The sequence below is a fragment of the Lethenteron reissneri genome, chromosome 3 (genome assembly GCF_015708825.2).
Source record: "Lethenteron reissneri isolate LAM-NWPU_2019-01 chromosome 3, ASM1570882v1, whole genome shotgun sequence".
Lineage (NCBI taxonomy): Eukaryota > Metazoa > Chordata > Hyperoartia > Petromyzontiformes > Petromyzontidae > Lethenteron > Lethenteron reissneri.
The window spans coordinates 12316262-12604619 of NC_083781.1; the positions used below are offsets into that span (position 1 = coordinate 12316262).

The window sequence follows — 288358 nt, forward strand, 5'->3', positions numbered from 1 at the left end:
CTTTGGCCACATCCCTCTCAACCCACCAGCTCTCTTTCATTCTCCTCCCTTCCCCACTCTCCTCCCTCTCACCCCCTCCACTCCGCCCTCTCACCCCCTCCACTCTCCTCCCTCTCACCCCCCTCCACCTCCTCCCTCTCACCCTCCTTCTCACTCCTCCCTCCCACCCTCCCCACTCCCCTCCCTCTCACCCCCCTCCACTCTCCTCCCTCTCACCCCCTCCACTCTCCTCCCTCTCACCCTCCCCACCCTCTCACCCCCCTCCCCACTCCACCTCCACCCCTCCCTTTCACCCCCCTCCACTCTCCTCCCTCTCACACTCTCACCCCTCTCCACTCTCCTCCCTCTCACCCCCTCCCTCTCACCCCCTCCCTCTCACCCCTCTCCACTCTCACCACCTCCACTCCTCCCTCTCACCCCCCCTCCCCACTCCACCCCTCCCTTTCACCCCCTCCCCACTCCTCCACTCCTCCACTCTCCTCCCTCTCACCCCCCTCCACTCTCACCACCTCCACTCCTCCCTCTCACCCCCCTCCCTCTCACCCTCCTCCCCCTCTCAACCTCCTCCTCCACTCTCCTCCCTCTCACCCTCTCACCCACCTTCACTCTCACCACCTCCACCCCTCCCTCTCACCCCCTCCCCACTCCTCCCCCACTCCTCCCTCTCACCACCTCCACCCCTCCCTCTCCCAATCCACTCCTCCCCACTCCTCCCTCTCACCCTCCCCACTCCTCACCCCCCTCCACTCTCACCACCTCCACCCCTCCCTCTCACCCTCCCCACTCCTCCCCACTCCTCCCTCTCACCCCCTCCACCCCTCCCTCTCACCCTCCCCACTCCTCCCCCTCACCCCCTCCCCACTCCTCCTCCACCCACCTCCACTCTCACCCCCTCCCCACTCCCTCCCCACTCCTCCCTCTCACCCTCCCCACTCCCTCCCCACTCCTCACCCACCTCCACTCTCACCACCTCCACCCCTCCCTCTCACCCCCTCCCCACTCCACCTCCACCCCTCCCTCTCACCCTCTCACCCCCTCCCCCACCCCTCCCTCTCACCCCCTCCCCACCCCCTCCCCACGTGGCTGTCTCCATTGGCCTCCGCGGGGCGAGAGGCGCCCGAGGGGAGGAGACTCGGAGCGGTCGCCAGACGATCTGCGTGCCCGCCCTCTCCGTCCCTCGTCACTTGGGGCGTGCGGGGGCTGTGGGATGTGTTGCCTTATTCGCCTCCCTCTCTCTCGCGTGCCCCTTGCGTTTTGAGTCAACTTTTAGAATGTGCACACTCCGTCGGATGCACTGGTAACATTTTCAGCGCCATCATCATCTTCTTATATCGGCCGACAGTGAAGGACATCATCGTGGTCGTCGTGGTCGTCGTCGTCTTGACGGTGAGTTTGTATCCCACCCCAGCGTGCCACTTAACAAAATTAATTCCGCTGTGTCGGCTTCATAACACCACCATCACCACCAACAACAACATCAGCAGCAGCAGCATCGGCAGTTTAACATCACACGAAGCCCATCACCACCACCACCACCTTCCACGATCATCATCACCAATGTACACAATATACACAATCTTGTACAAAAGTATTTTAAGTGTCGCCACGCCGTGTCCCCAATGTCCAGGGGGGCTGGTGGTTGAGCAGGGCGAGTGGGGTGGAGGGGTGGAGAGGGTGGAGAGGGTGGACGAGACTGGGAGACTTTCGCCCGTCAAATTCGAGATATTTTCAAACATCTGCGGCTCGTGGAAGACGCCTAAAGCCCTCCCCACGCCGCAGTGTCAACTCGCCACTGAGTGGCGGTGACGCGTGCCAGACTAGGTGCACCTTGAGACCACGTGCCAGACTAGGTGCACCTTGAGACCACGTGCACTGTTGTCGTGAGCTTGCTGCTGCCAAGTCACGGGACAGACCCAGGTGCAATGGGTTGGCTGTGCCAGGCTAGGTGCAGGAGGTGGTCACAGGACAGACCCAGGTGCTATGGGTTGACTGATTGTGCCAGGCTAGGTGCAGGGAGGTGGTCAAGGGACAGACCCAGGTGCTGTGGGTTGACTGATTGTGCCAGGCTAGGTGCAGGGAGGTGGTCACGGGACAGACCCAGGTGCAATGGGTTGACTGATTGTGCCAGGCTAGGTGCAGGAGGTGGTCAAGGGACAGACCCAGGTGCTATGGGTTGACTGTGCCAGGCTAGGTGCAGGGAGGTGGTCACGGGACAGACCCAGGTGCAATGGGTTGACTGATTGTGCCAGGCTAGGTGTAGGGAGGTGGTCAAGGGACAGACCCAGGTGCTACGGGTTGACTGATTGTGCCAGGCTAGGTGCAGGGAGGTGGTCACGGGACAGACCCAGGTGCAATGGGTTGACTGATTGTGCCAGGCTAGGTGCAGGGAGGTGGTCAAGGGACAGACCCAGGTGCTATGGGTTGACTGTGCCAGGCTAGGTGCAGGGAGGTGGTCACGGGACAGACCCAGGTGCTATGGGTTGACTGATTGTGCCAGGCTAGGTGCAGGGAGGTGGTCAAGGGACAGACCCAGGTGCTATGGGTTGGCTGTGCCAGGCTAGGTGCAGGAGGTGGTCAAGGGACAGACCCAGGTGCTATGGGTTGACCGACTGAAATGACCGGCAAATGCCTACCCACCCGTGCTTCACCACTGTGCCACCCGGCTGCGTTTTAAACGCCCCGGCGCTCCGCTCGTTGTTGTGAGCGTGGCTCCTCCGCCGTTCTGCTTTTGCCCAAGAGCGGATGTACATTTCGATTTAAAGCTTTCGTGACTGCAGGGATTCATCTTCTTGGTTCTTTCGGTAAAGTCACGTAGAAGGGAAATAATAAAATAATAAAAATAAAACAATAAAATAAAATTATTTATTTAAAAAAATAAAATAAAAAAGTTTTTATTTTTATTTTATGTAAAAAAAAATTGTATTCTATTATTTCCCTTCTACGTGACTTTACCGAAAGAACCAAGAAGAAAAAAGCGGATGTACAGTTCAGTGTTACATTAAACGTGCAGTCTATGAACTGTTAATTAGTGCACAATGTGCGCGTGAGGTCGCATTAGGACTACGGGTGATATTGTGTTAAACTAAGCTCACATCAAGACTGCACGCTGCATGTACTGTATACAGTACACGTGTGTACTGTATACAGTACACGTGTGTACTGTATACAGTACACCTGTGTACTGTATACGCACGTGCACTGTATACAGTACGCACGTGCACTGTATACAGTAAACACATATGCAGTGCACTGTATACAGTACACACGTGTACTGTAGATGACACGTACAGTACAGTACTCTACAGTATATAGTTGGTACAGTACGTGTTTTTGAGCCTGGCACGTATTGCAGTACTGTAGAGTACTAGCCGACACTCGTGCAGTACAGTTCTGCATACTGCATCGTACCAGTAGACTTTGCTGTATGTACAGTACGTACATCACGTACAGTATATACAGTATATACAGTGCGTACAGTACGTACTCGAGGCTGGAGCCCCTGTGGATCTGTGGCCAGAAAGTATTGGTGTACAGTGCTACTAATCTTAACTCTGTCCCTAACAACTAAGTCTGAACTCTCACCCCCCCCCCCTAACCCTCCCTAACTCTTCTAAGCCTTCATTCTAACCCTATCCCTAACTTGACGCCAACACTTAACTATAACCCCTATCCACAACTCTTAACCACGACCCTGGAACTATTACCTTCAAATCATTGACTCTAAGCCTGAACTACAACTCCTAACTCTTAAATACCCTAACCTATAATCCTTAACCCCGGAAATCCCAACTCGAACCGCAAAACAAATGATCTAAACCCAGCCCTAAACCCTAAGCCCAAAGCAGATAAACCCAAACCCTATCCTCTCAGCTCTAAACCCTCATATAAAACCCCATAGACCCAAAAACTTCACCTCCAAATCCACACCCTTTTAAACCTACAACGAAAACTATAAGATGCGGCTTCTCAATATCAAGTTCAACAACCAAAAATATGTGGTCTTTGATGGGATACAAATTTTCAGGTACCAAAGTCGCTATAATGTGTACGTAAGCAGGTAGTACATCTCCTTCATATACTACATCTGTCCCTTCAAATTAAAATAAAGACACACTTTACACATCTGATCAGCCACACGGCATTTTAGGAGTTGCATTATTTCAGCAGCATCGCTTAAGCAAGAAAGACCTCGACCGATTTCGACATTCATTGTTTCATCAGCAGTTGGGGCTTACTTGAATCCTTGGCAGATGTTAAGGGCCCTTTATTTAAGATATGGGTCATTATTAACGCAAACTCATATAATACATCAACTGATGAGACACTGACATTCGCTTGGCTTGAAACAATCTTACTGAAATGATTCTGTTGTACATTTATTTCATTTTCACGTGGAGACATTTTTTGATTATTTCGTTTCGTCATGCAGGTTGTTGCCATAACTGCACCGCGCTGGTCAGCGTGGGTTGGTGAAAGAGTTAAGGGTCAAGGGTCGAGTGGGTTAGTTATTAAAACCATTTACAATTTTTGTTTTACCACGTAAGGCCAACAGCTATATAGCGTTTTTTCGGAAATGACTTGGCCACACATGATAACTCGACGAAGTGGCTTATCATGTCGAAATTTAGAGCGGCCAAATATTGTAAACACGTGTTGATTCTAAAGATGGAGGGGAAAGACAGTAGCACCCAGAGAAACATCCATACGACCACGGGAAAAGAGGCATGCAAACTCCAAATATACAGCACCCACGACCTCCTGTATACCAGGCGAGGTCGTTAACATCTCCTAGCCACGTGTTGATGATGATGAGAGAGAGAGGCACACAAACTCAAAATATACAGCCGGCATCGAACCCACGACCTCCTGTATACCAGGCGAGGTAGTTAACATCTCCTAGCCACCGTGATGATGATGAGAGAGAGAGACGCAAACTCCAAATATACAGCAGCAGGCGTCAGGGTCGGGATCGAACCTACGACCTCCTGTATACCAGGCGAGGTAGTTAACATCTAGCCACCGTGATTATGATGAGAGAGATGCAAATTCCAAATATACAGCAGGCGTCAGGGTCGGAATCGAACCCACGACCTCCTGTAGACCAGGCGAGGTAGTTAACATCTCCTAGCCACCTTGGCACACATTATTAGTGCCACTGACTGGGGATTCCAACTGGGGGTCATGGTGTTGGTGGCGCAGTGCGCCAACCCGCTGCCACCGCTTCAACACTGCCTTGTAAGTGACGTACATATATAGTATTTACTGGGTGATATTTGTGTATAGTATATACACAACTATGTTCAAACAAACGTATCTCAGAAGGCAATGTATATCATGAAGGTGGTGAGTTTGTGGTCTTTTTATAGAAGTTGTATTTTTATCTCCAACGTCATCAACGGCGAATTTGTCACGTTTAACTTTGCAGTGTTTGACATAGCGGTAGTATATATATATCTCATCGCAGATATATTATGAACGTTTGTGTCTGTATCTTGGCAGATTTACAGACGAACGACGCTTTGAGGAAAGTGCTTGACTTTGTTGGCAACTTGCACACAATCTGCATTCGCTGTGGTCACATATTTGGTGAACATTGCGGTACTTGGGACATAGATTACATCCGCTGTTGTGAAATATAAATACTGTATTCTGTAATCCATGCTGCCATATAAACACTAAATGTAGGCCAGTCTTTACACCATGGCTGTCCCCTCAGCAGATCACTCTTGACACAAACCCATCACCCTGTTAGCGTTGGTTAAATGAGTACCACGGCGGAATTCCACCTGGTTGTCCTTCGGATAGACTCTCCACTGTCGTAAGTGTCGAATTGTCACTACTGGCTCAGCATTGCCACTACTGGCTCAGCATTGCCAAAGGGAGATGAACATTACCCAGTATTTATTGAAGCAAATGGGTACTTCAATTTGACTTTGTGTTGCCTCCGAAACGTCGTGATTTTTATTTTATTTTTATTAATTTTAATTTCATTTTTTTACCTACGTGACTTTGCCGAAAGAACTAAGAATATGAATCCTTGCAGTCACGAAAGCTTCAAATCTGGAAACATCCCAATGTAAGGACCCTCATGCAAAGTGGTCTTGAAACTCTAAAGCTCCCAGTCATGTATGATATGTTATCATCGTTTGATTCTTGGTCCTCAAGTAGTAATAATGAGATTTTTGTTTTTTACCCGGATCCACTTGCTAATGAGACTAACATACTCTCTCGAGTTCTCAACTAGTTCAACAAATTGACTCGATCTCGACAGGAAGACATGAGTGTCTTTTGACATGACAGCAAAGGGAACTGTGACTCAATACCTACTCCACTATGTTTCCGTGAAGAGCATGGACGTTCGCCTAATTTGTATATTTTATTAAGCACTAGCTGTACTACCCGGCTTCGCCCAGGACTTGGATCCACCACGCCCGGCCGCCTTTGTCTCCCCAGTGGCGATGTTCACACACCACAGCAGTTACTCGTTTTAGGCTGAGTCGACCTAGGGGAGGTCCAGGACCGGTTCAAATAATCGTCATCGGTGGTGGCCGTGAGCGGGAATCGAACTCGGGTCGCCGGGTTTGAAGCGCGGCGCGCTACCCGCTACACTACAATGCGTTACGCTTCCACATGCGCGGGTCATGTGACAGATTTGACGTCACAGCTCACTTGCTGTGCAAAACATAAATGCATTATTGAGCTCCCCCGCCAAAAAAACTAAACAATAGTGTTTTTATAATTTTTGCATGGTGTACAGTCTGGAAAGTAACCACATGGCAAATGTCCAGTTTGTTGTATGTCGGGAAGTACGCTAAACATTTTGAACAGACACACATATTCACCACTTTGCATTTTATATATATGGAGATAAACAGATATCTTTTTAGAATTTGGTCAAGTCATTCTATTGGCCTCTGATATATCTCGCACCATATCAGACATCAAGGTTCTGATGCCACTTGCTACTGATGTAATCCATGCTCAGAAATTGAACCCAGTTGGATAGTTTGTAGGCCTGGCACAGGGCTCTCTGTACATTGTCCCACTTACACAGCATACAGACACATTCATTACTGCGGCTATACCATGTACAAAAGACAGAAGACTCCACAAGAAATCGTTAGATTCCTTCGCTGATCATGCATAGTTCAAGCCAGGGAACTTCTCAGGTCAAATCATTCTTATAGTTGGGATTGTGACAAAACAAGGGGTGATTAAAATGTATCGCCTGGAACAGAAAACAGACGAGACTCATTTGCACCAAGTGCAATGCACTTCCAAAAAAACTGTCTTGCTCTAACCATTCACTCACAAAATATGTTGCTTTATCGCCACTAGAAAAATCACTTGCCTCATAAGTCATTAATTGACTGTGGAAACATGGATGGCACTGGGAGCCAGATCTGATGAGTTTTAGTTTTGTTCTGGTTTCTCTATCTCTGATTTACTGCGTATTTCACTGGATTTTTCCCATTTTCTCAGTTTTAAAGTTCACACACTGGCAGGGTTACTTCGAACGCCGGTAGAAAATAAACAGCTTCTCTCTTGGTATTCAACTGGATAAGCATTAAAATAATTTTTTTAAACATATATCTTCAAGTTAAGCTTATCATTCACCCTTTGTTGTAGCACCACTCATTCTATGTCAGGGCACAGACGTTTTGGTCACCCCCCTCGTATGTTTGTGGCAGCGAGGTTAATTTCCCAACTGTGTCGTTCCAATTACGCCATTGTTGGAGATCATCAGCAAGGCATAGTGCGAGTTTTCTTTACTCGCAGCCAGAACGTTTGCAAAAGCCGCATTATAAAACCAAGCCAGCCCAATCCTCACTTTGGTCTCATTCGTCATTTATCATTTAGTACTTTGTGCATGAATGAACATGTATCTGACTAATATGTAAAGACAGCAAAGCTAAGAGAAAGATCCCCCCATGTATCCTTACAAATGTTTGGGGCAAGCTCTGTTCGCAAGCACGTACATATGTGGTTAGCCCCACGCCTGACCGCCTTTGTCTTTCCCGTGCTGATGGTTAGAACACCACACCCAGGCACTTCAAGTTCAGTTGATCTAGGAGAGGCTCGCTGTCATTCAAATACCACTCGCAGCTCATGCACACTACCACTTGCCAATGCTCCAACACACAACGTTTTATTTCCCAGTGTCCTATAGGCAACCAGGGTTGTACTCAGGAGCAGGCTTCAAATTCCGCTTTCCACGTAAATGTCTTGTTATGTTTGTTGAGCACATCTTTAAAAACATAGGTCTTATTAGACAACAACATTTGTGGAAACAAACTCTGGGTCAGTGTTATCTGGGCCTTATTAGCTGGACTACCAAGATGCTGTTGTTGAGCCTTCTTTGTAAATGATGGGGCCCTATTAATAAAAAAAAACCTTTCATAAAAAGGTGTCAGTTTTGTTGCCAGATAGAAGGGTAAAGAACCAATTATCACCTTTCATATTTCTTTTGTTTATCCTGCACATCCTGCCTTCAGAAAGAGGGAAATCCCCCACGGAGTGACCCCTGATTATGCCGATGACGTAACCAAGCCCCGTCCATCACGTGTCCAGTGACACATGTGGGAAATATTTTTATTTAAAACTTTCGTGACTGCTGGGATTCATATTCTTGGTTCTTTATTTTTTTAAATTATTTTATTGTTTCCCTTCTACGTGACTTTACTGAAAGAACCAAGAATGTGGGAAATAGTTTGGATCTTTTTTTCTCTTCATGTTGTGTATTTTCATGTAATCTTATTGGTCTCATAATCGTACTGATAATCAGCAGAGGAATCCGTTACTTCAATAACCACCCCAGCTCTAAAATGACTTTTATGTAGAGATACATTGCCCACAATGCAACAGTGCAAAACAAGTTCTTATAACCCTCCTATTTTTGCTGGATCACTGCTCAGTACAGAGATCTACAGCCTTGTAATCCACCTATTTCACTGCCTTAACGTACATATAACAGGAGTGCCAATTCTGACCTACACAAGCGTGCTATATATAGGCCCTGGGTAGTAAAAAAAAACATCTGTAAATTCAAGCGAGTTTTTTCCACAGGCAATACGGTGTAACCCGTGTCCCATATCCTTGCCCTGGGATGGGCCCCTGGGTTGGCAGTTTGATGCGGGGAATTTGCAACGCGTGGGCGACCAAAATGATACGGCATCAAAGCGTGACAGGCTGTACCACGGCAGAGAGCAATCTGGGCTTTGCGGTATAGATACTCCCCTGTGCAACAAAATGGCCTCCAAACGGGGAGCACGGTTCCCAGGTTTCCATTTTCCTGAGATGTTCACCTGATATTACCTCCACCCACACCACTGTTTGGCTATTCAGTCAACCAGACGTCCTTGAACTGTGGCATTCAGTGCATGCAACATGCGTGTCCCCGTTAGGGTCTCTTGAGTAGAGCTGGGATATTTTATTATTTAAGTGCAGTGTAATCGATTGCCCTACGGATTGTCGGTTTGATTACACGTGTGCCGCTGGACGGGAGGTGATGGGTGGTGGCTTCGTGATTTTATCGGCATCATCTCCCACGTAAGACTGGGCGTAACTTGTAGGGGGTTTCTGCCTTTGGGAGATGGTTGGATATTGGGGGGGGCTATCATTTTTAAAGGAACTCAAGTACCCCAATCAACTACATCAAAAGTGGCCAATTAACAAGTTTTAGTCGAATAATCGCCTTAATCTACTAATCGACCCAGCTCTGGTCTTGAGTTATCTTATGTGTGGGTTTTCCGTAGCTTCTGCGGTTTCCTACCACATGAAAAAAATACTCATTGGAAATTAATTTGCCAATTATCCCAACTCAGGGCCCTCTTGAAAAAAGTGTCTTCACACTCACTGCAAATATGTTTTTCCAGCATAAATAATGTGAATTAAATGGACACCATATTTAGATATTTTCAAAGCATATCGCAATAATTTCAAGTGATATTTCTACAGCTGTAGCTGCAGTAATGACTCAGTCCTATAACTCGTGTGTGTCCTAGATGATTTATCGACACAACATCAGGACTAATTCTTTCCATAAGTGAACCCAAGTTTGTCCTAAGCTGGCTATTGGCACAGGTGGTGCATCGGCCAGTAATCTCAGTCAGTCGACCCATGGCGCCTGGGTCTGTCCCTTGACCTCCTGCCAGCGGGCGTTCGACACTTCACGTGGCCTTAACGTGCACATAGCCTGGCACAAGCGCCGTCGTGACGCCACCGTCACTTAGTGGCGAATGGCGGTTGTTGTTGTTGGGCATTGTAAGTTGTACATTTGTACTTTTTTTTATTGGCTGAATTAACCAAGTTAACAGGCTCATAAAATTAACCCCCACCACCAATCATCGTTCGGAAATTCGATTAAAAAGTTAGGGTCTGAGAATAGGTTTTCCCCTTTTTTCTGGCAACAAAACAGGTGTTAAGATGTTAAAACACCAAACTGAAACCTTTTACAAGGAATCATGTCTGCATTAACCACAATGCTTGTGGTCAGAATGCAAAAAACACACTTTGATAAAATATTAATTGTCTTTGAAACTGATTGGTCCACACCAGAGACAGCGTTCTTTGGAGCCTAGTCTCAAAAGGTGTTAGACCAGAGGACGCCAAAAGGCGTACCTAACACCTTTTGAGACTAGGCTCCAAAGAAAGCTGTCTCTGGTGTGGACCAATCAGTTTCAAAGAAAATGCATATTTAATTATCAAGGTATATTTTTTGCATTCTGAGCACAAGTATTGTGGTTAATGCAGACATGATTTCTTATAAAAGGTTTCAGTTTGGTGTTTTAACATCTTAACACCTGTTTTGTTGCCAGAAAAAAGGTGAAAACCTATTCTCATATTTTGGTACTGGCAAAGGAGGTCCCATGATGTTAGGCTCTGCTCAAATCTTATTCAAGGGATTTAGCATCCACCAAGTAATCTTTTGGATTTGCCAAAAGTTGCGACGTGCTGTTCAAAAGGCTTAGATTTAGTTTGCTTCTGGTCACATCCGTTGCGTGACCATGCACTTGATTTTTAGTGACCCCACATCTTCATGAAATTATTAATTTGTTAGCCATTCACATTACTGTATAAACATAAAAGATAGTAAAAATAAAACATAATAAAATACAATTCTCACGACGTTTCGGCCACAACGCAAGCAGCCATCCTCAGGTGAAGAACAGGTCTGTCGGAAAGACAGCGTCTGAATGAGCACCACCAGGTTTGGCAGCGTATATTTAAGCTGGGTTAGAGGAGGAAGGGCGCCTTGACAAAGGAATTTGCATATCAACAGAGGAATTTAGCATATTTATGGAAAATTCAGATATGGGATTAGTCACTACTTGTGGATTATTATTTTTTATTTCCCTTCTACGTGACTTTACCAGAAGAACCAAGAAGATGAATCCCTGCAGTCACGAAAGCTTTACATCGAAAAATAGAAGATAGTATTGGGGAAAAAACAAACATGTGATGCATTCAGTGAGTTTTAACTTGCACTGATCTTGAAACAAGATTCAGATTCGACCTCAAAACTGCTCTATGTGCATGTATTCACACGAACCGACTCGCACCGTGATTTAAAACCGAAGTCTAATTTAATAACGTAATTATACTAAATATGACGAATCTACACACAGAGAATTATCCTGCAATTTTAAAACGCATCGGCAATATTTGTGGAACGTAATCTATATTTGCCCAACGTTCATGGAAGGCTGTTCATCAATTACATCACATCTGGTATGGATACTACTGTCAATGATTGTTCCCATTTCAGAGCCTGAGGAAGTTCAGGGCACATTTGATCATCTTGTACAGTACAGAGTTGGGTGCCATAAAATCTATAGTACAGTTTAGCATTTTAGACCAGGTCACCCTCCAGGGGAGGGTATCACCAAGTAAAAACAAAACTGGATTTAGAGAAGTTTTTAAAAAAACTTTTTTATTTTCTATTTAAACAAATTCTTCACAATGGGGGTGTATGGACTTTTTCAAGATTTGGGAAATTCGAACGACATTTTTTTGTTCAGGCCACATTTATTTAAATTTGGATTTTATGAAACAACAACATAGGGCCCCTTAACAACGCTTTAGGCGACAGAGAAACCGGCCAGTGACAATAATAATAATACAATTTATAACGCGGTCAAATTTGCGGACGTAACGGCCGCAACTCGGAGGCAGGGAGCCAAGCTCAGAGTCGCTCGAAAGCATGATTGTAGAGGTGAGTCTTTAAGTGCCTCTTGAAGGAGGCGATTGAGGTGATGCTGCGAATGTGCAGAGGGGTGACGGCGTTCCAGACTGTTGGGGCTGCCACCGAGAAGCGGCGCATAGACCTGACCATCCTGGATCTCGGTATCAAGAGGAGGTCGTGAGTCGCGCTGCGCAGGCATCAGCCGTGCGCTGAGCTGCAAGTTGTCAGTAATGAAGACAGGTACGGCGGGCGGGCAGATGTGAAGGCCTCGGACCCGAAGCGACCGGTCTATATAAGACGGGTGTAGGGGGGGGGAGTCCCAGGCCTGCAGGAGAAACGAGTCGGCGGTGTGCAAGGGGAGGACGGGGGGGGCGGCACATTTCTTGTGTTAGAGTTCAATTCTACGAATTTTCGGTTTGTGGTAAATTACCACAGAACGCACACGGTGGAAAGCGGTGAGCTTTTGACAGAGTTTAGGCACAATACATAGCACACATCTCTTTGGGAAAAGAAAAAAAACTTTGTTCAAAGCAAACGTTAAAAAATATATATATGAAGAATAATATTTACACGCCAAGGGCTGTTCGCGGGCATTTGCAACTTTAAAAAGTCGATTTGTTTGGCTGATTTGTGTAATTGCGATAATTATCGAGCGGATAATTGTTGAGCACTTAAGGTGTTGGAAGAGTGTGCGGTCGGCAACACAGCGAGGCGTGCTGCTAATTTTAAGCGCACATCTAAAACACACAACACAGCCCTTCGCTTCTAGGGAGGGCACACATTCTCAGCCTGAAATTCTCCACCACATTACAGCTGTTTATGCAGACGGTGGAAAGGCAGGGGGGAGGGAGGGTGAGGGGGGAGGGTGAGAGGGGAGGGTGAGTGGGGAGGGTGGGGGGGAGGGTGAGTGGGGAGGGTGAGTGGGGAGGGTGAGAGGGGAGGGTGAGTGGGGAGGGTGGGGGGGAGGGTGAGTGGGGAGGGTGAGTGGGGAGGGTGAGTGGGGAGGGTGAGTGGGGAGGGTGAGAGGGGACGGTGGGGGGGAGGGTGAGTGGGGAAGGTGAGTGGGGAGGGTGAGAGGGGACGGTGGGGGGGAGGGTGAGTGGGGAGGGTGAGAGGGGAGGGTGAGTGGGGAGGGTGAGGGGGGAGGGTGAGTGGGGAGGGTGAGTGGGGAGGGTGAGTGGGGAGGGTGAGTGGGGAGGGTGAGTGGGGAGGGTGAGTGGGGAGGGTGAGTGGGGAGGGTGAGTGGGGAGGGTGAGTGGGGAGGGTGAGTGGGGAGGGTGAGTGGGGAGGGCGAGTGGGGAGGGCGAGTGGGGAGGGCGAGTGGGGAGGGCGAGAGGGGAGGGCGAGAGGGGAGGGCGAGAGGGGAGGGCGAGTGGGGAGGGCGAGTGGGGAGGGCGAGTGGGGAGGGTGAGTGGAGAGGGTGAGTGGGGAGGGGGGAGAGAAGCTCGGCAGCTGAGCAGTGGAAAACATTGTGGGAGGAGAAGTGAGCACGACGAGACGGGAGAGGGCACGTGAGGAGGAGGAGGAGAGAGAGGCAGTCAAACAAATTCTTACCCCGGGCAAAGTGGCCGTTTCAATAGCAGTGGCCGTTTCAATAGCCTGTTTATGAGGCTTCTATGTCCGAGTTGCTGCACACAAGACGGCCTGTCTGCCGCAACGTACTCAGGAAGCTGTTGAATTTAACTTTTATTTCAAGCTCGTTTCCCCCCCACCCCTTTCTCCCTACGAATGTTACTTTCCGCTCAAAGCGGCCGAAGCTAGTGGCTGTGGCATAGTTCAACGCCTGCTTGCAATTCAGGTTTGTTCCGAAATGTTTGGAATCTCAAATAAATATTAAACTTCCTTTCGTGCTTGCACACCGCTGCCAACACAGTTTCTGATTTTTTGTTTTTGTATACGATTTTGAATGAATTCAGTTGTTGCTGTGTGTGGTTTTTTTACATTTGTGTCTTTTTTTACCCAGGGCCTCAACTTCGGCAAGAGCGATGAGTTTCAACAAAGCTCACCGCTACGGCCGGCAAGTCAATGGGACTCACTCGGATAATGGCATCACTGTAAGCGCTCCGCGGAAATTCTTTACTTCACTTGCTTGCACGTCTTCCTTTTATGACGGCATAGATGAGCGTAATTGGCGTATATATATTTCGGATCACATGGGTGACTCCCTCAAAGAAAAACCAGTTCTTATGAATTGTTGGCGGGTGTTGCGATGGTAGGATTTAATCGGTTAATTAGAATGGTGAAATCCCAGTTGCGAGTTAAACTATTTTTATTTTATTTTTACCAGGTGAGACCCACTGAGCTATACAGCTCTTTGTCAGAAGCGACCTGGTCACAAATGATAGCTCAACGAAGTGGCTTATCATCACGTGAAAATGTTGGTCCTGTCCATCATTAACCTGGGAGGGCATTAGCATAAGGCTGTACCAGATTGTGAAAAGTCAACTGCAGCTGTCCTTAGGGGAGACTAGCTCCTCTGCCATCGTGATTTGGATTTTCCAGCACTGAATATGGACCATTTAATGGATATTAGCGTTGCCCCAAAACTCATTTAACATAAGTCGTGATAAAAAAACTGACCATTTTAATCCCATGCCTATAATTTTTGAGATGTAATAGCCAATCGCATTCTATTTAAAGTGGCTTGATTCTACCTAAAAAAAAAGTATTTGCTTACTAGGAGTGTAACAATGTATCCATTCATCATTTAGTAATTATTAAGGTTCATGAGTTACTCATCACGGCAAGTTTTTTTTTTACCATCCACAAATGATATGCTAACGTTACATTTAAGCGAAGGGAGCGGACACCACGATACAAATAAAACTGTACAAAGGAGACCAAAAAATTATAAACGTTTCAATGACATTCCTCGTCTGAATCACCACAATTCTAGTCGCCAGAGGGTGAATATTTCCACCGCTCGAGTTTGCCTACCCGTGTCTAGCGCAGCGCGCGCGAGTGCATCCACGTAGGCAGCTGTGTGTGACACACTTTGTTTGTTTCCACAGTCGCCCATGGATTCCTACAGCTCTGGCTTCAGCGGCTCCGTAAATGCCAGCAAATGTAAGTCCTCGTTTCACCAGATTCGTCCAGTTTATTGTTTCATCCGCAGTTGCTTCCAGGAAATCATCTACGTTGCACGATGACACGTAGGTGTAGTGTGGGCTCCCCAGCATGTACCGCAGATTGTCACACGGCCGTATGAACCCTTTCCCGTTCCAAGACATCTGCAAGTTGCAGAGCGTGGGGTCCCGTTCACCGCCGAATCTCGGAACGTGCAAGCAGTTCACGCAAATTTTATTTAGAGGCATAATGACGCTGTTGTTAAAAGACATTGTACTCACCGCAGAGAACTGTACCGACACGACCGCACTCTATGACAGCTGGTGTCAAACTGTGCCGCACGCCCACCTCTCGCATGGACTTTTACTCCCGAATCGATTCGATTCCGTTTCGAATCAATTCCGTAGCGATGAAGTAAACATACGTCATCGGAACGGAATCGGAAGAAAAACTGATAACCTACATATGTACGTCATCGGAACAGAAAAAGGGTTAAGAGCTAGTGCATTGTTGTTATTTCCCCCCCTCGCACAACCCAAAACACCAGCATTACAGAGGGAGATACAAGTCGCGAACATGTCTCGAACCCAGAATAATACACCCCCAAATGGGGGGTGGGGGGGGCCGTCTGGAGGCGCTTAGACTTACTGCCCTGCCGCTGTAGGGGGCAATGATTGGGAGCGTGAAGCTACTGGGCATTCTTTACAGCAGTGACATAAACGGCATCGGAACATATTACCAAGTCGATGTGCACATCTTCATAAGCGGGACAATTACAGAAGTCGCAGTGGGATTTGTGGCCATGTAACCCAAACTGTGGACCACATAGGAAATCGCCGTAGTCTGTGCTGCTCCACTGGAGGAATCGCATTCGGCAGTTAGCAGGACAAAGTGTACACAGAAAAGTTTTAACTGGTGCTGAAAGCTCTAATCTCTGCACCCTTTGAGTGGCGAGGGGACACTTTGTAGTCGTTATCTGGGTCATGGGAATGTGTCCCAGCGAAATTATTAAATGCTGTCAGCAGCCTGGACGGGATCCTTCCACGGATGCACCCATTGATGCACCCACTGTGCCGCAGAGGTCGCAAACGGGTTTTGATTCCTTACCCGTACCCGTACTCGGCCGCACCAGGGTCGCAAATGGGTACCCGTACCCAGCCGGGTACGGGTAACCGTTCCCTACCCGTACCCGTACCCTACCCGAAATGAGTGACAAACGGTTACTCACCAGTGACTCACGGCCTACCCGTACCCGTACCCGGCCGCACCAGGGTCGCAAACGGGTACCCGTACCCGGCCGGGTACGGGTAGCCGGGTATCGGGTAGGGTACGGGTATCGGGTACCCGGTTGCGACCTCTGCTGTGCTGGCTGGGACAGATGGATTTAGCCTCCTCGTGTTATCCCAACAAAGCAAATATTGGCCCAAAGCAAATGATGACTCCAAGCAGGTTTGGTCTCAACTGTTCCTGTGATGGCCTAGAAATGCTTCCTTACCGTTCGAGGCAAACGTGCCAGATTATTTGATTACATAATTATTCGTAATTTTGCTCCCCCAATTTTGTTTCTACCCCGATTACGCTGTGAACGTCACAGCGGGAGACGATGATGCATCCATTCATATCGCTTGCGGAGGAGTTGCGAGCCTTCCGCGGTTATAGGCAGTTTCAAAGCAAATAGTAAAATGTAAAATGTGAACCGCAACACGTCTCTACTGTAAAACGATTTATTTATTTCCTATGGAATGTGCACAGTTGCCCATTTGCATCTTCACAAAATGGACAATGGCTTGGGTGGTTTGCCCTGCTGTGGGTGATAAACACAATGGCATGTTTTCGCCAAAAATCAGAAGAACGAAACACCAAATGTTGATTTTAGGTGTGTAGGTGGAAGTACAACAAATAGATTTACTGGCCAAAATTGTAAGGACTTTCGGTGTCCATTCTTTGCGTTTGTGGGTTTTCCTTAAAAGTGGAGACTTAGCAAATAAGCAATAAGTCTTGGAAATCGCTGAGGTTTTCCTGGTTACATTCAAGGGGTATTATTATTACATAAGTGTGTGCGAAAAACCACGGTGAAAAAGCACTTAACTTGGTGTAGATAGGAGCCCCATTGAAGAGAGTCCAGGAATAGATGTGTGATGTCGTCTTCCGGAACTGTGCCCCCTGGCATGATGCGACGGTCAGACTGAGGGAATTCCAGATGGAAATGTCTTCGGCTCATGTCAAGACGCTGACTTCATCATTGAAGTACAGGGTGACCCATTGATAGATAACGCCACTAAAACAACGGGGAGAAATGACGGGTTTTTGTGTTTACTATTTATTCATTCAAAGCCTCTGTGTCTCCCACGAATCGAAGGAGGATTGATAAACACTATTAGATGGTGCTGTGTTGGCAGTGGTGCGCAAGCACACATCTACAAAAAATCTCAATACGTCCGTCAATAACAATGCATGTAAAGAAGCACATTTTTATAATAGGCAACGTTTAAGGCAATAAAAAAAAATTCACTCTTATCCATTACAACTTGTTGCTGGCCACTTGTTGTTTTGGGCATTTGGGCCCCGTGCTCGGCAACTGTGATTTCAAAATGTGTGTCTGCTGGCTCCATTCCATCGGTCTCGCCTTTCATATCGGAAAGATCAGGCGTTGGACGAGTGGCGTCCGTGTGTAGAGAACTGGCCTGCCACTCTCACGTCCCCCCCCCGCCCTCCGATGTCAAACGGCACACTTGGGTGAGATGGCGAGTCTGGGATGGAGGATGTCTGTAGGTGGACGGGTGGTTGATTGATAGACATTGTGAGATTTTAAAAGGGGGAAGGAGTCATTTGCGGAATGTTAGAGGCAATGTGCTTTCGTGACCAAATGATATATAAAGAAAGAATTGCAGGAATGAGGTTTTGAGGTTTTTGTTTTTCCACGTAAAACGGCCATTGCCCGCATACCTTTACAATCAATTCTGTTTCACGAGACCACGGGTTTGAGACTTAGCAGAAGGGGTGGACCTGGTGAACCGAGTTCACCCCTTCTCGTGATTGTTGTGAATTGAGGTAATCATCTCATTTCAACATTCAGGCCCCAAGGGCAGTCTCCAACTGTGACCAACTTTCTCTCTCTCTCGCGCCTCTACGTGCTACGAAGAAGGGCCATTGGGCAAAAAATGTTTGCCTCTGATATATTTATTTTTCCTTTTAAGGCCACTGTGTTATTGGCGAACGTGTAGAGTTTTTTTGATTTAACATTCTATTCTCTTGGTGAATTGCAGCACCTCTAGTGCCGTGAATCCATTGCATACAACATAACCCAGTAAGGTTTCGGAGTACGCGGGCTCCGAGTACGTGGACCCGCTCATACGCGACCGACCCCGATTCCTACTTACATTGTGACTCGTATTTTTGCTACACGCACAGGGCGAGAAGCGAGGAGTCAAATCATTCTCCCTGCCATCACGCAGACGTGGATTTGACGGCGTGTGACTGTATCGCCTGCGCGAGAAACAAGTCCACCCAGCACGCACTTATCATCATTTACCAATTATTAGTCAATCATTTACTCTACAGTGCTGTACTTTATTAAACACTTCTGTACATTTACATACATTTGATATAACTTTTAACATGTTATATGTACACTCGTATAGACGAACTCCAACTTACTACGAGTTCGCACTGACGCGGGGGTACACGGAACCTCGCCCCCCGCGTAGCCTGAGACCTTGCCGTATACAACACTAAATAAGTAATTTAAAAATACTTTTAAAAAACACGCTTTAATGAAATGTACGATTAATGGAAGAACTCCACGACTCCAGGAAGTGGCCCTGAAGCTTGCCATATAACGTGAGGGACCGTGGCCACTTACAGCCAACGTCAGTTGAGCGTGGACAATTAGACCCAAGGCGAAACATAACATGTAAAAAAGAATGTTTAAAAAATATAATTTTTTTATGATAGAAGTATACCAAGTTTGCAGTGGATACCACATTGGGAAGTGGGTAAAAATTGAGTTACAGGATTTGAGGATACAACAACAACAGACAGAGTGAGTTAAATAAAAGCGTGTAAATAAAAATGTTGATTCTTGCCCATGCCGTTCGACGCGAGTTTCGTGCGCTCAAGAATCCGCATTAAGCAACGGATCGGTCCAACCCAGTTTTGAAGGGATGAAGTTGTATTTATTGTTTGTGAAAATAAGCAACGGTTGCCTATGTGTACAGCGAAACCTCACGGCGTCAGACTCATTGAGAGGAGAGCCCTCTCTGGCTATTGGGGTAACTATAATGATGTCACAGTGATAACAATCTGTTTTGATATAGCCCTCTCCCTCTTCTTCGTAGCACTTGAAGCTTTTTTTTGTGTAAGTATGGATAACGTGTTGCTAGCAAGCACCTGGCATGCCACGTGACGGGGTGGCGTGGCCAGCAACACACTGAATGCATTCCTTTATCAGGCTAAACAAGGATCTTTGTTCGATAATTGTGTAGGTTCCTCGGCCTCCCTGAGGCCAACTTAGCCTTACATGAGTATCTGGTGCGGTGTGTCAACATCAGTGTTGGTGTGGATGAGGCCCTCATAGGTGCTACTTGCACTTGCCCCAAAAGTATGTTAAGCCTATACGGGGGATCTTTGTCTTTGCGTATTCTTACCTCGTGCTCTCGTTTACAAGATTTAACAGGGGTCTTTGTCATTGCACGTTCATATGTGCTTATGCATATAACTTTATATGCGTGCCATACATTCGTACACACACATATATGTGTGTGTGTGCGTGCATGTGTGTATATGTACACAATATTTGGTTGCCAAGCAATTTTACATGGGGGCAAACCAGACCCCCCCAGCCGTAGGGAATGACGTCAAGCGGGGACTTGGCAGTTCCTTGGCCCCCCCTCCCCCCTCGTGCAGCCCCTTGTCTGGGCCACGCTTGTGCCGTGCCGACAGAGTTCCCACCCAGAACGAAAAGGGTTGCACGCCGACGTAAGCGTGAGATAGAGCTGCGTGCACGTGTAACCTTCATGCGTGTACGTTGAACCTCTTTCGCACCGTGCGTAGTCAAACGTGTGCCAACCGGAGGCGCGGATCCCCGTAAATAACTGCGTGAGCAAATGGCCCCGAAATGCGGCTCCCCAATCTCGTCGGTTTGGTGGAAGCTAAGGTTCGGGAGATTCCGGCGAGTTCCACTTGGGTGGGAGACTGCCTAGGGAAATACGGTGTGTTGTAGTCTGTCTGGGGCTGTGAGGTGTCCAGGAGGTGGCAGGACACCGATGGATTTGTTTGCCAGAAAGTCGAGGGAGGCAGGATGTGGTAATGTCTGGACACATAGCAGACATTGTAAATATGACAGTTTTATTTTAGCAAAGTATGAAAAAATAATCATACGTCTTACCCTTTCTGGCAATGAAACGGGTGTTGAGATGTTCAAACCTAAAATAGAAACCTTTTGCAAGGAATCAAAAGGTCCCATTTAATTTCAGCGAGTTCGGTTTATTTTAGGTTTTGCTTTATATTACATTCTGGGCTTGAGCAGTGGCTCGGTTTTTCACGCTTTGCGCTACCAACCTGGGCAACCTGAGTTTGAGTCTCAGCCGTGGCTAATATCTTCATATTCTTTGGCTGTCCATCGCCAACGATGACGCCTGCGGAGAAGAGCTTGCAGCAGCATTTTCCTGTTCGTTGGTGGTCTGAGAGCCCAGCCCTTGAGGAAGCATCGGCCGCACTTCGGTGAAGAGTTGCTGCTCGTCTGCTGGGATTGGATTTGTGTTGTCCGATTGCTGCCGGTGTTGATGCTGATAGGTTTTTTTTTTCTTCCCCCATTTCTTTCTTCAACCCTCTTGATCGAGTCTGCTACAGCAGCCCCTTGTTCACTGATTACGGTTGGCTGACGTTTCCTTCCGTGTGTCCACATTTAATATTGGCTGTCTTGAAGTGTCTTTTAAGGATGTCTTTGTGGTGCAGTTTTTGACCACCAGGAACACGCTTGTTTATAGCACTGGTGAGTGATATTTGAATCGGTCGGGAACCACCCACCATCACCAACCTGCATTGATCAGTGTGGTATATAACACAGTGCAATAATGAGCATCATTTTGGGGGGGGACGATAAGTAACAAAATAAATACGTTGACAATACCCCTGGTGTATGGTCAAACAACTTCCGTGACTGACGGGGCATGGTGTGGCACTGGCTACACATGCCTGTTGGTGGATCGCACGAATGTTGCGAACTCACTTCACGTGGGCGTCGAGGTATCATACCGTGGCTCACCAGGAAAAGGCAGCACAGAAACGTGCGGACTGAGAGCAGTTGTACCTTCTGGAGGAGATGGGGCGTTTCTCCGTCACACGCGTGAGTGTTCTCCGGGTGCTCCGGACTCCTCGCACATGCATAAACATACGTTAATTGGCCAAAAACATCTTGATAGATCATAGAGGACTGCAGAGCTTGGGCATACTTTGGCGGTGCCTGCTTCGTTGCTGCCTTGCAGCTTGTCTGTGGTTCCTGGGTGATTGTGCGGGATGAGATTTTCATGATCGAAGACCACTATATAAAAATAAACATATAATAGTGTAATGGGTAGGCCTTCATAGAGCAATGCATTTACAAAGAACTGTCTGATTTTTCGATTTAAAGCTTTCGTGACTGCACGGATTCATATTCTTGATTCTTTCGGTAAAGTCAGGTAGAAGGTAAATAATAAAATAATACAAATACAACAATAAAATTCTCACGACGTTTCGATTGCAACACAAGCAATCATCATCAGGTGTGAAAACCACAGGAAGAAAAATACTCTAAGGTTTTTTCGGTGAAGTCACGTAGGTAAAAAAAGTAACCGCCACTTTTTTCAAAATTTCTTGCTGTGGTTTTCACACCTGATGATGATTGCTTGTGTTGCAATTGAAACGTCGTGAGAATTTTGTTTTATTTTTATTCTTTTATTATTTCCCTTCTACGTGACTTTACCGAAAGAACCAAGAATATAACTGTATTCTTGTTTTACGTTTTATCTTTACAGCATTCATATACAGTATAATATATAAACAAATAATAAATATGCATAGTAGCTGCATGCTTGCACCAAGTGAAACTACAGCAGTGTGTAAACAGCCAGACATTATTTGAACAAAACTGCAATTTCTTGTCAACTCCAGTGAGTGTCAAGCATTCATCAGGGGAGTGCAACATTGAGACGTTTGGCCAATTGATTTCAAAGGAGTACTTTCACCAAACGTATCCTAAGCTCGTATAAGAGAGTCTTGGGAGTCATTGTTATTGTCTGACCAAGCACCTGAAGGGATTGTTGTGGTTCAGTGTAAACAACTGAGGCTCAGAGAGCCAGACCTTTGAGATTAGCATTGGTGAGTGTTAATGGCCAAGGCTCAAAGGGGCCACACTCGGGCATCGTTAGGGTTCTTATAATTCCGTGTGGAAATGCCCGGAACTGACAGAGCCTGAGAGCGGAATAGCGCTGGGAAGGTACCTGGCACATACAGGCAGTCCCCGGTTCACGGAAGGGTTAGGTTCCCCAGAACCATCCGTAACACGAACTATTATCCTTATGTCGAAAACTGAACAATTTCCCCCCAAAAAATTTAGATAAAATCCCATCGCCGGAAATAGTTGTGACTCCCCTACCTGAATAGTAGTTCGTTTTTTTAAATCCTTTATATTAAGTTCGCTTGCTTGCTTGCGTGCTTGCTTGCTTAGGACCGTGCAAATCTTTCGCTCGTTTTTTAACCCACTTCCCGTGATCCAATCGAGCTGACATTTTCCACACAGACTCGTTGTGCGAGACAATTCATGTTCGTGAAAATTTTTTTCAAAAATTTTACACTTTTTAGGCAAAAAATTTTTATTTTACATTTATTTAAATACAACTCATTCATGGCTTTGGCTGAACGTCACAGTGTAGAAGCCCAGAGCGTAACCCCTCCACAGGCCGTGGCGGAGTAGCGCAGTTGGTAGCGCCCTCGCTTCCCATGCCAAAGGTCGCGGGATCGATCCCCGCGTCCTCCACAGGCGAATATATTTTTAAATCCTTTATATTAAGTTCGCTTGCTTGCTTAGGACCGTGCAAATCTTTCGCTCGTTTTTTAACCCACTTCCCGTGATCCAATCGAGCTGACATTTTCCACACATACTCGTTGTGTGTGACAATTAATTTTCGTGAAATTTTTTTTCCAAAATTTTACACTGTTTAGGGAAAACAAATTAAATATTTAATTACCAATTGCTTAATACTGGCAGACAATCATCTGACCCATAGGTGGCAGCCATCTCAAGCCAGAGGACGAGAAGACTCTAGCCGCCACGCATATAAAGGATTTATAGTGAAAAACTTTGTTTTTACGGGTTTACTTGTTATCTCAGTACTGTATCCTACAGTGCTGTATGTTACAAAAGGAAAATAATTACGTAACGCTACGAACAATTATCATTAACTTAATCCCAGTGAAGCTTTGGCTCTGTGAAGGCGGCGTTTTGGCAGAGCGGGGCGTAAGGCAGTATTCATCCGCAACCTCACCGCGTTGCACTACTTGTGCTTACATAACGAACGCATACATTTCCGGATATTGACATTTTTGTAACATGATTTCTGGGAGCATTTCCGTAAATTAGGATTTCTGTAAGTCGGATTTTCCGCAACCCGGGGACTTACTGTACTGTGTTTACTTGTGACGCATAATGACCTAATCAGGCAGGTCACAGATTCAAATCCCCCAGCCTTGGCTCAGATAAGCGGTCGTCCTATGGAAGTGGTAGTTAGGCATGCGTGGAGTCGCGAACCCTTGGGATTTGGTCAACTTTTTACCCTTTGGATTTGCGATTCCATGTTGTGCTTTCGTACACGTTCGTGGTTCAAAAACGTCGACACGTATGTTGCCCAAGAATGTTAAAATATCATTCCTAAAGCCATCTTAATTTCCTAATTAAATTTGGCGCCACGCGGAGGAGAATTCTCGCATAGCTTGAGTTACTCTGGGTTAAACAAGTCGCACTTGGCTGTGAGTTTGCAGCAGATGTTAATGGGAACCAGATGGGGCAGTGCAAAAAAGGCCAACGGAAAAAAAAAGCGGGCGAGTTTTGCCGCGAGAACAGAGGACTCATTCTCTACGCACATCTCTCCTCCGTTTCCCTTGCGTGTTCTACCCTGCCAGTGTGAACGTGTGTGTTTATATGTGTGTTTATGCATATACAGTGCTGTGTGTCTACGTGCGTGTGTGTGTGATGGGGAGCGGTGGTGTAGTGGTTAGCGCGCTGCGCTACAAAATCCGGCGACCCGCTCACGGCCAACACCGGTGATGATTATCTGAACTAGTACTGGGCCTCCCCTAGGTAGACTTAACCTCAAATGAGTGCCGCCGGGGACACAAAGGTGGTCGGGGTGGTGCTGGCCACCCACCCCGTCATGTACCTTGCCGGCACTTGCCCCAATAATGAATAATAATTCACAGCCCACTATTGGATGAAAGCCTCCCTCCATGCTGTGTTGGTCACGGGGGCGGTTTGACCATACTTCACCATGCCGGTCAGTTCGGGTTTGGTGAAGGAAGGGGGGGAGTGCCCAGAATTCTGATTCTGGTGTCAGGAATTGAACTTAGGTCGCCAAGTTGATGGTGCAGTGCACAGACCACTGTGCCAACCACTCCACCGCTGCGCCCTTATGTTCCTGTGATTTTTTTTAGACATTGGACTATGTAAGGTAGACTTGTATGCTAACACAAACACAATGTTCACCGAGCCTGGCACAAGTCCTGTGGTGACGCCACCGCCGCCGAGTGGCGAACGGCGGCCGCTGTTGTTACATAGGCACACTTTGTAAACGGCTACAGCGGTTCATCCTCGTCAACTTTGTCGTCAAGTCAATCAAACAATTAAAACCGAGGCAGCTCAGACTTGACCTGGTTGAGAACAATTTGCGATGCAATCGGCGGTTGTTGGTCGCACCGGCCCTGTTTGCCTTACCGCTTTGTCTGGGGTTTCCCACACCTCTAAATCGTCCTTTCTGCACTCTCTTTCTCTCCCTGGGAGCGAATGAAAGCTGTTGTGCATGTCACACATTTGGCGTCATCTGGTCAAACACCATATGAGACTAGGCTCCAAAGAAAGCTGTCTCTGGTGTGGACCAATCAGTTTCAAAGACAATGCATAAATTATCAGAGTATTGTTTTTTGTTTGCATTTGACTGGAAGTATTGTGGTTAATGTAAACACGATTCCTTGCAAAAGGTGTCAGTTTTGTTGCCAGAAAAAAGGAGAAAAACCCTATTAGCATGTCACACATTCTTAAATGATCATCAAACAAAACGAAATGATCATCAAACAAAACGTCCACCGCTTTGTGGAATCTCAATTGCTCAGGATAGGCGGCATCGCTTCAGATGCGCTTCTGCGGCCATCCAGAACGCTCTTCCTTTCCGCTATTAGGAAACCGCTGGACCTATGCACTTTCAAATCTAAGTTGAAAACTAATTTCATTAGAACTGATTTTTGTGTTTAGTTTGTTGTCCTTCACCCGCACCTCCGATTAGCACGGTTGGCTACGTAGGGTGCGAAAAAAGTTCAACATGCATACGTGGCTCGTTGAAGCAGCGAGGTCGCTCTTACCGTCTGACATGACCGTATATTCACGGTGTACATGCGAGTGTAGCGGCGGATCAGTGATGTGAACCTTGCGGGGACCTCATTTCGATCCCCCCCGGCCACGTCTATAAAATCCGCAGTGATATCCTCACCAGTCCTGGGCCACCACCCACGTCTTGTGTGGTAAAGAAAGGTCAAACCAACCCCCCCCCCCCCCACATGTCTAACACCTGCGTAGGGAAACATTCATCCAACAACAGTGGATGGACAAATGGGGCTGCAAATTTTGATTATTATTTATTGCAGGCGAGCGTGGGGCTTTTTTCTTTTTTGTTGCATGTGCCGTCTCGCCGCGCGTGGGGAGGGCAGCCGGCCGGCCGGGCCGTGTCTATAAAAGGGGAGAGCGGCCACGTCCATGGGGCACAGCTGCGGCGCAACCGCCCCATGCCACTCGCCCTGTCCAAGCCCTCGTGCGCCCTTCCAGTCGTGCAGGGGTTCCGATTCATTCCGGGGATGCTTTAGGGGCAGCAGCCCGGGGCCTCACGATTCTGAGGGCCCCCCCCCCCCCGTCTCCCGCCTCCCCACAAACGAGTAAATATAAAAACAGCTTTGTAACGCTTAAAACACAAATTTTCAGCACGGTGGTAAATCCTACAGGCAACTTTGTAATTAAAGCCTTAGCATTGCTGTGAGTATTAACTACCGATAATGTGCCAACGTTAAAATGGTTTCGTTCGTTTGAACTTTGATTTGGCGTAGCATTCATATTTCTATGATATTTAAAATCCACACATGCGCTAACCTCAATAAATAACACTTGAGTGTTTAGTGTCGGGCACGAGTGGTGGTCAACCACTAAAGGGACCAGAGTTGAATGTGCAAAGACTGTGCCCCCAAAAACTGTTAACGGTTCAGTGATGTGAACCTTGCGGAACGGAAACGGAAGAAAATAGCCACGTAGGAGGTTGTGTGGTGGCACGGTTTGGCGCCAACCATCATAGAGTGCGGTCGTGTCACTATAGTTCTCTGTGGTGAGTACAATGTCTTTAAAAACAACGGTGCTAAGCCTCTCTAAATGAAATTAACGCGAACCGGTCGCACGTTCCGAGTATCGTCGGCGAACGGGACACCCCACCCTGCAACTTGCAGACGTCTTGGCACGGGATAATATATACGCACACCTCCGAGTGTTGTGAGATGCATTTTGCAAGAACGATGCGGCTCTATAAAATGCTCGTTTAACCGAATCCAGCTCTGCCTGGAGTCACGCCTCGGGTTTCACAGGGAGAGACGCGTGTCATTGACACCTTCCTTCTCTCTCGTTGACTCGGTGGCAACGGGGGGGGGGGCGGGACATTCAGCGTACCGCTTCGAGCTTTGCTATCGAGGTCGTGGGTTTGGGGCGGAGTCACAAAGAGATCGTCACGGTGTGTGTGCAGCTTCCGCTCAATGTTATTTTGTTTCAACCAGGTGAGAAGTCAAGGGAGCAGGGTATAGTCTCATTTGCAAGAGTGGAGTGACCTGGGTCAAAAGAATTACAAAAGCAAACCACAAACCAAAACATAGTACAGCAACTAAGGATAACGGTAATCAGGGGGAAAAAAAAACGAAAACGCTATATGACGCAATTCCATATCGTACGAAGAATTGAAAATATCGCAAGCAGAAAATTATTCGATGTTATATCAAAGATAAACGTCAACATTTCTCTGCAGCGTGTATCGGCTCATCAATGAAATGAGACTTTTACAGTCAGAGCCAAGCGTGTGATTATAGTCCTGGTGCCATCGCTGTGCCGCCAACCCAATACAGTTTAATGGAGTGCAATTTCGCATATCCGACCATCACATATCCGCTCCGATCAATCAGCTGCCCACACGCAGTGCAATATTTTGTGCATAGCGGTGTAACTTTTATTTGCTGTAGATGTTCACCTTTTCAAAAATCCGCCTATACCAGAGTCCCCAGCGATTCCGATGCAAGACTTTGTACTGCATCGCATCAATGCAGCGGTGTTAGTAAACTGAGATCACGCACACGTTCAGCCTTTGAGCATCAGATACCGACGCGGGTCTTCTGCGCCACTCGCGGAACTTCAAGCTCGTATCGAATAGCCCGGGAGGCAGAGGCAGAGGTCGCAAACGGGTTTTGATTCCTTACCCGTACCCGGCCGCACCAGGGTCGCAAATGGGTACCCGTACCCATACCCGGCCGGGTACGGGTGGCCGGGTATCAGGTAGGGTACGGGTATCGGGTACCCGGTTGCGACCTCTGGGCAGAGGACAGCCTTAGGCTTATATCTACCAGACGGGGGCCGTGTGATTCCACTCTGTGTGTCTCTCCCCCCACCCCCTTCCCTGACGCCTTCTCCTACCGCAGCTGACAACAGCTGCTCGTTCACACAGCACAGGGCGAGCGCCGCGCCAGCAGGGCCCACGAGTAGCCACCCGACACGAGACGGAGAACCGGTACGGGCGAATGAGGACACTGACACCCCCCCACCTCCCCCACGGCATAGACGACGGCACCACAGGGATGGGGGGAGGGGAGTGAGGGTTCGGGGGGGGGGGGGCCCAAGGGGAGGAACGATTGCGTCATCCCACGTGGCAGACTCGGGGGTTGCGGTTGGAACGATTCAGGCCCCTTGCAGTTCAGCGGATCGTCACAGTTTGGAGTGAAAGTCATTGCCCCAACATTTTAAAGAGGACACCTGGACAAGAGTCTTGAGATTCATCCAGGGCTGGCATACGTATGGATATAAAAAGCTCGTATTATTGAAAATGTAAGAGGAATCTGTATAAAACCATGCTAACATATTAATTCTAAATATTATTAATTACATTGACTTTTTGGTTTTTCTTCATTCGGCAACTCAAGCATCCCGGAACTGGATCCCGGCGGTCAGACTCTGCCATCTCCGTGCACTCTCTGCACTCCGAGTCCACGCTCTCGATCCGCTCCACGTTTTCCCTGCACGGTCCTGAGGAGGAGGAGCAGCAGGTGAGTGCAGGGAAAGGTGTTGCTCGGGCAACAGGGAGGGTTGTCAAGGTGACACTGTTATTCGAAGCGGAGGTGATAGAAGAGAATCGGATTAATCCGATCATTAATCCTAACACAATTATAAATATACACCTTGGTAACCCATACACAACACTAATAATGACCCCAAAAATGAACAGAACTCCTCCTAAAAACCTGAATTTAACTCAAATTATCATCTCATCCTCAATCTAAGACGCCAGCTCTTGGGAGCCTGTGCAGTGAGACTTTAAAAGCAATAACCTCACGCTAACCCTTACACCCAAGCGCTAACCTAATTCTAACATTAACCCAAAACCCCTCAACTGTAACTTAACTTGAACACTAACCCTAACCCTATTCCTAACCGAACACTTAACCCTACAACTATCCCTGAATCCAAGCCCTAACCTTTAAACACTAACCGTCACTCGACACCAACCCTCACTCTACACCGAGCCTAACTAACCGTAACTCCTAAACCCTACCCTCGAACTGTAACACCAACCCAAACTCTTAACCCCGTCCTCTTTCATCGCCGCCCCCGATATCTCTCAGGAGCCGCTGGTGTTCGTGGACCAGCCGTCGGGGAAGCTCACGTGCCAGCTGTGCGGACGCGTCTACCGCGATCCCGTCATCACCACCTGCGGGGTGCGTGAGCTACGCCGCCATTGTGCCATCACGCCATCGCCGCCGCCGCACCCCGCCTCAGGGGGCCAGGGTTTGGGTTCGAGTCCCGTCCGTTCCTACGGGGCACTTCAATCAATCGATCGATCTTTGTTTTACGTGCCAATATCGCCCTCAATAAAGTCGACATCGGTGCACTTGACAGAGGATCGGGCACGGTACAGGGGGAATACAGCAACAGGAATTAAAAATAAACCCATCACGCCCTCGGCGGCTGACACCGACTGAGCAAAGCAACTTGCAACCGCGCGCAAAATGATGAGTTCAGCACTTGACGAGTTCAACCCCTATGATATGGGTCGATGAATGGTCAACATTCTAGACCGCGGTCGTGATGCTACGTTGTCGTGAACGCGACTGCGGGGCTCGCCGGAGCCCATTCGTAAACTCCGTCTTCGTGAATCTCGTCGGCCATGTTCTTACGTCCCAACTGCTGGGATAACGGCCGCCTCCTAAGTCTGGCATTGCCTCTCACAGTCTTGGGACGCAGCAATCCATCTGGCGCCTGCGCATTAGCCGATCTCGTCGTTAAAGCGCTAGGTAATGCTTTGGTGATGTGGTCATCCTTGTCGGTAATGTTTTCTCCACTCTGTGTGACTTCTTCTCGTCTTAACAGCACACGTTTTGTCGAAAATGCACCTTGACGGCCGGTAAGCATTTACCGTACAATCGACCACACACGACGATGAACATTTTAGCACTCAAGCTCATTGCTCTGCATCTGTATCTTGTAGCCGTCGGTGTAAGCAGGTTTAAGACGCTGCGTTGTTTACGCACGTGTAACTGTGGGGAGCACTGGCGTAGTGGTTAGCGCGCTGCACTACCAGCCTGGTGAATTCGATTTCAAGCCACGGCTAACATCGGTGGCACATGATAGAAAAGGGGTTTTAGGCCTCCCCTAGGCCTAACTGAAGTACCTGGTGCTGGAGAGACAGCGTTGGCCGGTTATGGTGCTGGAGGGCTGGGTGATTGTCATGGCCCCAACGTGAGTACGATTGCCGCTTGTTACACAGGTTCACGGTTCGAATCCTGGGGCCGCCCTGATTATTACCGCGGCTGTAACAGCCACTAATTAAACGCACCGTCCGCTTCGCAGTGGATTTTGAAGATCCCGCGAGGTCCGTTCGCAAGAACGGGGCCACTTGTGTGCCGGTGTCAGGGTTCAAATTTTGCCAAATTCGAAAATTAACCGCAAAATTACTCAATTGGGATACATAGCAGTCATTGCCATCTCCTGGCAGACTCATGCTCCAGGTGACTGTTGTCAATGAGATTAGCCTGGTTCCTTGAGCTCTCACCTGGTTACACAAAGTACAAGTTTCCCTCGCTCAATGCGGGTTCAGTCTATGTGATTTCGCGTAGATGCTGCTAACCTATTTATTCCCAAAATGCGCTGTATAATGTGGGTTAAATTCACTCATGTCGCTATGCGGTCGGACGTGGGTCAACACCGTGTGTACTGTGTGTGTATTCTGTGTGTGTGTATTGTGTGTTTACTGTGTGTATCCTTGTGCGGTTTCGCTTTGTGCGCCATTTTTTTGGAAGTCATCTTCTACCGCACAGAGCGAGGTGAAACCTGTAAACTTGAAACACGATCCCCTCGCGCGCCATATCTACAGACAGTCGTGAAGGGCTGGAAAGCCGACGTACTCTTGTGACTCGAGGCTTGCGTTGTACGATTGCATCAGACAAGTGCCCGGCCGACCTAGCCAAGCTGAGCGTGGTGGTGAGCAACATCGCCGTGGCGGAGCAGGTGGGCGAGCTCGAGGTCCGCTGCAAGTACGGCTGCCGCCCTGCGGGCAACCCGCTGGGCGCCACGGCCGCCCCCCTCTTCCGGCCGTCGGGGTCCTACGACTACGAATCGGACCCCCAGGGCTGCCCCATCACCATCAAGATGTGCCTACGCAAGTACGGGCACTGCCGAGAAGCGAGATGGGATGCGCGCGGGTGTGGGGCATGCAGTGGTTGTTGCTGTTGTGGAGGTGGTGGTGGTGGCAATGATTGTTTTTGTCAGTTTAACACGTCGGCTTTCGCGACCAATATTATTCATAATCAACGTTTTTGGGTTTAGATCGCGTTATTTATAAATGTGTCGTAACCCTTCACCACCCGACACGGCCAATCAGCAAAAAAAGTGTCACGTTGACAAAAGACAATTAGTTCACTGCTTTAGCCCACCGGTGTGTTGAAGCGTGAAACCATGACATTTACAATTTTTGAGTACGACGTTTCGCTAGTAATTGCATCCAGCATCATCGGGCAATTCGCCAGAATTGGGCTAAAGCAGTGAACTATTTGTCTTTTGTCAACGTGACACTTTTTTTGCTGATTGGCCATGTCAGGTGGTAGAGGGTTACGACACATTTATAAATAACGCGATCTAACCCAACAACGTTGATTATGGATTGTTTTTGTACTAATGGTGATGGTCACGGCGACGGCGTTTGTTGTTGTGATGGTCACACCGACGGTTGTTAGTGGTGTTAGTGGTCGGGGCAATGTTTGCCGGTAATATTGGTTGCGGTCACGATAGTCGGGTTGGTTGCTATTCCTGGTGGTTGTTGGTGGTGGTGGCAACAGTGGTGGTTATTGTTGGTGGTGGTTGTGGTGTTAACAGCAGTGGAGGTTGTCGTTGGTAGTAGTGGTGGTAACGACAGTGGTCGTGGTAACAGCAGTGGCGGTTGTTGTAGATGGTGGTGGTGGTGGTAATGACAGTGGCGGTTGTTGGTGGTGGTGGTTGTGGTGTTGGTAACACCCGTGGCGGTGGTGATTGTTGTTGTTGCAAGTGTTGCTCTTGTTGGTGGCGCCCGCAGGGAGCACGAGGAGACCTGCGAATACCGTCCCGTTCAATGCCCCAACAACCCCGACTGCCCCCCGTTGCTCTGGACTCACCTGGAGGCCCACCTGCGCGAGTGCAAGCACATCAAGTGTCCGCACGCCAAGTACGGGTGCGTCTACACGCACGCACATGTACACGCACGCACATGTACACGCACGCACGTGTACACTCGCATTCAAGATACACGTGCACATGCGGAACGGGTGCGTGCATTTACACGCAAACGCACAAGTACACAGGCGTGCACACAAAATACAGGAGTACGTGCACGCACGCTCATGGACAGAATTACCTGTGAATATGGGTATTTATGCTTGTTCAGTAGAGCATGAAGACTGTTGATCTCACAAAGCCACGTCTGTATAATGTGCCACAGCCTTGCCCTCTAAGGGATGCTGATGCCGCGGTTTAATGTACTTATGTGTATCGTCACTGATGGTGGCCGTGAGCGGGAGTCTAACTCTGGCCGCCGGGTTCGTAACGCAGCGCGCTACCCGCTGCATTACTACTCCCCGCACAAAGACAAAGATCCTCCGTATGGCCTGTTGGGCCAAGTGCTGTTAGCGAGAACCTATGAAGCCCAGCAAGGTACACGAGGGGGTGGGTAGCCAGCACCACACCCGACCGCCTTTGTCTGCCCAGTGGCGAGGATTTTACACTCATTTGAGGCTGAGTCGACCTAGGGGGAGGCCCAGGACCGGTTTCAGATAATCGTCACCAATGTTGGCCGTGAGCGAGAATCGAACACGGGTCGCCGGGTTCGCAGCCCAGCGAGTTATAACCGCTCCACCACCGCACACACGCACGCACGCACGCACACAGGTGCGACTTCGTGGGGAACGACGACACGGTGCCGGCACACCTGTCGCGCTGCCGGTACGAGGCGGTGAGCGATTACCTGCGCGCGTGCGAGGAGCGCTTTGGCGAGATGCGGCTGTCGCTGACGCAGCGCGACCAGGAGCTCGCCTTCCTGCGGAGCATGCTGGGCCGCCTCGCCGAGCGCCTGGAGCAGCTCGAGAAGTCGGTCGACGTCAAATTCGGTGAGGGGTGGGTGGGTGATGTTGACGAACGGATGCACTGTGTCTGTGCGACTGTGAATATATTGAATCATCAGTGGTATTTGAAAATATGTATGTAAACATGTATGACTCGAAATCAGTCTTACTACACAAATGATGGTATCGTAAGCATAAAACACACACTTTTATCGATGACATCCCTAATATATACGATATCATTACTGTTTATTGTGTGTGTGTGTATGATGCGTATGTTGTATGCTTACACACAGACATGCTACATGAAAATCAGACGAAGCTGGGCGAAGAGCTGATGGAGTTCCGTAGAGATACCACACTGCTGAGCGTGAGTCAGAATCTTTATCAGAATATTTATTTAGACGGGAAGAATTATTGAGCTATGAAGCTCTTTTTCACAGATGTCCAGTAGCACACTAAATGACAGCCATAGCCAATTCAGGTACGCAGAGTCCATAGTCCAGTGACCTCTTTTTAGCCACGTTCAAGGCCATTGACATGAGTGGACTGGGTTTAAATTGGGATCCCAAAACAACATAGACTTGTATAGGGACCCATAACACACTTGGATAGACTTGCAACTGAGACCCATGGACTTTTGGAGACCTACAGATATACACAGAGACCTGTAGACATAGACACACAGAGACCTGTAGACTTATCTTAAAGACCCATAACATAAACAGATGGCCATTATAAACAGGTTTTTGAAATTAAAAGTCCCATAATTGCATAGAGATCCCTCAATTTATGTAGGCGTACACAGAGGCCTTCTTTGACTTCCACAAAGACCCCTAGCACCTTTATTGACTTGCATACTAACCCATAACACTTGCATAATATGGTTATCTGTATTTATTACCAAGTCATTATTTCATTGTACGAGCCTGGACAGGTTTATGAACTCGATTGCCCTACTGTCACTTCCTCGCCATCTCGCAGCCCTGGCGGATTTAATTAGTCTCGCATATCTCTGTGGTCTGCAACCTCTTGCCCCTACAAAGACAAAATCCTCCATATAGCTTTAACAAACTGTTGAAGAAGTGCTGTTCGCGAGCACTTATGAAGGCCGGCACGTCACAGGAGGGGGGTGGGTGGCCAGGCTTACACATCGCACCGGGTACTTATTTCAGGCGAAGTTAACCTAAGGGAGACCCATGACCGTTTTTTCACTGGTGTTGGCCATGAGCGGGAATCGAACTCGGGTCGCCGGGTACGTATCGCAGTGCACTAACCGCTACACTACTGCTCCCAACTCCAGAGCGCCGGATAGCAGCCACTTGCTACCATTCCTGACTTATTAGGTCATTTATTGAATTAGTAAGTGCTGGTTGTGTTGCGTTCTTTTAGGGACCATGTTAACAGCTCTCTCCGCTTATATATTTTTTTCTACCGCAGGATGAGATGTCTCACATCAACGATCGGCTCAACATGGGCGTCCTGGGATGTACGTGCTCGCAAAATAAACGCACAACACTGTCTCTCCGTGTTAAGAATGTACACAATACGATCATTGTGACCGCACCTCCGATTAGCACGGTCGGCTATGTACGGTGCGAACGAAGTTCTACGTACATGCGTACGTGACTGCGTGTTTGGACGGTGACATCCCATCGCATGTAAAGACCGTGAGAGCGATTGACACATCTTGGAGGTTCTAGATTAGAAGTTTTCGTGACTGCAAGGATTCATACTCTTTGGTTTTTTCGGTAAAGTCACGTAGGTAAAAATAAAATTAAAATAAATGAAAAATCAACTGAATTACATCATGACGTTTCGGAGGCAAAACAAGCTTCTGTCTTCAGGTGAAACCGTCACTTGATACAGTAATTTTGCTGTGACGGTTCCACCTGAAGACGGAAGCTTGTGTTGCCTCCAAAACGTCGTGATTTAATTCAGTTGTTTTTTCATTTATTTTATTTTTTAACTACATGACTTTACCGACAAAACTAAAGAGTACATCTTGGAGGTGCCTGGGTGGATCAGGGAGGCGAATAGCGTAGCAGAGGCACTGCTTTGTAATGGTTGATATGTCAAGATTGAATCTGGGGTTTGAGCCTGACTGGATTTAACCTCTGTTCTCAAGTCTAGTGAGTTGATGGTCTTAGCCCAGTAACCAATGACTGCACACAAAAATAGCCATCGCGTTAAATTCTAACGCTGAAGACTAAATAACACCGCCTTAAAATAAAATATCTCTATTTATTGCAGTCGGGGAATGCGGGAGAATGTATCACCGTTAATGTGGATAAGAGGTCACTTGAAGGGGTCTCAGAAGTAGTTTTGTGATGGCACCTTTTGCGGACCGTTCATGGTTGTTAAGTGCTGCTCTGGGAGATTTCCGAATGGGATTTTTTTTTCTCCGTCTCATGATATGGTGCCGATAGCACAATTGGAATACAATTTTGAAAAATATACTAAAAATGTATTATTCATACGTTCACGACATTCCCAATGAGAATATCAACGACTTTTTTTATCAGCTCAATTTGCAAACACGTCAGTTTAACACGTAGGCTTTGGCGACCGATATCCATAATATAGGTTTTTTGGATTAGATCGCCTAAATATAAATGTCTGGCTGTCGTCTGATGATGCTAGTTGTTGTTACTGGCGAAACGTCATTCTCAGATTGTTACTGTTGTGGATTTGGTCTCCAACACACCAGTGTGCTATACTAGAACGAATTGGCATGTTCTGTTTACGTGACAAACCTTACTAATTGGCTGTGTTGGCTGGTGGCAGGTTTAACGACACATTTTTATTTACGCGATCTAACCCAAATAAAACACGTATTGTTTAAAATATATATATATAAGAGGCATTATCTTTTGCTCATATTATCTTGTCTGAGAAGGAGGAGACCTCTGCTGTTGGACAGTTATGACCACCTCCTGCAGAGGAGCTCTTACTCATCAAGTAATCTCTGGTGTGCAGCTTATGATCCCCAGCAGATCTTCAAATGCAAGGGCACCTTTGTGGGCCACCAGGGGCCCGTGTGGTGCCTTTGTGTGCACGTCGGAGGGGACCTACTGTTCAGCGGTTCGTCCGACAAGACCATCAAGGTGCGTGGTAGCGCGAGTGTCTGCTGGAGCGAGTGTTTCGTTGGAGCGAGTGTTTTATCTGATGCGAGTGTCTGCTGGAGCGGATGTTTGCTGGAGCGAGTGTTGGTTTGAGCGAGTGTTGATTGGAGCGAGTGTTTAGTTGGAGCGAATGTCTTGGAGCGAGTGTTTTTTCTGAAGCAAGTGTCTGCTGGAGCGGATGTTTGCTGGAGCGAGTGTTGGTTGGAGCGAGTGTTTAGTTGGAGCGAGTGTTGATTGGAGCGAGTGTCTGCTTGAGCGAGTGTTGATTGGAGCGAGTGTCTGCTTGAGCGAGTGTTGGTTGGAGCGAGCGTTTGCTGGAGCGAGTGTTGATTGGAGCGAGTGTCTGCTGGAGCGAGTGTTGGTTGGAGCGAGTGTCTGCTGGAGCGAGTGTCTGCTGGAGCGAGTGTCTGCTGGAGCGAGTGTCTGCTGGAGCGAGTATTGGTTGGAGCGAGGGTTTCGTTGGAGCGAGTGTCTGCTGGAGCGGGTGTTTGCTGGAGCGAGTGTTGGTTGGAGCGAGTGTCTGCTGGAGCGAGTGTTGGTTGGAGCAAGTGTTGGTTGGAGCGAGCGTTTGCTGGAGTGGGTCTGTCATGGCGGTTGACGAAGTTCATTGCGAGGAGGTGCATTGTTACTTTGCTGCTTGTTGGGTATTGCTGTCTGTCTTTCGCTAAGGTGTGGGACACGTGCACTACTTACAAGTGCCAGAAGACATTGGAAGGGCATGACGGCATTGTGCTGGCTCTGTGCATACAGGGGTGAGTGAAAACATGGAGGCTTCAACACGGCAGAGGGACGTGTGTCTGTACACATGTACACGCACAGTGGTGCTGCAATAAAAACGTAACCGAAAACGCGAAACGGCTCTTAACTCGTAGACTGTAGAAATGCTTGAGGGCATAAAATTCAACACATTTGTCAATAACACTGTGGCTGTAAAAAAAGAAAAGGTATTTAATAGAAGACATTTCAGGCAATGGCCCTTAAGAAAAAATGAGAGAGCTACTGGCCAGAAAACGTTGCAGTTTATATACTTTTGTTTAAGGCCACAAATCAGATGGACTACATTCACCAAAAGCGCGCCACGAGTATGAAAACATTTAATGGGTGTATTGATTTACTTGCTGTGAAGATGGGATATTACCAGGAATGTCACCTGCTATACATATGCTTGTTGTTGTAAGGCCACGGTGTGCTATTGATGAATGTGTTAATTCTGCTTGTGCCACCACCGCAAATGCAGCGGCAGCATCGCCAAATAATTTGTTTACTCGAGGGCAAGTTGCACAATTTCCTGCGTACATTTGACGCTTTAAAGGAATGTACAACCGACTTTTCGCAGCCTGCTCCCCCGCCCGGCTCTCAGCGCTCCTCCTAACTCGAGGGTAGACGACCTTTCTCGTGCCCCTCATACCCAGCCTGGCGTGCCCCTTCCTGTCGCGACAACGAGTTTGCAGCGTTGATTCATGACATAAAACGGCGGCCAGGCTCTTCGCCGTAATAATTTTAGTGCCGCCTAACACGCGGGGGCTTAGTCACGTCAGCCGGAAACGCTATAACGGCTCCAGCAGTGTGCTTGACGGTAACTTCATAGGTGCTGCTCACTAGCCGCACACTTGCCCCGAACAGTCTGTTGAAGGCTATACGGGGGGGGGGGTGGAAGGCGTCTTTGTTGGTGGTGGTAGAGGCACCTCGATGGTCTGGTAGGAGCCGCTGTAGAGGTGGTAATGATGATGGTGGTGGTAATGACGGTGGTGGTGGTAGAGGCACCTCGATGGTCTGGTAGGAGCCGCTGTAGAGGTGGTTCTGCGAGGCCACGAGCGCCCGCACCCAGTGGTTGATCCCTGCCAGCTCCTTCTCGAGGTTGAGCTGCACAACCGTCGACGACTTCCCACACTTTTGGCGGCGGGCATTCGGGGTGGTGGGCGGGGGGGGTTTCAAAGGACTTTGGTTACCGCAGCCGCCATGAGATCGCTGCTGTGCCTGACCGTAACTTTAAAGTGTTGCGCAAGCCGCAGGCTCGCGTCGTCGGGCAGCCGAGAGAAGGTGCAGCCACGTGATGGGAGTCGTTTGTTTTGCTGGATTGCATCTTGGCCAGGACGTGGCGGCCCTATTTTTAGCGTCACTGAAGAAGCTGCTGCCATGCAAAAGCCGTCGTTGCCATGCGGCACGTTAGACACGAAACGACACTGCCTCCACCGCATAGCTTCATGCTATGCCCAGCTGTTCGGTACATTCCTCTTGTTGGATGGAAAGTGTACGGTTTCACGGTTATTTTGTCCATCGCGGGATGTAACACGCGGACGCACGCACGCATACACAGGTGGACATAAACACATATGCACGCGTACGTACTTGCTCATGCAAGCACACGCACGTACACAGGTGCGTACACACACGCGTGCTCTCGCGTGAACCTGCAAAGGCTTGCTAATGCAAGCATGCACGTGAACATGCACACACTTATGTTCACAAGCAAATGCTCATCTGCATAGCCTCAAAGACAAAGATCCCCCGTATAACCTTAACAGACTGTTGGGGCAAGTGCAGGTAGCGAGCACCTATGAAGGACGGCACGGCACACGAGGGGGTGGGTGGGCAGCATCACGCCCGACCGCCTTTGTCTCCTTTGTGGTGAAGTATACACGCCGTACCAGATACTCATTTGAGGTTGAGTCGACTTAGGGGATGTCCAGAACCCGGTTCAGATAATCGTCACTGCTGTTGGCAGTGAGCGGGAATCGCATGCACACATTCTCACATTCTCACATTCTCACATTCTCACATACACACGTATACCCACACCAGTAAACACACAACACAAAGACAACGATTCCTCATATAGCCTCAACAGACCGTCGGTGCAAGGGGCAAGTGATGTTAGCGAGCGCCTAAATAAACAAAGACAAATATCCCCCGTATAGCCTTAACAGACTGCAGGAGCAAGTGCTGTTAGCGAGCGCCTAAATAAACAAAGAAAAATATCCCCCGTATAGCCTTAACAGACTGTAGGGCAAGTGCTGTTAGCGAGCACCTAAATAAACACACACATGCGAGCGTACACTTGCGTTTGTCCTACACACTAACACACACTCTGCTTTCTCTTTCAGCAACAAGCTCTACAGCGGATCTGCCGACTACAACATAATAGTAAGTCTGGCTGCAGTGCAAGTGTGATGCACGGCGGCACCCCGCGTCACCAGACATGTCCATGTCTACAGGGCTCATGAGTGGGGGCGATGGGCAGGAGTGGCGATCCCTGTGTCTGTCTCTGTTGCTCCGTCTCTCGTCGTGTCTCTATGCCTCTCCACGCGACTCGCTCTGTTCCGCTTGTACATGTCTGTTTCCCTCTGTGTATCTCTGTTTATTTGTGCCTGTGTGGTTACGGTTAAGGAGTGGTTGGGCTCGGTGTGCAGCTAGTCTTGCTCATGGCCAGCGCTAACGATTGGTCACGTTCCCTTATGTGCGTTGTGAGTAGGATTTAGGGCTAGGGGATATGCTTAGGTATTTTAGGAATCTTTGGGATTAGGGTTATGGTTAAGCTTAGGGATATTTTTTAGGCGTAGAGTGATGGTTGCTTAAGATAAGGAGTTAGGCTTTAGAGTTAGGCTTTACGTAATGCTTTGGGTTACCGGGTTAAGCTTGGGTTTACGGTTAACAAGCAATCAGGATCATCCGGTTTCCACGTCGCACGCACGACCGAGGCCGTTAACGAGCTGGAACCTGGATTGGGCGAGCAGCCGCGGTTTGACGCGTTTGCCGTGTGCTCCGTGCGACCAAGGTGTGGGACATCCCGACGCTGCAGAAGGTGAGCATGATGCGGGCTCACCACAACCCGGTGTGCACGCTGGTCGCCGCCAACGGCATGCTGTTCAGTGGCTCGCTCAAGGCCATTCGGGTGAGCGACCCCCCCCCCCCCCACCCCCCCCAAATGCACGCGCCTCTGCACCTCCACCGACCTCCCGGCACTGGGAACGGATGATTTGTAATGACAGCACGCACTTTGGGACACATTCTCCCCCCCCCCTTTACGTTTACCGATGATCGACCACGCTCAGGGCGGGCGTGGTCTCAGAGCGGCTGTGGTAACCAAAGTCCTTTGACCGCCCCCCCCTTCCCCCCCCTGAATGCCCGCCAAAGGTGTGGGATATCGACGGTGTGCAGCTCAACCTCAAGAAGGAGCTGGCAGGACTCAACCACTGGGTGCGGGCGCTCGTGGCCTCGCAGAACCACCTCTACAGCGGCTCCTACCAGACCATCAAGGTGCCTCTACCACCACCACCACCAACACCACCGTCATTACCATCATCATTACCACCTCTACAGAGGCTCCTACCAGACCATCAAGGTGCCTCTACCACCACCAACACCACCGTCATTACCACCACCATCATCATTACCACCTCTACAGCGGCTCCTACCAGACTGCCACTGTGACCACCACCATCACAACCATCACCACTGCCACCACAACTACTGTCACCACCACCACTACCTTGACTATAGACATTGAAAACGAGATTTGCGCTTGTTATTATAATTTTCAGGCATGTAATGATTACATACACCTACGATTCTAGAATATTCAAATCTCAAACGTGCAGTTAGATGCATGTATCTTAAGAAAAATACAAAAAGTCATGGATATGGTGGGCGTGAGGTTCGTGCCTGCAGTGTTCCAGGCGAGTTGGCATCGGGCCCAGCGCGTCGCGTAACAATCACTGAGCCGAGTGCATGCATTGTGATGTGACCTCTCGCTCGTTGCGTTTGTTCAAAGATCTGGGACATCCGCACGCTGGAGTGCGCGCACGTGCTCGAAACCTCGGGCGGCAGCGTCTACTCCATCGCCGTCACCTCGCACCACATCGTGTGCGGCACCTACGAGAACGTCATCCACGTGCGTCCACCCTCGACGTTCGCCTGCCTACCTACCCGCTCGCCCACCTAGCCGCTCACAAACCTGCCCTCAATTGCTTAGTGACCAAAACGGCTTCAGTCTCACCTGTCTGTCCATGCGCCCACTCACCCACTCACCCACTCGCCGACCAGTCCACTCACGCGCCGACCCAAACGTTCGTTGGCTCAGACGTCCACCTGCTCAGCCACTAAGTTGGCTGGCTCACCCACCAACACGCTCAACGACCCCCACCCACTTTTGGGGGGAGACAACCGAGCCTGGGCACCGCGACGGCTAACAAAGCCCCCCTCGGTGCGCCCTGCCGGCCTGAACAGGTGCTCGCCAACAGCACCTGCCCCCGCAGGCCTACGTAGGCTTACACGCGGTGTGGGGGGCGACCTTTGTCTTTGTGTGCTCATGCCGCGATGCAGGTGTGGGACCTGGAGCGGAAGGAGTGCATCCGCACGCTGACGGGCCACGTGGGCACCGTGTACGACCTGGCCGTCATCTCCACGCCCGACCAGACCAAAGTGTTCAGCGCCTCCTACGACCGCTCGCTCAGGGTGGGTGGCGGCGGCGGAGGCAGCGGCGTCAACGGCGTTGGCGGCGGTGGTGGCAGCGGTTACCTCTTATACCTTCGGTGCCAGCGCACGGCCAAAGCTGTGGAGGACGCGAAAGCAGTGGCGTAGCGATCGAGCAGGCAGGCGTTGGCGACTGCACTGGGGCCCAGCGGGTCACAGGAGCCTGAGTGCTCGGCTCGTCAAAAGGGGGCAAAATTACTGTTAGACTGGGTGTCATTGTGAGGCTGGGTGTCATTGGTATACTGGGTCTCGCAGTTTATTGCGAGTCCATTTGTGCATGCATCTCGTCTCTCCACTCCACGTAGGTGTGTGTGTGCGCACATCGGTGACGGATATCTGAGCCGTTGCTGGACCTCCCCTATATTGACTCGGCCTTGAATGAGTACTCGGTGCGATGTGTAAACATCACCACGGGAGAGACAAAGGCGGCCGGGCGTGCCGCTGACCACCCCACCCCCTCGTGTGCTGTGCCGGCCTTTAGTAGCGCTCGCTAACGGCACTGACCCCAACAGTCTGTTGAGGCTAAACGTGGGGGCGACCTTTGTCTTTGTGTGCAGGTGTGGAGCATGGACAACATGATCTGCACGCAGACGCTGGTGCGGCACCAGGGCAGCGTGACGGCGCTCGCCGTGTCCCGTGGACGCCTCTTCTCCGGCGCCGTCGACAGCACCGTGAAGGTAGAGGCCAGTGGAGGGTTGGGGGGGCGGGTGCAGGGCATTACAGGGGAGGGCGGGGGGGGTGCGGCACGGAAGGGCGGCCATCCCATTGTCGTTCATTCGCTCATCCTTCAGTTTACTCACTTCATCGTTCAATTAAGCATTCGTTTATTCGCTCGTTGCCACAAAGTTCGTTAAATGAAGACCCCGTTTATAAAAACGGTGGCCGCACTTGCCGGTGGTCGATTCAGCCCATCGCGTCTCTGGAGCGAGTAACATTTATGCCGTTTTGCAGCGACGGTGGTCGTCTTGGGTGGAGACTGGCCCTCACCCAGTGTAGTTCGGAATTCCCGCTGCTGTCCGTGATCCTCGCCGGCCCTTTGTATGCGCGGCCATGGACGAGAAGCAGACTAATTATTAATTGGCGTGTCGCCTACGTTGTCTCTCTATTCACAGGTGTGGACTTCCTAATTACGTCGCATGCTGGTCACGAGACGTCGCACCGCGCCTCGGGCGAAGTGGCCGCCAAACACGGCTCCAACCGCGCAAGCTGCGTCATGGCGCAGAAGAGTTAAACTGGACATCGCCGATGTAGTCTGTAGATAGCTGATGTCGTCACGTGACGGTTGCTTGGCGCAGCGTCTTAGACGGGCGTGAAACGGGGGCCTCCTGATCTGCAGCTCCTGCGTGCCCCGCCACGGTGTGGCTTTCAGCGTTTGTCAATCTTCATCAGGAATGCACGAAAGTGCACGTACGTGCATGCGCTAGGATCGCGAACTGAATTTGTACGAACATCACCACGTGTCGGATATTCCATCCATATCGACACTTCACGACGATACGTGCATTGAATCGCATAGAATCGTATTTGCTGTATGTGATGAGTTCACTTAACTCTTGCAGCCACATTCACCAAAACGTAAAAACAATAACCTGTTCTTGAATCGAATCGCAGCCGTACATCGCGGCAAATTTTATTAGCACTCCCTGTATACATGAGGCCAACACGCACACACAAACGGGGATCAATATCTAAATTTTGAATCGGCGCCCTCTGCGTCATGTGGGACATGCTTACCAATCCTTGGGCACACATAACAACCTCATTTGTAACAACCTCATTGCGTAGAAACGAGCACATTTATACGTGAACTGAAGATTGGTAAAAGTGGTAAGGACCGCACCCATGGTGGGTTGTGAGTACAGGAGTTTATGAGAATCAAGCCTCGGCAAGACATTAAAAAAAAACGGTTCTTCTATTGTAGATGCTTACTTTGTCCACCACGAGGACCTGCAGCTTTGAGTAATGAGAAAAAGACTTGCAGTGACAATCAGGAGCATGCATTGACATACTGAGACTTATACGATTGACACTGCAGCCACATCACGAGACTTTAAATGCTTTTACTCTCATTCACGACCTCGGATCGGAAGAGGTGGCTTGCAACTTGGGACATTGTGAGAATTAGTTTTTGTTTTGCGTGAATAGGTTCGACTAAATTTTCTTAGATTTTTATTTTCGTTTGAAAAGGGATATTTGCATCGTCACATTTGTTAGCATTGCCGCCGATCGTACCGCCAACATCACGAGCATCACCGGCAGCGTCGGTCATCTTTACTGTCAGTCATCATGATGATTGTTATCAGCATCAATCAATCATCAGAATCCCAGGGTAGATAAAATAGGTACCACCCCGTGAAGCTAAACCTCTTGGTGGTGAGTAAGTCGTCGGTCACCTCTGTATTGCATAGAAGTGTACGGATAATTTGCGCAAAAAAATGCCATTGCTGTACCGTACTGTGCTCAGATGTGACTGCACTTCCCGCATTCACCGACCCGCACTGACCAGCATGGTGAAGTATGGTCAAACAACCCCCACGACTTACGTGGCGTGGGGGGAGGTCTTCCAGCAGTGGTAATAGGCAACAGGGGCTGTGCATGCACACGCTGTCGACTGCCTAAACGCAACCGCATCTTAGCGTTGCTAAATATTGTGCCTAAGCGTGTGCAAGCGGCGGAAGTATGCATCCACTCGCGGTGTGTGTAAGAATCGCGCGTATAAGAAACTTAATTTTTTTAGGTTTTTATGATACCCGCAGTGGGTTCTTGTCAATGCTGCAGCCACTACGACGTGGACATAGAAGCGACTCTTGAATCAAATCGTGATCTTTAATCGCAACATGTAAACACTCGTTAATTGGCCAATAACACCGAAATATATTTAGGACCGCAGCACTTGTACGCACGTGTTTAACGTCTTTAGCAATTGTTGGCGTGACGGCTCTTTGTGTGGCTTGTCGATGGTTCCTCGCACCTCTGCGTCGTTCCCCCTGTTCGAGTGAGCAAATACTGTGTGCGTCACAAGTTATTAACTCATTGTTTCTCTTGTGGCTTGCCCCAGGCACGTGAAATCTTCACCGCTGTTTCAGGACTATGTAACGCTCGGACAATGGCAATGCAAGAGGCCGTTACATATTCCCATTGGCATTGGTACGGACTGCCACTCAACATTTGTTTCAGTCATGCCACGTGTTGCATTTGACATGCTATCAGGCCAGGTTTGCGCTGGAGTTTAGAATGTTTGACTGTCAACTCGGTTGCCCGTTCAAATCCCTGACGGTAGGTTACTGTTAAACCTGTCATAATCACCATCATTGATACGGTTGATAAAATAGGTACGCCCCATGTGGGTTGCCCACCTGACTCCCACCATGGGAATATGGAATGTACGCCGCTCGGCCCAGATGACAATTGTTGGAATGAGGAGATACTTTGACATTGGGTTGTTGAACCGTCGTAGACACGATCGCTATAGCTACTACACTATTAAAAGCCGCTTTGGCTGTGAAGTGAAAGAAAATGTGATGGCAGTACAGCGTGCGGGTTCACGAACCTGTCTGTTCGGACCTTTGTTGAGCACTACCCGTCGTCGTATGCTTTGTAGTTTTCTCCACACTCGCATGTTTCACTTCTCCCATATTGGTACAACACACCTGTTACATCTAGATTGAAATCCCATTTCTTTAGAACTATTTTGTTGTGTTCAGTTTGTTGTCCTCCCGGCACCTCCGATTAGCACGGTTGGCTACGTACGGTGCGAAATAAGTTCAACGTGCACACCTTAAAACTGGAAACTGTTCCAAACAAACAAACAAAAGGGCTATTGGGACTCTGTGACGCTTTGGTGGATGGGTATATTGCAATTGTTATTATGGACTGGTCTGTGACAGGAGGCCAGTGCTGCTTGCCGTACGCTGCTGCGGATGTTCACGGTGTCACAGAGTTCCCCCATAGGTCACCGTGGCCCCCAGCCCACTGCCTCGCGTAGTGTATTTTTTTAAACTCCTTTGACATTTTATCTACACGTCACGAAAAGCACTGTTTGCTGCACAGCTATGAAAAAAAATACAAATTGCAAGTGCCAAATGGAATGTACTTTGCTGCTAAAGATTGCCGCTTAAATTATATTTTTTAAGATTAAAAACGGATAGAGATTTTTTTTTAATCGGATAAATTAACGCTTTAATCTGGAATAAGGCTAACTTAAAGAAAACTGATGGTGACGCAGTTCCATGTGCCTTTTGGCCAAATTGACCGGTTAACTGCTGTGCTGGAAACAGAGTTGAACCAAATGTATTTAATAAGAGTCCTTGGTAAGTCGTGTCATTATTGTATTCCTCTTGGCAACCTCGTCAAAAAAATGTGTTTTTCAAAAGACTTTATTATATGCAGACGCATTTTACGAATACAGGGTTTATTCACTACGGCGGCGTCTTTGTCGACTGTTGTTCTTGTGTTGCGCATGGCGTCGTTTACAATGCGGATGGAAACGCGTGAGTTCTGGATGAGCCCCCCCTCCCCACAACCAACACGGCATGGGGGGGGGGCGGTGGGGAGGTCATCCAGCAGTGGATTGACACGGATGTCAACTATTCACATCGCGTCCTAGCACGCGCTTGTATTAAGGGATTTTTTTAAAATATCTCTTGAATCCTTGTGTTTTAGGGTTGCGCTGCATTTGCTGTGAGCCTGCGTGTGTTGTACAGCAACTTGTGATCTCCGGGTGAAAGGCGGTTGAGAAGTATCCTTTATTTTAAATTTGTATTACTGCTCCCCCACGTGCCTAGAATGGCACTGGGTTTTGCAATTCGCCACTTGATTTGAACTGCCATTTATTTCAGTAAAAATGTTGTTTGGGAAAATCAATGGGAAGGACGCAATGTATATTTGCGGCATTTTTGAAGGGTTTAAAAAAACTCCCCCCCCCGCCGCAGTGTAGCGCTCAGAGACATGAGAAGCATTTCTGGAATCCTTTACGTGATCTTGAGCCAATGCATTCCGGAGTCCGCACGCGGTGAAAACAATTTTATTTCCAAGTAAAGCTACAAGTGACGAAATTGTAATCCGATTAATGCGGAGAGAGAAAAAGACAATAATCTGGAAACCTTAACACTTTTGAATCGACTTAATTTTCACGTTAGAAGGGAGGAGGCGGTAGAGTTGACGTCTGCGCTCGGCGATTGTTTACGACTGCGGCTGTCACAGTTTAAAATCTGCATTCAGATTTCCTTTCCTTTTGCCAAGGGCTGTTTGCGAGTCCTGATCGCGGGCAGCGGCAGCCTCATTCTTAGGTTTTTTTTTCGGTAAAGTCAGGTAGGTAAATTAAAATTAGTAAAATAAAATAAATCACGACGTTTCGGAGGCAACACAAGCTTCCGTCTTCAGGTGGAACCGTCACAGCACGATTGCTGTATCGTCAAGAACATTTACGTATATCGCAGAGTTAAAGAAGGGCAGCGGTTAAGAGCGGGGTATGCGGCTGAAGTAGATTCGGATCAAATATCTTGGGCATATACAAATTCCCTGTTGGATCGTCTGCTTAATCGTTCTACAATTGTGCTTTCACTACAAAATATACCCGCGATTACATTGACAATCTTAGACTGCCATGCACAATTAACATCGACTCTTTGGTTCTTTGGGTAAAGTCACGTAGAAAGAAAATAAATTAAATAATGGGGTACGACGTTTCGATTGCAACATCGGTTACTTGTGTTTAATTTATTTTCTTTCTACGTGATTTTACCGAAAGAACCAAAGAGTAATTCTCTCACTCACGAAAGCTTCAATTTAAGTTGAATTAACATCGATTCTACGCGCACCAGCCGTAGTGCCGGCCAGGAGCAGGTTCGAGGGCGCCGAGTTCCCCCAGGGTCTACATTCTTGAAATAGTGAAAGAAATGTCGGTACCAAAACGAGGAAATTTTAAGTAACGGGCGTCAGCTTTCCCTCTTATGCATAAGTGGGGGGGGGGGGAGTAAGTGCAGCTGGGAACGCACAATGGACGAGTACATTGCACCGTTACTCATGCTGTTTAACAAATAACATGTCTAGAGTTTAACAGTGGCTGTGGTCCCCCTGAGTGCGTGTATGCCCCCCCCTCCCCACACTTAACGAGGTCACATAGCTGACGCAGAGTATTTTAATTGGCACATTCTCCAATTAAGTGTCGGCGCTTCATGCGTGAATCTCGTCAATGCTCGAAAGTACAACGGAGTCGATTTACAACATTTCGAAAAGTTTTACAAAAATTAACATCCCATTTGTTTGGGCTGCAGAAGATGCCTACGTGTAATCTGCAGTGATCACAGGCAGCAGCTGCTGAAGCTTCGGACCAAAGGAACGGTGGCGGTGCCCTGAGCAGGTGCATTCACCTGGTTAGTCGTTGGCGTCACCCAACCGAAATTCTACACAAAACTTTTTTTTTGTATCTCCAAAGTATATCTAATATAATCACTACAGCATTATGTACATATCACTCACTACAGCGGTGCCCAGTGCGTTTAAAACAGTGGACTCTGGGGCTAACAGCCCATTGCATTCATTGTGACCCTGGTTATGAATTCGGTTTGTGCTTGAATTAGTTTTTGCGGAGTCGTCTGGAATGTAAGTTCACAACATTCTAACATTTTCATGGGTTGAGAGCAGGCCGGTGCACTATCAGGGAATGCAACGCAGGTCGTACCAGTGGGAACTCGGGTTGTTGGAACGAAAGCAGCTGTTGGAACAAAAAACGGAGTAAGTGTTTTCCCCCACAGTATCCCTCCTGCTAGCTGCCCCCACAGTACAAGGTACATGTGGTCTGACCCTTCGGGCCTGCGCGGGAGTGTTAGCAGAAAGTCCATCCACGAGCTGGTACCAGAGAAATACTGAGCCATTCGGCGGGGCTATCAAGTGGGATGTCATATTGGCTGTCGCACAATGTTCTGGGCTGTCACGTGGTATAACACATTGATATGTGGTGGGCTATTATGAGATGTCTTGGGACTGTTACATGGGTTGTCACATCTAATAACTCGTATGTCATGAACCGTCATGAGGTGCCATAGGCTGTCACATTGACTGTCATGGATTGTCCACGTACTGTTGTGTGTGGGGTATCGATATTTAACGGGCTCTCAAATGTCCAGGCAGAGGCTGTCGTGGGATATCCTGGTCTCTCACGTGGACCGTCTCGTGGTGCGTCACATGTGGCCGCCACAGCTGCTCCTAGCGCTGTCGCGGGCCTGTCGCCGCTCCGAGGAAGCTCCGGCGCCGAGGTCAGGCGCCGCCTCAGCTCCGTGACCCCATCATGGTTTCAATGTGTATGCTCATGTTGTGGCACATCTCCATCGCCTGCGGGCACACGGAACCGAGAGCGGGCACGTCAGCGGAGGTGGGGAAAGAACAACAACGCAATAAGAAGGGGCCTGGGTTCGATCCCCGATTCCTCGGGTGCCTTTCTCCGTGGAGTTTAAGTTCTCTTCCCCTCTTCTTGGTTCTTTCGGTAAAGTCACGTAGAAGGGAAGTAATAAAATAATAAAAATAAAACATAATAAAATTATTCTCACGACGTTTCGGCCACAACGCAAGCAGCCGTCCTCAGGTGAAAACCAGGTCCGTCGAGGCGACAGAGTCTGAAACATTCACCTGAGGACGGCTGCTTGCGTTGTGGCCGAAACGTCGTGAGAATAATTTTATTATGTTTTATTTTTATTATTTTATTACTTCCCTTCTACGTGACTTTACCGAAAGAACCAAGAAGATGAATCCCTGCAGTCACGAAAGCTTTAAATCAAAATTCTCTTCCCCTGTTTCGCATGGGTTGACGCGTTCTCAGTGTTCCTCCCATAGCTAAAAAGAAACAATGGACGTGGTATTGAACAAACATCCCAATGCTGAAAAATATTCCTGTAAGGTACTCACTTGGGGCTTTACACACAAGCAACATCACCCACTCGTGCGAAAACTTGGCAGGACCCTCCTGACAAGGTGTCTTGATACAGTGAGACTTTCCTCGATTGCCGAGTGTTATAACGACAACACTGTACAGGCCAGCCAGTGGTGTCACCACTACCACTTCAGTGGCAAACGGCAAAATCTCTTCCAGGAAAGAGGTGTCCGAGGAAGGTGATATCACAGAACCACTCCTGAAATTCCTTTGACCTATTTTTACCCACACTAGGGGAGCAATTAGCCTACACACTCTGCACCAAACTTCTTTTAATTCTCAAAACTATTATTTAACACTTTTTACACGATTATATATTTTTTGCAGACACGTGGTGATTGCACTGAGAACAACTCGCTAAATTTGTGAATCCAATATAATTGCAGACGGCTGCTCGCAATTGCACCCAGGAACATACCACTGTGGGTGCAAGCTCTGTGCTATTGCCACCCGGGCCCCCTCGTGAACGCTTTTGCAAATACCTAAGAATATGAATCCTTGCAGTCACTAAAGCTTCAAATCTAGAACCCTCGTGAACGCTTTTGCAGTCACTTTGCGGATTGGACAAACGATCAAACCTGGCTTCGTAATTCCATGAACGAATGTGGACAAGTCACGGGCATAGCAGGGAGAGGCTGTGAAGATTGACAGCCTCGCCAGGGGTGGCTGTGGCCATACCCTGGGTTTCGGTGCCATAGATTCGCGAGTGCGTGTCACGAGACCACCGCGTTGCATGTACAATGCTCTCAGCCTTGTCTTGACCGCCAACTCGAAGGCTCGTGCAACGCGGTGGCCACGTGACGCCACGCGTGTGACGGGAGTCGTGCCTTGCTGCTGGGTTGTGAGCAGCATGCGCCCGTAGCCACTATTCATGAACCGCCTGCACGCACGCGCGTTCCCATCGTATTCGGTTACGAATGGCTGTCGGCTCCGCCGTTGGCCCTTACATGCTGGACTTCCAAGATGGTCGTCTTGCGGGAGCTCTGGTTCCCCGATATGATCTCGAGCTGCGGACTCATGGACTTGGTCGGCGGCAGGGCCTTGACGGAGTTAATGTCTCGCAGGTGCATGATGTTGAAGGGCTCCTGGCGAAGCAAAGGAGGAGACAATCGTCTACAGCGGTTCTGCACAAACTCATGGCGGCGCTTGGGCCAAACTGACAAATATGTAGCAGCAGCTAAAGATAGGGGGCGCAACGATGTAATGAATCGTTGACTGATATTGTTGTGTTTGCGATATACGTACTGAATCGTATTCGTATGACAGTTGTTACTTGGGAGTCGTATATGCTCCATGTAACAACGCGTTCACCTGACCCATTGCAGAGGCTGCGCGAGACATAGCTATTCGCAGCAATGTAAAAAAAGAAAACAAGATCTATAATCAAATTGTGAATGAAAATCTAGAGGCTTTATGGAAGCAGATCCATCGAATCGCGCAGCAGGCGGTAGGCAGTTTGGGGTGGAGGGGGGGTGTGGGGTTTAGGTTGGCGTGGGTAAATGTACTGACAACAAAGCATCAACCGGACACGAACGAAGCTGGGATGGGTGGAGGGATTGAGTAAATGTGACAACACCCCGTAGCAGATGTTGAACCGCACTCTTGCCCGCTCCCGCGAAACACACGAGGCCACGCGGCCACGCTACGCTGGCGCCACGGGCGGCCGAGGTCGCGCGTCGTGACCCAGGAGGGCACGCACCGCGTTCTCGATTTTGACGAATTGCAGCCCCTTGAGGTTCACGGCCCCCAGGCACGGGGGGATTCCGCTGCCCTTCACGTTGAAGAAGTTGGAGCCGAACAGGGGCAGGGTGCTCATCTTTTCTGCGGGCGGACGGTGAGCAGGGGGAGGAGCAGAAGGAGAGCGACGGGGGGTGAGGGGGGACAAGCACTCGGTGTTGTTGGAGGGCCGAGTCAAAGAGAAGGCACGCAATTAGCGGTGCCGCTTTTGGTCAAACTGCACACACGGCATCCACAATACTGGCTTTGGAGGCACATTACGGTTTAAGACCTGCAAGCTATTAGAGTGGGGGGGGGAGGCTAACTTAATTGCTTTTCAGGAATTGATCCTTATGGCGGTACCCTGGGGTACCAAATAATACAAAATGGCCGAGGCAATGAAATCAATCCGAAATCAATCCGAAATCGGTGCTGCTCCACGATGTCGAAATGCAGCGAGGACGATTGCGCCGAAACCCTGAACTGCTCGTACGGCACCACGTGGTGCATTGTGTACAGCTCGTCGAGATGAGTCGATTGGCGCATCGCCGACCATCAACAGACTACAAATGACTGCATCACGGACATTATGTGAGAGCCGGGGTACTGCCATAAGGTTCAATTGCCTAACTGATTGTTGGCACAGGAACGTACCGACACTTCTCCTTGGATTCAGAAATCGCTTTTGATACCTTTTCAAGATTGCCTGGATGGAGCCTGTATGGCTCGTCTAACATTCGTGATGCCACCTGGACACTGGCCCATTCAAATCGTGGGACAAAAGGCCACACAACGTGACCAGTCCTGTCTGGAGGAGGCTCACTCGCCCTGCCTCGCGAAATCGGAAGATACCCTCTCGTCGAACGTAATCGGGAAGTTGCGCACCCACCCAATCCAGTGAAATCTGGAGAATAACTTCCCACCAATGCAGCATAACCAAGAGGCTGAGTGCAATCCAGTGAATACTCGCTCACCTAGACGGTATCGCGAAATGTGGAGGAGACCCACTCACCCACCCAGCCTAGTGTGATCTGCTAGTTGCGCACCCTCTGGTCTAGTGCCATCTGGAGGGATCTCCACTCACCTAGGAAGGTGGTCCGGGCCTGAAGGGCGCTCATGCCATGCACGTCATTGAGCTGCTGCGAGATGAGGCTCTGCCAGTTGGACGGAGACTGCATCCGGAACCAGATGGCTGGGATGTAGGACTCCACGTCCTTCCTGCAGGAGCACAACACGCGGCCGTCAGCGACGAGCGATCGTGCCGACTCGGACGAGCCCCCGCTCCGAGTACCCGTATTGACCGCGCAGGTGGCGAAGGGGGGCACTCACGGGCTCGGGGGCTGCCGGTCCTCCTTGGCGCGGTGTTGCAGCGCGGCCATGCGCGCCACCATGCTCAAATGCTGCTCCGTGGGCCGGCCCGACGGCAGCGCCAGCAGGTGGCCCATCGAGAAGTCGCGGCGCACCTGGAGGCAGACGGTGGCACAACGACGCGGAGCAGGGCGGTTGGCAAGGGCTGAAACAGGGTGAGGGCCCCACCCTTCTTCACTGCCCCCCCTCAACCCTTCATAGCCCCCCCCCACCCTTCCCCATAGCTCCCCCCACCCTTCCTCATAACCCCGACCCCAACCTTCCCCATAGCCGCCCCCCCAACCTTCCCCATAGCCGCCCCCCCAACCTTCCCCATAGCTCCGCCCACGGACGAGCGTCCAGGCCTGTGAGCGTGTGGTGCATGGCCGGGTCTCCCGCCTCACCTGGTTGAAGTGCATCGTGATGTAGAGGCTGTTGGACAGCACCAGCGGCCGGCCCCAGACCACACGCTTGATCCAGAAGGTGAAGGCCGGGTCCATCTTCTCCACCTCGCCCACCACGTCCATCACGTACTCGCGCTTGACCAGCGGCTTCTTGAAGGAACCTGCCCGCGGGCCACGAGCGGAGTGGTTGAAGTCGGACGAGACAACCGACACCGACGACCTGTTAAGGAGCCTAAAGGTTTGCTGGGGTGGCGCGCGTCGTTCGAGAGGGGCAAATGGACGGCTCCGGCGGTCGACGACAACGACGGAGGGCGCCCGCGACAGGACACTGCCCCCCAGCGCGACGAACGTGCCAGACGGCCCGCCGTATCGCGGGAGCTCGCGAGACGTGTCAAGGGCTTGGAGGGGGGGGGGGGGGGGGAGGCCTTCATCCAGCGGTGGATTGATCATGGCCGACGACGACGACCATTACGGATAAGAGGAGTAAAATGCGTGGATAATGACGGACGAAAGGATTCGTTCGTCGCCGCCCCCACATCAAGTCGGATGGGATGAGTCGCGGGGGGTGTGGGAATCGGGGGGGGGGGGCCATTGTGGGGACTTCTCACCGCTGTTGCACAGGGCGATGATGGCGTACTCGTGCGCCGCTTGGGGGTTGCTGAGCTCCATCTCCTTGCACAGCTCCCCGAGCACGTCCATGGCCACCTGCGTCCCGCAACACCGACTCACGGCTCACGGCCCAGCACCGCTTCCTCTGTGCCCACTGGCCCCATGCCTCCCCCCCTCTAGCCGTGGTGGTAAGGCACCCGCGGTGACCCGCAGAGGGGTGGGTGGTGCTCGCTGCCAGAGGAAAAATCGTGCTCGACCAGTTTAAATGGTAAAGGTGCAGCCCTGCAATTGCTTGCTTGCGTGCCACTGCTGGCAGAAGGGGCCTCCGGGAAAGGGAGCTCCGGAGAGCCCGCCTCATCCCCCCCAAACTGGGTATTTTGGCCTGCTCTACCACGCTGGCCTCGACGTCTTGAAATAGGTGGGAGCGCGCACACTTCATGCCCCGCCACACGCGACCTGCCGACGCGAGCCGGTGACCTCTGGCAGATTCCCCCGCCGCGATGGCACCGCGCACGCAGCGCCAGCTCCTCGTGGGCTTCGGCTTCAGCGCCTCCGGTAAATGGCGATGACGGATCTGGAGCGAACACCAATATTCCCAGGAGGGACCTGATCGCTGATCCCACTGAAAAATTCGTGGGATTTAATGTTTCCCTCGGAAATCCTGTCAGTCTGTATGTGAGTCTATGGGTCTCTCTGTGGGTCTCTATGCATGTCTGTTGGTCTCTATGCGAGTTTGTGGGTCTCTATGATAGTCAACAGGTCTCTGCGAGTCTATGGGTCTCCACGGGAGCCCAGATAGTGAACCACTGAAGCAATCCGTCCGCACAACATCGGCTAAAGCCACGGCCCCTGGCCATGTGACCTGGACACCGACTCGTAAGTTGCCCTTCGTCCGGCCGTAGGCACGGGGAAGGGCCGCGCGCGTGAGTAGTGTCGCGGGCCTCACCGTGCAAGTCTTCACTTTGAAGAACTTGTCGATGCCACCGGGCAGGTTGAAGAGCTGCCTCTTGGAGTTCCTTCCCGACTGGAAAAGAAAACGCCGATCACCAACCACTCGGTTTGTGACGATGAACCCTAATACCCCCACCGCTGCATCAAGATGACAAGAGTCGAGCCGAATTGGCAATTGGGTCTGAACAAAATCATCGGGAAAACGGAACGACTCGGGTGAGACCCGAGTGGCCGGGGACTCTCGCAATCGCGATCCTCCCTCCTCCTCCGCCGCCGTCATCGTCGTCGTACCATCATGGCGACGAGCTCCACCTCGCTGGGCACGTTGCGCCGCCCGCCGCACACCAGCGTCTGCTGGAGCTGCTCTTCGCACACCTTGGCCATTCCTGCGCGGGCACACGGGGGGCACACGAATGCGCACACGGGGATCACCACAGACACTCGTGGGCACGTGTGTGGCAACACGCGGGCACTCGAGGGGACCAGCGCGGGCACACGCGGGCGCATGGGGCCGCACTAGGGGATCAGCAAAAAAAGACGACTAAGTGCAAATATGAAACGTATTTACCCTGGCAACTACCCCGGTCAGCTTTCTATCAAGCAAGCATTTGAAAGAGTTACATAATCGGTACAATGTGCGTGATGCTTTCCCGACACCCCCCCCCCCCACCCCCCACCAGGGACCTCGGCACGACCGACCGTGACGAGACGAGAGTAACGAGTCAATTAACAACGAAAGTCGTTTTTATTTTACCAGCTTAAGGTACACTGAGCTGTATAGCTCCTTTTCAGAAGCGAACTTGGCTACAAATGAAAGCTCATCACGTGGAAATGTCTAGCAGCTAAACACTCCAAACGGGTGATGTCGATTCTACGATTCTAAATGTTGAAGGAAAAACCAGAGGACCAGGATACAAATCCACACGATCACAGGGAGAGGGAGAGAGACATGCAAACTATAAACGTGCAGGCGTCAAGATCCGGATCGAACCCACGACCTCCTGGATACCAGGCGAAGGAGTTAACATCTCGCCACTGCGGTGTCCCGTTCCGGCAAGGTGCTGCGCCGTCAATGGGGATCCATTAGCAGGGAGTGACCCCCCCCCCCGCCTCCCTGTTCCTCGCCCCCCTTCCTCCCCCGCACGCATGGCGGGCTTGCGGCGTACCTTGGAAGGGGGAGGGCTTGCTGGCCAGGCCGTGGAGATACGAGACCACGTACGGCTTGAGGACTTCCGTGCACCTGAAGTACGGCGTGATGATGTAGAGCAGCCGCCAGCCCTTCTGGGCGCTGTCCCTGCACGGACGGCCAAGGGGATCATCACCGGCAGCAAACGACGACCGCGTTCGGACACTCCGGTTAGCACGGCCGGCGACCGTACGGCGCGAAAGAAGTTCAACATACGTACAACATGCACGACGGGGCACTCTGTCAATCCAAACGAACAAGAATTATTCGATAACAAACTGTATTAATTGACGATTCGATGCATCGTTATTTATTTGCCCCCTACTTTTTGGGCACTTTTTTTCCCGAAACGCTCCAACTCCTGTCGGTTTCCTCACGTCCGAGAGAGTCGGCGTTTCGCCCGTGCGAGGTGTCACGCAAAGGGTTTGGGGACGCGCGCGTCTAGGCGTGCGTGCGTGCGTGCGTCTTACGGCTTGTTGCTTTGGTTATTGGTGACCTGCTTGATGACTTGGCAGTAGATCTCATCCTTCAATACGTCCTGATGCCCACACTGCCAGGGCACACAATGCACGCGTGCCACGTGAACCCAAGTCTGTGCATGCACAACAACAGTAAATAGTAATAACGCGCTTTATTTACCCGAGAGGGGGCAGCCTCTACGAGATTTAAGAATACTTTTCAGGAGAATCCTGCCGTTGCGATCTTTGGCCAATTCCATGAAGGAGTGTTTGCCTTCACGTGGAAGGAATGCAAAGTACTCGGGTGAAAACTCGAGGAAGTTCGCACTCAACACTCTGCACAGTTAAAACTCAACACGTTTGAAAGAGCACAACCTCACAGTAGCAGCTGTCCCTGTGCGGCAACATCGTGACTCAGCACATGGCCTGCAAGCGAGCATTCATCTGCCAGTAGGGGGGTGATGATTGCTGCTGCTGCTGCTACTGCTGCGTGTAATCCCAAATGAATCCTTTGCGGTGTCATTTTCAAAATTGGCAAATTTGTAGCCCCGATTCCGCCACACACGATGGACAACTCTCGCGGACGACATCCGGGGGGTTATTGGGCGACAATCGTGAGCGGGGCAGGCGGCCCGTAGTAGCATGGCGGTTTGTTACACCCCGCAGTATTAAATAATTCATTTTTCCATTCCATTCCATAAAATTTTCGAGTAAAAGCTCGCTTCCACTAAAGGGGTCAACGCAATACTTTACTGTATAACTTAAGCGAAGGTAGTCCTACCTATAAAATCAAGACACATATAAAAATACCTAAACGAGGGGACACACTCGAGGAAAAGGGCAGCCGCTGGATTCAAGCCAGAGACCTCTGTAACAACAGGTGGGCGAAATGTGCCGCCGCAATGCCACGTCACCGTCCCGGCCATCGTGATTTTTTGAACCAAGCGAAACGGCGATCGCGCCAAACTCACCCGCAGAAGGCTGTACACACACTCCGTGTCGGATCCCTTGGACGGCAAGTCTCCCATGAACCTCATGATGGCTGTGCGTGGGGTAGAGGTACACACGCACAACGCGAGCTAAGCACACATCTCGCCAACAGCGATAAAATGAACCGCTGCGTGCGACACCAACGGAGCGACGACGCAACATGTTCTCATCGTGACGGCGTTGTTTTCTTTTGTTATATCTTTTAAAATATTGCGATGTATAGGCCATTGTCAGTGCACTACTCGATGAAGGGAGGTGTACAAAAGCGTGGATACTTTTTTAAATATTTGTTTTTATTGAGGCAACGTGCGGGCCCGATTATTTAACGTTGGGATGCACGTTACACACCGTCAACATAAACGTGGACACATTTTTTGGAACTCAAGCTCTGCGTTTCCGTCCCGTTACCGGTCAACCACTCACTCTGAAAGGATTCCACCGCCTGCTTGTTGAGGTTGCTGTCCTTGATGTCAATGAGTGAATCCTGGATCGGGTTCTGCGGAACACGCACAGAGGGATTTCCCTCGAGATTCATTTTCTAAAGTAGGCCGTTAAAAAAAAAAACCCTCACGAGGACTTACGCACGCAGAGAGCTACCGTCAGGTGTGTTCGCCGCAGCGCATTTATTCAGACGTCTTTTTACGTCCTTCAGGGCTTACATGCAGTTTACCGGTTCCACAAGCGATTTATTTATAATGAATTTTAAACTCGGCATTGTGGTCATTCTTTTTAAAACTTCATATTATGGGTATGACGGGAACAGCACTCGACAGATTGCAAACGACGCAGGTAACGCGTGCATCATTCGTGAGGGTATCTCATGTCCACGACATTCATCGAATTAACATCAGTCACTCTGTTGGTGAGTCACTCACCTGGGGCTAAACAGAGATTCCTGCAGAAATTGCCCCCTTTGGCCCAGACCTCTTCCACCACCACCACCACCCTCCCTTTTGGCAGTCCTGGACTCACCCGTGACCTCTGTGTGTCTGAGAAGTTACGGTGGGTGCGAGTCCGTGGTGTGCGTGGCCTCACCCTGCTGAACACCACCATGTCTGCCGGAGACAGGGACTCGTGGCCCTTTCTGCTCTTCTTGTTTAATGGCTTCCTGTGGGGGGTCAAAAGGTCACCCGAACAAATCCACAGCAAGTGAGCGGCTGGGGTTCGACCCTTTCAAAAGATGGGAGTTTTGAGTTTGTGGTGACCACAGGCCCACCGGTTGTTCAATGGAACATCTCGCACAGATCCAATCATTATTATTACATACCTGTCAACCCCTTATCAGTGCCCTACCTTATTGCAGAACAATTCAGACCTTACTGGTCACCCCGTGCCATCACAAGGGAGAAACACAAACAAATAGACAAAAACAATTGCCGGTATTGAAACGGCTGTACTCCGTATGGACCTAAAAACTAAATTTCCCTGCACAAGAATACGGGTAAACCGTATGGGGTGACAAGTATGTTATTATTGTTGTTATGTTTACAATTTGTATCAAGCCTACATTGGTGTCTCACCCAAAATATAGTTCTCCTTCAGAATTATAATTGTACGCCGTGAATGATGGAAACTGAAATCTTCTGGATACATTGCTAGGCGTGATGGGGAAAACTCGGAGACACCTTTAAAGTTTAGTATCAAGTGGAAGGTTAAAGAAACAGAGATAGACAGACGAAGATGGACACGATAGTATTGCAAATGTAACCGGGAGGACAACCCAACCAATGTCAATAGAACAGAGAGTAGAGTAGCATCACTACAGAGGTCACAAATACGAATGAGTAGAACGACTAACAGAGATGGGATACGTAAATAAATAAGCACGGAGATTACAGAAATATTCCATACTTCACAACGTCCATATATTTAGCATTAATACAATAACGTCCGTTAGGCCTCATCCTTGACAGAACACGTGGTCATTCACACTTTGTGCTATTGCTGCCATCTAATCTCGAATGGTTACATTCAGCTTCGTTCTACCCAACTTAGTAAGCGTTTTAACGACCACGTGAAGTCAATTTAGTTGGCACCGTACCCTTAACCCAACTCCGTGAGTTCAATTCACAGCAACAGCTAACATCAGTGGCGGGTGATATCCAAACCATTCCTGGGCATCCCCTCCCCCACCAAGCCACACTGACCGTGCACGATTTGAAAAACAAATTTCTTTAGAACCACTTTTTGTGTTTAGTTTGTTGTCCTTCCCCGCACCTCCGATTAGTACGGTTAGCTACGTACGCTGCGAAAGAACTTCAACATACATACATACAAACACATGACGTGGGGAGGGGCCTTCATCCAACGATGGGACCGATAGACGGTTGAAACACGTTACATAGCGCAGCATCACCTGAAGTGCCTCTTGGCAAAGTCCACCATGATGTGAGGGTTTGTCTCCACCAGATCTTCCATGTAGGGGTTCTCCTCGGAATCTGGGGCACTGCTCTGTGGGCGCACACGAAGACAAAGATCCCCCGTATAGCCATACAGACTGCGTGGGCAAGGGGCATTAGCGCGCACCTATGAAGGCTGGCCCGGCTCACGAGTGGGTCTCGGTCTGTGGATTTCATTTAGTGACACTCTTAAGTTGAGTTGACTCAAGAAGTCAAATATGTGCAACACTTTCTTAGTTATCGAAGCTTGGTGTGAGGGGCACGGAGTTGTTCCCCCCCCCCCCAAATATTATCAGCTCAGCCAATGTGCAAACTCTGTAAATCTATTTAATAATGTCACCAATTATCTTAAGTGTGCATATTCATTGAGAAGGGTTAACCTCGCCTCCTCGTAGTCGTGCTCTGGTCTCCGGTGAGCCAAGTTATCGTCATGCGCGTTGATTTTAGTTCCCTTCATGATCGCCACTGATTAAAATAATGAACGCTTCATCGACTAATATTTTTGTCAATAATAAATTTAAAAGAATTAACCTTTTCACAGCCACGCGTTTTTTTTTCTTTCATAGTAAATCACCCTGCGACCAGTCACTTTTTACAATAAACTCTATAAACTTAATTTGTATTTTTGGCACAAAAAAAACATTCGGCGGGAATGCTGCCATGATCCTTGTGTGCAATATGTCAAGGGGAACCACGGTGGCTATGAGATATTAACCACCTCGTCTGTACTCTTTGGTTCTTTCGGTAAAGTCACGTAGGTAGAAAAAAAGTGCAAAATAATATATCACGACGTTTCGATCGCAACACAAACGGTCGTCCTCAGGCGGAAAAAATAATCCAGCAGTGGAACTGCTGAACCAGGAAGAACACAGTGAGAGAGCTGTTACAACAAGAGGTTGTATATGTGGCAAGGGGCAAGCAGGCGGGGTCTGAGCTTGAAAGGAATTCCATCCCCGCACGCAAGAACGTCAGGTATACATACAGGAGGTCGTGTGTTCGATCCCGACCATGACGCCTGTATATTTGGAGTTTGCATGTTCTCCCCGTGGTCGCATGGATTTTTCGAATCAACGTGCGTTTAGAGTATTTGGCGGCAATACATTTCCACGTCCTAAGCCACTTCGTTGAGCTATCATATTGCGGCCAGGTCGTTTCTGAAAAAGAGCTGTACAGTTCAATGAGCCTTACCTGGTAAAATACAATTTTTGTTCTTTCATTTTCATTATTTTATTGTCTCTAGATGGCAGCAGCAGGCATATCACGTATGCATGTCTGCACGGGCTTCAGGCTTTAAAGGCCCTGGCAAACAGCACTTCCCCTAACAGCCTGTTCAAAATCTACATTGGGCAACAGCGTGAAATATCAGCACAGGAGGAGGACATCGCTGAGTCTCAAAGAATGGACGGGGATCGACCGGCTGTGAAAGGGTCAACGCTGCTGCCCGGTAGGGCCGCCCCCCCCGACTCTTACCCTCGAGCGACTGCTGGAGCTGTCTGCCCTGTGGCTGAGCGCCGTCGCGGCCGGGGCCGACGCGACGGCGACGGCCACGGCGCCCGACTGCGCCACGTGCATTGGCGGGGGTGTCCAGTTCTCCTCGCGGCGCGGCTCCGGCTGCGAGTTGGCAAAGTCCGGCGGGGCGATCGGCTGCACGTAGTCGGCCGGGAACATGCCCGAGCGGCCGTGCACCACTCCAAACTTCCAACCTGGAGGGGGGCGGCGGGGCACGGATGACGACGGGGTCAAGGGGTCGCCGTGGCGATGGGTCTTCAGGTGCAGGGGTCGGCAACCGAAATAACAAAGAGAGCGATTTTTTTCGAATTCGGTACAAAACTCAATAATTCAAGAGCCGCAATGCATCTCGGTACGTGCAGTAGACTCGTTACGTGACGACGGAAGTCCATAAAGAGTCGCGTGCGGCTACGGAGCCACAGGTTGCCGACCCCTGTTCAGGTGAAAAGACTCCACCACCCCGTCTGCGAGAGAGTGTGTGGCTGGCGGCAGACGGTTCTTGGCGGGCGATGAAGTGAATGGAGTGCAATGTTGTAAACAAACATATCCGCGGTGGTATATCCGCAGTTGAGAATTTAACCCATGCTCAGCCGCGTGATTTATCCGCGCGCCGGTGGCTGCTCCTCACTCGTTGCGGGTCGGTGACTCGGTGCCCACGTGACCGCAAGGACGTCGGCAAGTTCAAATCGAGCGCTTTAAAAAACGACACAGGAGGACGACGCACTCCACGTAAACAACCCCATTTTTCGTACCCCAACTTGCTTACATTCAATTAACCCGTGCACTCGCTTTATCCTCGCTCGGGATAAACGAGCGTCGGCTGTACTATACACGTATGGACATTGCCTAAAATCAAGCTGCTGTGGACTTACTGCCGGGTGTTTTGTCCGTTAGTCCGCATCCAACTTTAAAACCAAAAGTAGTGCGAGAAAAACCAATACCTCAAATATCTGCAAAACATTTTCCCTCTTTCACAATGCAAGGGGTATTTTTTTAATTTTGTACGTAAGTGCACCGTGGCCAGACCTGGAGAGGAGAATTCTTTTTTCACAAATGGAAGAAACTACCAGCACGACAAATGCCGCCTCATTGCCATCTGCGAGGCACGTAGCAGGAGGCGCAATGAGATGGTGAACACTGAACACACGTGCGCGTTTGGACAAGTCGCCGAGAGAGAGAGAGAGAGAGTAGGGACTGCAAACCATTCACAATATATCGATTGTGGAAAACGGACAATCGTGATGTCTGCATGCGGTGGCAGAGCAGCGCTGAAGGTTACCACCACAGATTGTCGACTAATCAACTCCAACGAGCCACACAGCATGGGGAGATCTTTATCCAACATCTGGAATGACCAAAGGTTGTATATTATTATTCCTATTCACCTAATTTGGAGTCGCACACCGCTCTATATTTTGAATACCTATTTTGCCTTCACAGACCAGAGATTATTAAAGTCATATTTTTGGGGTCTTTCGGTAAAGTCAAATTGCCTACCCACTCACCCATGACTGCAGGAATTCAAGTCAAGATTACTAAAGTCGTTGTCGATCCAATGGACGATGGCGAGCCACCGTTCTATTCTATTCTAGCGCACAATGGCAATGTGGCTGAGGAGCTAAATGCCAATGTCGAGGTCTGCTGTTGACCACGACGAGGCGAGACAGAGAAAGAGTTAATAGAGTTTGACTGTCCCCCCCACCATTGAAGGAGAACAAACAACAGTTGGCCTGCTGAATGCTCCATAGTTCAGCTTGCATGGCCACAGTCGCACTTACTGCTGTGGTTTGTCTTACATTTTCCATCTACGTTGAAGTTATTGAATTTCTTTCGCACCGCACGGAGCCAACCTTGCTAATCGGAGATGCGCACATCCTCCTTTATGCTCATCGGACCGTTGACATTCTGACGATGGTGAGGCACTGTTAATGAAATAAGATATAAAAGACGTACCCGGTCACTGAAACATTTCGGCATGCTCTACTGGGCTCGAGTTTTCTTAGTCGTAAAAACATTAAAAATAAATCGCTTGAACAGCTATGATAATCAATCCGTCGAGACGGTACAATTTAGCTTGGTGACTATCCAATTGCTTTTATTTTCAGTGTGCCAATATATATTGAGGTGTCAGTCGAATATCGGGAGGCAGTGCTGTATTGTCGTTGTGCGCAATAGCCGCGGGTCGACTTTATTTTGCCAGGTAGAGAATCTGGTAAAATAAATAAAGTCCACAATATTTCCAAAGATAAAGGAGTTCAAAGCGGGAAAACAGAGGAGCCAAGGGTCCAGTTCGTTGCGGAAATCGGCAACAACAACAAAAAATGCCACAGCCACTCGAGCACTGCACACGGGAACGGGCATGCGGCGAACCCCGTCCCCAATACCAAACCCACCGACACACTTCGCCTCCCCGTGGACGTCTTCGAAATAGTTCAGCGTTTTCCGGAGCACGCAGCCGTACCTGGCTCCTGCACGAGCCGGGCGAGCAGTCCCGAGGAACAAAACGGGAACAGCGATCGCGTGGGCCCAACCCGGCCCGGCCGAACGGCCGTTCAGCGCGAGAGGACGTCTCTCTCGCAGGCAACAGTTCACCCACCGCCTCCGACTACCCCGCCACCCCAACACCGGCAGCGATTCGATGAATATCCACACGGTCATTGGTCGTGATGTCATTGCTTTGCTCTTCTAATTTCGTCTGCTGTTTTTCGTGTCTTGTTTGCGCACTTTTGTTTCCCCCCACCCCATTGGATAAAGGTAACGTGACCATGTACCCAGGATGCATTGGGACTCGTTTGGTCAAGGTGTTCCCCACACCCCAAACCACCCATGCCCTGATGGTTCTGTCCTGGCTGCCGAGGCTGTCCCTGGGGTTCGTCGATGGTGTTGGGCCCCGGACTGACCTCTTTTCTCTCCCTCTGTGATTCCCTCTAACACCCCCCTACTCCCCCCCCCCCCCTCCTTACCACCCCCCGCCCCCTTAATCCTAATGGGATTTTGGATTTCGACAAAAACGTCCTGAGATGCTGTTGCATTTATGTTTTTTTTTAAAGAATCAATAGATCAACAAAAAATTGTAATTGAAAATGTTTTTTTAGTTAAATTACTCAATCCCCTTTAAAAATATCAAACTGCCTCCTGAAGGCAGGAAACCCCCTGCAAGCCACGCCCGCTGTGACGCGGCTAATTATACCGACGACGTCTCTCCAAGCCTCGCCCGTCCATCACCTCCCGTCCAGCAGCACGCGTCTGAACAGAGGCGAGACCTTGTCCAGCCAACTCTTCTCGTGTCGTCCATCAAGCCGAGCAATCGAAACGATAACCGTCACTTAAATAACCGTGTTCCAGCCCAGCTCGAAATTATCTGCCCGATAAATCCACATCGCATCGTACGGATTTCCACAGGGGGATCATCACAAAGCTATGGGAGCCTGCGGATTGGGGGGGGCAGGAGATTAGGAGGATGGGGTGGAGGCAGGGGGGGCAGGGGGGGGGAGCGGGGGTGGGGGGGTGGCAAGGGGATCGGCAGGGGGGGGGGGGCAGCACACACCTTCCTGCATGGGGGCAGCCGCGGTCTGCAGTTTGATGACGTCTCCCTTCCTGAAGCTGAGCATGATTTTGTTGTCGGTGAAGTAGCTCTTCACCGCGATCACGTACGCAGAGTTCTGCACGACAACAACAAGACACATCTCACTTGGGTGGGGTGGCGGGGGGCGGCCGAAGCCCTAACCCTAACCCATGAGAAGTAAAAGGTGCAGCCCTGCAATTGCTTGCTCACGCCACTGCTGGTGGACGGGCATCCACCACGGGCAGCTCCTTGAGAACCCACGCTCGAGAGCATGTTTTTTTTGTTTGCATGTTCACCACAAGCACATGTGGTTAATGCAGACATGATTCCTTGCAAAGGGTTTCTGTTTGGTGTGCTAACATCTTACCAGAAAGGGTAAAAACCTATTCTTATACACATACATCTGCTAATAACCTCCACGATCTCTCACGGAGGCCCTCATCCAAGAAGGACGCTACGAGTTCACGTCGTAGCAAACAGCTGCTGCACAGCCCGGTCCGGCCCGGTCCGGTCCGGCAGGGCGTGAAGCCTGAGGCTGAGCTGATGAGGATCGCTCACCCTCATGAGCTCGGAGCAGTAGAAGTCCACGAGCTCCTTGATCTGGCTGGCTTTGGGCGAGTAGATGGTGATCTGCTCGTTGCGCATCGCGAACTCCAAGGTGACCTTGTTGGCGATGGTCACGTAGAGGATGTCGGCGTAGCTGTGCGAGAGGTCAAAGAGCACCACGGCGGCTTGGGATGAGGAAACGATTTGGGAAAACTGCCACAACTTTTGCAATGTTGTTTTTATTATTATAATTTTTATATCAGCGTTGGAAGCGTGGAAGTCTGCAGTCATTCTCAGCTGATGCAGCGATGTGGTGATTGTAGAGATGTGAAAGAAAACGACAAGATTTGTTGCTTGGCTTCTGCAGCGGGAAAAACAACACCGAAGCCTTCTGAGTCATGCCGGGGATGGCTCGGCACGGCCCCGGCATGGTTCGTCTACACCACGGTGATTCGGCCTGTCCGAGCAGTGTTGCAGCTTGTGCTGGACCAGGGATCGGCAAACTGCGGCTCCGGCGCTGCGTACGGCTCTCTGAGGGACTGCCTCGTGACGTCATTTATTCAAGGACCGCCGTTTTGCATTCATCACACGGTGCATTGGGCCTCTTGCAATATTGAGTTGTGTTTATTTTATTACTACCGAAATCGAAAAAAAAAATGTGGTTCTTCTCGTCGTTTTGTTTGGCGACCCCCTGGTCTAGACCAGCACACCCCACTCACCTGTAAGGGGCTAGGACCTTGATGTACATGGTGTTAGCCCCGGCCAGCTTCACGATCTTCACCAACTTGATCCCCTTGTGGGATACGGCCAGCATCTGGATGTCGATTCCGATCGGGCCCTGCGTGGAGAGAGAAAAAAAAAATGCCCAACTCTTCATTCATTCGTCTTCCTCACTCTGGTACCGCTACACTGGAAGGGGGTGACCGAGATAATGCCGGTGGGGAGGGCGGTGGCTATGCATGTGGGATCTGGCACTGTGGAGGCAGCGAGGGTCGGTGGATCACACAAAAATCCTCTTCTCGTAAGCGTCGAGGAGGAGCCCGTACGCTGGCTTACCTGTTCCATCTGCATGGGATAGAGTGTTGCTCCCTCGCTCCCGTGGGTTTTCTTTGGGCACTCCGGTTACCACCCACACGAAAAAACCCTCATTAATTGGCCGGTTACACCTTAATATAGGGTGGTTCACAAATATGTTAACACTTATATGGGACTATTGTTTTTAATGGGAAAGGAACCGATAATACACTGTAACATGAAACCAAAGGTATGTTAATAGCTTCAAATAGTCAAAGTCTCCAGTTGTTCGCCATCATTGTCAACACGTGCCTAGAACCTTCTCTAGGTGGTCTCCAGAGCCCGGAGGCACATTTCTTGTGGCATTGTTGCAAATGTTGAAGCTCCCTGTATATAGAGGACTGCAGAGCTTGAGGGGGGAATTTGGTGCCAGTTCACGGCCTGGGCCACTCGTCTATGGTTCCTCGTCCTCCTCACGCCTCCGAGTCGTCCTCTCTCGCTCTGCGAGAGCGAGCAAACGCTGTGCAGTGGTGGCGCAAGTGTTACAAATAAGTTGAAATTATTATAAAAATGCGGATGAGTTTTTCGCCCTCCAATTAAATTTCTTCCCTTCTTCTCCCTGCTCCTCCAGGAATGAGGGGGCGCTGCTCACCGCCGCGGGGAAGAGACGGGAGAAGTAGGTATCCCACTGGTCCCGTGCGGCCATCACGATCCTCTTCTTCACCGTGTCGTCCTTGGTGGGCGTGTTGGGCGTCACCTTGCACTCGTCTGGACGCAGCGTGACAAAAAAAAGTCAACGCCAGAACCGCCGTCGTCGGCGGGCACGTGACGACACGTTGAGCCGTCGATTAAAATCTTAAGCCGGTTCGCGCCGTATTAAGAAGAGAGTGAAAAAAAAACAAGGGATAATCCATTATGGAGGTTTTTTGGGTTATATCGCGTAAAAATATTAATGTGTCGTTAAGCTCGCCACCACCCGACACAGCTAATTTGTAAGGTTTGTCGCGGAAACAAAATGCGCCAATCCATTACTAGTTCAACGCACCGGTGTGTTGAAGATTAAACCCACAACATTTACAATTCAAGTACGATAGCCTGATGAGGCTCGCCGTTGGTCGTTGTAAACAAAATGACGACTTCTTAAAGGCTCTCCTCCTCTCTCATCTGGCTTTTTGAGCGACACCGAGCTTTCCGCGGCGCCTTCAGAGCACGCGGTCATTCACGGCCACGTGAAATATCGCGCGCGTTATAAATTGCATTGTCGTCGTCGTTGTATAAAAAAAAATATGGGCAAATGTAGGGCTCAAACGACCACCGACCCAGCAGGATCCTCATCCTGTGGCACTCCTCCTTGGTGATCCTCATGCAGGAGTTGGAGAAGGTGTCGTGCACGATCTGGGGAAGCACACGGATGCGCCATTAGTCTCGACCTTGCGTGCGTCAAGTTCCTCTACAAAAAAAAAACGCCTGGGTGCTTTCTGGGATATTGGGCGTCCGTTGCCTACACTTTAAACACGCGGGTAGAATCATTGGCGTAAAAAGTGGCTTTCCGGTCGTGCATGGAACGTCAACCGATAATTAATTAGTCCACATTTCTGAATAACGGGAGATTAATAGAGCGAGATGGCATCATGGCGATGAATCGTTGATGCAACCTGCAGGGAAAATGTGCTCTCATAAATCGCCACGGTTTCAACCATGCTGGGATGGCGACGGTGGCATTCAATGTTTTAAAAAAATATATAAACTATTTTATTTACCAGGTCAAGCCCCCCCTGCGCTAAAAGCTCTGTTTCAGAAGCAACCTGGCCACGTACGATAGCCCAACCAAGTGGCTTATCGTGTGGACATTTTTATACCGGCCAAATAATCGAAAACCCACGCGTTTACAATTCAGATTCGTGTGAGCACGTCGAAGCGTTGACCCCGTGACCTATTCCCTGGAAAAGCCACTCGGTGGCAGCTCAGTGCTCTGACCCCCAAGCCACCCAGACCACCACGTTTCACAAACGAGAACCGTGACCCTGATCCGTGTCGTCATCATCGCCGTCATGCGAGCAGTGGAAAGTGGCGGGGGGGGGGGGGGGACTCATCACGGTACCTGCTGTACCAGCAGGTTCAGCACGGCTGGGTTGTTGAGGCTGTCCTGGGGGTAGAAAATCTGTGGGGGGGTAAGGGGGGGGGCAAAGTCTCTTGTCACCAAAAAATGTGCATTGAACTTCTTTCACACCGTGCATAGCCAACCGTGATAATCTGTGGGTTTCTATGGGTCTATGGGTCTCTGTATGTACTGCATGTTGAACTTCTTTTGCACCGTACGTAGCCAACTGTGCTAATCTCTGGGTCTCTGTATGTATTGTATGTTGAACTTCTTCCGCACAGTCCGTAGCGAACCTTGCAAATCGGAGGTGCGAGGGAAGGCCAACAAACTAAACACAAAAAGCAGTTCTCAAGAAATGAGTGTTCAATCTAGAGTATTAAAAGTGCATATAGCTCCAGTGGCTTCCTAATATCAGAAGGAAGAGCATTCCAGACGGCCGCGGAAGCAGCGCATATCTGAAAGCGCCGCACGATGATGCGGTGACCGTATTTTGTTCGAAGGCTGAGCCAAAAAAAAAAAATGAAGAACAGCCGGGAGGGGCGATGGCCATTCCACACAGCACATACAGCACAAGGCCCATTGCCTAAAACATCACCTTTTTAAAATAATTTTTTGTCCTTTGAAGACCAGAGAGCGTTTATTGACGAACGTGTTGAGTTTGTTATCGCTGTGAATTGTGCTTGTGCCCCACTGCCAACGCAGCAGCCGCAGCAGCATCACCAAATAATTTCTTCCATTTCGCTACGCGTCCGTCCCATGCGTATGTCTCTCACGTCATCACACATCTATCCTTTGCCCACTCTCGCCACGTCTCTACTTCACGTCGGTATCTCCTCTGTCACGTTATTGGGAGTTTATGAAGTGAAAGGTGGGGGGGCATCATTGGACCAGTGGTTCCACTGGCAGCAAGCGAGGACGGAGTGAGCCATGCCTCTTTGCGCAGGAAGAGCTTCCAGCGCACGTCCGTGTAGCTGTAGAAGTCTTCGTTGTACCATGGATGCAGCTCCGTGTGGATTCGCTCGTCTTCGGCCAGACTCGGGCCGCCCCCGCGCGGCTCCGCCGGCCTCACTGGGCGGGACAGCGACGATGGTGGGGAATGACGAGAGAGGGACGCGGTGAGAGAGAGACACGGTGAGAGGGACGCGGTGAGAGGGACATGACTAGAGGGACTGAGAGAGGGACAAAATGAGCGTGGAACACAAAGACACGGTGAGAGGGAAGACACGACTAGATTGAGACACGGTGAGAGGGAGATGGTGAGAGAGACATGACTAGAGAGAGACACGGTGATAGGGACACGGCGAGAGGGAGACACGGTGAGAGGGAGATGGTGAGAGAGACACAGCGAGAGAGAGACACGGCGAGAGAGACGCGGTGAGAGAGACGCGGTGAGAGGGACATGACTAGAGACACTGAGAGAGGGACAAAATTAGCGTGGAACACAAAGACACGGTGAGAGGGAAGACACGACTAGATTGAGACATGGTGAGAGGGAGATGGTGAGAGAGAGACACGGTGAGAGGGAGGACACGACTAGATTGAGACACGGTGAGAGGGAGATGGTGAGAGAGACACGGCGAGAGAGAGACGCGGTCAGAGAGACGCGCAAGCTCACCTCCGTCCATGACGTCGAACCGGGGCTCGGCGGGTGGCTTCGGCGCTTCGACGCTGGCGGCTCCGGGCGAGGCGGTGGCTCCCAGGGCGGCCGCCACGCGAACCATCGCCTGGGTGAGCGCTGGCGGAGCACGGACACGGAACGCGATGCCCCTCTACGCGCCGCGGTCTCACGACACCCCCCACCCCACCCCGCCTGCGCCGTGCCGTCTGCCGTGACGGCAAGTCGGAGCGATGTCCCCGCTCGGTGGTGTCCCAGCTCGCGTTTTAAGAGCCACCGAAGCTAGCGGTGCTGTGGTTGGGGGCGAGTCTAAAAATTTTAATAAACACATTTTTATTTTTACCAGCTAAGGCCCATACTTAGCTACATAGCTCTTCACCATTGGAACCTCCTTTGCCAGTAGCAAAATATGATAATTGTTTTTTTACCCTTTTATCTGGCAACAAAACTGACACCTTTTTTTACGAGGAGTCATGTTTGCATTGACCACAATACCTGCGGTCGGAATGCAAACAAAAAACATACATTATCAGAGTTGCGATTTTGTCGCGATCACTGTGCAGCTAAACGAAGCACCCCGAGGCGCCGCGTGCAAGGGTCCTTACTTGCGCTGACCTTGTGCTTCCTCCCCAAGGTGTTCATGTTCGCCTGCGGGGGACGGACAACGCGCGCTCGTTGAGTGTGCGCGGCGGCCCCGCGGGCGTGATGCCGCGATGCCACCCACGCACTCGTGCGCCGTGCCGGCATTCGTAGGTGCTGCTCGTGAACTGCACTTGCCCCAACAGTCTGTTAAGGCTATGGGGTGAAGGGGGATCTTTGTCTTTGTCGTGGCAGTATGACAGCACGCGACGGTAACTCAACCGGGTGCAACGGAGACCACAGAGACGGCCGAAATGAAGCGCGCATTCATCACGTGGAATTGACAACGTCACGCTCGGGTCATTTGTGTGACGATCGATCAATTAAAAGCGAATTTCCTTTAAGGCGACATTTCATTAAACCAAGTCCCCTTGTATGTGCATTGTTATCCACCAAACAACACTTTAATGCCACGCAATTAGAAGAGTAATCAGGTCGACGAACAACAGGTTAACAACGTTTTTAAGTTATTTTTGGAATCCGTGGACGGTCAGGCAAGGCAGGGAATCCCATTCCACAAGATGGGGAGCCACAGCAGCGATGGTTTTAGCTTGAATTACAGAAATCCGATGTAGATTCTTATAATCGTCAACTAATTTGTTGGAAATTGTCAATTTGAAAATAAACAAATCGAAACGATCAACTTTAAATCGATACAAACAATCAACGTATCTATGTGCCCATTCACCTGTTGAGGGCTTAGCCCAACCCCCCCCCCCCCCCTAATCCATTTTCACGTAACTCTCAAGGAAATTTGCGGAATAATCGTCGCAGCTTTCCTCGTACACACTGAGGGAATAAGAGCCAGGGCCACCCAGAGCCAGTTTGGGGCCAAAGGGGCAATTTTCCCCGGGCCTCACACAAACGAGGGCTCCACACTGGGCCCTGTGTTTTTGTCGTCGTAGAACGACTAAACTATTTTTCAACTATTAAACTATGATTTTTATTTTACCAGGTAAGGCCCACTGAGCTATGTAGCTCTTTTTCCGAAGCGACCCAGCCACATTTGATAGTTTAACAAAGTGGCTTGTCATGTGGAAATGTATAGCGGCAGCCAAATGCTCTAAACGCTCGCTGATTCTAAATGTGGAGGGAAAAACGGAGAAAAATCCACACCACCACGGGGAGAAAGACACGCAAACTCCAAATATACAGGCATCGCGACCTCCTGTATACCAGGAAAGGAAGTTAACATCTCACCACCGAGGCGAGAACGTAACAATATGAAGGGAGCCCCACATGGCGTTCTGCCTTGGGACTCCAGGAACCTCTGGCCGGCCTTTATTGAGACCGACAGCGGAACGCACGACAGATCGTGCCATTCGTTATTCGTTCTGTTCAGTGTTTAACACGTCTTAAGTTCGCTTGACATTGACTGGTGTTGCACCGTAGCGTCGCAGCACATGCTACACTCCCGATGGATGGCACACCTAAGTCTATTCATATTCTTAGGTTTTTTCGGTAAAGTCACGTAGGTAAAACATTCTAATTAATAAAGGTAAAATAAAGATAAAAATCACGACGTTTCGGAGGCAACACAAGCTTCCGTCTTCAGGTGGAGCCGTCACAGCACGACTGCTGCATCAAGTGAGAGAAATTCCAAGAAAACAGTCCTTGTATATATATACTGGTTGAGGGTGGGAGGAGCCTGCCGTACGTCACGTGTTTGCCCCAACCTCTCTAATCAAGCTCACGCTGCTGGGTTTGCAACGACCGCCCGTACCTGAGGCGCCGGAGGCGGAGGAGGAGGAGGCGGCGGAGGATTGGACGGCGCGCTGGCGGTGGTGATGCCGGCGGCAGCCGGTGACGGCGGCATGGGCGGAGGGGGCGGCACGTTCTCGGCGGCCTTGGCTGCCGTGGCGGTGGTGGGGGAAGGCGAGTCGTGCCCGGAGGACGTGGCTGGGCTGGTGCTGCCACTGCCGGTGCCCTGCTTTGACCACTGCTTTGTCTTCTCGCTGAGGATCGTCAGGGCCTCCGAGCGTGGGTCCGATCTTTTCACGAACTTGGGTTCGGATCGCACGTTCCTGGAAAGAGACGGAGTGCACGAGCCCGCATGAGCGGCTGCTATGGAGTGCAACTTGTGTATTTCACCGTCTCTGAAAGAAAGGATACTGAAATGTAGCGGTGGACCAGTGAACTCCAGAATAATGGTCTTGGGCTGGCTCCGGAAAACTCGACACGCACGACGTTTTTTGTTTGTGAAATCAGCCGAAGAGGGATGCCGGCATGCGGAGGTGAACATCGGGACGTCGCGCCGAGCGGCACAAAGCGGTTACAAGCCCCCAAAACGCGTTGCCGTGCAACGAAACCGCGAAAAATCTTATCTTAATGGGATTTATATAGTGCGCTTTACAGAGAAATCCCGACGCTATGACGGGTGTGTGAATGCAATGGTGAATAAATTAGATGAGAGGAAGCAGTGGGCGCAAATCTGCGACGCGTGAATCCGGTGAGAGCGAAATCGATGACAGTAAATGATGACGAATGCCCTGTGGGTGGTGAACAGACGGCGGCCAAAACCGCCAAAGCGCCCAGCGGCCCGTGGGGATGTTCCCGCGAGAGATACTCTGCCGTACATCTTCGGGATGATCTCCTCCGGCTTGGGAGGCGGCTTATTGTTGTACATGCGGATGATGTGCTTGATGTTTTTCGTGGGCTCCGGCGCGCTTCTGCTCGACGCCACGACCACTTGAGGCCTCTCGGGGCTGCGGCTTTTATCCCTGCGCCAAGATTTGGAGTCGGGAACGTCTTCCTGCTCGCAGTCTGCACGCGGCACACGCACGACGTTCGCTCGCTCGCCGCACACACGCACGGCCCGCTCGTCGATCCACTGCTGGATGAGGGCCTCTCCACACGGTGGTCAGGCACGAAGCGTAGATGGTGTGAGAGCGTATAAGAACAGTACAACGATGGAATTTGCTGCGCCCCGCAGTAGCCTACGGCAACCTATTCCACTTGGCAGTTCCCCACCCAAGCATCAGTCGTGCTCAACTCTGCTTAGATTCCGAAATCTGATGGCACCGGGGGGAATTCCGGGCGATTGTGTTTGAATAAAAGTGGACGAATTAGAGGTGGCCAAAATCAACGTGCAGTTATCAACTTTCTTTCAACCAGGTTCAGAGACCACGCTCGCTGAATGTCTCTTTCGCAACACGTACCACCAGAGTGACGAAGTACTATCGAACGACCCCCATGACCGACGCGGCATTGGGGAGGCCTTCATTCAGCAGCGGATTGAGTTAACAGAATTCGTTTTTTTTTCTACATCTTGCCTCCTGCACAACGCACAAGCCGTGTGTAGCATGCCGCTTCGGGAGACCACTCGAGGGTTACTCGGCTGCTATGAATGTCCACGTGATAAGCCACGTCGTTGGGCCTGTCAATTGTCGCTCCTGACAAAGAGCTCTGCAGCTCGGAGGGCGTCACGTGCTAAAATAAACGGAGCTTAAACATCGTTTTCAGAGCAATCTCACAAAATGGTGCCACCTGTGTCCGACTTATCCTCTTCTTTATCGTCGCTGTCCTCGCTGGAAGTCGATGATCGCTTCCTGTATTTAGCGGGCGACTTGTTGAGTGGAGGAGGTGGAGGCTTGGCGGTGGACACTTTGTTGCTCTTGCGAGTAGGAGAGGGTGATCGCTTCCGGTATTGAACGGGTGACTTGTTGAGTGGAGGGGGTGGAGGTTTGGCGGTGGACACTTTGTTGCTCTTGCGAGTAGGAGAGGGTGATCGCTTCCGATATTGAGTGGGCGAATTGTCGAGTGGAGGAGGTGGAGGCTTGGCAGTGGACCCCTTTTTGCTCTTGAGGGAAGGAGAGGGTGATCTCTTCCGGTATTGAACGGGTGACTTATCGAGTGGAGGAGGTGGAGGCTTGGTGGTGGACCCCTTTTTGCTCTTGCGGGAAGGAGAGGGTGATCTCTTCCGGTATTGAGTGGGCGAATTGTCGAGTGGAGGAGGTGGAGGTTTAGCAGTGGACCCCTTTTTGCTCTTGCGGGAAGGAGAGGGTGATCTCTTCCGGTATTGAACGGGTGACTTATCGAGTGGAGGAGGTGGAGGTTTGGTGGTGGACCCCTTTTTGCTCTTGCGGGAGGGTGAGGGTGATTTTTTCTGTGGTTGCACGGGCGACTTGTTGAATGGAGGTGCTGGAGCCTTGGCGATGGAAGCTGTAGACAAAGACACACGGCGTCACGCGTTACCCAACTCAAATAGAACTCGGTGGCCTGTCGCCGCATCTGCTGCACTAAAGGTACGCTGCCCACTGCACATCTTTGATTACATGCTTTTACCTTAAATCAACAGGGAAGTGTAATCTCTCTCGCGACCCCACTCCTCCTTTTAGGACCCAACCTCTTTTTACTTTAAACCAGAGGTCGCAAACAGGTTTTGATTCCTTACCCGTACCCGGCCGCACCAGGGTCGCAAACGGGTACCCGTACCCGGCCGGGTACGGGTACCCGGCCGGGTACCCGTACGTGTGCCGGCAGGCCACGCGACGTCATACGTCACGTGGTGTCTTGACGTCACTGCGTGTCACGTACAGGAGTGATCACGTCGCAGGGCGTCGAGTCATTTCGCCTGTGCATCGTCGTAACTCATTGGCTATGATCTCGCCACTGCTGGATGAAGGCCTCCGCGAGCCGTAGCCGTATCTCACGATCTTTCTTTGCGGCAACCCATCTAACGCCTGATCTCATCGCTCAGCTCGGTAAATGTTTCCTCACGTGTATACAGCCAATTACCTATTTCGGTCTTGCTCAGCGCACTGCAGTTTTCAATCAAGTTACCAGATGATCTCTGTCTGCGCGCTCATTCAGACCGGTTGATATTTCAGCCTCGTCATAGTCACGCCGAGGCCTTCGGTGGTGGTGGAGAGCCATCGCCGTCATCATACGCTCGACGAAATGTGCCCTCTTATAGTCTTGTTTTTAACGCCACTTCGCTAACAAGAACCATTGCCCTCACAAACTATGCTCACAGGAATAACGCCGCCTGGCAGGTGCCGTAATGTTGCCGTGACGTGTGTTCCAGGGCCGGGGGGGGGGGGGATGGCAGTCGGGCAGGAGAGAAATGGATCCCGTCAGGTTGTAAAGGAGGTCGATTCGTGTCCCAAGCCAGCGGCAGCAACGGTGGACTTACCACCCCTGGAGAAGCGGTTGATTTTGCTGGCGATGGCCATGGATCCACTCTGCGAGTCGTCGGGCACGTGGCGTCTGGGCGATGGTGGGGACTGCACGGGACACACACACAGCAGAGATGCTGCTGTTATAGTGGGGACTGCACGGGACACACACACACACAGCAGAGATGCTGCTGTTATGGTGGGGACTGCACGGGACACACACACAGCAGAGATGCTGCTGTTATGGTGGGGACTGCACGGGACACACACACAGCAGAGATGCTGCTGTTATGCGACAACAACTAAAATGCAAACAAAAATAAACAACTCTGATAATGATATGGTCCAACACCAATGGAGACTAGGCTCTAAAAAAAGCTGTCTCAGGTGTGGACCAATCAACTTCAAGGACAGTGCATATCATCATTATCAGAGTTGTTTCTTTTCGTTTGCATTTTGACTGCTTGTGTTGTGGTTATTGCAAACATGATGCCTTGTATAAAGGTGTCAGTTTTGTACCAGTTTAAAGGGTAAAAAACCTATTTCAACTATTTACTTTGTTAATTTTACCAGGTAAGGCCGCCCAAGATCGAAGTACCTCATTTTCGGAAGCGACCTGGCCACATATGAGAGCTCAACGAAGTGACCTTATCATAATGTGGAAATTCATAGCAGCCAAATAATATAAATGCAGTCTCGAGATCGAACCCACAACCTCCTGCATACCAGGCGAGGGAGACATCTCACCACCGCGACATTCCCAACTACAACTACAATAGCAGCTACAACAACTACTACTATCGCAACATCGTCCCCTTCGCCGCAAGAGAGATCTCTAGAGAACCCCTCTAGAGGGTATTTTGCCTACTCTTCCATGGTAACCAGACGCCTTGGAAGAGGCAGGAGTACCGACACTTTACCCCACCACACGAGAAAAGCCAGTTGACTCATGGTGCTGCACCCATTAATATTGCTGCGTGAACGGAGGCTGTGTGAATTCAAGAAACTCGCCCCGTAGCTTCTAATGCGCTCAACAATGCAGTTGTAAGCCACGTCCCGTGCGTGCATGGGTGGGTGGTGCGTCCAACCTCATCCGAATCGGAAGCAGCAGCGGGAGGAGCAGGAGGAGGTGGAGCAGGTGCAGGAGCAGGAGGAGGAGCTGTGTAGAGCGGCACTTGCTGCTGACGCAGGCCCGTGCTCCTCAGAGGCTGCGAGGGGCAGCACACGGCAGAGGTCGCAAACGGGTTTTGATTCCTTACCCGTACCCGGCCGCACCAGGGTCGCAAACGGGTACCCGTACCCGGCCGGGTATGGGTACCCGTACGCTACCCCTACCCGAAATGAGTGACAAACGGTTACTCACCGGTGACTCACGGCCTACCCGTACCCGGCCGCACCAGGGTCGCAAACGGGTACCCGTACCCGGCCGGGTACGGGTACCCGTACGCTACCCGTACCCGTACCCTACCCGAAATGAGTGACAAACGGTTACTCACCGGTGACTCACGGCCTACCCGTACCCGGCCGCACCAGGGTCGCAAACGGGTACCCGTACCCGGCCGGGTACGGGTACCCGTACGCTACCCGTACCCGTACCCTACCCGAAATGAGTGACAAACGGTTACTCACCGGTGACTCACGGCCTACCCGTACCCGTACCCGGCCGCACCAGGGTCGCAAACGGGTACCCGTACCCGGCCGGGTACGGGTAGCCGGGTATCGGGCGGGTACGGGTATCGGGTACCCGGTTGCGACCTCTGGCACACGGCCGAGAGAGCATAGGCCCGTCACACCCAGACACTCGACGCTACCAGCGATGGTTCGAGTGTTGAGTTTATTTTATTTGTTACGCGAGTGGTTACGTTTAGCCAGTTACCCGGCGAAGTTACAAGGCAGATCCGTGATGCACGAGTACAGCAGCCAGGCTCCGCGATTCCAGAATTCCCTTCCGCGGTCCATTGGGGAATCTGAGTCTGTTACACTTTTAAAATCGCATCTTAAAACTCACCTGTTTTTACAACAGGCTTTCTCCATAACATAGGCTTCATGCAACGCGCTTTGAGGCCTTATGCAAATTGTGGTATTATAGAAAGGCGAGTTTATTATTATTTCTTATTAGTTTTGGGTAAGTCATCTTATAATAGTCATAATACAGGTAGGAACAACAGGTTCCACACTGCCCACCAGGGATTATTTGTCCGTCTGTCGTGCATATTTGTCTGTCGTGCACGAATGCGTTGTCCAACCAAGTTCCTACCTGCCCACTCCGAGGGAACGTGTTAACAAAGAACCGAATTCAGTTCCTTCAAGAAGCCACTCTGCCCACGGAGTGAAACGTCGGCCGCCGTGCCGATCAACATGCGGGCACAACCTAAAATGGCCGCGGTGGTTAAATGTTCACTACCTCGCCTGGTACATAGGAAGTCGTGAGTTCAATCCCGACCCTGGCGCCTGCTGCTGTATATTTGGAGTTTGCACGTTCTCACCATGGTCGTGTGGATTTTTCTCCGGGTCCTCCGGTTTTTCCCTCCACATTTAGACTCAACAAGCATTTCGAGTATTTGGCTTCTGCTATGCATTTCCACGTGATAAGCCACTTCTCGCTGAGCTATCGTTTGTGGCCAGGGCGTATTCCCAAAAGAAAGAGCTAGCCAGCTCAATGGGCCTTACACCTGATAAAGTTTAAAGTCACGTCAGAGAGCCGTGCAATGCGACCGCGAACACAACACCCGAGTTGTACTCCACACCCTGTTGAAGTTGTTAGAAGATGAAGCTTGGGCTGCCCTCATTGCCGCCTGCTGCTGCTGCTGCTGTTGCTGCTGCTGCTGTTGCTGCTGTTGCAGGGCCGCCGCAGTCATCTGCTGGGCCTGGCACGGGGAACAAACGTGGCCGGAAACGCTGATTAGAACTTCGGTGTCCTAATGATGGTGGAGCTGTTTGAACGCGACCGTGTCTGGGTGTGTGGGCAGTGTTGTGCAGTTCAGAGAGAGTTTGCAGACGAGGGAAATCCATTTCGTACGGTCGCATCGGGCGACCCCCTACCGGTAATCCTTACATGAGTAAGTCAGTAGATCTGGTACCCGTGCCACTATTCTAGCGCAAAGGCTATCACGAAGGAGCTATGGGGCCATCCATAAATGACGTCACGCAATTTTGGACGATTTTTGACCCCCCCCCCCCCTCGTCACATGGCGTCACAAAAAGTGAGACCCCCCCCTAAAATATGACGTCACAAAGCTCTGCCCCCCCCCCAAAACAATATTTCTATTTTGAAAATAAAACATGCTTCAAATCGCTTTAAACTATTGTCATTGTAGTGCGTATTTAATGTGGCGCTGCACTCTGATGTTGTAGGAGTGTTGTTATAACAATTAGTGTTGTTATAACAATTCTATATTTATTTAAAGTTGCACATTTTTATGTGACGTCACATTTATCAAACCCCCCCCCTCGTCACACATCGTCACAAATGTCTGACCCCCCCCCACCCCCAGGTGCGTGACGTCATTTATGAACGGCCCCTTAGTAGCGCAGTGCGCTAACCGCTACACCACCGCTCCCCACACCCCCATTCAGTCAGTCACTCCCCTCTGCCTGACCTTGGCTCCGCCTACTGCTAATAGGCTCCACCCACCCCCCTCTCTCAGCCCCGCCCACCACTCGAGTAGCCCCGCCCTTTGCCGGGTTGTCAGTTGAGTACAAGGTCAGAAAAATGTTGAACCGGAGAGAGAATCACAAATTTCGCACGTGATTCAAAGCACCGGGACAGCCTTGTTGATACCGGGGGACTCTCCCGGCTGAACCAGGATGTTTGCCAGCTAGATACCCGATGACCCATACAGAGCAACGCCGCTGCTGCTGGAGAGTATGTACGGTACGTTGAACTTCTTTCGCAGCGTACGTAGCCAACCGTGCTGATCGAGTCGGGGAGTGTGCCGAGTGACGCTGAGCTCACCAGCATCATGGCTTGCTGGTTGATGAGGGCCTGTTGTGCCATCATGGGGTCCATCACTCCTGGAGACGAGAACAAGACATCGGTGTGGCTCTCACGGAGCGTTATAGGTCGTGGTGTAGAAGGTTGTGGTGTCGAAGGTCGTGATGTAGAAGGTCGTGGTGTAAAAGGTCGTGGTGTCGAAGGTCGTGGTGTAGAAGTTCGTGGTGTAGAAGGTCGTGGTGTAGAAGGTCGTGGTGTCGAAGGTCGTGGTGTCGAAGGTCGTGGTGTCGAAGGTCGTGGTGTCGAAGGTCGTGGTGTAGAAGGTCGTGGTGTAGAAGGTCGTGGTGTCGAAGGTCGTGACGTAGAAGGTCGTGGCATAGAAGGTCGTGGCGTAGAAGGTCGTGGCGTAGAAGGTCGTGGTGTCGAAGGTCGTGGCGTAGAAGGTCGTGGCGTAGAAGGTCGTGGTGTCGAAGGTCGTGGTGTAGAAGGTCGTGGTGTCGAAGGTCGTGGTGTCGAAGGGCAGTGAGACATGCGCTTAATTTTTTAATTGCAGCGTATTTTTGGCTGTTGTTGTCGTTCAAATAATTTGCATCGATTAACGAGCGCGTATTACCCGCTCTGACGTGGGGATCGCAAATCGTGGACGTTGAGCAAAGGAAATTAAACGGAAAAGACGCGGAAAGTGCGCAAAGAAGCGGGGAGAGATGCGGTCCTTGGATGACACTTATTGACAGGAAAAGAGACACAGAGATTGGAGAATAGACACAAATTATAGACATCACATTGACTGATAGGATAAGTAAGTGGTGCTGGGGCAGGGCACGTCATGGCCAGCACGGATGATGGCCGAGAGCCGAGATTAACAACAGGGTGGCATCCGAAGGAGAAGGAGCAACGAAAATGGTCTCTTGTGCAGGAGCCAGAACGCACCTGGCATTGCGTTGACTTGCATGCCCATGGGTGCCATGCCACCCATGCCACCCATGGGAGCCATGGGTTGCATGCCTTGAACCATGTTGGGCATCATTGGCATCATGGGCATCCCCACTGTTCAGAGACAACAGGCATCATCAACACGGGCATCAACACGCAGACACATGCGCCTGCTCCTAATGTTATTCCTTCCTTCCTCTTGAAGCGTTAACTCCGTCAGCACCTTCACCACAATGGGTCGAACCATCCACGCACGATTCGATGAATTGTCGCAATTCAGGGTCTGCAATTAAAAGCTTAAAATCAAGATTAAAATTCAATTTGTGTTCTTTTGTTGTTCCCCGTTGTGATGAATGGTTGTCCTTCCCCCGCACCTCCGATTCGCACGGTTGGCTATGTACGTGGCGAAAGAAATTCAACGTACACACGTATGTGATATTGCCTCGAGTGGCGACAGGGATGCAATGAAGTAAATAAATGCAGCATATATGATAAAAAAAATAACAATAATTTACAGCCCTTCGTCAGGACACCACTGCTAGATGAAGGTCTTCTCATGCTCCGTCAGTCACGTGGGGTCCAGTTGACCATACCTCACCACACCGGTCAATATGGGTTGGTAAAGAGCGACAGGGCTGGACTCCAGAAACGGTTCTGATATTCGTCGCCAATAATTCCAGCCGTGGCTGGGAGTCGAACTCAGGTCGGTGGGTTTATTTTAGCACGGTGCACTTGTAAGGCAACATTTAGATCGGCACGTACATGGTAAAAACTGCATAAAATTTGTGCACATTTACACGATTTGTAATGCCTGTGATTACAAAGACTGTCGTGTTACCCTCGCTGCTTTAAATTTACTCTTTCACCCATCCGTCATCACATCTCTGACTGAAACATTCATCAGCGGTGACATTCTCATAACGGTCCCGGTCGTCACCAGCTACCGACACCGCGGCGGTGATGGGGGGGGGGGGGTGGTCACTCACTCACCAACTCACTCACTCAGTCAAGTGAATCCACGCACACACACAGTGCCATGTGATGGGGGGTGCAACTCACTCGCATACTTGGTCCAACACACACACGTGGTGTGTGGGAAATGGGTGTCGCTCGCTCACTCACCCACTCTCATGACCCCACACACACAGTGGGTGTGTGGGAAGTGTCAGTCACTCACTCACTCACGTGATCCCAAACACACCGTGTGTGTTCTATGGGAAGTGTCACTCACCCACCCACGTGACTCCACACACACACACACAGTGGGTGTGACGGACACGACACTCACTCACCCACTCACTAAGTCACTCAATCAACGTGACCATCCGCACACGGCGAGTGCGACGGGGCGAGTGGGCGGTGTCAGTCACCCACTGCCGTGACCCCACAGGAATGCGTGCGATGGGGCTTCACTCACTGGCGTTGGGCATCTGGTTTTGGTTGACCTGGTTGCCGTTCCACATGCCGCCACCTCCCTTGAGCCGGTTGGACAGGTGGCCCGGGGTCTCCTGCAAGTAACCGCGCGAGCTTCAGTACGGCTCTCCCCCAGCAGGAAAAAGACTTTGATCGATCGATGAGTCGGTAAAGCCATCGTGTAAAGTGACCATCGGTCAATCAGGCAAAGCTCAAAGCACGCGAAGATTAGTGTGCTCCAATGGAACAAGGTTTGATCAGTTATTGGCTAGCAACGATGTTTGTTCCATATCACTCAAACTGAAGTGTTTTTTAATCCACGTCAAGCGCAATGGTAGACATAATGAGATGATATTTGCGCAGCTATTTGTCGCCATGGCTGAGGCTATCATCTCACGATATGATGGGATCCAGTTTGATCACCAGTGGCTGAAACCAGGATTCGAGCCCCGTGTCTCTGCGATACTGGCTCTCTCAGCGCTTTGACGTCCAAGGCACCCGGCCGCCCCACCACCTCCGTATGTTCACGTCGCATCATTAATCGTCTGAAAGAATAACATTGCTGAAGGCCACTTCAAGTGTAATAAACCGTTGCATAAACGTTTGTACAGCAATCTAAATCTACCAGCATCCATCGATCCCTTATCAAGCAAGCTCTGCGCCATTGAAAGCCACGGCAAAGCTTTCAATGGGCGTGCACAAAAAACTACGTTCCAGGCAAAAGGTCTCTCTCCTATCTGTGTCACAGCTTCGTTAGCGAGCTCTGTTTGACGAATGTAGCTGGGGTACTCGGAGTGTGCTGAGCAAACACATCCATTGCACCACATCCACCGCGATGGTGTGTGGGGCCTATCGGCACGTGACCTGACGCTGATAAGGGCCGCCCCACGTGTGAGGATTGCACGGCGACCGCGAAAACGGGAGCGCGTTCATCGCCATCGAGCGCCCGTCGTGCCAACTCGAGTCAGATCAACGGCGACCATTTATGGGAGCCTCGGCGCTGATACAGCATTGGTGCTTGAATCGTCAGCTGTGCACACGTGTTGGCCTCCTCCCCATTCCGATTCCGTTTCTCGATGACGTACGTGTACGTACGTGTACGTACGTGTACGTACACGTACGTCATCGGAACGGAAAACGGAAAAAAAACTTAAACAAAACTTCATCGGCAGCGAGGCTCCCGCGAGGCCACACGGGAGGGCGCGTGGCACAGTTTGGCACGCCAGCTATCGTAGCGCCCGTGCGGCTACTGTTCTCTGCGGTGAGTAACAGTGTCTTTAAAAACAGCGGCGCTGCGCTGCCCTAAATAAAATGAGATTCGGCGGCGAGCGGCACAATCCCCCCTCCATCCTGCAACTTGCAGACGTCTCGGACCGGGGAAAGAGTTACAGATGGCCTTACCCCGTGGCTCATGAGCGGGTCGAAGAGCGTGTCCACATAATGGTTGATTTCGTGCTCGGAATACCCCTCGCCCCGACCGTTGAACGGTGCTGCGATGGTGACAACAACAAAAAACGACACGGGGAGGAGACGTCTTGGTGAAGCCTCCAGTGACGCGAGGCGCGGCAGAGACACGTGGATGTCACTGTGCAATGTCGGCCCTAGAGAGGCACGGCATGCGGTGTATTGACATCACGGGCACCACGCGTATGTGGATGCAGTATCGGCCCTAGAGGGGCTCGGTGAGCACTGACTGACAGTGCTGGATGGCACCACGCTCTGCGTGCAGTGCCGACCCCTACAGGATAGGGTGTGCTGTTGTTCATCCTGAAGAATCTACGTTCTATGTCCTACAGAGTCACCAACACGGGGATCCAGACCCAAGCTGTGGTCTGGTCCGTTGAAGCTAGTTAAGTGTAATTAGCATAGTTAGCCTGGTGGTCACCACCATAGGTTCTTATTCTGTTAACCCGAGTGTTGGTGTTAATAAATGTGTTGCCTCCAAAGAGTACGTCTGCAACTCAGTTGAACTCACTACACAGACACGATTCGTTTTTGGCATTTGAACATCTCAACCCAACTGTTTTATCGCCAGAAAGAGTAACACCTATTCGTATACTTTGATACCGGCAATAAAGGTCCCACGATGCGATTGTTGTGGACCTTGCGCTGCAAATCTCGCGGAAATTCAAATGGTGGAGGGGGCTGTTGAGCAGTCACGGGGTCACCTGGTGGTTGGTATCCCCGCTGGTCGAAGCCACTCATCGCGGGTGGGTAGTTGGAGCGAGGGGGCAGCGAGGGAGCGAACGATCCTGGGGGCGGCGGGATGAACTCCACGTAGCTGCCTCCTCCCGTCGTCATCCTGCCAACGACGCGGCGACGACGACGTCATGGGGATGTCGATGATGTCATGGCATGGCAACGATGTCCCGGATTTTTTTTACTTACCCCATTCTTTACTTCAACCACTGTCATCTTATGCACAAATGTATCATCGTTGCAAAGCGTCTTGCAATAAGGCGTCGTGTAAATCTCCCTGCGACATAAGGTCAGTCGTCATCGTCGTCGTCGTCGTTGTTGTCAACAAGTCCATAATACAGGTTTTTTTGGGTTAGATCGCGTAAATATAAATGTGTCATTAAACCCTCCACCACCCGACACGGCCAATTAGTAAGGTTTGTCGCGTAAACAGAACATGCCAATTTGTTACTAGTACAGCATTAACCGGTGTGTTGGAGAGTGAATCCACAACATTTACCATCTGAGCACAACCTTGTGGATTTGCTCTCCAACACACCGGTTAGTGCTGTACTAGTAACGAATTGGCACGTTCTGTTTACGTGACAAACCTTACAAGTTGGCTGTCGGGTGGCGGCGGGCTTAACGACACATTTATATTAACGCGGTCTAACACCGAAAAAAACTTATGTCATGGATGATAGTGGTCGCGAAAGCCTCCTACGCGTCAAATTGTCAACGAGTGTTACGCGCAACGGTCGGGCACCCACGGGCTGCTGCTGCTGCTGCTCAGCTGGTGGGGGAGCGGAGGGGGAGGAGGCGGAGGCGGCGGAGGCTGCGGGCTGATGTGCGAGCTCCCGGCGCCCGCGAAGGCGCCGCCACCGCCCCCGCCGTGCGGTGTGGGCGATCCGGAGCCCAGTCCGGATCCGCTGGCGGAGTGGAGGAAGAAGGAGGGCGGCTTGCGGAAAGTCTGCGGCAGCTCCACGTCGCCCAGCAGGTCCAGGACGTAGTCGTGGCCCGCGAGCTCGCAGGGGCCCGCGCCCGCGTCGTGCATCGCTATTGTCCAGCCGTGGCAGCCTTCCGAGACGCCCCTGTAGACCCCCGCGACCGTCCAGGAGGAAGGAGGGGGTTGGAGGACATTGATTTCATTTGGCGCACTTCACGTCCAAGGTTATGGGCATTCACAGGTGCAAAAAAAACGACAAAATGATGACCGAATAACGCTCATGATTGGTGAACAAACCTGAGACCGATTGGGGTTGATTTGTCGCCGGAAAGCGCTCGTTCGTTCAATCACTTCTTGCCTGTGGCGGCAATTCTACTTTCGTATTGTTTGCGCTGTTTGTTTTGGTGCCGTTATTAATTTGTTTATTAATCTTTCGATTCTACTTGGTTGTCGTAGGATTTTCACTTGCTTGGTATGTACGTGTGTGTGTGTGCGTTGGGGCTTCTTTGCATTTTATTAATGTACAGCGTTGCGGGACACTGTTGGGCATGAATGACGCTGTTGTATAAAGTGAAATTATTATTATCACACCGCCGACTGACGTCGTGACGTTGACTGCACTTCTACGCCGATTCACCCGGCGAACAACGACAGCAGATGTGTAGGTAAAGGGGCAGCCCTGCAATGGCTCGTTCACGCCACCGCTGGCAGAAGAGCCTCCACTGGAAGGAGCTCTACACAGCCACCCTCTGGAGAACACACTTTGGCCTACTTGTCCACCGCGGTTAAACATCTTGGACTAAAAAATAATTGTACCCACACTTTACCCTACCACATGAGGCCTGCCAGTTGACTGACTGTGGCATTCCCATTCGTACTACTGGGTGATGGAGGAGGGAGGATTTAAGAAACCTGCCGTGCCAGGCGAATGAACCGGTGACCTCTGCATTGCAAGTCCAGTGTGATAACCGTTGTAGCAGCAGCAGAAGCAGCAGCAGCAGCAGCAGCATCCCAACGTTGATCACCAAGAGGAGGCTCTTGGAAGTCCCAATAAAGTTTGGACCTTACCTAATTCTAATCAGTGAATCATGTCAGATGAGCGGTAGTTCAGCAGGAACTACAGAAGTAGCTCTCGTGCAATAAATATTCCATGTTTATAAATTCGACTATACGTTGCATGCAACGCAGGACGTGCGCATTTTATGTCGTCATATCAGAAGTGTCAGACTCGCTTGAACCAATCAACGCTGGTGAATTTCCACACGTTCACAGGCAATGATCCCCGTCTCTCCGTTAGACAAGCGATCCTACCTAATTTGACGCAAAAGACTGTACAATACACACTAAAATCATCGTTTAGTCTCTCGCGACGAAAGCTTGACGGCACGGGGCCTTCTCGATCCACAGACCTCTGGCGGAGGACCTGCTCCCCCAGCTTCTCCCCCGTGGTCCACGAGTCCAGCCCCACGGATGCCACGTTTCCTGAACAAAGACGACAAAGATCAAACAAAAACAAAGATCCCCCCTATAGCCTTAACAGACTGTTGGGGCAAGTGCCGTTAGCGAGCACCTATGAAGGCCGGCACGGCACACGAGGGGGTGGGTGGCCAGCATCACGCTCGTCCGCCTTTGTCTCCCCAGTGGCGATGTTTACACACGGCACCAGGTGCTCATTTGAGGGCTAGTCAACTGAGGGGAGGCCCAGGACCGGTTCAGAAAATCGTCACCGGTGTTGGCCGTGAGCGGGAATTGCATTCGGGTTGCCGGATACGAAGCGCAGCGCACAGAGCGTTGCGCTACCGCTCCCCGCACACACACACACACGCACGCACGCACACACGCACACACGCACACACACACACACACACGCACATTCCAGCGCCAATTTTCAAACCGCGTGCGTGGGCTTCGGCCATCGGTGGCAGGTGGTTTCAGGGCTAACGGGTCGGCTGAAGGGGGCCCCTCCTCAACCCGACGACGCTCTGTCGACCGCGTTGCGTTCGGAACGCAGGGGGAGGAGGAGGTGCGGTGGTGGTTTAGCCGACGCCGCGCCGTGATCCCGGCGACCCGGGTTTAATTCCTGGCCGCGGCTGACACCGGGCAGCAATTGATGTCAAAACCGATTTCCAGCCCCACCTCACCCCTTTCACCAGCCCGCACTGACCAATATAGTGAAGTATGGTTGTTAAACAATCGCCACCGACACGGTGTTGGGTTAGGCCTACGTCCATCGGTGAATTGATTGCGGATGGCTGGAATATATTCTTACGTTACATTCAAGCACAGATTGCACACTTGCAACCTCTCGAAGCCAGATTTCGCCAAGAAAGCGCTGTGAAAGAGTTCCGAATGGATCCTTCGTCTTACGAACCATGGCAATCAAAACAAATACGAATGGGCCGTGCCAATAGAGCCTGGCATTATACCCTCGAGAGAGGAGCTCGAGAGAGAGAGAGCTCCTTCTCGTAGGAGCCTTTCTGCCAACACCGGAGTGAGTGGGCACATAGCAGGGCTGCGTCTTGATCTCACATCTACGATGTAGGAATGAGCCACTGCAAAGCACCGCTGGTGGGCTGCTTGCCGTGTGTACGCTCCGGGTCAGGTTGCTCAGCAGTCGGAAGGTCGCTAAAGTTTAAATCCTGGCTGGGGGTTGTCTCAGCCCATGATCCCCCCCCCCCCCCCCCCCCCCCCCCCCCCACTGGGATTGATCAAATTAGCGCCGCTTTGTGGAGACTTCAATAGTGGTTGTCCTATGGTTAAACTCACCCCTGGCATGGGAATGTGGAATCGTGGATAATGGAGTGATAATGATGGTGGTGGTTGTCCACTATGATAATGATGATCATGAAATGGTGATGATGGTTGTACAGAATAATGATTACGGTGGTGGTTGTCTCGAGTGACGTGGCCGATGAAGAGAACGATAGTTGCCCGGAGCGACGACGAACTTCATGAGTGAATATGTGGTTCATTTGTCAGGACCCAAAATATTTCCAAATTGTCGTGTGGATCAACAATTCTGAATTCTTCACTGGAATGGAGCCCAGTGGGCGAGGAAGTGGGTCTAAATGGTTGATATGAAGCAACTGACGGTGGTGACGACAATGACGCTGGGACTAAAATCGCATCAAGAATGCTCCACGCCCTGAGTATACTACGACGCTAAAGTTAGCTCTGTTTATAGCGCAAGTATTGCCAACCTTTGCACCCAATTATTACCTCTGCCAACAGTGCCCTATCAGATGCTTGTTAATATATAAGCTTGTACTGTACACTATTCATAAACGCACATTCCCGTTTGTAAACTCTAACTTTATAGGCGCGCGCGTGTGTGTGTGTGAACACTGGAAGTGACATAATTTTTTGCTGCAAGTGTATTTTAGTTTTTAGTCTTCAATTATTTCTGTTACACATGTGCTATTGGCATCAGGTCACAGACGTGAAGGATCCATTGCAGAATACAGAGCAGAGCAGAGCAACCGCGTGCATTCTCAGAGAATGGCTCGCGGAAGTGGATATCGAAGAGCTACCTCTTGAGATTCCCTAAAGTGTGACCTCTGATCCACACGGCAACGGTTAGCATGAGATTTAAAGCAGCGTAAAATTTTAGGTTGAAGCTGCCCTATAAATGAAACCAATGAACATTCCAAGCTGCAATGTGACACTGTGTGTGCGACTGTAGTTTAACACCGCCACGGTCACACGCACAGGACACGGATACTGTCAGCTGTATCTTCTTCGGGTACAAACATTACTTTTGGGGTTTATTTAGCTATGATCGTAGACTGAAATGTATTTTTTTTGCCAAATTTCAGCTTTCTAACCATTATCGGACATTGTAAAAATGTCCATCAGTCACTTAGTCATGATTGTCCGTGCATACCATAAGGTAACACTCAAAGCTTTGCACACATGGATTCAAGAATCCAATGCTGTACAGCCATCTCCTGGCCACCTCACAGCTGTTTTGCTTTGGTAGCAAACAAATATCAGTTCGACAAACACCTTCATCTACTGAGTTGGTTTTCGTTAGTCCTGTTGCAACAACTTTTCGACACGTCTTCTGGGGGGTTGTACTGCACGTTGTCCGACGTTTCGCTCCACGTGCTGGCAGCTCCTTTGGAGAATGAATGGAGCAGATCGTATTCACCCCTAGACGAACTAAAGTGGACGGCTTCTGCGGCTGCTGCTACTGATCCCAGCACGTGATGCGAAAACATCGGGCACCGTGCCAAACGACACGTGACACGCACACGGAAAACAACATCGGCAAGCCACATGGTGGCACAGTCCGCGACAGGCTGACAACCTCTGCGTGGGCGTGGGATGGAAGCTGCAACTCGACAATAAGATTCAACAACCTTCTCGCGAAAAAAAGCAAGCTGCCGCACACGCCAGCTTTTGGATAACCATCGAACAAATACGGTCACTGCATCTGTCAAGTTACTCGGCCGTTTTTCTCCCACTTGGTTATGGGCGACACTTGTGTTCGCGAGCCAACACAAGCGCCCGGAGTTTGCGTGATGGTTTCTGCTCCCTCCTCTGATCTCGTTAAGGAGCATAAACCATCAACCATGCGAACTCCACTTCATTGTCGCAGCAGCAGCAGCAGCAGCAGCTTTTGGCTCAACAATCGAACGAAGACGGTCGCCGCGTCACGCGTTTTCAGATGCGCCTCCGCGGCCGTCTGGAACACATCTTCCTTGCGATATTAGGAAGCCACTGGAGCTATGCACTTTTAAATCTAAGTTGAAAACTCCTTTCTTTTTCACCATTTTTTTTGCGTAGTTTGTCGCCCGTCCCCCCGCACCTCCGATAAGCAGGGTCGGCTACGTACGGCGCGCGAAGGAAGTTCAACACGCACGCATACGTGCCTCGTGCCTCCGCAACATCGGAAGCAAAACGGAGAGAGCGAGAGAGCTAGTTTGCGGTTGTTGTTTTGTTTGGTTCCCCCCAACCCCCCACCCCCGCTGCCAGAATCTGTGCCGCCGGCCGTACCGTCAAAGGAGTGGACGCTGACGGTGGTGCGGGCGCAGCGCTGGTTCGCCGTCCACTCGAGGAAGGTGGAGGGGAACTGGCGTGAAGTCTCGGGGTCCCTGACGGCCTCGGACGCCCCCTGGATCAGCTTGCGCTGGCACAGGGACTTGAAGCCGTTCATCGCGTGGTCCGACACGTACCTGTGCGGCGCGCGCGTATAGCGAGGCGTGAGCGGGGGGGGTTGGGTGGGCGACCGTGAATTCGCGAACGCACACCCGGTACCCACGGGGACCACCATCGCCGCTTCCAGGCGGACGTTAAAAAGATCCCGTGGCGTCATTCGACAGGACAACGGTCCGTTCTGTAGGCCAGTGCTGTGCACATCCTCGTGCCGTATAGGGACAGCTGCTGCTGGGGGTCCCCTTGCCTACACTGTAGCAGGGCCATTGGAATGGTTGAAGTACTGAAGCGAGCGCAACTCTAAATATGATCGCGAATGTGAGATTTACCAACTGGTGCTGATAGAGGCGACAGTCGGTCAATAACAATGTCTCTCGTTTGCATTTATTCCCTGATTAATGCGTCTTCTTTCTACCATTCCGAGCGCGCATCTCTCCGCGCTTCTTTGTGCGCTCATCACATTTTATTTCCCCCTAATTTTCTTTGTCAGCGCCCATGTTCATAATCCCGAAGTCATCGTGCAACCTCAACACATTTGTCAACAGCACTGTGACCTTGAAAGAAAATGTATAATAGGCAACGGCTCAAGCAATGGCCCTTCTTCATAGCGCATAACTAGAGAGGTCCGAGAGACTGAGTGAATTTGACACGGTGCTTTACACCATGGGGCATGATGGGTATTTAATTAGTGGCCATTGAGTAACAGACAAATATTCCTCCATCAACTAATTGGTATTCAAAGTAGAATTATAAAATGTCGCTGGCACACTGCATTCTGGGTAGAACTGCTATACGGAAGTCAACACTACCACGATTAGCATAATATGCTTAGCAATGCATTCCTGGGCCCAATTTCCATTTCAATAGGTCATATGCACTGATTGAAAACGTTCCTCTTGAGGTACGATGTTATTGTTGTATTTCACTGAAAGCACTCCCTCGCTATTAATATGCAAATTTGGACCATCTTTCATGGCGCTGTGTCTCGTTGTCGGTATACCTCTGTGAATCTTTAACTCTCCTCATCCGCGAGATCATAAACATGAGGTGCCACAGAAGTCGGGTCGAACATTTGTAAGTGCGCAACAACTGCACGGTACCATTCCTTCGCATTCATTAGCTTCCCAAGTTATAAAATAGAGACATTGCCCGATATGTTATGAAACCGGTAACGTAAAGCAAGTTCAGCCTTAATTTTATGTTCTTATTTAATAGACGCTCATGTACCCAGGAAAGCCTCACCGAGTCTCCCGACTCTTTTCCAGGTTTTCACAGAAGTGGGGTAGTGGGGGGCGATGATTTCTAAATATATTCCAATTGTGGGTCATTTTTAAAAAGTTGGTCATTTTTGACATTGGGAATTTTGGACCACCAGCCCACGGTGGTCTATTGTTGGGAACGACGCCACTGTGATGCGGATGGCACGCATATTTTACGGTTCACGCACCCGGCCTATTAAATCGGGGCGGCCGCTGGAATCGAACCGCGAACTTCTGCGACCAAGCTGTGAACACGACGCCGCAGGGCCCGCGTCGCCGCCCCCAAGTGAAATAAAGAAATAATGAAACACGAGCGACGATTGAGCTCGCCGCGAGTTGATCAACACCCTATCAGCCGAGTCATACAATAAACCAGATTGTTGAAATAACTTTGAACCAACTCATTCCTAACGATAAAAAACTTCCTTGAAGTTGGCTATATAAAAGTGCAAATACAGTATTGTGCAGGTCGAAAATCCTCCACTCTAGTACCCAGTTAGGGTGGCTAAGGTGCTTGCGGTCACGTGCAAGTGCGTCGATTGAGGGCCCCCTTTTGAAGTGCGAGGCCTCACATGGCCGCCAGACGCACTAAAGAAGTTGAGGGGCGGATACGACACCATGGGCCGTAGGTTTCCCACCATGAGAGTTGCCACCTCTAAGATAAAACAACGAAAGGACCAGGTCATATCACGAGGACAAGAATATCTCGCGATATCAGAAGACGGTCCACCGCAATGCATTATCTCTCACAGAGCATCGTCAATTAACTGACAAATACAGAGGCACTTTAAATGTCCCGGGGAAGACTTACAGATCTCCCACGACAGCGGCTCGCTCAACAAGAGGTCGACCGTGTGAAAAACCAGGACAGGTGGCGACGTTACCCACCCCTGATCATAGAGCCCACCACGAGCCCTTGGCACTGGGTGGGGTGGGGCCTCACTTGAGCAGGTACGGTCGCAGAATGGGCGGCACGGCGAAGCAGCCGAGGCAATTCGCGAGCAGCAGCCAGCCCCGGCGCGCGCTCGCCGGGTCCGGGTTCTGCCACGTCTGGTTGGCGAGCTGGCACAACACCTCCTGCCGCAGGCCGGGGATGTTGATGGCGCGCTGCACCACGTAGCTGCCCAGCAGGAACTCCTGCATGGGGCTCATGGTGCTGTCCGCCATGAAGCGCATCACCTGCGGAGCGGGACGAGGCCAATTGTCAGGATGGGAATGGCGGTCGACATTTCAGCGCCGAGACAACTGTGCGTCAGTTACGACAAAATCACCCTGACGCGAATCTCAGAGGACACGGAGCGTCCGTGTTCGAGAACTTCCCACGCAAGCGGATATCACAGAACTACCTCTAAAAATTACTTCAAGTGATCTCTGTCCCATACAGTAGGGGAGAGCACTGGTGGAGCCAGTGGGGGGGGGGGGGGGGGTGGGGTGGCACGTGCCCCTCCAATGATCCGATCGATATCCCTAATTTCGATCGGATCATTGGGGTTTATTAGTAATAGATCGGCATTTTGCGACCCCCACTGCCACTGTGTAGCATGTTATGACGTGCCATGGACTCTATGAGATGATAGGACAATAGTCCGAGTCCATAATTGGCAATAAGTAACGGGAAAGCAGTTAAAAGTGACTCACAGAATTGTGCGCAGTTGCGTATGCAGTACACGACTTCCCTGAATGCATCAACACCTTCAGTGAGCGCGATGCCGATCACACAACGCGGTTCGAATTCGACCCTTAATCGATGGCTGTGCCATCACCGCACACGCGCCGAATAAAAAGCAAGGGACAAGTCCTTACTTACTAACAATTCCTATCATTTTTCATTTCTGGAGGGGTTTCCCCCCTACCTGAAAATCCTGGCTCCGCCATTGGGGGAGAGCACTTTATCAAACGCCCTGTCACATGGGAATAATGATCATTGCATGGTAGTCACACCAATTGAACACGTAGGCTTTCCCGACCAATTTCAAATCTGGCTGTCGCCTGATGAAGCTGGTTGTAATTACTGGAGAAACATCGTGCTCAGATTGTAAATGTTGTGGATTTGCTCTCCAACACACAACCGGTGTGCTGTTCTAGTAACGAATTGGCACGTTCTGTTTACGTGACAACCCTTACTAATTGGCTGTGTCGGCTGGTGGCGGGTTTAATGACGCATTTATATTTACGCGATCTAGCCTAAACAAACCTATATCATGACTCAAACCATACTCTGTTCATTCTCAGGACTGGCATATCATTAAATTAAGTGCAGAACGAAACTTTCTGAGATGGTTCATTGTGTGCAGTTATTGGTGAGCACAACAACTCGCTGCCCTTGAGAACCCAGTTTTATCCAGGCGGCTGCCTCAATCTGAACCCAGGATCTCAGCAGCGATGCCAGCTCAGCGCTTGGACCTCTGAGCCACACGGTCACCTCAAATAAACTCTGAACATCTGAACAAAGCGCTTAAAATCAATAGAGGAAACGCATGCCAGCTTCACACAGAAAGCATTAGCACCTTGATAATCACAGTACAGTATTACCGTACGAACCTCAAACAACGTTAACGGTTAACACTGATATAGTTTTTGCTCGGAACAGTCCTGTAGAGTCTCAAATGTGTAAACCGACCCTGATGATGCCAGTGAAACGTCCCTTGTACCCAATTGTTAAAACGTTGTGGATTGCGCTCCAAAACAACGGAGTGCCAAAGCAGGAAATGAACTGGCACGTAGCTCCCGTAACGTTGTTGATTGGCTGCATCGGGTGGAGGAGGAGGGAACGTTGTTTACGACACACATTTTACGGACGCAATCTGACCCAAGAATCAATTGTAAGTCGTAAGAGATCGGTCGCGAAAGCCTACGTGGCTACACTTAGAGCGGGGTCTCTAAACTCCGGTCCTCGTAACCCGGTCCACGGTCCGGCCTTACGCAACTATCGACCGTCAAGTGCGTGGGCAGTGGCAGAAGCCCCATGTTGCGCACCAATTGAAAAGATTGGTAATCGCAAAAAGGTGGACGGTGGGAGGAAGTGGACGGAGGACTGGAGTTCAGAAAAGCTGCCGACTTCCCAAAAATGTTTAACGACTCAAGAATTGACACGCTCTCCTCTGAAACGAGCATAAATCAAGTCGCATTTAAATATAGTAATCAAAGCTGGGCACGACCAGCACGCGCACCCAATCACGTGACACCAAGCTCTAACTGTTTTTTACAGTCACGCGTGAAAGCATTTGCTGAAAAAATAAATTCAACAAGGATTTTGGCAGAGGTGACCAATGTTACGACTCGTCACATTGTTAGCAAGCAGCACGGGGGGTCAGAAAAATCTGATTTGTTTTTAATTGCACATAAACGGCTTTGGGGAATGCTTTAAATTTTTTTAAATCAACTTATAGTATGGCATTTACTGCGATAAGTCTCTTGGATTGGGCCTCACTTTCATAAAGGACATCTCCTTCCCCTTTACCGAGGCATTGGACTGCAGGCTTGACGTTGAGCCAATCGCAAACAACATCCGCACAAACGGCGTCATGTCACCTCGCGGCGTGAGCTCACCAGCTTGAAGATGGATATGGCTTCCATCTGCTCCTCCTCTGTGATGACCTTGGTGAGAGTCGACTCCACCGGAGGTCCAAGGTAGCCGAAGCATCCGTTCTGCGAGCAACAAGCACAACGATTGGGAGGGCGGGGGAGGGGGGTACAACCTGAGGTGACGTCTTGAGGGCATCCCCTGGCCGTGCGCAGGCCGAGAGCATCTCACCATACGTCGCGAACGCCAATTACTCTTCTTGGTTTTTTCGGTACAGTCACGTAGAAGGGAAGTAATAAAATAATAAAAATAAAACATAATAAAATAATTCTCACGACGTTTCGGCTACAACGCAAGCAGCCGTCTTCAGGTGAAGAATGAGACACTGCCAAGCTAGGAGCTTATATATAAGCTGAGTTGGAGGTGGAAGAAAGAGCGCCTTAACAAAAGAATGTGCATATCAAGAGGAATTTAGCATATTCATGGAAAATGCGTAGGAGGTGGGCGGGGGGGTTTCAAAGTCATTATGCCCATGCATTATGCAGGATCAGCAGCACCAAAGGGAGGGGGCAGGGGGTAGCATTAACAAAGGGAAGGAATGTTAATAGTATGTAGAAGCAATGAAACATGTGAATGGGAGAACGGTGGCAGGAAACCCACAGCGGAGCAAATAATGCATTCCCTGTGGAGAACACAAGATACACAGTCAATGCCAGTGAGTGGACTGCGGTCTGAAAGTCACCGTAAACATGAACAACAATCAGTTAAGATCCGAAATGGTTTATTACGTCCTTCCAATGATTGCTGAGCCAGAATCCATCTTCTCGGTTGAAATTGTCTCTGTGTTTGTATATGTGGATCGCCTCATGAACGCCAATTACGTACACGTACAGCCCCTTTCGTCAATCCACTGCGTGATGAGGGTCTCCGCACACCGCCGCGTGGGTCGTGAGGATTACTTTGCCGTGCTTCACCCGCCGCTCGTCAGCGCGGGCTGGCCAAGGCGTGGGACCGCAGACATGGAAGCATAGATGTCCAGAACGATGGGGATTTCTACAGCCCAACACGTAGCCCTGGAGCGGCCGATGGCAATCTGTCTGTGTGAGGCGGGATTGCCCCACACTGCTTAGCTTGTGAGATCTGACGAGCATCGGGCACATTCCGTGTGATTGGCCTGACGGGCAACGTCAATTACAATGCCAATTGTGTATCCAGGAAGGCCTCACTGAGTCTCAACTCTTGTTTTCAGGAGGGTCCTGCATTGGGATGTTTGGGTGTCATATTGATGAGTGTTTGACCTGATATGGAAGGAAACCAGAAAACTCGATAAAAAACCACAAACGTGAGATCCAACGAGATAATGCGCAATTAGTGTGATTTGGTGGTAGGCAGTGGACTCACGTTAATTTTTGCAACACTTATATTGTGGCTGGCCTGCTATGACCTGTTCTACAAGGGACCAACGCAACGAAGTACCCTGATGTACCCTGAACAGACTTTTGGGGCAAGTGCTGCGAGCGAGTAGCACCTATGAAGGCAGGGGCGATCCACAAGGGGGTGGGTGGCCAGCTCCGAACACGGCCGCCTTTGTCTCCCCAGTGGCAATGTTTACTACACACCGCACCAGGTACTCATTTAAGGCTGAGTCTACCTAGGGGAGGCCCAGGACCAGTTCAGATAATCGTCACCTGGTGTTGGCCGTGAGCGGGAATTGAACTCGGGCCGCCGGGTTCACAGCTAACCGCGACACTGCCGTGTCCCACAAGGCAACGGGGACCCCACCCACCATCGAACAAACACCGACGTTAATCATTGACGTGACCAAGGTGCCTTCTACGGGTGCCACGCTTTTGGTCGGTGACATGAACAGCGGACTGGGAAGGAGGAGGACTACTCTGTGACTGTAGCGCAGGGTGAGGGGGGGGCTCCACTGGCTCACCTTGAAGGCGCCCTTCGAGAATTTGGAGAAGGGGTGGCTGTTGATGTCACGGGGGAGGTCGTAGACCCGGGTGTCCCTCATGGGAGGTGGCGACATGAGCCTGACCTTGTCGCTGTGCATGTGGTACTTGCCTGCGGCAACAACGACAACAACAAAATAAGTAATATTTAAAATACTTTTTTTTTTAAACACGCTTTAATTAAATGTACCGTACGAGCAATGGCAGAACTCCACGACTCCAGGAAGTGGCCCCGAGGCTTGCCATAACATAATGGACCGTGGTGATTTACAGCCAACGTCAGTTGAGCGTGGACAATTAGACCCAAGCCGAAACATAATATATAAAAAAGATTGTTTAAAAATAGATATTTTTATTTTTAATGATAGAATATAGTATGCTCATCAGTATGACATACGTATACCAAGTTTGCAGTCGATACGACATTGAGAAGTGGGTTAAAATTGAGTTTCAAGATTTGAGGATACAAGACAGCGAGTTAAATAAAAGCGTCGCCTTGTCAACGGGGCAACTTACACGGCGAGGTTTAAATATTAAAGCGAGCAAAAAAATAAATGAGACGTTCAATCTGTAATTATTTCCAACATACTTTTGAATGTATATAACCCATGGTGTACGTTTGCGATTAGATTGAAACAGAAAGAGGCACACATGGATTAAATAGGATACACACATCGGAGACGTTGTATTTTACTTCATCAGGCAGTTGATAGCTCATGACTGATGGTGATGATGATGTTAATTAAAAGTGACTTTGGCCTACCCCGGTTACTCTCATTTCATTGCCTGGTGAGGCACTAGGACCAGGGCAGTGAAACCAGGCAAGGCAGGACTGGGCCCTCGAGGCACTAGGAGCAAACTCCATTTATGTTTCGATTTAAAGCTTTCGTGACTGCAGGGATTCATCTTCTTGGTTCTTTCGGTAAAGTCACGTAGAAGGGAAGTAATAAAATAATAAAAATAAAACATAATAAAACAATTCTCACGACGTTTCGGCCAATATATATTTATATATATGCTCTAAGCCCGTGTGCTGTTTCATTCAGACTCTGTCGCCTCGACGGACCTGGTTTTCACCTGAGGACGGCTGCTTGCGTTGTGGCCGAAACGTCGTGAGAATTGTTTTATTATGTTTTATTTTTATTATTTTATTACTTCCCTTCTACGTGACTTTACCGAAAGAACCAAGAAGATCCATTTATGTTCATAATTAAATCCTTTATATTAAGTTAACTTGCTTGCTTGCGCGCTTACGACCGTGAAAATCTTTCGGTCGTTTTTTAACCCACTTCCCGTGATCCAATCGAGCTGACATTTTCCACACAGACTCATTGTGCGTGACAATACATTTTCGCGAAAATTTATTTCCAAAATTTTACACTTTTTAGGAATTTTTATTTTATATTTAATTACCAATTGCTTAATGGTGGCAGGCAATCATCTGACCCATAGGTGGCAGCCATCTCAAGCCAGAGGACGAGAGGACTTTAGCCGCCATGCATATAAAGGATTTATAGTGAAAAACTTTGTTTTTACGGGTTAATTTTTTATTAATGTAGTTCATAAATGTGATTGCATCACACGTAATGAGAAGACGTCAGCTGTAATGACATCATCTTGTTAATAAATAACTGAGTAAAAATAGTTTTCATTATTTGTGTCATGCTGTCATTGTAATTTCTTGTGAAAATGTCAAAAATGACGTTACAGCACAGTCGCTTTTGAAATAATCATCAAGCATCACCCATTGTCTATGCACGGCTGGATGAAGACCTCTTCCACGCCTTCCAACATCCCTCACAATGTCACGATCCATCTCTACTCTGGCCTCTGATGCGCTGATGTCATCTCTGGGTCTCCATGGTGGTGGAACGTCTGTCAAGTGCATTCCCTGCTTTGGCTGCCATTCCATCACCGGTCTCGTCCGTTGGCCTTCACCCCACCCCCGCCCCCTTCTAGCCACGTGTTCCTGCCTGCCCCAAGCCCGCATACTTGACTTGATGGTCATTATTATTATCAGAGGAAATGTCAAGCACAATAAAAAGGCACCCCCCACCGCCCCTTTGGGGAATTTCACTTAACAGGGGCGAACGTTTGTTCACTGAATCATTGAAGTAATCAAGCGTTCACAGTTTCCTTGTTATACGACGTGTAACAACGATCATAATAATTTACAGACAAAAGAATGTTAAGCCTTTTGGCAATTCACTGATGGATGAATGCCGCACCACACTGTGATCTTTATTGTCCCATTAAATAACCATACCTTTATGATCCCACGAGTGCTAATGCCTTTATTAACCCATGAGGAACCATGGCCTCATTAGCCCATGAGGGAACTCCTTCCCCCGCACCTCCGATTAGCATGGTTGGCTACGTACGGTGCGAAAGAAGGTCAACATGCGCACATACAAGAGATCACGTCTTTTTGAACCCATGAGGGACCTTACCTTCGTACACCCGCAGCAGCATGGCCAGGTCAGGTGGCACCTCCAACTGGGAGACAGCCGTGTTCCTGGGTGCCCATGCCTGCACACACATTCATCACCATCATCATCATCATCCTCCTCCATGATCTATCCACTGCTGGATGAAGGTCATCTAGATGCCATCTCTGGTCATCCTCGCTGCAGCAGCGGCTTTTGACTCAACCATCGAACAAAGACGGTCGCCGCATCGCACGGCGCTTTCAGATGCGCTCCTGCGGACGTCTGGAACGCTCTTCCTTCCGATATTAGGAAGCCACTGGAACTGTGCACTTTTAAATCATCATCGAGATTGAAAACTAATTTCTTTAGAACTGCTTCTTGTTGTGTTTAGTTTGTTGTCCTTCCCTCGCACCTCCAATTATCACGGTTGGCTATGTACGGTGCGAAAGAAGTTCAACATACATACACCATACATGTACACAACATACATACACCATACATGTACACAACATACATACACCATACATGTACACAACATACATACACCATACATGTACACAACATACATACACCATACATGTACACAACATAAATACACCATACATGTACACAACATACATACACCATACATGTACACAACATACATACACCATACATGTACACAACATACATACACCATACATGTACACAACATACATACAACAATCCATCTGTCTCCTCCACGCGAAGCAAACATTAGTCCATGCATTTTCCGGTGCAAGATTTCCCTCCTGTGCATAGAGTGAGAGAGAACCCATTGAATATCCGAGCTTAGCATGGCTGAGTCTGGCTAGAATGTGGATGGGTGATGGTTGAGGCTTACCAGGTGTTGTAGCCGCATAGCTGTCAACCAATACGGTTAACCAGTATTCTTGTACAGGGAAATAGAGTTTTGAGGTCCATACAGCGTACAGTCGTTTCAATAAGCGCAAAAAAAAATGTTCTTTATTTGTTTGTGTTTCTCCCTTGTGATGGTACTTTGTAGGATGAACGTTGACATTTATAAGGGCACGGGGTGACCAATAAGGTCTGAATTGGTCTGTAATAAGGCAGGGCACTGATAAGGGGTTGATAGCTATGTAGCCGTGGCTATGTGAGTGAATGTGGCCCGAGAGTGGTCCTGCCGAGTGACACACAATCCCCTCGCACTGCATATGCACGCTGGGCTCTCTCCGGTTACTCTGGTCTCCTCGCTCACGAGGTCGAGCATCACGGTCAGTATTGGCCAAGCGTCCCTCATGGGGCACGATCGTTGTTCTGTAACGCCGCGCATTACACCTTTTTTACAAGGAGTCATGTTTACATAGACCACAATACCTGCAGTCATAATGCAAACAAAAAACATAACTCTGATAATGTATGCACTGTCCTTGAAGTTGATTGGTCCACACCCAAGACAGCTTTCCTTAGAGCCTAGTCTCACATGGTGTTGGACCAGATGACGCCAAAAGGCGCACAACTCAAAGACAATGCACCATACTGGCAAATGAGGTTCCACAGGGTCAATCGGCAGTGTCGCGTGGTGTGGGGTGGGAGATTGGAAGCGGTGACGCGGGCACACACCGACTCCGCCGCTTTATTCGACGGTAAATAAGAGCCGGAGTCATCAATTATTTTTTGTTCTCCAGCGTGGAACTTTGCACCGACCTTGACGTTGTTATTATCACCACGCTGATATGAAGGACAATACCAAAGCAAGCCTGACAGCGTTGGGCTTGTTTGTAAACGCCCCAAATGGCATTTGGCTTGGGGAAAAACAAAGCCCGTGCCTCAGTTTTAAGGTGTGGCAGGCGACTAACTGTTACAGATGGAATAGTTTATCCATAAAACTCACTTACGGGAAAAAAAACCCAAGCTAGATGCCAACGCTGAGCATTTAATCGTTGGGTTTCACTGCTTTGCGACGAACACCAAAACCTCGTCGCCGAGCAAGTGAGTTGAACTTCGTTCGCATCGTTACGTAGCCAACCAACGCTAATCGGGAGGTGCAACTCCCCGCTCCCCCCCCCCCCTCCTTTGGTGTGCGAAGAAAACAAAAGCCACTCAGCGAAAAGAATCTCCGTGAAATTCTCTCCCACGCGACCCCGTCGGCAGGCACACCGTCGACGGGGTCACACCGGCTCGGCCAGCCACACCTAGGATGATTTGACCAGGTGCCGATAGTGCACCGCCAGAGATGCACCTGGGTCACTACACGCTGTGCGACTACCAGGAAGGGATACCAATGTTCAATACAATTGAATATTGACACCAATAATGTGATCAATACAATTGAATATTGCCACCGGTAACATGTTCAATACAATTGAATATTGCCACTGATATCATAATCAATACAATTGTATATTGACACCGATAACATGATCAATATAATTGAATATTGACACCGGTAACATGATCAATACAATTGAATATTGACACTGATAACATGATCAATACAATTGATTATTGACACCGATATCATAATCAATACAATTGAATATTGAAACCGGTAACATGATCAATACAATTGAATATTGCTGCCAGTAACATGATCAATACAATTGAATATTGCCACCGATAACATGATCAATGCAATTGAATATTGGCACCGCCGGGAATACAACTGGGACACTGGATGCAGCGCCATTTCCGTTAAGCAATAGCAATGTGAAAACAACAATCATGGCGAACCAATGGATCTCAGGCAGCATTCACCCCACTGCTATTCGTGAACGCGAAAGCGACGTGCTCAGGAGCTATCGAAGTCTGTTGGGCGTGAGAGGGCTTCGGCAGAGGGAGTTTGCATTGTTTAGCTATTCCTCCTCCACTGCAGGAGCGCAGGCTACGGTGGGTTTACTCTACGCCCCATTCCTTTGGGTTGACTGGCCACAAACGCACGACACTACCGTGGCTTGTGTCTTTAATTTCCACTGTGCACAATGAGCCCACTGAACCAACCTATGTTCTACCCTCTCTGCAGTTGTGTCTTTGCAATCCACTGCTGGATGAGGGCCTCCCCGCGCGGCGTGGGGGTCACGGGGAATTATTTGACCATACTTCACCACGCTGGTCAGCGCGGTTTGGTGAAGGCCAGGGAGCGTAACCGTGGTTTCGAGCAGAGATGCCGCTGCTGGACCACCCTCTGTTGACCCATCACCCGAGCACAGCGCTGCAGCAGCAGCAGCAGCGCCATGACTACCCTGGCACACACGAAGGTCACCTACCCAAGTGCTCTCCTCGCCCACAAAGGACAACCAGATCACAATAATTCACCGGAACCAATCGGGGCCTTTACGGTTTGACCGTCCGCGTGTATGTGTTCGGGTTCACAGTTCCACCAATTATAAAACATTATCGGCCTACATATCCTAAACCCAGTCTCCTGTGTGCACGCACTATCGGTGTATCCGTCATGGGATTCCAGCCTTCCTCATGCCGTCGTCGCCGCCTCAGACTCGGTTATCAGAGACACGTGCCGTTATCCCTGCTGTTTGTACTGCTCATTAGTTTTACGACTGTGGCAGAAGACCACCTCTGTAATCAAGGTTCCCCTAAGTTCAGGTCTCTCCCACAGTCGACGACACGGCGCACCGCGCAACACGCTTGGATCCGTGATCGTGACGAACGTCCATGAGTAATCGGAGGGGGTGACCACCAGGGCGTGGCAGCTGTTGTAGGCGTGGGGCTGTGAGATTATAGAGTTGAGTGTCACCCCCCCTCGTGTGAGCGATGGGGTCTTTTTTCCGAGTTCTCCAGTCTCCCCGCACATGAAGCCAGACACTCATCGTGAGTGGAATTGGTCAAATACTCCAATGTAGCACGCTCGTGCGACTCAGTCAGAGCCAACTGTGCACCTCCGATTAGCATGGTTGGCTACGTACGGTGCGAAATAAGTTCAACATACATACTTTCCTGGATTGGCATTATTATTGTTGTTGTTATGAATGGATCGCCATGCTTAGTGACAATATCCCAACGCGATAGGCATCGACAACTCACGTTCGCCATCGCTCCAGTTCCAAACGGGCCCAAATGGGCGTCTTGTCTCAGCTTCTCTTCTTCTTTATACTGCCAAGGGGAAAAAAAACAAAAAAACATTGATTTGATCAGTACCCAACGCTCGTCCCAGGAAGGTCCACGTGGTCAGCCCGCCAGGCTTGACCGTCGCAGGGCCATCGAGATAACCGCGACGCGTAGAACTACAACTGAGTCCGCAGCCGAATGTGCCCGACGTCGCCCCAATCTTGGAAGCGAAGTGCGAATAATAATCCTCGCCAGTACTTGGGACGGGCGATCACCACGTGCTGTGGTGGGTGTGCGTCGGCAAAGGTGCGCGACGAAGAGATGGCGGTGCAAAGTGTCACGCCACGCTTGGTGTGCGCGTTGGTTTGGCGTTGTTTTCTCCCGGGCCCTACCCGTTTGCCTCCCATATGAAGACAAACGCTCGTGAACGGAATTGGCCCAAACATCTCAACGCATCGGGACCCTCATGGTAAAGGGTCCCGAGACTCGACGAGGCCTGCAGTTACGTCAGGAAGTTATACCGTTTGGTTCGATGGAAAAAAAAACACTGCAATTAATCATATTTGCAGGAAGACAGTGAATATATCACCATTGTGTCTGGTTTGCCATCTTAAAAAAAAACCTTAATAATGATTGCCAAAGTGGCAATAATAAACTTCCCAGAAACGCTCCGCGTGTGTAATAATTGACAAAGAGTTATCATTTCAGATGAGGGTTACTCCCCCTTCGACTCTGGGCCATACCTCGAGCCGTAACTCGAGACTAGGTGTGGCCGACAGACTCCAAAGGGACCCACAGAGATACGGACACTTTTACCCCACACTGACCCTCTCTTGCATCACGTTCACTATCGTGGCTGTGATGTTCACTGCGGTGGACGTGATGTTCACTGCGGTGGACGTGATGTTCACTGGGGTGGACGTGATGTTCACTGCGGTGGACGTGATGTTCACTGCGGTGGACGTGATGTTCACTGCGGTGGACGCGATGTTCACTGCGGTGGACGCGATGTTCACTGCGGTGGACGCGATGTTCACTGCGGTGGACGCGATGTTCACTGCGGTGGACGCGATGTTCACTGCGGTGGACGTGATGTTCACTGGGGTGGACGTGATGTCACAGTGTGTGGAACCTCCCCAGATAGTTGTACAATTGCACTGAGTCTACATTGTACAATTGCACCGAGTCTGCATTCCTTCTACAGCGATGCTGCTCGTGATGTAATGGCTAGCACACTGGACTTGCAATCCAGAGGTCACCTCCGATTAGCACGGTTGGCTACATATGGTGCGAAAGAAGTTCAACGTACAAACACGCAAATTTGATCAATTTAATGTTCCGGCGTGGCCAGTTTGGAACGATGGTGCAAGTTTTTTTTTTTACCAACATAAAAGAAAAAACATAAGAGACGGACTAAACGAGCATTTTTTATTATTTTATCCCACCCCTGGGAATCCAGCTCCTGTCTAATCTGCAGTGGTGATGCCCCTCATCCTCGGTCCCCGTCTTTTGCGGTGCGAGTTTTTGAAAAGCACTCTTGTCACCCGTCCACCCAGCGGTATAAATGGGTGACACCACAGTTAGGCGATTGGCAGGTCACGTGTGGTGGGGTAAAGTAAGGGATTAGCCTCACATATTCCAACACGTCTGATCAGCATGGAAGAGTAGACCGATACACCCTATAGAACTCCCACAGGCCTCAAGCGGAAGTCCTTCCACCAGCAGTGGCACGAGTGAGCAATTGGAGGCCTGCACCTTTACCGCGCTCTCTGGTCCTGTCTCTACTCCAGTCAACCCCGCAGCCACCCGGAAAATATCCCGTGAGAAATGAAGCCTTGGGTGAATAGCCAGCCAAAAGTTACTGTAAACACATTTCCTTGATCGTCGCTACAGATGAATTTTCATTTTGTCAAATGGCAGCTTGGGAGATGTTGCGCCGTCTCAGGATTTGCGACTGGCGTAGCCATGCTAACAAGCAGTGACAACAAAACTGTAGGAATGCACTGAAGAATATTACAGAACGAGGAGCTTGGGCTCAAAAACATATACGAACAAAAGTTGCGCAGAAAAGGTGTTCCGAACAAAATTTACCAATTGTTGGAGTAACATAGTTATAAATTAAAGCAGAATATGTTTACCTAGGGCAGTGATTGAAGGTTGATCAGGATCAAAATGATTAAATAAATCGGGCATCGAGAGCAGAATCTAGTGATTTATAATTAAAAGCAGCATACCGGAAAGTTTTCAATCAGCGCACACTGCCGCCTCTGTTGTATGGGTTAGTAATGTGGACAGTGTGGAGGGGTGCACAAACGCAGCAAGGGAGAGAGACGCTCGCTCAGAATTACGCCGAGGAAACGATAGAGAGGATCGCACGAAGCAGGGGACGCAAAACCAGAGGTGTCGCATCGACCACTAGAGACGGCCACGCGGACTGGAGCGGGCCACGTTCATCGCTTGAAGGGGACGATGGGCGCGGGACGAGACTGGCGGTGAAAACACTGCGGCCAAAGGAGGGACCCGCAGCCGAAGGGGCGACCACGGCAGAGACGGAGCGATGAGATGAGTTCACGTGCAGGAGCAACATTAATTGCGGCGGTGTGTGGGGAGGCCTTCATCCAGCAGTGGATAGAGAATGGCCGATGATGACGATGATGGGCAATGTCAGCTTCATAACAGCCCATTCCATTTGTTACCGTTTCACCTTATTACTCTCACTCTCTCGCTTCACAAAAGGAAAAAAAGCCACGTTCGTGCAGCAAATGTATGCGGTTATCTGCTGTGTTCAAGCTTCCCATCCCTTCACGGAACGCTACACAGTCGAGAGACAAAGCTCGGTGGGGTAGCCATCGAAGCGCAGGCGGTGTAACTGCACCAGCTGCACCCTCGAGGGGCCCAGGACACACGCCGACCACGCTACTACAAAGATCCCCCGTATAGCCTTAACAGACTGTTGGGCCAAGTGCTGTTAGCGGGTAGCACCTATATGGGCTGGCACGGCACACGGTGGGGTGGGTGGCCAGCAACCACGCCCGACCAGCTTTGTGACGATGTTTACACACCGCACCAGGTACTCATTTGAGGCAGAGTCGACCTAAAGGAGGCCCAGGACCGGTTCAGATAATCGTCACTGGCGTTGTCTGCCGTGAGCGGGAATCAAACTCGGGTCGCTGGGATCGTAGCGCAGCTACACTACCACTCCCTCGCACGCGAACACACCTCTGCCCGACATGGCACATTTCACGATAAAAAATATTTTTAAAAACAACATGAATTACACAACGATTTTGTATTGTCCCATTACTTTCCTACACAGATGATCCATTGCTTTAAAAGAAGACAAAAAAAACCACCGCGTCCATCCAAACGTCTCTGTTAGAAATAGAAAAACAGACCCCAGTGAACAACGCCCCAGAAGAGCCAGCCTCGGCGAGCCGCGTTGTCGACCGCACGCGGAGTGGTCCTGCCCAACGCCCAGCCGGACGGGGAGATATCCCGGGGATGGGTTCTCGCACAAACGCACGACGGCACTCACCCGGCAGGTAGCGCCTAATCCTCTCGGGCAAACCCTCGCTGGCGATCGGCGGCGTCTTGGCCTCGCCGGTTACTCACGCCGTTGAAAAGAAAGGTCCTCTCTCCGTACGTACGTCTCTCACATCTGCCCTTTTCTAGCAGACTTGAAAAAATCGTTGCGGGCCGAATTCTAGACGGGACGAATGACACCGTTAAGGACTTGGACTTGCGAACACAAACAACGCAACTATTTCCCGTGTCAAAGTCCAGCCATAAAAAGCCGTATTGCGCTACAAACGTTATCTGGCTTTACGCACTACCGCTGTGCGCCCTGCCTAACGCTGGCTCCCAGAAAAGGGAGCAACACCCGTAGCATCGCACTGCAACAGGTTGCAAGGGCTGCGTGATAACGGGGGCATCGTAGGGGAAATCTTCGTCTTTTGCCGCTTTGGGGAAAAAAGGACGGCCGAGTTGGTGCTGCGTCGTCAACTCGCATTCGTGAATCCAGGTTCTAAGTATTTGTGGGATCTCGGCTCCAAGTGGCCCGTTAAATAGGGGGCATCTGGCCGGCTCAATAGAGCGGTAGGGTCAACACGCTGCATGTCAATGCTCTTATCTTTCTGCTTCATGCACCTCCCGTCGTCTATTTTCCCACACTCTAATACACCCCTGGTCAAGAGAGGTATTAATGCGTATCTACTTATCTACTTAAATCCACAGTGGTGCTGTTTGTTGTTGACCACCTGGCGTTTTGGGCCTCTATGCCTGTGCCTAGGGATGCTTATTTTTATAAAGAATTTTAAAAAGTAAGACAAAATAAGTTCCTCTTTGCAAAAATCAGATAAGAGTCCACATTATATATATGTTTAAGATATATTTTATCAACTAAAGTCACATTTCTCCCACCACATAACTCTAGAAAAGTCTGATTGACAACTACTGCACTTGGTGCGAGCTAGACAGGAGAGAGTAAAAAAACAATGTCGTGATTATATCCCATTAAGACGCTTGATAACTCAAGCGACTGGCTGGTCCAGCGGTTTGATGTGCAGAGCTGGCACTACTTGTAAGCTGCATTCAAGCCCAGGTTTTAGCCACCTGTGATCACACTGGGTTGGCAAGTCGATGGTCTCAGCCTGGTCGCCATAGCTGCACGAAAAAGCAAACGCCGCGTTAAACGTTTAAAAAAAAATCTTCGCTTTAACGTGATTCAATTCCAGCTGTGAGAATTAAAACATCGCTTTGTCATGCTACAAAAAAAAAACTATCTCCCATCAAGAGTGTTTGGAAACGTGCACACCGCTAACTGCATGAAGGATAAAGATGCCGAGTCAATGTTTTAGGAGACGTCTTATGAAATAATAAATCCCTTTTCCGCTAATTCTCTGACAAACGTGGGGCCACATCGCTCTGCCAGCTTTCCCGATGGATTCTTCATCTCACGACGGCACGATTCTGACAGGAGAAACTTAGAACGTCCTGGGGAAATACAAACGACGTAACTTTAAAAGATGTTTAATTGCTTTATTGACAGGCCTCGTGTATTACTCAATAGCTTGGGGGCTTGCGGTTGGTTGTTTAAAGACTGAAAAGAGACGGAGGACCCTATGTGGATAATGAATAACACCACACTTAGGCCTTAGGCTTCAAGGTGTTGAGAACAATACGCGTGGATCGAGGCTGCAAGGAATAGGCTACGAGATTTATGCGATAGGTAAACCTCAATGCTCTTTGGATTTTGCCGAGCGTCTCAAATAATAAAACTGCATAGCCTGACTCTTCACAAAGGGACGTGCTTCGTGGAGAAGAATGAAAGCGTTTTAATTGTTGAAGAGAAGAGACGGTCATAGGAGAAGAGGGTTGTCTTGGGAGCAGGGGGTCGACAGGACAGATGGCCGCGGTAGGGAAGGACGTCCCAGATAAGAAGATTGGCAGAGAGAGAAGGAGCGATCTCCCACTGAGCGGAGGTTGACCGAGGGCTTCAACGTAACTCATTGGTTGCTGGATTGGAAAGTGCATGAACCGGAGTAGAACAGGGGGAGGGGTGATAGGGGGAGAGATAGGAGGAGGCGTGTAAAATGGAACATTTAGAAAATTGTGAGGGAAGTCTTGAGGTAGAACTGGGATTGGATTTGTAGCCAGTGGAGGAATCGGAGTATTGGGGTCATGTCGTTTAGTTTCTGAGTTCAGGTGAAGAGTTTGGTAACAGCAGACTCTGTAATATAAGTAGTACATCAGTGTGTTATCATCTTCCTTCAGTGACTATATTCTTCTCAAACTGTCGTGAAAACACAGTATACCCCACGCCAAAACTTTTTTCCCACCAGAGTCAAAAGCAGATCAAGGCTTTTGCGTCACACGTATAATCGGTGAATACGAGATGCTCTTTCCCATTTTCGAATTTTCAGGTTTGGCCAGTGATGGATAACTTTGAACACGGTCGGCTCCAGCGAAGCAACGTGGAGATTGATCGCGTGAGCTCCATCAGCCCGCAGCCACCAAAATCTGATCTCTACCCCACGGGGGAAGGGGGGGGGGGCACGCCCATCCGCTCCACTCCCCACACGTTAGCGTCTCCTCGCCTGGTATGCAGGAGGCCGTGGGTTCGATCCCGACCCTGACGCCTGCTGTGTATTTGGAAGTGTGGTCACCACATCTACGCCTCTATATAAGGAACAAAACGGGTGGACTTCTCCACAAATCTGGCTATCGCTTGACGAAGCTGGTTGTAATTACTGCCGAAACGTCGTACTCAGATTGTAAATGTTGTGGCTTGGCTCTCCAACACACCGGTTAGTGCTGTACTAGTGACGAATTGGCACGTTCTGTTTACGTGACAACCCTTACTAGTTGGCTGTGTCGGGTGTTCGCAAGTCCAGAATCAACGCACGTTTAGAGCATTTGGCTGCTGCTACACATTTCCAAGTGATAAGCCGCTTTCATTGAGCTATCACTTGTGGCCAAGTCGCTTATGAATAAACTCCTTAAAAAGTTTTTTAAAAACAACGGTGTTATTTTAAAGTGCAACTAAAAAGTAAATAACTCGATTGGACAACGAGAAGTGGACGACATCTTGGTCACAAGAGACACGCGGTGCCGGCTTCTTGGGCGAGGCAATTCCACAGTTTAGGGACCGCGGCGTTTTTGACCTACACAAATATATATAAATAATAAGGCGTCCATGCTAAATGTTAATTGCATTAAAGGAGGCAATTAATTGATTAATTGACGCCGATTTTGATACAGGCATGCATTGTCACCAGATCTGAGTACGTGTGCAAAATTTCTAATTCATTGGACGACAGAAAGTGGACTAAATTTTGATTACAAGATTTGACCACGACAAACAGGAGTGAATTTAAATAAAACCGTTGAAAAAGAACTTCATAGCTCAGTGGGCCTAACCTGGTAAACAAAAAAAAATGGTTTAATAGCTACATTTACAGATTCGATCTCGCCGCACGTATTTAATGCTCCGGGCGTCTTTTGAGCAAATTCGAGGACAAAAAAATTAACCGACGGTGCGGCAAATTCGTCGAGTTACACGAAAAAACCAAATGTGACGGATCAGTCCACAATGGATCGCATTCAAGAACACGCGCCATAAACCGTTTGTGGTACCTGCCCATAGTGCTGTAGCGCCGCAGTAAAAGCTGCAAAACTATGCGCACGGCCCTGGTGATGCACTCTTTGCCGTCCATAAACAATATAGGCTCGGCTTAGTTTTAGTGTCACGAGTAACAGGTGAGTGTTAACCCCCCCCCCCCCAATCGTTAACCAGAGTACAGCCTGGCCTTTGCCGTAAGCCATCGTCTTTCCTCACGGCAGCTCACGGCCAGGGTTTGCCACCTGTCCCGATTCTTCCCAGGATCGTCGTCTTTTGTGAGACAGCTGCCCTGGCAAATCTATTGCGAGGCTTCTTCCCACGAAATATATCTTGGGGGTTTTCTTTTTTGCACTGCGGCCGCGACAACCACCACTCATGCCGCACGAACGGGGATGGGTAGGTGGCGCGACAGGGGGGCCTGCCACAACACCACAGACTGGTGCTCATTTGGGCTTGGAGACATGTTCACTTTGTGAGGAGCGCCGTAATTGGGCGGGCCCATGAAGGGCCGTAGCAAAACCAGGCAGCTGTTGACTGCTGAGACATTGGCTCAGTCGCATTCCTGAAATGGCCTTGATGACGTGAAGCGTGGGGCAGAATTGAGTGCATTGGATGGACCGATGACATCAGTCATCTCATTTTCAAGGCCAGTTCGAAAGAAAACGATTTTCTTTCAAACTGATTTTTGCGTTTAGTTTATTGTCCTTACCCCGCACCTCCGAATAGCACGGTTGGCTACGTACGGTGCGAAAGAAGTTCAACATCCATACATACATGGACTCACACAGAGACCCATAGACTCACACAGAGACCCAAAGACTCACACAGAGACCCAAAGTTTGTTGTCCTTAAACTGCACCTCGATGAGCGACGTTCATGGGAACAGAAACAAACGACAGTAGCGGTAGAAGAGTCGTAAAGAGGTGGATGGCCACCAGTAAGCGAATCAGTGGAGTGAATTGGCGAGTCCTGGATCAACAAACAACGCGACTGCTTTACGTTGAATGCTGTCAAGTGCACTGGGCGCTCCACCCCAGATGACAGCAGTGTTCCAACTTGGGGTGGTCAAATGACATATGCCAGGCATGGTGGGAGTCATGCCTTCCTGTCGTGTGTGAACACACCTCCCAGTATTACTATTTCTCCGCCGTGGCTGCCTGTAATCCAGCACTAGCGAGGCAGCAGCGAGGGTTGGTGGGTCACTGTAACAAGTGTTTGCGAAACTCTCTTCCCGTGGGCGTCGGCGGATGTGCCTTCCCCTGGTTTGCCAGGGGAAGGCAGTACAGCAAGTGGACGAATTGCCACCGATTTACATTTGTACAGGGATGGAGCTTTGCCCCCTTGTGTATTTCCTTCGGGCGCTTCGGTTTCTTCCAATTTGCATAATAAACCATCATCATTGTTGAAACTTTCTGACCCGCCCATGCTGGACATCTGTGTAAAAAGAGCTTCATAGCTCATCGGATTCCTCCTGAAGTCTAAATAAATAAAGATTCTGGTTCTGAATCGGCCGAAAACCTCTTAAAATTAAAACCCAACGCCTGAACCCTCGTGAAAAAGAGTCCTACCACCCAGTGTGGCCATTCATAGATAGATAAACAAAAGTCAGTATAATGATTAAGACTCAAGCTAGATTTGAAGCTTTCGTGACTGCAAGGATTCATACTCTTTGTTTTTTTCGGTAAAGTCACGTAGGTAAAAATAAATTAAAACAACTAAATAAATCACGACGTTTCGGGCGCAACACAAGCGTCCGTCATCAGGTGGGAAAGCTTGGCCTACTGCCGATGCAGACTGCATCGCTTGTGTTGCGCCCGAAACGTCGTGATTTAATTTAGTTGTTTTTAATTACTTAATATTGTTTTTACCTATGTGACTTTACCGAAAAAACCAAAGAGTAAGACTCAAGCTCATGCACTGGGCAGGGGGTCAGTGCGGGAAGGGGGGGGGGGAGGTGGAATACAAGGGGGGGGGGGGGGGGCGGTGTCTCCCGGGACCTGCGTACCTTCAGGTACCTCCGCGTGAGCACGATGATCCGCACCGCAGCCCGCAGCTGCACCCCGCCCTGCCGGTACCGCTGGAACCGCCGCCTGCGCAACGACAACGAGCCACGTCACGGGGACGGCCGCCGTCACCGTCGCCGCCCTCCTAGAGAGCCCCCGACGTGCACACACAGGTCAAAGGTGGCTCACGTCCTGTTCCTGGAACACAATCGCCTTGTTGGGGTACAGGCGGTGGCGCTGCACGTGAAGTCGAATAATGCGCGCTACATTTGTTTCCACGGATTGATAAAAAAAAATAGGAGGCGATTCGAGTGAACTTGGGTGTGGCGCAATTTGTCCCACAATTCCAGTGGACAGACGACCAGAGGTTCGAAAGTTGACTTTTCGAGTTAGTTGAGGTATCACGTGAATTGGGTAGTACTCTCCCCAGAAATTAATATTTTCGCTTGGCTCGAATTTTAATGCAGGGAACTCAGGCCAGCCCGAGAGAATCAGGATTTTGTCCAAAAACATGGAAATGGTGTTAATGGCCAGAGAGAGGCAAATAGGGTAATGAACATCCATAAGTTATTCGGTTCATACAAATTGGATATTTGTTTTCTGTATTTTCTATAAACACACATACCGACAGCCCATGCACCTTCTCAGCCAGACTTCCAAAGGGGAGAGTTAATACCTAAAGCCCATAGGTTATACTCCTGTTGTAGAAGTAAAATGTTAGGAAGACTGATGAATGGGGCGCCGCTGTGGAGAGATGTTAACAGCCTCACCTGATATACAGGAGGTCGTGGGTTTGATCCCAACCCTGATGCCTGTAAATTTGAAGTTTGCATGTTCTCCCCGTGGTGGTGTGGATTTTTCTACAGATCCTCCGGTTTTCCCCTCCACATTTAGAAACATGGGTTTAGAGTATTTGGCTGCTATAAATTTCCACGTCATAAGCCACTTCGTTAAACGATCATTTGTGGCCAGGTAACTTCTGAAAAAGAGCCATATAGCTCAGTGGGCTTTACCTGGTAAAATAAAAATAGTTCAGTTCAAGTGGGTGCCAAGGCCCCTTCATGCATAATTACAAAAAATACCGATCTATTCAGATTGCTATATGGAGCGGTGGCGCAAATGTTTAGTGCACTGCGCCATAAACGTGGCGGCACATAACATGAAGGACGAGCGACTTCTGAACAAGTCCCCGGACCCTCCCTTCGACAACGCACACGGACCCAGCATGAGGTGGAGTACGGTCAAACAACCCCCACGACTGGTGGACAAAAAACCGAAATTAATTATACAAATATAATTAATCACCTTAACACGTAGAATTAATCACGCAGCATCAGTAACCTGAAAAGGACCAAAATAAATGCTGACATCTCTCATGCCCATAAAGTACAACCCCACTCACTGAACTTTATCCCAGCCCTGTCAAACTGGAGCCACCCTTTTCAGTGACGCACACGAAAGCTTGTACGTACGCACGCGCGCACGCAACCCACACCCACACAAATTAGACTTCTGGTCTCTCAAACCCTTGCCGAGTTAAATAGAATAACAAACTTGAACTTAGAACCAAAAACAATACGGCAGTTTCTATTTATATAGAGCATAGGGGTGCCTGGTGATGAGGACATCTTATCTGCCTCGCCGAGTGCCCAGGAGGTCGTGGGTTCGATCCTGTACGCTGACGACGCCTGTTGTATATTTGGGGCACGTGTCCTCTCTCTTCCCGTGGTGGTCGTGTGGAATAATCTCCAGGCTCCACCGGTTAGAATCAACACGCGTTTAGATTATTAAACTGCTGCTATAATTGTCCACGTGCGATGACGAAATTGGCCACTTTGACGAGGTATCGTCACGCGTGTGTCCAGGCCGCCTCTGAATAAGCGCTAACAGTTCCGTGTGCTTCAGTTCATCTCCTAAACATGACCGCACATCATGGCATCGGTCGGGGAGGTTTGGATAATTCGTAGCGATCGCCACCCGCGAGTGTCCGAAAACTTGTCAGGACACCTTCTGAAAGACCGTCACGAGACTCCGTGAGGCCTTTCTGGGTAAACAAACGTTAATACTAATCAATATATACAAAGATCTGGACTCACTGCCGCTCATTCGCGTTTTAGCATTTAGTTTGTGTTCAAGATAACGCATGCACACACAGATAACGTTCCCCTTGTTAGCTTTAGATACCTTTGTAGGTGCGCCCGATTACAAACTTAACAACACACAAGGGGGTGGGTAGGGCCAGGAACAAAAGACAAAGACCCCCAGTATAGCGTTAACAGACTGTTGGGGCAAGTGCTGTTAAAGATCAGTTTAGCACACATACAGGCACACATTATTCTGTAAAGCAGCGGTTCCCAACTCCGTGGCAAGTTTGACATCTCTAGGGGAAACATACGCGAGTCCTTACATTGTTCTACGAGTTCAGGGCCTGTGGTTACGTAATACTAGAGAGTGAGACAGAAGATCCTGCATATAGCACCGAGCTAAGGGTTCTGCATGAAGGTGTTCAGGAACACCGCCTGTATATGGATTGCGGCTGCAGGATCTAGGCTATGGGGGTTTACCGACATCGAAACAATATGACACGATCTTGATTCATGACACCAATGCAACATTAACTCCGAGCCTGATCCCACTGAGGCCATGCAGCAAGCAGCAAATCCGGCGCCACCTGTCCCACGTGTTAAGTTCTTTCCGCGCGGTTCTGCGTGATCCCCCCACCCCCCCCCCCCCCCGCCAGTTCCCGCGGGCAGCGCAAGCACCTGGCCCTGAAGCCGCGGATGTGGGCCTGCAAGACCACGGCCTTCTCTCGGAAGACGCGGTACTGCTTGCGGAGGATGTAGCCCCGCAGGTGCCGCTGGATGGTGATAGCCGCCACCTTGACCCGCCGCTCGCGCTCCCTGTCCAGTCGCACGTAGAGCGCCTCCTTCATGAACACCTGGACACCGCGCAAGCACACACGCGTGTGTATGTTGTATGTATGTTGAACTTCTTTCGCACTGTACATAGCCAACCGTGCTAATCGAACGTGCGGGGGAAGGACGACAAACTAAACACAAAAAGCAATTCAAAAGAAACGAGTTTTCAATTTAGATTTAAGAGTGCATAGCTCCAGTGGCTTCCTAATATGGAAAGAGCGTTCCAGACGGCCGCAGAAGCACATCTTAAAGTGCTCGATGCGATGACCATCTTTGTTCGACGGCTAGCCACAGCACAACGGCAGTGGGGTTAGAAAAAAAATATATATGACGGTATTCGTGCAAAAACTGCACGTCACAACACTGTACAAGATAACAACAAAAAAAGATAACAATTTAATACTCAGCAGCGCTACCGCGTGTGTGCAATTACCAGAAAATGGATTCCGAGTCGATTCAGATGTTCTGGGTGCGATTCGTTTTGCTTTTGTTGTTTTACACGCTGCCGACAATCTGTACTCTGTGTGTTCCTCCACACCCCCCCCCCCCCCCAATTGTATGCCAACTGTTGTCAGTGTCGTGCAACTCAACTAAAATTCCACAAGGAGCTCTCGCATAACTACGTCCGAGATCCCTTCAAGTGACGTCGGGTCCGCTCAATAGGGGGCAGCACTTTCCCGTCCGTCACGTTACAAGGATAAATGGCTTGTTGCGTTACATTTAATTCTCAGAGCGGAAATTTAGCCAAAATTTTGTGCGGAATCAAATTTAACGAGACGGTTTATTGTGTGCGGCCCGTGGATGAGCCCGTCAATGCACTTGAGAACGCAGTTTTATGCAGGTGGCTGAGCCACCCACCCAGCTCGACAATCTGTATTCGCTTAATACGTGCGAGTGCATTTCTCTCACACATTTCTTAGCTTTGTACGCATTAGGTCCGAAATACACTCTACTTTTGTCAAAGGTATTTGAAAATCCTCTTCGATACTCAGTACAGAAAATGCTTCCCCTTCAGCTGGGCCATCTCCTGGCAACTGCACTCCTGTCTCACCTGGCTGAGGCCTATCCTGAATAGGCCCTCGGGTTCTGGCTTGAGGGTGTTCAGGATGGAGAGGCACCCGTTTTTCCCTTCTCCAGTGGTTTCTGTCAGAACTGCATATCTGAGCCGAACAACATAATGTATCATCATTTACACATTAAACCATTGCAACGAAACAAAAAATATTCTACCAGGTAAGGCCCACTGAGCTATGTAGCTGTTTTTCAGAAGCGATCTGGCCACCAATGGTAGCTCAACGAAGTGGCTTATCACGTGGAAATGTATATCAGCCAAATACTCTAAAGGCACGTTGATTCTAAATGTGGAGGGAAAAACCAGAGAACCCGGAGAAAATTCCACGTGACTACGGGCAGAGAGAGACACGCAAACTCCAAAAATGCAGACGTCAGGGTCGGGATCGAACCCACGCGCACTCCTGTATACCAGGCGAAGCAGTTAACATCTCGCCACCGTGACGCCATTGACATTCGCATGTAAAACCATTTGTATCCAAAGATCGCCAGACATCGTGTTGACCGCTAACAGCAAAACTAAGTGGGCCTGGGCAGGACGCACGGCTAGAATGGATGTTGATCGACGAACGAAACTGGCGACAGAATGGTAGCCGAAGAGAGAGCGCATGCCCAAGAGGATGAACCACGGTGGAGATGGAGCAATGGGGTCAGCTCGAGCGTAAGGAGATGGGATGGATTGTGGTGTCGCAGGAGCGTGAGAGATGGAGCCAGGACATGTTAGAATGGACGATGGTCGATGACCAATAATAATAATAATGGAGTGCCAGCCAAGGCATGGAACGCGCAGAGGAGATGGAGCAATGCAAACAGGTCGTGTGTAGGTGCTGGTTGGATTGCTACATCGCAGCTAGGTTTGGGAGAGATGCCTGCGGCTTGGGGAGGGGCTTTCATCCAGCGGTGGATGGACCGTGTCTCATGATGATCTTGACCCACATGTGTTTTGTGGCAGGGCCAACCCATATGAGAGTTAGTTAAGTAACTGCGCAGGTTAGGAAGGGCTGCCACGTACCGGAGGCAGACGCGCCTTTGTGACGCCAGTAGGCTTGTTCGGGGCTTATTCGTGTGGAGTTCCAACTTTCCGAATGCATTGCCATCAAAAGTACAAAGGCACAGGCGTTCGTGACGTTAGAGGCCATGAGGCCTCCCCCACCTCCTGATGAAGGTGTCAAAGGGCATCCGCACCGGGAATCCGGCCTTGCGGATTCGAATCGTCTCCAAGATCCCCAGGTACCGCAGCTGGTTCCGTACGAGCTCCGGCTCAAACGAGCCGGCTTCCTGGTGAACGGAGATCACAAGCACGGTCACTTCAAACGTCGCTCTCTTTGAAATGTTACAAACGCGTCGATCGGAGAACGCCCGTTTTGTACGTATGCTGAACTTCTTTCGCGCCGTACGTAGCCAACCGTGCTAATCGGAGGTGCGGGGGAATGACAATAAACTAAACACAAGAAGCAGTTCTAAAGAAATTAGGTTTCAATCTAGATTTAAAAGTGCTATATAGTTCCAGTGGTTTCCTAATATTGGAAGGAAGAGCGTTCCAGACGGCCAGCAGAAGCGCATCTGAAAGCGCTCGATGCAGTGGCCGTCCTTGTTCGATGGCCAGCCAAAAGCCGCTGCTGCGAGGATGACCGGAGTGTGGGTGATGGTTTATATGCAGGCTAAAGGCATAATTAGTTAACATGTAGGCTTTCGCGACCAATATCATCCATAAGAGCTTTTTTGGGTTAGATCGCGTGAATATATACATGTGACGTTAAAACCCGCCACCACCCGACACAGCCAACTAGTAAGGGTTGTCCCGTAAACAGAATTGGCATGTTGTGACGAATTGTACACCCTCCACCACCCGCCACCGCCCGACACAAATGTGTGTCGTAAACAACTGGCAGCTGCCCGATGGTGCTGGTTGTAAGTAGCAGCAAAACGCCGCAACAACTTGTGCAATGCCGGGGAGTGCTCGCTCTCACACACCGGTGTGCTGCGGCAGTACGTTTGTTCACGTGACAACTTTTATGCATGGACTATGTCGGGTGGAGGAGGATTTACAACACACATCTTACTTGTGCGATCTGACCGAAAAAATATCAAGTCGGTTTCAATTGTTTCTGCTTAAAACCCTATTCCTCTGCATTCTAAATGCACGAGTAGGAATTTTTTGTCATTTAACGGCCATTAATTTCCCCACGTCAAGTTTTTGAGACCGCACTTATTATGATTTAGAAAGTCAATCTGAAAACCCTGTGAAATGTTGCCCTCGGTGCGCCATTTACCTTCCTGGAGTTTGGCTTCAAACATCGAATCAAACACGTGTTGCACCTGCAGAGGAGAACCATTCAGAGACGGAATTACGAGGGCAATCGTCCACAATTAAAAAAAAAAATTTCCATTCCTTTTTTTTGTTGGGTCCCAAGGTGTCTTTCGCAACATTATACTTTTTAAAATCTAAAATGGCTCCAAACTGCCACAAAAGGGTTTTTTTTTCCCAAAAAAGTACTTAAACGTGAGATGTTCACACAGCCCACACACACCGATACTCGGCGCTTCACGCGATGCAGCGAAGGAAAATGAAGGCACATAGCTGCCCACAATGCACTGGGCCAAAAAACTAACGAAAAGTGCCAATGAGCAGCTACGCGGCCTTCATGCACCACTTGCTGGAGCACTGCGGTGGATGTTGTCAACCGGGGAGGTGACAAAACGATCAAGTCCACCCCGGCGGCGGGTGGAATGTTGCAGCGCAGGATCGCGAGAGGTGGCGGTGGCTTGGGGAGGCCTTCATCCAGCAGTGGACTGACTGTGGCGGCCGATGATCACGATGATGACGCATTTCAAACTGTCAAGATTTAGAGAGGTATATGCCCTTGTGGGAGAGCCAAAGAGGTTGCCTATCGCGGAGAAAGAGTGAAGAAATCGGCTGGGAATTTCTTCGAAGCTTCTTCGCACAGAGGTCAACCACACTTTTGAAGGCCCCCCCACCCCACCGTGGCCCATCAGCGCCTCCTGCTCCTGTGTGGCTTTTCCCCACCAACCACTCACTGCTCCATGCGTGACAGCAGCTCCTGCAGGGAATGCCGGAAGGCGGAGGAGACCGTGTGGCCCGTGGGGCCGCCGCGGGGACCCGGCACCGCCGCCGCCCCCGCCGAATGGCGCCGAGTCTGAAAGATCTCTGCGAGCAGCTGAGGACAGGAGGTCGGGCACGGGACACACGAGGGCAGCGCGGTGACTCGAGGGAGGTGGACTCAGCGGAGACAGCCGCATGTCTGCACGTACGCACGGTGGGTCTTTTCCTTGGTTATCGGCTGCGTATTGATCAGGCGTGTGTATAGATATGTACATGTATCTTTGTTGAACTTATATGCTTGGTTCTTTCAAGAGATGTTTTTTTCTTGCTGTGGGTTTCACACCTGATGATGATTGCTTGTCTTGCAATCGAAACGTCATGAGAATGTTATTGTTTTATTTTTTATTATTTTATTATTTCCCTTCTACGTGACTTTACCGAAAGAACCAAGAATATGAATCCCTGCAGTCACGAAAGCTTTAAATCGAAATTTATGTTGAACTTCTTTTGCACCGTAAATAGCTAACTGTGCTATTCGGAGGTGCGGAGAAAGGACAACAAACTAAACACAAAAATCAGTTCTGAAGAAATCAGTTTTCAATCTTGATTATTTAAAAGTGCATAGCTCCAGTGGCTTCCTAATATCCTATGAAAGAGCGTTTCAGACGGCCGCAGAAACTACACGATGCGGTGACCACCTTCTTTGTCCACCCCTAGATGGAAGTGTGTGTGTGTGTATAAAATATCGTGCTATAGTGGTGTGCCATTTGTTTTTATGTTCGGCGTGTGGCAGTGGCGAGTGAGCGTGTGTGTTGATTTGTGATCGAGGCGAGTATTTGTGGTGATCGTGTGGCAGTGGCGAATGGTTTTTGCTGAGCGCGTGTGTGGCAGTGGTGGTGATGTGATGGTGAAATGAGTATCTGGTGCAATGTGTAAACATCATCACTGGGGAGACAAAGGCGGTCGGGCGTGGTGCTGGCCACCCACCCCCTCGTGTACCGTTCCGGCCTTCATAGGTGCTCGCTAACAGCACTTGCCCCTACAGTCTGTTAAGGCTATACGGGGGATCTAAAGATGCACCTATCCTGGCACAAGCGCAATGGTGACGTCACCGCGACTTAAGTGGCGAATAGCAGCTGTTGATGCGAGTATGTAGTTTGCGATCAGTGCGTGACAGCGGTGAGTATTCGGATCGGGTGATGGTAGCGAGCGGCGAGCGCTGGCTGCACCGTGGAAACAGAGCTACCGTGCAGCTGCTGCCGAGGAAGAGGTCCGCCACATCCTGCCGCACGTGCTCACGATTCTTCTCCACGAAATGAGACACCTGCGCGTGGCAGAGCGCAGCGGGACGACGCGAACGTTTATTCAGCTCAAAGTTGACTCGATCGTAATCGTCGCTCAAGCCTGGCCAGCGAGCCGAGAGTCGGGTTTCCATTCTCCGAGGAGAATATTTCACAATGCCGACAGCGTCTGGAGCGGTGCTGCGATTTGTGAGGCGAGGGACAACGGCCGCGGGTTTTAATGTCCCAGGATGACGTTCAGATTTCTCAGGACAGGCCTCAATTCTGGATGCTAAAAGTCCCAGTGTTTGTCATTTGCAAGTAACAGACCACTCAATAGAATACATTTGCACGCAGTTTATCCCCTCTTGTGGTATTGATAAAAATTATGCTTCTCTTCCCTACGATCTGTCCCGGATTTTGCTCCTCAGAAGTGGAAACCCGAGGGATGACGCCTCTGCGCCACCCAGCACGTCCGAGGAGAATAGGAGCCCCCATCCGGCCACCACACAGAAGAAGCATCACACAGACATCACAGAGGAACCCTCATGCAGACATCAGATAGATGAGCCCACTTACAGACATCACACAGAGGAACCCTATTACAGGCATCACACAGAGGAACCCTCATACAGACATCGCACAGAGGAACCCTCATACAGACATCAGATAGATGAGCCCACTTACAGACATCACACAGAGGAACCCTATTACAGGCATCACACAGAGGAACCCTATTACAGACATCACACAGAGGAACCCTATTGCAGACATCACACGGAGGAACCCTCATGCAGACATCACACGGAGGACCAGCCTTCATGGAGGCTCCTAAACCTCAGGAGGCCTCAGGAGGCACGGTGAGAGCGGCCCACGATGGACGTGCCTGGTAGGTGACCCGGCCCGCGTAATGCTTTATCGTGAACTCAGGCAGAGGGATCTTGGGCTTGCTGTAGAGCTCGTTGCCGCCGTGCTGGTAGTGGCACTTCTGCAGGAAGCTGTGGTCTGAGGCCTGCACCAACCAACACGCGCACAAATAATCACCCGCATCGCCTTGACAGAATGTTGGGGTGGCTACGGTACACGAGGGTGGTCAACACCACGAACCCGCCCCACCTTTGTCTCCCAAGTGGCGATGCTTACTACACACCGCACCAGGTACTCATTTGAGGCTGAGTCGAGCTAGGGGAGGCCCAGGACCGGTTCAAATATTCGCCATTATTATTGGTCGTGAGCGGGAATCGAATTCGTGTCGTTGGGTTCGTAGCGCAGCGAACCAAACGCAACACAACCGCTGCCCACATCATTCCTGCACACTCAGACACAAAGATAAAGATTCCCCGTGTAGCTTTAACAAACTGTTGGGGAAAGTGCTGTTAGCGAGCACCTCTAAAGGCCGGCACGGCACACGAGGGGGTGGGAGGCCAACACCACGCCCAGCCGCCTTTGTCTCCCCAGTGGCGATGTTTACCACATCGCACCAGGTACTCATTTGAAGCTGACTCGACCTAGGACCGGATCAGATCATATAATGGTCACTGGTGTTGGCCGTGAGCGGGTTCGTAGCGTACACCACCGCTCCGCACATCATTCCACCACACGCAGAGACACACACACGCAGACACACACACACAGGCTCGGACCTGAGGGAAAGCGGTTTGGTCGTCAAGGATGCGCAAGATGCCGTGCGGTTTTTGTGCGATGAGGGCGAGGCAAGGCTGATTGTCGCAGAATGGAACCTCCTTCCAGCTCAGCCGGTCCCGCACATACTCCTCCTGCGCGCTCGTCCAGGCGAACACAAACGCGAGCAGGTTCACGCAAAACTCCATCTCCACGAACGCCGAGCGGGAGCCGCAGGCTAAGGGGTCGTCCATAAATGACGTCACGCGATTTTTGACGATTTTTGACCCCCCCCCCTCGTCACACGGCGTCACAAAAAGTCAGACCCCCCCCCCTCAAATATGACGTCAGAAAGCTCTGCCCCCCTCCCCCCCCCAAAAAAATAAAACATGCTTCAAATCGCTTTAAACTATTGTCATTGTAGTGTGTATTTAATGTGGCGCTGCACTCTGATGTTGTAGGAGAAAACATTTATTTAAAAGTCTATTTAATTAAGTAGAACGCGTTGTCTATATTTATTTAAAGTTGCGCATTTTGATGTGACGTCACATTTCTCAACCCCCCCCCCTCCCCCAAGTGCGTGACGTCATTTATGGACGGCCCCTAAGCTGGGTGGCTGCCGGGGCGGTGAGCCGGCGCCAACGATTGCTCCGCAGTCCTCTACGTATCAAGATGCTTCCACCCACTCTGCGAGCGTTCATTATGCACGTGGGGAGGAAACCGGAGCGCCCGGAGGAAACTCACGCGCGCGAGGACGGGGGAGCGGGGGGGGTGCAGCAACACTCCATCCCAAACAGAAGGGACCGACATTAGTCCACACTTTGCTCGACTGCGTTCTGCTCGCAGAGCCAAGGGGCACTGCATTTCGACGTCCGCGGGGGGGGGGGGGGGGGGGAAGGGGGTCTCGCTGCGCCACAAGGCCGCGTGCGTAGCCACCGACGCCCACCTGCTCCTGCTTGAAGATGATCTTGTTGATGAAGGACTGCAGGCACTCGTTGGCGTAGTTTATGCAGAGCTGCTCGAAGCTGTTCACACCCAAATCCTGCAAGCACAGCCGCAGGGGAAAAGCGGCCACCCACTCACTCTCTCGCTCTCTCTCTCTCTCGCTCTCTCTGATCCTCTTAAAGAGCGATAAATCTCTTCACACGCAAGTACGAGCAGTATTCGAACGTGCATCAGCAGATTCATGTTAAACCTGTTGCATGCATTGCCAAAAAAGTCTGACAATTCGTGAGCTGCGGTTTTTGTTTTAAGTTAATCTGGGCAGCAACGGATTTGGTCTCCTTAAGTTCACTCGTTTTTTTGTGTGCGTTAATCATCACCTCAATGGAAACCCTATCAATGCAATGTCCCAAGTATATAATGGTTCATATTATTGCATCGACAAAAATCACAGAGAGACATTGAAACGAACAGGCGGAGCAGAGAAGAAACAACTGTAAGGCATCACTTTTGACTTTGAAAAAGCGGGCTTGAGCAAGACACATCAAGCTTAGAAGGGGATGATGGCTCTTGGATGGGAATGAAAGGTAGCCAAAGGCAAGACCACAATCGGCAGCGCAACCAAGAGTGGAGATGGAGCAACGGGTTCAATTCACGCGCGAAAGTGAGATGAATTGTGGCAGCACACAGGACCGTGAGGAATTGCGGTGGTGTCAGGTGGTGCGGGGGGCGCCTTCATCCAGTAGTGGATAGAGCGTGGCTGATGAACATTATGACGATTACGATTACATCTAAAGAGCTATAATCTACTCGTTACTGCCGGGTGTGTCGGTGAAGAGGGAAACTACGGTCCAACAAAACGCCCGAAGCACCTCGAAGCCATAAATGTCGAGAATGGCGAGGGTTACACCCTGCTGCGTGGAGGCCCCCTTGGCGTTGAGGCGCGCGATGATCCAGGCGAACAGCTGAGTGTACAGCACCTTGGCCAGGGTGTCCCTGCAAAGCATCGTGGGAGAAATGTTTTTCTTGATTGTCATGGGCAGTGTGCGGTGGCATGGCCGAGCTGTTAGTGCCACAAAACTTATTTGTTGAGTACCTAAGTAGTTTAGAGATATATTATTGGGTCTTTCGGTAAAGTCATGTAGGTATAAAATATAAAATAAATTAAATCACGATGTTTCGGGCGCAACGCAAGTGCCCATCAGCAGGTGGAATAACCACCGCTTCAGCAATTGTTTCTTGCTGTGGTTGTTCCACCTGATGACGGGCACTTGTGTTGCGCCCGAAACGTCGTGATCTAATTTATTTTATATTTTATACCTACGTGACTTTACCGAAAGAACCAAAGAGTATGGATCCCGGCAGTCACGAAAACTTCAAGTCTAGAATGAATCACGTAGATAGGTTCAAATACAATTTCAAAAAATAACCTAACCTATCTACGTGACTCTACGTGACTTTACCGAAAGACCCAAGAATATGAATTCCTGCAGTCACGAAAGCTTTAAGTCAGTATGAAGACGTAGAATTAGTTTTTTTTGTATCTTAAATCGACAGTGGAGTAACGAGCGAGGAGCAACTAATTATAGAACCAGCGTGCGCAAAAATGGTACAAACGAGCATGGAACATTCTATCCTCTTATTTCTCATTTATATCACAGACGCCCCCAGAATTCACTGCAAGCCACACGGACGACACTCACCTGGCTTCGACCGAAGCCTCGACAGAGAGAGGGGAGAAAATTTTCTCCCGCATCGTCTCCTGCAAACAAAGACTCCGTGTGATTGGTTCAACACAGCGGGCACCGATCCTTAAGTTGAAGAGAATATCAATGTGTATCTATATATGTATGCTGAACTTGAAAATAGGTTTTCCCCTTTTTTCTGGCAACAAAACAGGTGTTACGATGTTAAAACACCAAACTGAAACCTTTTACAAGGAATCATGTCTGCATTAACCACAATGCTTGTGGTCAAAATGCAAACAAAAAACATACTCTGATAGTACATGCATTGTCTTTGAAACTGATTGGTCCACACCAGCTTTCATCAAAATAAAATCATCATTGGTACATGATGGTGATGATTATGATCGTGATGATCATGCTGATGATGATCATACATACATACATACATCTTTCCCCTATTTCGGGCCACCAAATAAAAAAAAATTGTATTCGAATTTCATAGTTTCCAGTGCGAGGTCACAGAGTGAGCGGATCGATGCCTGACCGTGAGCTTGTAGGTGATGGTCATCTGCAGCTGCTGGAAGGAGACCTGCAGGAGGTCGGCAGTGATGCGCATCTCAGGCCCGCTCGCCACGCACGCCACCTCCTGGCGGTCCCTCTGCGGGCGAACGTGGCGCACACAGAGGTGGAGCACACAGACATGGAGCGCACGCGGGTGAGCGTGGAGGGGGAACATGGAGGCAGGATCACAGGTGGGTGGACCACGTGTGTATGTTGAGCTTCTTTCGTACCGTACGCAGCCAACCGTGCCCATCGGAGGTGCGGGGAAAGAACAACAAACCAAACACAAAAAGCAGCTCTAAAGACATGAGTTTGCAATCTAGATGATTTCAAGGTGCATATCTCAGCACACGTGGAAGGTCGCGTAGGTGTTGGGCAGGCGTGTCGCGCGAGCCGATGGTGCGCACGTACGCTGGACTTCTTTCGCACCGTACGCAGCCAAACCGGGGGCAGCGGGCGGGGGGGGGGGGACGGCAAAATAAACGCAGCCAAGAGGCGCGGGCGAAGAGGCGTCCTTGCGCTGACGTCGTTGCCGCTGCCACAACAGTTGGGGGGGGGCCGCGGCGCGTCGAGCCGCACCTCGGCGCGGGCGAAGTAGACGTTGCCCAGGTGCAGGATGGCGGCGAGGATGCGGAACAGGGCGCCCCGCTCCTCGAGCGAGAGCCCCAGGCGCTCCAGCGCCCCCCGCAGCCGCTGGAAGTCTCGGCCGTCGGACTTCCCCGGCAGCTCGCACACGCCGCCCTGCCAGCGTGAGGTGACGGCGGGGGGGGGGGGGGGGGGGGAAGGCACGGGGATGAGGGGGTACGAGGGTGAGGGGGGCATGTCAGGGGCAAGCTAAAAACCCAACCAAGGTATACTCTTAGTTCTTCCGGTAAAGTCACGTAGGTAAAAAATGAAATTAAAATTAATCACTTGATGCAGCAAATCTGGCTGTGACGGTCCCACCTGAAGACGGAGACTTGTGTTGCCTCCGAAACGTCGTGATTTTATTATTTTATTTTAATTTTTATTAATTTTAATTTCATTTTTTACCTATGTGACTTTACCGAAAGAACTAAGAGTATGAATCCTTGCAGTCACGAAAGCTTCAAATCTAGAACCCAACCAATGTCATGCGAGGTCGGTCTGAACATTCAGCAGCTGACGCTCACGAAATTCCCCAAGTTTGCCGAATGACCGTTATGACTGGTCAACAACACAGCTGTTTAATGACAAGGACTGTAAAAATCATTGTTAATGTTGCTGACATCTATCAAAAATGAAATATCATACATGCAGTGTCGTTATTAGTTTTACTTGGTAACAACATTGATGTAGCCTTGTAAGACGAGGCACCATTAATGGCCAGCTGGATTTATTTCCCTTACCTGTGTGAGACAATAGTGCTTACTGACTCACCTGTGTGAGTCAATGTTCTTTGCCGACTCACCTGGTTGAGGTAGTAGTACATCTCGGCATCCTGCAGACCCAGCCTCTGCTTCTGCTGGGGTGGCAGCCCCACCAGGAGCTCGTAGAACACGTGGTAGTTCCTCTCGTTGGCGGCCTGCATGCGGCGGGGGGTGGAGGGAGAGGCGTTTGAAAATCCATCGAGATGCGTCGCGAGGAGTGTTTCTGAAACCCTCGCTCACACGTAGGATCGTGGCGGGGAGAGGGAGATCCGGAAAACTTTTTTTGAGCAAAGGGAAGTGCAACAATCTGTAGGTTGCAAGCGAAAAGCGCCGGAAGTGAAATCGCGAAAGTGATGACGGGGAACATTTTAATACAAACCCGAAACAATATTTTTTGGGATCCTCTGAACTTTCCACGAAGTATCAGTGCTTTATGCATTTCCTCACCTGATACACGACCCTTGACCTCTCGAGCAAATACTCGGAGGTGATGGAGCCAGAGATGACACCCCTAGAGCAGAGAGCAGCGGGAATATTCCACGTAAACATTTGTAGGTACTTCGCAAAGTCCCGACACAGAGAGTTTGCAGATGTTGTAAACGAGTCAGGCAAGGCCTCACTATGGCCGTCCCACCAGAGGGTACAGATTTGCAGTGTGAAACTGCGTACACGTGAGTATGCAAGTATGCATGCAGAACTTATTTCGCACCGTAGCAAACCGTGACAATCGGCAACCACACTCCCGCTTGAGACAAACACCCAGCAAGCACCCTCTCCACGAGACTGTGCGACTTCAAAGGTGTGAGGAGCCACAGACAAGCGGGGAGGCAGCGGGGCAGTGAGCCAGAACCAATAATATATATATTAAAAAAATATCATACATAGAGTGTAGCGATTGGTTTTACTTGGTAAAAACATTGATGCAGCCTTGTAAGTCAAGGCACCGTTGATGGCCAGCTTGATGTATTTCCCTTAACCTGTGTGATACAGCAGTGCTTACTGATTCACCTGTGTGATACAACAGTGCTGAATCAGGTGTTGTCAGTCAATAAGTGTTCAAAAATGTGGGGGGAAGCCGGAGTGGCCAGAGAAAGCTCCCCCGTGCGAGGGTACAGCACTAGTATATATCCCGCGCATATGGAACGGATGGAGATTAGTCCACATTTTGCTGTGCCCGCATTTCCCTGGCGAGCCAGAGTATGGCACCTCGACGCCCACGGAAAGGGAGTTTCACGAAATGTTGTGCGGTAATCCACCGAACCCTCGCTGCTTCCACAGCGCTGGATTGCAGGCCACGTGCATAGCCACCACCGCCTGGCTCATGGTGTGAGAGTAAGCAATGGGGAGGATGGGCCGGATAAAATAAAACGTAAAAACGTGAAACATGCAAATCATATGTAAATATGTGTATATATAAATATGTATACATTTGCATGTATTGTTGACCTGCGGAGGTAGAATGGGGGTGCACCTGGAATAGAATGTGTCATCTATGTTTATTGCTTTACGAGCTGGCAATTCTGCGGTCACATGGACACTGAGTCACAGGGATCCCTCAACGAGTGAGGGGACGGCTAATAACAAAACCGGGCCCCCGAGCAAAAGGCACAAATAAGCACGGTTGATCCGCAACCAAATAATCCACCGAGCATTAACTGAACAGAGCACGTGAAAAACCAAACCAGCATAGTCAGGGACAACACTTAAATCTCTGTAAAGAACGTGTCAAGAAAGTGGTGAATTTGTACGAAACGTTAACGCGTGTATGTTGAACTTCTTTCGCACCGTATGTAGCCAACCATGATAATTGTAGGTGCGGGGGGAAGGATAACAATCTAAACACAAAAAGCAGTTCTAAAGAAATTAGTTTTCAATCGAGATTATTTCCAAGTGCATAGCTCCAGTTGCTTCCTAATATCGGCAGGAAGAGCATTCCAGACCGTAGCAGAAGCGCACCTGAAAGGGCGCTATGCGGTGACCACCATTCGATGGCCAGCCAAAGGCCGCTGCGAGGATGACGACCGGAGTTGACCACGTGATGGTTTATGCTCCTTGACGAGCGATGAGCAGGGTATTTTTGGGTTCATTTGTGGCAAGCACTTTGTGAGCAACGAGCGTGACCTCATCTCGGACTCACCGCTCCACGAACACCTGCAGGTACTTGCCAAATCGGCTGGAGTTGTTGTTTCTCAGCGTCTTCGCGTTGCCGAATGCCTCCAGCACAGGGATTGCCTCCAGTATCTGCAGTGCGATACAACGTGGCTTTATACAAAGTAGCGCCTAGCGTCTACGTACAACAGAATCTCGTAGATGCGCCTCCGGTTAGACCGGTGGGCTACGTACAGGGCAGCTGTTGCTGCTGCTGCACGCATACCTGCTTTGAGGGGCCCACGTGATCCTGAGGGCAGCTGTTGCTGCTGCTGCTGCCCACATACCTGCTTTGAGGGGCCCACGTGATCCTGAGGGCAGGTACTGTTGCTACTACTGCACGCATACCTGCTTTGAGGGGCCCACGTGATCCTGAAGACAGCTGCTGTTGCTGCTACTGCTGCACGCATACCTGCTTTGAGGGGCCCACGTGATCCTGAGGGCAGGTACTGTTGCTGCTGCTCCTGAACACATACCTGCTTTGAGGGGCCCACGTGCTCCTGAAGACAGCTGCTGTTGCTGCTGCTGCTGCACACATACCTGCTTTGAGGGGCCCACGTGCTCCTGAAGACAGCTGCTGTTGCTGCTGCTGCTGCCCGCATACCTGCTTTGAGGGGCCCACATGTTCCTGAAGACAGCTGCTGTTGCTGCTGCTGCTGAACACATACCTGCTTTGAGGGGCCCACGTGATCCTGAAGACAGCTGCTGTTGCTGCTGCTGCTGTACCCATACCTGCTTTGAGGGGCCCACATGATCCTGAAGACAGCTGTTGCTGCTGCTGCTGCCCGCATACCTGCTTTGAGGGGCCCACGTGATCCTGAAGACAGCTGCTGTTACTGCTGCTGCTGCACGCATACCTGCTTTGAGGGGCCCACGTGTTCCTGAAGACAGCTGCTCTTGCTGCTGCACCCATACCTGCTTTGAGGGGCCCACGTGCTCCTGAGGGCAGCTGCTGTTACTAGGCGTCGCCGAAAGGAACCCGAGAATCAGCTTGGCAGCCTCCGTCTTCCCCGAGCCGCTCTCTCCACTGCACAAGGACAAACAAAAACCTTACTCAGGAGCACTCTCCTGCCCCTTACTCAGGCACTGCTCTCTACGATGCAACCCAGAGACGTCACCCACGGTGGCCAAATGTGAACTACCTCGCCTGGTCTACACAGGAAGATCGTGGGTTCGATCCCGGCACTGACGCCTGCTGTGTATATATTTGGAGTTTTGCGAGTCTCTGCAACGTGGTGGCGTGGATTTTTCTCTGGGTCCTACGGTTTTTTTCCCTCCACATTTCGGATCAACGTGGATTTGCAAGAGCATTTGTCTGCCACTTCATTGGGCCGATAATATAACACTGGTCAACACACTTTTTCTGGCATAAGGTATTCCAACGGTTTTAAGGTAATTTTGGGGTGCTGATTCCAAATCTGGTATCAGTTTTTGTCTATCACATCAGGTTTTTGAGATATCAATTATTGCATTTTAAATAAAAACTGCAGAAGAAAAATATTAAATGTGGATATCTACATAAAATGATAATATAAACACACTATCCTAAAAATACAGCACCATATTTTAACACTAAAGCAGACACTGACTCGCAACAACTTGCAATCATAAGTGACAGAGTTAATTCGGATAAAATCAATGAAAATGGGGTATGCCGATAGCATAAAAATGAGATGTAATAGAGCAAATCTGAGATCAGATTTGGAATCAGCACCCTAAAATTAGTCTAAAACAGCTGCAAAAGTCCAGGCCAGAATTTATTTATTTTTGTTGACCAGTGTAATCGTCACCGGTGTTGGTCGCTGGTTTCGTGCCACGACGCGCTCACCACAGCGCCACCGCTCTCCGCAAAGACAAAGACATACAACACACACGTGCATGAAGACATCAACAAAGATCCAGTGTTATTTGTTATAGCCAGGTCGCTTCTGAGAAAGAGCGATCTAGCTCATTGGACCTTACCTGGTAAAATAAAACATAAAATAAAAAAAATATTCTAAATTTAAATAGATTGATTGCCAGACCTGATGATGACACACTGCTGACGCTGCTCGTTGCTCAGGGCTGACAGGGCCGTGTTGGCAATGGCAAAGATGTGCCTGGAAATGACACGGAAAGTCACGCTGGTCAACAACACTCATCCCGGCGACGTGTAGTCCTCCATCTCTGTGAGGGCAGCGACTATGCTACGCTCATACCGTGATACACTAACACTGTGATACACTAACACTGCTGTACACTACAATATTACTGTGATGCACTAACACTGCTGTACACTAACACTGCTGTACACTACAATATTACTGTGATGCACTAACACTGCTGTACACTAACACCATGATACACTAACACCATGATACACTAACACCATGATACACTAACACTGCTGTACACTAACACCATGATACACTAACACTGTTGTACACTAACACCATGATACACTAACACCATGATACACTAACACTGCTGTTCACTAACACTGCTGTACACTAACACCGTGCCACACTACAATATCACCATGATACACAAACACCGCGTGACACTACACTTATTTAACCTCACACTGAAACACACTAATACTGCACAAACAGTAACAACGCACACGTGTCACACGGACGGTGTACTGCAGTACATTTACATCGCGTCTTAGCACCCCCACCCCGTCCCGTGGGTCCCGTGTGCAGTTGCACCGCCTGCACACTCGATGGCTACACGCACTGGTGACCAGGGCTGCTCCAGAGGCTCATGGAGGCCTGGGACAGAAGGCCACTTAGGGCCCCCCCCCCCTTACGTCACCATTCACAGACCCATTGTGGTGGGGGGGGGTCTTCTTTTGTTTGAGGACTGAGACAAAGTTATCCCTTGCCCCCCCCCTTCCCACCCCACCGTTTATCTCTGCCGGTTATAACACGGTTTCTCGGTTCTGTACAGAGTGGTCCAGATGTCTTGAGACTCCCATTTAATTCTCTAAAACTTAATATATATTTTGAAAGTAAGGTTTATTTAAAACGGACATGGGTATGCAAATGATAAAAAACATGTTATGGGTCAATTAATTGGGGGGGGGGGGAGGGGAGGGGTCACAAGACATCTCTGGACCACCCTGTAGTGTATTTGAGGTTGACTTCGTGGTACAATGCGTTGTTCTCCCAGTCATCAATCGAGTGGTGGGGTGGGTGTCTTGGCTCACGGTGGATTTTCGGAGATCTCAGATCCCCGGTACATGGCAATCGTGTCCGGCCCGTAGATGTCCGTGGCACTGTAGGGATTCAATGAGAGGAGGATGCTCCCAATGTACGTCTGCGATATAACAAAACACAGGGGGGCTGGCATTAGAGTTGGTGACGACTGTACTCTTAAACATGAGCAAGAAGATACGCAGTGAAACCGGTGTGACTTCTGCACCGTTTGCAATTCATGAATGAGTGATGAAGGCAGTCTTGTTCTCGCAATCGTTCCGAGTCATCCCCAAGGACTCCATTTTACAGGTGTAGTGAGTTCTCAGTGAGTCAGACGACGTAGTTGAGGCACACTCTTTTATTTAACCAAAAGGCGGTAACAATACTTGAAGGGGTAACGGCCCCTTCACCCGTACTCAATGGGAAACACCCCTAGCACTATTCCTTGACTGTCCTATTCCCAGTCCTCCGCTACGAGTGCTAGGGGAGGCTATCTGATCCGGCCCTGGGGGTCTAACTTTTTGTGACGCCATGTGACGATGGGGGGGGGGGGTAAAAAATCGTCCAAAATCGCGTGACGTCATTTATGGACGGACCCTAAGCTGCGTTTGCATCAGACACCACACTCTGAGCGCCACTGTGATAAAGGGAACTCCAGCCGTGGACCTGCCCTTGCGCACAGATAACTTTTGAGATGAACAAATGATGCCTTATGGACATCTGTAAAAAAAAAACCCTTTATAGCTCCTCGGATTCCCCCAGTATAAATAAATATTCTGATGACACACAAAGAGGTCACACGTGCAGTACGTGCACATTCCAGATAAGGGTGATTCTTGAGATACATGTGCGTGATAAAAGTGAAAAATTACAGACACAGTAGTCCCTGGGTTAACACTGACATCGGTTAACAGTTTTTATTACACGCTTTCTATTAACTCACTGTCTGTTGTCGTCACCGTATCCTCAAATCTTGTAACTCAATTTTAACCCACTTACCAATGTGGTATCGACTGCAAACTTGGTATACTTATGTCATACTGATGACAATACTATATTATATCATTAAAACTTAAAAATATATATTTTAACATTTTTACACGCTTTCTATTAACTAACTCTGTTGTTGTCATATCCTCAAATCTTGTAACTCAATTTTAACCCACTTCCCAATGTGGTATCGACTGCAAACTTGGTATACTTACGTCATACTGATGACAATACTATATTCTATCATTAAAAATACATATTATTAAACATTATTTTTTATGTTATGTTTCGGCTTGAGTCTCATTGTCCACGCTCAACTGACGTTGGCTGTAAATGACCACGGCCCCTTACGCTATGGCAAGCTTTGCGGCCACTTCCTGCAGTCGTGGAGTTCTCTCATTACGAGTAGGGTACATTTCATTAAAGCGTGTTTTTAAAAAAAGTATTTTTAAATATGACTTATTTCGGTTAACGTTTAGATTGTGACGAACGGTACCGCCGTGTTTTCGTTGTGCACGCGGTGGCGCCAAGATCAGCCAATCGGAGCGATCGTAAGCGGCGCAGAGGCGTGGCCTCAACCAATCAGCGACGTGCATGTGTGAGCCGTTTCAACCTCGACTGCCTTGGTTTCCATTGTGTATTTCTGTTTTGGCAGTGTTAATAAACTTATAAGTGAATTAATAGCGGTTGCCCCCCTTAAAGTTAATTCGCAAAAGGAAAAAGAGGCGGTAGGGAAGTAATTCGCCACAGAACAAAGCTGGAAATTTTGATCAGCATGAAAAAATTAACCCGTAAAAACAAAGTTTTTCACTATAAATCATTTATATGCGTGGCGGCTAGAGTCCTCTCGTCCTCTGGCTTGAGATGGCTGCCACCTATGGGTCAGATGATTGCCTGTCACCATTAAGCAATTGGTAATTAAATATAATTTTTTGTTTCCTAAAAAGTGTAAAATTTTGGAAAAAAAATTTTCACGAAAATAAATTGTCACGCACAACGAGTCTGTGTGCAAAATGTCAGCTCGATTGGATCACGGGAAGTGGGTTAAAAAACGACCGAAAGATTTGCACGGTCGTAAGCGCGCAAGCAAGCAAGCAAGTGAACTTAATATAAAGGATTTAAAAAGGGGTGCAAATCAGTGCCCATATTCGATGAACTGTTACTCCGGTGAACAGTAGTGTTCATGGAACGGATCAAACACGTTAACAGTCTTAATCTTAAAGCCGTGCCCGCTGCGATGTTCCTAGGGTGCTCTAGTCGCCTTGACAATGTCCGTGCAGCATTTGAAAAGGTCGCACGACTCACGTAAATGTTCATAATAAACGTTTATTATGAATAATATTGGTCGCGAAAGCCTCGCGTGTTAAACTCACGTAAATGTGTCCGCGTTCGTATCTCTTCTGCAGATTCATCAGCACGACGTCTTCGTGCAGTTCTCTGGGGAGCGAATTCACTCCCACGGGAACATGGGGGGGACAAAATCAGGACCAGTGTGTCAATTCTAGATTTGAAGCTTTCGTGACTGCAAGGATTCATATTCTGAGGTTTTTTCGGTGAAGACGGACGCTTGTGTTGCCTCCGAAACGTCGTGATTTTTATTTTACTTTTATTAATTTACATTTTTTACCTACGTGACTTTACCGAAAAAACCCTAAGAATAGGACCAGTGTGTGTTGAACTTCTTTCACGCCGTACGTAGCCAGCCTTGCTAATCGGAGGTGCGGGGTAGGGACAACAAACTAAACACGCAGAAGACGGCTCTAAAGAAAAGAGTTTGTCAATGTAGATGATTATTTAAAAATGCATCGCTCCAGTGGCGTCCTGATATCGTAAGGAAGAGCGTTCCAGACGGCCGCAGAAGTGTCTCTCCAACAGTGACTGGTGCGCCACCATGGAAATGTGGAACTATACCACCACTTAAATGTTGATTTAAATAAGAATATATATATACCACCACTCAAGAGCCGGCCCAGCCACTAAGCGACCGTTGAAATTGCAAAGGGCCCCGTGGCCAGCAGAGGGCCCCCTAGAGTCACTGCTAGCTCGTGGGTGAAAACAATCATACATCAAAGGGGCCTCCAACCAAATTTTGCTTAGGGCCCCCAAAGGTCTAGAGCCGGTTCTGCCACCACTTGTTGAGGATCAGCAGCGCGAGAAACTCGCTTCCAAATGCCGCCCCAACGCGACTGAGAAGAGCCAATATCACTGCTAATGGTGGTTGGTGGCTGTGATGGTGGTCGTGGTGATGGTGGTGGGTGGATATGGTGGTGGGTGGTTGTGATGGTGGCGGCGATGATGGTCGTCGTGGTGATGATGGTGGTGAGTGGATGTGATGGCGGTCGTGGTGGTGATGATGATGGTGGTGGGTGGCTGTGGTGGTGGTCGTGGTGATGGTGGTGGGTGGATGTGGTGGTGGTGGTGGGTGGATGTGGTGGTGGTGATGGTGGTGGGTGGATGTGGTGGTGGTGATGGGTGGTTGTGATGATGGCGGTGATGATGGTCGTGGTGATGATGATGGTGTTGGGTGGCTGTGATGGTGGTCGTGGTGATGGTGGTCGGGGTGATGATGGTGGTGGGTGTCTGTGATGGTGGCTGTGATGATGGTCGTGGTGGGTGGTGGTGGTGATGGGTGGTTGTGATGATGGTCGTGGTGATGATGATAGTTGGTGGCCGTGATGGTGGTTGGTAGTGGCAGCTGTTCACCTAAGGACGGTCATGTCGGGGACTCCGTCCTCCCCGAGCTCCACCCAGTCCCTGCTCCACCACTGCAGCTGCTCGTGCTTCTGCTCATGGGGGACACGTGGCCGCACGCAACCGATGAGGTGACGTCACTGCTCCCACACTAAAGCTCACCTGTAAGTGATGGTATCGGGGGGGGGGGGGGGGACTTGCTACTTTTTGGGATTGTGTGAGTTGAGGGTTTCATCTTCTTGGTTCTTTCGGTAAAGTCACGTAGAAGGGAAGTAATAAAATAATAAAAATAAAACATAAAATAATTCTCACGACGTTTCGGCCACAACGCAAGCAGCCGTCCTCAGGTGAAGACCAGGTCTGTTGGGGAGACAGCGTCTGAAATGAGTTGAGGGTTGGAATTGGTATTTTACCTGAATGCTGCTCGGCTTGGAGTATGGATTAATAGCGTAAGACACTGCCACTGAAGTATACATCAGATCTCACCATAATCTTAATTTATTGTACCCTACATAGTAAGGACAGTATTAATCATATGCTGTGAGCACAAAGAAAGTGCAGTGGCATGAAGCTAAATTCCTCCTGAGGCTAAGATTAGTCGGATGTGGCGTGGCAAATATAATAATTCCCGGAACAGTTTTTTGGACTGTTGCGACTGAAATGAATCACTGGGTAGAAGAGTGCCTTTTGATTTGAACAGACATACAGAGGGTGGAATAAATATTCCGCACTGACACGCGCTTTGTATTATTTGGCTGCCATAAATTTCCCCATGATAAGCCACTTCGTTGAGCTATAATCACGTGTGGCCAGGTCGCTACTAAAGTGGGTTTTACCTGGTAAAATAAAAAAATGGTTAATTCATCTTCTTGGTTCTTTCGGTAAAGTCACGTAGAATGGAAATAATAAAATAATAATAAAACATAATAAAATAATTCTCACGACGTTTCGGCCACAACGCAAGCAGCCGTCCTCAGGTGAAGAACAGGTCTGTCGAGAAGACAGAGTCTGAATGACAACCCCAGGCTTGGAGCGTCTTTTTTAAGCAGCTGGGTTGGAGGGGGGTAGAGCGCCTTGACAAAATAATTTGCATATCAAGAGGAATTTAGCATATTTTTTGTGAAATGCAGATATGCGATTAGTACTACTTGTGAAATGCGTAGGAGGTTTGGTGAGGGGTTTAAAGACATTATGCCCGTGTATTATGCAGGATTAGCAGCATCAAAGGGAGGGGGTATATTTGCACTCCTATCGTGTTTTTGTATTGTTGTAACTTTCTGACTCGCCTCTACTGGACATCTGTGACAAAGAGCTTTATAGCGCATCAGATTCCTCCAGTATGAATAGACATTCTGATACTCCTTCTTGGTTCTTTCGGTAAAGTCACGTAGAAGGGAAATAATAAAATAATAAAAATACAACATAATAAAATAATTTGCATATGCAAATTCCTTTGTCAATGCTCTCTTCCCCCTCCAACCCAGCTTAAATATACGCTGCCAAGCCTGGTGGTGTTCATTCAGACACTGTCTTTCCGTCAGACCTATTCTTCACCTGAGGACGGCTGCTTCCGTTGTGGCCGAAACGTCGTGAGAATTATTTTCTTATGTTTTATTTTTTATTATTTTATTATTTCCCTTCTACGTCGCTTTAACGAAAGAACCAAGAAGATGAATCCCTGCAGTCACGAAAGCTTTAAATCGAAATTTATATTCTGATACTATTCACCATTTAATTCCGGTGACCGTGATATGCCTTGGACGGTGAACAGGGGCAGCGTATTCCCGACTTGACGACTCTCCGGTGACGCCTCTTATAACGATATTTGCTTTCATTAACCACGTTCACCTTCCCAGGGTCTTTTAAATCACCCGTTTAAAATTCGCAGCGCCGATTTAAATCTCAACGGCAATTTAATCGCTCATCTTCATTATCGCTTTCTCTTAGTTCTGTGTTATAATTTTACTTTTTCAGAAAAGCCACACTGCGCCATATGACTCTTTTCAAGAGGGTCCTGTATTTGGATGTTTTTAAAATTTCATTCTAAGATGTTTTCAGCCAATTAAGAAGTTTTTACACAAGTGGGAAGAAACATGCATGAAGAGGCTGCTGTTGCTGCGGGGCTATGTTGTCAGCAAGGCCAGTGCTGCAAAATATATTGTTGTACTCTACCGTGCTCCCTGCCTTCACCAACCTGCACTGACCAGCGCGGTGAAGTAAGCTCAAATAACCCCCACGAACGCGTGGCATTGAGGAGGCCCTCATCCATCAGTGGATTGACAAAAGGAGGCTGTACGTGTACATGCATATTACAGCCGAAAGCATTTTTCTCTCTCCGAACATTCCCATGAAAACCCACACCTGCATTGTTGGACCTTCATCATCCATGTCCCATAGGTCTCCACTGTGATCAGAAGCGGCAGCTCCCAGTGCCTTGTCTGTGTCCCCAAAGAGGCTCCACTGGGCCATTTGTGCCGCTGTCTGGGCGGACAGCGCAGCCTCCCTGGGTCGGCCGGGGCGAGCCGTCCCCATCTCCTGCACGGCGGGCGTGAAGGCCCAGTGGAGAGACCGAACGCTTTGGCTGTCCCACGTGTGATCCTCATGAAAAACCTGCTGCACTCTCGGGAAGACGATCGCGAACTTGCCATCCCTGCAGCTGCCCGCTGGCTTTGTGTCTTCCTCGCTTGCGCTGCCCGAGCTCTGGCTGCTGCCGTCCTCCTCCTCCTTGTTGGAGGCCTCGCCACCTCCAGGAAGCAGGACCTTCACCGCGGCCGCCTTGCCCTCCGCCCTCTTGCCACTTTTCTTCGAGCTCTTCGTGTCGTTGGCGAACCCGTGCGCCTGAGTGTCAGTTGTTCTCACCTTCCTGTACTCTTTGCTTTTGCTTCCGAGCCTGAAGCCCCCCATCAGGAACTCCTGGGAGGAGGATGAGGACGAGCTCTCCTCGAGTTTGGTGAAGCGGCCGTTGGTTCCCTTCGACAGCGACAAGAAGTTGTCGTTCTGTGCCAAGCTTCTCTTTGACAGCTGCCGGCTCAGTTGCTTCTTCCGGAGGGTCTTCAACAGCCAGCTGGACGTGCCCACAGCCCGAGTGATTCTTGCCACACCTTCCTTCCTGCTCGCCCCCTTGGTCATCTTCTTCTGGATCCAGCCTTGAAGCTGGCCGATCATCCCCGGCTTCTTCGTGTCCCCGCCAGCAGGTGTGCCGGGTGACTGACCAGGGGCCGATCGCAACTTACCCACCAGCACTTCCATCCTCGCTTTCCGAGCCATTGCGCCAAACCTACCCACGCATTTCTTTCCTTCTCGTACCATAACCTCATTATTTTCTGCAGCCGTGGCCCCGCGGCTATCGCCATCGCCATCGCCATCTGTGTCCTTTGTGGCTGGTCTGTCAGGGGACTTGCCCACCTCTGGGGCCCTTGGGGTATTCTTTAGTCCCAGCATGAGATTGCTTGCTTTCATCACACTGAGCTTGGGATTTGCTGCTGGTGCCGGTCTGGAGTCCGGCTGTTGCGTGTTCACCACTTCATCCTTTGAATCTTTTTCATTCTTTAAATCTCCTTTTAACTCTCCTTCATTCTTTGACTCTCCTTTATTCTTCAGATCCTTTGCAGTTGAGCCATCCGACGGCTCCACGTCAGAAGCACCGGCTTGGGGCTGTTTCCTTGTACTCTCGTTTTGCTTGTTCATTCCAAGTAGGACTTTGGTCGTTTTGTGCAGGGCCTTGCGATTTCTCGAGTTCAATGCAACTTTTGTCGCGACGTGCTCTTCCACCTGAGCTTCGTCTTGCCGCTTTTCGGGCACCGTCGGCACTTCTGCCGGGGAGCCCGTTGCAGTCTGCACCGCAGCGCCACCTCTCACGCCCAGCATCACCCTGGACGTCTTTCTTAAGAGCGTAGCGTTGCCTGCGGGCGCCGCCGTCGGAGCCGACGCCGATTTACCACCGCCGCCCTCCCTCGCATCACTCCCGACCGCACCTTTCGATTGCTCGTCTTTCCCCTGCGGTTTGAGGGCCGCCCCTTGGACCGTATTCTCCTTTTTCAGACCGGCCATCAGCATCGTAGCGTTTCGGAGGGTGCCGCTGCCGATTCGGTACGCATTCTTCATCCTGGCATCCCTCTTGTCGCCGCCGCCGCGTTTGTTTCCATCGGAGGAGCGGTCGGCGGCCTTCGTGCCCTGCGCGGGAAGCGGAGCATCCTTTTTCACGCGTGCCACCATCATGGTTGTGTGCCGTATCTTGGCCTTGGTGCGTGGACTTGGACGCGGAACTAGGCCCCTTTTGGGCCCAGCGTCCACCCCGTCGCAGGTTTGACCCGATCCTGGCGACTCTTTTGTTTTCATTGACCTTCGCTCTTGGGTTTCTCTCTCTCGTTGGCTGGCCTTGGAGGGCCTTTTAGCTACTACGGCGACTCGCTGGCTGCCTTCCCGTTTTGCTGTGGACTTTTGCGCTTCATTCTCCTCACCCTGGCTTTTGGCGGCGTCTTGCTGCGCCAGCTGCGAACTCCTCATCGCCTCCTTCCTGAGCCCGGCCGCGAGCCGCGACGCATTGTGCAGGGCGGCCGCTTTAGGAAGGGGCCTCTTTTGCCTGAGGCTCACTTTTCTCGCCGGAATAGCTGGCGCCGATGTCGCCGCTTCGCTCTTAGTTTTATATCCAGCCAGCATAGTCGTAGCGGTTTTGAGCGCTCTTGCTCCAGCTTTACCTTGCTGAGGCCGCACGCTCGCTCGCCCTTTGTCGACCCTTTCCACTCCGCTCGGTTTCGGAGAAGTCTTGGGCAAGTCGCCCTCCTTCTCGGCTGCGCTCTGTGGCAGAACTGCCTTTGGCGCCTCCTTCGCCTCCATTGTCAGCTCTGTTGGTGCGTCCCCCTCGCCGTCGCTGCTGTCCGACTCCTCGCTATCGCTGTCCGAGTTGCTGGGCTCAGCGTCGTCACTGCTGTGTCCGTTGCTGCTACTGCTGTTGCTGCCGTCGTTGGCTTTCTGTTCCGAGTTCTGCTCTTCGTTCAGAGGTGGAGTCAGAGGAGCGTCCGCTTTGGGACACACGGCTTCCTTGAGTGAAACATTTCCCTTGCTTTTTTGTGAAGCCTTGTTCGGTTTCGCGGAATCGTCGGCGGGACACGGCGGTGTGGTGATGACACGATCGTTCGTCTCCTCATCCAGGCTTTCCTCGCTGCTGCTGCTGTCTGCACTCTCCTCTGAGTTGCTACTCTCTGTGGTTTCATCCTGGGAGCTTTCCGTGTCAGATTTGACCTTCTTCGGCACCTCACCTCCCGATGCTGACATGCTTGCTTAATATTTACTTTCCTTTAAAACCTAAAAAAAAATTTTTTTTAGCTTACTCAGCGACCGAAGTGGAATGTCTTCCTCTTTCTTCATTCAATTTTGCACAAACGCAAGAGAACGTGTCTTCATTGAAGCGTCATTCACATTTTAAATGTTTGAAAAAAGTTTTTGCTGTCCTTGAATGCTTAGAGTTAATGCCTCGTTTGTGCTCTCAGCTTCAGCGATGTCCACGACACCAGGCAGCCACAGAATGGCACAAGCAGCGTCACTCATGGACAAATAATTAGTGCCATTCGATGCCCGGAGGATATGCGATAGCCTCATTTGTGAGCACAATTAAAAATCGTAAAGCCACACCACAGGCCAGCTCTGCTTACAATTCCAGTAATAATTGCCCCCCGCCCCTGCCCCCCCCAATAGGCATGTGCCTCGTGTTAAGCGGCACATTTGTCAGTCAACCACTGTGAATTATGACAATGCCAGGAGGCACTGCAGTTTATATATATAATAAATAAAGAGCGGTGCTGCAATGCCGAGGGTGGTTGGGCGGGCGTATGGGTGGGCTCGACAGTGAGGGTCACGAATATTAACATCAGTCGATCTTTTCGGGGGCTCTTGTATAATGCAGGAGTCATGGCAGTCTGTTGCACAGCCTGAATTATTGAGCAAAGCTGGGTTATGCTTCGACTGAAAGATAGCTGAAAACCATGGCAAATATATATGTACGTGTTCAGAGCGGCGAATGACTCGTTGCATAACCGTAGCGATGTAATGTACGCAAACTGTTTCGTATGCGTGTGTGCATAATATATATAAAGTGAACCCAAGTGCTTCGTACAGGTGTGTGCATGTGTAACAAAATATGGCCATCCGTCAGACTCTCCTCCTTTGTGTTTGTACTGGTTGGCTCAACGAAGGCGGCCTTTATCGGAGTAAATATTACATGAACCGACTTGTCAACGCTTCGTCCCGCTCCCAGCCAGAGTACCCACAGACTCCCAGCCACTGTGCACGCACACGGTATACGAGACTCCCGACTGGTATACCCACACGGATGCTCTTGCCCAGAGGATAGTAATGCAGGTTGCGTTTCTGTTGTGAAAATTCTCCATGGTGCTTGTGAGCGACTCAAAAACACAACGCGTATTTCAGCGAGCGAATACAAATATCAGTGGTATTGTCCACGTAAGGCCAATTCGGAGGGGTGGCAGCAGGAGGTTCTCAGGTCAGCAATTCTCCTCTCATCGATTTGTTCTTATAATTTGTAATTCAATCTTTGCAAAAAAAAATCATCATCAGCTTTGGTCAATCCACTAAAGAATGAAAGCCTCTACAAGCCGTTCGACCATCTCTCACGACCGTGCGATGTAACAATGCACCTGGCTCCTGCGCAAAAACCCATTTCATCGTTACGTCTGCACGGTGGACATTCTCTGGTACTTTCCGTTCTTGCACCGTCTGCCATCAACGTGGGTTAAACAGAGTATTTCGTAAGGTTGAGTAGCTCTGTGGAGGAATGTATATTCCATCTTCTCGTATGCTTCAGGTGGTTTTCTACCTGCGACAAAATAATCCAAATCTCTTCAGATCTTTAAAGCTAAAACATGGTGGAGCCTGGTTAGTATTTGATGGGTGACTATCAGGGCTTCTACCACTCAACTCCAAGTCCTCCACTGGTGGATGATGGGCTCCCCCGACAACATGTCGGCCGTGGGGATTGTTTGAACATACTTCACCACACTGGTCCGTGCAGGTTGAAAGGGAGTATCACTTGCCACCGATCTTAGCTGTGGTCTGGAGTCGAACCAGGATTTCACGGTTTTATAGTGGAGTGTGCTCAGCCAGCAACATCACGGCTCAAACACAAAATGAGCAAAAACAATCTTCAAAAAATAGTTGTTTTATTTTTGTCATTTCTGGATATACATAATTAAAATATGCATATTACAAAACATAAAAAAACCCTTCGGTAAAACCTTAGTCCGGTCAATAGAGAAATGGAAGCACGGTGTGACTTAAGTATGGCACACACCACGGGCAAAGATCCGGTCGTGCGAGGGGTTGGCACCACCAGTCGCCGACGTGTGACAACGCTGCATGCACGCGCCTCGAAAAATCACCCGAACATTTCTCATGGGGATACATTCACAATACATCATCTCCACCCGCGCCGTCGCACAAAGTACACCATTATTATTATTGTTTCGTCTCATTCATAGTACGTTGAACTTCTTTCGCGCTATACGCAACCGACCCTGCTAATCAGAGGTAAATCGTTACAACGCAGTCAATGTCGAAGAATTGCATAACCCTTAATGACTTCATCCGCTCGAGTACTTTACTCAGCCCAGACCTGGTCATGATTTTTGTTTTTTAAAAAGATACTTTCAATTTTGTGAAAGTGTCTTCCTCAGTTTCAGCCTCATTTCTACAGTGAGAACCGGGCAACCATGGTGAGATTGCATTGCACCGAGCCCACAGCTCGTCCACTTGGGTGAACTCGGGTTGCTGTGATAGTTTTTTCGCAATACATTACAAAATTACATTTGACAATGTGATGATTACTGCAATGAGTGTCCCTTAACTTTGTAATTGTATTTCACATTTGTCTTGTTTTTGCACTTTGATACATATAAAAATGAATTATTGCTTCCAAGTTATTCAACTGCAGTTCACTCAACATAAGCCAGCCATAAGTCTTTAATTATTGCAATTTTGCAATCGCTAATGCTTATAATGCTGTTGGAAAAATGGTGACACAACCACATTGACATCAATATCTGGAAATGTGCAAAGCCCTAATTTCATGGGTAATGGCTACTTATTTAGAACTCCAATTATTATTGTGAATATTATTCAAAATTGCATTAACATCATAAGGGAATACAAAATAAAATGGCCCATGCATAAGATAATTGTGGCTTTTACATGATGCGATATCGTACTAAAGCCGTATCACAGCAACTCGAGGCCATCACATCCCCATCAAGTTCCAGACTGCAGCCTTCTCAATAGCACCTCTGGCCACGAAGAGTAAGGGTAGAAGCAGCAAGAATGATGGGAGCAGCAGTGGCAGAACCACAGAACTTCACGGCTCAAAATCTCAGACTCGTGCATCAGCTAACAGATCCTGTGTTCGATTCTGGACATGGGTGCCTTGTTGAGATTGTATTTTCTCTCCTCTTGGTTCCGTATGGGTTTCCACCAGGTTCTGCAGTTTCCTCCCGCAAGCTCAAAAAAATTAAACGTCCAATGAAACTGGCATTGGCCAAACATCCCAATTCTGAAAAATTACTTGTAAATTATTAATTTGCGATTACACGCAGTAACATTGTGAAAACTTGCCAGGCGCTTCCTAAAAAGGAGACTCGATGAGGCTTTTTCGTAGGTAAAGAGCGCAATAACTCTGGGGCCCGGTGCCCGATTCCTGGCGAGTAGAAACTGGGTCCCCCCCCCCACCCCCGTGGCTGTGGAAATGAGGCATAAGACGTCTTTGTGAAATCCAAAGTAAAAAAAAAACAATTAAGTTGCCTTGTACAGACCAACAGATTCACATTCTGCTTAAAACATCCACAAGAGTAAAGCTGCATGCAAAGAAAATCAAAACAATTGCAGGGGGAAAAAAAAAAAACCCCCACATACATTCACTTCTCCGTTATCATACTCCAGTGTGTTTGATCATGGATTATTACTGTGTACAGGTAATTAGCGTAATTGTTACCTGAATTATTTGTATTGTATTCAGAGTTAAAAATCGTAGTGTGTGCGTAAATAAACAATTACACAATACAAGCAAAGGAATTGGACACGGAGACACTTTAAAGAGGCTGCCTCTTTAAATTAAACCTTAACACTCGACCTGGTACGCAAACACAAAATCACGTGAAAAATCTTGCGAGTAAATTTTGATTAAAATATGGATCATGTAATAATCAACTTCCACCAGCTCAATAGACGTGGTTTGAAAATAAATTGCGTAGAACTGCCATTTCGCAGCACTTTATTGGTGCGTTACATTCTCACGGTGCCTCACCAATCGCGAAAATTCAAACATCCACAATCCGTGTCGGTAACTCGGCAATTGCATCACTCAGCCTCTTTTCACTCGCGGTACCAACACGATCACGACCTAAAAACACACCCACACCAACCTACAAGAAACTGCTACCGTAAGATGCATTGTAACCGTTGAAATAAAAAAATTATCCCATGAAAAATTCTTGCTGCTGGAAGATGTAGAAATTGACCGGTGTCTCGCAAAACAACACAGCACCGATGCCAATTGAATAACTGTTCACATTTCACTCGTCCTGGCCCCCCCCTGATGCGACTGCCGATAGCACACGAGGTGTAGCAGCTGGCCCAATGAGGTTAGGGAGTTGAAATCCTGGGCAGGGTTGATGCTCCCTCCATATTAACCGAATACATCCTTGCTTATATTCCTTGGAGGGAGCTGAATACCAACTGGTAAGCACCACTCGCAAATAACCCAACAAAGGTTATCCTATGGAGAAATCGGTACCGTGCCGTAAGGCCACACATTTACTGCATCGATCACCGACGATACAGCAACGCTTGAAAACGCGACGATGAATTTTGAAAAGAATCGTAGACGTGACCATAGAAAATCACATTTACCGATGAGCTCACAAAAACATTTAGACTTTGTACACTCACTTGGGCACAAAGTCATGCCTCCCTGGCGTTATTCGTTTGACTGTTAAACTGAAGCACTTCTAAGTTTAAAGACAATCCCTCGATTTACCGGTTGCTCAACGGAGTTAAAAATGCATAAGGCAATAGTCATAGTATAGGGCATATATGCAAATAGTGGCAAATCCTGAGCAACCTGTAAATACTAACAGATTAGAACGACATTCTTAGCTTAACTTTTACACCCATAGTAACAAATTACGGGGGAGTGCGATCCAAGAAATCTTGACACTTCATTTTTCCATATTCATATTGAGCGGCACCCTAATACGCACAGATCAAGAAACCAATGTCTACATCAACACTGCCGCTTGTTCACCTTGTGCCATGTCCAAAACTGGTTACAGTGAACGCTGGCCTCCAGGTAACATGCCCTGTTGATCACAGGCTTATTCGAGGTGCCATGACAATGCCGGCCTTGGTAACATTTCCCTCCTCCATCCTAGACACGTGTCCTGCTTCACACAACACCTCGAGATGTACTGCACGGCAGGCACTGGTATGAATAGAAAACGATGTGCACTCCACCTTAATTAGGTCGGGAACAATTTCTAACAGTTTAACACAATATTATCCATAAGAGTTTTTGGGTTGTATTGTGTAAATGTGTCGTTAAACCCGCCACCACCCGACAGACAATTCGTAAAGTTTGTCACGTGATCAAAACATGACAATTCGTTACTAAAAAAATTATTCAAAGCTTCCGTGACTGCAGGGATTCCATATTCTTGGTTCTTTCGGTAAAGTCACGTAGAAGGGAAATAATAAAATATAAAACAATAAGATTCTCACGACGTTTCGACTGCAACACAAGCAATCATCAGGTGAAATCCACAGCAAGAAAATTAGTAAAAAGTGGCGGTCAAATTTTCTTGCTTTGGATTTCACAACTGATGATGATTGCTTGTATTGCAGTCGAAACGTCGTGAGAATTGAATTGTTTAAAATTTGTATTATTTTATTATTTCCCTTCTACGTGACTTCACCGAAAGAACCAAGAATATAATTCGTTACCAGTTCAGCACACCGGTGTGTTGGAAAGTAAACCCACAGCGTCTACAATTCGAGTATGATGTGTTGCCAGTAATTACAACGAGCATCATAAGATGACAGCCAGTTATGGAGAAATCCTCCTGTTTCGGTCTTATATAGTTACATACGATGTCATTACAAACCATACTAATTGGCTGTGTCGGGTGGTGGCAGGTTTAACAACACTTATATATTCTTTGGTCTTTCGGTAAAGTCACGTAGATAGGTTCAAAGAAAATAACAAAAAACACTTAATATTCACACAATCTAACCCAAAAACCTCTCAGGGATAATTTCTTACATGTCTGCGCTCATACCTTGCATGTGTGTTTAGAGAGGTATTACCCCATTGTAACAAACCACTTGCGGACCTGGAACAAAGTTCACGACTATATCAGAGGGGCGTTTCGCTAGACAGCAAAGGGTTTAATGACAATTTGAACTGGGCCTCTGAAGAAACAGGAGACGGTCGATGCATCGCCACACCAGTGTAAATTTGTACAGGTCTCCTTGTCAAATACAACATCAAAAACATCACACGCTAGTACCGTATACAGTAGAGTACTGTATCGGACACCAAGGGAAACGACCGGAGATTTGGCAGCACGTACGATCGTTATAAGCTTGGGGTTGCTAGCGTAATTGCTGTATGGAGGTATAAATCAACGCAAGAGAATGCGTTCCCGCAGCTACGTTCATTATAAACCGGGTATTCGTTACAGTCATGGTTCGTTGTGACACGGTAATATTGGACATACACATTGTGTAATGCGTGATTTTAATGCGAGACAGCTCAGTGGATTGTTGTAGGCTTGTATTACGCTATGAGGTCAGAGGTCTCTGTGGAGCAATCGCTGTGCAAAATGGGGCTAAAAGCGGGCAGGTGGTATGCAAGCGCCACTCGGTCACTGCACAAACGCCCCCATGTCCGCAAGGCATTTTAAGGACAGCTTCAAAGCAGTGGCAGGATTAAAATGGCATGGCCAAGTGCTATTTAGACCATATCGCCCCGAACTGGAAATCGCTACAAGATCTGGAAAGATGTAAACAGCTCGATGTAAATCAATAATTAAGACGGTTGTGTCAATTATTCTAGGAGAAAATGCTGCAATGGCCTGGACATGTAATGAGACTAAGAGCAGAATATCATATTTGGCACGACATATATGTGTGTAAAGTTGAACAAAAGAGTAGGAAGGTAGAGAACCAGATGTAGATGTGTCGCAAAGAAATCTCCGAAAGGAAACAAAACTGCAGTTATCTTACGTGACGAGACAGATTCAAGGCAGGAAAAAACCCAAGGCGTTCAAAGCTTTAACGTCGCTGTTGAGCAGACGAAACAACCAAAAACCCTGGGCTGGACCTGCTTTTGGCTGTAAATGTCAAACAAGGTTCCAATGCGCATTAGACTTGATATTAAAATTATCAATTAATTCGATTATAGCTTTGAGTAATCAACAACAAAATGTGCATGTAATTTGCATATGTATGTTTGTTGTATCTCTAATCAGAATATCAGTTGCAGATGTAATAAACAATAGTCACGCTATGTGGCTCATATGTGCGAGGTGAAGATGGGCGGACATTGATGGAGTCATCATCGTTCCATCACGGAGTTCGCGTGCACTGCGCAGTTTCAGGATTTTGAGGGCCAGATGCCTGGCATTCACCATTTCAACATGATTGCCGATTAATCGATCTTAATATATATTTTTTAAATAATCCACCGCTTTAATCAATTATTTCACGACTGATGTACACAAATGTCATGAACACACAATGGGTATTCAGACCGAACGAGTTGGAACCGTTCTTGAAGAAGTCTAACTTGAGATCACGTCACAATTGTACGCAAATGGAAGAAGCAAGGCTCAGGCTCAAAACCATACGAAGGGACACGGCTAAGTCTTGATAGCTTAACGGTTCGGGAAGCCCTGTGGTAAGAAAATGTTGCATATACATGAGAAGTGTCATCTCAGCCCGAAGAAGCAAACGCATATTTCCAAATGTCACGGGCTAGTTGGCTGTAAAGTTACCATTTTCGTTTCCTCTCGGCAACGGTTAATAAAAACAAACATCCCGCTGTTGTTTCACCAACCATTCATTCGTGTATCAAGTTTACCGAAGCGGCAACTTGATAAGAGAATGTAAAATTATCATGGCACACGACGCGATGGGTGCCAGGTGCCAGAGGTCGCAACCGGGTACCCGATACCGTACCCTACACGATACTCGGCTACCCGTACCCGGTCGGGTACGGGTAGCCGTTTGCGACCCTGGTGCGGCCGGGTACGGGTACGGGTAGGCCGTGAGTCATTGGTGAGTAACCGTTTGTCACTCATTTCGGGTAGGGTACGGGTAGGGAACGGGTACCCGTACCCGGCCGGGTACGGGTACCCATTTGCGACCCTGGTGCGGCCGGGTACGGGTAAGGAATCAAAACCCGTTTGCGACCTCTGCCAGGTGCACGCGCCGAGGGCGCACCTACCTGGTTTTAAAGGCACTGGAAGCGATTAACGCGTCGTCAGATTTAAATGCGGCTTGGAAAATAAAACAAAATACATAAACACACCTCTCGCTCGCTTCACCTGTTCCTTACTTTTGCATAAACCGCTGTTGATGTTCCAAATAAGTGCTGTGAAATGATCGTCGAGCGTACGGAGCCACAACGTGAAAATCCACACGATGATCGAGGAGGCCCCTGTGGGTGCCCAGGAAAATTCTATGCAGTCTAAAAAATAAACGGCGTGTCTGTCTTTGATTTTTAAATCGATGTTCAGAATAATACTTCAACTTGCATAATTCATTCCGCCTCCATAAACTTAAAAAAAATAATCCACAGCTTGAAGTTAATTCGAATGTAAATCAAAGTGCTGTATAAGTCACGTATTATAATCTGCAGAGAGGCACGTGACAATATTAGTCTTTACCAATTTACCTACAACCACAAGCAAATGCTTTAAGTGACTCCTATCAGGTCTCCAACTGGTTACATGTTTTGGATGTATACAGTATGAGGGAATCAAGTACCATGTTTTCTTTAACATTCAATGAGGGTAAAAATACTTTTTTTCAACAATCACATTAACATGGTGTACCCTATATAATAAAGGATGCTTTATTGGGATTACATTCAGACTCCAATTTTTTTTTATATATATAACAAATGATCAATGACCCAAGCACTAGAGGGAATAACGCTTGGCAATTATATTTATATCAGAAGAGTAAAATAGCTGGGTGTACTTTCTATCCAGGATGCCGATTATCATTAGACATGTTCATGGATATTTCCTTTTGATAGTTGTGGTTTGAACTGAAGGGATTGCCAGAAGGGTCTAATAACACACGCCCTCAAAATTAATTTGTGGTGTTGTTATAACAGCATGCGCCAACAATTTCCATCTCGAACATATTCACATCAGCCACATGCATAAACATTGCCTTCGCAAAATAAAAAAAAAAAATGTTTTTCAAAGGGCTCAATACCTCGTCATTATTTAAAGTTTTAGTTTTGAAATCCATTGTGGGAGCTTGCCTTGGATTTTTCCAATAATGCATCTCTCACCCGCTTGTTATGTCCAAGATGAAAATCACATTCCAGGATTAACACCAACAAACCAGGATTGCTCAGGTGAGCAATAACTTGAATACCTAATAAAGGTAACTAGAAAATAAATCAGACAGCTGTCCATATCTCTCCAGATTTAAAAACGTTTGTAGTCCACAGCACTATGTAACTTCTGGACTATATTTATGAAACGGCATATGTTTAAGCCACCAAACTCCGCACCAGTTTTACGTTTTTTTCGGGAGAAAGATGAACAGAAGCCTGCTTATTTTGCCCACAAAGCTCCACAACAACCGCAAAATTAGTTATCCGATGGTTGTATCAGATTCCATTTGGAAAAAAAACAACCCCAGTAAATCGAGTTTGAACACTGTCTTAGTTTCAGCGATCTGCACCAAATGAATAAACCGATTCAAACACTGATTCGTAAGACTTCCTTCCTTGGTGGTTGGTGTAGATTTGGCCTGCGAACCAGGCGAGGTTCAACACTGTTAAATGTTCGAAGCGACGAGTGCCAAGAAAACGACATTGGTCAAAAGTGGGGGCCCCTCTGCCCTGCCACTCGAGCAAGTGCGGCTATGTGTCAGGACGTCGCATTTGCCCCCATGCATCGCCCTGTCGTGTGTTGGCGTGCTCAGATGCCTGCACCTCCTGGCCTCTTCTGTTTACTACGGCCTTCTCTCACCAGGTTGAGATCTCCCGTGCAGATGTGGAGATGGGGCAGTGCCGCATGGGCAGCACCATCCTGCCCCAACCACCTCTCACTGCTGCTGCTGCCGCCGCCGCCGCCACCACCGGCGATGACGTCTGGTCACCGGAACTCGTAGATGGGAAGGCTGTGCTCGGTCACATGAGTGAGCGTCAGAGATTGAAACCTGCAACAAGCAAATGTTTGCTCACGTGTCACTTGGCCAATGGGAAAAAAATCCTGTTTTCAATATCAGTGATCAGAATTAACCATGCCTAGTGTGGTAGCTTTTCGAAAGTATCTCACCTCTGAGAAACTCGAAGAAAAACTATGTTTTTTTTTTCACGAGCAGACCCTTTTTCTAAAATAGTGAATGCTCTGAAGTCAAACGCATGGATTCTAATAAAACTGCTAAGCATCACTTTTCAAATATTTGAATGGCATACATTTCACTTAGAGCTCAAGTTTTGACTTTTGTTTTTAATTACATCTTTCGATTCTACTCTCCTGGCTATTGTACTCTATGCTCTTTACGATGTGCACACAACGAATGCGATTGGTTCTATTTTAATGGCGGAGATGAATGTGGTGAATGGCAAGATCGGGGAACACCCACCATGCTAAAGTGAACAACGGGGGTGGTCATCGCGTGAAGTAAATGCCTCCGACACACCTGTCTCCCCAACTGATACTGACACCTGACAAAAAGTTTAGTCTGAACAGTTATGAAAGTTTTTATTTAAAGCTTTCGTGACTGCAGGGATTCATATTCTTGGTTCTTTCGGTAAAGTCACGTAGAAGGGAACAAAAAAATATTTTATTATTTTATTTTACAATAAAATAATAAAATATTTTTTTAATATATATTTTATTTTACAATTAAATAAAAATATAAAAAAAATATATTTTTTTATTATTCTTTGGTTCTTTCGGTAAAGTCACGTATAAAGAAAAAATAATAAATTAAATAATAACATACGACGTTTCGATTGCAACACAAGCAATCATCATCAGGTATAATGAAATAGCGACATAAAATCTAACCAGAAAAAATTATAGACAGACATATAAGCAGACAGATATCACCAAGATACACACAGCGGGCAACACAGGTACAGAGAGGGGTGATTGGCTCTGTGGGGTGGCCTTAAATAGACAGAGGGGGGCGGAGGCAGCGAGAGGGAGGGGTTAGAGACAAAATTTACATGTCAATGAGTACAACAAAAAGGAGTGAGCAGGCTTAGGGGGAGAAAGAGACACACTAAAATTAAATAACCTAGCAAAGTATCGAAATGTTATTATTTTTTCTTTATACGTGACTTTACCGAAAGAACCAAAGAATAATTCCTGCAGTCACGAAAGCTCCAAAGTTAAGATATTTTTTTATTGTTTAATTGTTCCCTTCTACGTGACTTTACCGAAAGAACCAAGAATATTAATCCCTGCAGTCACGAAAGCTTTAAATAAAAACTTTCATAATTGTTCAGACTAAACTTTAACAATAAAATAAAATATATATAAAAAAATATTTTTTTCTTATTTTATTCTTCCCTTCTACGTGACTTTACCGAAAGAACCAAGAATTATGAAAATGTACAGCCATTGGTCAATCCTCCTGCTCGATGAAGGCCTCCCCGACACCAATGTCAGTCATGAGCAAACTTCACCAAGGTGGTCAGTGCAGTTTGGTGTGGGTGGGCACGAAGACCGATTCATACATCGCATACCACTGATATTAATAAGCCATGGCCAAGAATCAAACTCAAGTTGCTGGTTTCATAGCACAGTGCGCTGTCCACTGCACCACCGCTCCACTCTCAACTTACTCTTATATAGATATTTTCCAGAATTTTACATGCAAAAAGGCACTGTTGTTTGAGACAAGATTTACTATAACATTGGCCTGCCTCCAAGCACAGCCTCGATTATGTTTTCACTCTGGAGCTATTTATTTAAGAAGGGACGTTACAAAACACCGTCACAGCATGCAGAGACCCTACACTCCCACTGGTGATTACGAAAACAATTTTGGCACCAATGAACCTAATACAACATTGGCTTATATTATTAGAAAAGGCATCAGTGAAATGCTATGAAAATAAGCTCCGATTTTACCCGTCTGGTGTGCCATCGTACTTTGTGAATCATGTCCACTAACTTTCTGTTGTGATTGCACAACTCCCGTGTAAATGAACTCCGCTGATATTAAAAGAACCCAACGTGACAGGCCAGCTGTTTTTTTACTCTCAAGTAACACTGTAGCATACAGACTATTGCAATACACAGCATTGCCATTCGTTTTTAGTGCCTGTTAATCTGTGGTTTATCTGTTAATATTAACTATAAAATCTAATACATTTACATTAAATATTGGTGGATGGACAACTTTGCCCCCAACCACCCTCAACAATGCAATGGATTGTCACGATTCAGTCACAATCCCATTCATGCATGCTTATTTGAACACCATCATGAATGGTAGCGCCTCACATGTGATTTTACGCGTGTAACATGAGCCTACGAATCCACGTTACTCGATATGTATGAACTTCTTTCGCACCATACATGGCCAACCGTGCTAATCAGAGGTGCGGGAGAATGCATTGTTTATCCCACTCCTAGCATCACGCACACCGTAAGGAATATGTGACTGCAAGGTAATATACTCTTAGGTTTTTCGGTAAAGTCACGTAGGTAAAATAATAATAGAAATAAAATAATAAATCACGACGTTTCGGAGGCAACACAAGTCTCCGTCATCAGGTGGGACCGTCACAGCTAAATTTACTGTAAATCGAAACGTGATTTATTTTATTTCTATTATTATTTCTATTATTTATTATTATTTATTTTTTACCTACGTGACTTTACCGAAAAACCTTAGAGTATGAATCCTTGCAGTCACGAAAGCTTCAAATCTAGAACTGCAAGGTAATATTGAAGTGTTCTTTTTACTTTATCGCAGGTGGCGATGATGCACGTTTAATATTACGTGCCATTTTTACAGTGCTGCAATGACAAATCAAAGAAATGTGGAGAGGTTCACACGAAGTTGTGCGAGTCACCATTCTGAGCTGCGATGATAGTAGTAGCCCTCAATAGTGGCCGCAGACTTCTGGAAGCAGATGTAGTAAAAGCCAGCGAACGAAGCTCCGTTAATGTCCTTTATTTTATGGTCCGGTACCAGAAAATGCTCCTGTCTCACCAAAGGGGAGAAAGTAAACCGATACAAAAAAACATTGCAATCGAGAACACGCACGGATAACATCTGGAGAGAAGACTGCAGAAATGTGAGGATAATTTAGAAAAAAAGCCTTGCCAACTTGTGGGTGTGATTATCACAGGGGCCTGATGACATCATCATGGCACATGCACTTTAATTTAATCTTTACAGCCCAGTTGAATAATGTTACACTTGGAAAGTGAATTGCAAAAACTTCAACATTCCAGTACAGTGGAACTCCTCTTATCTGGAATCCTATAACTTTAGCCCCTACACAATCCAGGAAAGATTTGTTACACAAGGATCAAAGTTGATTTTCAAATAACATAAACCACTTGCAGGTAGTCATAGCAGGGGCTACATTTATCCTATTATACACATTTGTTCATGGATAAGAGGAATTGTATGGTAATTTATTCCCATTATCCGTGTGTATCTACAGATAACAAGCTGACCAAAATGAACATAACTAACATCGTGCTGTTGCTGCTATTAGCACTATTGCTGCTGCTGATATAATTTATCATGATGCTACTGTTGCTGCTGCTGTTATTCACCATGCTTTTGCTGCTATATCTGATATTGATGCTGCTGCTGCTGCTACCAATGATGACGATGGTGAAAATGATTATGACATGTAATTTTCCAGGAAGGCCTTGCCGGACAGTGCATTTTAATAATTACGTTTACATTTGGAGGCACCAGGGGGGCCCACCCCAGCATAAAACCCACACGCAAGGGGCGATAAAAGTCAAAAGGTGAGCACAGGCAGGATCACATACCCACTTGCTGAACTGTCATCTCATGCGGTGACCCACTGTGCTGCTCACGCAGTCACCTGCTCTGCAGCTCACGCAGTCACCTGCTGTGCGTGTGGAAGAGACTAGTGATGGAGTGGTGGGCAAAGAATAGAATGTGTCCGAGAGGACGACCATCGTGGGGATGGCGTAATGAGATCAGTTCATGTCCAGGAGATGGAGAGTGGCATCACGGGACCATGAGGAATGACGAAAATGGGGGTAGATAACTTTATCCAGCAATAGATGAGATGATAGTTGAAAGGATGAGGATGTCAAGATAATGACAACTGCTAATGATGAGGATGCAGTTTTGTTTCTGCTACTGGCTAGTCTGCTGGTATTGCTGCACCCACAACTCACACTACACTAAACCTCTTCTCATCTTCGCATTATATATGTCTTTATTCAGTCTCATGGCAAAAATGTATCCCATTGACATTTATCTAATATTTTCACGGACAAAGGAGATTTATTTCTGCAGACAGGATGAGACACCTAGATTTGCTCGTCAACAGTTCCCCCCCAACTTCAAAGCAGATAAAGGAGTTCCACAGTATATTTATAGTAAAGCAGGCATCCTTTGTAAAACACACATACACACACACACATCTACTTATTAAATATACCTACAGTTAGACGTGTAAAGCTAAATGGTATGCACACCACACATACCTTCCATCGCATGAAGATGAAGTCGCTCTCTGTTAGTTCTTCAAAATTAAAATCATCCGAGTTGAACGTTTTACCATACTGCAAAAATGCTGGGAACTTGCTCTGAAAAAAAGATCATGGAAATAGAAGTATTTTATTCTGTGATATACTAGTCTACTCGTGGATCACCTGTTAACATATTTTATGATACCTTAAATACAACTAACACCGTCATATCTAGACAACGGGCGAATAGAAAAACTACAAGAACGATGTCCTGAAGCCCTCTCATGGCTCACGAGCAAAGCTCGACATTGGCATGGTTCTCCTAAACAAGCTGCCATATGCAAGAATATAAATAAGATAAATTGATTAATTTAAGAAATAACCTATTCTTCAAGTACTTTTTTCTAAGGATAACTCAAGCCAACAAGTGACAAGCAAAATAGTGCAACACAGGCATAACAATATGAAGCTAAGACTAAATAGAAAATAACAGTTGAATGCACATGACGAAACACAAATGGTAAAGCAAAATAATTAGTCTCTTTAGAGTAACATCACTTCGGACACATCAAAACAATCCAATTAAAATGTCTCATTTAAAATTAAATAACGCTTCATACATTTTGTAACTGCCCTTCTGTACTAAACTTTTTCACATATTTATTCGCACCTCCAATTAGCACGGTGGGCTACGTACGGCGCGAAAGAAGTTCAATATACATACATACACAGGCCCGGGACCAGTTCAGATAATCGTCACTGGTGTCGATTGTGAGCCGGAATCGAACCCAGGTTGCCAGGTTTGTAGCACAGCATGCTAACTTGCTACACCACCTGGATTCAAGGCAGGGTTGCGATTTCCGCATGGAAAATGCGGAAGGAGGGTTCAAATTTTCCCGCATTTTTGCTAAAGTCAACCGCAAACGGTGGAAAGACAACTCCTATGACCGCGCGCTTTTAACAACACGTTAATGCGTTCTATTGGAAAGGATACATCATGTACATGTGCTCGTAATCACGGCTCCGCATTTGAATAAAGTATGTGGTTCTTGTGCGGAAATGCGGAAATCATATATTCATTCCAATCAGTAACTCAAAGCCCTACGTGATGCTGGGCCTTGCATGTATCCTTTCCAATAGAACGCATTAACGTGTTGTTAAAAGCGCGCGGTCATAGGAGTAGTCTTTCCACCGTTTGCGGTTGACTTTAGCAAAAATGCGGAAAAATTTGAACCCTCCTTCCGCATTTTCCATGCGGAAATCGCAACCCTGATTCAAGGCCCATAAAATCTCTGCCACCACCCCTCAGTAATAGACTTCCGTGACTCATTCAGGAGCACCACCTGCCATAACCACCCAGGCTCTCACCCAGTGCTTGCGGTCAACATCTTCGTCCGCATCCCACTTCCTGGTGAGAAAGGGCCGACCCTTGCTGATTATCTCGCCATCAAAGAACGTTGTTAGAACCGGGAACTCCTGCAGCAGCAGCAGCAGACACATTTACCCATAAGTCAGCAACACGCCAACTCATGGGGCCAAACACGCACAATGATGAGTCATGTAACCCTCCAGCTAGATTAGAACTTTAATTCTTTACAAGGTTCTTTATATTTTACTGAAGACCACATCGTAAAATGAAATGCATAGGCTATATAAAGGGTATTTATCTCTTGAAAGTGTATTACTTTGGTGACGTATGTGACTCACCTCTGTTAAACCTTTAATTTTCAAATATCCACAAAGAAATGCGTTCTCCGTGTCAACATGCTGCAATTAAGAAGAAAAAACACATCAATTGCATTCAGTACGTTTTGATGTTAACATCTGGAACTCCGTTTTTGTCAATGAGAGACATGTGCCTTATCTACTCAATTCAGATTCAATTGCCATATATACAACTAACACATTTGTTGCTCAACACAAATTTAAAAAAGTTTGAAACAACTGCCATAAATAACCAAAGCGGACCCAGTGGAGTAAAACCACCAGCAGCTCGCATTGCATACAATGTCCGTAGACCCTAACCATGCTAAACGTGTGTGTGTGTGTATGGCCTGTGATGTTGACACAATGTTATCCGATTCTGCCCTGGGCCTCTCATAAGTAAACTTAGACTGCATGGCATAGTAAAATATGGCCCTGGCCACATCACCCCATCATTTATTCGGTATATCACTGCCCAAAACAGTCTATTAGGCTAAAAGGAGGATAGGTTTGCTTAGTTAAATTGTAGTAAACAATGAAGGCAAAGGCTAGTCAGGGGATAATTGTTGTTGGGACTTATGAAATTTTTTTTTTACGTTTCCACATGAATAATAATTATTTGATAGAGACGGGTTCTCTGATATCAAGTAAAATGTGTTTACACTTAATAAAACAGTGACTATAAATGTGTTATATACTACAACTAGGACAATTATTTGCTCTTTGTTTGGCATTTGAAAAGGTACATTCTTTAAAGAAAAGAAAACTAAACAAAAATGTCCTGCAGAAGCTTCAGTTGATACAGCACCCGGTTTGTACTATCTAAGGGATTTCTTTAACGTGTTAACTGGCTCAGCTGCACTCCAAACCAAATGAGGCACACATATTTGACCATGACTAGGAGCTGAAGCTGCTATCTCCAGCATGCTGCATGTGTTAAACAGATTTTTTTACACAACACCACAAGCAACACTCAATGCCCCACGAGCCATTTTTACTGGTTACTTGAGTAGGCATGAGCAGGACACGTGCTGTCATTTTGGAATTTTCTAAATGTAAACGGTGTTTAGTGAGGACAGTGCAGTAGTTGCATGCACACTGCAGCCTTACATGGACAACTTTTTCATCAGCCATGATCAAGCCACTGCTGGATTCAAGCCCCAACCCCACCCCAAACCAATGCCGCCACCACCACCCCTCACAATTGTTCAATCCATCCAGCACCTGCATGAACCGATTTCATAACTCTCTTTGGTACACCTGTCATAAATGTTCCATTCCTTGTCTGCCACTCCATTACTATTCTTGACCACTGCCCATCACCTCTTCCCTCCATGACACGTGTTCTGCACAAGTCCACTGGCTGTTCTTAATCGTTTGGATTACGTAATTGACCTGTGTGTGCTATAACCAACGTGTTCCTCTCTCCGTCTCAATATCATTTCAATCACCTATCTGTTTGGTGGGTATTGCAGTAGCTGCATGCACACTGCTACTTTACATGGACAACTTTTTGCTTTGTACCAATTTAATGCATTCATATTTTTTCTCTCTTTTTAAATTGGTTGCATATCTCGTGTGCAGCTGCTTGTGATAAAAATAACATTTCTTTATACATGGAAAATAAAACAATTACTACCACACATGATATCCAATTATAGTAACTGATAAATGTAATGTGGCAAGTTCTCCCGCCAACATAAAAAAAGAGGTCATTAAAGTTATTTATGCCCGTTTACACATTTTTTTTTTTACGATCAAGTAGTTTGTGGTTAATTTGGCAAATTTTGACCAAGACGCCAGGACACAATGGCCTACTCTTGCGAATGTCACGGGATCGTTAGCATCGACTATGAACCAGACGATGCATAACAATTATGATTAATACACCCGCAGTAATAAGCAGGGTGGCTGCTGGATTCAAACTGCAAGCCTCTGTTATAATCACGCTCCACGACTTCTCATTGCATTCCAGCCTTCAAAGTCAACATTGGAAGAGGCAGGGATTTAGAATAATTTCACAAAAATTTAAGTTATTTGGATCTCATCATGGTAAGAGAAGTGCATTTTAGTGCATGTCACGTCTTATCTAGATTTTAAAAAGTGTGTTTGTGCAATCCCGTAGAAAAATGCAACGTTTGTCCGTGTGTATACATCAAATGCATAAAACCATAAATGGAAAGTGATTGCATTGTAGATATCATCCAAGAAGTTTGGCTACGTAAGCTGTTAGGCGGCATGAGCAGCGCTATCGTGTAACACAGGGCATGGCCACATACTAAATGGATTAGTAACTTATAAGTATAGCACTGTGGCGAAATTAAGCGTCGATTGCTAACCGTATGGGCTCTACATAAATGCTAAAAACAATCCCCATCATTAGTGCAGGGCAGCGCAGGTACAGCAAGTACATCTGTGATGCCAGAAATGTGGGTGCAGATCTTCATGCCACCCCCCCCCCCTCTGTGTTAAATGTGTTCAGTGTGCGAGAAGATAAGTGGCAAGCGTTGCACAATTTCGTGGTGTTACTTCGTGGTGTGCTGGCTCAGCATAAGCCCGTGTGGGTTAACGCAGAAACCTGACGTGTCGCGTTACTGCTGCCACTTTTATACATTCATTTAACCTTATGGCGGGACCCCGGTGTTCCATAAGGTCACGGATCTCGCATAAACTGAGTTGCGACGTCATTTTATGTCTGTTGAAGGCGAACGACAGGGCGATCTGTTCCTCTCGACGAGCTCTACACGATGCGCTAATAAAAGTTTCAAAGTTTTGTTCGTGACTACGGCAATTTTGGCAACGACGGGTGCTTGATGAAGAACGAGGATTGATTTCTGGTGGGTCGCGGCGTTTATATGCGCGGTGGGAAGGAGTCGCCAAAAATAAATAAATCAATTACGATGTTGACTTTCGTTTATTCGGGACCCCGGGGTCCCACAATAAGGTTCATTTGTGCACGTAGTGTAATAATATAACGCGATGCATTTGGATTTATAACACGCCCGAGTGCAACTGCATACAAATATGACAAAGTATGCAGCCTTGGTCATGTGTAGCCGTGAGCCGACTGGTACACAAGTATTAAAAACCAACTCCTGCTTTGACAAATTGTTTACCCCTATGAGTGTGTACACTTAATTCACACGCTATTAGAATGTATACTGTGATAAGGGGTCATATAATATGCAGGCGATTTATGATCTAGGCAAAACCCCTTATTCTTGCCAATGTACTTTAGCATATTTATTGTGGCCTATTTTATTATGAAGCATTCGTTCGATTCACTCGCGTGTACATTGCAATCCTCACTCTTGCGCACATGGCCACTGGTTGTGGAGCATCTGTACAAGAAACCCGACTGAACACACACACAACTCCAACTCTAACACCAGTGTGGTCTACTGTCGACACATCTGGGCTGTCCCACACCACTCTGAATGGAGCTCGATCACTAAAACTGTTAAAAGTAAATATGAGTGGGTCATTCATAACGTGTGGGTAAGTGCTACCTTTCAATACGCCACACGGAGGCGGTCCTAGAAAGCACCATAAATCAACGTGGTATTTGCTACCTACTAGAACGCTTTAAGAGTTCTAGTAGGTAGCAGCAGTCAACACAGCAGTCATGGGGGACACGAGACAAGAAACATCCATCCCTTGAGCGACCAACACACCCAAAGCAACTCAATAGCAGTCCACGCTGGGGAGGGGGGGGGGGGACCTCGCCTAGCGGCTCTGCGGGAGATCCCTTGCGCCTGGCACGGCGACGAAACTAGGCCCAGGTGGGGGTACGCGGTGATGTCGCACAACGGAACGCGCCCGCGACTGCCCTCACCTTGAGCACGACCTCGACGTCGTAGGCGTTGCCTTTGCTCTTCTGGAAGCCCCTGAACTTTGAGCCGCTGTAGAGCAGCGAGGTGTTCACGCCGGGCTGGTGCGTGTTGATGGGCGGCGGCGGCACGAGGCGCGACTCGGCGCGCACCGGCATCTTCGCGCGCCTCTCCGCCGCTGCGGGGGTGAAGAGGGGAGGGGGGGGGAGGGAGGGGAGGGGTGAGAGTGAAGAGGGGAGGGGGGAGGGAGGGGAGGGGGTGAAGAGGGGGAGGGGGGAGAGGGAGGGAGGGGGGGAGAGGAGAGGGGGTGAGCGGAGGGGAGGGGGTGGGATGGAGGGGGTGAAGAGGGGAGGGGGAGGGAGGGGAGGGGGGTGAAGAGGGGAGGGGGAGGGGAGGGGGGTGAAGGAGGGGAGGGGGAAGGGAGGGGAGGGGGTGAAGAGGAGAGGGGGAAGGAGGGGGAGGGGGTGAAGAGGGGAGGGGGGAGGGAGGGGGAGGGGGGTGAAGAGGGGAGGGCTGGGAGGGAGGGGAGGGGGTGAAGAGGGAGAGGGTGGGAGGGAGGGGAAGGGGGGGATAGTGATGGGAAGGAGGGGAGGGGTGAGAGGAGGAGGGGGAAAGGAGGGGAGGGGTGAAAGAGGGGAGGGGGGAGGGCGGGGAGGGGGGTGAAGAGGGGAGGGGGGAGGGAGGGGAGGGGGGTGAGAGGAGGGGGAAGGGGGGAGGGGTGAAGAGGGAGGGGGGAGGAGGGAGGGGGTGAGAGGAGGGGGAGGAGGGGAGGGGGAAGGGGAGGGGAAGGGGGGGGGGTGAAGAGGAAGAGGGGGAAGGGGAGGGGAGGGGGTGAAGAGGGGAGGGGGGAGGGAGGGGAGGGGTGAAGCAGGAGAGGGGGAAGGGAGGGGAGGGGGGGTGAAGAGGGGAGGGGGGAGGGAGGGGAGGGGTGGTTGAAGAGGAAGAGGGGGAAAGGAGGGGAGGGGGTTGAAAGAGGGGAGGGGGGAGGGAGGGGAGGGGGGTTGTTGAAGAGGGGAGGGGGAGGGGCAGGTGGGTGAAGAGGGAGGTGGAAAGGGAGGGGAGGGGGTGAAGAGGGAGTGGGAAGGGAGGGAGGGGGGGAAGGAGGGGAGGGGGGAGGGAGGGGATGGGGGTGAAGAGGAGAGGGTGCGAAGGGAGGGGCGGGGGTGAAGGAGGAGAGGGGGAAGGGAGGGGAGGGGGTGAAGAGGAGAGGGGGAAGGGATGGGGAGGGGGTGAAGGACGAGGGAAGGAGGGGGGGTGAAGATGGAGGGGAGGAGGGGGGGTGCAGAGGGGAGGGGGGAGGGAGGGGAGGGGGGTGAAGAGTGAGGAGGGGGGGAAGGGAGGGGGAGGGGGTGAAGAGGGGAGGGGGAGGGAGGGGAGGGTGGTGAAGAGGGGAGGGGGGAGGGAGGGAGGGGGGTGAAGAGGGGAGGGGGAGGGAGGGGGAGGGGGTGAAGAGGGAGGAGGGGGGGTGAATGAGGAGAGGGGAAGGAGGGGGGTGAAGAGGGGAGGGGGGAGGGAGGGGAGGGGGTGAAGAGGAGAGGGGGAAGGGAGGGGAGGGGGTGAAGAGGGGAGGGGGGAGGGAGGGGAGGGGGTGAAGAGGAGAGGGGGAAGGGAGGGGAGGGGGTGAAGAGGGGAGGGGGGAGGGAGGGGAGGGGGGTGAAGAGGGGAGGGGGGAGGGGAGGGGGGTGAAGAGGGGAGGGGGAAGGGAGGGGAGGGGGTGAAGAGGAGAGGGGGAAGGGAGGGGAGGGGGTGAAGAGGGGAGGGGGGAGGGAGGGGAGGGGGTGAAGAGGGGAGGGGGGAGGGAGGGGAGGGGGTGAAGAGGAGAGGGGGAAGGGAGGGGAGGGGGTGAAGAGGGGAGGGGGAAGGGAGGGGAGGGGGTGAAGAGGGGAGGGGGGAGGGAGGGGAGGGGGGTGAAGAGGGGAGGGGGAAGTTCAAGTTCAAGTTCATGTATTAGGTATAGCCCTGTGAGCCATTCAGCTCTTGAATCGGGTGCAACCGCAACAAACAAAAGATCAAAACATGAACAAAAAAACATCTTAAAGTGAATATGTGACTAAGTGCAAACAGAAAATCCAAGAAAAGACAGCAAAAAATATTGCAGAAAAAACACCGTACACCAACGCTGTGTGCAAAAATCCCAGTGGGATGCAAGTCAAACAACAACAACAACCACAAGACAACTTAGATTAAGGCCATCGGTCTAACTCTGTACTACAACAACACAAACATGGCTAAACCAATACACTTTTCGAAATCACCAAAATAAAGCCATGAAGGCAATGAAAAAGCAATCATAGGAACTGACGGAATTTTCACAATAAATGGCATAAACAACATGTACTACCAAAACCCTGCAGCCATAGCTGGCTGCATGAGTCACTCCACAACAGGGAAGGGAGGGGAGGGGGAAGGGAGGGGAGGGGGAGAGAGGGGGTTAGAGGGGAGGGGTGAGGGAGGGAGGGGAGGGGGGTGAAGAGGGGAGGGGGAAGGGAGGGGAGGGGGGGAGAGGAGAGGGGGGGGGAGGGGGTGGGAGGGGAGGGGGTGAGGGGGTTTTCCTGGGACCAGAGGAGGAACCACCGCAAAGGAACTGGGTCGAGCTGGAGGAGAAGGTGAAGGAGCGGCTGGGCACCTGGAGTCGCCTGTGCAAGTTCCTCACCTTTAGGACAAAGACGTTGGTGGTGAACCAGCTGGTGACGTCCATGCTGTGGCACCGACTCTTCTCCCTGCACCCCCCCATGAGCCTCGTCAACGCGCTTCAGAAGCGAGTCCTCAACTTCTTCTGGTCAGGCAGAGGACACCGGGTCGCGGCTGGGGTCCTGGCCCTGCCACTGGACGAGGGCGGTCACGGACTGGTGTGCGTGCGGAGTCAGCTGGCCACCTTCCGACTGCAGGCCGCACAAAAGTTCCTGCACGCCACCACCCCTGCACCAGCCTGGAGCGTCACGGCCTCCTTCCTACTCAAACAGCTGGGGGGTCTGCAGTGCTCCAAACAACTATTCTACATGGACCTGCAGGGCCTCCCACTGGGACAGCTGCCACCTTTCTACAGGAGCGTCCTGCAGACGTGGAGCTCCCTCGCCGTCAGGAGGCTGAACCAGCCGCAATCGGCCGAGGATCTGGTCTTCGAACCGATCCTCAGGAACCCGCAGACAAAGCTGCCGTCCACCACCGCCACCCCCGGCATGGAGAGGCGCCTCACCAACGCGCGGCTCACCAGGATGGGAGATCTGGTGGAGCCTGGAACACGGGGCCGGTGGCTCGGACCAGCAGACATGGCCGCAAAGACAGGGCTGCAATCGCTCCGGGTGGCTGCCCGGATCCTGGCCGAAGCCAAGGTGGCCTTCTCAGCGGCAGCGGGGAGAACGCCCCCCATCGGCGTTGGGGATCACGAGGCCCCTCTCGGTCCCCCTCCACCGGAGCTCTCCGTCGTGCCACTGCGTCGCCAATGCCGACAAGCGAAGGCGGATCACAACCTGTGCCGGCTGGAGGACCTACCAGAGGTGGCCTTCGCAAATGTCAAGAGGAAGGTGCTCTACTCCTACATGGTCCGGTTTCACCAACAGGACACCCTGAGGAGCCATAAGGACCATGCCTGGAGGAAAGCCCTGCCCTGCATCTCACCGGAGAGGCCTCGCTGGAGGCAACTCTACTCCAGCCCGACGTACAACCGCATCGGCGACCTCAGCTGGAGCATCGCCCACGGCACCGTCACCACCAACGCCTCCCTGGCGCGCTTCACTGACACGTCCCCGGAGTGCCGGTTCTGCGGAAAAGTGGAGACGGTGGCGCACCAATACGTGGAGTGCAAGAGCCTGGACTCGCTGTTCAAGGTCCTGAGAAACATCCTCCTAAAGTTCAGCCTCCACTTCTCCCCGACGGTCCTCATCTTTGGATACCGAAAGGGCGACGGATCCCAACATCTTCAGGGGCTGGTCAACGTGCTTGTCGGCTACGCCAAGCTCGCCATTTACAGGGCGAGGAAGGTGGCCCTGGAGGGGAAACGTCCGGCCAGCAGCCTGGGCATCTTCCGCGCTCTGGTCGGAGCCAGGGTGTGGCTGGAGTTCCGCCATGCGCGGCTGACCCACGCCGTGCCGGCCTTCAAGGAGCAGTGGCGATGGAGGAGGCCGTGTGCTCCGTGGCAGATGACGGGGAGCTCTGCATGCTGTTATGAGCTACCCGTCGGAGGCCATAGGACTGCGAGGGGGGCGGCGTAAATAACGAGAGAGTGAGCGAGAGAATGAGCGAGAGAGAGAGCGAGTGAGAGAGAGCGAGAGAGCGAGCAAGCGAAAGAGTGAGCGAGAGAGCGAGCGAGAGAGCGAGCGAGAGAGCGAGTGAGCGAGGAGAGAGCGAGCGAGCGAGGGCAACATAAAGCCCCGTTTTAAAAAAAAAAAAAAAAAAAAAAAAAAAAAAATTACGAAATGATGACCGAAACAAAGTGCCGAATACACCGAGCATCTTCTTGTTTCCACTGATCGTAAAAAAAAAAAAAAAAAAAAAAAAAAAAGAGAGGGAGGGGGCGAGAGGGGAGGGGAAGGAGGGGAGGGGTAAAGGAGGGGAGGGGAGGAGTGAGGGGGCGGAGGGAGAGAGGGGAGAGAGGGGAGGGGGCAAGAGGGAGGGGGGGAGGAAGAGGGAGGCGTGGCTCTAGCCCCGCCATCTTACTACTCCCCGCAGCGCCGCCCATTGGCTCGGTAGCCGACGCGTCACGAGACGCGCGCTTGTGATTGGCTGGCGACGGGGAGGCGGGGAGGATGCAAATAACAAAACTGTTTTGGTTTTGATTTGAAGCTTTCGTGACCGCAGTAATCCATAACTCTGTTTTTTTCGGTAAAGTCACGTAGGTAGAAAAAGTAATTAAAGAAAAGACGACGTCGCAACACAAGCGTCCGTCTTCAGGTGAGAAAATTAACTGCTGTTGTGGCTTTATATAACCACGGGAGGGGGGAATTAGTTATGCTGAGTCGTGGGGGAGGTTTGTGGTGTGCAGGGACAGGTGGGGCTGGAGGAATTAACAAGTAAAGGAGCTCAGATTAGTAATCGGACTAGTGAGTGAAAATCCTATCAATTAAAACTTGGCCCGAGGGTTTGCAGAGCACCTTGGTCTCGGAGAAAACAATGTCACGTGTGCCCATAGCGTTGGAACAATGATCCGAAACAATGAAAACTGTTTTTGCTTCTTCGCTTGCCGTCAGTGTGGTAGGAAGAAGATGTCGGTGGCGACGTTTCCCGCAAGGTGCCGTGAGAAGTGATCGGAGGGACTCCCTCGTGATTCCCACACACTTCAAGGGCTCCCCTGTGATTATATTTTTTAAATATATTTCTATCAAATAATAATGACCGCAAACTATGTTCCTCGCCGCTGATCTGGGTGACGTTCCAGGTGTCACCATCCTCGAATGTCACCCAGATCTGGAAGAACATTGCTGTACGGAACAGAGTGGAAACAACGCTCGTTGGACTTCTACAAGAAACGCCACCCCAAAGAATCGTCGCACATCTTGTCTTTGCCATTCGTTCCTCGAAGACCCTGGCTGGTTGCGACCGCCAACCGCATCAGAACATCAGCAGGACGCGATGCGCCCATCTCCATCGTAAATGGAAAATTAAAAGACAAATCCGCAGTTGTGTGACTGTATGGCCATGCAACCCAAACTGTGGACACGTCGAGTTAAAACCCACCGTGGGTCTGCGCACTCCTTCAGTGGAGGAATATCAAGTCTACACGAACTCACGTGGCACATTAGGAATGGACCACTTTTTTAATTATTTCCTCGTGCAACAAGGGAGTAAAGTGTGGTTTTGTGAAAGTCCTTATGTGCTTCATCGTGAGGCCTCCTTTTCCAGTACCAAAATATACTAATAGGGTTTTTCCCCTTTTTTCTGGCAACAAAACTGACACATTTTGCAAGGAATTATGTTTACATTCACCACAATACTTGCAGTCAAATGCAAACAAAAAACAATACTCTGATAATTTATGCATTGTCCTTGAAACTGATTGGTCCACACCAGAGACAACTTTTCTTAGAGCCTACTCTCATGGTGTTCGACGAGATGACACAGTACATCAATGCACGTGTTTACACCAGCATGCGATATGGATTGGGCCTGTGGGTGGCTGGCAGGGTTATTAATTAACCGGACATCAGTCACGTGGTTAATGGCGACTCGGTTGAGGATTTCTGTGTGACACGTGCTGTTGCAGTCTACAGGTAAAGAACTCAAAGGTTGTTTTTGATCGTTATAGAAATGTTCTAGACTTGTTCTAGACTTCAAGCTTGGCTTTGAATTGTTAGTTTGTGATATATTCAATAGGAGGCGTTTAAGCACTGTCCATTGTAAAGGATGACTTATTGTAGTTAATACTTGTAATTCTCTAACCCTAATACTGTTTATTCTATAACCATGCACCCAGAGTATGACTACTTGCAATGCTATTGAGAATAGAACACAGGTACAGTCGTAAGTTTTACAATGGTGACAAGTACAGTACGTATATTGTGCACATACAGTACAGGTAATGGGTGTAAGATACCAATATAAGTAGATGGTATAGATAGACATACAACTTAGGATTAAAGTAATAATTGAATAGTGAAGTGTAACACGTTCTACTTAATTAAATATACTTTTAAATAAATGTTTTCTCTTACAACATCAGAGTGCAGCGCCACATTAAATACGCACTACAATGACAATAGTTTAAAGAGATTTGAAGCATGTTTTATTTTTTGGGGGGGGGGAGGGGGGCAGAGCTTTTGTGACGTCATATTTGAGGGGGGTCTGACTTTTTGTGACGCCGTGTGACGAGGGGGATGGGGGAGGTCAAAAATCGTCATTTATGGCCGGCCCCTTGATGGCTGTGTGTGACACACATGCTGTTGCATTTGACAGATTAATCACAATAAATGTGTTTGCCCTCGATTTGGAGCACCTGCCCACGTCCTTCATTTCGAGTGTGTCAACCCATATGGTTTACCCTGTATTCTTGTACAGGGAAATTGGCTTTTCATGTCCATACCGTGTACAGCCGTTTCAATACGGGCAAAGAACATAACTTTTAAATTTCAATTTAAAGCTTTCGTGACTGCAGGGATTCATCTTCTTGGTTCTTTCGGTAAAGTCACGTAGAAGGGAAATAATAAAATAATAAAAATAAAACATAATAAAATAATATAATTAAATAATATGGTTTTATAATATAATTAACTAATATGCTAATATTGTTATGTTTTATTTTTATTATTTGATTACTCACCTTCTACGTGACTTTACCGAAAGAACCAAGAAGATGAACATAACTTTTGTCTATTTGTTTGTGTTTCTCCCTTCTGATGGGACTTTGTAGGATGAACGTTGACATTTATTAGGGCACGAGGTGACCACTAAGGTCTGAATTGGTCTCATAAGGGGCCATCCAGTTAGTACGTCCGCATGGAGGGGGGAGGGGTGTGATAATGTACGTACGCATAGGAAACGGGTGGGGAGTGTGAAGCCTCGATAATAATGCAGCATTCCCTGCTTAAACACGTGAATATTATCAATCCTTTATCGTTTCTGCGTGGATTAAATATCGGCCGTTCTATAGGATTCGGAGTGGGGGGTGGCGGTGTAAAAAGTCCACGTGCGTACAGAGAGAAGGGGGGGGGGAGGTCAAGTTTCAACAGATGTTTGCGTTCCTATTGAATGGACTGGCCAACTAATCGTCATCATTGTCAGGAAATGATGAGCGCCTTTACGTGAGCGAATAACGAGAAGGGAGCGCTGACGTGACACCACCACCACTCCCCCTACCCAGCAACGTAGCACACTCACAACAGCAGCAGTAGCTCAACGTCTTGTGTCGAGACCTTGATGGTGTTGGTGTTGTTGTTTTTGTTATTGGTTTAACAAACAAACAAAAAACTTTTCTCGCCCTCCTCCTCCTCCCCTGCGTGTGAATCATCTGGCTGAAGAAGGAGTGTTCATCGCAGGGTGAGTGTTGTTGTTATTTTCCTTCCCCGCTCACATCTTTAAACATCACAGCTGATGGATTTGCTTGAAAAGATGATGGGTGGATTTGTGTTGCCTCCGAAACGTCGTGATTTCTTATATTATTTCTATTAGTTTTATTTTTACCTACGTGACTTTACCGAAAAAAACCTAAGAGTATGAATCATTGCAGTCACGAAAGCTTCAAATCTAGAATGGATTTTTTTTTTTGCTGTTGGAATGATCATAAAAAGTTGGCAGCTCTAAATAAAAATGCGTAAAGGGGTGCTGGGCAAAGGGCGAATGTTGTTTTCTTCCCCGCACTCACACCTGGGCTAATTTGGGGAGACAACTCACGGGTCTTAGGTTGAACATCAGCGTGTTGACACCAAGTCCTTGCAACTTGGACCACTGCCTGTGAGATCTTCAACTTGGACCACTACCTGTGAGATCTTCACTCAAAACTGCTCTAGAGGAGTTGTACACCCCGAGCTGCCACTGCTATTCAGCGGCCTGAAATCAAATGTATCGCTCCGGATGACCGCTGCAAAGTATGATCTTGTGTTTTGATCATAGTGTGCTGTTCTTTAAAGGTGCATTGAAAAATGTTGATACTCCTGATACTCCTGCTGTTATGGAGTGACTCATGCTGCCAGCTATGGCTGCAAAGTTTGGTCGTACATATTATGTAGATCGTTTATTCTTAAAGTTGAATTACAGTTCCTATGATCGCTGTTACATTGTTTTTATAGCTTTATTTTGGTGATTTCGAAAACGCTTTGGTTTCGCCATATGTGTTTGTTGGAGTACAGAGTTAGCCTGATAACTTTAATTTGAATTGTCTTGTGGTTGTTATCGTTTGACTTGCATCCCACTGCTATTTTTGCACACAGCGTTGATATACTGTGCTTTTTCTGGAAGACTTAATCACTTTAAGATGTTTCTTGTTCATGTTTTTGTTTGTTGCGGTTGCACCCGATTCAAGAGCCGAATGGCTCACAGGGCCTATACCTAATCAATTAAACTGAACTGGTGCTGTAACTGCCGTGTGATTATAATAACGCTTTGTAACCTAGACGTGTCCATTGTAGCTTCCTCTCCAGAGAGGTGCAGTTAGGTCGACACAACCGATGTGTATCGACTTGAGCCCTCATGGTCATTTAAAAGGATTGCAAGGCTCCCCAGCGTGGTGAAGTATGGTCAAACAGCGAGGCTCTCATCTAGCAGTGGATAGAGAGGAGAGCTCAGCATCGCACAGAATACATATAACACTGTGCACGTACTGTATATTGTACACAAGGGTAGGTGATGCTTCCGTGGTGAAATGGATCATGAGCACGAGGGGTGTGCATTCCAGAGGGCAATCCGGTTGGCTGTAGATTACAATCGCAGTGTGCAAACAATTCAACTTTCCGCAGCAGTACAGTGCCTAAATGAAACACAGATAGGGGGCCGTCCATAAATGACGTCACGCGATTTTAGACGATTTTGACCCCCCCCCCCCCTAGTCACACGGCGTCACAAAAAGTCAGACCCCCCCCCCTCAAATATGACGTCACAAAGCTCTGCCCCCCCCCCCCCCAAAAGCATATTTCCATTTTGAAAATAGAACATGCTTCAAATCGCTTTAAACTATTATCATTGTAGTGCGTATTTAATGTGGCGCTGCACTCTGATGTTGCAGGAGAAAACATTTATTTGAACGTCTATTTAATTACGTAGAACGTGTTGTCTATATTTATTTAAAGTTGCGCATTTTGATGTGACGTCACATTTCTGAACCCCCCCCCCCTCGTCACACATCGTCACAAATGTCTGACCCCCCTCCCCCCCTAGGTGCGTGACGTCATTTATGGACAGCCCCTAGGGCGCTGTGCATGCACGCACTTGCAGATATGGCACCCAAAGATGGCAATTCGTCAATAAATATTTCTAACCTTACCTGGTGTCTTGTGTTTTAGGAATGTCTAGCTTCAGAGGAAAACCGAAATCCAGCCCAGGGGTAAGTAATATTGGCACAATATCGTACCATTGAATTTGCATAATACACGATTCACTTGAATATTTGCATCATACACATTGCCATCGCGTTCATAAGAACATCCATAAGAGTATCATCCATTATTAAAGCAATTATTATTCGACAGCAGTTTAGCTAGGTAGACATACACTAATGAGCATGTATAAATGTTTTCCTGTAATCCTCGACTGGTCGTGAGTTCCTCTAAACCTCTCTATGTGTGTCCTGCTGTTGGTGAAACATTGTACAGGATGGGAGAGAGTCCCAGTTGTTTTTCCATCATCTCAGGTGTGATTCAGGCCCATTGTGTCATGGCTTACCATGTTACACGGCGTGAGTGCATTTGTCATTATTATTCAATAAGATTGCCTTAAATGGAAAAAATATACACACGGCCACGGGGAGAACATGCAAACTCCCAATATACAGGCCTCAGGGTCGAGATCGAACCTCCAGTATACCTGGTAGGTTAGTTAACATCTCGCAAAAGATGGACCAATTGCTCAAAACATCTCCTATGATATACTTTAACTTTTAAGGCCACACGGTATTATTGACACGTGTGTTGAGTTTTGAGTTTAAAATATAAAAAAATTGTAAACTCGTTCCTCTTCCTTGAGTCGCGGAACAATGTGAGTTTGAATTTGTTTCCTTAAATTTCAGAGTGGTGGTACACGTCATCCAAAGCAGGGAAGCACGGGAGAACATAGGAGATCTGGTCAGCACGATCAAAAACAGGGTGAAGGACCGGGGTATAACGGCCCACAAAATCAACAGCATAAAGGAAAACAAGGAGGCCAAAAGGCTGAAACCGGCCAACCTGGATACAGACAAGGAGGAGGAGGAGGATCAACTGATAACCAGACTGTCCAGGCCGCATCACTATAGACAAGGAACGACAGCAGAATGTCAAAAACCTAGGCCACGTGATCCAAAGCAAGGAGGAATACCAGAGTTAAATAAACTTAACCTGGATTTCTTAAGATCGGAGAAGACTGACTCGGCTTATTATAGACAAGGAGGACTCCTTGAAAAACATAAGAGTGGCCCACATCATCATCGGCAAGGAGAAACGACAGACCACCAAAACGCATGCCAAAAAGATCAAAGACCAAAAGGAACTGCAGACCATCAACAGAGTCGTCCACATCATAAATCAGAAGGGGTGGGACAGCATCAAAAGCCCTCTATAATCCCACATCAACAGAGACCCAACGCTTATATTCATAAACCAAGAAATGCCACATTTCAGCACAAGCAACCTAGGAATTACTCAGCCAGTGCAGTTTAACACGTACAAAACCCCCATTGTCGAAAACACACAGTACTTGTTAAATTTGAAACCGCCGACAGTGCACTGTAGAAGATAAGACTGCAAACGTATTGGCGAACGTGAACAGGCAGGTCCCAGTTGTAGACATCGGCCGAGTCAACCAGACTGCACAGGACTGCCTGACTGCCTTGGCTGACACTGACCAGCATGTCTCCAAAGATGTGGTAAGATTTGGGCTGATTTTGTGTACGGTTGAAGGCTGCTTGATGCATTGCAAAATGCCGTGAATTCAATTAGCTCAAAGTCCTTTGGGTAAGATGAGAGTCCTCTGGCCCACAATGGGCCTGCATCCTGTGTTGAATACATTTCTTTGCTGATAATTGTTGGAGTGGAGTGTTGGTAGAGTGGTTAGTGCGCTGCGAATCCTGTGACCGGAGGTTAATTTCCGGCCGCAGTTAACATCAGTGGCGAGTTATGAAGGGCAGCACGGCACACGAGGGGGTGGGTGGCAAGCACCACGTCCGGCCGCCTTTGTCTTCCCAGTGGCGATGTTTACACACCGCATCAGGTGCTCATTAGAGGCTGAGTCTACTTAGGGGAGGCCCAGGACCGGTTATGATAATCATCACCGGTGTTGGCCATGAGCGGGGATAGAACTCGTAATGCAGCGTAGCGCTAACCACTACAAAACCCGGTAAATATGTCGTCGAGTCCCGTATAAGCAGTCCGTTTACTGGTAACTCTGCCTTGGTAAGAATGCACGATTGGTATTTCGTGCCATTTTCTCACCCCCCCCAAAAATGGGCAAAATATGTCATTTTACTTTATATGGTGCCTAATCAGTTTAACACGTAGGCTTTCGCGACCAATATCCATAATGTAGGTTTTTTTCGGTTAGATCGTGTAAATATATGATTAAATGAAATTTTCGCATTTTAATAAATTAAAATCATTGTAACCGTACGGATAGCTACCGACTTGGTGCTGTGTGGAAGCAAATGATCAAATAATACATTGTTTAAATGCATGCCTATACAGGCCACCATAATTCAATAGGTATTACCATTGGTAGCGCTATTTTAGTACACACAATGGACAGGAAGGACAAGATCAATGGGCTCGCATAATGCGCATGCACAATGTAAGTTGACTCAGTAATCTCCCCCCACTCCACTTTGTTCAAGAAGTGTGGTCACTACATCTACGCCTCTATATAAAAAATGAAACAGGTGGACTTCTTCACAAATCTGTCTGTCGCCTGATGAAGCTACTTATAATTACTTGCGAAACGTCGTACTCAGATTGTAAATGTTGTGGCTTGGCTCTCCAACACACCGGTGTGCTGTACTAGTGACGAATTGGTATGTTCTCTTTACGTGACAACCCTGACTAATTTGCTGTGTCAGGTGGTGGCGGGTTTAACAACACATTTTTACGCGATCTGACCCAAAAAACCTCTATTATGGACGGTGCCTAAAGTTTTACTGATAACAATAGGGCCACATTGACTCTGCAGTAATGCCGTCATACTTTTAAAACTGCACTCTACCTTTGTCCACTAAAATAACTACCATTGAGTGTCTTTAAATATTAGAGACTCATGGGGTGAGTCGGTACCACTGAGATCCTTAAAATATCTGTTTACAAACACATCTGATGGGTACGTGTCTGTCCGTGTGTTTTCTAAGTAAGATACACCATATAGAGTGCAAGTATTGCATTAGCCAACCTAACTTGTGTTTTGCTTGTATCTGGAAAGACATTTTTGCTTTTGATTGTTTTTTATCGCAAGTTGGTGTCTGTGTTTTTGATTGTTTGTTTATATAGGTGTCCGCACTGCTTTGTAAGTGCCTGAAAGTTCCGTCGGTGACGGCAATGGGCCTGAAGAGCGAGTACGACATCCCTGCCATCGCAGAATTCATGAAAACCCACAAGGCGGTGCATACGTTCATCAAGGTCCGCTGTTCTTCTAGCCCACCGGCCGTGCACTGGGTTTTAGCCAGCTCTAATTAAACCAGGCTCCCCAATATAGCGTGCAACAGATAAAATGATCCACACTTTTTCTTTTATATAGATGAGTAGAGCAAATTCCACGGATAACATCGTGGATAAGAGGACGTGCGATATTCTTTTCCCACATGAACGTGGATAAGAACAATAGTTCTCCCAAATAACTTATTTGAAGCTGGAAATCATTCCCTCAACATGCATAACTGCAGTGATGAACAATTCCAATTTGCATCGTCACGACATGCTATGTATGCATGTTGAACTTCTTTCACTCCGTACTAATCAGGAGGTGAATAGCTCCAGGTGACTTCCTAATATTGGAAGAGCATTCCAGAGGGCGACAGAAGCTTATCCGAAAGTGCTCGACGGTGACCGCAGGTTCGTGTGATGGTTTCCGCTCCTCGACGGTCTGAGCAAGGTATTGTGGTGTTCATTTGTGGCGAGCGCTTTGTGGGGAATGACCGCGACCTCAAAATACGCGTGCGTGTGCGGTATCTCGGCGTGTTCGGCTGCAGGCCTACAAGAGCATTCGCTGCATCAGCACTTTGCACGAGCTGGGCCAGGATGCGGCCGCCCTGCAGAAGAAGGGGGACTTCCGCGAGCTGGGCCTTGGGCCACTTTGCCGCCACCCCGCGGTAGCTGCACAGTACGGAGTGCTGAGCTCGATGAAGGACGGCGACATACCCAAGATCACCACCGCGGACGTCCTGAAGGTGTCGGACAGCCCTCGAGGCCATATAACTAAGCGCGATGGTGTGTGGGTAACGGGGCATTGAAGAGAGGGAGGACCTGAAAGTGATCACAGGTTCTGGAGATCGTTGGGCCTTCGAAATGAGTAAGCTTGGCACCTTCTTGGTTCTTTCGGTAAAGTCACGTAGAAGGGAAGTAATAAAATAATAAAAATAAAACATAATAAAATAATTCTCACGACGTTTTGGCCACAACGCAAGTAGCCGTCCTCAGGTGAAAACCAGGTCTGTCAGACGCTGTCGCCTCGACAGACCTGGTTTTCACCTGAGGATGGCTGCTTGCATTGTGGCCGAAACGTCGTGAGAATTATTTCATTATTTTTTATTTTTATTATTTTATTACTTCCCTTCTACGTGACTTTACCGAAAGAACCAAGAAGATGAATCCCTGCAGTCACGAAAGCCTTTAAATCGAAATTTAAGCTTGGCACCTGCTAAGGTCTTGGGTTCATGTACGGGCGTCTGACTTTAATTGTAGAGTACACCGGGAACTGAAGTGTAGCCACCACATGATAAGCTCAACCCGGTCACCAATGACTACACACACCCAATATAAAAACCGTGCATGTTAAATTTGATAATGCACATTCATTAAATCAGCGAGGAGGGGTGGGGGCAAATCTTTCGGTTCCTTACTTGGACTAAGCGGTGTTTTTGGTTTGTGGTCATTCTCTGTGACTAAACTACTGCATGAACCTGGATAAAGAAACTAACAGAAAAACAAGGCATTTCGGAAAACTCCAGTTAAAGTTTTCTTTTTTGTACTAGTAGGAGTGTCTATCAAGGGGATAACCGTATGTACGCAACCGTTAACGTAAGCATTCGTATCTGAAAGCAGTCGTATGATACCACTTTTGAGTCCCGTCTCTTGTTGTGATTTGCAGAACCTGCAATCGTACATGCTGAGTAACCAGGGCCAGCGAGTAGATCAGGCCGAATTCATGAGGCACCTGAAGGACAAATACAGACTGAACAGCGTGCAGGAGCTGGGAGTCAGCATCACCAGCCTCGGACTCGCCATTTCTGTAAGTGGACAGCCTCGGAATGCAGCGGCCTGTCCTTGTCATTATTGTTACATGGACCAAACAACGACCACGGCGTGAGAGGTGGCAGGTTTGTAATTATTTGGTTCTTTTCAGTAAAGTCACAGTAGAAAGAGAAAATAGTAAATTAAATAATAGCATACGACGTTTCGATTGCAACACAAGCAATCATCATCAGGTACAAATGAAAGAGATTATTATTTAATTAATGTATTATTTTCTCTTTCTACGTGACTTTACCGAAAGACCCAAAGAGTAATTACTGCAGTCACGAAAGCGCCAAATCAAGTTGTAGGTGGCAGGGTAGTTCGGGAAATGCAGAGCACTGAGGCTGAACTATCTAAGGTTCTGAGTTGGAATGCAGGTTTCAGCCGCCTGTCATTTTAACTAATAACGTCAAACCGTATGATAAACCTACAAGGTATGGTGAACTTCTTTCACACCGTACATCTCCAGCGTTGCTATCGGAGGTGCGGGGATAATCGGAGGTGTGGAGTCGATGGCCACAGCCCAGTCGGTCACCAATGACTGCACAAAAAAGAAATCGTGGCAAAATTTCAGCTCTTCAGAATTAAATTATTGGTTTGACTGCCATGCAGCAAACACCAAAAAAAAATCATAGTGGAGTGTGGGAGAGTGCGCCCCCTGCTTTTGAACGGTTTTTTCAGAATTTACGTGAACATTTTTTGTGCATCCGTTCTCAGACACATGGGGGCTCGCACTGCCCTGTGAGATTTCCGAATTGATTCTTTGCTTCTCCCCTGACATGACACTCGATATCGGGCTCGGAATAAAATGAGTGAAAAAAACTCAAAATCTTTAAAGAAATAACAACCCCACCCCAATGTGAGCTCGGAATTACCGTGCTGCTTTCGACGACCAAGAGTACATAACCAGCTTGCCTGATATCGTTAAATATCTATTGACGATGTAATATTTATTGATAAAAAAACATTTTTTAAATGCAAATACACAGTAACTGGACACAAACGTCGAGACGGTGGTTTTGTCGTTCCCACAGACGATTTTCAAAGTGCAGCGGTGTGACACGGAAGCACGTGAGCAAGCACGGGCCCAGCTGGAATGCGACGTTCTCAGGGACTTGGAGGCCAAGCTCCAGCGGCAGAAGCAGAGCCTTCTCAACCTGTTCGATGATGGGGACGGAGGTGCCAGGCTGAAGCAGCAATATGCCAGTCAGTCTGCATCAGAGCTTCTCTACGTAGTCTTCAAGAATGCCGATCAGATCTTCAGCAACAAGATAAAGAAGGTAAGGTGGGGAATAACATGGTGGGGGAAAGAACACTCGCCATGTTTGTCACTTTCAGAATCGGAGTCTTTATTATTTATTACTGGAGAAATCCGATGAGCTATGAAGCTCTTTTTCACAGATGTCCAGTCGGGGCACGAGGTCAGATAGTTCCAAAAACAAACAATACAAAAACACGACGGGAGTGCAAAGTATAGGAAAAAACTGAACTAGACTATTTATATTTCAGCAGGTAAAGCCCACTGAGCTATTAGCTTTATTTTTCAGGACCTGCCACAAATGATAGCTCAACGAAGTGGCTTATCATGTGGAAATTTATAGCACCCAATTAATATAAACAATCTAAATGAACACTGCCTTGTATGGGCCATTGTTTGTCATCGGCAATGTTATACCATTGTATATTGTTCTGTTATAAGGCAGTGTTAATGATGAACATGACGAGTGGTCTTTAACGTGTGCTTGTACATGACTGCCATTGTAGTTCATTAATTTATTCTATGAAAGAGGGTAGGTTGCTAATCAGCATGTATGCCCGAAATGTAAATAAAAAACAGATATGATATAATAATAAATTACAGGCCTTTGACAATCCACTTCTGGATGAAGGCCTTCCCTGCAGCCGTGCCGGTAATGGGGTGTTTTACCCGAATTTGTCATGCTGGTCATTGCTTATTTGGTTGAGTGAAGGCCCTGGACCAGTTCAGATCAGATATCGCTCACCACCTGATGTGGCTGTGAATCGAAACTCAGGTGGCCGGGTGCATAGTGCAGTGCGCTAATCACTGCACCACCTTTCACCAAGGGCAATATTTTACAAACGTTACATTGGACAAAGCATGCCTCATTTCAGCAGCCAGATGAGCGTTTCTCAACTCAGGTCTTCACTGCCCACCGTGGTCCATCTTTGCACGATTACCAGTCTTTAAATTTAATATTCAAATGTATCCACCGCAAACCGCATGCATGCACCTTGACAGTCTGTTGAAGTGACGCAGCTGTGGTGAGATGCTAACTCAATTGCCTGGTATTCAGGAGGTGCTGGCTTCAATCCCGACCCTGACGCTTGCTGTATATTTGGAGTTTGTATGTCTGTTCCCGTGGTCATGTGGCTTTTTTTCTGGGTCCTCCAGTTTTTCCCTCCACATTTACAAACATGCATTTAGAGTATTTGGCTGCTATAAATTTGCACGTGATAAGCCACTTCTTTGAGCTATCATTTGCAGCCAGGTTGGTTCTGAAAATGAGCTATATAGGTCAGTGGGCCTTACCTAGTAAAATGAAATTTTTATCGTTTAGTTCACAGTTTAAAGGCCATATGAACCTTATGGCGGTAACCCGGGGTACCATAGTACCCCGGCTCTCGCATAATGTCCGTGATGCAGTCATTTGTAGTCTGTTGATGGTCGGCGATGCGGCAATCGACTCATCTCGACGAGCTGTACACGATGCACTATTCAAAATTGAATTTTTCAAGAGCGGATTTTCTTATGCTCATCGTTGGCGGTTCGACATCGCGGAGTAGCACTGATTTCGGATTGATTGGTACCCCAGTCGCGGAGTTAAGTACACCCCTGTAAAAAATAGTGTCCCAGAAATAAAATATTTAATTGCCTCGGCCAGTTTGTATGATTTGGTACCCCGGGGTACCGGCCATAAGGATCATATGGGGAATGTTTGTCTTTGCAGACTGTTCAGGACTTCCTGTCCCTGGCGGCAGGAGACCCCTTGGCCAAGACGCTGTTCCAGATAGCAGTGTGCGGAGGTTCCCTTGTGACCCCCTCTGAACCGGGACTCAGTGAGATGTCCTCGAACGCCTTCAAACTTAAGGCCGACGACATTCAGCCCACTCTTGCAGAAAGTAAGAACCCATTCTCCTATCTGTTATATATTAAAAAACCTAAGAGTATGAATCCTTGCAGTCACGAAAGCTTCACATCTAGAACCCATTCTTCTATCTGTTATCCTTAAGCTGCTAAAATGTATCATAAGAATACCAAAGTGAGATTTAAAAATATCTACGGCAGCATGTGCCATGCACGCATGTATGACAGAAGCTGTCGGCATGAAATAAAAAGCGTATTTTTTTCCCTTTTGTCAATCCACTGCTGGATGAAGGCCTCCTCATGTCATGTCAGCATTGGAGATTGTTTGATTATATTACAACATGCTGGTTAGTGAAGGTTGGCAAAGTTGAGGATTGGCGTCCGAACCAGTTCAGTTACCACTCACCACTGATATTAGCCGTGGCTAGGATTCAAACTCCTCACCCAGTTCATAACTACCTCGCCTGGTATACAGGAGGTCGTGGGTTCGATCCTGACCCTGACGCCTGCTGTATATTTGGAGTTTGCGCGTCTCTCTCCCTGTGGTCACGCTGGATTTTTCTCCGGGTTCTCCAGTTTTTCCCTTCACATCAAGAATCAACATGTGTTTAGAGTATTTGGGCACTATACATTTCCACATGATAAACCACTAATCATTTGTGGCCAGGTCACTTCTTAAAAAGAGCTATACAGCTGAGTGGGCCTTACCTGATAAAATAAAATATAGTTTAGTTTTAAGGCAGTGTGCAAGCAACTTTGGCTCCCCTGCCCCCATCATATCCTGTAAGGGAAGGCTCCTTTCTACCCCTTTTCCACTGGCACCTCTGAGCAGAGCCAGCGCGGGGCTTATGATGCTCTCATTGCGTGTATCTACATACTATTCGACGCGTTCATTGCACACAATGTGGGACGCCGGGTGGCACGGATCGACTTCTGCAGTAGAAACGCAACCTAAAGCCACCTGAACAGCACCGGGCTGGCTTGACGTGGTCCCAGCATGGCTCAGTACTAGAGTGGGGAAATGGGGTGTTAGTGTCCCAAAGTGAAGAACGTTGGCGAACAGAGTGGAGCAATGTGGCCGTCCAGAATAAAACCTCATCTGAGATCCAGATATTGCAGCCCCTGACTTTGACATTCCTCGCATACTGCTGCTGTACCGTCAGCCGCATCAGAAGATTTAACAGTGTGATGTGCACACCTCTTGCATGAATGTAAAATTAAAGACAAGCCAAAGTAGTATGGTCATGGCCAGGCAACCAAAACTACGTATCATATAGTAAGCCACTGTAGTCCTTCAATGGAGGAGTAGAAAAATTGCACAAACTCTAACTCCTGAAGCCCTCTCATGGCACGCAGACCTTGACATTGACAAATAGCTCCTAACCCCATTTTTCATACTCAATAATTTAATATAATAGTGTCCCAAATATAGATGCTTGCTATACAGCCTGAAAGGCGTAACCACAGCCACCTGCCCTTCTACGTCTGCCTCCGTTTTGCCGACGACTCTCTAACCGATAATTGTTTTTTTACCCTTCTATCTGGCAACAAAACTGACACCTTTTTTTACAAGGAGTCATGTTTGCATAGACTACAATACCTGCAGCCATAATGCAAACAAAATATAACTCTGATAATATATGCACTGTCCTTGAAGTTGATTGGTCCACACCCGAGACAGCTTTCCTTAGAGCCTAGTCTCACATGGGTTGGACCAGATGACGCCAAAAGGCGCACAACTCAAAGACAATGCACCATCAGAGTATGAGAGCTCGGGGTAAGCATTTACACCATTGGAACCTCATTTGCCAAATGAGGTTCCAATGGTGTAAATGCTTACCTCATTTGGCAAATGAGGTTCCAATGGTGACTCTCTAACCCTCGCCCCAACGCGGGCTGTGGCAGGCGTCGTGCGGGATGAGATGCTGGAGCTGCTCAGTGGAAGCGGCGCCGCTGCCTCCCTGAGCCTGGGGGACCTGGCTGAGATTGAGAAGCAGCTGGCGGAGCGCTTCAACGTTCCCGACTTCCCCAGCCTGGGCCATGGCTCTTTCCTCGAATTTTTGAACGGCAACTCTAAGGTGGGTGACACGGACGTTATCGTTTAAGCTCCGTCACCGTGGCTGTTATTAAGTTATCTGCAAATCTTAATGTGTCCCCCCCCAACCCCACTCTCCCAGGCAACCTTTGATTTGTAGGAAGCTCACTCATTCTCCATCAGGACAAAATGCGTTTTTGCATATTTTTGCCGGAAAGTAAAGAGTGGTTTTTTATTGTCTTGTTTTGTTGTGTCTTCGTCTGATCATCGTGTTTTCGTGTCCCTAATAGCAACGCAACTTTAAAACTACAGTTTGGTTCATAGTGGATTATATTTATAAGCGCTATAGTGCCCCACTGTTATGGATGATAGTCTAATGTACAGAGCGAATGCTTTCCGCATAAATGTATCAGTATGCATGTTGAACTTCATTCGCACCTTACGTAGCCAAGCGTGCAAATCGGAGGTGTGCGGGATGAACAACAAAAAGAAATTCGAAAGAAATGAGTTTTCAATCTAGATTTAAAAGTGCATATCTCCAGTGGCTAATATCAGAAGGAAGAGCATTCCAGATGGCTGCAGAAGCGCATCTGAAAGCGCGTGATGAAGTGACCGTCTTTGTTTTATGGTTAGCCAAAAGCCGCTGCGAGGATAACTGGAGTTTTCATGATGGTTTATGCTTCTTGATGAGATCAGCAAGGTATTGTGGTTAATTTGTCGGAAGAACTTTGTGTTAAGAGGTGCGCGGGTGTATGCATGTAGAGTGGTTGTTTTCTTTCAGCGTGTCTCCGTTCGTTGTCGCTCAACGATGTGCTGCTGACTTTGCCGCTGCAGGTGCTGGGAAAGGCCGGGGTGTCAACACTGAGCTTGGACACTTCGGAGGCGCACGACGTCAGATTTTCTTCGAGCGGCAAACAGCTCATTGACTTTGACGCGTTGTGCGTTAACTTGAACACCACCGAGGTGACGGTTGATCGATCACCAGCACGTTGCGCGATTGTGCACATCATACGTGCCAGTAATGCCAAACTCTCCTCAGGTGGAGCCAAAAAGGTTCATAAACCTTGGATGTAGGGCGCGACGCTTTTATTCATCAGTCAAATAGACGATGGCACTCGTGATGCATGTGTAGTGGGTCCAACTGAGTCGCAGACGTTGTTCCTTTTAGAGGCAACACATTTTATTTGTAACACGTAACACAAAGGGGCAACTGCCCCTTCACCAGATACAGCCTAGGGTGGTGACCACCCAGCTAACTACTCTATACAGAGGAGTCACTGCTACGAAGGGTCGGGTCCCTACTTGGGTTCGCGACCACGTGTTTGCCTCGAAGACGTAGAGCTTCCAGCTTGAGATATAGGCTTCAGCTGGTGAAAGTGGCGCTTCAGCTGGTGGACGTGGAGCTTCAGCTTGTAGAATGCAGCGACCCCGGTCCCTCTCAGGGACCCGCCTTATATCCATCCCCCTACGGTCGGGGCCGCTCCGCCCTTGGCCCGGCCCGACTTCTGGAGCCTTCTCGCTCCCTCTCGATCCCTCTCGAGAGCTCTCCCGAGAGCTCTCCCTGGACACGTGATCACCCCCTAGTCCCCCCACCTGGGGGCCTCTCTATGGACACTCTAGATCACGTGTATGCAGGGTCAACCAGAGTTCCATGGCCCGGGGAAACCTTGCCCTTGGGCTGACACTCTCCCGCTCCCCCTCGTGGGAGCCCGCACCACATGCTACGCGTGGTGTCTGCGCTATCCAGCGCTCACCAAGCCCCACTAGGGCTCGTACTACACCCGCCAACAGGGTGTATGCGATGAGGCTGCATCGCGTGCCCTGGCCCTCTCAGCCCGGCACCATATAGTGACATCCCCGATGGAAAGTACGTTTTGTTTTCATGAATTATTGAAAATGTAAATGCAAATGAGATGAGTTTGGCAGCCAAGAGCGGGGGAGAATGCGCCCAAGAGGGTGACCACCACGATGATGGAGTGATTAGGTCAGCTCATGTGCAAGAGTTTAATCATGAGATTAAATATAGCCATTGAGATACGTGAAGCAGCATCGCCTCGATTGCAAAGAGTGAGGTAAATTGTGGTATTGCAATATTTTTTTTAAACAATATAAATGAGCTTGTAAAAACCAGACAAAATTTTAAATAAACATCAGAAATATTACAAACAAGAGGGGGCGAATCAGGCCATCTGGCTAATTCGGTTGTGAGTAACCGATCAATTCTAGAATCTTATTGAATAATTTTTTGAAGAGTCCCAGTGAATATTCTTCCATGCCTATTTTGGAGAGTTGTTTTCTTTTTTAGGCTTCTCGTTAGCTTCGAAGCATTGTGGCGGGATAGGCATTGGGTTTCCTGACCAGGCCACGTGGTGTGATCGCGTCTGGCTGTGCTGCAGGACCAGGATAAGGAGCCTCAGCAACAAGACGAGCCATTCAACGACCCTTCCAGCCAGTCGCCCATCTTCCCTGGGATGACACGAAGCGACGGCAGGTAGGTGGTACATGCCGATTCGTGCCTGTGTGTTAAAATGTGTATCGTAAAATTCAGTAATGTTGGATGCATTTTTACCGAAATGCATAATTATCAATAATTAATTAATGTATTCAAATATATTTTTATCCAGTATCTACAATGCGTGCATCAAATTGGGCACGTGAGTTATTGATTAATTGATGAATTGCGATTAATGCAAATGACACTGGCATGATAGCCAATGGATGAGACGAGACAGACTTGTGACAAAATCTCTAGCCAGGGGAGAGAACGCTCCCGGGAGGACGACCACCAGGAAGATGGAGCCATGAAATCTTCTCACGGGCAGGTGCCACGTGGATTGTTACATCGCTGGGCCGTGAGAGATGGCTACTGCTTGGCAAGGCCTTAAAAAAACACTGAAACCAAAACTTTATCATTTTTATTCAACTATAAACTATTTAATTTTTACCAGGTGAGGCCCACTGAGCTATTTAGCTCTTTTTTCAGAAGCAACCTGGCCAGAAATGATAGCTCAATGGAGTGGTTCATCATCTGGAAATTTACAGCTGCAAAATACTCTAAACACATGTTGATTATAAATGTGGAGGGAAAAACCGGAGGACCTGCAGAAAAATCCACGTGACCACGGGAAGAACATGCAAACTCCAAATATACAGCAGGCGTCAGGGTCGGGATCGAACCCACGACCTCCTGTATACCAGGCGAGGTAGTTAACATCTCACCACCACGGCACCTTAATTCAGCAGTGGATTGATCATGGCTGATGATGATTTGCTTTGCATCAGATGTTTCCTTCTACGATTGCTATGGAAACATTTGACGTGGGACAAACAAACACATATCGGTATGTATGTTGATCTTCTTACGCATCGTACGTAGCAGACCATGCCAACAGGAGGTGCAGGTGCGAATTGGAGGTGCGGGAAAGTAAGTTGAGCATAGATAAAGACTGCGGGACAACGTTGTGTCGTTTCATCTTCCTGGTTCTTTAGGTAAAGTCACGTAGAATGGAAATAATAAAATAATAAAAATAAAACATTAAATAATTCTCACGACGTTTCGGCCACAACGCAAGCAGCCATCCTCAGGTGAAGAACAGGTCTGTCGAGAAGACAGAGTCTGAATGACACACCCCAGGCTTGGAGCGTCTATTTAAGCTGTTGTGTCGTTTATCACCGTCGTGGTTTGTACGACACTGAACACGTTTCGCCGGGTGTGCGGTGTCCTCTAGCCGGGATGTACAGAAGAGCCAGGCTGGCCTGGGCGTGCAGGGGAACGTGGGTGCAGACCGGGCACTGCAGTGCCTACTGACTGCCCCCCTCCTGGAGGACCTGGCCGCCTGGTCCCATTGGGAGTTACTCTTTGAGCAGAAGCACGGCCCGCTCAAGGAATTTATTGAGAGCGTTTGCTCGGGCAAGGTAGCCAAGCTGGGAGAAAAGACGGGTAAGTGTTTGGCGTCGTCATTTTCTTTCACCTCTCTGAACCTGTAGGTATCTGTGGAAATAGAGCTTTATAGCTCATCAGATTCCTCCAGTATAAATCAAGATTCTGATTTTGATATGTCAAGGTGAGGAAGGGTTGTTTAATCTAACATTCCAATTTGGAAAACGAGGCTAGTCTTTTTTTTAGCCAGGACAGCTTCAACAAGTCTTCCAGGATGTTATTGCATTGCATTTCTTTACCAATTTCCATTGTTGGGTGGTGGGGTAAAGTGTAGGCAATCGCACCTCTTCCAAGACAAGGCCTAAATATCCCCAGGAGGGTGCTCTCTGGAGCTTCCTCCAGTGGAGCCCTTTCCGCTAGCAGTGGCGTGAGCAGGGAATTTCAGGGCTGCACCTCGAGCAAAGCTGTTTGCCTGTGGCGGCGGCGGTGGTGGAAGCGAAGCCATGAGATGCGTTGTCTGTCCCACGCAGCGGCCAAAGCGGTGCTGGCCGAGGTCTCCGAGCTGCTTGCTCTGGAGGTGCAGCCGGGACTGCTGCTGCGTGTCGCTGCCGAGCCGTCGCCCGAGAAATTTGCGGAAGCCGCCCTCCACCGCGACCCCGTGGTGTCGGTGGCTCAGCTCGTGTCGCTGGTGGCAGCCCAGGGCCTCTCGGAAGCTCCCCTGGCGCTGCTGGCAATCGAATAGAAGTGGTGCTCACGATCATGGCCGAAGAGAAAGGTACCCAACGGGTGGAAGCACACGCGCGACGACACGGGTCGAATTCGCATCTTGGGTGAAATTACTTTTTGCCTGAAAATATAAGGGTGCCACGGTGGCAAGATGTTAACTACCTCGCCTGGTATGGAAGAGAGCGTGGGTACGATCACAACCCTGACACCTGCTGTGTATTTGGAGTTCACATGTCTCTCTCCCCGTGGTCGCGTGGACTTTTCTCCAGGTCCCTTGGTTTTTCCCACAACATTTAGAGTCAACATGCATTTAGAGTATTTGGCTGCTATACATTTCCACATGATCAGCCACTTGGTTGAGCTATCATTAGTGGCTAGGGTGTTTCTGAAAAAAGAGCTATATAGCTCAGTGGGCCTTATCTGGTAAAATAAAATAAAATGTATTATTAAAGTGTGAAATAATTCCCCCCCCACCCCCCACCCCCGTTGATTTTATGACTTATAACTTGTCAAGAATTCATTGAAGAATCGATTATTTGTTTGACTGTAGTTAAACCGGATTCTCCATTGTTGATATAATGGCCTCAGCTTCGTAAGCAATGACTGCCCCAAAAAAAAAATATTATTAATTTGCAAGGGCTGCAGTGCATTTAATTTGGATAAATTCCAGCTCTGGTATTTGCTCACATGGGCCATTTTTTCACACTTGCGGGAGATCCGCATGGCAAGTGGGATGACATTCAGAGGAAAAAAACATTTTTACTTTATTTAAAAATAGGCACGCTTCTTCAAATATTCAAAAGAGGCACGTTTGCTTCGTGGATGCTTTTGTCCAAGTGATGTGAGTTCACACCAATTCTCTCGCACTTGCCGACTCTGAAACTCCCTCCCATTGTCCTTTTGCACAAGTTTTCATGATAACCTCGCTCAAACTCAGGAAACGATAAGCGTACTTTCGTTTCTGGCCGATTCGCATTTTTCGTCCTTTGGGCCTGTGCTTGGCAATCTCGTGATTTAAATAAATATTTAAGAGATGTCTTTTTTTGCACAGCAAGTGTCAGAAGGGCAACCTCTAAACCTCTCCATAAGCCTTGCGGTAAACACCAAGTGCCCTTCGTGTACTGTTGGCCATGCGCCCTGTCGCTTATGTCTGTTCTGTTAAAAGATTAGCAACCTGAAGTGTACCCAGGGACGAAGCATGACCCGACCACCTTGTCCTGTGTCCACTCTGAACGCAGTCGACCTCTACACGGCGGGCGGCATGCAGGGTGGTGCAATCACGGCTGCCCACTTTGTCCTCGACTGCCTCTGCCAGATCCCTCTGCAGCTGTGCAAAGACCTCGCTCCGCAGGTGACCCCATGTGCATTGCTGCAAACCTGCATAGCCCCCTCTTCTTGGTTCTTTCGGTAAAGTCACGTAGAATGGAAATAATAAAATAATACAAATAAAACATAATAAAATAATTCTCACGACGTTTCGGCCACAACGCAAGCAGCCGTCCTCAGGTGAATGAATGATTCATTCAGACGCTGTCTCCCCGACAGACCTGGTCTTCACCTGAGGACGACTGCTTGCATTGTGGCCGAAACGTCGTGAGAATTATTTTATGATGTTTTATTTTTATTATTTTATTATTTCCATTCTACGTGACTTTACCGAAAGAACCAAGAAGATGAATCCCTGCAGTCACGAAAGCTTTAAATCGAGACTGCATAGCGCCGTTTATCAATCCGCTGCTTGGCGAGAATGCCTTCCCCACGCTGTGTTTGTCGTGGGAGTTGTTTTTGCCACCATTCACCACGCTCAGCAGTTCGGGTTGTTGTTGTTTGTTGTTGAAGTTGGTGGGGATAGGCCAGGGTTGGTTCATGTGTCTCTCGGCACTGGTGTCAGCCGTGGCTGGGCATCCAACTCAGCTTGTTGAGGTCATGGCGTCGTGTCCTAACTATGACGTTAGCTCATTTTTAATATGAGAGTGAGGAGTTCAGATCCATTTTTTCTCCCATGCAATTCCCTCAATATTTTTATAGGACACCAGTGTGGAATTTGTCTTAAATACGCTTTAACGGCGACAGAAACATGGACAATAACTCGATCCAGAATACAAGATTTGGAATTTATTAACTATGCCTTGATTCGTTATGCAATATTGCTACACTATGCACAAGGATGTGAACCAACTATGACGGGTAAATTCTTGACAACCAAGTACAACCAACTTATCAACATTCTCGGGCGACAGTAACAACACACACTAACCAGTGTGCCACCGCAACAACGACTGCACCATCAGTATATAGGTCACATACTGTTGTGAAATCAGAAACATTAAATTATAATCGGCATTCACTTCCCACTCTCCTCTTTCCCCACACCAAGCGTGTTTATTTAAAAACACTTCATCCAACGCAATAAAATCAGAAAAATAAGCTCTGTAAATAAAGACGCGTATAACCTGTAATGCCGGACTGTATGTTTATTGTTGGAACGTACCATACATACAACAAAAAATGTGAATCGTTTTTTTTTTTTACAATCCGGCAAAACCCAATCGACTGGTGGATGAAGGCCTGCATACAAAAATCTCAGCTAGCCTCGCAATGCAACGATCAATCTAGCTTCCGTACACGAGCTGATTCCATCGCTTCGTCTCCGAGGTGGACGTCCTCTCGGGCACGACCTCTCCTGCCGTCGTTAGTGTCAACCACCGGCCGCCATCCCTCCTCGCGAAGTGCCCACTTTCTTCTAGATTTGAAGCTTTCGTGACTGCAAGGATTCATATTCTTAGGTTTTTTCGGTAAAGTCACGTAGGTATCGTGCTGTGACGGTGCCACCTGAAGACGGAAGCTTGTGTTGCCTCCGAAACGTCGTGATTTTTACTTTTATTTTATTTTTATTTTACTTTTATTAATTTTAATTTTTTACCTACGTGACTTTACCTAAAAAACCTAAGAATATGCCCACTTTCTTTTTTTGACCGTCAATGCTTTGCGCATCGTCTCTGATCCACGCGTGCTTCTTTCTACTGAACGTCTGTGAAAAAAAGAGCTTAACAGCTCTTCAGGTTCCTCTGATTATAAATAAAGATTTCTGATTTTTTTTTTCTGGGCATCGCCTGCTGGCAGGTGTTCCTGGCTCCGTTTGAGCACACCATGGGAGAAGCCGACTGGCAAGACCTGCTGCTGCGTGCCGCGTCCATGCCCGATTGGCAGTCGGGCACCCGCAGGGCTCGACTGCACGAGCTGGGGCAGCTGCTGGATATCGAGGAATGGAACTGTGACTTTGAAGGAGGCCTCGAGGTACCTCGGCTGCCACAATTGCAACCAAAATAGCTGACATCGTTTGTTAAGGGGTAGCTGGGTGGCCAGTGTTCAGCTGGCACCACTACAACCTTATTATTGTAGTTTAACACGTAGGCTTTCGCGACCAATATCATCCATAAGAGGTTTTTTTTGTTGGGGTTAAATCGCGTAAATATATGAATGTGTCGTTAAAACACGCCACCAACCGACACAGCCAACTAGTAAGGGTTGTCACGTAAACAGAACGTGGCCAATTCGTCACTAGTACAGCACACCGGTGTGTTCTTGTAGTCCCTAGGCCTTTTGGGCTGTTTGGGGCCATGCACATTTAGTTTTATTGTCCTTCCCCTGTACCTCCAATTAGCACGGTTGGCTACCTGCAATGCGAAAGGAGTTCAACATACATACAGATTTACCGTGTAGGTTTTTGATACGCTTTTGACGTTATTGGTGTTTTTGTGTTTCGCTAAATTCAAAATTGTGTTTAACTCTGTCGTGTAGTAGAATGTGTCTTCATATATCTCTTAGCCTCGTACGTTGGTCCTGAATTGCGCCGTGCTGCTATCACTTGCTGACCCAAGTCAGCCTTGTAAAAGAAACATGATGTCTCAATGGGTTATCACCCGTTGAAATAAAGTCCACCACTACTTTAGGATAACACAATAGCTTACTCTCAACCTTGGAGCAGTACATGAGGGCAATGGATGTATGTTGACTTTCACACCGTACGTAGCCAACCACGCAAATCAGAGGTGCGGGAAATGTTAACCCATTCTCTTGTATCTGTCTTGCAGGACCAGGAGGATACAGACAACTCGGAGGAGGAGAGTGGCTCCATGGAATCAGCATCTGGCACTGAGGAAGAATCAGAGTTTGAGTCGTGCAAATTAAACGAGAGCATTCCGTGATTTCTATTGGTACAGAATCGTAAAAAAGGGAGGATTTTTTGGCTTTTTTATTCAATGAGCTCGTAGCAGCAATGATGTTAGACCTTATATGTATGTATGGATGTTGAACTTATTTTGCACCATACGTAGTCAACCGAAACACGTTTCATTCCAGTCGGGAAGTATTAAAGCAAGTATCGATATTATTATATCAGAATCCCAATATTGATTTATACTGGAGGAATCCGATGAGCTATGAAGCTCTTTTTCACAGATGTCCAGTAGGGGCATCTGTGCAGAAACTTTGTCAGTCCACTGCTATGCCGTATCCCTCCACATTCCTAAACACGCGTTTAGATTATTTGGCTGCTACTGTAAATTTTATAAATACACACAGTAGGGTACAAATGAAATACTTCAATTACCACCACACTACAGCGCAGTATATTTGGTACGGCGTATACGCGCACTGCAGAAGAGCCGTTGATAACGCGTGGCTTATTTAATTTCTATGCCACTATGCTAGTGGCAAATCCGAGTGGATGTATGCAGATGGTCCTGAGAATTGGAAAATTGGGGGGAAAAACCACGGTAGCGAGACACTTGTGTAATAAGAGCCTATGTCCGGCTCACGTGGTGATCGGCTCTGCCGGTCCTGCTTTACAGCCAATGGGGGGAGAGCCTGGGAGCATGGCCCTGGCGTGATCAAGGGGTGCCAGCTAGGGTGATTGGTTCTGCTGGTTTTGGCCTCAGCCAATGGGAGGACAGGTCAGGGGCGTGGTCCCGGGAGTTGATGGGGAATCTAGAAGATTCGGCGCAGGCTACCAAGGATTGGCTGGAGCGTACCACGTGACCCGGGCATTAAATAGGGGGAGAGATGAACGACACGGGGTCAGACGAAGAACAAAGGAAGAGAGGGGCCACGCGCGAGCGGGGCTCCGAGTGCCACGTGGCGGTGCGTCTCTTGTGGTCTGTCTGCCCACTTCCCGTTGCCTGCCAGCAGCGGGGAGTACTTGTGAACTGGAATAAATAAAAGGACCGATTCCACAAGTCGTCTCCAAGAGTATTATTACACTTGTATACATGTTGAACTTTTTTCGCACCGTACGTAGCCACTGTGCTAATCGGAGATGCCGGGGGGGGGGAGTATAACAAACTATATAGCTCCAGTTCCTAATGGAAAGGAAGAGCGTTCCAGACGGCCGCATTAGCACATCTGAAAAGCGCGCGATGCGGCGACCGTCTTTATTCGATGGTTGAGCCAAAATCCGCTGCTGCCGCTGCGACAATAAAGCGGAGTTCGCGTGGTTGATGGTTTATGGGGCCGTCCATAAATGACGTCACGCACCTGGGGGGGTGGGTCAGACATTTGTGACGATGTGTGACGAGGGGGGGGGGGGTTGAGAAATGTGACATCACATCAAAATGCGCAACTTTACATAAATATAGACAACACGTTATACTCAATTAAATATACTTTTTAAGAAATGTTTTCTCCTACAACATTAGAGTGCAGCGCCACATTAAATACGCACTACAATAGCGATTTTAAGCATGTTTTAGTTTCAAAATGGAAATATGGTTTTGGGGAGGTGGGGGCAGAGCTTTGTGACGTCATATTTGAGTGGGGGGTCTGACTTTTTGTGACGCTGTGTGACGAAGGGGGGGGGGTCAAAAATCGTCCAAAATCGCGTGACGTCATTTATGGACGGCCCCTATGCTCCTTGACGAGATGAGAGGAGGGAGCGGAAACCACGAAAGCTTCAAATCAAGATCCCCCACTCCTTCACTACCCCCAACCCCTCTACCCCCCACTCCCTCCCCTCTACCCCTCCCCTCTACCCCCCTACCCCTCCCCTCTACCCCTCCCCTCTACCCCCCACTCCCTCCCCTCTACCCCTCCCCTCTACCCCTCCCCTCTACCCCTCCCCTCTACCCCCCTACCCCTCCCCTCTACCCCTCCCCTCTACCCCCCACTCCCTCCCCTCTACCCCTCCCCTCTACCCCTCCCCTCTACCCCCCTACCCCTCCCCTCTACCCCTCCCCTCTACCCCCCACTCCCTCCCCTCTACCCCTCCCCTCTACCCCTCCCCTCTACCCCCCTACCCCTCCCCTCTACCCCTCCCCTCTACCCCCCACTCCCTCCCCTCTACCCCTCCCCTCTACGACCCCCACCCTTTTACCCCCAAGGCGCGCGCATCACACCCCCCCTCCCCCCGCCGTAATGCGCGGTGACGTCATCACGCACTCGCGAGCCACCACGAAAGTTGCTGTGCGTGGTGACGTCATCATGCACTCGCGTGCCACCACGAAAGTTGCTGTGCGTGGTGACGTCATCACGCACTCGCGAGCCACCACGAAAGTTGCCGTGCGCGGTGACGTCATCACGCACTCGCGAGCCACCACGAAAGTTGCCGCGCGCGGTGACGTCATCACGCACTCGCGAGCCACCACGAAAGTTGCCGTGCGTGGTGACGTCATCACGCACTCGTGAGCCACCACGAAAGTTGCCGTGCGCGGTGACGTCATCACGCACCGAGCCCATTGCCGCCAAAACTCCTCCCGCCGCGCGTTTCGTCATGGGCGACGGTTGTTTCTCAGTCGTGTAAGTTTATTAAACCCGAAGCGTGTGAGGGTTGGTTAATGTTCGCTTACTAAAGCATTAAAGTCGCTTTGTTGAGGGGTAGATGATAAGAATATAATCATAGAAGGATTTGTGGCGAGCATTTTGCTGTGGAGTGTGGAGGGGGTCACTTAGCCATATCTATACCATGGTTTACGTTATTATCCTTGTAACATTAAATATTTCGTTGAGAACCATGTTTAAATAACATTCCTCTTTATTTTGTTTTATTAAATTGCATTTATTAAAACAGTCTTTTACTTCATAAAATCACGTCAGATCTCCCACTTTATACCAACATTTTTTAAGCTAATGTAAATAACTGATCGTATAAATGAAATTAAATACACACTTATGACATATTTGTTCCTATATTTTATATTTAATATTCAAAACTTGACGTTTAATAAACGTATTTAATCCCCCATTATCGACATGAATGGAATTATAAATGTTTGATAATTATCCAAATAATTATCAAATATTTAGAATCACTGACCTCATTTGCATATATTGATCAAATTTGAAAATATGCTGAATTTAATTGTCGATCAAATTCTTTGTGCCTACTCAATTGACAACAAATAAAATATAAAGTTTATTTCTGCTTGAATAGTGTGCGATGCATTGCTATGCTCAGCCGCTATAATAGGTGAAAATATATTATTTTAAATGATTAAATATGTTCTCGATAATTAAGGGCATACAGTAATTAATTTCGATAATTAAGGATAAGATTAATTACGTTTAAATATGCTGTAGATTGCTGAACAACAAAGAATCTGGTCTCACTTTTCACCTAAAGCATGTTTAACTTTCACAATATTTTGGAGTTTGAAATCTATTGATCACGTTAGTGTCCGATCATATAATACTACATTGTCTGATCACATCAATATATTGTACTGGTAGGAACCACCTGGTTCCACCAGCCCACAGGGGATTATTAAAAATGGGAGGGGTGGGGCTGGGTGGGTGGGGAGGGGCTGGGTGGAGAGGGTGGGGCTGGGTGGGAGGGGTGGGGAGGATGGGGCTGGGTGGGTGGGGAGGGGCTGGGTGGAGAGGGTGGGGCTGGGTGGGAGGGGTGGGGAGGATGGGGCTGGGTGGGGAGGGGCTGGGTGGAGAGGGTGGGGCTGGGTGGGAGGGGTGGGGAGGATGGGGCTGGGTGGGGAGGGGCTGGTCACCCCGTGGTGCCCTTATAAAACTCAACGTTTAACCTACTCACGCCGGCTTGTGCCCGCCCTCACAGTCGGGCATATTTGCAGAATACACCACGCCGCCGTTGACCCTGGCCATTGACCGAGCAACCCAACGTTCCTACCAGCTCCCTCCGCAGGAATGTGTTGTCCGATCACGTTAGTGTTCGATCACTTAATACGTACATTGTCCAATCACATATATACATTACCTGCCGTATGGAAAGTGCGCATTGTGCACGTATCCCTTGCTATGAATACAATTATGTGTAGCCCTTTGTCAATTTCACTGCACGATGAAGCCCTCGATGGTGTTGTCATTCGTGGGGAAGGGTTTTCAACCATTCTTCATTCACCACGCTGATCAGTGCGGGTTGGTGAATGGGGCAGAGAATCGGGGCCGGTTCGGTTATAGCTTGCCAATGATGTTAGCCATGGCCGGTCAAGCAAAATCATGTCACCTGGTACAGCACGGTGCCCTAACCACTGTGCCACCGCTCCAATTTGGGCACAGAATAAAAATTCTAAAATTAGATCTCACAACTATAGGGTAGAATTTTCCAGAAAATATAAAAAGATTACATTTCACCTACACTTATGTTCCATACCTGTCAACCCCTTATCAGTACCTACTTTATTACAGACTAATTCAGACCTTATTGGTCACTCTGTGCCCTTATAAATCTCAACGTTTATCCTACAGAGTCCCATCACAAGGGAGAAACACAAATAGATACATTTGTTTTTTGCCCGTATTGAAACGGCTGTACGTCGTATGGACCTGAAAACGCAATTTCCCTGTATAAGAATACGGTTAGACCGTATGGGTTGACAGGTATTATGTTCTATCTGCTGCTGTATGGAGACATCACCTCGCTCATGCACATGAGCTGATCTAATTGCTCCATTTCCGCGGTTGGATCGGGAGCGTTTCTTATGTTGGTTGCTGCCACGGCATCATGAGTCTCGACCCTGGCCATCAGACAAACTGCTTCAGGAATACTATACATGAATGTAAACTGTAACAGATGCAATAATATGAGCAGAAATGTTTCAAACACCAAATTCTAAGGGACTAAATACAGCCATTAAGAAAGAGCCTTAAATTTGAATAATTACACAAAATAGCAAGTCCATGATTGTATTTCCAATATTAAGCAATAGCGCTATACAGTTTAATGTTAGAAGAGATAATGGCGTATACATGCAGTGTTTCCATAATCTGAGATTGGAAGTGAGATATTGTACTGCAGTGGTATAAAATATATATTGGCCCTGTGTCGAGCTTGCGGACTTCGTCCTTTGTGTAGCAGCTATAGAGACACATTTGCCACAGATTAAATAATAAAGTTAAAGTGTCCATGTCCAAACCAGCAGTAAGAGACAGTTGAGGAAAGGTCACATTCCCATGGCAAGAGTCGATCTCTAAAGGAAGACCACTATTGACATCTCACAAATTGGTACTCATTTCAACTACGACTGAAATATAAAAAAAATTACTACTTTTTTTTATATTTGCAATAAATAATACAGGACATCACAAACAGTGTGGAGGAGACAGGAGTTGAACTTGGATGAGGGCTGCAGTGTTGCTGACGCCAGTGAGAAAAACCACGGAGTTTTCACTTTTCCAATGTTCAGGTGAGGCTCCAGTTCAAAGGTCTTCAGACGTGCGCTGCTACTTCTGAGACGCAGGTGGCATGGGATTAATAATCTCACATTACCAATAAAGGGAGAACTACATGTGAATGCATTGTTTCAAGTGGTGTATTTATTGTGCAACTGAAAAAAAACATAAAAAAGGGGATGATTCTTGAAAAACCAGGGCACTTGGCAAACCCTGGTTCACATAAGTGCAAATAAAAAGCCTTTTGTCAGATGAAAATTCCACATTTATATAGTATAGTACTGCCATAATATGTAATTGTGTCAAGTACATGTTAACCAATACTTCTTTAGGAACACTACCTAGATACATTCAAAATAGTGCATCCATTATGTTAGCCTATCATATCCAGCCTGACAACACTGGCTAATGCAGCATAGAGAGTCAAAACGTATAAAGGCTCAAACACTTCAACATTCAAATGTTGGTGATACCAGTCTATATCCTGAAATATATTTGTTAGAAACACCTGCCTCATTGTGATTACTAACAAAATAAAGTTTCTCCCGGTCATGTAAAATTTTATCTAAAAAAACATTTAATTGAATGATTACTGAATTTTTTTTTACAATATGCATCGTTGCACAATACCTGGTGCTCACAGGTTTGCCATTGTAATTTTTCACATATGGTTGCAGAAAAAAACGTGACGATGTTCAGTTGCCACAAAAAGTGGTAAGTACTGAAGTTACATATCCCTATGAATTGGAGTACAGTGATTTACAATTGTCTAATTACAGTTAATATAGCATTGCTTTAAATATGCTGTCTTTGCTATGGAACATGGCATAATATGATTTGTCCAGTTGTCAAACTTAATGAAAATGCTTCTAACAACAACATCGCAGTTTAATCTTAACCCCTTTGGTCGTATGATCAAAGGTCTGCAGGCTTTTAAAAAGTGGATTTTCCATTTTTCCTCAATAGTGACGCCCTCTATCAAGGGGTAATTCTAATTTTTTTTTATTGAATTTTCAAATTTCAACCATGTAAAAGTCCTTATATTCACCTCAAGTGCTGTAAAAGAAACACCTGGCACTAATGTTCACGTGATGTCATTGAATGAAGCTATCATGTCACCGTTTGTAGATTTCTGGACAGGTGCTGGATACATGTACAGATGGTGCACTGAACGTCGATTCACTTTCAAATAGACGCTTCACGTTTTCCATGAACCCACACGATTTGCCTCATCCAAGCAAAATTATGGGTCGCCGGAGCAGCCGTAAAAAATCTGCAATGACCTCGAATAACACTTTGGGGCACAAATACGATGGGTCAATGCAGACTCCGTTTGCAGATCTCAAGAGCAAGCAGGCACAGCTGGATACGTGAGTTCAAATGGGCTTTTCTAAACTATATGAATCCTTGCATCTAGATTAATAATGCAAAATGCTTGTCTTCAAAAAAAAGTTTTCAATAATACTATGACAGCTGTTGATAATGTCATTATACAACTCAAGATTCTGGGGCCTGAGTACACAATGACTTAAGCAATTCTATAGGGAGTTAATATAAAAACAATTAAGTTTGCACTTAAGGGTGGTCAGGACCACTCGTACATCAAGTGACAAAGTAAAACAAAATACAATTTTTGACAATATCAACATTGATGTCAACTGCGAATATAAACATTGAAAACGTTTACACAATATGTATCTACTGCAACGTCATGAAAGGGGACCAGGATCAATGTGATGAAATAAACAGGCAACTAAGAGCAGGATTAAGTGCTTTTTGGAAAATGAAATTGACAATGAAAAGCAAAATACAAACCTGCTGCAAGGAGGAAGTTTACAATTGGTACATATCTGCCACGACATTCATCAGACACGTGAACACTGACAAAAGCTGAAAATTACACAAATAAGCATGAAGAGATGCATGCTTGGAATGAGAAACAGAAAAAGGTTAATCATTGACCAGACATACAAATTAGAGCCATTGACTGTTAAGAAAATTAAATGGGTGTAGGCAGGACATCGATGGAAGGGATGATGGTTGATAGATGAGACTGGTGATATTATTTCAGCCAAAGGAGTACACACGTCAGAGAGGAGAGGATAACCAGCAATGGGTGATCAAATCAACTAACTTGATGGTGTAGGTTTGAGGACAATATTACACAAATTAGAAAATGCTATATAAGTATAGCCAAACAATATTGTACCTTAGTGTGATTGCAGCTGTGCGGGCCCACAATCCGCCTGCTAAAAGACCCAGAATATTAACGTATGTGCTTGATGGTTGAATGGATCTGTAGGATACAAATAACTCCCTGCCTTCCTGTTAATGCAACCAACACTGAGGATGGAAATAATGACAAGGCTAAACTGTGGAGCTTCATGATGAACAGGGATGGTACGGCACAGGATAATGGTGCAATTGCCGAGCAAGTGAGTTTAACATTGTGAGGTGTCACCTTATCAGTGTATCAAGTTAAAGTCAAAGTATATCCCTGCCCAAACAAATACAAGTACTAGATCGCACTAACCTTGGGGTGAATGAATGGGAGTTTAATTTACAAAACGACTATTCCCAACTCTTAACTTAAAACAGAGTAATTGGACAAAGGTTTCGACATTTCTAAAACATGAGATGAGCATGGTGAAAAATGTTGGTCTTTTTTTTTTTATACAAAAGTCAAGGTCATACATAAGACGATCAACTCCTTTTGTATTTAAGACTACACACTAAGTGTGTTACACATTTTTTCCCCAACTTTAATGCCATAGAACCAAGCACCTTATGTTCTACTTTGGTATTGTTTCGTCTTGTGATAGGACCACCGGACAGCAGCCACGATGCCGAGTAAGCAGTTCAAATGGTGTGCGCATGGTAAACCTTTCAATGGAGAGAGTACTATTTGGTGTGAAGTGGAGAGAAGTCCGCCTTTCGTGGAGGCAAGGCCGACACGTCAGCCTCATTCCATGGAATCCTTCCTCGCAGCCAATATGTATAGCAGGGTTGAGGAGTAAAACACCATGATTCAGCTCTCTCCAGTACCGAACACAGCTGTAAGACCAATCATAAGTTGGCGTATTGCCTAAGTGTTTATACCTGGTTACCTTGATTTATTGTATGGTAATTATGCACTTAGTAAGGGTACTTTGTTTTTTAAAGTGAACCAACTGAAATTAGTTACCAGTGTTCCTCATTGTATTGGAGAGTAGTTACACTTGATGCTTTCCTTTTGTTGTTTACTTAATATGTATATTTATGAGCTTGTGATGCACTTAGAGGTGGTACAGTAAGATATGGCGATATGATGAAAATGTGACTATGAAACAGGTTCCCATGCAGCAATGTTATCCAAACTCCTTCGCATGACACATAAGTACATGAACTGCACACAAGTGCTTATATGGTGAGTTTTATTTATTTATTTAAAAAGTATTCTACATATTTATACACATTTAGTAACTTAACTCATTCACTGCATTGTAAAGGTGTGAACATTTAAAAATGAATACATGACTTAACTTATTTTTATAAAAAATGAGTACCAAAAATGTAAAATTTTAAGTTGAAGAAAATACCATATTGAAATACATTACATTCACATCTGTCATGCCAATACAGAATTACAGGTGCTGTACAATAGAATATATAAAATAAGTGTTCTGATTTACTGCACGTTAAATAGTTTTGGAAAATGTTTAACTCTACTCAACTTTACAGTTATAAATTCATTTCTGCAGACATTTTAAATGAATTCAGATATGAAAAAAAGAAGAAAAAATTAAAAACTTTAACAAACATTAACAATTTCACTTGTTATTTGTGCACAGAGAACACAATTGAAAGTGTGTTCAAACAGGCGTATGCCAAACATTTGCCATGTATGTGTAATCTTGGGTATAGTACATGAATACCCAATGTGTGAAGCAGGACTCGACACTTAAAATCTGTCATTCTATGAGCCATTCAATTATAGTGTAAAATCAAATGTGAAGTTTATCAGCATTCCAAAACATTTCTACCATTTATAAAGCAACACAATTAAACCCACTCTTGAGAAGCAAAGCTCTGCTATGTAGCAGTCAATTACATGAAAGGATGTCACTGTTATTTTGAGTTATATATCCACACGTGAATAAAGCTTTAAAAGTTTTCTTTATAAAACGAGTATTTCCTTTCTTATCATTACCATTCCTTTTAACATGAACCGACTCAGTATGTTGTACCTAACATGCTCAACATCGCCTTTTGGGTCATGCCAAACATTCCCATTTATGTAAACATCATAACTAGATAAAACGAAGATACTTCTGCAATGATTGTTGTAGTATTTAAACACTTTAATGGCAGTAATTTCAAGTTTGCACAAGTGTATACATCACAACTTAAGCTAATGGGAACTCAAGGAAATAAGTGCATGTTGATTTGTAATTTATTATTGGGTTAGGCCACGTAGTAACCTTGCATTTCTGAGATTTTTTGACAGTCATACTCATATGCTGTGTCGGTCATGGGGTTTGTGTGATATTTCACCATGCTGGTCAGTGCAGGTTGGTAAAGGGATGCCTAAGACCAGTTCAGATATGACTCACCACTAGAAATCAAACTCGGGTTATCTGGGTCACATAAGGCGGGTATCGACAACTGCACCACCACTTCTCGGAGTTCACGTAAAATATAATCAATAAAATATTAAAGTATCGGGTGCATTCAAATGTCAATACAAGTAATAAACACCAAGAAATGTTAAAATGTGACTGTATAGTTTACTGCAGTGATTCCCAGCCCCATGTAATTTTATGGGCAACTCGTTTTTACAATATTAGTATATGGGCATTTTCTATCTCTCCAAATGTTAACTTAAGGGCATTCCGTATTGCCCATGTATTACGTTTTCCCCATGCAACCCTATAGCCATTCCGTTTTCCCAATGTTAACCTATGGACATTCCGTTTCCCCCGTGTATCCCTATTGGCTTTCGCTTACCATTATTTTAGTTTGTCCCGAAATTAATCTGTTACAATACTTCAATACACACACACACATGCACCATCACTTCTATACTGTACTGTATATCTTATCCGTGTCACCAACTGCTGCACAGTTCATATCCATTCTAGATTTGAAGCTTTCGTGACTGCAATAATTCATACTCTTAGGTTTTTCGGTAAAGTCACGTAGGTAAAAAAGAAATAATAAAATAATAGGAAAAATAATAAATAATACTTTCTATTATTTTTTTCCTTATTTATTTTTTTACCTACGTGACTTTACCGAAAAACCTAAGAGTACGAGTTCATATCCAGTTTTACGAGTAACAAAACCGACGCATCCAATTATAACCACGGGCAACGATTACGAAACCAATAACTGAACTACAGTCCCACCTCCATGTAAGAAAATATGAACGCTCACAAGAACCTCCCCCCCCCCTCCTGAGCGGTCGTAATGGTTGCGCCCGCCGCGTCATCACCCCGGCAGCAGCACAGACCCCGCCGCGGACTGTTCCATTACCCCGGTAGAAGATGCGGTAGGGGGGGGTGTGGGTGGGTGGTGCTGTTCTGTTAAACTCGTGGCTGGGTGAGCATGGACCCCGTGCGCGACACGCTGGGCCGGGTGTTCGGATTCGAGGCCTTCAGGTCCGCGCTGCAGGAGGACGCGGCCCGCGCCGTGGCGAGCGGTTCGTAAAGGGGGTCGCCAAAGGGGGTCGTTAGAGGGGGGTCCCTGCTTGGCTTCCTGCGAGGTTACGGGGAGGGGGGCCGTGGCTGTCGTGGCTGTCGAGTGGAGTGAGCCGAGAGTATCTGTGCGTTGAATGGTCCTATAGGGGGGGGTCTCCGTTAAAGTGACGGGGGTCATGGGGGTCCTGGAAGGGGGGTCCAGGTGGAGGGGGTGAGGTCTTATGGGTTCTGCGTGGATGTGATGAGAGTTTGAGGTTGTGTATGTATGTTGCACTTCTTTCGCACCGTACGTGCCAACATGACAACAAACTAAAAAAACACAAAGGCATTTTCTAAAGAAATTAGTTTACAAGCTCGATTTAAAAAAAAAGTGCATCGCCCAAAGTGGCTTCCTCTTAACATCGGAAGGAAGAGCGTTCCAGACGGCCGCAGAAGCGCGCACGTGAGTGAGTGAGTGAGGAGGACACGTGGAAGGAGATGGAGCGTTGTGGGGTCACGTTGAAGATGGGTCTTGGTGTGCTCCGTGTGCTCCGGATGAATGGGAATAGGAATGGGGGGGGGGTGTCTGTGTGTAACGCTGTGTGCTGCTCTGTCTCGGCGTGGTTGTGGTCCTCTCGGTACTTGGGGGGCCGTCCATAAATGACGTCACGCACCTGGGGGGGGGGGGTTGAGAAATGTGACGTCACACCAAAATACACAACTTTAAATAAATATAGACAACACGTACAGGTAATGGGTGTAAGATACCGATATAAGTGGATGGTATAGATCGATATACAGCTTAGGATTAAAGTAATATTTGAGTAGTGAAGTGCAAAGGTTACTATCAAAATTCTACTTATCAGGAGTAGAATTGGGTTTAAGAGACACTTTATTGATTAACCTGACTTGTACACCATTCACGTGGTTAGGGGCCGTCCATAAATGACGTCACGCACCGGGGGGGGGGGGGTCAGACATTTGTGACGATGTGTGACGAGAGGTTTGAGAAATGTGACGTCACATAAATATTCGCAACTTTAAATTAGACAACACGTTCTACTTAATTAAATAGACTTTTTAATAAATGTTTTCTCCTACAACAGAGTGCAGCGCCACATTAAATACGCACTACAATGACAATAGTTTAAAGAGATTTGAAGTATCTTTTTTGGGGGGAGGGCAGAGCTTTGTGTCGTCGTGTGACAAAGGGGGGGGGGGTAAAAATCGCGTGACGTCATTTATGGACGGCCCCAAAGGCCATAACCCAGTGAAGCCAGATCAGAAAGTTTATCTCCATATATGTAATCCAGCGGTGGATCGACCAAAGGACTGTGACATTAGACACAGGATATTTTGTTTTGGATTCGAGAAACATTATTTGCACTTGTAGAGTTTTTAGAGGTATGCGTGTTAGAATTATAAAAGACGTGTTTATAAATGGCTAGACATTTAAGCCCTTAAAAAGTGTAATGATGCAGTATTATCCTGAATTGGGATGATTTCACATGATTGTCCCTTTGTATGATGTATACACCCCATATCAATTATGACCTGCATAATTAGTACGCAAGCTTTGCAAACAGAGTCGTGGAAGATACTTGTGTATTTGGGCTACAGCTTGCTTCCCTGCATCTAATTATAAAGGCCTTCCTAACGTTAGTTTAAAAGTTGAACATTGACTGTATCGTACCCGTCTAAATGTTCGTATGTAAACCCCTGCCAGCATTAAATAAAGTTATACACGCTCGTTCCGCGTTGTTTTAAATTCAGCACTGCGCTTCATTCCACACGGTCTTTCAACCTGGACTACTGTAGTTGTGTGTTTGTGTAGAATCCACATGAACAGCCAATTGTAACTCCACTGCTGGTTGAAAACCTCCCCCATGCGGCGGCCTTCTCCCACACCTCACATTTGCACGGTTGGCTGCGTACGATGCGAAAGAAGTTCAACACACATACACGGGGTTTGTTTGGCTGCGCATAACCGCAGTGGGTGGTGCGGGCTGGCGAAAGAGGTATTAGAGCCGGCAGGAGTTAAGTGTTGCTCATGTGTTGCTGTGTCTAGGGACCAAAGATGTGTTCGTCTCCATGCCGACCGGGGCCGGGAAGTCGCTGTGTTACCAGCTGCCAGCGGTCATGGCGCCCGGGGTCTCCCTCGTCATCTGTCCACTTATTGCCCTCATCCAGGTTAAGTTTGTTTTGTTGTGTTTTGTTTGTCGACCTTCTCCTGCACCTCCCAATTAGCACGGCAGGCTTCGTACGGTGCGAAAAAGTTTAACATGCCTAAAAGTCCATTTCCTAAAGTACAATTTTTTTAGCCCACCCGCTGAAGAGATGGAGTGATGAAATCAGCTCGTGGGCAAAAGTGTTAGGTGGATTTATATGTCATAGGATCACGAGGGATTGCTGGCAGCGTGGGGAGGCCTTCATTCAGGAAGTCTGATTGTGATAATGAATTGGCAGTATAATAATAATGATGAGTGCTCATCGTATTCTCATTCTAGTATGTATGCATTAGTCCTTAAAAAACTCTAACCCTTACCTTAGGAGAGCACTTGTAGCATTGCAGTTAGAAACAAATGTTTCCACTGAACACAGGACCAGCTGGAGCACCTGCACCAGCTCAACATCCCAGCGCGGACGCTCAACTCGAAGATGGGAGCGCATGAGCGACAGGCGGTGGTGGAGGATCTCCACGCCGACCCGCCGAGCCTCAAGATGCTCTACATCACGCCCGAGATGGCCGCCACGCAAAGCTTCGGCGCCGTCCTGGGTCGGCTGGCGTCGCGCCAGCTGCTGTCCTGCCTGGTGGTGGACGAGGCGCACTGCGTCTCTCAGTGGGGCCACGACTTCCGGCCCGACTACCTGAAGCTGGGCCGGTTGAGGTCCTTGCTGCGTGGCGTGCCCTGCGTTGCGCTGACCGCTACGGCCACAAAACAGGTGCGTGCCTTCCTGCCAGACCGTTTGAAAAAAATGTTCAACTCAGCGCGAGCCCGATACAAAGCGCCGGTCACCGACCAAAGGGGGTAACAGAAATTCCGCTAACAGCAGACCGAGCTCGGCGCGACAAGACCCAGCTCAGTGCTCTACCCAGGTGGGGACCACCAGCAGGTCACATGATCGTTTTTAAATAGCACTAAGGGTTGCCAATGTATAATTTTTTCACGACACTGTGTGTGATGTCATATTTCGGGCTATGACAACGTGATATCAGTTTTTCATAGCTTTTTTATTGTGTTTCAGGGATTACCTCCCCAGGCTTTTCACCTTGTCCCTCTCTCTTTGCTTTCAAGTATCCTCAAAATCTTCATCTCCAACCCTGTGCATTTGAACACTGTGGCCTTAAACAGGAAAAATATAATAATAGGTTGACGTTTCGGGCACTGTCTCTTCATCGCTCAGAGACAGGTAGAATGGATGTACGAGTTGGAGACAGGACTTTATACCAGAGTGTCAAGAAGTTAGGTCGGCTAAGTCTGGACTGTTTGGTCAGTGTGATTAAATAAAGAAAATGAATGGGAGAAAATTAAAGCAGCTGGAAACAAAAATCCACAATGGGGTGAAAAACAAGTTGGAAGATGGCGGATGTATTAGGGAGCATGCAGTCTGCTGCTCGCGTAGCATAACTTGAACATATTTTCTTATTTTGTTAACTTCTCGCAGGTGCAAGAGGACATTGTGTCTATCCTGAGCCTGGACAAGCCGGCGATTTTCAAAAGCTCCTGCTTTCGTCCAAACCTCTTTTACAACGTGAGCTACAAGGAGGTCATTCAGGACCCTTACAAGGACCTGACGCACTTCTGCCTCAAAGCCCTGGGGAAGAAGAATGCAGCTGGGGTACGTTCGTCTCGGAAGATTGATACGTGAATACAAATAATGATTTTACACAGCGTCATGCAAACCGTATTTCAAAGTGCCGTAGAATTTCCTAGGTAAAGGTGTAATAATAAATTAAATAAAGTAGGAGCAGTCGTGCAGCGATGTGTACTGCACTATGAACCTGGTAACTTGAGTTTGATATCCAGCCACAGCGAATATATGTGCCAAGTGATCTTTAAACCAGTCCTGGGCCACCCCCCTACTCTTTCATGAACCCGCACAGAATGAGCGACACCCTTAACCCAGCATGTGGTTGACATTTGGATGTAAAATTTTGCTTATTCACTTTGTAACATTGTATCCTGCTGTGAACTGTTTCTGTGTACTGTAAAAGTTCAAAGTTCATTTATTAGGTATAGCCCTGTGAGCCATTCGGCTCTTGAATCGGGTGCAACCGCAACAAACAAAAAAACTTGAACAAAAAAACATCTTAAAGTGACTATGTGCAAACAGAAAATCCAAAAAAAGACAGCAAAATATTGCAGAAAAATCACCGTACACCAACCCTGTGCAAATATCCCAGTGGGATGCAAGTCAAACAACAACAACCACAAGACAACTTAGATTAAGGCCATCAGTCTTAACTCTGTACTACAACAAACAAACATGGCCAAACCAAAAAACTTTTCGAAAATGGCTAAAAGCATTGCTACTGTGACCATTGGACCATTGCTTGCGTTACCTGTCTTGTGACTGCTTCTACATTGGGGTTCTATTCCTGGCGATGAACCGGCTCTGGGCATTCCCCGAGGTTGACTCGAACTTTAAAACGTTAATTATCTTTCAGCGAGTAAATGTCAGAATTTTTAAGACAAAGTGGGCAGGCCTTGATACAAGCCACACCCCCACCCCCTGGTATCATTTGTTGTCCGTAATAGGTGCCCACTAACAGCACTTGCCCCAGCAGTTTGACAAAGGCTCAATGGGGAATCTTTGTCTTTGTGCCGTGTGCTCAGGGCTTTGATGGCAGTGGGATTGTCTACTCTCGCACCAGAGAATCCTGCGATATGTTGGCCTATGAGCTCACCAAGAGAGGGGTAAAGACCAAGGCTTACCATGCAGGTGTGTGCCCTCTTTTATTGAGTGCTTGCATATTCTAAGCGGTCACTTTCATTATATTTCAAAGGAAGCTTCTGGTGGGGATGTCTTATTGCTGCACCTGTGTGCATGTGAAGCTCTGTGTAGAGCTGTATTAGTAGCCTACTTGCGCGAAATCCGACGACATTCGTTCGATTCCTGACCATGCCTAACATCAGTGCTGAGTGATAACAAAACAAGGCCTGGGCTTTGCCCTAAAATGACTCGTACTTAATTTCGTACCCGGTGTTATCTGTGAACATCAGTGCTTCATAGCCAGAGTGTGACCCCTTTGGAATGCCTAGGATTCATTCTGAAGGGCTGAATCTCAGTAAGTCAGACTGACTCTCTTGGGATTCTTTGAGTTGTTAATGCCTGATACAGTCAGGATTGACCGAGCATTCTTAGGGAGGTATGGTATTTTCCCCCCAGACAAATTGAAGCCTTCTTTTTGGATCACCTTCTGAGACTGTTATTTATTTCATAATGCTCATTCATCATTGATTTATGACTTATGATTTCGCTTCCCGTTGGTGAGAATATAAACATTTATGAGAATATACGTAAATAACACAATTCCTTTAGCCCATTGGCCTGTTGGACTTACTCGGCCAATATTTTCAAGCGGCATTTGTTTTTGAGCGAGCACGAACCCTGAGCCTTTTTTCGACCTTCTGGGTCTGGCCGGCGGGGTCGCGCTTTGTTGGTCAAGTGGCGCAGGATCGTCGGCCGTTGTTGGAAAGACGCGTGGTCGCCGCTGTGCTTCTTCAGGCTTGAAGGCGGACGACAGAAGCAGGGTGCAGGTCGAGTGGATGGAGGGAGAGACGCCCGTCATTGTGGCCACCATCAGCTTCGGCATGGGTGTGGACAAGGCCAATGTCAGGTTGGAGCTCTGCACTGCACCGGGCATTGCTCAATGGCAGTTGGGAGGTAACACACACGTGTGTGTTATGATGCATAAATTCATCATTTTGAAATCACGTCTTTCGTTCATCCCCACACGCATTGACCGTGCGTGTATTGCCAAGGTTTAGCAGTGGGGGGGGGGGGGGGGCAATGATGACTGTGTGTAATCCCAATTGAATAATATAACAAAAATTGTGCTCAAAATCTTATCTGAAGCAACGATGGCATTCGTAACCTGGTCTTTAAGTGTGGTCATCAAATTAACATGATTAGGAGGCATCTGATGGTTGTGTTGTTGGACCTGTCACCCTGTGCGCGATGCTTGTATATAAAGATTCGTGGCCCACTGGAACATTGCCAAGTCGATGGCCGGGTACTACCAGGAATCGGGGCGAGCGGGGAGGGACGGGAAGCCCGCGTTCTGTCGCCTCTACTACTGCCGTAAGGAGCGGGGCCAAGTCAGCTTCCTCATCTCCAAAGACATCGCTGCAAGCAAGGTCTTGCACCACGAGTCTGTCCACAGCCAAGCCTTTACCCTATGGGCATATGCAGCACTCACTATAATAACATGCTGTTGTGTTTTTGTTTTACTTTTCTCATGACTGCCATGCCAGAATTTGGGGTGGATATCGGGCTATTTTTTTTGGCCCACTAGGCATAATTGTGGTTGATATTAGCCAGCTGGTGTCAGGGTCAATTCCAACCGGGTGTCGAATAATTTAGGCCATTGGCCGTAAGATTCAATGGCGATTCTACTAGGCTGGCCAGGCACCCAGTTGTTGCCACACGATTCTGTTGGAAATTGTTTTTGATTCGGTGGCGAGATGTTAACTCCCTTGCCTGGTATGCAGGAGGTCGGGGGTTCGATCCCGACCCTGACGCCTTTATATTTGGAGTTTGCGTGTTCTCCCTGTGGATTTTTTCTCGGTTTTTCCTTCCACATTTAGAAACTTGCGTTGAGATTATTTAGATTATGGTGATATAAATGTCCAAATGATGGGCCACTTTGTTAAGCTGTCATTTGTGTCCAGGTCTCTTAAAAAAACAAGTTAATAGCTCAGTGGGCTTTTTCCTGGTAGGATGGGGATCGTTTAGTTTTATTTGTATGTTCTAGATTTGAAGTTTTCGTGACTGCAAGGATCCATACTCTTTGGTTATTTCGGTAAAGTCACGTAGGTGAAAAATAAAATTTAAAATAAATAGAAGTAAATTAAATCACTACGTTTCGGGCGCAACACAAGCGTCTGTCATCAGGTGTGGACAACCAGAGCAAGAAATAATTGCTGAAGTAGGCAAAAGAGCTGCTTGTAACAAGGGATTATATAGATGAGGGAGGGGGGAGGAGTCCAGGATAGAGAGTGTGGGGCGGGGTGTGGGTCAGAGGGGAGTGGGAAGCAGCATGCTCGAAAATGCACGGCAAATTTCCAAGTGATGGGAGTGAGAGAGTGTGGGGGCGGGGGTCTGTGTTTGTGTGATTTATACTCTTAGGTTTTTTCGGTAAAGTCACGTAGGTAAGAAATAAAAAATAAAATATTAAAAATAATATAAATAAAATAATAAATCACGACGCTAACGGTAAATTTACTGCATCAAGTAAATTGAGCTGTGCCGGTCCCACCTGATGACGGAGACTTGTGTTGCCTCCGAAACGTCGTGATTTATTATTTTATTTCTATTATTTCTATTATTTATATATTTTTTACCTTTCTTGTACTTTGCACTTCTGTCGTGTTTTTGTGATGTTTGTTGTTGTAACGTTCTTACCCCGTGCCCCTACTGGACATCTGTGAAGAAGAGCTTTACAGCTCATCGGATTCCTCCCGTATGATTACAGATTCTGATATTCTGACATTTTGATGCAGTCACGTGGTGGTGCCGCTGAGACGCTGCAATGTCACGTGCATGAGCCTTCTCTGACATGTTTCTCTTGTTGGTTTCTCTCCTCCCTATTTCTTCTTCCAGAAAAAAAAGGTAAGCCTTTTAATCTATTTTTTTTATCACGTGTGCTCGTATTATGATGTCCCATTTATGCGTCTGAAATATTTGGTTTGCGTTGTTTGTAACGTGAGGAATTCTGAGTTTGCAATGGATGCTAAGGGTAAAGAATAATAATGAGTTGGACAGTGGCATTCAGCTCAGCAAAATCTATGCTATTATGATTATATGCTTTTGTCAGATTAGTGCAAAGTATTTTTCTCTGTGTTCCAGGATGATACAGGAAAGGTTTCAGAAAAAGACAAGGCAGCCATGGCTGGATTTGAAGCGTTGGTCAACTTTTGTGAGAAACTTGGGTAAGCCTTTTCAAACGTGTGGTCATACGCGTCAACGCGTGAAGCCAACATTTGCAATCGTTGTTGCACTTCAAGCTTGATAATAATGAATATACAGTTCTTCATGATCATGATTTTATTTTACACAGATATAGTGCCCTCCCGTACTCTAGGGCTTCTCAGAGCACTCAACATCACAGCTCATCCCAAATGTTTATTTGAAAGGAGGGCATCCCCAGTGGCAGCTGCCCCCTTAAGATTGGATGGAGGTAACAGTTCTGTGATAACCCCTTCCACAGCCCGTTCCCTGACGCTTGAAAGATATTGTTTCTCGGTCCATGCTGGAAACCTCTAAAAGAAACAAATAAGCAAACACAATTCACGGGAGCACAAGCTGCTCGTCTGCACTTCATTTCCGGGCTGCCGTACGATAACCGACGATTCCTCGCCACCGTTGCCTTCCGCCGTCCCTGATGCTGACCGCAGGTGCAGGCACAAGGCGATAGCTCGCTACTTTGGAGACAACATACCCGACTGCCGCAGCGTGTGCGACAGCTGCAAGGACCCGGCGTTGTTGGTCCAGGATCTGGACGCGCTGCAGAAAGCGGGGTCGAGCAAATCGTTTGGTCGAACCGCCATCCAGCAGCCGCAGAAAGCGAGCGGCCCGTTCGGCTTCGACCGGGACCTGTACGCCGGGGGCCGGCGAGGATACGGCTTTGAGCGGTAACTGCGGCGGGTGGCTTCGATCTGTGTTGGGGGGGGGGGATCGTGAGGAGCCACCGACTAAAGTCTTAACGGACTGTTGTGGAATCGCTGTCGTCGCGTTGGATTTTGGGGGGTTGAAACATTGCCGACCGTGAGAAACCTCCGCTCGCTCCTGAAACTCGTTACTTTCGTTGTTAAATTAAATTTTCGACAAGTTGACAAGTTCCATATTCCTGTAACGCGTGAAACACGTACTACCGATACTTGCTGTTTGTATCACGACCTATGTAACCACGATTGTAAGCAAGATCTCTACTGAACAATATGTGTGCCATCGTTGCAAGGACGAGCCATGAAATAGAGTCGAGGAAGCTCTGTTGGGATCTTCCTGCTGAAATAAATAAAATCTACGTGAAACAAATGCCTCACTAACACAAAACGCGCTAAATCAACAAGACAAAAGCTATTATTGCAGCTTCCGGTACCGGATATCGCTTTGAATCCGTCTGCAGTTGATTCATAAAAGAAAGCCATTTCCCCCCACCCCCCTGCCCTATTGGTTTGTAGATATGATGAAGATGATGAAGGCGGCAGCAGCAGTGGCAACCAGGAGGAGGCGTTGAGGCTTAAGAAGGAGTGGAACGACTTGTATCGGCACCAGATCAGCCTACGCAAGGTCGGTCTTTCAGCTTCACGGGGTTAGTCGGCTGTTACAGGCGAGTAGTGCTTGTGCAGGTATGAGAGGCGAGTCATCCGGTGCAGCTGAGTCAGATGGTTCGGGTCGTCATGTTTAGTCAGCCGGTGTGGGTGTTTCAGCTGGTGTAGGTGTGTCGGGTGGTATAAGTGTCGCATCTTCCTGCTGAAGCGGTAGTGTAGCGGTTAGCGCGCTGCGCTATGAACCTGGTGACCCGGGTTCGATTCCCGCTCACGACCAACACCAGTGACGATTATCTGAACCGGTCCTGGGCCTCCCCTAGGTCGACTCAGCCTGAAATTAGTACCTGGTGCGGTGTGTAAACATCGCCACTGGGGAGACAAAGGCGGTCGGGCGTGGTGCTGGTCACCCATCCCCTCGTGTACCGTTCCGGCCTTCATAGGTGCTCGCTAACAGCACTTGCCCCTACAATCTGTTAAGCCTATACGGGGGATCTTTATCTTTATAAGTGTCGCAGCAGCGCCGTCGGTGCAGGTGTGTTAACTCATCAGCTGGTGCTGCTGAGCCAATTAGCTGATGAAAATGAGTCGGCTGGTACAGCTCAACTACCCGGTACAAGTGGGCCAAGCTGGAGAGAGTTGTTCACAGCCACTGCGTGTGAACCTGCCTGCCGGTCATGGCCAGGCGAGGTAGCTGTTGGCCAGTACAATTCAGGCTGTGCAGTCTCACTTAACAGCATCAGCAAGACGCAAGACTTGAGTGCGTCGTGGCCTGTGAATCGCATGCGTCGTGTACAGTCACTCTCCTCTCACGTATATTCACTTTCACGCCTTGGACTGTTGTGTTTGTTGACACGAGCCGGTGCGCCTTCAAAGGGAAAAAAACTTATACGTATTAACAGCGACGTTTAGGGGCAACAGCATGTGCTGTGAAGAAGTGGCATTGCTTAGAAATGTTGCCTAATATACATCTTTAAAGACAGAATTATTGTCGAAAGTGTTGTTTTTTTGCTATGTGCTAGTACACCACTGCCAAAACAGTATCGCCAAATAATTTGTTCAATGTTGTACAGTTGTGTAGATAAGTGTTCTCTTCGTAATGCTTAAGGATGACACCCATTTCCCTTTTGTGCGTCTCTTGCAGAATGAAGATGCAGATAATTTTTTGGCCCCAGGCAAGTGTGCTGCATGCAAAGTGTTGCTCGCAGAAATTTGTATCCCCTTCCCCCCCCCCCCCCACTTGTGTGAAGTGGCCGACTGTGAAGTTCGGAGTGTTGGGTGCCTTGCTGGGAGGTAATAATACCGTGTCAGAACGACACGGTATTATTTCTTGAGATATCCTGGGTTTAAATCTGGGTGTCTGTCACCTGTAATGAAACCAGGCTTCTAATTTAAAATGTGCTTGTCCCCTCACAATAACATTTTGAGATGCCCATCGCATTTAGAAGTTTTCATCATCGTCATTGAAAACGTATTTCTTTAGCACTGCTTCTTGCATTTAGTTTGTTGTCCTTCCCCCGCACCTCCGCTTAGCGCAGTTGGCTACGATCAGTGTGAAAGAAGTTCAACTGGCACATATCATGATCGTATCAGCCATTGTGTATCCGCTGCTGGATTAAGGTCTGCATGCACCCTCGCCATCCCTAATGGTCCTGCTATGCTACCACCCAACTCATTCTTGCCCACACGGATTTTATCAATCCAATCTCCGCAGTGGTCATCCTCTTGCGTTTTGAAAAACACGGTTGTGGATACGGTAAATGTATTCTCCCACGATGCTGAAACGTATTGTGCAAGATTGCGCCCATCCATTATTTGTTTTCCAAGTTTTTATTTCATTTCATTGTAATTTGGAGAAAAAAATGCGGTAGCAATTTGAGTTAACGAATCCACCTGGGATTTTTTCAGTACACAAGAACAAAAGCCAGGCGAGGTTCGTCCACTAGGGGTGTTCGCGTGCCGCCCCACAAAGCAGCTGGAGATGAGAGAATCTTTCTAATAACAATACTTTTCTATAAATTATTTAGTTGTGTTAAGAAAAAAATGTAGATATAATGACTCTTTCAATGTGAATTGCCTAAAGAAGATAACATTTTAAGTTGTTCATATAAGAAACCACTGCAACGCAGTCTTGATTTGTGCCTCGGGGAGGTCTCTCGGGGTGGCTGTGAAGGCGTCCGAGTGAGAGATTTCCCTTCATTCATTGCGATCAGCTTCAAGCATTGTAGCCACGCTGTTTGAGACGCATTCAGGGTGGTGAAAAAGGCGCCCGTGACTGTAATGACGACATCACAACGCGAGGTTGCACTGTGCAAATTTAGTAGGTCACGGCTTATATGCGCTACGCTTTTGGCAGTGTCAAAGGGGTTGTGTAGTGTGGACTTTGTGGGTCATGGAAACAGCATTGTAGTGCTTTGTTGTTTTGTTTCGTATGGTTTATAAATGCCTACCGTTGGTAGATAAGACAGTTACGTAAATTTAATGGGAAGGCCAATAACATGATGAGGTTTTTCTTAATGAGAACACTACGTGTCCACTAGCCCCACCTAGTGGACATGTCACGAGCCGCCACTGAAAATGGCCCGTTGCAGAACGTTGGGGGACAAAAAAACAATCGCACACGAATATCCACCAGGCCCCATAGACCCGACGCCTCCTGGTTGATGAGGTGGGTGGGGAGGGGGCAGATAACCCGGGGAGCCACTTGGGATCTAACAATGATGGGCACGTTTGTGAATGTCTTTCAGACCCCGACTGCCCTCTCCTAGACGCTTCCAGCAGGAAGGTATCCAAGCTTACCGTCAAGGTATATTACGCCCAAATTATTCCCTTCATAAAGTATTTGAGTCGTGACGCCTGCGCGCTGCTACCAAGTAATGTGTTTTTTACGCGACAGTCATTGCCGGTGTGCGGTGTCCCTGTTGTGTGCAGGTGCGTGAACACTGCATGCAGAAGTTGCTGGAGGCCCTGGAGGGTAACGAGACCTGCCGCACCCAATCAGCTGGGTCCGTATCCTTGAACCTTCCGGGGGGTTAATATTGGCGTGCGTGCGTGTGTGTGGTGGTGTGAGGGGGAGCGGTAGTGTAGTGGTCAGTGCGCTGCGCTACGAACCCGGCGACCTGCGTTCGGTTCCCGTTCACGGCCAACACCGTGAGGATTATCTGAACCGGTCCTGAGCTTCCCCTTGGTCAATTCAGCCTCAAACGAGTGCCTGGTGCGGTGTGTAAAGTCATCGCCACTGGGGAGACAAATGCGGTCGGGCGTGATGCTGGCCACTCACCCCCTCATGTACTGTGTCGGCCTTCACAGGTACTCGCTAATAGCACTTGCCCCAACATTCTGTGACGGCGATACGGAGGATCTTTGTCTTTTATGTGGTGTGAGGCGGAGTGGTAGTGGAGTGGTTAGCCGCAATGCGCTACAAACATGGCGACCCACGTTCAATTCCCGCTCGTGGCCAGCATCAGTGACGAATATCTCGAGCCAGTCCTGGGCCCTCTCCTACATCGACTCAGCCTTAAATGAGTACCTGGTGTAGGGTGTAATTGTCAGCACTGGGGATACAAAGGTGGCTAGGCGTGGTGCTGGCCACACCACCACCTCGTGTGCCTCATCAGAATTTGCCCCCACATTCTGTGTATGCTACACATAAGATATTTGTCTTTGGTAGTGTGTGAGTGTGTAAGGGTGTAATGGTGTGTGTGTGCCGCTGTGATTTGTGTTGTGGGTGTGTTTCCTCGATCATTAAGCAAACAAAGTAAATCATTTGAAGGAGATGCGTTTTCAAAGTAATGCTGGGTATCTGATTAGGATACTATTAATGGGTTGCACTCGACAACATTTTCTATTTCTTTTCAGAGCATGTTGACATCGCTCTCTTGACCTCATTATCTTATTGAAATCGCCATCTGCTGCTGTTGCTGTGTGTTTGTGTTTGATAGCGGCACTTGCGACGGAGTGGATGTCGATGCCAGAAGCTATGCCATCGATTTGGAATATGAGATTTTCAAGGCCAGCAAAATGGCTAACCTGTACAAGGCAATGTGTCTCAAGAAGGTAAAATGGCCAACTGTCGGTCAGTGGGTTGGACATTTTAATTGTGTGTTTGTGGGGGAAGTATTTAAGTGACCAGCATTTCAATCAAAACGTCTTAAGTGTCCAGACAATGGTTGGTGTTTTAATTGTTACCAGCTTCAAGATGTGTGTAGCTAGATTAGAAGTTTTCGTGACTGCAAGGATCCATACTCTTTGGTTCTTTTGGTAAAGTAACCTAAATATTTTTTTTTACCTACGTGACTTTACCAAAAGAATCAAAGAGTATGTGTGTTGCTCTCAGGTGTTGATTTTTTTTTTGCCAAATTTGAAAATTACCTACGAATAATTACCCCCATAACTCAATTGTGATTAATCCTAGCAATCGTTGCCACCCACCCCTGCTGGCAGACAAACACCACAGGGTCCCTCGTGCAAATGAGAACTCATCCTGGTTTCGTTGAATTCTCACCACCCGGTTATTTTGCTGCTATAAATGTCCAAATGATGGGGCCACTTTGTCGAGCTATCATTTGTGGCCAGGTCGCTTCTGAAAAATAAGTGAATGCCTCAGTGGGCTTTGCCTGGTAGGATGGGGATGGTTCAGTGTTGTATTTGTATGTGTTTGGGTGATTTGTTTACATTCATTGCACTTTTCACTCCTATCGTGTATTAGTACTGTTGTAATGTTCTTACCCACCCCGACTTGACATCTGTGAAAAAGAGCTTCATAGCTCATTGGATTCCTCCTCCAGTATAAATTTATATTATGATGATTTTGATGAACGAAATCAACTTGATGTTGCCAACATTTGGAGCGTTGCCATGTTTAAAGTGTCGGTGCGAGCTGATTGTCTCGCCCATCAACTGAATATTAATGTACGAGTTTGCGAGTCAGCTAAGGGTGTCTGAATGTCAACGCTAGCTAAGCGATGCACCCTTCGCTCGGTGATGTGTGAGAAGTTGGGTTTGTGGTCTGCGATGTAACTTTCTGGACAAATCTCACTGTCGTGATAACGTTTTTTGTTGTTTGTGCCTTTTTGGTTTTTGTGTCACTTCTTGCGTCGTTTATTCACTTATACTTTCTGAGGGTTTGCATTTGCTTGGCAGTTGCTATCAAGAGGATATGGCCTCTCGTATCTTAACACTGGTCAACACACTTTTTCTGGCATAAGGTATTCCAACGGTTTTAAGGTAATTTTGGGGTGCTGATTCCAAATGTGGCATCAGTTTTTGTTTATCACATCAGGTTTTTGAGATATCAAATATTGCATTTTCAATAAAAACTGCAGAAGAAAAAATTAAATAAATGTGGATATCTACATAAAATGATAATATAAACACACTATCCAAAAAAATACAGCACCATATTTTAACACTAAAGCAGTCACTGACTCGCAACAACTTGCAATCATAAGTGACAGAGTTAATTTCGGGTAAAATCAATGAAAATGGGGTATGCCGATAGCATAAAATGAGATGTGATAGAGCAAATCTGAGATCAGATTCGGAATCGGGCACCCTGAAATTAGTCTAAAACAGCTGCAAAAGTCCAGGCCAGAAAAAAATGTTTTTTGTTGTTGTTGACCAGTGTAATTCATGTACAGCGTTGTAGGATGCAATTGTCATGAATGACGATGTATAAAATGAAAATAAAATATTAAATGTCAGTGCCAGCTAAGCGATGCACCGCGTCGTTGCCGAATCGTGTTGGTGAAGGTGGCGGAGATCGGCCAGCACACGAAGGAGGCCCGGCCCCACGAGCTGTGGGCTCGGGGCCTGCTGAACGGCGCCCTGCTGGAGGAACAACGCCGCTCGTCGCTCGACGCCTCCTCGCAGTCCTCCTCCTTCTACTCCGTGAGTCGATCCCCCGCACCCCCCGCTCCCCGCCGCCCCCACTCCCCCCACCCGCCCGGACTGTCATTCTGCTACGACCACTGTCAGGCCACGTGGATCCCACCGCTCGCAGGCTACGTACCGCTGCGCTGTCTGGGCAAAGAGTGCCTTAGGCAGCGGATCAGGGTAATCTAATACACTGTTAGTAATAACGTAAAAAAAACATTATTGGCGTCGAGGAGAAATATAAGTCCCAAAATTGATGAGCAGACACAATACGCCTCCTTCACATATCTGTCTCTCCACGAAAAAAATGTAACTACATTTTTTTACTCAACCATCAGCGCCACAGCCTTCTGAGAGTGCATAATCTCAGCAGCATCGATTCATAACAAGAAAACTCTGGACCGGTTTTGACAAATTCTCTCATCATGGTGGGCAACACAGCAACATCTGCCTATAGGCTGCTTATCCTTAGCAGCGGATTAACCGTATATGTGTGTACACTAGCCTTTTGCCCGTCCAAGGACGGGTGTATTGCAGTAAACCTGAAACTTGCAACCGAAAAGCAGACGGCGACGTGATATTCATTGCATCAATTCGTGTGCAATTTGTAAGGCCGCGGTGACACAGACTTATTACATTTAAAGGTTATAATCCCTTGTTCATCACGACGTCCTTTTTACTTCTATGTCTCAACATCGTTACGGAGATCGCGTGACGTGAGGGTTCTGCCTCTGTAGTGAGGGTTGTAAGTTGACGCCGAGGAGGGGGGAGGAGGCGCCTCGCCCCCCCCCCCCCATGTGGAGTGACGTCACCCACTAATTAATATTAATGGAGGGGGGGTGTCCATTTGGAGGACGTCACCTTATAATGATTATTAATGAGGGGGGCTGTTCGATGTGGAGTGATGTCACCTGCTCATGATTATTAATGGCGGGGGGGGGGGGGGGGGGTGCTACATGTGGAGTGACGTCACCCACTAATTAATATTAATGGGGGGTGTCCATTTGGAGGATGTCACCTGTTCATGATTATTAATGAGGGGGGCTGTTCGATGTGGAGTGATGTCACCTGCTCATGATTATTAATGGCGGGGGGGGGGGGGTGCTACATGTGGAGTGACGTCACCCACTAATTAATATTAATGGGGGGTGTCCATTTGGAGGATGTCACCTGTTCATGATTATTAATGAGGGGGGCTGTTCGATGTGGAGTGATGTCACCTGCTCATGATTATTAATGGCGGGGGGGGGGGGGGGGGGGGGCTACATGTGGAGTGACGTCACCCACTAATTAATATTAATGGGGGGTGTCCATTTGGAGGACGTCACCTGTTCTTGATTATTAATGAGGGGGGCTGTTCGATGTGGAGTGATGTCACTCGCTCATGATTATTAATGAGGGGGGGGTCCATGTGAAGTACGTAACCTGTCCATGATTATTAATGAGGGGGGCTGGCCTACGTGGAGTGGCGTCACGTGCGGGACACACAGACATTCTTGCCTCATTATAGAAGTAAATTAAGTCTTCTTTTTTACTGACGTTTGTTCACCCAAAAACTCATTGTGAACCCTTTCTCTGCAGTCCAGAAAAAGTCCAGTCGCACAAGCCTCGCTCAGCCGACGTTGAACAGCCAGTCTTTCCAGAAGGCCTCCTACTTGCTCAAGCTCGCGGGTTCCCAGGGTCCCGAGAGCCCCGCTGGATCTAATCCGGCGAGTTCCCAGGGTCCCGAGAGCCCCGCTGGATCTAATCCGGCGAGTTCCCTAGACGTGGCGACCGAGTGGGATTCGGACCCCGAGTCCGCGCCTTCCACCAACGGCGCTCGTTCCGGTCGCGGTGGCGGCAATGACGGCGCGCACGCCGCGGACAGACACCTCGCGAAGGTGAATTCGCGTAACCTTAAACGGGAAGCTGCCGACAGCAGCGACCAGGTGAAGCAACAGCCCTCCGGCTCTGACAAGCTGTCTGTGAAGCGGCAAGCCCTCGCCAATACCGCCAGGAAGAACTCGCAGGACATCAAGAAAATGTTTGAGAGAAAAGCCCCCGGTGGTGGTGGTGGCGGTGGTGGCGGTGCCGAGTCATCCGCAGAGGCCTGCGGTGCGGCTCAGGGCCAGGAGGTGCAAGTTTGCGGCGCTGCCGACGGGACCGATGTTACGGCAAACGATGCCAGAAGCGGTGTGGAAACGCCGCTGGGCAGAGACGCGGAATCTCTCACGGGTGTCACTCGAGGAAAGGGAGCACAGGGGGGGAATGGATTATCATCCTCTGCAACTACTGCCAAGGTTGAGGGCGGTGGCGTAACAGCTCTTCTGGCGAGAAGAACCGAGGTTGGTTTTGTTCTGATTGAACAAAGAAACTAAATACTAAATGCATATATATTTGTAGCAAGGGTTGCTGTGCACTTTTCAAAGCATTCTGTGTGTGTGTGAGAGATGTTGCGGGGATGTCAACGTTAACGAGATGTGTGGATTTGTTGAAGCTGTGCGGTGGTGGCCTCAAGTAAAGAAACGGCGCTCCCGGGGCGACACACCACACAACGTCTCAAGCGCCTTCGCTTCAAGGTTTGCTTAAGTGACAGCCTTGGGTGTGAGATGTGTGCACCGTGCGTATATATAACAGGAACCAAACATAACCATATGAGATGCCAAAGGATTACCGACTCCCGATGCGGTTATCGCCCTTGGAGACACACTGCATAATGAAGAGAAATATTTAAATCCACGTTTCGTTATATCACATAATGCAAGTTACATTGTCTCTCGACAACACCATTTTATCATACGCCGAGGCCTGTGCCTGCCGCGGGGGAATTGTGACAAAGTGGCCACTTTCACGGACGTTGCAGGACGAGGAAGTCCAGAGCCCCACGTGCAAGAAAGTCGCCAAAGTGTCTGCAGCTGAGGCGCACGTCGGGACTCGGGGTGACGCAGAACCCAGCGGTCACTCGGATCGCGGCGGTCACTCGGAACCTCGCCACAACGTCATCGCCATCGGCCACAAAACGAGAGGGGCGAAGGGCGGCGGCGGTGGCGGCGTCGAGCTGAAGGTGGCCGCCGACCTGGTGGTGAAGTTGCTAACGCCCTTCTTCCGGGAAGGGAAATTTGCGTCAAAGGTGAGTCGTGCGGAACCCCCGTGTGGGATTCGTGTTTTACTTCGGCAGCTCGCTCTGCCCTTGCCCCACTCCCCCCCCCCCCCTTTACCTAAGGCCGCCAGCGTTGTTCGTGTCAGCCGCAGTGTCGCAATGAGACCAAGTTCTCGTTACGGACGTTGGCTCGTAGAAGGGATATGCGCACGCAGTTCTGCCTTTGGCTGATCTTTTCAAACGCATAGGGTGTTAAATAAATAGCATAGCTCCGAGCTGGTGACTTACGGTCTGCCGTACGTAGCAACAGTTGTGCGGGTTCTCATTGTCTGAAAATAATATTTTAAAAAAATGTGCGATTTGTGAATTCAGCAATGTGGGTCACGTGGATTTGTCTGTCCATACTTCACCACGCTGATCTGCGCGAGTGTCAGCCGTAGCTGCGAATCGAACCCGGTGTTGCCACATATATGAAACAGAGCTTCATAGCTCATTGGCTTCCTCCAGGTATAAATGAAGATTCTTATTATCAGGATTGCAAAGGAAACTTGGAACCAAAACAAATTGCAAAATGGTAAAAATAGATTATATGCAACCGATTTTGTATGTTAATAAAGATTTGGTGGAAAATGCGGTAAAAATCGCACAGAGCCCAATACCAGTAGAGAGCAAATAGGGGCTGTCGTGGTCAAGTGAATGCATTGGCAGCAAAACTATTTAAAGAGCCAATACAGCTAAAAGGTTTTGTACTGATGGACAAGTAAATAATGTCACTTGATGAGCAAATTACATTTTGAAAAAAGCAAGCAAATGGAAAAAAACTATGAAACGTTAAACGGACCGGTTTTTTTAAATGTTCGTATAAGAAGCGGTGTTGGGTGTTTGCGGTTGCCTGCATAAGGCGGCAGAGTAATTACTAGCGCAGACTTTTAGTGTCCCCGTGTCATAAAATCGGAGGATGGAAGGGGAGTGCGTTGATTTCGGAGGAGGAGGAGGAGGAGGGGGGCGGGATGGATTTGGTTTCCAGACGCCGCTGTTCCACAGGGTTGCTGTCACCTTGACACTCTTTTAGTTTTCATTCCTCATTTGGGAAACAAACAAAAAAAACACCTTTGTTCTTTCTGATAGAGCTTCACTTGTACACTCACGCGAACCCAGCTTCACATCTTCGGCTCGTTTCGCTCCCTCCGCCTGTTTTGTGTTCTCGTGTTTTGTTGCGTTTTTCTCTCGGATGAATGAGCAGTGCCACCACGATGGTGGTGGTTAGCACGTTCACTGCGCCATGAACCCGAGTCACCCGAGTTGTGAGTGATATCTGAACCGATCGTGGGTGTGCCCCTCTTCACAAACCCGAACTGACTGGCGCGGGGAAGTATGGTAAAGTCACGTAGGTAAAAAATTAAAATAATAATAGAAATACAATAATAATAATTGCAATTAAATCAATTTAATCACGACGTTTCGGAGGCAACACAAGTCTCTGTCTTCAGGTGGGACCGTCACAGCATCAAGTGACTTTAGCTGTGACGGTCCCACCTGAAGACGGAGACTTGTGTTGCCTCCGAAACGTCGTGATTTAATTGATTTCTTTTCATTTATTATTATTTTATTTCTATTATTATTTTTTTACCTACGTGACTTTACCAAAAAAACCTAAGAGTATGAATCCTTGCAGTCACGAAAGCTTCAAATCTAGAAGTATGGTCAAACACTGAGAATTACGAATAGTTATAAAAATGCACCTGATCTCATTGGATCTGGGGCCGGTTAGTACTTCGATGCGTGACGGCCAGGGGGTTGTCGGATTTTTGTCGGCGTGAGGCTGCGAGGTGTGGCCAGAAGATGGTAGTGCTCAGTGTCTTCCCCCCTTGTCTGCGTGGTGAGTTTTCTCAAAGCGCCCCAAATTCCTCCCACGAGAAGCCAAACTCCCTGGAATGTCATTGGTCAAACATCCCAATGCGTAGGACCCTGGTGAAAGAGGAAGTCTTGACTCTCGGTGAGGCCTCTGTGGGTAAACTGCCTGAATTAAATTTAATTTACATCAACACAGTTTCGTCAGCTGAAAGCGAAGCTGTCTGATTCGGCGCCTACACCATGGTGTGAGCCTGGCTGTTCAGGTCTTAGCGGACTAGCATGATCTGACCTGTACCGACCAACCTGACCCACAGTGACATCCTCGCTCTTAGCGCTTAAAATTGTGGAACGGCGGCCCATAGGTTGGTTTTCAGTGGCGCTCTTGAGAATGCCTTTGCTGCAGTGATCGTGTCGCCCTGTGCTTGTTCAACTAACACTGCTTTGTGGCGATGGCGATGACGGCCACAGGACCTGTTCAAGGGCTTTGCGCGGCACCTGTCGAACCAGCTGACGCAAGACAGCTCTGTGACGCCTCTAAACGGTGAGCTGGCTGCTAGTGGGGTTCATATCGACTGTCTGCTCGTAGCTATATTTGTTCCTGACTCAGTAGCTCTCCCGCTATATTTTTTTCACCTGATGACGATTGCTTGTGTTGCGATCGAAACGTCGTGATATTTTTATGATTTTTTATTATTATTTTTCTTCAATCTATGTGTCTTTACCGAAAGACCCAAAGAATATGAATTTGCTATAGTAGGTTTTATATAGGCTGTCTGTTAGTGGGTTTAGTATATACTGTCTGCTCATGGGTTTAGTATAGACTGTATCTGTTGGTGGGGTTCACATCCTTCCTTCTGCCCTCGGCTGGGGATGCCCTCTCTACCCAATTTAATTGTCATCAGCTCGCGATTTTATTTACATCGTCGCAACGTATATTTTACTATCAGTATTTTTTGTTCGTTTCGTTGACAGTGAAAGAAAAAGCCAAGCATAAAATAGGGATCTTCTTTAAAAAGCAAAAGAAGTGCGACAAGGAAGACGACTGGAAACTGCTGTGATGTGACCATCCTTTCCTCGCAGTCTTCATCTCCTGTCTGCTCGGGGAGAGCGGCACCTCCAGATTGTGTTCATTACGCCGAAGCTGCTGTCGGACGATGACCCGACAAATGATTTTGTTTGTAAATACTGTACAGAACTTAAATTCGTTTTCTTTGCATTCGACTCTATTTCGTGCCTCCTGAAGCGGCCGCCTGCTGTGTTGCGCCGTGCTGCGGTGCTTCTTACGCGGCGCTGCGGCCTGCGTTACCTTCCATTGACTCGGTACGATTCTGCCCGGTTCCGTTCGTCGTTGGTTCACCACTACCGTAGCTTTTCACGGTCGTGCGGTTTCTCTCCCCGGTGTGTTTTCAGATTGCGTCTCGCGTGCTGTCCGGCCTGATGTGTCCGAGTGTCGCGTTGGATGTTTTGCTCCATGAGCTGGGAACTACTACCAGGATAGGATACAGAAACTGAACACCTGAAGAAGTTCCCAGCACGTGGAGGGAAATTTGAGACGTCACGGCAAACGGCGCAGTGGTTCGAACCCGAAAAAACCCTGCAGAGCGATATTGTCGATTTAGTTTCACGAGGGGTTGCGGCGATGCCGGGGGACATCCGATTTCCATGGGAGTTTCTTTTTTAAGGTTTTCACCGGTGTGGCATCTTCCTGGCTGCCTGCGCTGGTCTTCATATCTAATCGCTGGCCTTGATATCTTAAAGCTCCGCAGCATTCCTGAACCTCGTGTGCCTCGTTCCCGCGTTAATCGCCGGGGGGTTTATGTTCATTTAGACACGAGGTCGTACGTGGCTGATGGAATATTTGTGTTTTATCAAGACGGTCAGCATGTTGAGTTTTTTCAGTGTTACTTTAAACCTCTTCCCCGAAATGGGGAAAAAAAGTGCAATTTCATTTATGCTTAGAATTTTAAGAATGCAAGAATATCAGAGCACCTGAGCAGTGTCTATAATAAAGCCAAAGTTGTCAAATAATGTTTGTCTCTGTCCCGGACCATCCCTCCTCTGTCTGCCCAGCAGTATGAATGGGCAACTCAAAGTTAGTCCATCGGCAGGCCGTGTATGGTGCGGTAAGTGTGAATACTCAAACCTCTTACGTTTATTTATAATTTTAAGTCCACTCTTGTCTTTCATATTTGTGGTGGCCTCATCCACACAAAAATATAGGTCACAGAGGACTGATACATCAGCTGTTCCTTAAGCGGTCTCAGAAATGGCTTGGTTACGAAGGTAAGACTTTAACCTTCAAGAAGTCTGAATTCACTAGTTGAAATAGTATATGATGTTTTATCTTCTATAATTGAGTCCCATGGGGGGGGAGCATTATGCAATCTCTTATGAACTCTGTTGCCTGAGACTTCCTGTTGATGGCTACCAGGCCATCAAGAAATATACCGTCTTGGTTTGACAAAGAACTTGTGGTTGATCTTAAATTGTTTGCAAAATTAATGATGAACAAAAACATTGCTACGTCCTTCCAGAAAAAAAACCGTATCTTCGTAACGAGGATAACCATGTGCATGTCATATATTTTGTAAATATTTAATATATTTTGTCAAAGACATTTGGAGCTTACTGAATACATTTGGAAGTCATATCATCGGCTGCGTGTGATGCACCAATTGAGAATCGGTGACAGAGAAATCGGGGGGCTACTCGAGCACATCAATATAAATTGCAACAGACAATGCCAGCAGTGGCTGCTGGACAATACGTTTTTTTTTAAATGATAAATTAAGCAGATTATACACGTAAGATGCAATGAGATGTTTTTTTTTGTTCCCAATTGTTGGCGGAGGAAACATTGGCATGGGGTTTTTGCTCAAATAAAACACAAAGGATTACTTGGCCAATGCGTGGATTGGGTCATGCAGTACAGTACGTGCAAAGCTGAATGTAATGCCAAAGTGCGAAAACATTTAAACAAGCGGGGAGACAATAACCTTGGTCCATCTCCTTCCATGTTTAGACGACTTGACAACACTGAAAGCCACGATAAATACAACACACCAGCTCAGCTCGGCGGGGACAGATGGACACGCTGAAAGAGTCTTAACTCCATTGGAACCTCATTTGCCAGTAGCAAAATATGATAATTGGGTTTTTACCCTTTTATCTGGCAACAAAACTGACACCTTTTTTTACAAGGAGTCATGTTTCCATTGACCACAATACCTGCAGTCGGAATGCAAACAAAAAAACATAACTCTGATAATGTATGCACTGTCCTTGAAATTGATTGGTCCACACCCGAGACAGCTTTCCTTAGAGCCTAGTCTCACATGGTGTTGGACCAGATGACGCCAAAAGGCGCACAACTCAAGGACAATGATTAATATTCTTATGTTTTTTCGGTAAAGTCACGTAGGTAAAAAATTAAAATTAATAAAAGTAACATTTTAATTTTTTACCTACGTGACTTTACCGAAAAAACCTAAGAATATGAATCCTTGCAGTCACGAAAGCTTCAAATCTAGAATCAAGGACAATGAACCATCAAGAGTATGAGAGCTCGGGGTAAGCATTTACACCGCTGGAACCTCATTTGCCAGTAACAAAATATGATAATTATTTTTTTCCCTTTCGACTCGACTTAGCCCATTGGTAACGCTTCTCTCGTGAACAGAACGCGACAATGACCGCTGTGCACGTCGCTGGAGTGGCGACAACCCCTCGTTGAATGCCGAGTGCATCGGGCGGGATGATTTTGCTGCCGTGGATTTCCACACGATGAGACGGCCACTTGGCCGAGCTATCGTCTGTGGCCAGGTCGCTTCTGCAAAAAGAAGCGTATGGCTCAGTGGGCCTTGCCTAGTGAGATAAAAAAAAAATTGGTTGAGTTTTATTTGGATTTATTATTTCACTGATTTGTACACCTTGCCTAGAATTTGCACTCCTTTTGTGTTTTAGTGTTATTTGTTGTTACAACGTTCTGACCCCCACCTGCTAGAACATATGTGAAAAAAATTAACCCGTAAAAACAAAGTTTTTCACTATAAATCCTTTATATGCGTGGCGGCTAGAGTCCTCTCGTCCTCTGGCTTGAGATGGCTGCCACCTGTGAGTCAGATGATTGCCTGCCACCATTAAGCAATTGGTAATTAAATATCATTTTTTTCCCTAAAAAGTGTAACATTTTGGGAAAAAATTTTCACGAAAATTAATTGTCACGCACAACGAGTCTGTGTGGAAAATGTCAGCTCGATTGGATCACGGGAAGTGGGTTAAAAAACGACCGAAAGATTTGCACGGTCGTAAGCACGCAAGCAAGCAAGCAAGTGAACTTAATATAAAGGATTAAAAAAGAGCTTCATGGCTCATTGAATTCCTCCAGTAGAAATATTCCGATAAACAAAGATCTCCTGCATCGCCTGTAACAGACTATGAAGGCCGGCACGGCACACGAGGGGGTGGGTGGCCAGCACCACACCCGGCCGCCTTTGTCTCCCCAGTAGCGATGTTTATTCCACACCGAGCCAGGTACTCATTTGAGGCTGAGTCGACCTAGGGGAGGGCCCAGGACCGGTTCGGATACTCGTCACCGGTGTTGGCCGTGAGCGGTAATCGAACTCGGGTCGTCAGGTTCGTAGCGTGGCCCGCTGACGGATACACCACCGTTCCATCGCACGCGAACACCACACACACACGCGTGCTCGCTAATGAATCACAAGGCTGTCGTTAATCTAACTCGGTGGTTCGTATAACCTTGACAATCGTAAAAAAATTATAATGTCAATAACTACATCGGGTTTGATGAAACAAAGTAAGTTGGAGCTTGCGTGCCCGTGCTTAGTTCGCGTTTTCGATGATTTACCTTCTAAAATAAAAAAAAAACTCGGCCACGTCTCACGTGCACCCCCAGGTTAAGCAGCAGCAGAAGAAGCAGAAGACGAAGAACCACCGCTCTGAGCGATCTCGCTCAAGCACCGGGCCTCCCCATGGCTCTCCCCATGGCTCTCCCCCTGGGCCTCGTACTTGGCCGTGAGGTTACGCACGCGGCCCAGGTCACGGCGCATCTCGGCCAGCTCACGACGCAGCGCGGCGTTCTCTTGCTCCAGGAAGGAGGCGCGCACCACGATCTGATTCTCCTTGAGACGACGCGCGTCGCGGGAACGTTTGGCCGCCGTGTTGTTCTTCCTGCGTCGAGCCCAGTAGCGCTCGTCCTGGCACACAACGACGGGCGGAGGAGTGGGATTACACTGGTCAACACACTTTTTCTGGCATAAGGTATTCCAACGGTTTTAAGGTAATTTTGGGGTGACGATTCCAAATGTGGCATCAGTTTTTGTCTATCACATCAGGTTTTTGAGATATCAAATATTGCATTTTCAATAAAAACTGCAGAAGAAAAATATTCAATAAATGTGGATATCTACATAAAATGATATTATAACCACACTATCCTAAAAATACAGCATCATATGTTAACACTAAAGCAGTCACTGACTCGCAACAACTTGCAATCATAACTGACAGTTAATTTCGGGTAAAATAAATGAAAATGGGGTATGCCGATAGCATAAAAATGAGATGTGATAGAGCAAATCTGAGATCAGATTTGGAATCAGCACCCTGAAATTAGTTTAAAACAGCTGCAAAAGTCCAGGCCAGAAAAAAAAGATGTTTTTTTATTGACCAGTGTTATTATTGTTGTTGTGGCTTCGTTTCTAACACCTCGTAGGATTTCGCGACCGGTATCGTCCATAATCCACAATAGAGGTTTTTTTTGGGTTAGATCTCGTAAATATTAATTTAAATACATGTGTAGGAGGACTTCTATCGCACCGCGCGTATCCAACCGTGCTCAGCGCCTTCGAGCATCCAGTGCTTGATGAGTTCGGCCCGCGGGTGGCTCGGAGGACCCTGGGTCAGAGGTACCCGATACCCGTACCCTACCCGATACCCGGCGACCCTGGTGCGGCCGGGTACGGGTACGGGTAGGCCGTGAGTCACTGGTGAGTAACAGTTTGTCACTCATTTCCCAACGTCTTGTCTCTTCTCACAATTCAAGTTCCTAGAATCAATCTTAATTTGGAGCTTTCGTGACTGCAGTTCCTAGAATCAACCCACCCGCGCCTGCAACATGGCTTCATCCCAGAGGTCGCAATCGGGTACCCGATACCCGTACCCTACTCGTACCCGGCCGGGTACGGGTAGGGTACCCGTTTGCGACCCTGGTGCGGCCGGGTACGGGTAAGGAATCAAAACCCGTTTGCGACCTCTGCCCTGGGTTAAAATCCCGAGCAGCCCACGGCGAATGACCCCTTGTCGACTCGGCGGTGTCCTCCCCCCTTGCTGACCTTGAGCTCGTCGGGCACGTGACTCTTGCACGCCTTCTTCACGATGGGCTGCGGCTTGAGCTCCATGTCGGAGAACTTGCATTGCCGGGGGTCAAAGGTCCCCTGGCGGGTCAGCGAGGAGCGCACCAGCTGCTGCTCCGCGGGCTCCGTCTCGTGGTCCGGCGGAGCGTCCGGGCTGCCGGGCACCGCGTCGCTCGGCTCTGTCGATTTTCGGGGGACGCGATCGCAGCACGAGGATGAGGGCAGCAGCGGCGTGGAGGTTGCAGCGCGACGTCTACAGCGTCTCGGCACAGCACGGCTTAGAGCACAATGTCTAACACAGCACGGCTTAGAGCACGATGTGTAACACAGCACGGCTTAGAGCACAATGTCTAACACAGCACGGCTTAGAGCACGATGTGTAACACAGCACGGCTTAGAGCACGATGTGTAACACAGCACGGCTTAGAGCACAATGTCTAACACAGCACGGCTTAGAGCACGATGTGTAACACAGCACGGCTTAGAGCACAATGTCTAACACAGCACGGCTTAGAGCACGATGTGTAACACAGCACGGCTTAGAGCACAATGTCTAACACAGCACGGCTTAGAGCACGATGTGTAACACAGCACGGCTTAGAGCACGATGTGTAACACAGCACGGCTTAGAGCACCATGTCTAGCACGGCACGGCTTAGAGCACGATGTCTAACACAGCACGGCTTAGAGCACGATGTGTAACACAGCACGGCTTAGAGCACGATGTGTAACACAGCACGGCTTAGACCACGATGTGTAACACAGCACGGCACGGCTTAGAGCACGATGTCTAACACAGCACGGCTTAGAACACGATGTCTAACACAGCACGGCTTAGAGAACGATGTCTAACACAGCACGGCTTAGAGCACGATGTCTAACACAGCACGGCTTAGAGCACGAGACTCGTGGCACATCGCAGCACAGCTTAGAGGACAATGTCTAGCACATCTTACAGCGCATCTTGCAGCACAACACGGATATGACAGCGCAGCTTACAATACAATGTCTAACACAGCACAGCTTACAGAACAAAGCCTAACACATCTTACAGCACATCACTTACAGTACAGGACAATTCTAGATTTGAAGTTTTCGTGACTGCAAGGATTCATACTCTTTGTTTTTTTCGGTAAAGTCACGTAGGTAAAAGAAATTATGAAATTAATGAAAACAACTAAATTAAATCACGACGTTTCGGGCGCAACACAAGCGTCCTTCTTCAGGTGGGGACAACGTAGCTAAAGCACAACCGCTCAAGTGTGTCACCGTGTGTTCCGTCTTCGCGATGTGCTCTCGCTAAGTTGTCCCCACCTGAAGAAGGACGCTTGTGTTGCGCCCGAAACGTCGTGATTTAATTTAGTTGTTTTCATTTATTTTTTACCTACGTGACTTTACCGAAAAAAACAAAGAGTACAGGACAGCTTACAGCACAGCGGCCGTCTGGAACGCTCTTCCTTCCGATATTCGGAAGCCACTGGAGCTATGTGCAACTTTTTAAATGCATATTGAAAACGCATTTCTTTACAACAGATTTGTGTGCGTTAGTTTGTTGTCCTTCCCTCGCACCTTCAATTAGCATGGTTGGCAACGTACGGCGCGAAAGAAGTTCAACATACATTTACAGCTTACGGAACAGTGGCTAGGACATCAGCGTCCAGGTTGACAGCACAACACCTGCAGCACATCACATCACAACATTGCCTAGAGCACGTTGCCAAGCACAGGACATCGCGAAGACAGAACACACATTTATAGGTGGACGTATGGGGAGGGGGGTTCAGTGTTACATCGTCTGCGCTTGCAGCAGAAGCGGGGCAGCATTACAGAGGCAGGTGACTGCGTAAATGACGACCCTGCTCCTGCACACACAAAAAACGAATCTCAGAGCTCATCGGCTTCCTCCGGCAAGAATCAATAAGACGAAGCTCCGACGACGACGACTAAGAGGATCGAGAGTTTAACACGCACGAGGCTTTCGCGACGGATATCACCCAGGTTTTACTGGTAGGAACCTCCTGGTTACACCAGCCCACAGGGGATTATTGTGTCCGTCCGTCCGTCGTGCAGGAAGGGGCTGGGTGGGGGAGGGAGGGGCTGGGTGGGGAGGGGCTGGGTGGGGAGGGGAGGGTGGGGAGGGGTGGGGAGGGTGGGGCTGGGTGGGGAGGGGAAGGTGGGGAAGGGCTGGGTGTGGAGGGACTGGGTGAGGAGGGTGGGGCTGGGTGGGGAGGGGAGGGGCTGGTCACCCCGTGGTGCCCTTATAAAACTCAACGTTTAACCTACTCACGCCGGCTTGTGCCCGCCCTCACAGTCGGGAATATTTGCGGAATACACCACGCCGCCGTTGACCCTGGCCATTGACCGAGCAACCCAACGTTCCTACCAGCTCCCTCCGCAGGAATGTGTTTGGGGGTGGAGGTGGAGGTGGGGTGGGATGAGTGGGTGGGTTAGATCGCGTAAATATTTACGCGATGAAAGAGGATCGACGTTGATGGCACGGCAGCCGCTCGGCCCCGGTGGCAGATCGCCCACGGACGGCGCCCGAGCGGGGAGAGGCGGGGACGGCAGCGGCTGGGGAGCCGGTCCCAGTCCCGGGGCCGCTGCCGCGGGAAGAGCCGTGGCCACGGCGGAGTTGGCCGCCGGAGGGATTCCGTTCTCGAGCAGGAACTCGTCCAGGTCCATGTACTCGAGCTGGAAGCTGTCGTCGTAGGGCAGCGTCTTGTCCCAGAGCGTGGGTCCAAAGAAGGCCGAGACCCCGAGGTGGCCCCTGGGGTCCTCTTCATCTCCGTCGATGAACTTTGCCTTTTCTGCTCGAGCGGACGGTTCGGGCACAAGCTAGGTGTCAATATTGTGTCTGGCCAGGGTGAGGTGCCGCGTACGGTGCGAAAGAAGTTCAGCATGCATACATGGTGCAAAGACAAAGAAACCACATCCCCCGTGTAGCCTGTAACAGACTGTTGGGGCGAGTGGCTGTTAGCGAGTAGCAGCCCCTATGAAGGCCGGCACCGTGGCACACGAGGGGGTGGGTGGCCAGCACCACGCCCGACCGCCTTTGCTTCCCCTGCGACGATGTTCACTACGCACCGCACCGGGTACTCGTTTGAGGCCGAGTTGACTCAAGAGGACCGGGGCTACGTACGGTGCGAAAGAAGTTCAACATGGACACATGCTGCATCCGCAGAGTCCTGAGGTGTGGACTCGAGTCATGTGACTTGGACTCGAGTCAGACTCGAGTCATGAATTTGATGACTTCAGACTCGACTTGGACTTGCATAACAATGACTTTGTCCCACCTCTGAGGTGTGGACTCGAGTCATGTGACTTGGACTCGAGTCAGACTCGAGTCATGAATTTGATGACTTCAGACTCGACTTGGACTTGCATAACAATGACTTTGTCCCACCTCTGGCAGAGTCTCATTGGCAAGAGTGATCTGCTGGGTCACCGAGATGATTAACAGCAAGGCAAAGACAAACAACGCACGTTTATAATAATAAACTCAGTTTTATATAAGGCACAGAGATTAAAAAAATAACTAGAATAAATGACGCGATCTAACCCATAAACCTTTATTATGATTCATATTGGTCGCGAACGCCTACGTGTTAAACTGATATGGGCCTTGTGTATGAAACTGATTGTCCAACATCATATACAACAGACGTTTTTGTGGCCTAGTATGACAGTGCTTGTGGTTACTGCAGTACTAGATGCCTTGACAAATATATCTATTTGATATTTGAACATCTTAATACAACTCCTGTTTTATTGCCAGACAGGGTAAAAATCTATTCCTATTTGTTCATACTTTGATACCGGCCAAAAGGTCCCATGACTAACAGGGACACATTGACAAATGTCACTGCACAAGAGGGTTAATCACGAAGAATCGAGAGTTTATCGGCAAAATCTGCTCTGATCTCGAGTAAAAGCAAAATGACCAGAATCACTACGAACACAAAATAACGCCTCAACATAATGAACGATATCTTTCTATCACCAAACGCCAGATTCGCCTTATCACGCAACGCATGCCAGTCACAGCCAATCAACGGCGAGCAATCACCGTGTAATAATTATATAATGAGGTCCACGTGCTTTTCTGTGCCTGTGACGTCATGGCGTCTACTAACTCTGACCCCGGGTGATCGAGGATCGGTATTTTCGCTCGACATCTGAGCCCCTGCGTCCACAGCCTGATGATGCCGGGATGCAACCACCAACCCACCCGTCCATACCCCCCGCAGCCACGCATTGACTCACGAGATTATTTATTATAAACGCGGCTGTGTCGGGTGGTGGTGGGTTCACGACACACACTTCGACACGACCTTATCTAAGATTTTAAAAAATAAACAATGAAGAATCATGTCTGTGTACGTCGGCGTGTGTGTTGCACGTACGCACACCTACGTACGTATGTCCAGCATATATACGCATGCATTCGTGTGTATGTAAGTGCACCTAGCCTGGCACAATCGCTGCGGAGACGTCACCACCACTCAGAGACGAACGGCGCCAGTCGTAAGCATGTCCACGCATGTACGTGCCCGCATGCACATGCGTGTGCGTATGAACGGCTGCATGTACACCTATGCACGTGCCGTATGTATACGCACGCGTGCGTTGTGTACACAACCACCCACCCCCAGTGCCGGATTATCCTAGTAGCACAAGTATCTACAACATATATGTAGTAGCTACTACATATATGTAGTAGCTACTACATATATGTAGTAGCTACAGGCCCCGCACTTTCAAGGGCCCCGCGCTAAATTATTTCAAGCTATCAATTCCGGACGCTTGTGTTGCGCCCGAAACGTCGTGATTTATTTTATTTTATACCTACGTGACTTTACCGAAAGAACCAAAGAGTATGATTCTGCACTTGCTGTATTACTATAGTACTATACTGCCTTCAACTTTTATGAACGACTGGGTGTTTAAGGTTAGCGATTTGCCGTATTAGCTGGCTGTATAGCAAATAAAAAAAATATATAATTACAGTACTCTACTGTGCAAGTAAAACATTTGTGCTTGAATATTCGTTTTTTTTATTGAGGTCCCCTTTATAACATCATATGCTACAGGCCCCGCACTAGTTTCATCTGACACTGACCACCCCTTGGGTGCGAACCCAGAGCAATAACCACGAAACGGGATCTCTCTCCACTTGATGATTTTCCTCCCCAAGGTTGCCCACTTTGCCAATTCTCGAGGTATAAAAAAATTGGCTCGAGTCCGATTGTGAATGCGGGCAACCCTCTCTGTCTAGGTTGCCAAAGCCCTATCTATGGCATTGCGTAATTTGCGTAACAATAGAGGACAGGGAGAGAGAGTCATGCTTCCACTCGTTAGGCTTGCTGCCCCCTCTGAATTCTGGATGAAATCTAAAGCACATTGAGGAGTGGGGTGACCAATCCCCCGCCCCATCCCTTCCAGGGCGAATGGTGGAAACAACACCGAGCCAGAACTCTCCGTCTGCCTCTTTCTCTGTCTCTCTCTCTGTTTCTTTCTCTGTGTCTCTGTCTCTCGCTGTGTCTCTGTGTCTCTCTCTCTCTGCCTGTCTGTGTCTCTCTCTGTCTTTCTGTGTCTCTCTCTCTCTCTCTGTGTCTCTCTCTGTGTCTCTCTGTCTATCTCTGTGTGTCTCTCTCTCTCTCTGTCTCTCTCACAGGGACACAGAGAGCGAATTATGTCGAACCAGCGCAGCAAGACGACGGACAGCGAGGTCGACTGCAGAGTAGCAAGCTCGGCGTTCTCTCAGTAAGTGGTTGTCGCGAATAACAACAACTTTGTGATTTGTTGAGCGCGCGCGTGTGTGTGTAGGATGTTTGTGTGTGTGTGGCATGTTGGTGTGTGTGTGTGGGATGTTGGTGTGTGTGGGATGTTGGTGTGTGTGGGATGTTATAGTGTGTGTGTGGGATGTTGGAGTGTGTGTGTGATGCTGTAGTGTGTGTGTGTGTTGGTGTGTGTGTTGGTGTGTGTGTGTTGGTGTGTGGGATGTTGGTGTGTGTGTGGGATGTTGGTGTGTGTGTTGGTGTGTGTGTGTGTGTTGGTGTGTGTGTGTGTGTTGGTGTGTGGGATGTTGGTGTGTGTGTGGGATGTTGGGGTGTGTGTGTGTGTTGGTGTGTGTGTGTTGGTGTGTGGGATGTTGGTGTGTGTGTGGGATGTTGGTGTGTGTGTGTTGGAGTGTATGTGATGTTGTAGTGTGTGTGTGAGATGTTGTAGTGTGTGTGTGGGATGTTGGTGTGTGTGTGTTGGTGTGTATGTGATGTTGTAGTGTGTGTGTGGGATGTTGTAGTGTGTGTGTGGGATATTGTTGATGTTGTAGTGTGTGTGTGGGATGTTGTAGTGTGTGTGTGTGGGATGTTGATGTGTGTGTGTGGTGTGTGTGTGTGTGATGTTGTAGTGTGTGTGTGTGGAATGTTGGTGTGTGTGTGTTGTGCGGTAGTGTCGTGGTTAGCGCGCTGCACTACGAACCCAGCGACCCGAGTTGGATTCCCCACTCACTGCCAACACCGGTGACGATTATCAATTGTCTGAACCAGTCCTAGCCTAGGTCGACTCAGCCTCGTATGTATGTACAGTATGTTGAACTTGTTTGGTACTCTACGTATCCAACCATGCTAATCGGAGGTGCGGAGAGAAGTTAAAAAAACCTAAACACAAAAAGCCGTTTTAAACAAATCAAGTGTTCAACTTAAATAATTTAAAAGGGCCACAGTTCCCAGTGGCTACCTACTAACTAAGTGCTGGTGCTCGCTAACAGCACTTGCCGCAAACGTCTGCGAAGGCTATGCGGGGGATCTTTGTCTCTTGATAGCACGTGGGCGGGCAAGCCTTCAAGAGGTAGAATGTCAGATTCCACGTGTACCGCCGCCACTGTCGAATCGCTCTCCCTGCCATCAACCGGTGGCCCAACGCGGCTTCAGATAGAAGCCCTCTCAGCAGTCAGTGCCCGTGGCGGCCTGCGACGCACCAGCGGGCAACTCGAGATTCGAGTCACACCAGGAAGGAGTCGCACTGACACTCTGCCCTGCCTGCTCCGGGGGTAGTATAAAGCAACGCGGTGTGATGGGCGATGGGGGGTGGTGAGAGGCGAGGGTGGTGCATAGCCAAGGCCGTAATTATAGTATATATTGGGGGGGGACACATCCCCCCCCCCCAATGTTCAAATATGCTCAAAATGTCCCCCCCCCCGATATATTGCTATAAAATAGATTTCTGTTTATATGATTGATATATTTCTGTTTATATGATTGTGGTTATGGGGGGGGGACACCCCCTGGAAGATTTGGTCCTCTCCAATGTTGACTCCATGGCTATGGCCTTGGTGCATACCTGGCAACCCCCTATCATTGCCCTACCTTATTACAGACCAATTGAGACCTTAGTGGTCATCCTACAAAGTCCCCATCACAAGGGTAGAAACACAAACAAATAGACACAAAAAATGTTGCCCGCATTGAAACGGCTGTGCGCCGTATGGACCTGAAAACTCAATTTCCCTGTACAAGAATACGGGTGGGAAAACCGTCTGGGTTGACGGCTATGGGATGAGAGGCGAGGTTGGTGAGAGGCGAGGCTGGTGAGAAAGGCGTTGGGCACTGTTTATGGAAACGTCGCACGCCCGACCCACCGCGACCTTCCTACCTCCTCAACCCGAGCCAAGCGACTCACCGACCGCCTGACTCCCGAGCGAAGCCACGCCGCAGTTGCGAGCTAACGCACGCCAAGAGGCATGCCCGGAGGGTTGACGTGCAGCCCCCAACTACAACTCATGTCCCAGGGGTTCCTTTGTGAAGGACTGCTTGATGCGGGGCCACTGTCTAGAATTCACCACACGCCAATCGCGGCTCTTGACAAAAAAATAAAATTCAGAATCCGGAAAAAAATTGGCTCTTTGGAATTTTTGGTTGTCGACCGCAGAACTAAACTATTAAAACATTTCTTTTTTTTTACCAGATAAGGTCCACTGAGCCATTTAGCTTTTTTTTTTTAGAAGTGACCTACGCCACAAATTATATCTCAACGAAGTGGCTTATCGCGTGGAAATTGATAGCAACAGGCAAATACTCGAAGCGCATTTTTTTCTAAGTGTGGAGAAAAAAAGCGGAGGACCTGGAGAAAAATCCACGGGGAGAGAGCGAGAGAGACACTCAAACTCCACATATACAGCAGGCGTCAGGGTCGGGATCGAACCCACAACTTCCTGTAGACCAGGCGAGGTCGTTAACATCTCACCACCGCGGCACCCACAATGCTCGTCTGATCAGGGGTAGAGCCAGCGCAAGCCCCACATAAGCACGCGTTACCTATGTGCACGCATGTGTACACGTGTGTATGTGCAATGTAAGCGTGTATATGCATGTTGATGTATTTGTGTGTACTCGTGTGTGTGTGCAAGCATGCACATGCATATGTATGTACATGCTTGAATGTCAAGGCTCTTGCGAAGCAGCCGATGGCTGAATTGTACTCATGCGTGTCACCAAATAAGATAACGAAATTGTCTTTGAGGAGTATCAACCCTTGACACTCACGGTTTTGATTATCCCACCGACGTCCCACGGATTCTCACGTTTTTGTTGTTTAACCTGAGAACTTGAATCATAATTAGCTGTGTCCCGCCAGCAGCTGTGCCGATTCGCATCTTATGTACGGGTAAGGTGCAAACAAAAGCAACCTTTACTCGCAGCAGCTTAACTAAGAACAACTATCCAAGGCAAGTTTATTATCATCAATGTACTACGTGGGTGTTCGCGAGGCAGTGTACGACTGTGCGTGATATCCTATCACTGCTACGCCAACTCCTTTTCAGCGGACCAGCCTGATCCTGCGTGATGGTTAAATGTTTCTGTGCCTTAGTTCCCCGGGTTCTCCTCCTAATCTCCTGGGTTTATAACCTCCTCTTTCTGTGCTTTCCTGCAAACTCCCCCCCCCCCCCATAGGGACCTCGGATGATTTGACCCCTAATGGGTTTGACATGCGATGTACATGCAGAGTGTGCGTGCGGAGTGACGTGTGTGCCCTGACCTCCTGGCTCCGCTTGCCGAGCGCTGGGCGGGTTCTCAAGCAGAGACTTGAGCACGCTGTGCAGAGGGAAGGGACGATGGGCAGACATGGCCATAGGGCAGCGAAGGGCAGCTGGTCTCCCGGGGGAAGAGGAGGCGACGAGACGGGAGGAGGTACAGCGCCGGTCCCAGGGCGACTCGAAAGCTCGACGAAACGGAGACACTCCAAGCCCCGAGTCATAATCCCGTGGCTTTGAGCGCGGGGGCTGGGCACGGGGAGGCGTCTGAGTGGTGAGCAGCTTGGAAGAGCAAGAAAAAAATCCAGCCAGCCACCCAAACAGCCAGTTGACTCGCCTAGCCAACTGGTCAAGCACCAACAAATCACCCAGTCACCTCCCCAGTGATCGGCTAGTCAGGCGTAAAGGCAATCGCCCGTCACCTTGCTACGTATCAAGCCAAGCAGTCGGATATCAAGCCAATCAGCCATGCAGTTATCCAGTCGGCTACCAAACAAGTCGCTCAGCTACCCACGCGGTCAGTAACCCGCAACTCCGATTTAGCACGGTTAGCTGCGTAGGGTGCGAAAGAAGTTCTACACCCATACATAACCCACTCGGCCACCTACCCAGCCAGGTATCCAGCCACCCAACCACCCACCCTGTCGCTTACCTCGTCACCCAGAAAGCCACACAGAGAGGCTCATGGCGATGGTATTGGTTGAGGATGGTGCAGTGGTGGGGAGTCCTCATGGCTGCGTTGATGGTTGATCCTGTTGGTACGGTTGTGGCTTGCGGTTGTAGTGTGGGTTGTTGTGAGCTGGTGATGGTGGTGGATGGCGGCGTGGTGGTGCTGGTGAGTTGTGGCATTTCTAAAAACAGTCCGCTGGAATCGTGGTCGACGGAGTCGTGGTAGACGCGTCTCAAGTAATTGGTGTTTTAACATTTCAACACCTCCTGTTTTATTGCCACTAAGGATAACAGCTTATTTTATCGACCCTCGAGGGATGATGGGGCTGAGTCGACCCCCTCCAATCCAGGATTTGAAATCGCGACCTTCCGAGTGTGAGCCACTCTCTCTCTCTCTCTATAAAGACAACGGAGTTTTTTTTACATTAAAACTGGACATGGTCGAAGTTTTGCGTGAATGTGTATATGTTAGAAGTAGCGACTGTTTATTTCATGATGAAAAACCCAATCCTCGCGGCAAACAGAACCCTTTTTCACCAACTCCTAAATTTAAATGTAAAAAAATAATTATTTCTGAACAGACTTGAGCACAAAATGTGTACTCTTTGGTTCTTTCGGTAAAGTCACGGTTTTATTTTATTTTCTTTCTAATTACCGAAAGAACAAAAGAGTATGGATTCCTACAGTCACGAAAGCTTCAAACCAAAACAAAATTTGTGTGTCTCACCGACGCTTCTGCGCCAATACACTTACGGCCAGATGCAAGTCGTATGGCCACGTGGTTTATTTTTTATTTTGTTGTTGTTGCTATTCTCAGTCTGCTCCCATACATGTCAACCCCAACCGGACTAAAATCATACTCTTTGGTTTTTTCGGTAAAGTCACGTAGGTAAAAAATAAAGTTGAAAAAATGAAAACAACTAAATTAAACACACTTAAGCGGTTGTGCTTACGCTACGTTGTCCCCACCTGAAGAAGGACGCTTGTGTTGCACCCGAAACGTCGTGATTTAATTTAGTTCATCTTCTTGGTTCTTTCGATAAAGTCACGTAGAATGGAAATAATAAAATAAAAAAAATAAAACATAATAAAATCATTTCTTATATTTTATTATTTTATTGTATTATGTTTTATTTTTATTATTTTATCATTTCCATTCTACGTGACTTTACCGAAAGAACCAAGAAGATGAATCCCTGCAGTCACGAAAGCTTTAAATCGAAATTTAATTTAGTTTTCATTTTATTTTTTACCTACGTGACTTTACCGAAAAAACCAGAGTATGAATCCTTGCAGTCACGACAGCTTCAAATCTAGAATTAACGGACTAAAATCCCACAGTTAGACCCCCCCCCGCACCCCCAAAAACTGAGAGAAAACCCCAAGACACCGAGATCGTAGCGAGACGTCCATCAACCACGCGCAGCCACGGGCGAGTCGAGGGCGGTGCACATTACTCTACGGACTTGCAAAGTGAATTAAACAATAATCATCATAAGAACAACCTTTGTACGTACGCAGAACTTCTTTCGCGCCGTACGTAGCCAACCGCTGTGCTGCTTTATTTCTCCACGGAAAAGCCGAATGGACAACTTTTGGAGCTTGAGCCGCGTGCGTAAGACCCAGAAGCACACAGGCAGCAGCCGACGGTGAGACACTGCGATGCACAGGAGCTCGAGTGAGTTGTTTTACAACCAGGCAAACAACAACAATAACAACAACAATGTGAGAATTCATTGGACAAGCCACGAGACACTCAACGTTGTGAAAAACCGCGAGTCTGACGGGCAATGCCTTGAGACTGGACGAGTTTGCATCGTTATCCACTGCGCGTGGCTGTCTCTCTCTGTGTGTGTGTGGGGAGCGGTAGTGTCGTGGTTAGCGCTATGAACCTGGTGACCCGGGTTCGATTCGCGCTCACGGCCAACACCAGTGACGATTATATCTGAACCTGTCCTGGGCCTCCCCTAGATCGACTCAGCCTCAAATGAGTAGCTTGTTCGGTGCGTAAAAACATCGCCACTGGGGAGACAAAGGCGGCCCGGCGTGGTGCTGGCCACCCACTCCCCTCGTGTGCCGTAGGTGCTCGCTCACAGCAGCACTTGTCCCAGCAGTGTGTCGAGGCTATAACGGGGCGGGGGAATCCTTTATCTTTGCCGACTCTTTTGCTCTCCGACGACCCTTTCGGACGAGAGCGTCGCTGCTCGAGACACGAGGCTTCGCTTCTAAACGCTCGTTCCGTGTCGCCCCGGGGCAGCACGACGTCGGTCTGACGTTGGCCGATGGCTTCGTCGTACGTGGCCCTCTGTCTCTCTCTCTCTCTGTGTCGCTCTGTCGCACCGACGCTTGGCTCATGCAAACACGTGGGGGGGGGGGGGGGGTGCAGTGCCGGACGAAGCTAGTGCGGGGCCTGTAGCATAATGTTATAAAGGGGCCCTAAATATAAAAAAACACAAATATTTAAACACAATTTTTTTACTTGCATAGTAATGTTATTGTATTTTACTGGTAGTAGCCACCTGGTTTCACCAGTCCACAGAGGATTATTGTGTCCGTACGTCCGTCGTGCATCCAAAAATGGGAAGGGTGGGGCTGGGTGGAGAGGGGAGGGTGGGGACGGGCTGGGTGGGGAGGGGAGGGTGGGGAGGGGCTGGGTAGGGAGGGTGGGGCTGGGTGGGGGGTGGGAGGGGTGGGGCTGGGTGGGGAGGGGCTGGTCACCCCGTGGTGCCCTTATAAAACTCAACGTGTAACCTACTCACGCCGGCTTGTGTCCGCCCTCACAGTCGGGCATATTTGCGGAATACACCACGCCGCCGTTGACCCTGCAGGCCATTGACCGAGCAACCCAACGTTCCTTCCAGCTCCCTCCGCAGGAATGTGTTTTAATCTACTATACAGCAGTATAATACGACAAATCGCTAACCTTAAACACCCAGTCGTCGTTGATAAAGTTGAAAGCGGTATGGTACTATAGTAATAGAGCAAGTGCAGAATCACTGAACCGGAGTTGATAGCTTGAAAGCATTTAGCGCGGGGCCCGTAGCATTTGCTACTTTCGCGTCCTCACTTTGTGCGTTTGCTGGGAACGATCCAAACCAACAGCAAGACTCGGGGCGATTGCTTCTTGTTTCGTTTGTTACTTTGTTGTGCTCGAACGAGCATTTGAGGCGGCGTTCAAGTGTTTGACCCCCCTCCACTCTCCCTCCTGAGCCAGTGGTGGAGATTCCAGTGGTGCAAAGATGATGTAACTCCGTCAAACACGTTACACTCGAAATGCTTTAATATGGTCTGAATAAATAAGGGTATGTTTTACCCTTTCTTGCAATAAAGCAGGTAATTAAGATGTTCAAACACCAAATAGAAACATTTTGCAAGGAATCAAGTCTGCATTAACCACACGGATTTGTGGTGAACATGCAACATGCTCTGATCATATATGGGCATTGTCTTTGAAACTGATTGTTCTACACCAGAGACAGCCTTCTTCATGGCCGAGTTTCACCAGCGTCAGACCAGAGAACGCCAAAAGGCGAACAGCGCACAGACAATGAACTATCAGAGCATCTGTAGCTCGGGGAGACCTTTTTGCCAGTATCAAAGTATGAAAAAATATTAATAGGTTTCACCTATTCTGGCAATAAAACACTTGTGTTAAGATGTTCAAACACCACATACTGTAGAAACCTTTTACTTTGATGCGGGCAAAAATGTCCCATTCCATGCTTTAATGTAATTTAAGCTTCAAATCAAGATGAATATAATTTCCCAATATACTTTCCCCGCACCCTACCAAGGCCTCGAGTCATTTGAAAGTTATCCAACCAATCCACTGGGGTGACATTTCCCATTCCACGCTTTCTTCCAGCGTGTGGGGGATTCCCCCAATTGATGTTCTGGATGTAGGTGAAACCGATCAGTTTAAAAAACAACAATATTTTACAACCCAGCACGCTTTGGAGTGCGGGACAAAATCTAATTCTCTTTGTTTTCATGTCGACCGCGCGCCCCGCGAAACTCGAGACGCGGACACTTGAGCCATCAGCGTGGGGTTTCACATCTCCAAATCGTCGCGATTGTTTTGAATGCCGACTCCAGAAACCCGTTTAAAATTCACTCGATGTACATATTCCTATTGCCGTCATTAAAAAATAAACTCTGCTGAACTACGTGAATGAAGCAAACCCAAGACACATTATAACACCTTTACTGAAAAAAAAATCATCAGATGTCCTGCTCAAAAACAGCATCGATGTTGTTGGTGCTCATTTCCCATTAAGAGCACTGCATTTCCAGTGGTGGAAATTCCACATTCCTATGACCGGGGCGGCTATTCATTTAATCGACCCGAGAGGGATGATGGGGCCACGTCGACCCCTCCAAACCAGGATTTGAAATCTCGACCTTCCGATTGTGAGCTATTCTCTCTCTATAAAGATAACGGACTTTTTTGTTCCCATTAAAACTGGACATGGTCGAAGTTTTGCGTTAATGTGCATATGTTAGACGTAGCGACTATTTATTTCAAGCTGAAATACCCAAGCCTCGCGGCAAACAGAATCCTTTTTCACCGAATCCTGATTATAATAGGGTTTATAGGGTCCTCGCAGTGGCGTTTGGCTGGCTGTGCAGCGAACAAAGGCGGTGGTCACCGCAACGCACGGCGCTTTCAGATGCGCTACTGCGGCCGTCTGGAACGCTCTTCCGTCCGATCGTAGGAAGCCACTGGAGCGATGCACTTTTTACATCTATCTTGAAAACGAATTTCTTTAGAACCGCTTTTTGTGTTTGATTTGCGGTCCTTCGTACGGTGCAAATTTGGTTCTCCATACATTGCGTGGATGTGCATGCGAGTTTAAGTTATGATAAACGTCCTCTTTGTCCTCGTGGTCACATGTGGCTGTTATCTGAGCTGCAAACACCAGCAAACAGGTGCCTCCGAGAGGAGGGTGCCAATCTGCACCGCATGGTTGATGCTATCTCTGTTAGCACCAGGGCAACAAAGACTTCTTACCAGCTCCATACCCTACATACATAGATAGAAAAACAATATTTAGTCCCATCAGGCTATTGGATTTCCAGACCAATACTCGAAAATAACACAAGCGTCCAGACGCTTATGTTGCGCCCGAAACAGTCGTGATTTATTTTATTTTATTTGTCTACCTACGTGACTTTGCCGAAAGAACCAAAGAGTATGGATTCCTGCAGTCACGAAAGCTTCGAATTAAGATTCAATACTCATCAGCAGTCAACACTTGTGAAACACATTCTGCTGGGTTTCTAGATTGTATTGGCAAGAGCACTTCATATAAACTACTAAAGTAATGTCACCAGGTAATAGTAATGTACGGTAATAAGACTGGAACGTGATTTTTAGGTGTGTGTGCGTTGTGGGGAGCGGCAGCGTACCGGTTAGCGCGCCGCGCTACGAACCTGGCGACCCGAGTTTGGGTTAGATCGTGATCTAACCCAAAATAAAACCGATATTCGGGGTGGTAGCTGTTTGGAGCAGGTGTAGGCAGCACAGGCCACCAAATGGGCATCAGACTGCCAGTAGTTGCAGGCGATTATGACAGTGCGCTCTCCAGATTGAGTATTTTGTGGTTAATTTTAGAATTTGGCAAAATGTGGACCCGGACTTTGGCACACGGCTTATTCTTTCGAAAGACGTTGATGGATGATCTTTAACGTCCACCGGTGAAGCAGGCGACCCGTGTGTGTGTGTGGGGGTTTTTTACGGTTTATTACACCCGCAGTTTATAACCAGGGCAGCCGCTGGATTTGAACCGTGAACTTCTTGCAACAAGCGACGAACGCGCTGCCGCTAGGCTGTCGTTACAAAACTGCGGCGAGTTTGGTCAGCCAAAGTTCATACGTTCATGTGGAGGTTGGCGAGGAGAGCCAGTGGATGGTTTCGGGAATAACCTCACGGTGAACATCTGGAACGCTGTTGGCGAATAATCGAAGCTGGCAGTGGCGTTCCTGCGTGGGCCATGGTTTGAGAAATGGTGACCACAGTTGCATTGTGAGCTCTTCTTGCCCAACTGGTGTCGGAGGTGGTGGTGGTGGTCTCATTGGCTGTGCGGTGTCGACGGGGAATGAGGTTGCGCGCGCGCGGATGGAGCAAGAACGTTTCGAAAGTGCTCGCTTACAAATCCAGCGGTCGTCGGTCAGACCCAGCCACGGCAAAACGTGGCCCAGAAGCCACAAGGCCTGGTGCCAAGCTGAGGAATGAGAATCCCAGTGGATTATGCTGCCACATCATCTGCGACCAAACATTCAACACGTTTGTGGATAACACTGTGGCCTTAAAAGGAAAAAAAAAATCTATAATAAACGCACGGACGGACGGACGTAGCTTACTTTGTATTTTAATGAGAAAAAATATTTTAATACACATCATCTTCGTGAACATGCCAGTTTTCCTTCGGGAAATGTGTGTGCGTGAGTGCGTGCGTGCGTGGCAATGGCTTTTACGAGTGGTGTCAACATGAGGATTGATGGAGGGGGCTGCGCAAAATGTTAATGGAAGTTTGCAGCTGCCACCTTCCTCGACTACAGCAGGAGGTAGGGGGACAATGCTCACAACAACGAGCAGAGCAGCAGGTCGATAAAACTGTGAGTTAGTCCAGTGGAGAGCGCAGGTACATCTGCCAGTGACCTGAGCCAGTTCATATCTGGGTCTGTATCATGTCTTCCTGCTGGCAATCCTTCAATCACTTCTCATGGCCTCCAACTGCATCTAGTCTGGCACAAGTGCATGGTAATGTCACCTTAAGGATTCGGATTCATAGGGCAATGAATTGCCTGGGAAATCAAGTGCCTTGCGTTACATCTCATCTGAACCGTTTCAATGCCCTGAAGTCTAACCAAGGGGAGCCCCAGTGATAGCTGTCCCTATGTGGCACAAGGTGTACACAGGACCGGCCTCCAAAAAAGGGTATTCGTCTGTCAATATGGGGTAAATTGCAGCTGTAGTCGGTGTATGCGTGTACCACTGTGCCAGTCGTCTGTCAATCAACTCGTAACACTTGGGTCTGTGCCGTGACCTCCTACTAGCAGCGAGCCTTTCAGACTTTGAGTGGCCTCGAGGTGCAACTTGAGCATCGAACGCCATTTTGTTGTTGCTGTGTGCCAATATGCAATGGGGCCTTGGAAACTGATGGGTCACAATAAAGGCGAGACACGGCTGTCACACAGCCAGCCTGCCACCCCACATCGCGGCGTTCAAACGGCAACGTCCATTTGTTTCCCCAACAAACACGAATACTCGGCATCGTATGAAAACGTAATAAGGCATGTTGTTGAAAATAACACTATCCCTTCTGTATTTACAGATTCCCAGAAATACGCACACCTTTTTTTTATCATGAAATTAATCCACGTGGGTTGCAAAACCCAAGCAAATCCCAGTTTTGTCTTCACAGTTTGAATTTAAACAATTGACACGCCGCTACTGTTCTCTGTGCTAAAGTTAAGTAGAATGGTTTAAAAACTGTGAATAAATACCAGTAAAAATACCGTGCTGGGCAGCAATAGTTACAGGGCTGCTAACACCTTCATAAAAAATAAAACCCACGCGCTAATGAATGACGTGACTTCTACAACCAATGTACCGGTAACACTAAACTGTTTTGCTTCATATGCATCATCCTTTGCCACGGTCTATACACTGCTGGATGAAGGTCTCCCTTCACGGCCCTGCGATGGGACTATCGTATTCACGATGCGTTTAATATTTAAACCACGCCGGGAGGCATCGCGTGCTCTGGTTTTCTTCTGATTTACAAAGTCCACTGGGTTCTTCTTTGTACATGGATATAATACATTTGCTCGTAGGCACACTACAAAAAAAGTGTCAAAAGTAACATTCTTCCATTACATTCCTCCACGACCTCAACACAGTGACCGGCTGGCCATGGCTGGTCCAAGCTCGCACGCGATTGGCTACGTGGTGGATTCTCCAGCCACCCCATTGGCCACCTCGTCTGACAGGGGCAAGCTGAGCGTGCTGGTCACCGGGTGAATCCACGAGGTCGTCTGCGTCACGTGACTGTGAGGGGGGGGGGGGTGCAAAGACAACGGCGGTGACGACATCAACGTCACAAAACACGACCCTTGAAGTGTGAAGCATCGTCTCGGAAGAAGAGTTTATGCATCGTAGCGATTATTGTGACCCGGGGGTTGTGCCGTTGCGGGCACGGGTGGCGGAGCGTGACACTGAACAGACTCCTCTGTGCTCGCCGCGCCACGTGACAAAGTCAAAGCGTCGGCTCTCGTACACTTTATGCTTCCGCTTAAACGGGAACTGTGGTATTTTTTCCGATTGCTTTTTGTCGGTTGTAACGCGGCATCGATTTGTCGATTTGTGTTTTTAAGTTTCACACTCAAGGCTAACGATGTGTGTGTGTGTGTGAGAATCGTTTCAGCGATTCGTACAAAGGAATAATTTGCTAACGTTACATTGAGACTAATCTAATGTTCGAGTGAGAGCAAGAAAAGTAGAAATGATGCAAACTACACATAAAAACACGGCAAAAAAGATATTCTTGAAATGAAATAACACCGCCTGAATTGCAACAATTCACCAAATCACCATGGAGTGAATCGTTGCACCGCTAACATTTTAGCTTCATGGTTTTGTAGCTGGTGTGAGCTCACCCGTGATTAATCACGTGTATATTTGTCCACTCAGTAGTATTTGGGAACCTACGAAACCATTTTGCATAGCGACAGGTAGCAGCCAGGTGCGTGTATTATTATTATTACGACGTGATTGCAACGGTGATCAGAGATTGGACCTCGAGCCCCCACGTGCACTGCAGAGTACGATGCACATCCCCAATTTAGATTTGGGCGGACTTGGTGCTGAGGAATTAAGCTGCGGTGTTGTAACGCGGAGGGCGCCTCTGATGGGTATTGCAGGTATGCAAATTGCACTTCTGAAGAGGACTTTTGAAATAAAGTTTTGCCGTTTCACCAACCCCCCCCTCCTCCGCTTCTCCGGAGGACGCAGAGCGTATTTACTCATCGTCTCCGAACTTTATAATTTGTATCGTTGTTTTCGTCTCTTTAGTCGATCTGTTCCCCCCCCCCCCCCGTCGCAAGGATTCACGGCGGGAGGAGAGGGGACAGAGCGGGCCGACTACAGCTTGCTGCTCTTTGAGTTTTCCTGAAAAAGCTGAACTTTCGAAAACGACGGCTCCAATCGTTCGTAGCTCAGTGCAGCGTGTGAAATGGAACCCGTGGAGTTTTTGGGGAAAGAATGAAGGATGTGAAACAGATGCTGACCACGCAGGTTAGCCAGCGGCTTCTCAAACGAAGATTTGAACCGCAGGAGGTGACATGCCACGAGGAATAGGTCCCATCCAGCAGTAGATTGACAAAAGGGCGACTCGCTACACGTACTTTATAAAATACTTGATGCCATCCGCTGTGTAGGCCTCTTCCCAGCCATATGGCAAACCTGGGGAGAAAAATAAACACAAGGACCAAAAAAGTCAAAAACACAATTTGATTTGGGTGGTGGATGTTCTGGGACAAACTTTACTACATCTGCTAGAGGCAGGGAATGCATTCGCCAAGAGAAATCTCAATGGATATCTGACTCCGTCCCACCACGACTCTAGGCACCCAATCTCAAGTGTCCCTCTCAGCGCCTCCCTCGCCCTGCGCCCAGTCCCGCGCTCTCCCACCTTTTCTTTTCCCCTTCACTGGAACAAACTCCCACTGCAAATAAGACAATCATCTTCACTATCAATCACCTGCTTCCATGTTCTTAGGTTTTTTCGGTAAAGTCACGTAGGTAAAAACATTAAAAAAGTAAAATAAAATAAAAAATCACGACGTTTCGGAGGCAACACAAGCTTCCGTCTTCAGGTGGTACCGTCACAGCCACGACAGCTGTATCAAGTAAATGAGAGATTGCAGGAGATACCACTCCGTTTATATAATGGTTGGAGAAGGTGGTGGGGCAAGGGCCGCATACTTTTTAGAACACCTGCTTCCATTCCTCCCTTAAAACAACCGCCATCCCTTCTTCCCCAGCCGATCATCATCCTGCTAGAGCTACTCCCGGCCCCCGCTCGCCAGCTAACAGCAGGCCTACCCCAACCCACCCATATCCACTCTCACCTGTCACCGGAACTACACCTACCACTTTTAATAACACCGCTCTTTATTTCAACCACTATCATATGCACAATTCTGTAATTGCCGTAAAGTGCTTTGGAACAAGGCGCTTTATGAATCTATGTAAGATAGAGGATAATCATTTAGAGTACACACAGGAAGAGATTCGGTGATGTTGATGGCGATATCTTTCCAACATAAAGGATTTCCTTCGTAACGCAGAATAAACCAATCTGCTCTTCGCACAGTCTTAACACTTCTTAGATGTCAAAGACAGCCCGTTCCTGTTCGTCCACACGTTCGGCCTCTTTTATCAGTCCACTGCTTGACGAGGGCCTCCCCACACCTGTGGTGCGTGGGGAGCACTATTTCACCACACCTCACCATGGCTGGCCAGTGTGAGTTGAAGGTGTGATGCAAAAAACTTGGGACGCGTAGAAATGCACAACAGGTGAGTTTTGCTGCACTACCTCCTACTGCCTACCCATGTAGCCCTGCAGGTTTGCGCAACGGTGGTCGCCCATCCCAGCACTATGCAGGCTCGAGCCCTGCTTATCTTCATAGATCAAGATCCGGCGCATTCCCAGGTGATTGGCTCATTCATAAGCCGACGCCACCAAACCTGTGTTCTCGTGACCGCACTTTGACGCACGCTCACACGGGACACTCGAAAAAGCCGTTGCCACGGACACCGCCCAGCGGTTGGTGTCCGTGGGCTGTGCCCCGTGGCCCACTCGTGGCCCACACTCACAGTCGGCCTCGATGAGCCCGCGAATCGACTTGCTGATTTCCCGAGCCTCGGCCGCCAGGCCCAGGCAGCTGGCGGTGCCGTTCCGCACTCCGCGCGATACCACGGGGGACAGGTGATGCGCCCCCACCGTCTCGCCTCTCGTCAGCCTGCACACATGCACAACAAAAAATAAAAAGATTCCCCTGTATAGACTGAACCAACTGTTGTTAGCAAGTCTTGCACCTATGACAGCCCGCACGGCACATGAGCGCGAGGGTGGCCAGCACCACGCCCCGGCTGCCTTTGTCTCGCCAGTGGTGATGTTTACACACCATACCAAGTACTCATTCGAGGCTGAGTCGACCTAGGGGAGGCCCAGGACCGGTTCAGATAATCGAACTCGGGGCGCCGGGCATCGTAGCGCAGTGTAGCGCTAACCGCTACACTACCGCTCCCCACACATGCCCACTTCCTCCCCCAGGAATGGCTGAACTCTGTTGGGGGTGTCCACTGTGAAAGAACACCGGCGCAGATCGGCACCGCACCGGAGGGGGTGGTGAGGCCAGCGCCACGCCAGGTCGCCTTTGTCCCCCCCCCCCCCCCCCCGATGTTTGCACATTCAAACGTGCCGGCGTGAAAGCTCCCGTCAAGATGCGGTTGAAGGCGGCATTCCTACAAGAGACTCTTGAGGTTGGCTTTGCGCCTCCCGCGTTGTGACTGAACACCTATTCGTCTATTTCACGAAACGCGTGCAGTGTCACAAATTGCATTGTTAAGGATGCGTCAATTGGAGGGGGCGGCCCGGAACGAGTTCGGGTGTTGGCCACTGGCCGGTAATCTAACTTTGGTCACCAGGTGCATAGCACAGGTGTGCTAACCACGACGCCGCTTGCTCCCCATGTACGCACGCGTGTGATGGTGATACAAAACAAACAAGAGGGACATTGTGAATGGCACACGAAAAAAATTAGGCTCTTGAATAAAATGGTGAACCTGAATGGAGACAATACAATGGGGAGGAGGGTGCATGACGACAATTCCTCTGGCCGATGACGAGATGCGCCCTCCGATTGGACTGTGTGTGTGTGCGTGCGTGGATACTCACGCCAGCTGTCCTTGCGCCGGGACCAGACTGGACAGGACCTCCTGCACCGTCTGACGCGCAAGGAGAATCCACACGCAGCAGCCCATGGCGCGCACACACACACACACAAAGACAAAAATCCCCCATATAGGCTTAACGGTCTGTTGGGGCAAGTGCTGTTCGCGAGCACTTCCATGAAGGCCAAAACGACACAAGTGGGTGGCCAGCACCGCACCCAGCCGCATTCGTCTCCCCGGTGCTGATGTTTAAACACCAGGTACTCAGTTAAGGCTGAGTCGATCTAGGGGAAGCCCAATACCAGTTCAGATAAACGTCACTGGTGTTGGCTGTGAGCAGGAATCGAACTCGGGTAGCCGGCAGTTCGAAGCCTACTGCCAAGTTGCTGCTCCTCACTGCGCACGCCGGCACACAATCACGCGGTCGCTCACCCACGGCACTCGCTCACATTCTCTCTCGCACACCAAGAGGGAGGCCAAGGCTTCCTCAAGTGACAAACAAAGACGAAGATCCCCCGTGTAGCCTTAACACGCTGTTGGGGCAAGTGCTGTTAGCGAGCACCTATGAAGGCCGGTACGGCACACGACGGGGTGGGTGGCCAGCACTAGCAGGAATAGAACTCTGGTCGCAGGGTTCGTAGCGTGCGCACACGCGTGTGCACACGTGTGTGCGTGGATGAGGCCGCCGAGGTATTTTGGCGAGCTGCAGGGTCACCTCCACGAACTGCAGCAGCTTGTCGGTGGAGACCTCGAAGGTTTTCCTCGTCATCTCGGACTTGCGCAGCTGGCAGTCGAGCACGGCGATTCTCTTCCTCAGCTCCAGCACCTCGTCCTGCACGCGTGCAGCAGCGGGGAGAGCACGCTTCCAGATCGTTCGGTGTCGCTGCGATGCACGAGAGCGACGGCAACAACCGCCCCATGCGTAGCGTCGGTACAAATTTGCCAAATGTAACAAAAATATCGAAATAAATTAAAAATACCGTGCCTGCAAATTATTCGACTGCAATATTACCATAGCAATCATCGCTACCGGAAAAACATGACGTGACAAGACCCTCTTGAAAAGAGTCATGAGATATACGCTCCAAGCCTGGGGTGTTTCATTCAGACGCTGTCTTGCCGACAGACCTGTTCTTCACCTGAGGACGGCTGCTTGCGTTGTGGTCGAAACGTCGTGAGAATTATTTTATCATGTTTTATTTTTATTCTTTTATTATTTCCCTTCTACGTGACTTTTCCGAAAGAACCAAGAAGAAGAGTCATGAGACTCCGCGAGGCTTTCCTCGCTCTCTCTCTCTCTCTCTCGTGTCGCTCGCGCCCCGGGGGCCGTCCGCTCGCGCTGCCGCACCTTGGCGGCCTCCTTGCGCTCGAGGTCGATGAGCTGGCCCTTGACGTCGGACAGCTCGATCTCGAGGAGGCGCACCACCTCCTCGTAGTCCTGCTCCATGCTGTGCGCCTGCCGCGTCGCCACTTCCGCCAGGTGCACGCGGTTCCGCAGCGCGCGGCTCTCCTCCAACGCCGCCTGCGCCTCCTGCGAGGGGCGGACACGGACCAGCGGGAGCGCGTTCGTGGCTCGTCGATTCGAATGCGACAGGCCGCCCTGGGTAATGCTGCGGGCGAATTAATGGTGAAATACGCGCGCCCCCTGCACGCCCCCCCCCCCCCCCCGTCTTATCTCTCGGTCGACGTTAAGAAGCCACGTGATGACATTCGAAGAGCAGGCCACTGTGTGCAGGCGTCGCAAAACAAATCTGCTCGCAAACTACTGGACAGCTATGAAAAAGAGCTTCGTGGCTCATCGGATTGCTCGAGTCTAAATAAAGATTCTGATTCTGATTGGGAAACGTACAGCAGCGATCGTTGCCTCCGACCATGAAACATCTAGCAGGAACAAAAATACTCTGCAACAGCAAACATGTGACTGCTGCTGGTGCTGGTTGGCCCAGTAGGGGGCACAGGTGGTGCATCGGCCAGTCATCTCAGTCAGTCCACCCGTGGCACCTGGGTCTGCCCCGTGACCTCCTGCCGGCGGGCATTCGACACTTCACGAGGCCTCAACGTGCACGTAGCCTGGCACAAGCGTCGTGGTGACGTCGCCGCCACTTAGTGGCGAATGGCGCTTGTTGCTGGTGCTGGTGCGAAGGACTGTGGCGGCGCCGTGTGTTGATATCACTCCGACTCCGCGGGAATTTCACGGTGGCCCTCACCTGTTTTGCCTTCTGCAGCTCCTCGTGCAGATCCTTGCTCGAGTGCTCGACCTCACTCAGCCGGGCCTGTTGAACGCGCAAGCCCCGGTCAGCACAACGCGTACGCAGAACCACCGGCCGCACCGGCGGACGACTCGGACAGGGCCCTGATGGGTTCAGTGATGATGTCATCTTGCTCTATTTAACACCAGAAGCACGTGATTTAACACTATTGTGGAAAATCGCCCAATGATGCTGGATGTAATTACCAGCGAAACGTCGTATTCAAATTGTAAATGTTGTGGATTTACTCTCCAACACACCGGTGAGCTGAAGTAGTAACTCATTGGCGCACTGTTTACGTGACAACCCTTACTGGTTGTGTCGGGTGGTGGAGGGTTACGACACATTGACACTTACACGATCTAACCCAAAAACCTATATTATGAGTGGCGAGATGTTAACTACCTCGCCTGGTATATAGGAGATCGTGGGTTCGATCCCGACCCTTACGCCTGTATATTTGGAGTTTGCGTGTCTCTCTCTCCCCGTGGTGCCGTTGATTTTTCTTCCGATACTCCGGTTTTTCCTTCCACATTTTAGAATGGACTCTGCGTTGACGTCATTTGGCTGTTGCTATAAATTTCCACGTGACGATAGGCCACTTCGTTGGGCTATCATTTGTGATAAAAGAGCTATACGAGTCTCAGTGGGCCTTGCCTGGTAAAATAAATAAATACTTTTCTATATATTTTTTGATGTTTTGTTGTGGAAGCCAAGCAAGCTCGGTACAACGCGTCAATCGTTCCTGGGGAAGGGGACAGAAAACCCGGGGTGGGGGGAGAGGAGGGAGGGGGCGAAGGGGGGTGGGGTAAACCATCATTCTAAGAGGAGATGGGTGTGGGGAGGGGGGTGGAAAAATGAACACGACACAATCCGTACAACAAACACGCAGCTTGTTGTACGGATCGTATCGACTGCTCGCGCCCGACCCGGTCGCGCCTGCTCCGGGCCAACGAAGGGGGCTCGCCGACCGAGCCCACGAGGGGGCTCTCACCTTGAGGTTGTGGTTCTCGAAGAGAGCTTCATCCCTCTCCCTCCTGAGGCGCTCCGCTTCCCCATCGTCGCTGCCCAAGCCCTGCGCGCACACAAACAACGGAGGTAAAAGGTCACCCGTAGACTGTTAGGGGGGGCAAAGCGCCGTCATAGCGAGCACCCCGTTTGAGAAACATGTGGTTAAACGCACATGCACAAAGACAAAGGTCACACACATGTGACCTCGGCACACTGCTGCGGCCAAGTGCTGGTTAGCGAGCATCTACTGGCGAACGTGTGCACACGTGCGCGGGCATCATGCAACTTTAGAAACGTACGTACAAGCAAAGACACACACGCGGATAACAAAAAGTGGACTTCATGATGCGTCTAAATGCAACTGCATCTCACAAGGCTTCAAAATGGGAGAACATGCACAGAGGTAACTGAACAAGAGTGATATCGTTGTAGGATCTATTTATTTTTCTGAAAGGGGATAAAACGCGCGGTGGAAAACTACAGGGCAGAGAGGAAAAATTAGATGAGGGTATTTGTAAATACGAGCAATAAAGGACACCTCAGATAGACGGAGACTCAGGTCACAGACAGAGGAGGAGAAGAAGGCCTTGAGCCTAGAGCTTGCACAGGGAGAAGGAATTGGCAGTGGGGCCAGTGGAGAGGGCAGGCAATTGCAGACAGCAGGGTCACCCACATATGCACGTTCAAAAACATATACTCGACTTCTATGCATTTTCCGTAAACAAAATTAACTGTAAACGTCTCTGTCTAGTCTGCGGCAGGTTGCAAAGGCGTATGAAGCCCCGATAGACCAATCACCACACCAGCTGCTCCCTCTGGGTATACAGGTGTTCGGCCAATCAAGATTGTTGCTGGATGAAGGCCTCCCCACATTCCTGGCAATTATGGAGGTTGATAATTGGTTTTTTACCCTTTTATCTGGCAACAAAACTGACACCTGTTTGCATAGACCACAATACCTGCAGTCATAATGCAAACAAATGAAACGTTGGTACGTACTGGGCACCACCCTACAGATCTTTTGGTGGGGGGGGGGGGGTTCGTGTGACGGCGCCGCTCGCCCGTCGTGCGGCAGAGGTCGCAACTGGGTACCCGATACCCGTACCCTACCCGATACCCGGCTACCCATATCCAGTCGGGTACGGGTACCCGTTTGCGACCCTGGTGCGGCCGGGTACGGGTACGGGTAGACCGTGAGTCACTGGTGAGTCACCGTTTGTCACTCATTTCCCAACGTCTTGTCTCTTCTCACAATTCAAGTTCCTAGAATCAACCCACCCGCGCCTGCAACATGGCTTCATCCCAGAGGTCGCAATCAGGTACCCGATACCCGTACCCTACCCGTACCCGGCCGGTACGGGTAGGGTACGGGTACAGGTACCCGTTTGCGACCCTGGTGCGGCCGGATACGGGTACGGGAAAGAAATCAAAACCCGTTTGCGACCTCTGTCGTGCGTCACTGACCCGGCCAAGCGGGGAGAGCGGCTCCAGCAGGGCGGCCAGCTCGCTCGTGCCGACCAACACCGCGCCCTGATCCGGCCCCATCTCCTCCAGCTGCAGCCGGAACACCTGGCGAGCTGCCCGCACAAAGTCTGCGACCAAAGACAAAGACCCCCCGTGTAGCCTTAACAGACTGTTAGGGCAAGTGCTGTTCGCGAACACCTAATGAAGGCCGGCACTGCACACGAGGCGGGGGTGGGTGGCCGGCACCACGCCCGACCGTCTTTGTCTCCCCAGTGTTAATGTTTACACACTGCACCAGGTATTCATTTGAGACCGAGTCGACCTATGGGAGGCCCAGGGCCGGTTCAGATAATCGTCACTGGTTTTGACTATGAGCGGGAGTCGAACTGTAGTCGCCCGGGTTCGTAGTGCAGAGCAGCACACTACCCGGTCCCCATACACACCCATACCCGCAACTCCGATTAGCACGGTTGGCTACGTACAGTGCGTTACAAGTTCAACACACTTACATACCCACACATTGATATGCACAGATGCAGCCTGGGAGTGGGCTCCAGACTGGGAGGGGAGCGAGCTTCTCACCTCCGTACTTGACCGTTCCGCGCGAATCCACTTGCAGAGCTTCGCGGAGTGCCTCCTGCTGCTCTTCCCGCGCCTCCACGCCCAGATAGCGCAGCGCCTGACACCGCAACACGGCACCGCACGTCACCACACCACGCCATCACTCGATCACCAGCGGGGCCAGGCAGCGTACACGCGCGTCTCGAGCCAGTTAACAAGGAGCATCGACCATCATCAGGCGAACTCCGGTCATCCAAGCAGTGGCTTTTGGCTGGTGATCGAACAAAGACGGTTACTCCATCGCACGCTTTTAGGTGCACCTCTGCGGCCATCTGGAATGCTGTTCCTTCCCATATTGGAAGCCACTGGAGCTATGCACTTTTAAATCTATATTAAAAACGTATTTCTCTAGAACTGCTTTTATGGTTAGATTTTAATCCTTCCCCCGCACCACTGATTACCACAGTTGGCTATGTACGGTGCAAAAGAAGTTCCACATACATACAGCACAACGATAAAGACCCCCCGTATAGCCTTAACAAACTATTGGAGCAAGTGCTATTAACGAGCACCTATGAAGGCTGGCACAACACAGTAGGGGGTTGGTGGCCAACACCGCGCCCGACTGCCTTTGTCTCCCCAGTGGCGATGTTTTAAAACACCCGCACCAGGTACTTAATTTTGAGTCTGAGTGGACCTAGGGGAGGCCCAGAACCGGTTCAGATAATCGCCACAGGTGTCTACCGTGAACGGGAATCGAACTCGGGGTGCCGGGTTCGTACCTGCAGCACGCTAACCGCTACACTACCGCTCCCCGCGCACACAAACCCACACACGCACACAGAAGAGAACAGACAGACACAGCATGCAGCACACTTACAGAGCTACGCAGGACGACAGTTAGGGCCACTAGCTCTGGAATCTCGCACGCCCAGGTAGGACACACGCGAGCGGCCGATTTGTTTTGTCTGCGAGGACCCGTGGGACCCCTCTCTCACCAGCTCCAGCTTGTCCACCTTGAGCCGCACGTGTGGGTCCAGCGACAGCTTCCTGCTCAAGAGCCGCCCCCCTGTGACACAAACGGGCGCTCGTTCGTCTCTCCGGAGAACACGTCAACAGAGGTGGCCACATCGGCTCGGCCTTCAATGAGTAGTACCCGGTGCGGTGTGTTTTAACAAGTCAGCACTGGCGAGACAAAGGCAGCCGAGCGCGAGTGCTTGGCCACACCGTCCCCTGGTGTGCCGTGACAACCGCAACAGGTGCTCGGTAACAGGAGTTGCCACAACACCACGTGATGTGTCTTTTTCTTCATGAATGCTATACCGGCGTGTGTGGACCCTGCCGAGTTGATGACTGGTATGGGCGCCAAGCCCTGCCGAGATTTTCCCTGCAACGACACAACGACGTGAAAGTCATTCCACAGCTCATTCTAAACTCTGATGGCACCCTGGAGCGAAGTGGTGACAACATCGTGACGGATTTATGAACAAAACCATCAGTAATGCCACTTGTTAAGCAAGGGTCTGTGGACCACATGCGGAACTGGAAACCTTCCAAACCCACAGGGCTCTGGTTTTCAGGCTCTACACCTTTTTTTACAGAGTTAAGGAAAATGTCACGTGCGTTCGTTTTGGTACTTTTTAATGTCATTAAAAAAAATTTCCTGTATGTGCCTCTCAGGAATCTGTTCAACCAGTAGTACTAGTCGATAGTAGCTGGCAAGCAGTGAATCATTGGGCTGCACAATACCTGGGCTGCACCTGGCTAGACTGCACCTGCCTGGGCTGCACCTGGTGAGGCTGCACGATGCTGCATCTGCTGGGCTGCACCTGCCTGGGCTGCACCTGCCTGGGCTTGCACCTGGTGAGGCTGCACATGGCTAGACTGCACCTGCCTGGGCTTGCACCTGGTGAGGCTGCACCTGCCTGGGCTGTACCTGCCTGGGCTTGCACCTGGTGAGGCTGCACATGGCTAGGCTGCACCTGCCTGTGCTGTACCTGCTTGGGCTGCGTGCTGGGGATGCCGGGCTGCGAGGAGTAGAGCGCCACGCTGTGGAGGGCGCTAGAGTACGGGGGACCCTTCCCTCGGATGAACGCGATCTCCACGCCGGCGTCCGTGCTGCATAGCGCACAGGGCGACACATGGGGGATGAGGATGGGGTCTCCAATGGTGCCAACGTCTCCACGCCCGGAGCTGTCTCGGCTCCCCGGTTTTTATCTGAGTGCCGAGTGCAGCTCACCGAAGCTTGGTGCGAGTCAGCAGCCCCTTGGCGTCTTCGTGAGTGATGCCCATGAGCGACTCCTTGTTGATGGCCACGAGCTGATCCCCTGGTCTCACGCGCCCGTCCTGCGGGCAGGACACCACCGGCACGCTGATGCCCAGTCCACGCTGATGCCCAGTCTAATCTGCCCTTCTTACAGAGTCACCACCGGTTGCACCCAGCAATTCACAACACTGGTCCCCTGTCCTCACATGCCCATTCTAGAGGGATAATAGCCGGCGGTCGTGATGACTCGAGTGGACACCACGAGAGGGAACGCGCGCTTTAGAGGACGTCCATCGCGGAGATCGAGCGATGAAATCTGCTCATGCGCGCTGGAGCTGGATGGATTGTTGCATCATGCGACCGTGAGAGATGGCCGATGGCTTGTGGAGGCCTTCATCTCACAGTCGATAAATCACGACTGATGACGACAACGATAAAAGTAGAGAACTTTGTGCGCTATTTCTGGAGGCTGTACAGGATCACCGTGCCTCTCGGCGACGTGGTGGTGGCGAGAGCACAGCGGGCGCGGCACAGCGGGCGCGGCACAACGAGCGCGGCACAACAACGAGCGCGGCACAACGAGTGTGACGAACCTTGTGGCAGTCGCCGCCCGGCAGCACCTCCTGCACGTACACCATGGGCCCGTCGGGGCGGTTCGTGCCGCCCATGAGGGTGATGCCCAGGCCCGAGGTCCTGACCAAGGAGACCACCTGGATGGCGCCGCTCTCACTCTGTGGGCTGCGGGAAAACGAACCCCCCCCGCACCGATCTTAGAGTGGCATCTCAGGGCCCAGCGATCAAAGTGTGAGTTGCGCGGCCCCGGTATCTGCGCAGCTCCGGTATCCGAACATGCTCCACGCAAACCTGTCAGCAAAACGTGCCGCGTACGTCGTCTGATATGTATAATAGGGGACTGGTTCGTCCTTCTACTTATGTATTTTTTTACCCATATGTTTTACCCATAATGCAATGTGCCAGCAAAATTCTAAGATTTTATATATCATACACTTTGAGTTTCTATCTATGGGACCTTTTTTGCCGATATCAAAGTGATGAAAAAAATAAGAATAGGTTTTCACCCCTTCTGGCAATAAAACAGGGGGTGTTAAGATGTTCAAACACCGAATAGATGCCGTTTGCAAGGCATCAAGTCTGCATTGACTGCACATGCTTGTGGCAAAACATGCACACAAACATGCTCTGTGTGTTCGCCTTTTGGCGGTCTCTGGTCAAACACTGGTTAGACAAGGCCATAAAGAAGGCTGTCTCTGGTGTAGGCCAATCAGTTTCAAAGACAGTGCTATATATTATCAGAGATGATATGCACTGTCCTTGAAGTTGCTGGAGCAGCGATTAGCGTCCTGCACTATGAACCCGGCGACCCAAGTTCGATTCCCGGACCTGGGCCTCCCCTATGTCGACTTAGCCTCAAGTTAGTACTTGGTACGAAGCGTAAACATCGCCACGAGGAGACATAGGCGGCCGGGCGTGGTGCTGGCCACCCACCCTCTCATGTGCCGTGCAGGCCTTCATCGGTGCTCGCGAACAGCACTTACCCCCCCAGTCTATTGAGGCTACACGGGGGATCTTTGTTTTTGTTTGTTGCGTGCGCACCTGCTGGGCGTGGTGGCTCGCGAGTCGCGCGAGGCCGGGAACGCTTCCCGAGTTGTGGCTCAGGCTGTCCTTGGGGCTGAGCAGGGGACTCGGGGATCGGGACGACGAAGTCGACGAGGTGCTGTCCAGGAACTTTCCTGCACCGTGGAGGGGCGGGGGCGGCAGCAGCACGTGACCACATCGTCATCATCATCATCATTATCACTATGAGACCTCCTTTACCGGTGGAATTATATAGTAATAGGTTTTTACTGTCTTTGAGTTGTACGCCTTTTGTCGTCATCTGGTCCAACACCAGTGGAGACTGGGCTCTAAGAAAAGCTGTCTCTGGTGTGGACCAATCAACTTCAAGGACAGTGCATATCATTATCATTATCAGAGTTGTTTCTTTTTGTTTGCATTTTTGACTGCTTGTGTTGTGGTTATTGCAAACATGATCCCTTGTATAAAGGTGTCAGTTTTTTGTACCAGTTGAAAGGGTAAAAACCTATTACTATATCATCATCATCGTCACGATCTATGGGCAGATAGAACCTGTAGGTGTCCACTGGACATTTCGTCATTTGTTTCCACTTTCTTTGTGCCAATATGCTCAAGTCATGCCACATCTTTCTGGCACCAATCTCTTGTGAAGTTATCATCGTCAAGTCAATCTCTGTGAGGTCTCCCTCTCTTTCCGGTTCCATCCATTTTTCCGAACAACAACAACAACAGCACACTTTTAATGTCCATCCTATACGTGTCCAATTAGTGCCGGTTTCCTTCTCATCACTGCCTGCATCAGGTCCCACAACCAACAATCAAATCTGTAACCGAAGAGAAAACCAGCCTCAACGGAATAACAGAGCAGGCCAGAAAATCACAAGTTTAAAACAACAACAACAACACACAAACGTGTGTGAAGAGCACACAGCCACTGTGCATTATGAAAACAACCGTCGGCATCTTCTTGGTTCTTTCGGTAAAGTCACTTAGAAGGGAAATAATAAAATAATAAAAATAAAACATAATAAAATACAATTCTCACGACGTTTCGGCCACAACGCAAGCAGCCGTCCTCAGGTGAAGAACAGGTCTGTCGGAAAGACAGCGTCTGAATGAGCTCATTCAGACGCTGTGAATTCAGACGCTGCTCGCGAACATCACTTGCCCCAACAGTCTGTTAAGGCTATACGGGGGGATCTTTGTCTTTGTTTGTGAAACCACGTGTGTGTGTGTGTGCGTATGTGTGTGCAACCACGTGTGTGTGTGTGTGCACGTACGTGTGTGTGCAACCACGTGTGTGTGTGTGTGCGTACGTGTGTGTGCAACCACGTGCGTATGTGTGTGCGAAACCACGTGTGTATGTGTGTGTGCGTACTTGTGTGCAACCACGTGTGTGTGCGCGTACGTGTGTGTGCAACCACGTGTGTGTGTGTGTGCATGTACGTGTGTGTGCAACCACGTGTGTGTGTGCAACCACGTGTGTATGTGTGTGTGCGTACGTGTGTGTGCAACCACGTGTGTGTGTGTGTGTGAAACCACGTGTGTGTGTGTGTGCGTACGTGTGTGTGCAACCACGTGTGTGTGTGAAACCACGTGTGTATGTGTGTGTGCAACCACGTGTGTGTGTGTGTGTGTGCAACCACGTGTGTATGTGTGTGTGCAACCACGTGTGTGTGTGTGTGTGCAACCACGTGTGTATGTGTGTGTGCGTACGCGTGTGTGTGTGTGTCCAGGGAGAGGGGAGCAGGCGGGCACCTAACGTGGGCGTCGTCGGGGAGCTGTGTGCCGAGCTGGCGTCGCTGTTACTCGCGTACTTCTCCAGGAGCTCCGCGAACTCCCTCCTGGTCACAACAAGCAAGGGGGTGTGCAGCGAGCGATCACACGCATGCCATACACCGCGTTTCTAGGGAACCACACTTCTGGTTCCTCGTGAAGTTTTTTGCGCGTGTGGGAGGAGGAGGGAAATTCGGAATTCTCCATCACTGACAAAAGGGGTAACACGCCAATTGTTATGCCTTCTTGGCCGTAGTTCCCCCAAGACGTTTAAGCTAAAAATCCAATTAACTTGACACAAGAACACAAAGCTTGGACACTTTTGGTTGATATTTTACGAAGGATTTTTTCTGTGATAAGTCATTGAGCACTGGACTGCGGTTTTACATTGCCATGAGTAACAACAACGATGATAATTTTGACTTGCAGCTTGCCGTACAGTATTCACTCGCTCTCGAAGAGAGAGATAATGACTCAGAGGCACGAGGAACCACAAACAGGCGAGCAAGGCATCCACGCGGTTAGCCAGCGCCAACGATTGTCCAAGCTCTGCGGCCTTCTATATTAAGGTGTTATTGTCCAAATGATGAATGCTTGTATACGGGAGTAAACCGGGGCGTCTTGGAGAAAACCAGAATCGGAATATTTACTTATACCGATGAGCTACAAAGATATTTTTCACAGACGTCCAGTCGGGGCAGGTCAGAAAGCCACGCACGCGAGGGGGGGACACTCTCCCATACAGATGGAACAGGGTGGGATCCACATTTGCTGTGTATTTGCCTTCTCCTGGCAAGCCAGAGAGTTTCACAACATCCGTGCAATCCACCAACCCTCACCTCCGCAGTGCTGGATTGCGGGCGTGCGCCAGCACCGCCAGCTACAGTGGTGAACAGACTCTGCGATCTCCAACTTGACATCCCATTCACTCATTAGCTCACACACAGACTCATGTCAAATGACCAGAATTATACAAATTGAGGGGCTTACGAGAGACTCACAAAGGGACGTGATTTCTTGGATTTTCTGTTTGCACATAGTCACTTTAAAATGTTTTCTTGTTCATGTTTTTGTTTTTTTTGTTTGTTGCGGTTGCACCCGATTCAAGAGCCGAATGGCTCACAGGGCTATACCTAATAAATGAACTTTGATATAAAGGCCTTGCAGATTAGTCCTTGTAGGAAAGAGTCTGTGTGCAACATCATGGGTATGACCAGTGCCACCAGATAAGCACCTCAAGCGCACTGCGGTGCCACGCAGAGTAACGGATTAATTCAATGAGCTGGGCGGATCTTAATTACAGCGGGGGAACATCCCACACCCAGCGACCTGCGGGGACCCTCGGATGCTGCAAGGGTCTTCATTGTGCACGCAATTAAAATAAACGAAAATATTTTATTTTTTATTTTTTACCAGGTAAGCCGCACTGAGCTATGTAGCTCTTTTTCAGACGTGACCTGGCCGCAAATGATAGCTCAACAAAGTGGCTTGTCACACGTGGACATTGATAGCAGCCATATACTGTAAATGCATGTTTCTAAATGTGGAGGGAAAAACCGGAGGGCATGGAGAAAAGTCCACGCGACCACGGGGAGAACTTCCAAACTCCAAATATGCAGGCATCAGCATCGGGATCGAACCCATAACCTCCTGTAAACCAGGCGAGGTACTTAACATCTCGCCACCGTGGCACCCCCCCAAATGTATGCCAGTTTTTATTGTGGCCGAGCTCCGACAACTTGCAAAGGCATAGCAGCACATTGCTGAACGCAGACTAAGAGCAATTGCTGCATCACTCGCAAGCGTTAGTCTTACCAAAGCCTACACAAAATACCTCGCTGAGCTAGAGTGCCCATTGAAGACCGCTTGACAATTATACAAATTATAATAAAAAATCTGATTAATCTAGGCTTATAAAACTAAACAAAGATCCCTGTATTGCCTTTAACACTATTGGGGCAAGTGCCGTTTGTGAGCACCTATGAAGGCCAGCATGGCACACAAGGGGGTGGGTGGTGAGCACCACGTCCAGTTGCATCAGTCATCACACCAGGTGCTATTTGTAAGGCTGAGTCGAGCTAGGGGAGGCCCATAACGGGTTCAAATATTTGCCACTGTTATTGGTCATAAGCAGAATGGAACTCGGGTCACCGTGTTCATAGCGCTCCGAGGAGCCCACGGGAGAAGAGGAGTGAGGAGGAGGTCGCACGTGGCGGAGAGCCGTCGCCACTCACCGAGCCTCGTCGTCGCGAGAGATGAGCATCGACATGTGACTGCTGGCGGAGGCCAGGCGCAGGACGTCGACCGCCCTACGGCGACACACGCACAACGTCCCCGGCGGGATTCGTCACCAGCACCGTCGCCCATGACCATCAACACTGGCATCATCGTCACGATCAATACCATCGTCATCATCATCATCACTAATTTTATCCGCATCGCGTCGATAATCGTCATTATATAATCATCATCGTCGGTGTCACCATCATTACTGATATCATCATCGCAGTAAAAATATCTGAACAAAAATATATCATCATCATCATCATCATCGCAGAAGTGTCATTTACAATGTAAACAATTTAAGTGGCTTTGCATCATTATACCATAGAGTTGCACATTTTTTTTATCAGAGCCATTAATGCCTGCAGTAAATTGAGATCTTTCTCTGAGAATGCCAACAAAGACAAGCCGAGGCTCTGCTCGAATCCATTTAGGATTATATTTCACTAAAGAGAATTGTCACCGCACATTATAAATGAAGGATTATGTTTATTTAACACCCCCTCCCCTAACAGTATTTTTCCAAACGAAGTCTGTTAATGCTATATGGGGGATTTTGTCTTTGTCTAAGCGTGCAGTGTTTGTGTGTCCGCTATGTTTGCTACGTGTGTACTGTGTAGGGGCGTGTGAGTTTTGGGAGCGGCGGTGTAGTGGTTGGCGCACTGCGCTACGAAACCGGCGGCCCAGGTTCGATATCCGCTCAGAAGTACTGTACAACACAGCATATGACACCTGTTATACACGGCAGTAGCCCATTGGGGAGCCACGTTGGTGAGATGATGACGACCTCGCCTGGTATACAGGAGGTCATGGGTTTGATCTCGACCCTGACGCCTGCTGTACATTTGATGTTTGCGTGTCTCTCTCCCCGTGGTCGCGTTGATTTTTCTCCGGGTCCTCCAGCTTTTCCCTCCATATTTAGTAACATGCGTTTAAGATTATTTAGCTGCTATCAATTTCCACGTGATAAGCCACTTCTTTGAGCTATCATTTGTGGCCAGGTCACTTCTGAAAAAGATCTATATAGCTAAGTGGGCCTTACCTGGCAAAATAAAAAAAATGTGTTAAAATTTTTGAGTTTTATAATTCACAGAACACTCTCCATGGTCACCCCTTCCTTAGCTTTCGCGATCCGGAGAGGGCAGGGCGCTCTCCGTGTGATTTGGTCGCGGGAAAACATGCGCGGCGAGTGAGCGAGCGCAGGCGCCAGACGACGCTGCGTCGCTACCGGCAGGAGGAGGTCTCCCTACCTGTCATTAGTTACTCCCAGCAGACTCTCGCCGTTGACCTCCAAGATCTGGTCACCTGGCCTCAGCCGCCCTGTGTCGGAGCAGAGGTACCACCACGCAGACGTCACACGCAGCGTTCTCCCTTCACACTCGCACTCACGTTGAGGCTCTGTTTCAGCTGGCAAGGCCCCAACGAGCTAAGCAGCTCTGCTACGAGGAAAACCACAGCCCAAGACCGTCTGTCGGCAGTGGCGGCAGGCGCAGGACACCGTAGTTTTATAGAGTTGCATAGAGACTCGTAGAGTTATGTACAGATCCACTGAGTTATATGGAGTTACGTAGAGACTCGGAGCACAGCACAGGACCGTCAACAGTGACAGCAGTTACAGGACATTGCAGGGTGGAGGGAATGTGCAAACTCACAAGAGCAAAAACAACAACAACAACAACACATTATTGACATGAAACCCAACGGTGAAAATACCAACAACGACAACAATCACAACAATAACAAATCAATAACAAGTGTCAAAAATCACGTGACGGATGTGCGTAAATAAACCACAGATACAGCGCCACACATAATGGAGCTTAGTGACAGCATTCGCAGTGCTAGCATTAGTTAGTTTTGCAGCATTCACACATTCTCAAACCGGACCTCGAATGTGTCCTCTGTTACTTTGTGACTTGGGTCTCATTCTCCACCTGTTGCCGCGTTTGCCACGGCCATTGTGGGCAAAGTACTCGAGTTGTCATGCAGGTAAAGCGCTTTTATTTTATTTGTTGTCAACTTCAGTTGGGCTTGCATTCGTGCCACAGCCTGAATTCTTTGGGCTCGTTTTGCTTTGTGGACGAGCCTAAAATTCAATGTCACAACCAACAATGATCCAGGCGGTCGGAACATTCAACATTTAATTCAACCTTAATTAACTATTTTCATTCCATCAGCAACGTGGTCTACACCCTTTAAACGGAAATATTTCTGTGAAAGACCTACGCAACTCGTGCGTTAGCGCACGGAACTCGGGAGAGTCACAGACGCGTCACCTTTTCAGCAATGCAAGTTGCCCATCAACTCAAATTCTGGGACCAATCAGGCCAACTCTGGTCAAGTCAGGTCAACTCAGGCGATCTCTAGTCAACTGAAGCCAACTCTAGCCAATTCTAGTTGGAATAATTACATATCGTGCTGTGCCAGAAAAATCCAGTCCCAAAGTGGCCGTGGAAATGGGGCACGAATCAACGCTACAGAATTCCACAGCGCAGTCGGAACTCCTGCCTCTCTGGCCTCTCAATGTGCCATGAGGAAGGTGGGCCATTGCCCGAAACATCCCCGATGACACACTTTCTTATTTATTTTTGGGTCAGTTGGTCACTGACGAATGTGTTGAGTTCTTTCGCTACACAAGCGCTTGCGCAACGCTGCCGACGCAAGGTGTCACCGACGAATACGCGCCGCAGTGAGTGCCAGCGACCGGAGGTACCGTCTAGGGCCGCCATCCCTCCGGGCAGCACGCGTTTCACGTAAACACCAAATTCCTCTCCGGATTCGCGCACTCCGCCGATCACCTTCACTCCTGCGCAACAACACGACAGCCACGCCGGCGTTAAACCCCCATCCCTCCCCCACAGCTTGCCGACCGCTCCACATTCAAATGGGCGCACGGTCGCAGACCGGAACAAAAGCACCAAGTAGCTCCCACTCAGAAGGCTTAATCCAATTCAGTTTCACGGCGACCATCACCAGCTTTCGATCTATCCACGGATGGATGAAATCGTCCCCAAGCCATCGCCATGCTTGAAGGTCTTCCGATGCGACGCTCCGTCTAGAGGCCTGTGCACCAGCTGATTTCATCGCTCCATCTCCGAGGTGGACGTAGTCATCTGCGGTGTGCTGCCTCCTTCGTTAAAGAGTCTCGACGACCAGAACAATTTTATAGAACGTATTTTACTATTGTGTTTTCCAAAAAAATTTGAACTTTCTGCAAAATAAACTAAAAACAGTTTTTTCTTGTTGTAATTTACCACACATGGCCCACTGAGCTATGTAGCTCTTTTTAAAAAACGACCTGGCTTTCATAAACGATAGCTCAACGACGTGGCTTACCACGTGGAAAGTTACAGCAGGCAAATACTCTTAAACGCTTGTTGATAAATACGGAGGGAAAAACCGGAGGTCCCAGAGAAGAATTCACATGACCATGGGGAGAGAGACACGCAAATATAAAAGCACTTTCGGGGTCGGGATAGAACCCACGACCTCCTGCATACCAGGCGAGGGAGTTAAAATCGCGGCACCGCGGCGCCCCAAAACAATCTCTTAAGCCTTATTGAGCCGCAAGAGAGGGAGAGTATTTGCTAATGTGGGTACAGGTGCCCTGTTCGCACGAATACAAACTTCCTCATAAGCATAGTCTGGCTTTCAGGTCTCCCGGAGCTTAAGCAAGCCGTGAACTTCTGACTTCACTCTGCCACTGCACCACTTTGCCTGCCAGGCCCCAGTCTCACAGAGATTGTCCTAAGCAGATTTATTGAGCGACTTTGTAATTAACAACAATGCGCATCTGGTGGGTAATATCTCCCCTCCCCCGCCATCACAATCAAGGCTAACCGCGCTTAGCCTGAAACATCACTCGCATTGTGGTGCTCATGAGTGTCTCACCGAAACTAAACTACAAAACTCAACTATTGTTTTTTTTATGTTACCAGGTAAGGTCCACTGAGATATAGAGCTTTTGTTCAGAAGCGACCTGGCCACAAATGATATCTCCACAAGGTAATTTAAAATGTCAATTACCTCGCCTGATACACAGGAGATCATGGATTCGATCCCAACCCTGACAGCCTGCTCTATATTTGGAGTTTGCGTGTCTCTCTCCCCCGCGGTCGCGTTGATTTTTCTCCGAGACCTCCGGTTTTCTCCTCCACATTTATAAACGTGCGTTTAAGAATATTTGCTGCGATACATTTCCACGTGATTTGCCACTTGGTTCAACTATCAATTGTGGCCAGGTCGCTTCTGAAAAAGAGATATAAAGTTCAGTGGGGCTTACCTGGTAGAAAGAGTTTTGGGTTTTCTTAAGATAGGCTACTGAGGCGGTGCAGGAAACACAATGGCCTCGTGCAGAGCACATCACGGAGCCAGTGATGGACATCCTGGCTAAATATCAACTCTTGCTTAAGCGCCACACCAAACCCAGTTGTAATGGGACTTAAGCTATAATAAACACGATTTAAGTCCACTCGGGTGATGTCACCACACACTGCACCAACCACTCCCACACCTTCCATGCGGGTCGTTCAGTTTTGTCTCAGTACAGCGGTTTGTCAATCCATTGCTGGATGTAGGCGTCTCGATGGTGTAAGGGTTGTTTAACCATACTTCACCACGCTGGCCAGTGCGGGCTGATGGAGGGCGTTCCCCACAACCGGTCCGAAATATTACTCACCGCTGATGTCAGCCGTGGTCGGGAACAAATGGCGGGTGTCCGTGTTGACAACGCGACGCGTTAACTACCGCACCACCACTCTCTCCCATTTGATTACTTGGCCTTATTACTGCAAAGGATTTGTTCACACTACACGGCTGACATCATGATCTATCCACTGCTGGACGAAGGCCTCCCTAGGCCGTCGCCACCTCGCACGTTTTTGCGAGCAACAATCCGTACGGCTCCTGCACACACGCCGATTTCATCGCTCCATCTCCACGGTGAACGTAACCCTTGCCACTAACACTGGTCTCAACCAAGGGACATTATCCCTTCCAGCCATTTGTCCGACCCAAGCCCACTTCGTTTTCTTTGCGGTCAATTTGATCTATCTAGCTTGTACATGTTCTCTAAGAGTTCCCGTACCTCGAGGCTAAGGGAATGAAGAAAGCCCATTAGACAGACAAGCACTCTGAACACGTAGAGAAGCCACCTGTGAGCCAAGCACTGCAATGATTAGCACGGTTGGTTCCGTACGGTGCGAAAGAAGTTCAACATGCATACGTGCACTGCAGTGGTCAATTGCGGATGGAACAAAGTCACAGACCAAGCACTCAGCATCTGATTATACTGCTGCTGGCATCAATCGCATCTGTAAATGATGAGAAAAACCTAACATAACCCGAAAACTATCGCACGCCGGAAAACCGGTTCTTTCGGTAAAGTCACGCAGAAATAAAATAAAAGAAATAATAGAATACGACGTTTCGCTTGCAATACAAGCAACCGTCATGAATGAATGAGAAAACAAGTGCACGTGCTCCCCACTCGCTTCCCACTTGCTTCCCGCGTGCTTCCCACTCGCATCCCACTCCATTTGTTTTCTCATTCATTTATACCTGATGACGGCTGCTTGTGTTGCAATCGAAACGCCGTATTCTATTATTTATTTTATTTTCTTTCTACGTGACTTTCCCTGAAAGAACCAAAGAGTAATTCCTGCAGTCACGAAAGCTTCAAATCAAGTTTGAAATTTCAAACAACACACGGCAGAAACGTGTAAAAAAAAAAAAGCACGCAGCCTTTTTTGTAACGATGCAAAAAAAAACAACCCCATCGCATCAGTTCCTGACGGAGTGGATTGTGGTCGTGGTCAACCAACACCGCAGGGGACACTGGCGGAGAGCGTGAGCATCACGCTGCACATTCCGTGACACGCGGCGAGAGCGCAGCGAGCGTTCCCAAAGAGAGGCTCACAATGAACCATGACGAGCGCGGCTCAAACAAAAGAAGCGAGAATCAAGGGGGGGGGCCCCCCGCCCCCCCCTGCTGCGCACAATGGTGAGTTCGTGTCCCGGCAAGCCCACGGGGTTCATCGCTCACTCACCGAGGCCGTTCTCGCAATCGGACAGGACGATGCGGTGGGCTGCTCGGTTGATCCCGTGAGGTCCCATGATGGTCCTGCACACGCACGCACACACGGCGGGGTGGAGGGAAGGGGAAGCGTCAGGTCCGGTGTAGGAATGCGCCACCGTGTCAGTCAACAAAGGTGAGACGGCCTTCGTGGCCGGTTGCATCAACGGCACCTCGTGTCAATATGAGACAATGCACCATTCAACACGCCGGCAACTTGGTAAACGACGCTACGCTACGTGCGTTAGTGATGCGTCGATTCGACAGACTCAAAAACATGTACCGCTCAAGATACGAGCATCGAGTTGAGAACTGCACATTTCCGACTGATGGAAATGGCACGCCGATACATTCGCGCCAACGGGATGCACAAAAGCCTTACAAACGAGCCCAAAAGAAAAGGCAACACGAATGAGATGGTAAAAACGAGAGGGGAAACAACCAATTCATTGAGTTGTGAAAATAACGCCAACTTTCCGTGGCAGGGGAGCAGATCGTGACGCGCCTATTCGCTGCGCACCTTCCAGTGTTCAACTTAGCAGACAAATAAAGACGTCATCCCAGTGAGCACTTGAACGACAACTCCAACCGACCTGAATTGATACGATAACCGAGCAACTTCAGGATCCGGTAACCACTTTACTTACACGGCTTGATTGACGGCGTGGTTGGAAACGCACAGGCGCACAATTAACCTCGATAACTTGTCTGAATATCAGTTGCTCCATGAGAGGCTTGTTGATCGGTTCCACGGTGAATGTGCTCGAGACTACGACATAACGTTCATCATATTTAGTTGTGTTATGTCGGATGAAACCCCACACAGCCACAAAATGCATCACACACAGTTACAAAGTGTTCACATGCCGTTTAAGAAACTATTTACAGTAAAATAACAACCAGTTTATCATCTGTTCGTTTGACGAACCAGTTAAGCCACCAATCCCACCGGAAGGTAATTAACTCCTGGGTAATTACTTTACGGTACGAGTGGTGGCGCAGTGGTTAGCGCACTGTGCTATCTATGAACCCGGAGACTTGGATTCGGATTCCTGGCCCGCGTTAGTGTCAGTGGCGTGCGACCTCTGAAATGGTCTTGAGCCGCCTGCCCTCCTCACAAACCCACAGTGACCAGCATGGTGAAGTATGGTCAAACAACCTCCGCATCTGACACGGTATTGGGAGGCCTTCATTCATGGGTGGACTGACAAAGTGCTGCGTTTTATTATTTGAAGAACTAATTGTTCGAATTACCGGTTGTTTAATAGCAGCGAATAAAAACACCCGTGCAGATTAGAAATTCTAGATTTGAAGCTTTCGTGACTGCAAGGATCCATACTCTTAGTTTTTTTCGGTAAAGTCATGTAGGTAAAAAAAAATCACGACGTGTCGGAGGCAACACAAGTCTCCGTCATCAGGTGGGACCGTCACAGCCAGATTTGCTGTATCAAGTGAGGGGGGGGGGAGATTAGAAATAACAACAAATTTAAATTACTAAAAGTCCAAAAACCACCTGACATCTAAACATTCAAAATTACCGCACCTTCGCTGCAAAGCCCCTCGTTTCAACAAACAGAAACCAATAGTCGTCGCTGCTTCAAGCCGCTGATGGCCCAATGACCGAGCCCATCGCTCTCATCCCATCCGCCAGATCCCACGGGCTGTGACGCAGTCGGACGCCCGACATTTGAGGTCTGCTCTGACAATCCCCCATCGCTCCCGGTCTGGATGCGGGCTCGTCACGTCCATCAACGACCTCCGGGCTCCCACTCTAAAGCCCCCATCTCTTTCTCTCTCTCCTCCAGCCTTCACCACGCGCCTGCCCCAGTTGAACCTCCTCCGTCGTGTGCCGATCCGTTCTTCCAAGTCGCCAACAAACAAACAAAAATTCCTCGCCTCGTCCACGCAACACACCTCTGTGCTCTCTGCGGCCAGAAGTGTATTGCGGACACTTTTCCTTGTTAACATTCCAGCTCTCTGACCCCACACGACAACACAGCGCTTACGCGGAACACACCGCGAGCATGCCCGCACGAGACGTACCTGGTAATCGTCAATCAGCCGCCGTGCTGCTGCCAAGGGCTGCTCGAGTGACTGGGCGCTTCGAGGTAATTATGGGCATTGGCGCCCGATCTTCCTGACACCCACCCCCACGGTACCCTTCGCACTGTGTGTGTGACGGGTGCGTCTGTCATAGAGCATCTAGTGGATGTCACAGCAGTGGGGGGTGGTGTGTGGAGGGGGATGAGTCGAGGGGGCGGGGATGAGGCAATGACGCCAAAGTTAAGCGGGGGGGAAAGAAATCAGAGCCTTATTTGTGGTGGCGCTGGGGCAAACGGGCGAAGAAGACACGGGTAACGGATTGACTTAATGAGTCAAAGTTTGCGGGTTCCTTTCCCAGCCTGCCTGATGCAATTTTTTCATTCCATTCATCGTTGCAAACAGCGGGACAAGATACCCGCTGCGTGAGGTCGTGAAGAATGAACACGAGCTCTTACAGGTACAGAATCTTATCTGCAATCTGCAACACGTCCATAATGTGCAAAAGATGTTACGATGAAAAAAACAACAACGCTGTGTTAATGACACTTACGTTTAACTGATGACATAATTGATGCCCTCTGCTTCTCTGTCCACAGGGATTTTTCGTTGGGAGGCTGGTTTAAGTCGATTCTTTGTCCGCCAAAGTCTGACAAGGAGGAGGGGGGATAGAGAGCGATAGCCCGCTAACACAACACCCACGTGGGCTGGCCGGCAATGCGCCTGGGAGTTCGTTGTGCAATGCCCTGCATTTGGGTTGGTGCATCTGGGTTGGTGCATGTGGGTTGGTGCATGTGGGTTGGTGCATGTGGGTTGGTGCATGTGGGTTGGTGCATGTGGGTTGGTGCATGTGGGTTGGTGCATTTGGGTTGGTGCATGTGGGTTGGTGCATGTGGGTTGGTGCATGTGGGTTGGTGCATTTGGGTTGGTGCATTTGGGTTGGTGCATGTGGGTTGGTGCATGTGGGTTGGTGCATGTGGGTTGGTGCATTTGGGTTGGTGCATTTGGGTTGGTGCATGTGGGTTGGTGCATGTGGGTTGGTGCATGTGGGTTGGTGCATGTGGGTTGGTGCATGTGGGTTGGTGCATGTGGGTTGGTGCATGTGGGTTGGTGCATGTGGGTTGGTGCATTGGGTTGGTGCATGTGGGTTGGTGCATGTGGGTTGCATGTGGGTTGGTGCATGTGGGTTGGTGCATTGGGTGGTGCATGTGGGTTGGTGCATTTGGGTTGGTGCATGTGGGTTGGTGCATGTGGGTTGGTGCATGTGGGTTGGTGCATTTGGGTTGGTGCATTTGGGTTGTGCATGTGGGTTGGTGCATGTGGGTTGGTGCATTTGGGTTGGTGCATTTGGGTTGGTGCTGTGGGTTGGTGCATGTGGGTTGGTGCATGTGGGTTGGTGCATGTGGGTTGGTGCATGTGGATTGGTGCATGTGGGTTGCTGCATGTGGGTTGGTGCATGTGGGTTGGTGCATTTGGGTTGGTGCATGTGGGTTGGTGCATGTCGGTTGGTGCATGTGGGTTGGTGCATGTGGGTTGGTGCATGTGGGTTGGTGCATGTGGGTTGGTGCATGTGGGTTGGTGCATGTGGGTTGGTGCATGTGGGTTGGTGCATGTGGGTTGGTGCATGTGACCGGCACTGATCCTTTGTAGTACAGGACTACGGAGCAGAACCATTGCACAACTATTAATCGAATCTATTAAATTATCTTGCCATTCTCTTTTATAACTGGACAACTGCATGTAGTTTAGTCATTCTAAGAGTCGCAAATTCAGTCCAAATCGGCAACGTCAAAGCTACTCCGACTTTGTTGAGATGAATAACTAGTGCATTTTTTTCTTCAGTTTGTTTGCACAGAAGCATAGACAACAACGGCAAGATAACACACAAAACACTGGTACTTCGTGAAACAGGTGTGATGGCAACCTGCTGTCATTCCCAATACAGGAAACATCAATAATAAACGAGCACCGCAGCTGCGCTAAGCACATTTGTACGTCCCATCCTGTGCTTTGTGAGTCCCTTTTATGCGTTGGGACCGTCCACCCCTGCCGTCACGAGTAAATAATGCATCGTCATACAGTGCGGCGGGGCGGGGAGGACGGATGGCCTGGAGGTTACCGCAAGCTCCGCCTCCGCTCCGTAGCGTCTCTCTTTTCCACCGCACAACCGAACCGCGCCAGGCCAGCGTGGCTCGGAAGGCGTCCACAGGATGTTTTTTCCCCCACCGCCGCTGGCGTCACGCGCGCGGTGAACGTGCGCAGACGGCGCAGTGACGCCGTGTGTCACATGCAATGGACGTCATCATTAGCCCCGCCCCTGGCCCTGCTTGGCCCCCACCACCGAGCCAGATTCAAGACATCTTGCGAGGCCAACGTATCACGGTTTGGTTCCGGATCGGCATGGCAAATAGCCAACGGGAAAAAAAACACCCAAACCATTTTGTCCCTCGTGCTGGCTTAGCTTGGAAGGTCGACAAGCGGCAACTGATGCTTCTGCCGTTAGGGATGCCGGTACTTGCTGGGAAGTCCGCATCCCAGCCTTGTCACATCGCTCGCAATGGTATGCCATTGGTGCGTCTATCTAGGCTCGAGTTTCCAATATATCAACCACAATTTTCCGTACCCGGTGTTCCCGAATTCTAAATCCGGCCATGCCTGACATCAGTGGCGTTTCTGGAAGACTCCCGTTCCCCTTCACCAAACCGCACCGACCAAGCACGGTGGAGTTTGGCCCGCACGGCGGTGTGGAGAGGCGCGCGTCCAGCAGTGGATTGAGAAAAAAAGTGCGTTTCGAGTATTTGACTGCTATAAATTTCCACGCGATAAGCCACTTCGTTGAGCTATCATTTGTGGCCAAGTCGCCTCTGAAAAAGAGCTGTGTCAATACTACTTCACTTAAGGTTTACAGCCACGGAACGTATTTTTATAAGCTCCTCACGGATTTCCTGCCTCCCTCCCCCCAAACAAAGCCACCACGAAACTGCAAGTAATGACAAATAAATAAATTGGGGCATAATCCGAAGCAACAATTTTATTACAATCCGACCGCCAATCGGATAAATTCCTCCTCCTGCAGCTATGTTAAGCCCATCTCTCGGACGGGCAGATCGGGTGCAACGGAAACTGTGCAATTTCCGATGATGATGACGACGACGACAACGACCCATCCCTGCGGTGCACCCCGAGTAAGGGTGGACGCAGCATCGCCTGCACAACTCTCGCCCCCCCCCTCTCTCGCCACCTGCCTACCGCGGGGAAAAACGTCACGGCAGACACCCTCACCGCCCTCCCCCAGCCCTCCACCATGGAATAACTCTGCAGCAAAGCATCGATAACAACAAAAAACTCAACACAGGCGGCAATAACACTGCCGCCTGAAAAGGAACGGTAGACAATAGGCGACGTTTCGGGCGATGGCCCCCTTCTTCACGGCACAGAAACAGAGAGGCCAAAGAGACAGAGGAGATAATCAGGATCGGAAACTGCCCTGCACACCGTGGGACCTGGTGAATAAATGTGAAAATGACATTTTTTTACGTTTGCCTGATGAGCGGTTTTAAAATTGGAATTGGGGTCGTTAGCTCTGGGATGCCAGCACAGAGGTTTTATTTCCCTCCCTCCCCTCTCCAGATCCACGTTGAACATTCACAACAGCAGAGCTTATTTAGATTTGAAGCTTTCGTGACTGCAAGGATTCATACTCTTAGGTTTTTTTCGGTAAAGTCACGTAGGTAAAAATAAATAATAATAATAATAAAATAAAATAATAATATATGAAAATAAGTAAATTAAATCAAAATTTGCATTTATTATAATTTTATTATTATTATTATTTTTCCTACGTGACTTTATCGGTGAAATGTCATGGTACTCGAATTGTAAATGTTGTAGGTTTACTCTCCAACACACCGGTGGTGCTGAACTAGCAACGAATTGGCACGTTTTGTTTACGTGACAAACCTTACTAATTGTCTGTGTCAGGTGGCGACGGGTTTAACGACACATTTATATTTACGCGATCTAACAACAGCAACAAAAACACCCTCTATTATGGACAAACACTATATCAAGTAATGCATTTGTACGTGCACTCGTTCGCATTGAAAGCAAAGTTATAAACCGTTGCTGGCACATTGCATGATGGTTAGAACTACTGTGGCCGGTTCTGTAACACAGCATGGCCCCGACTGAGCATCTAAGGATCACCTCGAGACCGCACTGCGTGACGCCCGTCCAGACGTGCGAGACGGCTGCCGCGGCGATCCGGGACTCCGCGGCGATCAGCGACCCCGCGGCATGCGCGCTGCATACAGTGTACAGTGTTCACAAAGTTTTTCCTGCAGGCTGCAGCTGCAAAGCCTCCTAGGGCCCCCATCCTTCATCTCATTACGGGATTACGCCCGTGGCTCTGCTGAGCCACCAGAGCTGCTGGGGTATTTATAGCGGCGCTCCACCGTGGGCATCTGCCCCACGGGCACGCAACGGACACGCGGGGCTGGCATGCAAACGAAATTAAACACCTACGTTTCTTACGCGCCGAAGTTGGCGACGTTAATTCCCGCACATATCCTTCCGACGGGTCACGCCGCTCTCATTCGCCTACGGACGGAGGCGAAGTATCGACGTGCACTCAGGTCAGAGGTCACCGATGGGGTCTGCATTCGCCGAGGAACAAATGAGCTGCTGCACGAATCCTAGATAGCCACCTTTCACAGAAGATGTCCCAAGCACAGGTCACCGTCGAGCTCCCGTGAGCAGGGGAGACAACACGTGCAACGCAAGACGCAAGGGACATTCAAAGCAGATCTCAATTCTATACAACTGGTATTTAAACTGGCGGCAACTGTTAATGGTCTTCAGACATTATTTAAATGTAGGACCACATAGCTTGGGCGATTGGTGGCACTAGTTCTGGCTTCGTTCCCTCTGTGGTTTTCCACGCCTCCATGTGAAAACTGCGTGCGTTACAAATTCTACAGCGTTTTTGAGACGCAATTTGCATAAATCATGCTATGTACAAAAATAAAACATTATCAAAATGTCACTAAATATGATTGCAAAAGTTTCTGTTGTATTGCAAACGTAGCAGAGACAAATAATGCGCACGGTGTAGAGCTGTACGCACTCATCTGAGTGTGGACTTCTGGGTCATGCCGCACATTGAGAAAGTCTCCTCTCAAACTTTCGCCATGCACGACTGCGGGCCTTTTCAGCAATGCGACCCCTGATCAGCTCCTGAATCACGAGCGGCTGCGGCAAAGCCAATGTGCTAAGGCTGTGTGCCGTTGCCGAAAGCCCTCCGCACGGGGAGCGTCACAAAACTAACCACCTGCTTGCCTGCCTGCGTAAATGTAAAAATCTTGTGAAAACTAAATGTGAGCAGAAAAAGCCAATCCCTCGATACGACGCAACTCACAAGTGGTCGGGGCACCGAGCCAGCAATGCCCAGAACCCCATGCGTTTGAATCTGGGCAGACACCAGCGATCGAACCGGATTTTCAACTGGAGTGAGTTGATAGCTTCAGCCTGGTTGCTAATGAACACATTGAACCTTTTCACTTCATCTGACCAAAACGCCAGCTCTGAGAATGTTTGGCACGTGACGAACATTCCTCTGCAGCGATGCATGTGAGTAAAAAAATATCATTTGAAGTGGTCTCCAAAGTACTTCTTTGATATCTACTTCCGCGGGCCGTGCTTTAACAAAGGGGTTTTGCAATGTTCTGTGCGGCTGTTTTGAATGGACACGTTGTCTCATGACATCGGTAGAACTGGAATAAAATTTAAAAAGGAAATATTTCTTTCTAAAAATTAAGTTATTGAAAATCAGGCACTTCCCACTCTTCCCACTCAATAACACATTCCTGCGGAGGGAGCTGGTAGGAACGTTGAGTTGCTCGGTCAATGGCCAGGGTCAACGGCGGCGTGGTGTATTCCACAAATATGCCCGACTGTGAGGCCGGGCACAAGCCGGTGTGAGTAGGTTAAACGTTTAAGGGCACCACGGGGTGACCAGCCCCTCCCCACCCAGTCAGTCACGAGTCGTTGCAAAGATTTAACACGATTTTATTTAGCAGGTAAGGTCCACGGAGCTATATAGTTATTTTTCAGAAGTGAACTGGCCACAAATGATAGCTCAGCGAAGTGGCTTATCACATAGAAATGTATAGCAGCGAAATACTCTAAACGCGTGATGTTGATTCTAAATGTGGAGGGAAAAACCGGAGTACCCGGAGGAAAATCTACACGACTACGGGGAGAATATGCAAACTACAAATATACAGCAGGTGTCAGGGTCCTGTACACTCGTCCTCTGCAATGTTGATGTTTGTCTTTTTGTTGTTGTTGTTGCTGTGCTCAAGCACCACGGATCCTCTTTGTTGAGTCGTGACAAAGCCAACATGGTGGCATGTAGCATATTATTGACAAGGCTCGAATATTGCAAGTCACTATTCTACGGGACGTCTGGCAAAACATTACCAAGCTGCAGCGTGCACACAATTGTTTGGTTCGTGTCATGACGGGTACTGCAAAATCTCATCATGTCCATCCGGTGCTCGCCAAGGTGCATTGGCTTCTGGTTGCCGAACTCATTACACACAAAGTGCTCGCCACAAATGAACCACAATACCTTGCTGATCTCGTCAAGGAGCATAAATCATCATCATGCGAACTCCGGTAATCATCGCAGCAGGCTGACCATCGTACAAGGACGGTCACTGCATCGCACGCTTTCAGATGCGCTTCTGCAGCACTCTGGAACGCTTTTCCTTCTGATAATAGGAAGCCACTGGAGCTATGGCACTTTTACATATAGATTGAAAACTCATTTCTTTAATTCTAGATTTCAAGCTCTTAGGTTTTTCGGTAAAGTCATGTAGGTGATTTATTATTTTATTTCTATTATTATTTCTATAATTTTTTATTACTCATTTATTTAGTTTGTTGTCCTTCCCCCGCACCTTCGATGAGCACGGTTGGCTATGTACGGGGCGAATAAGTTCAACGCACGTAACTGGCGAAGCGGGATAATCCATGTAAAAAAACAAATAAACTCAAAGCTACTGTGGTTCAACTCTGTGCAGCTGATTGTGTTGAATGAATATTATATACCCTCTTTGTTGGCCCTGCCCCCGCGACTGCAAGCCGACGACCTTAGGAGAAAGTAATTTCTGTACGCATCGTGGCACATGCTTCCCCGTGGCATTAGGATTACCGCGGTGACCGCCATGCAGCAGCGGGTGGTCTCGCAATGAAGGTTGATGGCCCTGATTTGAATGTAACTTTGCAGTCACGACACACGCAAGCCACAGCTTGCTTAAGCAGATTAGCGGAGACATGGCTGAACCAATTGTCATCAGACGTTCGTGTCCTTTTCTGTAACCTCATGGGCGACTGTCACAATAACGTGAGATTGCTGAACAACACATCGATATATAAATATATTCCTGAAATGTTTATTTAAAGCTTTTGTGACTGCAGGGATTCATATTCTTGGTTCTTCTGGCAAAGTCGCGTAGAAGAAAAATAATAAAATAATAAAAATAAAACATAATAAAATAATTCTCACGACGTTTCGGCCACAACGCAAGCAGCCGTCTTCAGGTGGAGAACAGGTCTGTCGAGAAGGCAGAGTCTGAATTATTATGTTTGATTTTTATTATTTTATTATTTTCCTTCTACGTGACTTTACCGAAAGAACCAAGAAGACGGCAGAGAAGTTGTCCACAGACTTGGGACCGGTGTACCACGGACACGGTGGCTCGGCTCGTTGTCATTCCACTCGTTAACTCAGCAAAGCCTCACCGAGTCTCGGGACTCTCCTTCAGGAGGATCCTGCCAGGTTTTCGCAGTATTGGCCGATGTTTCTATCTTGCAATCCAAAAGGGTAACTTTGCAGGTAAGTTGTCCAGCAGCGGGATGTTTGGCTAACACCTCTCGTGCACTGAATGTTTATTCTTCGCAACGGGGTGTGTGAGGGGGGGGGGGGGAACTGGAAAACCCATCAGAAACCCGCCCAGAACAGCCGGAGAACTGACAAATTTCACACAGAGTTGGGAATCGAACCCTGGCACATCTGTCTGTGAGACACGAGCGTTTACACTCTGACGCCACCCTGCCGCCCAGAGAGAGCGCATCCGCACGGCTCTGCGAGCTGTTCAATCACAAAACAACGCAGCCCACAACGCGCCTCTCCTCCGACTGTGAATCTCAAGGCCTCTCTAAGCCGTTGGAATGTGAAGGTATCCAAGCTGCCAACGGCTCAGCTGCAAAGCTATGTGTTCTGAACAGTATGAAGTGTCTCGCTAAGTCAACCCCAAACACCGGATTAATGGGAGGATTATGATACATTTTAGAGGTCAGCTTGAAACAACGGGCGACTCATGAGACTGAAAAAAACGTCTTTTGAGAAGCCATTTACAAACATAAGCTTGGGGAGTGCGTTCCAAAGCCGAGGTTTATAAAAACGCCAAAACCTGAAGATAAACAGTTAAAAGTGACCAATTTGTAATGCGCTGCACAGCTTCCGTGGATTCAGAGGCGCAAGGAACCACAGACGGAGTGAGAAGGCAGCCAGAGCCAGTAATCGTCCAAGCTTTGTGGCCCTAATTCTAGATTTGTGGCCCTAACTTGGAATGTGTGGCCCTAACTTGGAATGTGTGGCCCTAACTTGGAATGTTTGGCCAACTCCGTTCTTCTTTCGTATGGCGTTTTAAAAAAAAGTAACGGGCTACGGTTGTGTTTTTAACATTGCAAGTCATTCCACGGCAGCATTCGGGGTAGGCGAGTGGAGTCCGCTTCATCAACCAGAGCAGGCGTGTTGTGTTGGGCAGTCGTCAGTAATATGCCTGTTGGTTTCGCATCTCAACGCATTCGCAGTTTGACGAGTCCTTGATCTTCCATTAATGGAGGAAATATCCCCACACCCTCCTCCACGTGTTGTTGGGACACGGTTGAGAGCGGTCCTCACTGCCGTTGGGGCAGATAAAAATGAACTCGTTGAAAAAAGTTTTTTAAAAAAAACAACGTTTTATTAACAACTTCGTTTAACTCACGGTCGAGAAGTACTTCAATGGTGCCTGAGACGCGTGGCGACTGCGTTTTGTGCGAGCCGATTCCACAGTTTAGGGATCGCAGCGTTTTTGACCTACACAAATATATATAAATAATAAGGTGTCCACACAAAATGTGAATTGCTTTCAAGTAACGAATTAATTTATGCCGATTTTGATACAGGCATGCGTTGTCACCGGATCTGAGTACGTGTGCAAAATGTGCAATTGATTGGACAACGGGAAGTGGACGAAATTTTGATGACAAGATTTGACCCAGACAAACAGAGGAATCAAGTTAAGTAAAACCGTTGGAAAAACCCGGGGATGTTCCTTCGAACGGATCTTCAAAAACGTCCTTGTTTGGGACTCTGCTGTATTCCCCCTCCCACGTCTCGCGCCATTGAGTGGCGCTGGGGGGAGGGGGGTCCTTTTCGGCCGACAGGAAAAGTGCCTAGAACGGATGTCTCAATTTCGGACGGGCTTGCGGTGGCGGTGGTGGAGAATTGATGTCGATGCACAGAGAGAGATTTCCATGTTGCAAGATCTTCTTACACTCCCTACGCGTTGCAGCAGCGTCCCGTCAGATGGATCGATGGCGGAACGACGTTCTGGAGTTTCCGGCAGCCACTGCGGTGGTGTAGATTTTATGCAGCCGCTTGCCACACGCAGCAGCAGCGCAGCATTGATTTGAGCGTCAGCAAGCCCAGCGTGCGGTGTGTGTTAACCACGTATCTTTGTATGTTGAACTTCTTTCGCACCATACGTAGCCAACCGTGCTAATCGGAGGTGTGGGGAAGGACAACAAAACTAAACACTCAAAAAAACCACGCACCATCCGCCTCAGAGGGGACATTAAAGATCCAGAGAAGTCTTTTTGAATATTAGGCCACTGTGTGCCAGCGTCAGAATCTGAATTTTCAAACTTTGAAAAATGAACGTGTAATGTGAAAGCCTATATACAGCTAGCAAAGCCAGCTTAGCAATTATTATTCACACACAAATTATATGCTATGCCTCTTGGAACATAGTCATCAAAAAGGGCTGTAACCATGCATTTTATAGTGATTCTTAGGCTCACGATGCATGCATCGCACATGTCAGAATAAATTTTGTTACCTTCCTATATGCACGTAATCAATTGAACCCATCAGCTACCAGAGGACTTTACATCGCCACGTGAAATATAACTCACGTTAAATAATAATAATCATCATGTTTAGTTTTAATGTTTTACTGTTCATGCCAATCACATCTCACAATGACCACGAAACCACAGACAAGCTGGGAGGCAGCCAGGCCATAGGCCGGCACCAACAATTGGCCAAGCTCTGCGGTGCTCTATATATTAAGATATTTTCAGCTAATTAATGAATATTTACACAAGTAGAGGAAACAAGACCACCCGGAGAATATCCACTCAGGAGAGGAGGCAATGGTCTATCCCATACAGAAAGGACAGATTCAATTAGTCTGCACTCTGTTGTATCGCATTCTCCTGGCGAGCCAGGGTATGGCTCCAAATCGACATCCACAGGAAGGGAGTTTCACAACATTTGTGCGATCCATCAACCTATAGCACCTCCACAGTGCTGGATTACAGGCTAAGTGCATATCCACCACCGCCCGGCATTCCTGAATGGCGGTAATTCCCTGTATGGCGAGGCGGGGAGCGAATCGTTAAACCCCCATTAATTATCCGCAATCAGAACAGAGTACGGCTAAAAATGTGCAGCGAGTGTGAAATTCCTCATTGTCCTAATTAAACATTCCACGTTTATTCACAGGATTGTAGGTGACAGGGATAATGGAGTGATCTAACCGCGTTTGGAAAAAAGCAGCTCACGCCGACTTAAATAAGGGGTTGTACCTGATCCCATTCAAGTGAACTGGGATAATGGGAATGAGACGAGAGGCGACGCTTTAATTTCTTTCAGCCAGGCTCGCACTGAGCGTGCGACCAGCAAAAAAATATTTTCACACCCAACGGACCACATCGAGGAAACCTCTCGCTGTGGGCTGTCACGTGACACCTACTCCAATGATGCCAGCGACCCAGGAAAACATTTTCAGATTTGAAGCTTTCGTGACTGCAAAGATTCATACTCTTAGTTATTTCGGTAAAGTCACGTAGGTAAAAAATGAAATAAAAATTAAACAATAAAAATCACGACGTTTCGGAGGCAACACAAGTCTCTGTCATCAGGTGGGACCGTCACAGCCAGATTTGCTGCATCAAGTGTGGTGAAATTCCTACCCGTAGAGGGTATTAATTCTAGATTTGAAGCCTTCGTGACTGCAAGGATTCATACTCTTAGTTCTTTCGGTAAAGTCACGTGGCTGTGACGGTCCCACCTGATGACGGAGACTTGTGTTGCCTCCGAAACGTCGTGATTTTTATTGTTTTATTTTTATTAATTTTAATTTCATTTTTTACCTACGTGACTTTACCGAAAGAACTAAGAGTATGAAAACATTTTCAGTTCGAAAATGAGCTTTGGATGTGCTTGTATTCGGAGGTATGTCACAACTGTGCTTAAATATGGGTGCTTATAAAGTGTACTGATGTTAACGCCATTCTGTTATAAGCCACACATCGCCTGAACTGTGCTTACGTGAAGCGTACTGGTATCCAGTGTCGACTGTATCACGTCAGACCTTTGAAAAGATAAAACCAACTTTTGACTTGGCTACTCCACAATTGTGGGTATAAATAATTGACGGTTTCGCTTAAAAAAAAAAAACCCTGCGATTATGAAAGTTTCTACCATGAGGTTTTCAATGGTGCCGAATCCAAATAAGACATCCTATTTTTGGTCACTAAATCCGAGTACTTTTTGGAAACCTGTGGACCCTAAAGTTGTTAGAGAGTGGACAATCAGATGCATTTGCTGTTAAATCCGTTAACTCTGAGTGTTTACTGGTTATACTAGGGCCTCTTTGCTGTCGATGTTTAACTACGTTATACCAGAATCGACTCTGCTTGTGTATATTTTTTTTCTTTCCCAGGTCTCCATAGAAAAGAGAGAATTGTGTTCTTGACAGAAAGCGCTCTTATTTGGTCTTACAACTGTAAGGGGTAGGGTCTGCAATATTTTGGCTGACTCTTCAACGCTGGCCAGACTTTTGAAAGAGGTGGGGGGTGGTGGGGGGGTACCCGACAATCAGAATCGGAGGAGGAATCCGATGAGCTATGAAGCTCTTTTAACAGATGTCCAGTCGAGGCGAGTCATTAAGTTAAAACAGCAAACAAAAAAACACGATAGGAGTGCAAAATAGAGAAAACGGTAAGCAAGTCACTAAACGGAAATAAATAATAACATTATTAAGTTTCTAAGTCTGATTTATCGAGCTTGAGCAACGCAGCAGAAACACAGCAGCAGTCCCAGACCACAGCAAGATAACGCCACGCAGAAGGATTGCCCTCAATAAAAATGTCACGTTAACATTGAACTGACGACAAACGCGACCTACTCATCGGCTAACTGTGGTGCACCCATTCACGACTGGTCGCTGGACTGGGGCAGGGAGATTTAAGAACCCGTCGTTTCAATTTGACGTTGCCGGGAGATCGACCCAAAGACGACCTTGGCTTGCAATTCCACGGTGCTAACCTTTACACCAGGGCCGTGTCCTTGCTCCGTCTCAAATACATAATTGAGGAAATATTATACAAAAAATTGCATCTATCATCTAGCCGAGTATATCTGGCTCAACGTTGAATGTTATGTAAACACTCAGCAAACACTCCTCAAGGTGAATTCAACACTCGAGTGTCAAGTGCTTAGTAAGTGTCACCATACCTCCTGCCACTCTGTTTGCGACAAGCACGCAATGGAATTCTACCTCCCGACTCATTATATCACAGCGGAACCTCATGAGTGTGACCCTTTAATCCGATAAGCAATCCCCTGGCAAGACATTGCATTTTTCTATCATCTCCGACAATGCGATCTCGATTCACTAAGAGATTTATCCGTAGAAGCTGCCAAACACAAAAAAAACACGATGAGTTGAGCAAACAACGACTCGCACGAGCTCCTGGTTTAGAGAGAAAATTGGACCGACGTCCTGTCAACGCATTGCTTGAAAAAATCCTTCTTTTAGATCGATCACAGGCTAGAGGAATTGATGTAGCAACACCAGCAATCGCTAACGGCCTGCAGATACTGGAATGCAATTGTTAATCAGAACTCGATTTTCTTTCCTAAGGCTCGCCTCCTGTCCTCCCGGTGTCTCTCGCCAAATTGTCATTTTGGCGACCGAGGTCACCTCCTGAGAATGAGGTTTCTTGAGCCCTCGCTTGGTGAAGTAAACAAATAAACTAATTAACGAACCCTCGTTTTCACCTCTGTCCACATGTCTTTTCGTGTTCCCGTACCAGTCTATTTTTTTTACTTAGTTATTCATAATTCATAATCACGTCTCGAGGTTGAGGTATGAATGTAAACAGTGCAACTTTCCTGGACGTAACTTTGCTGCAATTATTAAAATATCTACATCATTAGACCTCCTTTGCCAGTACCAAAATATAATAATAGGGTTTTTCCTTTTTTTCTAGAAACAAAACTGAAACCTTTTTACAAGGAATCGTGTGTGCATTAGCCACAAAACTTGCGGTCAAAATGCAAACAAAAACACACACTGATAATATATTCATTGTCCTTGAAACTGATTGGTCCACACCAGAGACGGCTTTCTTTTGAGCCTCGTCTCAATTGCCAGAAAAAATGGCCGCGAGCAACTTTTATTCACCCAGAGTTGCGGTCGATTTTGATAAAAGCGGCCAACATCACCGTCTTAAGCGGCAGGAAACTCAAACTTTTTAACTTTAGAGTGTGTAGGTGTCTCGGCCAGGGGAGGGGGCAGAGGTCACAACCGGGTACCCGATACCCGTACCCTACCCGATACCCGGCTACCCGTACCCGGCCAGGTACGGGTACAGGTACCCGTTTGCGACTCTAGTGCGGCCGGGTACGGGTAGGCCGTGAGTCACTGGTGAGTAACCGTTTGTCACTCATTTCGGTTAGGGTACGGGTAGGGAACGGGTACGGGTACCCATTTGCGACCCTGGTGCGGCCGGGTACGGGTACGGGTAAGGAATCAAAACCCGTTTGCGACCTCTGGGATGGGGCCCATGCCACGCAAAGACGGCCAATCCTGAGGCTGGGGTAGAGATTTCAGCAGAGCACCTCTACATGTAGAAGCCATCTCCACTCGACTCCTGGACGGTTTAATGTCAACATTGCTCCGGCAGTTATTTTACCGACATCCAGACACACACATTCGGCGTCTGAGAGACCACAAACAGGCTCAAGAATGAAATATCCATACAAAATATATATACAGTACAGTACTAGCTTTACTACCCGGCTTTGCCCGGGACTTGGATTCACCACACCCGGCCGCCTTTGTCTCCCCAGTGGGGATATGTTCACACACCACACCAGTTACTCGTTTGAAGCTGAGTCGACCTAGGGGAGGCCCAGGACCGGTTCAAATAATCGTCGACCGGTGGTGGCCGTGAGCGTGAATCGAACTCGGGTCGCCGGGTTCGTAGCGCAGCGCGCTAACCACTACACTACAATGCATTACGCTTCCACGTGCGCGGGTCACATGACAGATGTGACGTCACAGCTCACTTGCCGTGCAAAAAAATATGCATTATTGAGCTCCCCCCCCCCCCCCCCCAAAACAAAATAAGTGTATTTTTATAATTTGTGCATGGTGTACAGTCTGGAAAGTACCCACATGGCAAATTTCCAGTTTGTTGCATGTCGGGAAGTACGCTAAACATTTTGAACAGACACACATTCACAACTTAGCCTTTTATATACATGGAGATGGAGATAACTGATCTATGAGCACGGGGAAAGAGGGTCAGGGGAGCAGTGGCGCAGTGGTTTGGAGCATCGTGCCAGATTATCGTAGTCGCTACACATGCTACGGCCCCGCACTTTGAAAAGCCCCGCGCTAAATGCTTTCAAGTTATCAATTCCGGTTCAGTGATTCTGCACTTGCTCTATTACTTTAGTACTATGGGGCCGTCCATAAATGACGTCACGCGATTTTGGACGATTTTTGACCCCCCCCCCTCGTCACACGGCGTCACAAAAAGTCAGACCCCGACTCAAATATGACGTCACAAAGCTCTGCCCCCCCCCCCCACCAAAAAAACATGCTTCAAATCGCTTTAAACTATTGTCATTGTAGTGCGTATTTAATGTGGCGCTGCACTCTGATGTTGTAGGAGAAAACATGTATTAAAAAGTCTATTTAATTAAGTAGAACGTATTGTCTATATTTATTTAAAGTTGCGCATTTTGATGTGACGTCACATTTCTCAACCCCCCCCCCCCTCGTCACACATCGTCACAAATGTCTGACCCCCCCTAGGTGCGTGACGTCATTTATGGACGGCCCCTATAGTACCAACTTTTATGAACGACTAGGTGTTTAAGGTTAGCGATTTGTCGTATTATCTGGTTGTATAGCAAATGAAAAACTACAATTACTTTACTATGCGAGTTAAAAATGTGTGTGTGTTTAATATTAAGTGTTTTTTTATATTTAGGTGCCCTTAATAACATATGCTACAGGCCCGCACTCGCTTCATGCGGCTCTGAGCGCAGTGCCATGAGTTTGGCAGCCGCCGTTCGATTCGTAACCGCGGTGGCGAACATCTCTGTGGCGAGCGCCACACGGACCCCCACACGGACCCCCACAAACGGCTTGTACATGTTAGCCACTACTGTGTATACAATATTTTGCTGTCTTTTCTTGGATTTTCTGTTTGCACTCAGTCACATATTCACTTTAAGATGTTTTTTGTTCGTGTTTTCGTTTTTTGTTTGTTCCAGTTGCACCCGATTCAAGAGCCGAATGGCTCACAGGGCTATACCTAATACATGAACTTGAACTTGATCCACAATCGTACCAACCCCCTCTACCTCCACCCCCACCTCCACCCACCTCCCCTAACTCCACCCCCCTACCTCCACCCCCCTACCTCCACCCCCCTACCTCCACCCCCCTACCTCCACCCCACCTACCTCCACCCCCCTACCTCCACCCACCTCCACCCCCCTCCACCCCCCCACCTCTACCCCACCTACTCCACCCCCCTACCCACCCCCCCCACCTCACCCCCCTACCTCCACCCCCCTACCTCCACCTACCTCCACCTCCACCCCCCCACCTCCACCCCCCCTACCACCCCCCTACCTACCCCCCCTACCTCCACCCCCCACCACCCCCCCCCTACCTCTACCCCACCTACCTCCACCCCCCCTACCTCCACCTACCTCCACCTCCACCCCACCCCACCTCCACCCCCCCTACCACCCCCTACCTCTACCCCCCTACCTCCACCCCCCTACCACCCCCCCTACCTCTACCCACCTACCTCCACCCCCCTACCTCCACCTACCTCCACCTCCCCCCCACCCCACCTCCACCCCCCCTACCACCCCCCCTACCTCTACCCCCCCCTACCCCCCACCCCTACCACCCCACCTACCTCTACCCCACCTACCTCCACCCCCCCTACCTCCACCTACCTCCACCTCCACCT

The 288358-nt window shown here is 48.8% G+C and overlaps 7 protein-coding genes and 1 long non-coding RNA gene across 17 annotated transcripts; 4 read left to right on the top strand and 4 right to left on the bottom strand.

The window, feature by feature from the left end:
- Positions 1-1149: 1149 nt before the first annotated feature.
- LOC133346766 (E3 ubiquitin-protein ligase TRAF7-like) lies at positions 1150-44658 on the top strand. Of its 5 annotated transcripts, none has more exons than XM_061558647.1 (21): positions 1150-1386; positions 14148-14238; positions 15196-15250; positions 28214-28302; positions 28712-28834; positions 29411-29503; positions 30156-30189; positions 31228-31447; positions 32353-32481; positions 33201-33418; positions 33670-33743; positions 34814-34862; positions 36353-36480; positions 37168-37250; positions 39603-39642; positions 40274-40390; positions 40633-40755; positions 41270-41389; positions 41821-41952; positions 42528-42647; positions 43083-44658. In XM_061558647.1, the coding sequence occupies exons 2-21, from the start codon at positions 14170-14172 to the stop codon at positions 43095-43097; spliced, it is 2031 nt and encodes a 676-aa protein (XP_061414631.1). In that variant the 5' UTR covers positions 1150-1386; positions 14148-14169; the 3' UTR covers positions 43098-44658. The 5 variants fall into 5 exon arrangements, with proteins under 5 accessions (XP_061414631.1, XP_061414605.1, XP_061414613.1 ...); XM_061558621.1 differs by having other exon boundaries at positions 1151-1386; positions 32353-32487; XM_061558629.1 differs by having other exon boundaries at positions 1151-1384; positions 14145-14238; positions 32353-32487.
- A 2321-nt stretch (positions 44659-46979) lies between these two features.
- MYO15B (myosin XVB) lies at positions 46980-139247 on the bottom strand. Its single transcript, XM_061560704.1, has 68 exons — positions 138862-139247; positions 136513-136592; positions 135183-135246; positions 132831-132940; positions 131665-131739; positions 130556-130667; positions 129630-129733; positions 127940-128003; positions 127534-127647; positions 126684-126845; positions 126088-126201; positions 125559-125617; positions 124728-124851; positions 123860-123955; positions 122937-123068; positions 122180-122305; positions 121260-121337; positions 119989-120128; positions 119223-119268; positions 118103-118227; positions 116930-117038; positions 115723-115898; positions 112963-113047; positions 107233-107427; positions 103814-103882; positions 99815-99893; positions 97346-97476; positions 95433-95531; positions 92827-93062; positions 90466-90644; positions 86877-86949; positions 85292-85612; positions 84512-84645; positions 83745-83833; positions 82348-82438; positions 80928-81044; positions 80019-80077; positions 78811-78930; positions 77152-77271; positions 76081-76171; positions 74433-75107; positions 73523-73709; positions 72670-72970; positions 70913-70955; positions 70308-70427; positions 69624-69760; positions 68693-68752; positions 67911-67986; positions 67244-67359; positions 66297-66415; positions 65590-65731; positions 65014-65128; positions 61428-61660; positions 59915-60009; positions 58594-58666; positions 57982-58054; positions 57540-57610; positions 56581-56660; positions 56091-56218; positions 55216-55310; positions 54920-54997; positions 53973-54069; positions 53365-53525; positions 52943-53076; positions 52698-52831; positions 51597-51718; positions 50845-50982; positions 46980-49302 (listed from the first exon to the last, which is right to left on the bottom strand). Exons 1-68 carry the CDS (start codon positions 139030-139032, stop codon positions 49240-49242), a joined length of 8535 nt encoding a protein of 2844 aa, XP_061416688.1. The 5' UTR covers positions 139033-139247; the 3' UTR covers positions 46980-49239.
- Positions 139248-143658: 4411 nt separating this feature from the next.
- LOC133346916 (glucose-induced degradation protein 4 homolog) lies at positions 143659-162172 on the bottom strand. Its single transcript, XM_061558744.1, has 6 exons — positions 161998-162172; positions 158166-158225; positions 157827-157934; positions 156474-156575; positions 154844-154974; positions 143659-151965 (listed from the first exon to the last, which is right to left on the bottom strand). Exons 1-6 carry the CDS (start codon positions 162148-162150, stop codon positions 151902-151904), a joined length of 618 nt encoding a protein of 205 aa, XP_061414728.1. The 5' UTR covers positions 162151-162172; the 3' UTR covers positions 143659-151901.
- Positions 162173-166769: 4597 nt separating this feature from the next.
- LOC133346789 (uncharacterized) lies at positions 166770-189965 on the top strand. 6 transcript variants are annotated; one of them, XM_061558679.1, is made up of 16 exons: positions 166770-166882; positions 169942-169960; positions 171919-171959; positions 172641-173474; positions 175078-175206; positions 175776-175973; positions 176894-177034; positions 178074-178319; positions 180009-180180; positions 182051-182223; positions 183015-183143; positions 184577-184671; positions 185909-186120; positions 186591-186835; positions 188025-188137; positions 189910-189965. In XM_061558679.1, the coding sequence occupies exons 5-14, from the start codon at positions 175126-175128 to the stop codon at positions 186800-186802; spliced, it is 1659 nt and encodes a 552-aa protein (XP_061414663.1). In that variant the 5' UTR covers positions 166770-166882; positions 169942-169960; positions 171919-171959; positions 172641-173474; positions 175078-175125; the 3' UTR covers positions 186803-186835; positions 188025-188137; positions 189910-189965. The 6 variants fall into 6 exon arrangements, with proteins under 6 accessions (XP_061414663.1, XP_061414682.1, XP_061414681.1 ...); XM_061558698.1 differs by having other exon boundaries at positions 166788-166882; positions 169945-169960; XM_061558697.1 differs by lacking the exon at positions 166770-166882 and adding an exon at positions 167201-167219.
- Positions 189966-193366: 3401 nt separating this feature from the next.
- LOC133346936 (uncharacterized) lies at positions 193367-200571 on the top strand. The gene is made up of 6 exons (XR_009755669.1): positions 193367-193578; positions 196326-196433; positions 197097-197133; positions 197548-197789; positions 198722-198854; positions 199242-200571. It is a non-coding gene; the product is annotated as an uncharacterized LOC133346936 (long non-coding RNA).
- Positions 200572-201988: 1417 nt separating this feature from the next.
- On the top strand, positions 201989-225753 carry RECQL5 (RecQ like helicase 5). The gene is given in 23 exon segments (XM_061558754.1): positions 201989-202099; positions 204145-204266; positions 204678-205019; positions 205743-205916; positions 206915-207020; positions 207807-207918; positions 208276-208438; positions 209904-209912; positions 210150-210232; positions 210698-210934; positions 211484-211592; positions 212715-212745; positions 214318-214376; positions 214502-214575; positions 215512-215626; positions 217322-217459; positions 219031-219166; positions 219209-219756; positions 219758-219768; positions 219921-220002; positions 220287-220553; positions 222846-222918; positions 223350-225753. Coding segments are annotated over 23 exon segments (3171 nt in total). The 5' UTR covers positions 201989-202005; the 3' UTR covers positions 223436-225753.
- A 958-nt stretch (positions 225754-226711) lies between these two features.
- On the bottom strand, positions 226712-237875 carry LOC133347945 (thyrotroph embryonic factor-like). Its single transcript, XM_061560714.1, has 4 exons — positions 237788-237875; positions 231220-231558; positions 228731-228930; positions 226712-227593 (listed from the first exon to the last, which is right to left on the bottom strand). Exons 1-4 carry the CDS (start codon positions 237873-237875, stop codon positions 227294-227296), a joined length of 927 nt encoding a protein of 308 aa, XP_061416698.1. The 3' UTR covers positions 226712-227293.
- Positions 237876-244812: 6937 nt separating this feature from the next.
- Positions 244813-271887, bottom strand: STXBP4 (syntaxin binding protein 4). The gene is given in 23 exon segments (XM_061558610.1): positions 244813-246504; positions 247860-247917; positions 249334-249479; positions 250418-250467; positions 251129-251245; positions 251762-251944; positions 252621-252686; positions 253657-253737; positions 255138-255265; positions 255720-255816; positions 256697-256767; positions 257022-257085; positions 257696-257816; positions 257938-258044; positions 258558-258702; positions 259579-259622; positions 259624-259715; positions 261319-261404; positions 263571-263645; positions 264870-264939; positions 266333-266425; positions 269667-269740; positions 271736-271887. Coding segments are annotated over 23 exon segments (2226 nt in total). The 3' UTR covers positions 244813-246398.
- Positions 271888-288358: the final 16471 nt, after the last annotated feature.

What these genes read in the sequence shown, in the direction of transcription:
- LOC133347945 (XM_061560714.1), bottom strand. Translation starts at nt 237,875, where the DNA reads ATGTCTGCCCATCGTCCCTTCCCTCTGCACAGCGTGCTCAAGTCTCTG. An exon ending in CGTCGATCCTCTTTCATCGC is followed by an intron (nt 228,931 to 231,219) that starts GTAAATATTTAC and finishes GAAAATCGACAG; the next exon opens with AGCCGAGCGACGCGGTGCCC. An exon ending in ACGTGCCCGACGAGCTCAAG is followed by an intron (nt 227,594 to 228,730) that starts GTCAGCAAGGGG and finishes GTTGTGTGCCAG; the next exon opens with GACGAGCGCTACTGGGCTCG.
- LOC133346916 (XM_061558744.1), bottom strand. Translation starts at nt 162,150, where the DNA reads ATGCCGGTGCGCGCCGAGTCGCGCCTCGTGCCGCCGCCGCCCATCAAC. An exon ending in AAATTAAAGGTTTAACAGAG is followed by an intron (nt 157,935 to 158,165) that starts GTGAGTCACATA and finishes CTGCTGCTGCAG; the next exon opens with GAGTTCCCGGTTCTAACAAC. An exon ending in TATCATCGCAGCTCAGAATG is followed by an intron (nt 151,966 to 154,843) that starts GTGACTCGCACA and finishes TGCTTGTTGCAG; the next exon opens with GTTTCAATCTCTGACGCTCA.
- LOC133346789 (XM_061558679.1), top strand. Translation starts at nt 175,126, where the DNA reads ATGGGCCTGAAGAGCGAGTACGACATCCCTGCCATCGCAGAATTCATG. An exon ending in GCCTCGGACTCGCCATTTCT is followed by an intron (nt 177,035 to 178,073) that starts GTAAGTGGACAG and finishes TCGTTCCCACAG; the next exon opens with ACGATTTTCAAAGTGCAGCG. An exon ending in TCAGCCCACTCTTGCAGAAA is followed by an intron (nt 180,181 to 182,050) that starts GTAAGAACCCAT and finishes GGGCTGTGGCAG; the next exon opens with GCGTCGTGCGGGATGAGATG.
- LOC133346766 (XM_061558658.1), top strand. Translation starts at nt 14,170, where the DNA reads ATGAGTTTCAACAAAGCTCACCGCTACGGCCGGCAAGTCAATGGGACT. An exon ending in CGACACGAGACGGAGAACCG is followed by an intron (nt 28,303 to 28,711) that starts GTACGGGCGAAT and finishes CGGCAACTCAAG; the next exon opens with CATCCCGGAACTGGATCCCG. An exon ending in GCTCCTACCAGACCATCAAG is followed by an intron (nt 40,756 to 41,269) that starts GTGCCTCTACCA and finishes GTTTGTTCAAAG; the next exon opens with ATCTGGGACATCCGCACGCT.
- MYO15B (XM_061560704.1), bottom strand. Translation starts at nt 139,032, where the DNA reads ATGGGGACGGCTCGCCCCGGCCGACCCAGGGAGGCTGCGCTGTCCGCC. An exon ending in CGGGCCGGGTCACCTACCAG is followed by an intron (nt 121,338 to 122,179) that starts GCACGTCCATCG and finishes TGCCACGCGCAG; the next exon opens with GTGTCTCATTTCGTGGAGAA. An exon ending in TCTCGAAGGGCGCCTTCAAG is followed by an intron (nt 95,532 to 97,345) that starts GTGAGCCAGTGG and finishes TGTTGCTCGCAG; the next exon opens with AACGGATGCTTCGGCTACCT.